The sequence below is a fragment of the Dipodomys spectabilis genome, unplaced genomic scaffold (genome assembly GCF_019054845.1).
Source record: "Dipodomys spectabilis isolate Male_0828 unplaced genomic scaffold, ASM1905484v1 ptg000001l, whole genome shotgun sequence".
Taxonomy (NCBI): Eukaryota; Metazoa; Chordata; class Mammalia; order Rodentia; family Heteromyidae; genus Dipodomys; species Dipodomys spectabilis.
In genome coordinates this window covers 19,398,309-19,637,355 of record NW_024870678.1, presented here as the reverse complement: position 1 = coordinate 19,637,355, position 239,047 = coordinate 19,398,309, and the positions used below count along the sequence as shown (strand labels likewise).

General features: G+C 38.1%; 3 protein-coding genes across 7 annotated transcripts; 1 reads left to right on the top strand and 2 right to left on the bottom strand.

Annotated features, from left to right (window-relative positions):
• Nucleotides 1-32,937: 32,937 nt before the first annotated feature.
• Enpp3 (ectonucleotide pyrophosphatase/phosphodiesterase 3) lies at nucleotides 32,938-88,619 on the bottom strand. Of its 2 annotated transcripts, none has more exons than XM_042681778.1 (25): nucleotides 88,456-88,619; nucleotides 85,444-85,519; nucleotides 83,112-83,234; nucleotides 81,157-81,282; nucleotides 78,850-78,910; nucleotides 74,655-74,752; nucleotides 72,739-72,818; nucleotides 70,561-70,680; nucleotides 70,276-70,385; nucleotides 68,534-68,599; nucleotides 67,734-67,806; nucleotides 62,923-63,031; nucleotides 61,330-61,458; nucleotides 59,990-60,021; nucleotides 56,716-56,843; nucleotides 52,584-52,650; nucleotides 51,953-52,040; nucleotides 49,725-49,903; nucleotides 47,564-47,615; nucleotides 46,570-46,724; nucleotides 39,979-40,117; nucleotides 38,844-38,912; nucleotides 37,645-37,777; nucleotides 35,693-35,849; nucleotides 32,938-33,200 (listed from the first exon to the last, which is right to left on the bottom strand). In XM_042681778.1, exons 1-25 carry the CDS (start codon nucleotides 88,531-88,533, stop codon nucleotides 33,027-33,029), a joined length of 2,622 nt encoding a protein of 873 aa, XP_042537712.1. In that variant the 5' UTR covers nucleotides 88,534-88,619; the 3' UTR covers nucleotides 32,938-33,026. The 2 variants fall into 2 exon arrangements, with proteins under 2 accessions (XP_042537712.1, XP_042537792.1); XM_042681858.1 differs by having other exon boundaries at nucleotides 39,979-40,114.
• A 12,783-nt stretch (nucleotides 88,620-101,402) lies between these two features.
• On the top strand, nucleotides 101,403-145,459 carry Med23 (mediator complex subunit 23). Of its 4 annotated transcripts, none has more exons than XM_042669818.1 (30): nucleotides 101,403-101,521; nucleotides 101,881-101,912; nucleotides 102,081-102,168; nucleotides 104,014-104,138; nucleotides 105,582-105,693; nucleotides 106,470-106,568; nucleotides 107,336-107,437; nucleotides 108,092-108,161; nucleotides 109,690-109,802; nucleotides 112,212-112,307; nucleotides 112,845-112,862; nucleotides 117,918-118,115; nucleotides 119,194-119,337; nucleotides 121,599-121,744; nucleotides 122,987-123,232; nucleotides 124,913-125,055; nucleotides 126,359-126,533; nucleotides 127,580-127,743; nucleotides 129,102-129,226; nucleotides 130,199-130,404; nucleotides 130,494-130,674; nucleotides 131,841-132,011; nucleotides 132,426-132,642; nucleotides 135,136-135,372; nucleotides 139,188-139,353; nucleotides 139,938-140,010; nucleotides 140,930-141,144; nucleotides 141,798-141,918; nucleotides 142,572-142,703; nucleotides 144,608-145,459. In XM_042669818.1, the coding sequence occupies exons 1-30, from the start codon at nucleotides 101,483-101,485 to the stop codon at nucleotides 144,773-144,775; spliced, it is 4,122 nt and encodes a 1,373-aa protein (XP_042525752.1). In that variant the 5' UTR covers nucleotides 101,403-101,482; the 3' UTR covers nucleotides 144,776-145,459. The 4 variants fall into 4 exon arrangements, with proteins under 4 accessions (XP_042525752.1, XP_042525066.1, XP_042526859.1 ...); XM_042669132.1 differs by having other exon boundaries at nucleotides 117,915-118,115; XM_042670925.1 differs by lacking the exon at nucleotides 112,845-112,862.
• Nucleotides 145,460-146,140: 681 nt separating this feature from the next.
• Arg1 (arginase 1) lies at nucleotides 146,141-160,496 on the bottom strand. The gene is made up of 8 exons (XM_042671850.1): nucleotides 160,292-160,496; nucleotides 156,278-156,350; nucleotides 152,770-152,944; nucleotides 151,116-151,275; nucleotides 149,531-149,625; nucleotides 148,906-149,010; nucleotides 147,682-147,818; nucleotides 146,141-147,453 (listed from the first exon to the last, which is right to left on the bottom strand). Exons 1-8 carry the CDS (start codon nucleotides 160,346-160,348, stop codon nucleotides 147,284-147,286), a joined length of 972 nt encoding a protein of 323 aa, XP_042527784.1. The 5' UTR covers nucleotides 160,349-160,496; the 3' UTR covers nucleotides 146,141-147,283.
• Between the last annotated feature and the right edge of the window lie 78,551 nt (nucleotides 160,497-239,047).

The following is a 239,047-nucleotide window of genomic DNA, read 5'->3' as shown; positions in this document are numbered from 1 at the left end:
TTCTAGAATGGAAACTAATGATGTTGATAACTGTCATTTTGGAGGGGCTGGTTATGATATTGTAAAATTCAGTCATTCATTTTTTTTACTCCTCTGTTTTCATTCATTTCTTAATTCATTTATTCACCAAGTATTTATTGAGTCTTTATTAGAACCCATAAAGTACTCTAAGCTGAGGATATGACTAAGAGAATATCAACCTTTATCAGGAATTTATAGTATGATGAAAGAGCTAGATATTAAATACAGAAAAATTATAGTTAAAAAAATTCAATTGTCCCTCTAGGAAATAGTGCAAAGGCCTAGGAAAGCCTATGCCTGGAATATCTGAATCAATCTGCAGCAGGGATGTGGTCAAAGAAGTGATGCTTGAACTGAAATGTGAGTAGGTCTGGCAGAGCTAGTAAAGTGGAAATAAGACCTCAGACTCAAATAATTTTGAAATATGCCTTTTATTTATACAAGAATTGCATAGAGGAGAAAATGACACAGACTAACCATGAGTCTTTTCATAGCTACCATGTCATGGCTTCATTTTATACACATTAACAATTCAAGATGTCCCCAACATTGCCAGAAATTAACTTTGGAAATCAGAGAGGAAGGCAGTATTTTTGAACTTATCAATACACAAAATTCCAAGGGCAGAGTTAGCTATATACATTTTAAATATAGAGAAGCAGAATTTCCAGAAAAAAATCTACATTAAAAAATAGACTTCAGTCTATTTAAAATAGACAAGTCTACATTCAAGTACAGATTTTTTTATGGTTGACAATAGGGTTATATCCAGATAAAACCGTTGTGCACTGAGAATATTGTAAGTCAAATGCTCTTGAGATAGCAAACATACCAAAGTTTAATGTAGTCTGCCTTAACCCTGCTCACAGCACTTATAATTGGGAAAATTTACTAAGAGAAGGTCTATTTTAGAATAAAATGTTGGATAGCTTATGTAATTTATTGTCTACTACACTATAAAGAAAAAGAGTATGGGCAGGATTCTTACTGAGAGCATTTTGCTCTCATACCATTGTGAACTCAAAAACTTGTAAGTTAAAGAATTATAAATGGAATATTCCAGACATACAATATGGAACTGTATCGTCTAAATATGTTTGAAAGAGTTCTAAATCTTTTAAAGAAAAAAATGGATTTTGTAGAGAAGTCTATTTAAAATGTGTATTGTAAAATCAAAAAGAGGCACAGTAAGAAAATTTATGCACTTGATAGTTAGCAAGAAGAGCAAGTCACAGAATATTGAAGAAGAAAATCCTAAAGACAGCTCTTTGTTTGGGGAACTCTGTAAGTAGCAAGTGCCCTGTTGTAGCTTGTCACAGGAAATTGTATGTCTTGTGCTTTTTCTCCTCAGTCATACAAAGCTGAACTGGCAAAGCATTTTATAGGAATGAATGCTTAGCAAACTGGGGTGGGGGTGGGTGGGGAAGGGAATGTAGCATCAAGATTCATTTGGTAATTTTTGTACTTTGTTCAGAACAGAAACACTTGGACCCTAAAGGTAAGAAATTGTAACACGCATCAATATTCTACCTTTATAAATTATTTTGTGTCTTTCAAAACAGAAAATGTGGAGTCTGTAGGTAAAAATATTAGACAGGGGCTCCCTAGCTCAGAGCCCATGCTGCCATGAGAGATGAACGGCAGACAGCTCTCTGTGTAAGAATGGTGAAGTAATCACAAGCCATAAGTAAAGAGAGTTTAAGAAAACATTGAAGCATGCTCTTCCACAGTAAGCCATACTGGTGACAGACCAGCCTGACCAGAAGTTGTGAGAGAGTGACTCTCCTTTATGAAGCAAAGGTTAAAACAAAAACAAAAATTAATGGTGAGGTATAAAATGTTATCCCATTTGGGATATGTTAGGACTGTATGGGATTGAAGACTTGCTGCTTGGGAGGACCTCACCAGTGTTGACAATAGCAACAGCTACATTGGTAGGATGCTCTGCTATTTATCATCCCTATGGATGGGGAATAGATCATCATTTCTATTTAGACCTTTGCATATACTATGGTTCCCATATGCGTGACTACATTTGCCAGATGCATATTTACAAGTGGACATGTTGATCACGACTTTAATTTGTAAAGATCTTTGAAAATGGTACTCTATTCAGGTTAAGCAAATTTATTCTTCCACAAGCAGTATATGAAGGTTCCTATCCCATCCTCTCCAGTTATCAAGACAATCAAACTAGTTGTGATATGTGGGCATTCTGCTTTATCCTAGATACTATCCTAAATGGATTATCAGCTTATCAACTTACTTCATTGTCACAAAATGTGAATAATGCAACATAATAGAGAAAGCAAATGTGCTTGATGTGGTGTACTTAACCTGGCAGGCTTTGAAGTCCAGCGTTTATATTATTTAATCCCATGTTACATGCTTCAGAGTTTCATTCCTGCCAGATCGATGGGCATTGTAGAGTACACTGGTATTTCTCAGTATTAAGACTGACTTTCTTTCTCTCTCTCTCTCTCTTTCTATTTATCTCTCTTTCTTTCTCTCTTTTTCTCTCTTTCTCTCTCTCTCTCTCTCTCTCTCTCTCTCTCTCTCTCTCTCTCTCTCTTTCTTTCTCTCTCTCTCTCTTTCTTTCTTTTGTCAGTTGTGGGTCTTGAATGCTCTACCACTTGAGCCATAGTGCCATTCCAGTTTTCTGGTGGTTAATTGGAGATAAGAATCTCACGGACTTTCCTGCCTGGGCGGGCTTTGAACTGTGATCCTCAGATCTCAACCTCCTGAGTAGCTAGGATTACAGGAGTGAGCCACTGGCCGGGTGGGCGGGGTGGGGGGTTGGGTGGGGGGAGAAGACCGACTTTCTTTATATAACAGTTTATAATTGTGTTTCTATGAATTCTTTTTCTGTTGGATTGTTGGCCATTTTCACACTGACATCATATAGTCACGATCTTTTGAATTAAGAGGTTTTCTCACAAGTGTTGTTTCCCGCCCCACCCAAAGCAATATATTATTATTTTTGTGTGTGGTCATATTTTTATTTTTATTTTACATTTTGGTGTTTTTCCCCATTACATTTAAAAATGTTCATTTTAAATCATTTTCAGTTTAATTCCCCAGTGATATCCTAATTACTATTAAACATTTTATTTTAGCATGAGAGAATAGATTTGTTTCTTCTCTTTGGCCTTTCTGACTACAGTTGAACTAACTTTTTTCTCAATTTCCATTAAGGACCTAAAGAAGCAGTCACTGCTTACTGTCATAAAAATAAAAACTAACTGCAATCCCAATCTAAATCTCTGATTTATCTGATTCATGCAGGGCCAGTATATCTCATTTGCCAGTCAATGAGAGGATACAGAAGAGGCTCCCACCCAGACTTCCTTTGAATCTTTAAGAGTGGCATTCCTTTCTCCTGTTTCTTCGGAAGATGAAGTTGTTTTAAGCATGTTATTCACAGCCTCGGAGGCTTTTGGCTGGGCTTCTCACTGTGTGATAGCTTTTGTTGCACAAGCCAAGGAACCCACATGAGCTTCAGGACAACAACTACAGATGAACATTCCTGTGATACCTTCAGAGACTAGGGAACTGAACACTTCATTGGTCCACAGACCCCATGTGAGCCAAAGTTGAGCCAAGACTCCACTTACTGCTTGGTCACACATGCCCCTACTCGACCATAGAGATCCTGATCAGCTTTCAGAGTCCTGGCTCTTCATATCAACACAGGAGCAGCAGTTCTCAGAGAGCCAAGCATATTTTCCAACAGAGTTACTTGAGTTACTACATTTGTAACTTGAGTTACTATCCTCAAATATAATTACTTGAGTAAGTGGCTGCAGATTTATTTGAAAAAATAATTGACAGGAACCACTAACATATTCATTATACTAATGCACCTCCATGGAGACCCAGCCTCTCCTGTGTCTGTGAGTCACAATTCTGAAAACGGAATTAAGTCTGGAAATTGCCCTATAGGTTGTGACATTGGATCAAGACATCTGCATTCATCCAACTGATTATTCATGCTGATTTCCTTTATAGATCCAACAATGCCTCTGCTATCTACACAGCTATTTTGTTCCAGAACACCATGCTCATCAATCATCTTCATTGTTCTCAATAGCTGAGGTGCATCTAGTTGCCAGACCTAGTGTTGCTTATTATGATAATTAAACCCACCTTGCACCTGAAGACTTAATCTACCAGCTGGTTTCCATGGTTAGAGTTGGGGAATGGAGTTGGAGTATGGTAAAACTTCTCCTATTCTTAACTCTGGCCTCCAAGAAAGAACACTACTGAGTTCTACTGGTGTACCTTCACCAGAACATACCTCTCCTGGGATAGCCCATAGATTATAGCTAGACTGTCTGGCCTTACATAGTATATCTATTTTACCATGTCCAGATCTCTGAATGCTTTTATCCTTATGCAACCATTTGTCATAGAATTTGGGATTGTTAATTCATCTCCAGCCTGTTTTAACATCATTTTTAGGGAAGTTGTGTGTGCTAAATCCAGTGTCAATGGAGAATGCTGGATATATTGAATGCATTATTCCAACCACCTTGGCTCAGCACCCTTGGACTCTAGGCAGATGATAGAGAAGCTTCATCCAGAGGTTCTGCATGGGCATGTGGGTGTGTTTTGTTTTTGCAAGGCCTTAGCAGTATTTACATTATTTTACAAGGCCTTAGCATTACTTACAAGTTACAAGTGTAGTTGGGGACAAGAAGAGCAGGTACAGAGTCCAGGTAACTCTTAAAGGGTAATGAGATTAAATTCTCCAGAGCTGTGGAACAGAGATCCAAGGGAAAGCACAAACACGATGTAATGTTAAAAGCTGTTACACAGTTTTTCTAGTGATTTTTGAAAAAAGCCTGAAGCTCTATTTTTACCTTTGGGAGGTGATTGATTTCAGTAACAAAACATTGTATTACTACTGCAGTATTTCCTACCCCATCTCACTAGTTTCATCATACCATTTCTGTGACGTGTCCAAGGGTAGGCTAAGTATTTAAATAATAGGTCCATCTATTCTTTTTTCTGAAATTCCTGAGCAGTTCTGAAATATATTAAAAAATGCATCACATTATGGAGACTCTAACATGGTTGCAAAATGTTCCTAACTAGTTTTACTCATACAACTTCCTCTGCTTGCATTTTATTAGATTTTCTTGTTTGTTTGTTTGAGGAGTGGGAGAAGAGGAGAGGTGGTGGCAGGAAGGAAGGGAAGAGAGCAGTTAGGTTGGGCCCAGTGGACTGCGCCAAATAGAACCACTTGGGAAACTTCCACAGTGATTCAGAAATGAAGGTAACTGTAAGACAATGATGAGTGAGAAAAGGCTGTGGAATCCAAATAACTTTGTTAAGGTCCCACTTTCTTTACTGAACAGATGCATGACTGTAACCAAAGTATTTCACCAGTTTCTGCTTTGTTTTTTGTCAATAATACTACCTGCCCTTCCAACCTCAAAAAGACCCATCGGAGATATTAATGATTACTCAGGGCATGGGAGCACTAGGTGAATTTAAAGGGAGCATTTGGGCTAGCAATTTTGTTCCTGTTCCAATTACTACCAAATAATTCAAATTAAAGGCAACATATTCTTAAGGGGGGAATTTACCAGGTGAAGTGGTAGGGGTTTTTCTTTTCCTATAAAATTCCTTAGGTTTTATTTTTATGTGTTTCAGACTAAATAAACACCAGATATGCAGCATGTATTTTTCAAAATAATACTTCTAATTTCATGCCATAATATAAATATGAAACAAAAATTGCACTTTGTAACCACAGAGAGGACAAATTGTTTTTATTTTCTAAACAGATCCAAAATACCTTCTACCCTAAGGTGATAGGTGTGTAAATCTGACAAATCTGAGAGCCAAAGTAAGTTTGTAAATATAAAGAACTCTGGGGGAGAGGGGAAAACAGATTCTTTGTTTCACTGTAAAATATTTTGAGTTAAAAAAAGATTGTACTGCGGGCTGGGAAGGTGGCTCAGTGGTAGAGCACTTGCATTGAGCTGAAGAGCTGAGAGACAGCGCCCAGGCTCAGAGTTCAGGCCCCACGACTGGACCCAAAAAACAAATACACACACACACACACACACACACACACACACACACACACACACACACACAAAGATTGTACTTTCTAAAGAAAAGAGATCTGTGCTAACATTTTTTTAAAAAAACCCACCCCAGCCTCCTCCCTCTACCTATGGAAATTACCTTCATGTCTAAAGACATCCCAGCTACTTTATTTACTGCTTAATTATTTGTTTATTGCCTTGACCCTGGCCTATTCTCTTCCAATCTGTTCTTCCAAGGTGACATAGAGAGGTTTTTGTTTTGATGGCAGCTTGAAACAGGGTCTTAATATGTAGCCCATCCATGTTGGCCACGAACTACTGATCCTCCTTGCCTCCACAGCCCCGGTGTGGGGCTTCCACGTGTGCACTGACACATGGGAACACTTCAACAACATTCAGCCCTCCTTTGATAGTTCTTGATTCTCTTTCCCCACCTATTTCTTTCCAAAGATGTACTGTTATATAACATACACATCACAATTAGACATAATAGTAGAGAGATTTATTATTACTATTCTTATTATTTAAAAAAACTAAAGATTGTGCTGTGTGTGTGTGTTGTATGTGTGTGTGTGTGCCCACGTGCACATGTGCCAGTGTTGGGGCTTGAACTCAGGTCCGTGCACTCTTGTTTACCTCTTATGCTCAAGTCTGACACTCTACCACTTGAGCTACATCTCTATGTCTGATTATTTGCTGGTTAACTGGAGATAAGAGTCTTACGGTCTTTCCTGCTCAGGCTGGCTTTGAACCACAATTTTTCAGATCCTAGCCTCCTGAGTAGCTAGAATTATAAGTGTGAGCCCCTGGCGCCCAAAGATATTGTTAATTTTAAGCTACTCTTTGGCTAAAACAAAATCCCTGATAGATGTCATTTTGCTAGAGAAACAGTACTTTGAAACAATTTCCTAAATATATTAAAAGCTTATAATGGAAAAATAAACTAAATTAAATTAAATCCCTTGGTATTTATAGCACTACTAGAATCAATCTGTGCACAAGATTTAGAATTGGGAATCATCTGGGTTATACAAGAAATTGCAGATGAACCAGAAGGGAAGAAAGAAAATATGCGTATTAAATTGAATTATTCTAGCTGATTGTTCTCCTAATCCATTCACTGGAAAACTGCCAAATGTGCCTCCTTGCCTGGCCTGCTTCACACTCCTATTAGAAGCAAAATACCAGTAGTGTTGATAAAAGGGAGTCCCAGGCAGAGCAGGGTAGGCAAGCAGAGCAGGACTGGACAAGCCCTGGTTCTCAGCACCCAGCCCAAGCCCAGGTGACCAGGGTCCCCTGATAAGATCATGGGTGTACAAAACCAAGGATTCTCTGTAGACCACAAAATATTAAACTGTTAGGAAGAAATGTGTGTTTTAGAGAAAAAAAATTCCTAGGATTTTGATACATTACTATATGCTGCCCACATTTTCTACTTCTTTCAGCTCTCTGTGAGAAGTGCAAGGCTGTAGTCCAGAGCCAGGGTCTGTATTGAGAGTGGGTGACTCTGACATCTATGCTTCCCCAGCCGTAAAAAATGAAAATCCCACCCTTATTATTTATCATAGCCTAAGGCACAAAAGTCTTAAATCTTTCCTTCATCATTCCCTTCCTCAGTGGGCCTTTTTTAGGTCAAGTGTAAACCTACCACCTGTGGGAAGGCTGAGTAATGAGCCTGCAGAGTTTGCTGAATAGGTCTGGATGAGTCTGGATTTCACAGGGAAGTTGCCATTCCAGGATGGAGTGACTTTCTTTCACATCAATCCCGCAAGACAGAAGAAGGAAACATAGGAGAAATTGGAGGGGAAACTTGGCCCACATTTATCAGCACGGGCTTATCCATGCCTTTAAGCCAAGTTACTATAGAAAATGAATTGAAACCAGACATGATTACTACACCCGGAAAGTATTTTGCATGATTAATAGCTTCTAAGTCTCCAAATCTTGAAGAGAGTTATGTACAAAAATGCACTCAAAGCTCTCAGAAAACTCATAGGAAAGTTAAAATTGTGTCTGCTGAGAGAGTCAGGGAATACTGACTCATCTATGCTATAATGTTCATTGCAGGAAAATAAGAATGGAAATCATTACCATCTTCACCAGAGTTACTGATTGGAATTGACAAAAGATTGAGTAAATGGCTAATTTTTATGCCTAAATTTATTCAATAGTTGAATTTCTTTATGGTCAGTAAATATTCCAGGGGAGTAAAGTATAGAGATTTTGTGGGCTGTATATCAAATAGCTAAAAATGATGCTGGGCCTACACCATGAACAGACCATCCTTCTTAGGATTCTGAGGATGCCTAGGCTCTGAAAGTATGAATGGGAAGGGACCAGCCTCCTGAGCTGTGGCACTCATCTGTGCCTGCACTGACCAAGACTAATTTCAGAAACCAAAGTGTCCAGAATCCTGCATCCCATCATTAATCTAGAGATGCTAAAATTACTTAATTATGATATGTCACGCTTCCAACAAGCTTTGACATTCTGCCTCTAAATGCAAGTATTCTCAGAAGGATAACAGAATGTGTTTTCACTAGTATTTATTAATGGAGAAAGGCCAAAACAACTCAGGGTCTAGTTCTGATTGAGAAAGGAAGAGACAGGATGAGGGCACTGAACATTTGAAACAGCTGCAACAAATGAGCATCCACATAGAGATATTGTTGGCAGAAGAGTTTGCTTATTCAATTTCTTGGCCTTGTATTGAACCTGAGGCTTGACAGCATTCCTTTTAAGATGCCATACATAATCTAAATGAAACATGGCAGGAGCTAGTAAGTTAAGTCCTTTATTGAATGTATTTCCCATGCAGCTGGAACAGTTAATGGCACCATGAAAGTGCAAGAGGTAAAGAGGCTGGCCTTGGAGCCCATTGAGAATAAAAGCAGATCATCTCTTCCTTACTCTCCTAAATCAAACATCATCATAAGATTCTCCTCTAAAGAGCCGTTTCACATCCCATCTTTTAGTTCTAAGAATTTATATTGTGTGTATCTAGATGGTTTGCCCCATTTGGAAACTCCTCTAATTTAAAGCAATATGTTTCTTGGCTTCCTCGGTTGCAGTTACACTGCTAAGTTTTTTTTTAATCAGATTTTTATTGTGTTTGGTAATGGTTGCCACAGAGATAGACGTTTGTGAAGGTTTGTTTTCTATTGACTTTTCAGCTAATAAACACAAGGGCTGAAGTATAGAGAAGTATTTATAATCGACAACATAGGCATTTTCCTACGATGTCATTAAGACTGTCAAGATAAGATGATGACCTGTAGAAGATAGGAGATGAACTTATAATTTCACAGAACAGTTTACCTGTACCTGTTACAGAGTCTCTTGATATCTGGGCCAGTTATGGTTGTCCCTGAACAATTTGTGCACACAATAGCAATGCTTTGATAGCTAACTCTTGTCATCTTGGTGAGTGTGGTTGCAGGACCTTGGGGGTTTGGAGCATGTGGTAGATGGAACATTTGCCTAGCAAGCAGAAGGCCTTGAATTCAGTCTCCAGTATTGAAAGCAAAAAGTTTAAAAATTTTTAAGGCAAAAAGCACATAAATAGCATTAGCTCAGTTTTATTAACTTACATACTAATGGGTTTCCCTCCTAGATACTCTTGGGGTGGTGGATGGGGTTGCTGCTTATAGATCACAAAAGCTTCAGAAAATCTCATCTTGTTCATTGTTTATAGGCCTGAAAATTGGCTTGAAAGCCTTGTTAAAAATAGATACAGACACATTATTTAATTTTTTCCATATCGGAGACCAGTTCCAACCAAGGAGTTCAGAATTTGTGCCTAGAGAAAAATCATGGAAATGAGCTACATGAACTGAGAAGCCCCCAGGTTACACTACTGGAGAATATACCATTGGTGTTTCACCAGCCATGGCCCCTCCAATGTTCCATTACTTCTTCCTTTCTCTAGATGAGAAATCTAGAAAGTCCTCCATAAGCAGTGCACATTGGGTCCTGGTCATTCCTTAACTTAATCATAGTAGCTGCAGGATAAGTGGATCTGAGTCTGCAGAGAAGTTCCTCCCTGGGGACACTCATCAGTTCAGTCACATTGTTTCTTTGCTACTCAGATGCATAAAGAAGTGTCAGGCAGAGCTGGCCTTCTGTATCTGTGGCACCTGCAACCACACACCCAACCAACCACAGATTGCAAATATTCAGAAAAAACTTGTTGAACATATACATACGTATGTAGAGATATTTTTCTTGTATTATTCTCTAGATACTACAGTGTAACAACTAGTTGCATGGTATTTGTATTGCAATAGGTATTGTAAGCTAATTCTAGAGAAGGTTTAAAGTTATTATATGGGAGGATGTGTATTGTTTGTATGCAAATACTATGTCTTTTATATGAGGGATTGGAGCATCTGTAGAATTCAGTATGGTGAGAAAGCTGTACCTCAAAATTTGAACTCCTACAAAATCTTCCACCCACTTTCTCTCCACCATATCCTGGTTTTATGCTCCATCACAATCTACTTAAATCTTACAATTTAAAATTTATAGCAAATGGTTCTGCTCTTGCTAGCTGTGACACTCAAAGCAGGATCTGTGTTACTTGTGACTTTTATAAACTGAATGGATGTTTCCCCACTGGTGCATTGTTATTTCAATTGTCTTACTTTTGATGATAGTTTCTATTTAAACATATATAAATATATTTCCTACATATGTACATATAATACTCTGTAAGATTATTTAAAGTCATATACTTATGATGGTTTTGAAATCTCATATTTTAAAAAAACATAATTACTAATACACCCTTTTCTAATCTAGAATTAATGAAGTTTGTGGATAGTTCTGGTAAATCAGGCTGGTATTAAGATTTGAAACACTTCATAAAGTGTCTCCTGTCTCTAATATTTTTGGGTCACCATTTTTCCACTAATTACAAGTTCCACATTTTTCAATGTATTCATTTGTTTTTTGTTTTTGTTTTGTTTGTTTTTTGGGGGTCCGGTCGTGGGGCCTGAACTCTGGGCCTAGGCGCTGTCCCTCAGCTCTTCAGCTCAAGGCTAGTGCTCTACCATACAAGTTCCACATTTTTAACAAATATGTATTCATTAGATGGTTAGCGTGTGTCTCAGGTACTTACTTGCCAGGTGAGATGCTAGGCGATAAAAATACGAAACAAGCTACTATGGTAATCCTCAAGTTCATGGAGTTTACAGCTATAACAGATGCTACAAGGTGGCAGCTGGTTAGTCACCATAGCAACAATACAACCATAAACGAATAAAGGCTATGAAGAAAAGATATGCAGAGCTACACATTATTTAAATAATTTATAATCTGTGCTAATAACTGATTTTGGAAATACATCATTTGTTTGAGAAAGATTGTTCGACCACTCCACTTAAATAGTGAATCAACATCTAAACTTCAAGGTCAAAAACAAACTTCTTCTCTTGTCTACAAAACTGTTCTTTTTTAAACTGATGTTCCCTATACTTTCAGTTTACCAGACAAACCCCTGGTGTCCTCTTGGTTTCTCACGTTCCTTTAATCTTTATAGCTAATCTCTCAGCAACTCTGTGGTTCTCTCTGGGAAACATGCAAAAATCCAACGGCTTCTAACTCCATCCATTGATGCCATTAAAGTCTAGATCACCAGGACCCTACAAGGTATGCAATCTTCCTTTCCCCTTTCCCCTGTTAACAGTCTCTTGCCAGCATAGCTTATGGACTGAGCCTGTTAAGAGCTTAATCAGTGTGTCACTCTATTGCTCAAAACATTATACACCCACACACACTCCAATAAATTCAGAGAACAATGGGTTGTATTGAAAAATAAGGAGCCGCATTACCCCTCCACCTTTACTTCCTATGCCTTGTCCTTGCTCCACCAGAATAGCCTCCTTGCTGGTCCTGGGATTTGCCAGGCTCAGGCTGGCCTCAGAGCTTTGGTTCCTTCTGTTTCTCCCATCTGAACTGGCCAGAGATCTGTCTGGCTCCATCCTTCCTTCACTTCTTCAAGTCTTGACATAAATGACACCTTTCCAGCCTCCACTGATATGGTTGAGGCAGGTGAGTTCAAGAAACATGTGGCCTGGGGAATGGTATCCAGGAACCCAGAAACAGACAAGGTTTTTAGAAGCACTACCTTCTTTGCTTCTAAGTACACCCTTTCTGACAGATAGCAGGATGCATTCCTAATCTCAAAGATATACATCTGATTTATGGCAGGTTACATTTTTTTTTTCTGGAACATATGCCCAAGCATTAAAGAATGAGTCACAAATATAACCGGGAACTCAGAATGTGTAAACCAGGAGTGATAAAGAACAAAGATAAATCCATATCTCTGAATAATGTTAAGTCTGACCCTGCCTTTATCATATAACTACCCCCGAGAGTCCCCCCACTGTTGGAATGTGATTCTCCCTTTCTGCTTGTCTACTTGTCAGCTTGCCTGCTTGCCTGTTTGTTTGCTTGCTTACTCAAGAAAGCTCTGCCAAATTTTCTTATCATTATGACTTGTCTGGTAATTCTTATTCTGCAATCAAAGTCAAGGACCCTGAGTGGAGAGTCCCTACTTTCAGAGGGAAACTTCAAACCTTCAATTGAACCCAGTGACAGGGTGAGCTATTCCCCAACTCATTGCCCAAATCCCCACATTCCTTTTCTTTTTTTTTAAACTTGAAGTATTCATTAAAAATTTATTAACATGCTAATGTTTTATATGGCTGGTTCAGTATTTGTAATACAATTTAAAATCCCACGTGTCCCCTGAAAATTCCAGATGTTGCAATACACATGTATAAATAGCTGTACTTCCTAATAGACTTAGCATAGTTATACTTCTCTAGTTAGTTTTTGCCAGATAAATAAAACATAAATCTGTCAAAGGTACTGCAACTTCAAGAATTCACATTGCTTTTCACCAGGATTTTTTTCTTTTCTTCTTTGTTCTCCTCTCCCTTGTTTTTTTTTTGTTTGTTTGTTTGTTTTTGGCAATGTTGTGGATTGAACTGAAACTTGCTATAAAGGCATTCAACCATTTGAGCCCTGGCCCACCATGGTCCTTTTGCTTTTCTAGTTTGTCTTCAGATAGTCTCAGGCTTGTGTCCACCATCCACAGGATATAATCCTCTGCACATTCCTTTTCAACTCTCCTTTTTCTCCCTGGGCCTTGTTCCAGTTTAATATGTATACAACATTATATTAAATGATGTTTTGCCTTGTCTCGGTATCTCCAACTAAAATAACCATAGAGACAAAAATTGTTGCATCCTGAGCAATGAGAACAGTACCTAGCATGCATTACACACTCAGTAAATATTTTTCAAAGACACCATGTAAATCGGTAGGCAGGGTAACAGTGGAAGAGTGTGGGCTATGAGTAGGCAAACCTACTGCCACAGTGCCTTGCATTTTCTGATTGAGTAAGCTTGGGTGAGGTTTTTTGTTTTGTTGTTGTTGTTTTATTTTCTTATGTTTTGATTTGTTTTTTCTAGTCCTGGGGCTTAAACTCAGGGCCTGAGCACTGTCCCTGAGCCTCTTTGTACTCAAGGCTAGTGCTCTACCCGTATAGTTACAGCACAACTTCTGGCTTTTTCTGAGTAGTTTATTGGGGTTAAGAGTCTCATGAACGTTTCTGCCCACACTGGCTTCCTTAGCTCTCAGTTTTCCTGAGTAGCTAGGATTACAGGCATGAGCCACCAGCACCAGGTTTGGGTGTGTTATTACTCACCATGAAGTTTTGGTTTTCTCAGCTGTAAAAATACAAACTAGTACATCACACATGGAACACCCTATATGGCATAAGTTTTGTAAATATACGTATAGTACCTATAATACTATATTTTATGTGAAATGATTTTATAAACACAATTATATATGTGTAATATATAAGTATAATATATCTATTTATGTATTATGCATTATGTTTGTGTTTATTATGCTGGAAATTAAGCCCAAGGCATTGCACACACTAGGCAAGTAAGTGGTCTACCACTGAGCTACATCCCAAGATCCCTTTATTTTTTATAGTCCAGGATGGCCTTGAACTACCTAGGAAGTGCAGGCTGGCATCAAAATTATAATCCTCCTGCCTCAGCCTCCTAAGGGTTATGATTACAGATGTGCATGACTATGCCTAGTTATTTGTTCAAACACTATTCTATGAATCATAAATACATTTGGAATACTAAAATTGACTGCTCCCTCTGGCACCCTAAGTACTTCTCAACATTTAAATCTTAATAGCATGGTTTCTCCTAATTCTATTGTGAGAACCTGAGCAGCCCAGTTAGCTACCAGGAAGTATCAGCAGCTGAAAGATACCACTAGCTACTACTAGAGATGTTCAAGTCATGAACACATGAAGCAACAAATTGCTCTCATTAATATATTCAACATTAGAAAAATAGAGAAGTTAACACATTTCTTTTCTTTTTCTTTTTCCAGTCCTGGGGCTTGAATTCAGGCACTAGGCACAGTCCCTGAGCTTTCTTTGCTCAAGGCTAGCCCTCTACCATCTGAGCCACACTGCCACTTCTGGTCTTTTTTTCTGTTTATGTGGTACTGAGGAATAGAATCCAGGGCTTCATGCATGCTAGACAAGCATTCTACCACTAAGCCAATTCCCAGCCCATTAACATATTTCTTTTTTTTGCGGGGGGGGGGGAGGTTCAGTCATGGGGCCTGAGCTCTGGGCCTGGGCACTGTCCCTCAGCTCTTCAGCTCAAGACTAGTGATCTACCACTTGAGACACAGCGCCACTTCCGGCTTTTTTTTTCTGCTTATGTGGTGCTGAGGAATTGAACCCAGGGCCTCATGCATGCAAGGTAAGCGCTCTACCACTGAGCCTCCTTCCCAGCCCCTTAACATATTTCTTAAAGGTGAAAGTGTAATATGGAAAGATGACATAGGTTTGGAGTGCTCAAGTGGTATGGTACACTTAAGGCCCTGGGTTCAAGATTACTAATCCATCACCAATTGCTTTTGAACACTGAATTGAAATATATTTGCTAAGAGATTGAAAATAAGAGCAGGGCTGCTATATTGACAATGTCCTCAATCACAAACCATATCTTGGTTTTAAAAACACATATGTGAAATCAATTGGGAGTAAAAGAAGCCAATGACACTCATGAAGTATAAATTCATTCATTCAAACTTTACCTACTCAATGCTCAATGTCTATCTTGTGCTAGGCAAGAATTTTTTTTTTTTTTAATGAATAAAAGTTCCCATTGACATGACAAACAACTCCAGGTGTTCTTTTCTGGTAATCACTAAATAAAGCAATGCCATACTCAGAGAGCAGCTGAGTATACAAAAAATTTGATAAAGCTTTTTATGGGACACTAATATAATGTGAGTATCTTTTCAAAAGACCTGTCAATAGACAGGCTCTTGACACACAGTTAAACACTTAGTAGACTCTGTTGACTTCACTGAGATCAGCTGTACAGGGAGTGAGCTAAAACTTTAGTTTTGTACATAAGAAATCCTGACCAGAGAGGATATGAAGGCCTTGAATGCCTGAAGTACTGAGGTCAGCATCCATGAGCGACAACTGAAATGAAAAGGGATATTGTTAAGCCAAGGACAATCCCAAAGATGCTGAGTGGGACTGAGATTGGATCCCATGAAGAGCAACTAAAAATGAAAAGCCCAGGTGTTTGCCCTGAGAGAAAAGGAGAAAACACGTAACAGCTGACTCCATGATAGAGCGGGTGCTGCAGGGGAGAGCGAGATGTGACAAAAACACTGAGCATTTGCTGAGCACCTCTGAGTCAGTAGCTCCTCAGGTACATTATCCCGTTTAATCCTCCCCTGTGGCTTTCAAATGTGCCCAGCTCTGCATGCAAATACATCGCATCTGATGCAAATGAGCAATCAGCACGTGGGGAAAATGGCAAGACTTCTATTCCATGTAGTCAGTGTCATTTTCCCTGGCTTTCTAGGGCTATTCTCTTAGTTGATTCTCGTTGTTTGTAAAAGTATGAAACAGCTAAGATCTGTACATCTCAGAAAAGGAAAAAAAAGGAATATATGTTCTTTAGTACAAACGTTTAACTAAGTCATCGATGAGGTAGCTGAAACTACTCTTTGCAATGTTAGGTTCAATCTCAGCACTGAGAAACACAGATACAGAGATTGAAGGTACAGTATTACTCGTGGTGACCCATTGGCTGAAGCTATAGTGACAACACGGCTTAAACCTGGCACAGTCTGAGGGAGCCATTAGCAGATTTCATAAATGGGACCTCTGAACTTGAAAATATGTTTCACCTTAGAAATGAGAAAAACAAGTGTGCCTGGATGAAAATCCGTTCAATTACTCCAATAAACATTTCTGAATCAGTCTTCTATTCCTTTAAACCCTATGCTTACCTTCAAAAATTAGTTGTGGTGTAAGGCCCTCCTTAATAGCAATGTTTCTGAAGACAAGAACCCTTTCAGAGAGACCTCGGAAAATATATGAAAAGGTTCTTTGAAAGCTATCGCATTTGGAAACTGACTTTCAATAAGCTGCTGCTGGCTACAATGATTGGTTAAAAGCAGATTCAATGAGTTTGTCTTTATTTTTAGTATTTCATAGCTCACTTTTTCCTGCTATTCTTGAATAAACTCTTCCTGGTGTTCCCTTTGCAAGGAAGCCAACAACGTAAGAAGCGGCATTCTTTTTCCATGGTAACTTGTGCCCGCAGATTCTGCCCAGCTGAAGCTCTGTGGTTAAAGAGCCCATAGGCATAAATTTTATAGCTATTCAAAGAATAGACATTGAGAGAGGTCAATGCCAGGGGCTCACGCCTGTAATTCTAGCTACTCAGGAGGCTGAGATCTGAGGATCATGGTTTAAAACCAACTCTGATGAAGAAACTCTGAGACTCTTACCTCCAATAAAATCCAATAAAAATACACACACACACACGAGTGGAGCTATGGTTCAAGTGGTAGAGCGCTTACCTTAGGCAAAAAAGCTCAGAGATATCAAATAATTAAATCCCCCAACAACAAATCCTCAAAGAAACAACTGCCCAATAAATAAGGCTAAAGACTTACAGAGTAACTTCTCTGAAGAGGAAATAAGAATGGTCAATAGACACATGAAGAAATGCTCAACCTCCCTAGCCATAAAAGAAATGTAAATCAAAACAACATTGAGATGCCACCTCACCCCAGTTAGAATGGCTATAATCAAGAACTCTATTAACAACAGATGCTGGAGGGGATGTGGACAGAAGGGAACCCTACTGCATTGTGAGTATAAACTTGTTCAACCACTTTGGAAAGCAGTATGGAGGTTCCTCAAAAGACTCCATATAGAGCTTCCCTATGACCCAGCAATCCCACTTTTGGGCATTTACCCAAATGATCACAAACAAGCCCATACTAAATCTACCAGCGCAACTATGTTTATTGCAGCATTATTTACCATAGCTAAGATATGGAAGCAACCCAGATGCCCCTCAGTAGATGAATGGATCAAGAAAATGTAGTATATATGCACAATGGAATTCTATGCCTCCATCAGAAAGAATGACATTGCCTCATTTGTTAGGAAATGAAAAGACTTGGAGAAAATTATATTAAGTGAAGTAAGCCAGGCCCAAAGAAACATAGGTTCCATGGTTTCCCTTATTTGCAATAACTAGTATATGTATGAGTCAAGCAGAAACAGCCAGACAAGTTGATGAGAGGCAAAATGAACCCCAAGATAAGGACTCAAATGGTTTTTCTTCTTGCTATTGTTTCTAACAAATTTATAAGATGATTTCTTTGTTGCTTTGTATGTCCCTCCCCCATGGTATAACCCTGTTTCCACTGTATTTGATGTTGTTATAATTTGTGGAGGGGAAGGGAAAAAACAAATTGTTTAAGTAGGGATACAGGTGGAACCATTGCAACAAGGAGATGTACAAGACGTTATGTCAAAAAATGAACTTTACAACTTTGGTGGGGGGGTAGAGGGGGGTGGAAGGGAATGGGAGGGAAGGGATGGTTAGGGGGAAACAAAGGAGGAGGCAACAATGTTTGATAAGAAATGTACTCATTTCCAAAAAAAAAAAAAAAAAAGAAATGTACTCATTACCTTGCTCATGTAATTTTAACCCCTCTGTACGGTATTTTCACAATTTAAAAAAAAATTTAAAAAAAATGCTCAGAGATAGCACCCAGGCCCTGAGTTCAAGCCCCAGGACCAACAGACACACACACACAAAAAAAAAAAAGAAGGAGAAAGAAAGGAAGGAAGGAAGGAAGGAAGGAAGTGAAAGAAAGAAAAAAAAGCAAGAAAACAAGCAAGAAAGAAAATGGACATTGAAAATGTCACCTGCGTCCAAAGGTAGTGCTGGTGAAAGGCTTTGATTAGGGTTAGAGAATAGAAAGGATTTGTTGTTACTAAATAACTGCCCTCCTTGGGTGGAAGTGGAGGTGGGGACTCACCCTTCCTAACATGGTCCAGTCACAGATCCATCTCGTCAGCCCTGTGGGCTCTCCAACAGAATCAGGCCAGTCCGTCTCTCCTCCCAAGTGCTTCTTTGCTGATATTGACTATCATCAAGTATTTACATGCCCGGCACTGTATATGTAACTTAAGTTTGTGATTGTATATAATTTCTACAGTTGCCTCTGTTTTATTCTTATCATTTATTTTCCTTTTATTTATTTATTTTATTCACATTTTGTTCACAGAGACTGAGGCAGGGGCTGTGCAATGTTGCTTCCATAATTTGTTGCTAAGTAGTGACAGAGTCCAGAACCCTGGTTCTTCATGGTTATGCTAAAATGCTTCTCTTCTTTGAGTCTCCCAATTAGTCCAAGGTTGATAGATGCCTGAACTCAATCTACCAACTCCTAAGGAAAAGGAAAATCCAAGGTAGGCTATGAGTTGGAACCTAGGATATCTGGCCACTAGAAACCAAAGGAAGCTCCTGGCAGGAGGTGTGAGCAATGGCAGGTATAGGCTGAGTCTTCATGGTGATTCATCAGGGCCACAGGCTCAGCCTCAGCCTGGAAGAAGAACTCAAGGAAGAATCTCATCTTTCCCTGTTCTTTTACATTTTTATTTCATTTTATTTTCTTTTAGCTTTCGGGCTTTGGAAACCTGCCAGAAAAGCCTGAGAGCAGCCTTAAGAGAACTGTGGCAGCACCCATAAGAGTTGTTAGCTAGAATCCCCAAACTCCCATGCTGGTCGTGGAGACTTGTCTGTTGGGAGCAGCTCAAAGATATTCTTTCAACCAAGATGTTAGTGTAGCACAAAAGGAGCCATTGTGGTTTAGAAGGCTTACCATTGATTACTAGGTCAAGATAAGGATTTCGCTCCTTTGTTCCCTCTGGAGACCACAGATAGTGGAGGACTTTTGACCTCCTGCAATAGATATCCTCTTTCCCATTGAGAATGATGTAGGGAGGAAGGGGAAGGAGGCAGGGGATGAATAAATGTCCATTGTGCCACTGTTCAACAATCTTGTTTACACCTCCAGTCTTCACATAAGCTACAGGCATGTATCACTACTGTTACAGCTGAGAAAAACACTTGTAGGACAAGCAAAGGCCCTCTTGCAATGCACGAAGATTTTTCCCCACCAAATAATTTGATGATTAAAAACTAGCCAAACCATTGACATTCCTCTTTCAAATACGTTTTTTTTCTTTTCCCCCACCTCTATGTATTCTATTCATAATCCAGACAGAAAACTTAGAGAACACCTATAAACAAAAAGAATATAGGTAAATTACAAATCAGGGATAATTGCTCTTCAAGCAATTCTGTACTGTATCTTCCAAACTTTTCTACTCAAGTATAAACAGTTTAAACTGACATCTTTTAAAACAAAATGGATCAAGTTCTACACATGGCTTTGTAACTTGCTCTGAATAAATATAACATGAAGAACTTTTCAGAGAAAAATATGGCAATTTCTCTTCCCTCATAGACTTCAGTAAATGAGCACACCATCTTGTATTAGTATTTCACATTTCCCAATGCTTACCTCATGAAAAATGGCTAAAGTTCAAAGTAAACACTAAGGCTTCTGAACTACTTTCTGTTAGAAAGACAGTATCCATTAGCAGTTTCACTAGCAATGGGGAACATGCAGGAAACCGATGAACCCTGGTATAATTCTACATGAGGAAGAGATGCTTTCACTCTTCTACCATTAGCTCATCCCTCCTAACAACATGAATCCAGCCATGGAAACTATTACTAACCTGTTGCCCTCATCTCAGATTTGTGAAATAGCACAGGGGCAGCATTACTATGTCAGAACAGTAGGAAATCCCAGGAGCCTTCCAAGCAGCCATTGCAACCATGGGCAACATGTTAAGAAAGCAAAGCAAAAGCCAGCATTTGTACTCAAGAAGCTGAGATCAGGTGGATCATGGTGCTGGGCCACGCTGAACAAAAACGTTATCAAGAGCCTGTCTCAACCAGCAAAGAGCTTACACACACATGCTTGTCATCCCAGATGTAGTAGAAGGATCACAATCCAGGTCAGCCTGAGCGAAAAATGAGACAGCATTCAAAAGCATAATTACACATTTTCAAAGCTAAGCTCCTCTCTTTCCCCAAATCCTTTTTCTTTATCTTTAAGAGACAGGAAATGCCATCTGCCAAAGTTCAGAACTCTTGACTCAAACTCTTGACTCCCTCATTTTCTCAAACTACTCTGTCTGTCCCACAAAAACCATCAACTACTACATCCAATCCAACCTCCTACTCTTTCTTTCACGCATCCCTCCATTTGCCTGCCTTGTTTCAGGCCTTCATTATCTCTCATCCGAGGAATGGCTACCGTTTCTCATCACTATGCTATGTCAATGTTAGCAAATAAAAATACTAGTTGCTAAATTACATTTTAGTTTCTGATATACAACCAACAATTTTTCAGTGTTTAGTGTTTTTCATATATTCATAAGCAACATGTAATTCATCTGGTGACCCTGTCAATACATCTTAGACATTGCTGTGGAAGTGAGCAAGAAGAATTACTGTAGTATCCCTTTCATACCATCTTCTAAGTTAGCTTATAGTTCACAAGATCAAGTTCAAGTTCTTTAGATAGATAGAAAGCCCCCAATGGCTTAGCCCTCTTTTTCCTCTTCAAACTTCCCTCTCAAATCTCTCCTCATTCACTTGGTTCCAGATACACAAGTATTTTTGTTCCTGGAATCCATAAAGCTCTATTCTGCCATGGGACTTGAAGATCCAACTATGTGGACCTCACCCAGATCTTTGAATGGATGCCTGGCTCTTAGTTTTAAAGACTTAGCAAAATTCACTTTCCTGGAGAAACCTGTGGCAGGTATTCTATCTACAGAAGCCACAGCTTACTCTTCCTCTTGGTCCTGATTTTTCTCTTTATACCCTTTTTCCAATCTGCACATATCTTGTTTATTTGTATATTATGCACATTCATCTATCCCCATTTTTTCATTGGAATGTAAATTTTGTGAGAACAAGGACTGCTTGTTTTTCCCTGTAGCGCACATTTGACACAGCTTCCGACACTTGTCTTGTTGTAGGAATAAAGACATAAAGAAACGAATGAGCAAGTGAAGGGCTAGGTAAGCTCTCCAGGCATGTGTTCTTTGAGTTTTTGCTCTTTCCTAGAGCTCTATACCCTGTTGTGGCCAACTTGCCTGCCACAGTGAAAGAACATCAACTGGTTAGTTTAAAGCAAGAAACCTAGCATTTCTCAGTTCTGGGGGCTGGAAGTAAGGTATCGGTATGGTTAGTTTCTGTTGAGGATCTTCTTCCTGGCTTACAGATCACAACATGATCTCAACATGAACAGGCATGACTCTTTCTCATGACAGGAAACAAGAAAGTCTGTTCTTGTTTGCTTTTTTTGTTGTTTGCTTGGTTTTGCTGGACCTGCTCTACCACTTGTGCCACAGCATCACTTCTGGCTTTTTCTATTTGTGTGGTGCTGAGGAATCAAACCTAGGGCTTCATGTATATCGGGCAAGCACTCTACCACTAAGCCACATTCCCAGCTCCAAGAAGGTCTGTTCTTTAGGGCCTTGAGTCCCACCCCAAAGACCCTATTCTCATGACCTCTGAAAGGTGATCACCTCTGGTTACCACCACACTGAGAGACAGAGCTTTTACCCTAGGAATTTGAGGAGGGCAAACTATAGTTTATAGTATATCCCCTCTTCCTTCTGTGTGCTAAAAAAGCACTTTCTCATCAGGTGAATCACTTCTTCCTCTGGACTTTTCCTCCAATCCTGAGCACTTGTAGTACTTTACAGTAACTAGTGCCTTAATGGCTTCCTCTCTCTTAAAAACTGTCAGCTCTTTGAGGAAAGCTTTGCCTGGTACAATATCTAGTATGTAGAAAGGATTTGATAAACAACCATTGACTGAATAAATAATTGGCTGAATGAATTTCATCATCTAAGAAAGCACCAAAAATGACTTAATTACCTCTGTAAAGACCTTCTATGTTAATAGAGTCACATTATGATGACTTCAATATATGAATTGGGGGGGGGGGGGTGACAATTTTACCCACAGCACAATCGCTGCTATGCAAACAAGAAATGTGACAGGCAGAACAGGTGACAGCAGAGAGGGAAGAGCCAGCAAAAGAGAGAAGATAGTTGTAGGGGTAGGAGCAGCAAAAAGAAAACACACACACAAAAATTTAAAAAATATAAGAGACTAAACAGAAAGGCAGGATACACTCATGTTAATGAACATGAGTGTAAATACTCAGTTATATTTGGAACATTCAATTTCAAGGAGCAGGAAAGGCTATCATACATTTTACAAAGTAGTCCTTCAATTATGCTTTTTAAATATTGCTTCTTAGTGAGCCTCCAGGCACATGAAGAAGCTAGCTGCTTGAGAATGTTGGAAGGGGTGACATTGGTCACAATACATTGTATTCCTGAGCTACTTTATTAAATGAAAACTCCTTTGTAAAAAAAAAAAAAACTTTAAAAAGAAATCCGAAAAAAAAACGACCCAGCTCCCAACAATTATGCCAATGGTTTCTGATAAGTTGTATCTCAAAGTTAATTGCCATCAAGAAGGAATGAAAAGATGGACTATCAAGTGGTCCAAAACAATAAGGTAAAAAAGCAAAAGTATTCATTCCGATGAGAAACAATGATGTGTAAAATAAAACATGTTCCTTCATTTTGCTTTTAGGTTCCCTTCCTTGCCACCCACCTTTTGGACATCTGCTTAGACATCCTGGAAGGGTGAATCACCACGTGTAAGGAAACCCAGGGCTACTGACTTCTTGGAAGTGTCAAAGATGACTCATCTTTTATAGATTTTCACCTCTAAAGAATTTATTTGGAAAAAAATGTGACATGTTTCCTAAATACACACCATGTCTATTAAGATTTAAATTAAATTAAGAAATCTAAACACAACGAAACAGCCCATGGCTTGTTAAAGCTGCAGTGTGTTAGACTATGTACTTTCTGTAGCTACAGAACAGCAATAGAAAGGTATACATTCTGATGTAAGTAGTGATTGTTTACTTCCTTTGCCTTTCAATGTTTTTCTGTTTCAAGTAAACATTTGTAGATTTATAATAAAAAAAGTTGCTGCGATATTTAGCTTTTAAGGCAATGTTTTAAATTCAGTACAGGTGTCTGATTCATCTTTCTACCTGAAATTTCTTGGGTGATTAAATTGTTCAAAAGAACAAACTTGTAAGATTCTTTGTTTCTCCATGAGAAATTGACTGTGTGTTTAATGTTCTGTTAATGACACAGACGTAAAAGAAAGCATGTGTAAAAGTTAACACTCACCTAGGAAATCATCACCTTTTTGTTTCATTCACTGCCCTCAGTAAAAATACAAAGTATAGACAGCAGATAACCTGGTAATATAATGGTATTTCTAACTAAAAAGCAATGGACCACTGCCTGAAAATATGTGACTCAGATGTATTTCAAATTCCATGGTAGTTTTTCTTCTCCCTTAGTATCCACTCTGAAATCAAGCTCAATGCTTTTGCCATGATTCCCAACAAATCCAACAGGACAGTGTGTGTGTAAGTAGCACCAAATCTACTGAAGGTTTTTGTAGGAAATGAGACATTATATCAAACACCACACTCAGCAGAACTTAAGAAAAGCTAAGCTCCACTGTTGGTCTCCAAATTACTTTCTAAATTGCCTTCTTTTTTCTATCCATCAAAAAAATCTTTATATCCTAATATTCAAATCCAGCGTTTGATTTGAATCCCAAAGTTACCAAGGAGAAACTAAAGCACATAGTCAACAAAACCCTTTACCAACAGGATTCATCTTCATTGCAACAAAGCCATACAAAAATAAAAATGAAAAACAGGTCAATAACTATTAGGTGTTAGTCAAGTCTGATCTTGAAGTGTTTTACTTTCCATCTCAAGTGGTGTATGTAAAAAAGATGTAGAAGACAATATACTTGAATGAAACCATTTGCTAAATAAGCAGTGTGTGTGTGTGTGTGTGTGTGTGTGTGTGTGTGTGTGTGCGTGTGCATGTGTGTGTGCGTGTGCATGCGCGTGCATGTTATATAGGTATGTAGGATGTGGTAGTGATAAAATTCTGCAGCTGAGCAATTATTTTCACCAGCTGGATAAACATACAATATAATCATATATCCATAAAGTATGGATAATATGTAGTATGGATAATATGCAGTATGAGGGTAACAGGATTCTTTTAATTCTGTTTTTAACTTGTCCTTTTCCTGAACTTTGATTTCTAATAAGAATTAACTGGCCAGCCCTGATGCTCTAGGCAATAGAATGATGCTTTCTCTGTGCAGAAAAACCTTACAGGCATAATGACTCAAAATTCAACACTTTGTCAAAAGAGAAGACTATAGCCCTCCCCAAAACGGTAATTATGTAAGATAATTTTCTCGACTATGATAACTATTTCAGTATGTATATCCAAATATATTATATATACTTTACAGACACAAAATACAATAAACTATTTTTCAAGCACATTGCAATGGTTCCTGAGAATGCGTGGAGCCTTCCAACACAAATATTTTTTAGGAAAAAAAATTTAATAAAAACTAAAAAAAAACCCTCCTCTCTACTTTTGTTGAACACTCATTAGATGAATTTTCATTAGAAATATAGAGAAAACTTCTGCTGCCCCATAATTTTCCTATGTCCCAGTACTATGTAAAACAGAGAGTAGAAAAGATTTACCTTGATAGCTGTCATGAATCCAAATTCAAGCTTTTTCCACTATTTACCCCATCACTCAGTCAGCATTTAGTAATTGCTCGGTTACTATGCCTAAGCATGTGGGCCTTGGCTTGAAAAGCTGGTGTGGGGAACACAGCCCGCGAAGTTTCCATCAACTCCGTCTCAGCTGCAGACAGGTCTTGAGTCATCCTGACTCCCCTTGGTTATTGAAGTTATACGGAAACTTCCCTCCACTTTCTTGCCTGCTACCACCTCCAGACAACTGCTTCTTGGGGGTACTATGTGCTGCCTTTCCTTAATTGCTTTTTGAAACACAAGAGATTTTTATCCCCCCCCCCCCCCACATACACATTTTTCTTGTTTTTGCTTTCAAAATGTGTTTGCATATGATCTAGATTATCCTTTAAAAAATAAAAGAAAAAAGATGACACTTTAGATTTTACTATTCCATCTCCTCATTAGCCAGACATTATTTCTCAACACCTCAGCTAGTCTTCCTGTCTAAGGACCCTGATCTATGGTTGTTTTAGACATTCCTAATGAATACATTGCTCCGTTCTTCACCCTGCATGACCTTGTGCTGGCCCTTCTTCCGGTATTGGCATTTCATCCTCAAAGTTTTACTTAGAGTTCTCAGACAGCTATCAACTCTTCAAATCCTAGAAGGAAGGGGGAATTAGGGATTGTACACGTTCATGCCTTAGGATTTTCAAATGGGCATTTCAAAATGGGCATAAAGAATTTGAATTCATTTAGCAAATCTTTAAGGGAATAATGAAGACCCCAGACGGGAGAGTTTCTAGGGAAGAGCCACAAGCTAGTTAGTTTTGTGCAGATGGGCAGCCCACACTCCAGACAGAGAAGGGCAGTGTCCTGGACCAAGATGTTCTTTCTTCTTGGAATCTCGCTTGCTACACTCACCCCTTTCCTCAGAGTTGGGTAGAAAAATTAGATGGTATAGATATACAGTAGTAGGAGTGCACACAAAAATCAGTGAGATCTGAGTCAGGTGTTGGTGGCCTGTAATCCTAGCTAATCAGTAGGCTGAGGATCATGGTTCGAAATCATCAGGGGCTCCTCTTCCTCTTCGCTTAGCTCATGATAGAAGTGGTCTCAGTCTACATGCACTCTTTCCATAATATGCTGCTTCACAACAGGGCCAACGGATCATAGACTGAAACTTTCAAAACTGTAGAGCAATATAAACTATGACCTTCATGCATTCATCACCTCAGGTATTTAGTTACAGTAATGCCTAGATGCCTTCAAGAAAGAAAATGAAGAGAGAAAGCAAAAGTATATTCAGTATACTCACTGAATTATAGAATTCTATTTTCCCCATTGTCTGCCATCATATGATGACTCTTTGCCGTAGATTTGAATATGTTTAATTATGAGTTTGGGTTTTGGTTTTCAAACTGCCAATTGTAAACTATAGGCTCTCTCTAGGGTAGATGGGCAGGTGGAGAAAATTAGAATTGAACATGTTTGCACTCAACAAACATTACTGTTTACTTCTACCCAAAGCCTCTCAAAGCATAGTTAAGCAACACTCAAGCTCTTAGGTATAGGCTAAACCATATGCAATAGACAATATTAGATTTTTAATGAGAAATTACCATTTTCATATGATTTCCCAAGATCTAGAATATGAAAATGAAGATTTTTTTATGCTATTGCTAACAAATTTGTTAGGGTTAAGTAGAATGTGATATACATCATTTTTTTTCATCTATACCTACAAGGAGACTGTGTTCTGTGGCAGGGGGAGTTGGAATATCTATGAAGCAGAAAAAAAGAACAAAATTGAGTGAGTGCAAATTAAAAAAAAATTCTCCTTTGTTTCTTGAAATAAATCCCAGAAAATAGTTGACAGGTCTAAGCGGCCATGAAATGTCTTCTAATAGTCATGATGGTGTCTTGTACTCTTTGAACACACAGGGCTTCTGCCCTCATAGTTCCTGAAAGTCTCTACTCATACTTCACCTTCTCAAGGACTATCGGATTCTCCTACCTGAACCCCACAATTCTACATCCCAATTTCCTCATCATGTTTTACTCTTTAATTTTATTTCTTTGTCACTCTATATAATTTTCTAACACATACAAATTTTTTGTGATAACTATTTTACACGACATAGGTTCCCTGCTGGAATATAAGATTCTCAAGGACAGGAACATTGTCAAGTTTCTTCTGATCATCCAAAGCTGCTAAGAGAAACTCAGTATACATGATTTGATGAAGTCTTGAACAGGCTAGATATGAAACTGAAGGACAAGGTAAAGTAGCTGGAAAGGTACCAGGTCTTTTTGATGGACTGCTTCTATTAAAGTAACCAATCAAAGATTTCATTCTCAGTTTCTATCCTTATATATTGGAAGAGGCTCACGCCAGAACCCAAGGTAACAGTTGATTAAAAAAAAAAATCTCTTCAGATTGACCCATTTTCTGAAAAGAGGAGGATTCTGAAATCTGGAGGATTTATTTGCTCCAGTTAGTTGATATGAGCCACTGTGACCATTGGAGTTTTTTTAAATTAATTTTTGCTTCTTTCAGTATCCCAGAGTAATAAGATGAACTATTCCATCACTCTTTTTTTTATTATAAAATGCAGTGTTAAGATTAAAATACTCTTGGGTTCGTGATGAATGGGGATAGTGATGGAGGCCAAATTTAAAGAGCAGCACAACCACAAACCACAATGGAGGATGCTCTGAATGTGATTCATTCAACCCTGGCAGGAAATATAGGAGTCAAACCTCCAGATCGCAGGGCAAGGATCACCCTGATCCAACCCACAAGCCTGACTCACTAAACCTGCCTAAAGCCAAGGCACAGCAACTGCCTGGTTGATCCAGAGTGGTTTACATGAGCCTGAGCGTGGATAGTACCGCAATGTCATGCACGTTGTATGTAGCAAGTTGCTGAATCTCACAACTGGAAGAAGTAGGTAGAAAACAATTGCCTTTACACAGACAGAAAAAAAACAAAAATAAAAACCAAACCAAAGCAAAGCAATTGTACAGGTTAGGGAACCTACTCTGGGTCACACGGCTGTGAAGGCAGGATTTAACTTCTGATGTCTGCAAGTAGGGAATGAATTCATACTTTATCAATGGACTACCTCCCGAATATAGTGTACATGATGCTTTAGGAGACTATGATAAGCAATCTTTGTAGGTATCATCTTAGGCAGGCAAGGGTAAGAGTTGGTCACCATGAAACTCAACAGGCGAATTTTCTATATTTCAAGAAATAGGATAAACTGCTGCAACATCTTTGCTTACCCTTAAGAGATGGACATTATTAACATATAAATGATGGTCATGAAATATTATTTGGCAATAGAATTAGCCTTATAAAATGGATTCCGTGTCCTCCCCAGACTTCTTCTAGACCTATAAATCTTGACTGGTTACAAAACCTCAGATGTTAGAATAAAGGAGTCATTTGCCTCTCAACGTAATGGCATACTTTACTATGTGTTATCCAGCCACCTTTTATCCTGTGGGTTAGGATGAGTCTGAACTGCCCCAATTCTCTGTCATTGGAAGGCTGAGGTTTGTTGTTGTCTAGAAGTTTGTCCAAATGCGAATCCACTGATTGAGGGAGTGACTGTGGTCTGCCAGTCATGCTGTGTACAAAGGAAGTCGTTTCGTCCAACAGCCTTGTTTGTGTTTTGGAAAACTGCTTCGGTTTATGTCCCATTTCCATTCCCAGGCTCTGCCCTCCCAAAGTAAATAGATGACAAGTCATGGTGTGGGGAGAAAGCATTGGTGCTGCAGGGGTGGGGAGAGAGGAAGGAAAGAGATTTCCCTAGGGCAAAAAGGTCCTCAACAAACCAAGTATAATTTGGAAAGAAACTTCTGTGCCCAAACCACATGGAGTTTACATCAAGATCAACTCCATTTATTAGCATAAACACAGACTCCTAAAAAACTCCATTTACTGCTTCTAAAAAAATGATCAAACATGAATGTAGATTATTATACTAGATTCCAGCTTCAATAGCTAGCAAAAAATGAATCTTTGGGAAGAGGGGTATAATTCACTTACTAAGTGTAAGGCCTTTGGTTAAGTATTGATTTTTTTAAATGATGAATCTTTGTCACATAAACATATCCATCCCCACCTAACCAAACCCCCTCATGGGCAGGGAGAATAAACTTCTACTTGCTTAGAAAACTCACTTGCTTCTAGTATTTCCTTAAAGCAGAAAACTCTTATCCCCAACTGTTATGCTAAATACTGTCTTGCAAGTTTTGATTTTAAGGAGATAATTGCATTAAGAAGACTATGCTTCAAAATTTTGACTAGGTCTGGAAAATAAGTCAATGTTTAGAAATTCCCTTCTTTCTAAGTTTGCTCCCAAGACCTTAATTGACCTCTTTTGAGTTAGAAAGTCCCCTTCTACAACAATAATTAATTGTAATTCTTAATTCGGTGACATGGGAACTCACACAATATCCCTGTTATATATGTCCATCAGCCAAATACATATAACGATGAAAAAATATACATTCACTTTTGCCAAAAGAAACATAGAGCTAAGGAAATAGAAACAAAGGATATTGATTGTATATACAAGGTGGGTGGGAAAGGGCTGGGAAAGGGAAGGTGAATGCTATTTCTAAGCATCTTTTTCATTGGAATTTTGTTTTTGGAAATATGTTTAGACTTTATATACTCCAAAAAATAAAAACTGTCAAACAGGATTGGGCAAGCTCTTAATGGAATACAAATAGAAACAAAGGAACAATTCATGATATTTCAATTGAATATTGTAACTACAGTCAAAAGGGTAAATGAATCCAATTGATTTTGGAATGTAGTATTCTAAGTGTAAATTCCTAGTCCAGGGAAGAAATAAGGCAACACGTCTTGAAAGTCTGCTTAGTAAGTTTGTTGCTTTCAGTAGGATTGCTTAGCAATTCCTGCCCTGTGTGTTAGAGGACAGAGCTAGTGAGAAATGAATTGATGAACTTGGGAGCCAAGCTGTCATTATATATGAAGGGACAGCTTAAGGGGTATGTTTTAAAAAAGTATGCATTTTGGTGAGCTAATTAACCTCATGTGTTTTTATTCATGAAGTTAAAAACATAGAAGTTGGAAAAGTATAGGCAATCAAGGCACTAGGGCCTATTGAATAGAGCCAAGACTTCTTGCAAAATGAGCCAATTTCAAAATTAATCCAGGGAAAGTACAAGAGGAGCCTGAAATATTTGCCAGAAGTACTCAAAATACATTGGAGATGAGTGTGTGTGTGTGTGTGTGTGTGTGTGTGTGTGTGTGTGAATCCTCACAAGAGACCATTTAAAGGAGTTGTTGTAGGCTGACTAAAACAATCTGAGCAACGAAAGAAATCATAATTGCAAAGTTCTTTTAAAATATGCTAGAAGAGAATACACTAAGAATATAAAGGATTTAATTATATATAAAACAAATAAAAAAGGGAAAACTTATAGAATGTTAGCACATGTAAAATAAAGTTTATTTTATTTTTTTATTTTTTTAGTTTGCTTTTTTAAAATTTAATTTTTTTGTCAAAATTTTTTTTAATTCAACCTTCTGAGACTATCATAATAAGAAAATTCATCAGCAATAATTATTAGTAGATACCAAAGCCAGTGAATAGATATTTAATTTTAAAAAACAAGGTATTACAAAGGGAAAAATACCATGTTTACAGAGGAGAAGCTGGGTGAATACCAACTTAACCAAGTGACTAAATTTGGCATCAATAATAATCAACAAATGAATATTATTTACTTCTTCCAAACGTGAAGCATGAATGACAAATGTCACTATTGTACTATACCAGTCACAACTTAATCATGAAGACATGTCAAAAAGCCCCAGCTGAGGAACTGTCTATAAAATAAAACACCAGGACTCTTCAAATTCATCAACATCATTTGTTAAATGCTGAAAGACTATTACACATTGTAAAAGCTCAAAGAAAAAAAGGTTTTGTAATGAATAATTATTTCAGATTCTAGACCACAAAATATCATAAAAGATATTATTAAAAATGTCTTTTAGCCAGGCACCAGTGTTTCTCTCCTGGAATCCTAACTAGTCAGGAGGCTGAGATCTGAGAATCATAGTTCAAAGCCAGCCGGGACAGGAAAGTTCATGAGATTCTTTTCTCCAATTAACCACCAAAAAATTGGAAGTGGAACTGTGGTTCAAGTAGTAGAGTGCTAGGTTTGAGCAAAAACGATCAGGGACAGTACCCAGGCCCTGAGTTCAAGCCTCAGGAGCAATACACACACACACACACACACACACACACACACACACACACACACACACAAACAATATCTTTTGAACCTTTTTATTTAATTCCTTAAAGATAGTAAAAAAAAGAAGAAAGGAGAAAAAGGAAGGAAGGAAGGAAAGAAGGAAGGAAGGAAGGAAGGAAATCTGTCTTTTGAAAGCAAGGTACCATTGGCTCACATTTATAATCCAAGCTACTCAGGACACTAAATCTGAGGGTCCCAGTTTGAAGCCAGCCCAGTCAGAAAAGTCCAGGAGTCTCCAACTCCAATTAGCCAGCAAGAAAGCTGAACTGGAGGCATGGATCAAGCCCAGCAGCCATGAGCAAAAAAGATGTACAAGAGCACAAGGCCTTTGAATTCAGGTCCCAGTACTGGTCCACACACTCACACAAAGTAAATATGTCTTCTAAAATTGAAAACATGTACTAGGCCTATAAATTATATCCTAGCATGTGCCAACACACTAAACTGTCTCACTGTAATTCTATAAGTTAGTGTCTTCCATCTTAGGAAATACAGAGAAGTGTGGAAGTATGTACTCATGACCAGTGCATTATACTCTTTCAGATGACATAATATAGATGTAATATAAACATGCAAAGTAAGATTGCTAACCATTTAAAGCTGAACTGCAGGACAGTAATTCATACTGTCTGAGAAACCTTTCTGTGTATTTAAAATACTCTCTAAATACTATTTAAAAATGCAACTGATTTCATTGTTTTTAGATTTTGAAAGAAGTTCATTACAAAATATAACTACACAATAGAAATTGCAATTTCCCTGTAATTCCATGACCAGCTAGGTCGTTGATATTCTTTACAACTGATTTTTCACATGTACATATTTCTTTGTACTAGGATGAAATAATTACTGAATTTAATGTAATTTAATTACTGAATATTACAAACATTTCTCCTTTTTTTTTTGCCGGTCCTGGGGCTTGAACTCAGGGCCTGGATGCTGTCCTCTTTGTACTCAAGACTAGTGCTCTACCACTTGAGTTATAGCACCACTTCTATCTTCATCTGAATAGGTTATTGGAGATAAAAGTCTCATGTACTTTCCTGACTGTGCTGGTTTTAAACCGGGATCTTCTTGAGCAGCTAAGATTAGAGGCATGAGCCACTAGCATCCAGCTAACATTTGTTTCAGTATTTCCTAACTTCGAAATATACGTTTTATGACATGACAAATATAGAATTGATTCAGTTGCCAAATAACCTACTAGCTCTGTTCTTCATTTTGTTTAGAAAATGTTAGGCAGCAGAATATAAATGAAGATTATAAATGACATAACAAATATAATAGGAAGGTATAATGTGGCAAAGTCCACACAAAAATGTGATTTTTTAAAAAAAATAATGCAGGTTCAGAATGAGTATAATAAAATGGATGTGGCAGAACCTTTAAGTGAGTCACAGAAAAATATCAAGCTTTATTTTATGATTTCCCAACAGAAAATATCATCTTCATTTTGCCCAAATTATTTTATAGGTTATATTAAATAATGGTTTCAAATGAGGGTAGGTATGTCTTCAGTTGTAGAATTTCAGAGACAGGCAGCTCTGCTTTGTCCTGATAAAAGTCAAGACCGGTAAGGAGTTCTACATCTCGGACACGGGCAACATGGGCTAGAAACCTTTCTTCCACCCAGAGATCATTTGTTTTGTTTCCCTGAAAAAGACAAACACAAGATTGTTTTCCACAGGCATGAGTTTTCATTAATATATTTTATTACTTAGATATCCTTTCATGACGTTTCTTGCTTTTAAACCAAATTTGTTTAAATTGAATGTTATTATTTATTAAAGCAAAAAGGGTAAGATGTATTAAATGGTACATAGGCCACCATGAACATATTTTAGCCAGTTTTATATTTACTTCAGTTTTTTTTTTTTTTTTTTGTCAGTTGTGAGGCCTGAACTCTGGGCCTGGGCGCTGTCCCTGAACTCTTCAGTTCAAGGTTAGCACTCTACCACTTGAGCCACAGTGCCACTTCTGGCTTTTTTCTGCGTATGTGGTACAGAGGAATTGAACTCAGGGCCTCATGCATGCAAGGCAAGCACTCTACCACTGAGCCACCTTCCCAGCCCTTTACTTCAGTTTTATGTGTACTTCAGATAAACAAAATTCAATAGTGGCTTATGAGTTTTCAAGCTTATGTAAATGACATGGTATTTTCCAATTATTTTTCTCATTCAACTTTATAATTTATCCAGAGTGATATATCTAGGTCTAGTTAGATCATTACGGTTTTATTGTTGTATGGTGTGTGTGTGTGTGTGTGTGTGTGTGTGTGTGTGTGTGTGTGTGTGTGTGTGTGTGTGTATTTTTGCAAGCATGCTAGTCCTAGAGCTTGAACTCAGAAACTGGGTACTGTCTCTGAACTTTTATATACAAAGCTAGCACTCTACCACTTGAGCCACAGCACCACTTCTGGCTTTTTCTGAGTAGTTTATTGGAGATAAGCATCTCATGGACTTTCTGCCTGGGCTGACTTTGAACTGGGATCCTCAGATCTCAACCTCTTCAGTAGCAAGGATTACAGGTGAGAACCACAGGTACCTAGCTGTTTTTAACTGTAGTTTTTAAATTTAGGGTAGCCTATTATTCTCTTTATCATACTTATAGATTTTCCTTGCTATTATAATAAATTATTCTCTAATGAGTAACAACTTCTCCAGTGTTTAAGAGCATAAATTTCTTAAGCATGGAAAGAAAATATTAGGTCATAGAATACATACACTTTCAACTGTACTAGATATTAACATACATTCTTCAAAGTATCTATGCTAATTTTATACTCCAATAGGCAATAGAATTGTTTTCAGACACTCACATTTCATAGATATGAAACAGTGTTTTATGCATGTTCAAATTTTGTTATCCTGAACATTTTTATAGCTCAAGATCTTTTTAGATATTTCTATCCATTTTCCTGCAAATGACATAATTTCATTTTTCTTTATGGCTGAATAAATCTACACTGTTCTTACCAGGTTTTCTTAATCCACTTCTAGGAATCTGCCTTGTCAATATGGGGTGCACTTCTCAGACTTTTCACCTAGTTGGCTAGCCCTAGCTTAGATATTTACATATTTAATAAAACTTGGAGTCTGAACAAGTTTTTACTATATATAATTAGATCAAACAAGTTAGAATCATAGATTTCTGTGATACTTTTTATTCACTATTAATTTTCTATTATGCATGTGTTATTTTCAATTATTTTAGCAAAGTGAAGTTTCAACGTTTCTTCTTTCTTTCTTTCCTTCCTTCCTTCCTCCCTCCTTTCCTTCCTCCCTCCTTTCCTTCCTTCCTTCTTTCCTTCCTTCCTTCTTTCCTTTCTTTCTTTCATTCTTTCTTTCTTTTCTTTCTTTCCTTCCTTCCTTCCTCCCTCCTCTCCTTCCTCCCTCCTTTCCTTCCTTCCTTCTTTCCTTCCTTCCTTCCTTCCTTTCTTTCTTTCTTTCTTTCTTTCTTCTTTCTTTTTCTCTCTTTCTCTCTCTCTCTTTCTTTCTCTCTTTTTTCTTTCCTTCCTTCCTCCCTCCTTTCCTTCCCCCCTCCTTTCCTTCCTTCCTTCCTTCCTTCCTTCCTCCTTCCCTCCCTCCCTCCCTCCCTCTCTCTCTTTCTTTCTTCTTTCTTTCTCTCTCTCTTTCTCTCTCTCTCTTTCTCTCTCTCTCTTTCTTTCTCTCTCTCTCTCTTTCTCTCTTTCTTTCTTTCTGGCCTTTTTCTTTTTGCTTATGTGGCGCTGAGGAATCGAACCCAGGGCCTCATGCAAGCTCTCTACCACTGAGCCACCTTCCCAGTTCCTGAATTTTTTATATGTATGTGTTCGTTCAGAAAAAATTAATGCCAGGTTTAAGATAGGATCTTAAGATTTGTTTCTACAATAAAGAATTAATAATATCATTCTTTTATGAGCATGCATAATATAGATAAGGAAAATATCTAAGGCATGTAGAAGATATAAATCCACATGTTCACATATGCAGACATCTTTGATATTAATTACACAGCTTTATGTCATCTACAGTAAAGCTCACTTTTATGTCATACATCCACAAAGGACATAAAGAACATTTTAGATAGAATCACTTTTACGAAAGCCCAGAGGAGCTTTGCCACATGGTGTTCTCAGGCCCCGAGCTCTCCCAGCGCATACTCACAGGACAGCTCTCCACGTTGGTGGGTCGATGGGGGATGATGAATGGTAGGACATCCAGCCACCCGGGGCAGTTGTCTGGTGTGTGGCTTCTGTCTTTACAACTCATCAGCACCACAAAGTAGTGAGTTGGGATGGGAACATCCGTGTTGGCTATGTGTCTAAAAGGATAATTTGATATTATTGTATTTTTGCTTCTGAAGATTATAGAAATTTTACAATCATTTCAAAGAGATGTCATGGTAAAAAATACAATACAAGAAAGTAGTAGATGGAAAGTACAAAATTGTTACCATATGCTTCTACTTCAATCAGCCTAAAAGGAATTTATAGGACAAAGATAACCTTAGTATAAGATTATGGGGAAATATAGAATGCAAAGAAGCAAACACAGGGTTCTACCTCCTGTGTTCCATAGTTCATACTCACAATACTATTTTCTAATAGAACAAGATGTAGGAATGAAAGCACTTTGATTCCAACCATGCCAAATCATTCCACTAGACTGATCCCACCTAATCCATGTTCCCTTGACTTTAACAAAGAGATCATCTGAACTATCAGCTCCACAGCATAGATTTGGGAGTAAATCTCCACAACTGATAGGACAGGGCTATGGTTTTAACAATGTAAAGGATTTTAGTGCAAAATAAAGGATATGAGCTGGTATAAGTGTAAATATATGACTGTAATTTACAACATGGACAATCCAGACAGTCTGTCTCCACATTCTGACTTTGTAATTTAGTAGTTTTAGAATCTAGACAATTTATTTAATCTTTCTTTGTCTTGTTTTTCTCATCTCCAATGGGTTGTTAGTGGAACCTAACATAAGCTAATTTGTAGATTAAATGAAGTACAGGTATATGCTTAGAAAAACATCTAACATGTAGCAAAATGCCCAAAATGTTTCTTAGAATTATGAAAAGATAAAAGGGAGAATCAATCAATGATGAAATAAGAACCAGAGGAAAAGTCACATATATTGTTTTATCAGAAGGTGTAAGTAGAAATATTGTTTGCTACAGTCTAGCCTGAAATACTGAAAGTGTTTAGTTGAGTCCTCTGTTATAATAATAATAATAAGAAGAAGAAGAAGAAGAAGAGAAGGAGGAGGAGGAGGAGGGAGAGGAAGAAGAGGAAGAAAGAAGAAGCAGCAGCAGAAGCAGAAGGAGAAGGAGAAGAAGGAGAAGAAGAGAAGAAGAGGAAGAAATAATACTGGAGGAAAGTTCAATTGCTATGTACTACCTTCAAAATGTATTCTCAGCAACCTGTTGAGACCAAGTTTAGTATTGAGATGTACACTTTGGCCGCACTAGCTTTTTACCTGAAATTTATGTACATTCTCTTTGGGGAGATGCATCATAATTTACTTGCTATTTTTTTTAACTTTTCTAAGGTAAACCTAGTCTTTACTTTTTTTATTATTGGACTGGTTATGTATATGTATTTACTGATAGTACACCAAGTCCCCTTAGCTTCTTAGACTTTGTAAAATTTCATTTTATCTCTATTCTTCAGTTTATAAATTTCCTAATCTTTACCTAGATTTTTTTTTGTTCTGTGTTTAAAAGTTTTGCATTACAATTCCTTGGTTAAATATTTAGATAACTAGGGACTTGGAAAGTGGCTCAGTGGTAGAGTGCTTGCCTCGCATGCATGAGGCCCTGGGTTCAATTCCTCAGTAACACATAAACAGAAAAGGCTGGAAGTGGTGCTGTGGCTCAAATGGTAGAGTGCTAGGCTTGAGCTGAAGAGCTGAGGGACAGCCCCCAGGCCCAGAGTTCAAGCACCACAACTAAAAAAAAATATTTAGATAGACTAGGTTAAAAAGAGATAATAATAGCATCTGAACATGAATATACTATATAATATTTGGAACACAAAACTTTCATTTAGAATCCTAGAATTTTCCCCTTATAATACCTTATTTCTAAGTCAGCGTCAAATACTTACTCTGTAATTTCATTTGGAGCATCAAAATGACCATCATAATTATAATCAAATATTGGTCCACTGATGACATTTACTCCATTTCTTTCCACTGCATATTTAATAAGAAGAACCTCATGGAAGTAATCCCACATTTCTATAAGTAAATCAACAGGATGTCAAAAGTATCAACCCCTATTGAACATGGGAGTTTTTTCTATTATAGACAGGTGTATTTAAATAGCATCAACTTCTATTTCTGTGAATATCAGTGATAATGAGGTAATTCTATATAGTAGTTTATGTAACAAAAACAAGCAAGTGCAGTAATGATTTCTTTTTGTTCCTATAGTTGTGGACTTGAAATTATAGTCAAATATGTCTCCAGATTTCTCCATAGAGGCAGTTACTCTGAGGACAGTGTGTTTTAAAAATGATCCATGCAGATGCCAATGGCTCACACCTCTAATCCAAGCTCTTCAGGAGGCTGAGATCTGAGGATCACGGTTTGAAGCCGGCCTGGGCAGAAAAATCCCTGTGAGACTCTTATCTCCAATTAATCACTCAAAAACCAAAAGTGGCGCTGTGGCTCAAGTGGTAGAGCACTAGCCTTCAGCACGAAGAGGCTCAGGGACAGCACCCAGACCCTGAGTTCAAGCCGGGTATAAGTGGCTCATACTTGTCATCATAGCTACTTCAGAGGCTGAGATCTGAGGATTGTGGAGTCAAGCAAGCTAGAGCAAGAAACTCCATGAGACTCTTACCTCCAATTAGCCACCAGAAAACCAGAAGTGGAACTGTGGCTCAATATGGTAGAGCACCAGTCAAGCAAAAAGCTCAAAAATAGTGCCTAGGCTAGCCACATGACTAATAAACAAATAACAACAACAACAACAAAGATCCCAACATTCATGTTGTTGTGTTTATTATCATTCTGGGAACAAAAACTTAACTTTGTTTAATTACAGTGGAAATAAAATTTCACTTTGTAAAAATGTTTAGTTTAATTTGTAAACAAATTTTCAGAATTCTAGCGACAAGTCATTCAAAGTTGAAGTAAGTTGAAAAAAACTATGATCCTCATTTCCCATATTTAAAATAATATAAATAATATAATGAGTCATTAATCTCCATAACAAATGGCAATAATCACATATAGGTTGAGTTTGGAAGTTCAGAAGTTCATAATCATTTTAAGCTTAATATCCCAAATACATACTTACTTTTGAATTCTTCATACATAGGGACCAAATTACTTGTAATTAAAGCATCATAGAGATTATTACTGTTCGCTGAAAAACAAATGGATTTTTATTAAATCTAGGGATTGAATATGTAATATAATATGTATATATAGTAAGTCTGATTTAATATATATGTATTATTTGTTTCCATTAAGACATTTTACTCACTAGATCTCAGAATCTAAATTATGAATCTTTGTCTTCAAGAAAGAAAAGCTAAGCCGGGCGCTGGTGGCTCACGCCTGTAATCCTAGCTACCCAGGAGGCTGAGATCTGAGGATCGCCATTCAAAGCCAGCCCAGGCAGGAGAGACTGTGAGACTCCTATCTCCAATAAACCACCAGAAAACCGGAAATGGCGTTGTAGCTCAAGTTGTACAGCGCTCGCCTTGAGCTGAAGAGCTGAGGGATAGCGCCCAGGCCCAGAGTTCAAGCCCCACGACCGACCCAAAAAAAAAAAAAAAAAGAAAGAAAAGCTATATATCAAGAGTAATTATATTCTTAGAATCTGAAGTTATTGCAAATTTTTATGATAATTTCATTTCTTGATGAGCAGGAAAAAGACTTAAGTTTTAGAAAAATCACACTAGTTTTGGTACGATCCCCAGAGAGATCTTTGAAAACAAAACAAAACAAAAATGAAAACCAGCTTTAAAAAGTTTATTCCACCACTTAATCCACAGCTTAAAGTTGTTGGATACAAAGCCTGAGTGATAGCTCAGGCTGGGGCTGGTTTCTGTTCACAAACAGCAGCTGTATTCTCAATGGAGACTTTAGGTTGGGCAGCAGCCAGAACAAATATTTTTTTAGATGCTTGTGTTGCTCTCTCTCCAAGGAGTTTTCCATTTAAAATGTAAACGTAAACCTGCCAAACTCAAACTCTCTAGACATCTGGGCGAGATTAGAACTGATGTGGGATTCCCAAAGAAAAATCAACTTGTCTTTATGATAGCTATTGTCCTACTTTTGACCAGCCAACAACCACTGGAAACCTCTTGGGCAGCTAGTTTGGCCCAAGCAGGTAGTTTTGGTGGCCAGTATATGTTTAAGGCACATGCCAAATTCAGCTGATGAGGGCTTTCTAAGCTATTGCTCTAAAAAAGAGCTCTACTAACCAGGAGGATAGAGGAAGCCGTGGGTGATATTCTTGTCTGCTAAATAGAAGGAACATTTTTGGCTCTCAGAAGGAGCAACCCTGACATCAGCCCGCAGACAGTCTGGGATAGTGGGAGGAAGAGGCGATGTGTCTCCCTGCTGAAAGAGAGAAAAGGGGAAAAAAATTACGCCCACGGTCATGGCTCCCACATTGCCTTAAATGGTTTGTAACTTCCCTAGAGTGTTTTTCATTTACTCTCTTCCTATTTTCTTAGTGAATCAGGTCTACGCACGCAGTGGAAATGGATGTCTTCAGCAGTGTTTTTTTCTGTGGTTCACTTCTGGTTAGGGGACACTGAGAGGGCAAATCAAATATGCCTCAGAATGGAATATTTGCAGAGTAAATCCTGAATTGAGAGCAGAGGAGTAATGGTTGATCTTGCTAAAAACAAAAACAAACAAACAAACAAAAACCAACTGAAATCTTTTTCAGGACTTATGTGGTGATATGTGCTGCATATGCATAATAAACATTAAAAAACAAAATACACACTGTTCTAGACATGTAAGTATGAATTAGCTATATTATTCTTTAGTGGGAAAAGAAAATCTAACCAACCTAAAAGCAATTCCAAGAAGCTGTGTTTGTCTAAATATATAAATATACTTCTTTTTCTTTCTGGCAGTACTAGAGATCAAATTCAGGGTTTTAAGCTTGCTAGGCAAGCACTCTAAGCTTGAGCTCTGCCTCTAATCCTGAGGATACTTCACATGTTTGGATTAAAATAAGCTTGTAGATATGCTTCATTATGAAATAGAAGATTTTTTAAAAATTTTCTTTGTAGCTCTATGTAGAGTCTGTTACTTGATTCGCTAGGAGCATTCTGCCTCATGCTGCCTAACCTCAGTATTAAAGTAATAATGTAATATATGATCATCATATTTTGATTATTATGAGTAAATGAATATTACTTTAATTAGTTGGTTTAGTTTTGTTTTGTCTGAGACCAGGACTCAAGCTCAGGCTCTGACACTTGTACTCACGGACAGATGCCCTACCAGGTGAATCACGCCTCCAACCCATTTGTTTAATTTTTTTTAGAGATTTTCTATGATCTCTATTGTCCACAACATTTTTTCTCAACAGATTTGAAATTATTTCAAAAGGAAAGCTAAGTTAAATTAATGTGTCCTACCTTCACTCACTGTATTGTGGAATCAGGCTGGAGTCTAGATTAGGTGAGAGGTGAAGATAAGACAAGCCCAGGAAAAGCCCTTCGGGGCCTTAACAAACTCCTGAACAAACTGCAATATTCCAGTTGGAAAACATGGTACAAGAGCAGAAGAAGATCAACTTGGTTGAACACAGACTTTTATCTTTGCTGTCTTCCAAAATCCCATGGAAAGGGAAGTTGCACTGAAGATCCATGAGAGGACACAAATATTTAAGAGTTGGAAAGCAGATGAACAAAGGCTCAAGCCTTGATCCTGAAAAGCTCAGGGAAAATGCCCAGGCTCTGAGTTCAAGCCGGAGGAGGAGGAGGAGGAGGAGGAGGAGGAGGAGGAGGAGGAGGAGGAGGAGGAGGAGGAGGAGGAGGAGGAGGAGGAGGAGGAGGAGGAGGAGGAGGAGGAGGAGGAGGAGGAGGAGGAGGAGGAGGAGGAGGAGGAGGAGGAGGAGGAGGAGGAGGAGGAGGAGGAGGAGGAGGAGGAGGAGGAGGAGGAGGAGGAGGAGGAGGAGGAGGAGGAGGAGGAGGAGGAGGAGGAGGAGGAGGAGGAGGAGGAGGAGGAGGAGGAGGAGGAGGAGGAGGAGGAGGAGGAGGAGGAGGAGGAGGAGGAGGAGGAGGAGGAGGAGGAGGAGGAGGAGGAGGAGGAGGAGGAGGAGGAGGAGGAGGAGGAAATGGAGCAACACTGACTGCTGGTTGAGTTAACTTCCACGGGATTTTAAGATTGATATTTCCTAACATTCATCTTTATCATTTCTTTTTAGTATCTAAATTTCAGTGCATTTTTTGGAAGAAACATATAATACATAACTGTAGCTACAGAAACATTTTTCTGTACTGTAAGAATACTGAAATGCTTATGTCCAACTGTTAAAATAATGAAAAATTTAAAGCAGCCATGTTATTGTAACTTATACCTGCTGGTTATAAAAGTCGTACCCAACAATTTAGTTGGGCAATGTGGGTACTTTTTCCCTTAAGGGGTATACACATCAGGTTGAAGGAAATGGTCCAGGATGACTTATAATTAGGAAGTATTTAACAAGCCACAGGTACTGGTGGCTTGTGCATAACTACTCAGAAGGCTGAGATCTGAGGATCATGGTTCAAAGCTATCCCGGGCAGGAAAGTCCATGAGACTCTCAGCTCCCATTAACCACCAGAAAACCAGAAGTAGAGCTGTGGCTCAAAGAGCTAGAACACTAGCCTTGAGCAAAAAAGTTCAGGACAGTGCCCAGGCTGAGTTCAAGCCCTGTGACCAAAAAAAAAAAAGTTTTCTGTCAACTGAAAATCTTGAGATTTATTTCTTGGAAAGACCAAGTGTGCCCTCCTTTAAAAGATGATGTGATATCCAGGCAGTTCTGCCCTAGAAGGAAAGTGGAGAGGGTGTCTCATGTTCCCTGAGTCCTAGTCTCAAGACAAAAGGCCATGATGAGCCATTACCACCATTCAACATACATGCACACAGCTTCCATCTGGCAACTTGTCAGAGGCCATGGCATTTCTGAAGACACAGGAAAATCAGGAAAAGAGTCCAGAGAGCTCAGGTGTACACATATGTAAATCTGGGCCCACTACCTCTCAAAATCCTTCCTGAGAGGTCAGGATGAGCAGAGACGGAAAAACAAGATGCTGATACTTCTAGTCCAATAGGGTAACCAAACAGAACTTGAACCGCAGATAAAGTTACTTTTAGGAAAGTGATAGATGATGCTTAGTTGCAGGGGGACTGGAGAGCTAACAGATCATTATTTGAAGGTCGGACAGCTATAATCTTATTTTGTGGTAAAGATAACTATCTACAGTTTTAATTATATGTCTGATGGTTTGATATTTTTCCACAAAGAAAGTGATTTTTGAAATTAAAAAACATGTTGGGACACATAATCATAGCCCTGGTTTTTGAAGACTCACAAAACATGATTAGGTTGTAATTTATGAGTAATAAAGTTAAGAAACCAAAAGGCTTCAAAAAATGCAATGACTTGATATGAAACCAGTCATGTTCCTCATTATCGCCTCGGTGTCTCCAGTTGAGAGAAAACAAGAAATGGTGGGAAATATTCTACTTTATTCTACCTTTTAGTTAAGTTTGAGTAGTTCTATTAATCCCAGAAAATTTTCTGAAACATAAAAGATCACTTTTTATGAGCTACTGAGAAACAAAGGGAGGAGGGAGATTTATGTTCCCACAGATAAGATTAATCTAACATATCTCTAGTGAGTATTGTATATACATTATCAAATGCTCAGCAATAAAGGAATTTACTGGACAAAATGCAATGATTCAATGATATGGAAAATAGACATACGTAGTATAACAAAATAGACATATTATACTTATATGTATATTGTGGGTAGTGTGCTACAATTTGCTTCTCTGAAAGCCTTTTGATTTTATATAAACTTCTGAAGTATCTAAACAACAATCACAATTCCTGCTTTTATTTTAACTTTTTATTTAAAATTTTATTTTATTTTAAATATTTTAAATCCGTTTGCGTCTACCTACTGAACTGGAGGTCCAGAAACAAAACCCACAGAAAGCCTGACCAGACTTATGGTTTTGAAGTTGTTGTAGGACCATGATTTCGAGTCATAATTACTTCCTCAGAACTCTTCTAAGATAACAACAAAAATTAGAAAGCCCACTGAAACCACAGAAAAACAAAAACTCCATAAAACTTAAAGGCACAAACCAATTAGACCCATGTTCCCAAAAAAAGTGCCTATTTAAAGTCCAATTTTTCAAACACAGACCTGATTTACAACATTTTTATGTGAATCTCAAAACATCCTTGTATGTAATTTTCTTGAACCACAACACATGAACAGAGTAATTTCTGAATTAGAAAGCAGAAAATTGCTAGAATTCCATCCTGTCACATGGAGGGAGAAATAGACAAGTAGTTCTGTGGGATCAGAGAAAGGACAGACTCTTTTGGTAACAAAGAAGCTAGTTTTAAAACAATAACAAAGAAGAATTGTATTCAGCCCCCAGCTTGTATCCAAGTTAAAATCTCTCTGCCTTTAGTTTCCACCAAAGGTCATATAAATTCAGGAATGCAACACAACAGGGGAAAGTGGTAAAAAACATGGATATCTCCTTTAACTCCACGCATCCTTAGTACCTGCCTGGATGTTTCAAAATCAAGACCTGAATAATAAGTCAGACCCTGAATATATAACTCTCTCAAGAATAGATGACCTGTGTGCACGTGAGGAAAGCAAGGCTCACACCACTCTGCCTGTGAACTCAGGTAACTGTCAGTGAAATATTTGCCCTCATTGGGAAACAAACATTTGAGCTCTGTTACAAATGACCACAATTGAGCCCTTGTCAGCAACAGAGCTGGCTTCCAAAACACACACAGCTTTAATTCATAGTAGGAAAATATGCTTATTTTTCTCCATAAATTCTGAATGGGAACAAGAAGAGCAGATAAACTAGATAAAACCAGTTACTTCCTTTGCTCTACAAGCAGGGGCACCCTGAGTAAAAATCATGATGGCTACAGTTTGCCATCCATAAAGTACTATATTTTTCTCACCATACAAAGCATCCTGATTATTTATTTGCCCTTCTGGCTGGCAGTACTGCTTTATCTTTTAAAGTCTTTGAAAATAATGGTTGAAACTGAGGCATCCAATCCATTCCATTCAATAAGCACTTACTGGGCAGCTCAGTGGTGCTAAATATTTTAACTAAAACTACCTCCAAGCCTGAAGCAGTGTTTGGATTGGTTTTTGGCAGACCGATTTACATTTCCATGACTATTAATAAGTCTGAATTGTTTGTCTCATATCTTTTATCCATTTATTAACTCAGATTCTTGCTGTTCTCTTATTTATTTACAGATTTTACTATGTATTCTGGATCCTTATTATTCTAGATATTCATCACTTGTTCCTTATATACAATGGAAATGACACATGGTGTCTTTTTGTCACACATTAATGTTAATGTAATCAAATTAAATTCCTCTATGATTTGTTGTTGTTCTGTCCTGAGAAATCTATATCCAAAGGTGATAAACATATACACAAAGAAAAATATGAGTGCTGGAGATGTGGCTCAGTGATATCACAACAATCTAGCAAGCAAGAGGCCCTGTGTTCAAGACCTAGTACTGCCAACAAAGAAAACTATAGATTTGCTATTCATATTTAGGTCTACAAATCCACTGGCAGTTTAATTTTGTGTATGATGTGAGGTACGGTTCTGCTGTTCTGATGGATAGCCATCTGTCTTGGCACCACTGGGTGAAAATTTGCTTGATAGTAAGGAACAGAGAGGTTTTAAGTAAGTAGATTCTCAACCTAGTGAGCACTAAGTCACAGTCTAACTTATTATTGTGCCTAATCTCTCAAGGAAGGAACATCTGGTTCCCATCATGCCTCTTGTGACTTTCATAGCACAGAGAAGATAGTAAATTCTTGTTAAATAAAATTTTGAAGCCTAATATTTTATTTTTTATTATTTTATTTACTAAAGAAAAATAACCAGAAGGCTGCTCAGAATCCGACATCATAACAAACACAGTCTGGGGGTTGAATTTCCAGCTGTGTTAAAAGTCTCCTAAGAGGGGCTGGGAAGGTGGCTCAGTGGTAAAGCGCTTGCCTTGCATGCATGAGGCCCTGAGTTCAATTCCTCAGCACCACATAAGCAAAAAGAAAAAAGCCAGAAGTGGCGCTGTGGCTCAAATGGTAGAGTGCTAGCATTGAGCTGAAGAGCTGAGGGACAGCGCCCAGGCCCAGAGTTCAGGCCCCACGACCGGGGCCTCCTAAGAAAGTTTCCTCTCCATCTTCTGCTCTTTCTTCCTCCCTTTACCTCCACTCAACCCTGTCTTCGCCACTTGCCTATATGCCAAGCTGAATGTACTCCTCTCCCTGCCCTGGTCATGTTCAGTGATTCTCTCTCTGTCTCTCTGTCTCTGTCCCTGCTTCTGTCTCTGTCTGTCTGTCTGTCTGTCTCTCTCTCTATCTCTTACACACACACACACACACACACACACACACACACTCATACATGCATACATTTGAACAGAGAGGGGAGAGAGAGAGAATCTTTCTGACCTGTGATAACCCACCATACATATACTTGAAAATTACCAAATGAATAGAATATCTCTGTACATGCTATAAATTGTTTGAAATCTTCTTTACCTTCCTTACTAAGGAGCAAACTGGCCTGTAAAAATTTGCTAATTTCTCCAGGCAAATGACAGTATTCTTTTTTCATACACATAAAACACTTATAAAAAGCCTTTTTATCTATAAGCTATAGGAAAGTGAATTTTCTCTCTGGTCTCTTATGCAAAACAGAACTCAACATGAAAGAATGAGTTTGGTTTCAGCCTCCATGGGTCGGTGGACCCGGGATCTTACCGGCAGGGGGACGTTGTATGAGCTCCACAGGGGCATCCTTATAGCCTTCCCAAACCCACTGACGTACTCTCTGTGGTAAAGCAGGCAGTGCTCCTTGTTCTTCTGCATAACCCTGGGCTTCCCAAATGGCAAATTTGCTCTCACTGTTGCTGTTACTAAAATGCAATAACATACATAATTGTGACATTAGCAAATGCTACTAGGTATAGAATAACTCCTACTGGCTGATTTGTTATGTGTCAGATGTTCCATAGTTATCTAGTTTTCATAGTTAACTTCTTTGAAATCTTTCAGTCCTAGGAGGTAGGGTTTACTCTCCACTTCTATTAAAAACGAAGACTTAAAGAAGTACGTTGGCCAAGTAAAGGGCTTAGAAAGGATCTGAAAACGGTTTTCTTTGGCTCCTTACAATTCACAAGATATCTATGGGGTTCTTTTCTTTTCTTCTTTCCTTTTTTCTTTGGTTTACTCCCTTCGACAGGAGGGACTGTTTTTGATATCTGTACCTTTTGTCTTATATATAAATTTATCTGATTTAGGACAGGGAAGGAAAAGCACAGAAATCGTGGGACAAAGTGTGAACCAATTCAACAATGAGACCCACTAGACATGTTGGAAATGAACTACACAACTTGGCAGGGGAGGCAAGTTGAGAGGGGAGAAACTGGAAGAGAATGCCGGAGGAGGTGACACTGTTCAAAAGGAAATGTACTCATTACCTGACTCATGTAACTGTAACCGCTCTGTACATCCCCTTTATAACAAAACTTTTTAAAAAAGAAAGTAACTAAAAAAATCAAAATCTAAAATGATAATATACACATACACACACATTCACACACTCTCTTTTTTCTCTATTGTTTCTTGGCAATAAACTCTACATTCAATAGTCTCAGATAACACTCAATAATACTAGATAGTCTCTAGATAACACTTAACGGTCATGTGTTTTGTTTGTTCTCAATATTGAACAATACAGTTTCTACTGACTTACTTTCTTCTTGGGTGAGATTTAGCTTTTGATTCTCATGTTCCAGTTGAGTCTCCTGCAAAATAATGAGAGGGGGAGTGGAGGAAGTAAGTCAGAACGATCAATGCGGAGTAGTTAAGATTATTCCTATAATAATCACATAAAGTATTACATGACTGAACAGTGGATCCAGACTAAATTGAGTTTAAATTCCCATTCTGTCACTGCTCAGAAATGCTACTGTCCTACTCCCATACCTGTGTGTGTGTGCATGTGCGTGTGTGAGACATTCGTGTGTGTGTGTGTGTGTGTGTGTGTGTGTGTGTGTAGGAATTTGCAGAGACATAATTGGTCATGATCGAGCCTTCTGACCACAGCTGGAATGGACAATTGCATGGGAGGACAACCCCTGGGCTTCTCCAGTTCCCCAGAGGGTTCAGGTATAGATTCTTATTCAGGAAACATGGAGCTAATATCTGAGAGGCTTCAGTTCTGTTCAACTTGGAAGCGGTGCAGATGCTCATCTTGGGACTATATCTAGAGCAGCAAGAGGCCTGTTTGCAGAGGGGAGCTCTGGGTTTGCAATCAGGTCTGCCAAGCTTCTATAAGCTTGAACTGTTTACCCAACTTCTGTGTGTCCTCTTTATCTCTAGAAGGATTAACCAAGTATTCACTGCATATGACTAATGACTCATCATCCCTTTTTGGTGATGCTGGGGTTTGAACTCAGGGCATCACTCTTGATAGGCAGGCACTCTTCCTCTTGAGCCATGCCCCCAGCCTTTTTGCTTTAGTTCTTTTTCCAGATAGGATTTCACATTATTGTGCAGGCTCACCTGGACTAAGAGCCTTCTATGTATGCCTCCGTGGCTGGCAAGCATGAAATACCACAGCCAGGTTATTGGTTCTGCTGGGGTCTTGATAACTTTTTGATCAGGCTAGAGTCCAGTTGCAATCTTCCCAATCTCTGCTTCCTAGGTAGCTGGGATTTGAGCAATGAATCTCTGCACCTGACCTTTATGATTAATTTTTCATGGTGGCTCCACTCAAGTTAGCTAGAGCGGTAGGGAGAACACCTAACATCAAGGTTTGACGTTAGGTGTTACATGGTAACTTCAATGTAACATAGCAATCTCCTATCTCTACTCTGATCTTCCCTAGGGATGTATTATTATTGAGAAGTTTTACTGGAATTTTGCACTTTAAGGTCTATTTTGGTTGGATATTTCTGTATGTATGGGTGTAATCCTGTTTGGAAGACTAGGAAATATAAGGTCATTGGCTGAGATAAGAGGATTACAAATTCAAGGCAACTCTGGGCTACATACCTGCCCAAGCTTCACAGTGAGACTATCTCCAGATAACAACAGCAGCAACAACAAAACACAAGAACAATAACAGAGGCATGGTCTTCACTGACTGGGCCGATTCTTACCCATGGCAACAGCTCTACAACCACATTTCAAACTTGGCATCATAGATACCTTGAAAAACACTAGTTTTAGCTTGGTGGACTCCTGGTAACTAAGCTCAAAATTCATTCTAAATTTCCAGTGCACTTCTCCATTGACCCAAGACCTCAATCTTCCCAGGTGGACTTGGTTCTCGTAATTCGGATTCCTGTTCTAACTCCTTGCTCTTAGTGGTCTATGAGCACTACAACTTCATCTTGTAGTAACTCCCCTGGATCTGAAGTGTTGCTTCTGCTCTCAAAGCAGGAACCAATCTGCTAAAAAGACCTCCCAAATATCACCAAGTGCTGCCTTACAGAGATGCTGCACTGCTACCCAAAGAAATACTCTGCAACATCTATTCTAGTGATGGTGCCTACATCCAAGTTACAATCCCTAGCTTCTCTTCTCTAAGTATCCATGCTTGGATTCTGAACCTGCAAGCATGGTTTATGGGGAGGGGGGAAGAAATTAGAGTTCCGTGATTGCTATTTTGAATGGTCAAGATGGTTAGCTAAATGATTAATGATTCTTTCCCCAATAGTGCTTTCTAGACTACAAAGCATATGAATGTAGTTAAGCTTATAATGTATGAACTATAGTCTTACATCTGCAGAGAAAACTCATATATTTACTTAGTAAATACCCAAGGCAGAACACAAACCTGCATGTTAACTCCTGGGATATATAGCTTGTCCCTTCTCATTCCTGTGGTGCATGAAGTTGCTACTTACATTCTGAAGCACAGCACACGTGCAGTCTAGCTTGTCCATGGGCAATGGAGCAGTAAAGCCACAAACAGAAGAACTGGACACCTCTTTTGCATGAGATGGCTCATAAAAAGGCACTTTCAGAAGATGGTTTAGACTGCCGTGGGTACCATTGTTTGGTGCCGGTTGAATTCGTAGAAGATCTGTTGTTTAAACAAATCAAAGTAGCTTAGAATTGGAAAGCAACAACTCTACGTCAGAGGGAGGGGGGACAAGAAAGCAGATACCAGCTGTTTCTGATTTATGCTCTATCACAGTGCGTGTGTCCACTCCCTGACTTTCATCCCCATGGTGACTTTTATCCAGTCTCTGGATTGGAACGCACACAGGTGGACTTCTGTTATTCTAAAGAAGACATCTAGGGGCTGGGAAGGTGGCTCAGTGGTACAGCTCTTGCCTTGCATGCCTGAGGCCCTGGGTTCGATTCCTCAGCACCACATAAGCAAAAAGAAAAAAGCCGGAAGTGGCACTGTGGCTCAAGTGGTAGAGTGCTAGCCTTGAGCTGAAGAGCTGAGGGACAGTGCCCAGGCCCAGAGTTCAGGCCCCATGACCGGACCCAAAAATAAAATAAAATAAAATAAAGAAGACATCCATTGCTTACACGACCATTTTGTTCCTCAAGCATCCTTTGGTTTTCTAGCAAAAAAAAATCTATACTTTTTTGTGGGTGAGTTAGGGAAAGGGGGTACTGAGGATTGAGTCCAGGGCCTCCCACAGGCTAGACAAGAGCTCTATCACTTGAGGCATACACCCTGTCAAAAACCACAAAACAAAAAAGCAAAAGAACATCCCTCTGTTATTAATAAAAACACAGTTTCAGTTTAAGTTAAACAATTCAAAATCTTAATTAGTACATGAGGACCAAGAATTTAAGTTGATTAAGAATGCAACACATGGGCTGGGAAGGTGGCTCAGTGGTAGAGCGCTTGCTTTGCATGCATGAGGCCCTGGGTTAGATTCCTCAGCATCACATTAAAAAAAAAAAAAAAAGCCGGAAGTGGCACTGTGGCTCAAGTGGTAGAGTGCTAGCCTTGAGCTGAAGAGCTGAGGGACAGCGCCCAGGCCCAGAGTTCAGGCCCCACGACCGGACCTCCCCCCCCCCCCACAATAAAGAATGCAACATATTATTTTTTAAGTGGGTGCATTTTTGTTTCTAAGTTACATTTAATTATGACAGGACAGTAATACGATGAAGAGAAACAGCTGTGGTCGGTTTATTTCCAACTAAGGGTGAAACTGCAGCTTTTCCATGCCCGGTGGGAAGATGATCATGAATGCAATGGAAGGAGGCACTCACGTAGATGCCAAGGTAATAAATGTCTGCCCAAATGGGACATGCTTATCATCCTTCTATGCTAGAGGACTTCTCTGTATATAATTACCAAACAAACAAACAAAACATGTTTTTAGATGCATTTAACCTGCTTTGAAAAGTTGGCCGTATTTTTTTTCTAAATTTTTATTCTATTAGATTAGCATATATTAATAGAAAAGATTGATTTCCTAAGATCTAAAGATGACCATTACTGGTAAAGCAAAGATAATTCAGTCTTTGTTTTGTGTTGCTTTGTTCTGAGACAAAGTCGTACCATGTAGCCAAGGCTGGCTGCCTGGTTTTCCTAAGTGGGGGATTACAAGCATGTATTACCATGCTCAGATGGAAGAATTCACTCTTATGACTATACAATTCCAAATAATAAATCATTGTTTTCATGCCTTCCTCATTTCCTTCTTTTTTGTTAATGGGTGCTGGCATTTAAATTCAGACTCTTGCTAGGCAGGTGCTCTACTTCTTGAATTATAACCACATCCCTGTTTATTTATTTACTTTTTGCTTTAATTATTTTGGGAGTGGGGAATCTCATTGTCTTTACCCAGGGGACAGCTTCTCATTTATAGCCTCCTTCCTATGCCTACCATGTAGCTAGTTACATAGGTGCATCCTTCCCCCTCCACCTCTGCCCTACACACACCAGTGCCCAATTTATTTAGTAAGATGAGGTCTCATCAGCAATATGCTCTCAGGCTCCAACTCTGAAATAGCTGGAATTACAAGCACGAGCCACTGTCCTGGCTACTTTCTGTCATGTTAATACAGAGCATGGAGTCTTCAAGGTTCGATTTATTCTGCTCCAACTTATATCTATTGAAAGCTATCCACCATTTGCTGGTGAGTTCATGTATATACTTACCACAAAGGAGATTGTAGAGTTCAATATTCTCAAATGGTTCAACTTCAATCTTTTCTTTAAAGCTGGGGCCATGTGCCAGGAAGATAGCCTAGGTGGTGACAGTAATATTGCTAGACGACATCTGCATTCACACGTACGAGTGGGAAGAGACGTGTTTCTACACGTATCTTACTTTGGCAGGATTTCCTTTCTGACTTGAAAGTGATTTTGAAATCATTTTTTCCTGTGGTATTGCTAACCCCCATCAAGTGTAATCCACAAGGAGTTTACGTCTGTCTCTGCCTACTTCCCCAGAGCCTCACAAGCCGACAGGCTGAAAGGACGCAAGCAACAGCGGATAACTTGTATCAGCACAATTCCATATCTAAACACTATGTCTTAGAAATCCATCTTTTCACATTCTTTTCATGTCACTGCTCAAATATGTTAATGTATGAAAAAATGAAGATTTATTTAAGCATCAATATTTTGCACCGCTTCTTCATCCCCATATTTCTTCAACATCTCTCTCCATTCTTTTGAGATAAAGTACTTTGATTATACTTAATTGATGAGAATTTATACTATTTGTAATGGATATAATTAATTTTTTCTATTGTAAGCTACAAGTATGGAACATAGACCACATTACCTCCATGCTCTTAAAGTCATTGTTATAACCGTGGTTGCCTCCTCCACAGTACGAACTTGATTTACTCCTATAACAAAAGGTTATATTACACTCAGACCAATGTGGTAATATGAGGCTTCATAGTAAATAATAATGGACTTTGTCGGTTGTGGGGCTTGACCTCTGGGCCTTGGCGCTGTCCCTGAGCTCTTCAGATCAAGGCAAGTGTTCTACCACTTGAGCCACAGCACCACTTCCAATAATAATGGACTTTGATGGACTTTCTCCATCAACAAAATAAATGTTCATTTTTGTGCTCAAGTTCCTAGCTATAGAGAAATAAATAGAATGGGAAGTCAAAAGTCAAAGAAAAGGAGAATTCTAGGTTCTATAAATAGAACTCTCCAACTGGAGATAAGTCTCAAAATCTCTATGGGAAGCTGGGATGTTCATTGATGAAAGAAAAGAGGTTTTGAACTAAGACTTTAGTAGAATTTTCTATAATTGGTATTCTGTTTTCAGAAAAAAAATGAGTACATTTTGCACTCCTATCTTCTAACCTAGTTCAATTAAAATACAACAGTAAATATTGCAAAGATGTTGATCAGCAGCAAAAATATGAAAATTCCATCTGCAAATGTTTTATTTCCTAATGTTTCCCACGAGAAAACTTAAAAAAAATCTGTTCTTCCAATTGCTCATATTCTTGCCTTCCAACCATTAATTGGATTCTAGAAATTACCAATAACAAAAAAAATATAGCAGCCATTTGGAGATGAGTTGATTTTATCGATTGTATTTCAGTTCCAGGTACAATAACGAAACTTTCTGGAACAAATTCCCTGTCATCTTTATGCTGTCTAATGAACACGTCTGAAATTGAGGCTGATTTTCTTCACCACAACTAGGTAATTACACTGGTAATGATGAACAAGACATGTCCATTGACGCCCAAGCAGTTGCCAAGGCCTATCTGTGAAATCTCCTTCCTGGGGGTGCTTCCTTCCCTCTTCTGTCATGTAAGGCAAGATCTACACCCTCATCGCCTCTGCCCTGAAGAAGCTCCCTAATGATCATCCTGCTTTCCAAATTTCAGGATCTTCCCACAAAAGCATACACCTCTCTTTTGTACATTGTTAACAACTGATGGAAATGCAAACACATCTTTTAATGAGGACACATTTGGAACCCAAATATGAAAAAGCAAGACCATCCTGGAAAATCTGGGTCATAAGTTAATCAATCGTACTTTGCTGGTGAAGTTCAATGTAATGAATCGCACTATGCACAAAGCTACATAGCCTGGCTTGGGGCTGTCACTACACCAGTGTTCATGTGTTTTATTATTTCCCAATAATATTACATAAAATGATACCACAAGATAAAAACGATATACGTTTCTAGCAAGTCTATCACTAGACTATTCTGCTCCATAGAGTAGCAAAACAAGCTCTCTGAAATGTCATTTTCACTCTGTTTGAAGAAAGCCATCTAATCTCTTCCTTTCTTCAATCTCAAAGTCTTACTACTTATACATGATAAGTGGCATTAATGCACAGAGGTTTCATTCCCTAGCCACTCCAGCAACTGGCCAATGCAACTGATTGCTGGGAACTAGTTTCCTCTGGGAACCTGCCTCCACCCTTTCTTCCTGAAGAATAACCAGCTGCTCTGGGCAGCTCTACAGAAAGATCTAAGCAAGAATCTGAAATAATCCAGTCTCTAACAAGACTTGACAAGCAGATGGTACCTTCTAGTGGAAAATGAATCTTCTTCCTTCTGATGACAAATTCTACATGGGGGCTGGTGAACTGATGGAGAACTCAGTTTCTACCCCCTTACCTTCTTGGCTGTGTATCTTGAACTGTACACAGACTGCATGAGGTAGGGCCTTTGTCTTAACTATAGTATATCTTTAGATCCCAGGACAGAACCAACCCCCACCAGGAAGCCTTCTCTGATGATCCCCGACATCAGCGTGAGATGTCATCTGTTTGTTTCTTCCAATCTTGTACTTGTTTCTGGCACAGTGATTAGCACCCCAGGCCCTGACTGTCTGTCTGCCTTCCTTTCCACCTGGGGGAAAATTGTCAGGGCAGAATGGTGGCTGTCATTTCTAGTTATATCAGTTAAGCTGCTATTCCAAGATAAAACTGCTATTCCAAAATAAAAAGTTGTTATTCATGCTCTCTTTTTTTAATAAAGCACTGAAATATTCTTCAATTAGAGTTTCAAATAATTGGGTTTACCAAAAATAATGAAATCTCACAAATTTTAGGAAAACTGAGGCTGAGGAGGATACAGATTCCACAATTGGGTTGCAAACAGGTAGCTTGGGGCTGGGAAGGTGGCTCAGTGGTAGAGTGCTTGCCTTGCATGCATGAGGCCCTGGGTGCGATTCTTCAGCACCACATCAGCAGAAAAAGCCAGAAGTGGTGCTGTGGCTCAGCGCTAGCCTTGAGCTGAAGAGCTGAGGGACAGTGCCCAGGCCCAGAGTTCAGGCCCCACGACTGACAAAAAAACAAAACAAAAACAAGTAGCTTGAGATTCATGTTTTCAGAGTAGAGAATCAAATGTACCTAGAAATAAATCAGATGAACACTTGCTCTCTTGTGAAGGGTTTGACACTGGGGATCACTGTGCGATGCTTATAGATGGCATGGTAGCTGAACTCTTCTTCCATACCCCTTTCTCATTCTATACTAGGGCCTGCTGACTTCTAATTTGCCCTTAACAGTGAAGATTTAGAAGATGTACCCCCCTTTAGATACAAATTTATTTTCATACTATGCACCTAACTTAATAAATGCTTAATTTTATTTTAGGAATATACATTTAGAAAATGTTATCCAGAGTGAGCCACAGTATGGTGGCTGAGAGTACAAGGACTTAAAAACTTTGGACCCATATTAACATCCTCCCTCTCCCTCTCTCCCTCTCTCCCTCTCTCCCTCTCTCCCTCTCCCCCCTACCTCCCTCTACCCCCCCTACCCTCCTACCCCCCTTCCTCCCTCTCCCTCTCCCTCTCCCTCTCCCTCTCCCTCTCCCTCCTCTGCCCCCCCCCTCTCTCTCTCCAGGACAGAGGGCAGTGTCATCTAGTGACCAATTGTGGAAATACATACCATAGCTGAGCACTGCATTGGATTATTTTAAACAGGTTCTGCCAAATCTCTAGTTTTTCATACACACACACACACACACACACACACACACACAACACACACACACACGCATGCACACACACATGCACACATACACACAGACACACACACACACTGAAGCCCAACTCGCTTGTCCTATCTCATCTTTTCTTTCTTTACCAAATATATAATTTTAGCCACCGTATTCCCATTGTGCCTAGCACCTCTTGTCATTAAGTTGTGTACATATAAAGGAGATCAGGAAAATATATGGTCCTGGTATCACTGATACAAATGTGGAAAAATATTGGAATAAAATACAAAAGGAGAAAGCACTAATTTAGCTACCATAATATGTATATGTATTTTTCCCCAGCTTAGTGTCACTCTTCTCCACTGGATTTACCATTTTTAGGGAAGAAATTGTGTCTCTATTAGAATTTTGTTGTTGTTGTTGGATCCATGAAGACACTCATTATCTGAGATAGAGTTATCCAGGATGGTCTTACTTTGTTTTCATTGTCTTATTTCAATCTTGCAAATGCTTAGTGATCAGCACAGATTATAAATAGAAAAAAAGTGATAGTGGTTACAACTAATTGGTTTTAAAAAAAACCTCTTTTGTGAAAAAAAGGAAGATGACAAAGATCTTAAAAAGCAATTTAGTCACTCACTCACTCCCAGCCTGGGAAAGGAAAACTGGTGTCACCCTTATTCTATCTCTTGCCTTAGGAGACGGTGGTCAGGTAGCAGCGTGATGCTACATCTCTGGATCTGTGGCTAGAACTGTCTCCACCTTCTTTTCCATTCTCATCTTTACTGTGATGGTTAGGATGCTATGACCATGACTAAGAGAAACAATTTCAAATGCAGAAGTGCTTGAAAGCATGGACAATAACAAGGAGATATCAATAGTCAGGAAAATTCTTACGATCATAACACCAGATAAGGTTAAATACATCTAAAATGCAAGATAATTGTCTCTGGTATTATAAGTAAATAGACACACAGACCTTGTAGCCAGCCACTGTCGATCAACCATCAAATGAACTTTGTCAATTCTGACATTTTTGGCATAGTGTAGTCGTTTGGGCAAATGAGGAGTCAGATAGGGTTTGAAATGCTGGTTGGGTTTTCGGCACTGAAAAGGTGATAAACATTTCTCCCATGAAACATAAGATATGCAAACTAGTTAACAATTTCCATCCTCTAAGAACATTTCTTAAATACTTATTAAAGAAGATTTAAACTCAATTAAATGGGGATATTAAACTTGTTGTCAACATGGCTGATACTATTATATTATTATACTGCTTTTATTCTTATAAGAATAAATCAGGTTGATATTAAAATTTATTCAAATTATTATTTGGTATTGGATATTTAAAATTAATATTCCTGGGTAAGTGTCTTAAGCCACAATAAATTCCTCCTCTTTTTTGACAGAAAATAAATGTCTACAACTTTTGAATCTAAGTTATATATAGAAAACATAACAGATTGAAGACAATGGCAAAAATGAAAACTCAGTTTAACTGAAACCAAATGCCTTGTCATAGATTCATTTTACCTTTTAAATGTCATTTGCTTACATCAATTTAACAGCTATTGTCTCTCTATCTGTAAAATGTTCATGGATTCTTGACAAATGAAAGCACATCTTATAAAACTTCTTTGCTATTTTGAAACAGCAACATATGCAAATCACATTGCTGTGTAGTCATGCAAAAAGTGAAGAAATAAGATATAACTCATAATTTTTAATCTCATGATCTTGAAGAATGAGGGGGTAAAATCATGTAAGAATATCAAGAAATAAAATCTCTTCAATTTCCTTATTTCTCATGTATTTCAAAGCACAATATCTCATCTATATTAACAAATCTGTGTCATTATCTCATATTCAATTTAGATGAGAAAAAAGAAAAACTATAAAATACAACTTACAGAAATAAAATGTAGAAGAAATATAGCAAATGGGAGAGTCAGGAGAGATTAGAAAATGAAACAAGACAGAGAAAAATATTGGCCATCCACACACTTCTGCCCATCTTCCTCTTGCCTGTTTTGCTGTCTTTTCCAGGTTATGTCATCATTGTTTCCTTAGTAAGCTAATAGTCCAGTGACTCTTAGGCAGGTATAGAATAGCAGGTGCTGACTGCCAGCTTCCCAAAAGAGGTACAAGTAAAGGACATGCCTCCAAGGACAACTGATCTTTTGATTAGTCTCACTGTCCCCTGGGCTGTTGCTAGAACTGGTCCAGTGGAAACTGCGGGCACGTGCCAGTTTCTGAAGAAGTACATGGTTATTCTTTGTTTTTTCTTTTTGCTGGTGTTGGAACTTGAACTCAGGGCCTGGACTCTGCCCCTGAGCCTCTCTGTGCTCAAGGCTAGTCTATCACCTGAGCCACAGCATCCTTTCTAGCTTTTTCTGTTTATATGGTACTGAGGAATCAAACCCAGGGCTTCATGCATGCTAGACAAGCACTCTACTACTAAGCCACATTCCCAGCCCCATACATAGTTACTCTTTAGAAGTGACCGTTTGAGAAACAGGCACCAGAGTTAAGACAATAAAGTTAGTGTGGATGTGAGTTGCCAGTTCATCTTATGTTGAGCTGTCCATTGTGGGCCATCAGAATAGCACCACCCCATGGACCGTTTTCCTGACTTTTCCTTGATGAAATTGTAGTTCCTTTCTATATGTCCTTGACCACTAGTCTTACAAGAGATGGATGTCCTCACCAACTGGGCTTCAGCTACATAGAGAGCATGAAGGGACAGACAAAAAAGAATTCAACAGCTTCATCACAAGTGGAAGCAAATGTTATACAATTTGGGCTTTCTAAACAGTAATTATTAGTGTAACTATATGCATTTAAAAACTGTAAACAATGCAAATTGCATATTGATATCTCGTCATGCAAAAACAAGATGGGGAAATGAGAAATAGCAGTTAAAGAAACTTTCTTATAACCTCTTTCAGAAATGTGGGGAAAATTCCCACAGGTAGATTTTTAGAGTCCATGTTGAAAATTCGGTACTATCCTTTCACGTAGCATAAACACTGAATGCACAAATTCACCAGTAGGGGACGACATCGTCTATCACTTTACTCAAGACCTGTATATTAGTGAAAAGAGTAAGATAACATTCTCAAGATCCCGGAGCTAAAGATTACCAAGTGTTTCTCTCTCTAATCACTCCCACTGCATCCTTTCTGGCTTTTTAAATAGCCTCATATCACTATACTTAAATAAATTTAATTTCATTCTAAGCAATGACATACTCATGGATCCCACATAGTTAAGTATATATTTGTGACTGTGTTTTGAACACATATTTAAACTACTAGGTAAAGGTCTGAATATGAGCTCAGTGGTTGCATGCATGAAGCCAGACACAACCACGATAAAACAAAACCTATCACAAGAGAACATTTTAGGCCTTTCTGACAAAGTAATGAACCCTACTTTGAAAATGTTGCTTTAATGTATCTGGAATTTTCTCTTCTCATTTCTGTAATAGCCAGGATTAAGAACCAATAAGAAATAACTGTGCTTATATTAAGAAGATAATAGGATTTTTTTCTGCAAAAGGATAGGGTTCTTTGCTATTATAGATATCTAGTCACACAAAACTGGAGGAGAGCTAGAGGCTCACTGGCACAGCCTTAGGAGTTACATCAGTTCTTTCCATGAAAACGGAGAATTTATGCCATTGTGACCCTCAACTTATTTCCTGTAGTGGTGTCAACTCCAAGATGAAAACAACTGAGATAAAAGCAAGTAACATGTATGGTGATGGAGAATAAAAATTAAATTAGAAACTGGGTGTGGTAGCACACACCTTTAATCCCAGCTATAAGAATGAGGCAGAATGAGATGTACAAGACATTATGTTAAAAAATGAACTTTACAACTTTGGCCAGAGTGGGGGGGGGGCGGGTAAGGGGGAAAAGAGGAGGGAAGGAGGAAGACGGGAAGGGATAGGAAGAGGAAACAAAGGAGGAGGCTACAATGCTTGATAAGAAATGTATTCATTATCTTGCCCATGTAATTGTAACCCCTCTGTACAGTTTTTTCACAATAAAAAAAAGAGAGAAAAAAAAGAATGAGGCAGGAAGAGGGTTCCAGGCTAACCTGGGCTTCTAACTGAATTCCCATCTCGGTCTCCCTACGCAAACACACAGACACACATATGCCCAAATCACAAGCAGCTCAAATTCAGAAATATATAAATAAGGTCACTGTAGTAGCTCTATGTATTAAGGAGACTGTATACTTACACTGAGGTTCCTAACGATTTCTTCAGAATTAACTGTTTCAGAAGAAAAAACAAATCACATTACATGCTTAATAACTGCAAAAAAAGTGAGCAGCTCACTAACTTTGCATGTGTATTTATGAATAGCTATGATTTGGTAAGATTAAATTAAAAATGATTTCAAGCAAAATGATTTCTTACTCTACCGTTTAAAAATACAATAGTAGCCGTGTGCTAATAGATTCGTGCCTATAATTCTAGCTATCAGGAAGTTGAGATCTGGAGAATCAGGGTTTGAACCAGCCTGTGGGGGGAGGGGGGAGGTCCGTAAAACTCCATTTCCAATTAATCAGCAAATATCCAGGTTGGAGGCAAGGCACAAGTGGTAGAGCACTAGCCAGGAGCAAGCAAGTCCTGGAAGCCTTTAGTTTTAAACAAAAATTGCCTCCGTATTTTTTCAATGGACTCATCTGTTTAATATAGGGAAATAACATTTTGTCACTAATAGGCACCATAAAATGTAAGCACAGGGCTGGGAAGGTGGCTCAGTGGTAGAGCGCTTGCCTTGCATGCCTGAGGCCCTGGGTTCAATTCCTCAGCACCACATAAGCAAAAAGAAAAAAGAAAAAAGCCAGAAGTGATGCTGTGGCTCAAGTGGTATAGAGCGCTAGCCTTGAGCTGAAGAGCTGAGGGACAGGCCCAGAGTTCAGGCCCCACGACCAGACCCCCCGCCCCCCCCAAAAAAAAAAAAAGAAAAGAAAAGAAAAAGAAAAGTGGCTGTGTTTTGGTCTCCCTGTTTGTATATAGTGCAGCAAAGGTCTTGGTATTTTCATTATGTACTTGTGAAGAGATCCAAATGACGAGAGAGGCAGATAAATTTGCATTCTTATGTTTAAGTAAGGTGTACCTCTCACAGTATAAATCACATCCCCAAAGTAGCCAATAATCTTACTGCATGATGTACTGTATAATCAACTGTTTAATCGTATAAATAGAATGTAAATGTATCCCTGAACGCTGTGTTCTAGTGTCTCAAGATTCTTTTATAGCACCAATCTCTTCACCGGGCTGTTGTTATGATGTCCTTGTCACGGAACATGGTTAGTGACAGGAAGATAAACCTGGATGTTACTGTAAACCACAACATTTTTTTGAATGAAAGAAAAAAATGAAGTAACCCATCAATATAAGATATTACAATAGACTAAAAACTAAAGACTATCCTGAAATGTTAGCATTCCTCACTTGCTTCTATTTGACTTTCCACCAAAAGTCACAGGGGCCTATTCATCCTGGGCACTCTGGTTATGATACACATCCATCTCTACCTCTCTCCTTCCTCAGCTGGCTCTTCACACTTACAGGTAAAGAAGTCCTCAGGCACCTTCTGACTCCTGATGCGAGGGGCAGGCCCTTGGTACATATAGAAGTTTATTCGGGGAAAATAATCAGTCATATATTCCACCTTCTCACAGTACGTCTGGTCCATCCCTAAATTTGAAAAGGTCCATTAAATATGCATATGGTTTTCTCCACTAGATCTGTTCAGACTTACACACATTCATGTATTTATATACATTAACAAACACAGATGTGATGTTAGTAAATGTATGAAACAATGCAGGACATCAACAAACACCCTTCAACTGCCTGTCTGCATCAAATAGGAGATACTTACGCTACAGATCTCAAAGCTTCACTGAGAACATATACAATTATTCTACTACTTTACTGCCACTCTCGGTGGCAGAACTTGAAAACTGACAGTCAAAGAAACAGGGAAGAATAATAAACACATATGTTCAACATTAAAAAAAAAAAAACTCTGTAGGCTAATTAAATCTTTTTATGTCTGATTTATCTGGAAGACAATACAGTCCATTTTTAATCAAAATAGCAACATGTATCTTTTTAAAACTAAAGCTTAAAAATATTTGTTTTTAAAATTACATTATTTAAACATGCATAACCAATACGTGGTCCAAAATGGTTTGTTAGCTGAGTCTTTTTATTGTCAGATTCTTCTGACCGCATGCACATTTTTGTTTCTTTATATATTTACTTATTTATTTATGTTGGGACAAGATCTTGCTATGGAGCCCTGACTGGCTACAGACCAAAGCTCTCCTAGCTCAGCTCTCTTCTGCTCACCCTTGCTGTCTTGTTCTTTCACAGATTTGGAGGTCAGCTTCCTTGAGGGGACAGCCTGATCATGCTGGCTAGAAAAAAAATGCAAGTCTGTCTCACTTATTTCTCAACACTCCAAACCTAGAAAACTCAGTATCAATGAAGCACTTATAGATGGGTATTAGTGGAGGGCCTGGGGCTCTAGCTCAGTGGTAGAGTGCCCGTCTAGTATGCTTGAGGCCCTGGGTTCTACTCCAACACTGCACAAAGGAAAAGGCTGTTCATGGCATGGTAGGGGAGGCTGCTACTTTATTTATTTCAATTCTCAGGTTAATCCTAAACAGAAAAATATGAGGGGAGACAGACTTCGAAAACAAAAAGCTATGATTAAATGCACATGTATTCACATGATTTTAAATACACAGAGCCTGGTAAAACTGGAAAATATCATAAAGTACAGTCATTCTGTACATAAATATCATAAAACTAGTCAATCTACAATATCATGAAGTCCAGTCAATACACATGAAGCTGAAAAAGCCTGAAAAGTACTTTCTAGATTGAATACCAAACAAAACATGTTCCCATTGAGTACAATAGCTCCGTTTTACTGAGGATAAGGTACACGGAAAGAGTTTCAGAAGTATTAAGTAACTAGAAATTTTAATTTAGTCTTTTTTTCATCATCTACCAAAAATTTTATTCTTTACTTCTTCAAGAATCTCTAGATCTGGAAATATAGACTCCAAAATAGTTTTCTGTGATTTCCCGAAGTGACAAAATGTACACAATGATAAAATATGATTTTAATTTTTAAAGAAAGCATACCATGGTCGGTCAACAGGATGATATTGACACAGTTGTGTAAGTTCCGCTGTTTGAGGCCCTCCATCAACATTCCAAAGGCATTATCTACCGACTCTAAGGCTTTAATTACCTTTAAAAGCCAGAATAAGATTGTCTTTGTAAGGTGTTTTAATTAGCCAAATCACTACACTGTCAAGTAAAAATTAAATACATTTCCTTCTCTAAAATTTGTCAGGTTTTGAAATAAAACATCAGAGCCCAGCACCTCTCTTAACTACATTTATCAAGTACCAATTCCCCACATTTCTATAAGAAAAAAAAACTGAACTGAACCATGTTTCTTATGAAAGAAGACTGTTTATGTAAGGTCTGCACAGGGACACCTCCTTCCCTCTTGGCTAAGTTTCTGCCCAGTATCTCTTACCCAGGTAACTGGCAGACCTGGAAGCAGTCACCTACCCCTCCTGCTAGGTCACATCCTGGGCCACCTCTGGTCACATGCCTCCTACCTGACCTTAGCAGGGTCCCTGACCCTGAGGTCACATCCAGATCCAGTGTGGCCACACCTTTCCTCCACCTGGCTACACCTCTTCCTGTCCCTGGCCTAGATAAGTCCTGGCCCAGGAAACAATGCTGGACATCAACAAACAGTGCTCAAGTCTAAGTGTTGAGGAGGGGAGACCCAGCCATTTTCAGGAGAATAAAAGTGTTGCCTCCATTTGGAAAGGTCACCTTGGTGATCTGGGAGTTAAAGAAGCAGCATACTCTATGGCGTAATAATGCTACCGTAGACATTTTTCCTAAGTAAATACTTAGCATACAAACGGAGATTACACGCAAAGATATTCATCACATCACATCATTGATTTATCATTTAAATCTCAGGAACTATAAAATATGGCATATATTTTTTAAATGTATAATATATAGCCCTTTATTTTTGTATGAGAGTATGGTGAATGTATGCTGGATGGAGTATTTATAAGGCATAGGAAGAAGCTCACAACCCAATGTTAAATATTAACAAATGAAAACTCAACTATGTACACACTATAAATATTGAATGCTCCCATCTTAATATAGTTAAATATATTGGCCATTTCTGAGTAAATGTACATGCATAGAGCAATAAAAGACAATATGCCCAGGTACCATTGACTGTAGTTGTCTAATGAGTACATTCGAGTTAATTTTTATTCCAGCATTTATACTGTATTCTTTCTTTAACATTTTTCTTTTTAATACTTTTTCCTTTAACATTTGCCACATTATCAATACAGTACATTGTACTGACCCAAAGTTTAAGTGAATTTCACTGATAGAACTTTTCAGATTTTTTTTCAACAGCAATGAATTGGAGAGGAGGGGATGTTTAATCTCTCATGCTACTACCATCATTTTTTTTGTCTTTTTTTTTTTCTTCTTTTGAAGAATAATTCTACAAGCCAGGTAGAGTTAAGAATGTTAGTGCATCATCTTTAATTCCTGACCTCATTATAAATAAGGAAAAGAGAAACCTTAAACTCAACCCAGGCTCTACCTCGTGCTAAATCCATCACCTACTTGAAGGTGCTTTAGTCTTAGGAGTCACTCTGCATTCCTCTGGCTCATCACTGACTGTCAGGCTTCATGCCTGTTTTTATGCACGCTGCTCCCTTGCACAAAGTTATCCAGTTCCCTTCTCCAAACACACTGAGAGCCCCTCTCATTTGACTTTTCCCAGCACCTTCCACTGGTATATATCATCCTGTCCATGTGCGTGGCGTCACATGTATGGTGCCACGTGCATGTGTGTGGTGTCATGTGTGTGCCAATATGTGTATGACGTCATGTGTATATGTCTCCTACAGTTACCATGTGCTCCTGCACGGAAGGGACTGAACAACCTAACCCATCACATGTCCTGTAACGCTGGAGTCTTTCATGAAGCACACACTCCACGGAAGGAAAGAACAAACAGATTTGGGATGGAAAGCTAATGAGCACGGATAGAATGTTTACAGCAGTGGGCAAACAAAGTTTGAGTTGAGGTTGTTCGTTAGAAAGCTCGGCTTTTTGTTTGCCTAGAATGCACGAGATCCTGGGTTTGATCCCCAGCACAAGGGTAAGAGTTCATGGAGGGGAGAAAGGAAAAAGAAAATGAAAAGAGAAAAGACAGGAAATTGCCTCTTTTCGTGGAATCCTGACAAGTTGCTTTCACAGAGGACAGGAGACCTCCGACCGCCCGGGTCCAAGGAGTGCAGCATAATGCTCCCGGGGGAGATCTCAGCTTTGGAGACAGAAATCTCATGTAAAACGGAATGCAAGGCTGCAGAGAGGAGCCGGCTCCTGGGAGTTCTACACAGCACTGCTACAATCTGCTTTCCAGAATACTCCATACCCTCCGAGATGCAGGAAGATGCAGGACATAGACTTCTCCACATCAGAGTTCCTCAGAGCTCCGAATCTTTACCACCATGCATGCGAGCATGACCAACATTTAAGCCAATCCGGCCTTCATTGTCTTTTCTGAACTTTTCCAACTCCTCATTCCATGGAATATGTGACAATTCCTTCATCAATAATGAGCCACAGTTGAACAGTACTGGAGTATGGAAGCGTTTATTTTAAATTATTCAAGTTCACAATAAGATTAATTTTTTTAAAAAATTAAAAATTAATAAATAAATGTGAAATCCTTAAGGAAAAAGTCACCCATTGGATATAAAACACATGGATTCCCTCTTCAAAAAATAATAAAATTAAAATAACTCAGGTCCAGCCAGGACATTCTGTGACTACTACACCTTTAATATTAGATAATCATTGGAACACATTTGTTGTTAAGAAGTTCCTGAATACTAACATCTCAGGAAATGAGAATCATGAGGAGTGAGGTTCTAGGCTATCCTAGGCAAAAAAAGTTCACAAGACCACATGTGAACATAGGACAGAGAAAGCATACAGAGGGGCTTGTAGTCCAAACAACTCTGACCAAAAACATGAGACTATCTCAAGAAAGAAAGAAAGAAAGAAAGAAAGAAAGAAAGAAAGAAAGAAAGAAAGAAAGAAAGAAAGAAAGAAAGAAAGAAAGAAAGAAAGAAAGAAAAAAAGAAAGAAAGGAAGGAAGGAAGGAAGGAGAGAGGGAAGGAAGGAGGGAAGGAAGGAGGGAGGGAAGAAAGGAGGAGAGGAAGGAAGGAAGGAAGGAGGGAAGAAAAAAAGGAGAGGAAGGAAGGAAGGAAGGAGGGAAGAAAAAAAGGAGAGGAAGGAAGGAAGGAAGGAGGGAAGAAAAAAGGAGAGGAAGGAAGGAAGGAGGGAAGTAAAAAAGGAGAGGAAGGAAGGAAGGAAGGAAGGAAGGAAGGAAGGAAGGAAGGAAGGAAGGAAGGAAGGAAGGAAGGAAGGAAGGATGCTGGGCATGGGTGGCTCATGCCTGTAATCCTAGCTACTCGCTAGCCTGGGCAGGAAAGTCCATGAGACTCTTATCTCTAATTAACCACCAGAAAATCAGAAGTGGTGCTGTGGCTCAAGTGGTAGAGCTCTAGCCTTGAGCTGAAGAGCTGAGGGACAGTGCCCAGGCCTATAGTTCAAGCCCTATGACCCAGAACAAAAAGAGCTGGAGGCATGGCTTAAGTGTAGGTGCCTGATTCCAAACCTCAGCACCACCTAAAAGGAAAAAAAGAAAAAGAAAAAAAGAAAAGAAAAGTTCTTGGCAGAGCGTGGTAGCACAAATCTATAATCCCAGCTATTGGAAGAGGGGAGCAGGAAGGTCATGAGTTGGCTACATAGTGAGACTTCGTCTTAAAAAAATTTAAATAAACACATAAGTCAAAAGCTCTTGCCTTCACTATATTTCAAATGCTGCTCCACCATCTGCATTTCAACACTCTACTATCACTATTTCATAAAGCTACGCAAGATATAAAATGCCACAAGAACTTTCCCACTAAAACATTATTCAAACTATCAAATTTTTGGTAGCTGAAACATTTTAACCTGAAAGGCCTATGCTCACCAATACTACTATACATCAACTCTGTCTCTTTTATTCTTTCTCCTTTATTCCTTTCCTCAACAGCTTGCGTATCATCTTCTTCATGAGTCGGCATGCCTGACAGAATATTAGGCCCACAGAAACTGCCCTGAGGAGGCTCTGAAGAGTAGAGAGAAGAGAGTTTTTAGGACAGAGGGTTGAAACCCAGGACTTGTGCCTGGTAGGCAAGCACTCTATAACTTGAGCCACACCCTCAGCCCAATTGTTTGTATTTTGTTTTTGAGATAGAGGCTGACTAACTTTACCTGGGCTGGCCTCTAATTTGTGATCCTCCTGTCTCTGTCTCCTGAGTAGTTGGGATTACAAGTGGAAATTCCATGCCAGTCTAAAAGAAGGGTTTTAAGATCTGAAAAGACTAGAGCATGTTTCACCTTGGCTAGTGGGTAAAAACAAGCTAAAATAGCCTTTGTGCTTTATATGTCATTAACTGAATGCTGTGTTGTTATTTGGGATGTCAAGGGGAGGGGAGGAGGTAAATGAGGGAGCAAAGGCTGGTGAATACACACTACATTGGCAAATATAATCCCTAACTTTGATGTTTTCATGATATGAAATGACAGTATCACCTCAAGATCATAAGTAAATTTTTATCAAAAGATTCAAGATGTGGTTAATAAGGCAGTTATTCCTTCCTAGATTCGTAACTCTTTTGTGATTACAAAAGCAGAGATCCTGTTTAGAATTTTAGTTATTTTGATCTTCTCATGCATTTGTGGACTACATTTCTGTTTAGGAGAAACAAAATAATAGTTTTTATTTGGGCTAGATGATGTCCCACTTGTTAAAAAAAAATAAAACTTACTCTAGCACTGACTGGTCCACTTTTATGTCCTGCAGAATCAGGCTCTTCCACGTATATGGTATAAAAATTGGGTCTAGGGTAAAATTGAAACAGAGAAAGACATTAATAATTTGGAGGCGATCTACAGGCTGCATTTGGGTTTTGTTTTTGTTTTTATCTAGAACCTATTAGCTATTGCCATCTCTTTCTCCCTAGCTTTCATCTTGTCACTATCAGATGGTTAAACTTGACCCCACCAAAGATGTGTCTCCTAACACAAAGTAGATAAGATGCCACCCAGATATGAACATTGGCACACTTCAGTTGTGAAAGTCTTTTTTGTCTGTACAGTGAAGAGCTCTTTTAGTATGCCCTAAGTCTTTGTATTGCCTAATTCTTAATTTTCTCTTGACTCGGTGTTGCCTTACTTATGTTTTCAGACAGAAGGTTTCTGTGGTACTATTCGTCTGGTACTCTCTTTGAGGATGTTCTGACTCCTTCCTGTTGCCATGGCCATGTGCCAATATCACCAGCTCCCAGAGTCACTCCTGAGAAGTAAGCATTAAACCCACTTTACTTTCTGCCATACCTCTTATCTGCTCCACATCTACCTCTCTTCTCTTGTTCTGGCTCTGTCTCTATTATGAATGGTGCTAACTAGCAAGAGCACCAATTCTTGATTCTTGAAAAATGCCCACAGAAAGATAATGCCAATGTGTTTGTTTGTTTGTTTTTCAAAAATGGTCACTGCTGATAAAGGATTTCAGTGATTACTCTCATTTCTCTACCTATGCCAGCACATTTTTGACCCCAGATATTACCTTTCAGCTTTTGGAAGGTCCAGCCACTTTAACAGTGTTGAGATCCTCTTTTCATATGGGACAGAACTGGGGGCAAAATTAAAAATGATTTTTAAAAGTGAATTAAATAAACCATAATTACTAAAATTCTCTCTGGAAGTTAGGTCACCATCTTCAGATAGCAATGTATTATCAACTTACTGCAAAAAAATTCAGAATATTCAAAGGGTATAATACTCTTTTCAGTATTTATTAAACAAATATAATTTCAGCACTATATTGTAAATTCCTTTTGCTCTATTTCTTCCTCAGTTTTTCTTTCCTTTAGTTTTCCCCAGTTAAAATAATAAGCTACTAATTGTCATCCTTTCATCCTATAGATCTTGGTAGAGAGATAGATGATAAATGTATAGAAGATGATAGATAATAGATGGATGATAGAAAGATAGACAGATAGATAGCTAGAATATCCATTGCCAGATACTAGTTGTTCATTTGAAATAGAATGTATCATTGAACAAACCAAAAACTACATTTCAGTAGAAGAAAACAAAATATAATAGACCTACTACCTAAATTCTACAATACATTAAAAGGTAACAAATGCTAAGGAAAATAGAAAAACTCAAGTAAGGTACCCTGAGAAACAGGTAAATTCTAAATCTTAGTGTTTGAGAGAGGGTGATACTGAAGATATATTTGTGCAGCAGCTTGAAATGGATGAAAGAGGAGGCATTTGGGTCTATGGAAAGAAGCACCTCATGCAGAGAAAACAACAGAAACAAGTCTGGTTTGCTGAGGCCCGCAAAGAGGTTCAAAGTGCAATAAGGAGGAAAAGATGGAGGCCAATCTGAGAGATAGAGAAGGATGGGTATCATCCCCTGCAAGGCCTTCTAGGCTTTTCCTCTGGCTGACCTAGGAAACCACTGATCTCTTTTGTATTCAACAGTGTATCAGGGCTGTCTCTCTTTCACGAGTGCTCTCCATGCTTCCTTAGAAGGGGGCACATTAGGAATAACAGGCAGAGTACGCAGACTGGAAGTCATTGAAATCTGTACAAAATTAGTGCTGTGACTGGACTTGCATTTTAAAGGAATCCTCTTAGCTAGTTGGCAAAGAACAGGTTACAGGGGACAGGAAGGAAGCAAAGGGATGGGGAAAGAGGCAGCTTCAGTAATCCAAGCAAGAGATGGCAGCTTCTATCAGATTGGGCATGCTGGGGCCAATGACACATTCTCTTACTGCTCCCTTTGTGAATTAGAGCCCAAAAATGAGGGATAAAAAACAGCAGAATCCATGACTCCACGATTTAGAGTCCAAACTACTAGAAAAATAGAATTATAATCAAGATGAAGAAAATAGGGAGTTAGGAGTCCAGCTCATCGGTAAAGTGTGTGTGTCAGCATTTGTGGAGTGCCAGGTTTCACCCCTAACACTTTTTAAAAAATGAGTCTAAAGAAAAATGTCCTGAGCTGGGTGCCAGTGGCTCACGCCTGTAATCGTAGCTACTCAAGAGGATGAGATATGAGGATCGTAGTTCAAAGCCAGCCCAGGTAAGGGAAGTCCGTGAGATTCTTATCTCCAATAAACCACCAGAAAACTGGAAGTGGCGCTGTGGCTCAAGTGGTAGAACACTAGCCTTGAGCTGAATTGTTGAGGGACTGTGCCCAGGCCCAGAGTTCAAGCCCCACAACCAACAACAACAATAAAAATTCCCGGTCATTTCTGTGTAGATGGACTCTTTTCTGAAAGTGCTACAGTACCTGCTGTAATTCACATATATGGTTGGAAAGGAGCCATTGACAGCCACATCTGAGCCTGGCCAGTAGTAAGCTGCAGCTTTTAAACCTTGATATATTGCTGTCAGCCAAATCTGCAAGAAGAAAAGATATACAGGAAAATAAGAAAATAATAGTGAAACTCTTGAATGCCCTCACCCTTGGAAATGAGATGGATGCTGTAATATGTCAAGTATAGAGGAGTGATTGGCCTACTGTCACTTAGAGAAACAGAGGTTACTTTAAATATACAAAGAGAAGGCTACATACTGGTTGCCCTTGCCACCAGGCGGGATTGTTTTTCTCCACTGAAGAAAGTGAAAAACTCTTGTTGAGATGTACATCATACATATTATTGTCAATGATGCCATGTGATTCTGGATACAAGCCCTAAAAATATCAATTTTAGAAAAGATTAAGATAAAAATAATTCATTCATTGAGAGAAGCAACCATTCATCCAGACAATTAAAAAATTCATTCGTGAAATACATATTTATGTTTAAAATAGCATATGATCTGTCAGTCACATCTAGAAAGGATGGTCATTTTACCTTTCAATATACAACACCCAAATCTGAACCTGGATATTGATATATTTGTTCTAGTTCTCCCATGTCTGAAGCAGCAAAAAAATGGTTTGGGTTGAGGGTGTGTGTGTAGTAACTGTTAATAAAGTTTCTTGTACTGAAATAATAATTAGCCACTTTATATTAGCAATACATTTACTATCCAGAAGCTTTTATATATTCCAGTATCCTGTCTAAATGGGACTAAAGCAAGTTATCACCACTTTTGCCAGGAATTTGCTCAGTCTCTATTCTTCCTCTTTTCTTTCCATTCACATCTATCCATTTAATCAGCCTACACATTTGTATGCTATTACACCTGTGCAATTATAACTACTCTTACATAGATTTGGGGCATTATTTCAGAAACTTATTATATATAATACATATATCATATATATGTGTTAGATCAATTAAACTAATACTTTGCATATAACCTTTTATTTGTATATATACATAACTGCATGTGTATATTTATAAGTAATATATACATATTCGTGTAAAATGTATATGTAGCATCAGTTTTCACATTAGTTATGATTTACAAAGTTGTGGTAAACACTGAATTAATGAACATTGAACCATTGCTCCTATGAAAAATATAGGGTTCAGTTCCTAAGGGCCTCTGGTTAGAATATTCTTGTGTATTGATCATTTCATTACTTTATGTCTGAGAAGCGTACATCACTTAAAATGTATTACTGGCTCACTCTATGTAACCCTTGCCTGAACGAAGTTTACCCAACGCATGTTATTTTCTCTGGCAGGCATCTTTCTCCCTTCTTTCTCTGTGATCTTTGTGATCATTTGAAGCAGCCACTGGTAAAAGCACAGCCATGTACAAAGCATGGGACTAAGCAGATGACTGATCCAAACGTGCACTTGCTTCCACTGGGAGAGCTGGGTACAAGGACAGGTGTCGCAGCTGAGGACTATGTATCTGGCAGCTCGCTGTTTAGGCTGCTGTGCTTTCCCATAGTGTCCGCATAAGCACTGAACTTACAGATTCATGAGTTACAAACAAGTTCCACTGAGTAGATAAATCTACAAACATAGAATCTGCAAATAATTAGAACATGCATCTACAAACACGCAATTGCTTAAAGGTAAAAATTTAAATAAGGTCTAGTCACTGTTCCACAAATGACTAAATGCAAAGTACTGAAGAAACAACTATCCTTTGGTGATTAAGGAGGCAGAGGACGTTTTTGCTCCTCCCTTTTTTCTTCTCCCCTTCCAACCCTCAGAACTTTCAAGGCATATTCGAAATCTCCTAGTCTTAAACGACTTAGTTTTCCTTTGAGTTCAGTTTAATCATTCCAACTATATCTTTTTTTACACATTGAAGAGAATTCATTTGTGTTAGTTGCTTTATGTGAAGAGATGTAGACAGAATGAAATCATTTGTGAAACAAGTCTTTGTCGTGTTAAAGATCATGAAATGACAGAGAAGGACAAAATTCCCATACTCAAAGTGGTGGCCCTCACCATCCATTCTTAGCTCCTTGTCAATTGTGGGGCTTGAACTCAGGGCCAAAGTGCTGCTGTCCCTGAGCTTTTCCTAGCTCACCATCTGTTTCCTGAAGGTCAATGCCAAGATAGCAGACAATGGTGTTTCTTACACCATAGGGCTATTCTGGACTTGTGTGGAAGAGAATCTATTCTAGAACATACATTCACACTTAATGCTTCACACACCCTACTCATTTCATATTAAGTGCTGCTCTCCTAGCTGAACTACTCCATGAACTATCACCACATATACCTGTGAAGTTCACAGCATGAGCTTGGCCAGTTCTTGCCCCAAGGATCTGTCAAATGAAGTCAGTTTTCTTAGCTGTTGCTGGTCTGTCAGTCTTTCCAGTGGGCCAAACACTTACCGTGACAATAGTGTAATGATTTGGGAATGTTTTGGTAGGATATACAGCTCTCATGTATTTTGAATGGATTCCACATGTTTCTGCAACAAAAATGGGAGAAATTAGAAAGTGGTATCTTTCTCAGAAGTATTTTGGATAACCAAAAATATGAATATAAATATGAACATCCCACAGAAAACTGAAGAGTAGATTCAAGTTGGAAAAGGAGTGAAATTCCCACCCTTTCACACCTTCTATTCCAAGAGATGTCCACTTTTAGAAGACGAATGAGTTGTTTTCTCACTTAGACTTTGCAAACCCTATGGTTTCTGTCACAGCAGTCCAGCTCTGCCACAGAGCACTCAGAGGTAAGAGAGCAATAGCCAGGTGCTGATGACTCACACCTGTAATCTTAGCTATTCAAGAGGCTAAGATCTGAGGATCATAGTTCAAAGCCAACCTGGACTGGAAAGTCCATGAGACTCTTATCTATAATTAACCACCTGAAAACTGGAAGTGGAGCTGTGGCTCAAAGTGGTAGAGCACTAGCCTTGAACAAAAAAGCTCAAGGACAGTAACACCTTGGTCCTGAGCTAAAGCCCTACAACTGACAAAAAAAAGTAAGACACCAACAAGCATGAATGCTATGTTATACTAAAGCTACAATAATAGACACTGAGATTTCAGTTTTATATAATTTTTACATGTTAGAAGATGTTCTTCTTCTCAAACCATTTAAAAATGTAAAAATTTATGCCTAGCATATCACAGGCCATTCAAAAATCAAATCAAGCAGAGGAGGCAGGAGCCACGACCCCCAGCTTACTGACCCCTGACCCTAAACTGCCCTGAAGTGTACACTACCTGCTGAGTTTGCTTTTCCTGCTCTCCTCTTACTGCATCTGGTCATTACAGGAAGAATTTCTACAGCACTTGTTTGTCAGATGATCGTTCCTATATGTAAGATATCCAATAGTACAGAAACTAGCATGACTGTCCAGGTAACTGGACAGGAAGTTGACTTTACAGCATAGGTCCCTGTCACAGAATAAATGTTCACAAAATGAGCTGACTTTGCCACTTATTCTCATCAGCTCATTTTCCTCTACTCTGTGTTTCACAAAATATGCCACTAATTTTGCTTTCATTGTTCTGTTGTTTTCAATCTGTGCAATCACCCCGTTTAAGGTCAGAAACACAGGAGCACATTGCTATTTCCTTTGTTAGGAGAGCAGGACAAGAAAGTTTCCATATCAAAATCCCATTGCCTCTGATTCAAAGTGAAAGCTTTCCCAATAGATTCTTTTTCCTTTGAAAGATAAAAATAAAATTGATGCTTGGCCAAAAAGTAACAAGTCGTGTAGCTAGGAGCAATGAATGATTTTCCTAATGAGCATGAAGCTGGACTTCTTCCCAGCCACTGTGCAGTGTTTCCAATATGATCCAGAGATTTCTTCCTTCAGAATCTTCTAGAACCCCATCAACACCAATAAACTCTACTATATAAGGCCCTCTGATGGGAAGAAAGAGAGCTTTAAAAAAAAGCCTACATTTTTAACAAGCAACCCAGATGAGTCTAATATCCTTAAGTTCGAGAACCACTTAGACTTGATACAAAAAACATACTTCATAAAGTTTCATGAAAGCTGAATGCTCTAACACAGAAGCACAACACTGTGATAAACACAATAATTAAGCCAATAATTACAATAACTAAAAGTAAAGAAAAAAAGAGGGCAAAGGAGCCAAGAAGCAGGAAACACCTCTCCTTAGAGAAAAATGCATAGGTAGCCTGTGGTAAAGCCTAGAAGACTTTGAAAGGACTTGGGAACTAAGATGAACCAGACATGCTAAAGGTCAAAAAGAAAGACAGCTTCGCCTAGTGTCTCGCTGACCAGTCTTTATCATCTGCATGCGGCTGATTGTGCAGGACTTACTCAGCTTATTGATATTTGGTAATAAAGTATTCCATGTGTCTAGATATTCAGCTCTAAAGCCATCCATGGAAAACAAGATTACTGGCGGCAGGTCAAACCTGAAAAATGGAAAACAATCGTGCATGATTTTGTTAGAAAAGTACACTTTTCAGAACAATCCTCTACATTTAAAAAGGGTTAGACAATATAAAAAGAGAACAGTTTCTGGATTAAGTAACAATTGCTCAATTCTACCATCATTCAGGTGTAATTATGATATGGTATTAAGAAATTAACAATGTCACAGACTGCAACCTTGCTACTCAGAGATCAAGGGCACATTTTCTACTGAACTACCATGGACATTCTTGTAACTATGACCCTCACTTGTTTCCTGAAGCTACGTTCCTAAAGATTAAATTTTCTTTTTTTTTTTTTTTTTTGGTCGGTCGTGGGGCTTGAACTCTGGGCGCTGTCCCTCAGCTCTTCAGCTCAAGGCGAGCGCTCTACCACTTGAGCTACAGTGACACTTCCGGTTTTCTGGTGGTTTATTGGAGATAAGAGTCTCACAGTCTCTCCTGCCCGGGCTGGCTTTGAACCGCGATCCTCAGATCTCAGCCTCCTGAGTAGCTACGATTACAGGCGTGAGCCACCAGCACCCGGCTAAGATTAAATTTTCTAATCTAAGAATAAATAGGCTAAAATATTTTGTCAGTTCTCTTCTTATTCTTTTATGATGAAGACAAGTAGTATTTTACACATATTGCAGTGTATTGGTTATTTTAAAGAATAAAAAATAACCTAGCTTCATTTTTATTTTTCTGATTTCTAATAAGGCTAATCATTTAAGAAGCTATACTTTTATAGCCAATGATAAAACTTGAATAAAGACATGGTGGATGACAAGAATTATCATCTTTCTGGGCACTGGTGACTCACGATTGTAACTTTAGCTACTCAGGATGCTGAGATCTAGACAATCATGGTTTAGATCAGAAACGTTTGAGAGGCACCATGTCTAATTAACTGGCAAAAAGCCAAGCTGGAGGAGTGGCTCAAGTGGTAAAGTGTCAACAAAGCAAATAAACCACGCAATCTTAAGGCCCTGATTTCAGGCTCCAGAGGTCAAGCCTTGGTACCAGCAAAAAAAAAAAAAAAAAGAATTATCATCCTATTTCTTTCATTTCATGTTGTCATTAGCAAAAATTTATCTATCATTTCCAAGTGGATATTGACATTACTTGCACCTTATCAATAGAACAGGTAGAGAGGGTCAATTGACTTATCCACAGTGTTCTACCACTGGAGGGAGAAGGTCTAAGAGTAGATCTAGGCTATTGGTCGTCATTCTGACTTAAGAGCCCATACTCCTTACTATGCCATGAGAACTATTAAAAATCATAAAATAAAATAAAACAATAGACAGAAATGCTAGTTAAACGTCCAGCAAAATAGGTTTCACTGAAGTTATCGGTGAATTAATAACACTAGGTTATCATCATACTATACATGAGACTCATGGGAATAGAGGGCATGGGCAGGAATGACTCCATTGGAATCCATGGAAAGAGAGGCTGGTGGGAAATGGTTAACAAGCCATTTACTATCACCAACATCTTTTTCTTCACCAGCTTCCTTTCTGGTCTTGCCAAAGTCAATAATAATCTCAGTAAGTGTATAATCTCTTTGTTCCACTGTTCCAAATTCTTGGTGGACAAGTGATTTGCCAATCTGGGGCAGGTTATTTGGGGCCAGAGGTCTAATGCTTTTTAGAAAGACCTCCATAAAATCTTCCTGCTCACCTCATTGTCTCTTTCTTCTCAATTATCAGCAGAAAGGTGAGCCTTAGGGGTACTAATAATTCTTTCCCCTGTTCTACCCTTTCACCTCCTGTTTGGGCCAACCACACAGAATCTCAGGCTCAGTCTATCAATAAGGGAACACCAAACTACACAGACTTTAGGGCCAGGCTGCCAGGATTTGCTTCTTGCCTCCAGAGATCACAGGCAATGTAACCTGGGGCAAATTGCCTCACAGCTCTGTGCTTTGTGAAATGCACTCCATTACAAGAGGGTGAAGATCGTAGGGCCTGCCTCAAAGGAATCTCTACAAAGAACAATGAGAAATATTTTACAAGGAATAACATGTAGGGACACTATTGTACAAAAGTACACATTAGTACATAAAAATAACTACATAATTTATCATTGCAATTACTATAATAAATATTATTATATTGAACCCTGGACTTCATACATGGTAAGCATGCACTTTACCAGTGAACTATACCCTGAGCACACTTGTTACATTTATTGTGCTTTGGCAGAGATGAGTTGCAGTGTTATTTGACCTTGAAAAAAGCCATGTAGAATTATTATGTTTGGTTCTGGACATGCTAAAATAGTTTCATATGTCAAGTTCATCTAAGAAAATGAGTAATGAAAGAAAAGTACCAAGAGAAAAACATTAAAATTTTTGAATACCTGCCACATGGCTTACCTTAGAAGTAAAGTTGGTTCTATTATTTTAACTTGATTATTTGATTGTTATTTTGTGATGTTAGAAAGGGAACTCAGAGCCTCAAACACACTAGGCAATCATTCTCCCCTTCCATCCTCCTCCACAGACTACTGTTTTAAGATGTAGCAAACATTTCCCCTCTTCTACAACATTGAGTTCTCATATAAAAATCTTCTGAACTAAGCAACATCAACCTCAATAGTACTATTACAATTTTATAGATGAAACTCAGGGAAGTGACCTGTAAATATCCCTCAGGCAAAGCCAGGACACCAACTCCTCTCCCTTTTGTTCTAAGTCCTTTGTTTCAGAAGTGGCTGAGGAGGGCAGCAGGAGCTGAGGATTGGGGCAAACCAATACAGACACTTTTCTCAATAAAAGGAAAGTTTTAGATGTCATAAATATGATTACAAGAGTAGAAGAGAGGGAAGAAGGGAAGTTAATCAGTTGATAATCCACAAACCACCACTACTTAAAAAAAAGGACCATTTTACATTCCTGAATATATGCTAAAACTTTAACTGAAAACCTATCTTTCCACCTTTGATGCCACCGGTCCCTGTTCATAATCCCAGCCAATCCAGATGCGGCAAGTCCTGCCCCTAAGGCTGTCCGCCCACCCAAAGCATTCGCCGTTCAGCTCTCCTCTCTGTTCTGTTGCCAGTGTATGGTCAGTTGGAACAAGGTATGCCTTCCTTCCCCAGTTTCCCTAACAAACAGATGCTCTCTGATCTGATCCAATGAACCCTTTCCAAAAGCGACTTATCCTTTCCCTGGAAGGTGTGAGAACTGGTCCTGGACTGATTTTTTTGTTTGGTTTGGTTTGGTTTTTGGCTGATATCTATAACAAACCAATTAACTTATTTCTTTCTGAGTTCCTTCAACTCCAAGAGTTTAGATTTAACACCATAGGTGCTTTTATTTCATTTTTTTAAGAGAGGACATCTCACAATATGGGCCAGGCTGGCCTTTAACTCCCAGGTTCAAACAGTCCACCTTCCTAAGTGTCCTGAGTGAATGGGACAACAGGCTCACTACAGCCGGCTCCATACACATTTTTTTCCAATGAAGTGACCCATTTTAACATGCTGATTTTCTTAGAGCCATATAGCTTTATTTCTTCCATACTCACCATCATCCTTCCCCTGCCAGACCCAGAAAAGAGTGATGGAAAGGGACAAAAAGAAGAAGAGATGGATGATATGGTCACCTCTCCATGCCTGAGCAAAGTCCTCAACATGCTAAGAAGCATGGGAGGGGTGGGGAGTTCCACCACAGGCCCGTTACTGGTGCTCACCTGACAAAGGCCTGTCCTCCATGATGCAAGGACATCCTTTTACTATGACACCTTCCTCCCACGAATCTCAATGGGTAGTAGCAGGACGTTCAGAGGAAAGAGTTCTAGCAAAAGTAAACTCCAGTCCTGACCACAAGATCTTGGGAAATTTAATCATTTCATACTTCAATATTTTAGGCAACTATGAGGTGTGACTATAATAGATTAATGTCACAGTGCTTTATACACAATAGAGCAAGCAAAGATCTGTTGGCTTTGAACCTGCAAGGATGCCAATCCTGTATTAATCCTCCTGTTTTGAAATAAGTAGAGTGGAGGGAATTCTACCCGCCTCTCAACTGCAGTATCACGTGCCAGCTGTTGAAGGAGGATGACAAAACCCAGGCCATTCATGCTCACCCTTCTGGGCACTGAGGCTGCGGGGTTGTGGTGCAGTTTTCTGTTACCCATGGAGTCTCCCCTGCAAAGCAGATAACAATCTTTACATTGTTGTACCACACACAGGAAAAGAAGCACCAGTTCAGTGGAGATGATCTTCCTAAACTGCGTAACTTGTGCTGCTCTGATGACTAATTTCTTCCAGGACACAGGAAGTGCTAGTCCATGTGTTGGCAAAAGCAATGTTTCTGAAGATTTGCATGAGATCAGTAATCTACACTAACTCAATGCCAGGAAACCATGATTCTAAGGAAAACAAAGGGGAATCCTTTAGATCAAAAACAAAGGGGTATTCCTTCTTGCTGTTAATTATGTTATTTTTCACCTCTCAAGGACAATGTTTTCCAAATGTTGGAATAAAAATAAGTAAGTTAAAAAAAATCTTGCTTCATGGATATTTCTTTCTACAGAGTACGGCTAAGTAATGAAGTAGAAGTGACAGGGGGGATTGTCACCCTGTGCAACCCCTCATGGAGCTGAGAATGGTTACCGATGGCACAAACAGGCATGATGACCTCAAGATGGGGGTAACACCATAACTGTACCACCTACAAAATACACTTGCAAAACCTAAATGAATAAATGACATCAAATCTCAAAGTCCTCTGGCTCTATCTACTAATTTGTGTGTGGGGGGGGGTGGAAATGTGGATTTCTAAGTTAGTTATGTCACAAAGGATGCAATCAGTAAAACTTATATTGGAAGAGCCTGTAAGACAAATGAGCTCATATAGCACATGAAAACACATCTACTCACACAGAAGCAAGCAAAGTTTGGCCTCCTGAAAACATATCTTAACCTAGTAGTCAATGAGGTGCCCACAATCAAGCTCTGCTATCCACTAACTAGTCAAGACTAGCCGCTCCCTGTCAGTTAAATCCCTTACTTGCATATAGGACCTGAATGGGAACTTTGGGAAGGTATTTTTCTTCTTGTACATATTCACTTAACTTTGCCCTGGGAGCTACAGCTTGACTTGCTCTTGGTTCAGGCTGCATTTCCCATCAAGCTCTATCAGAGATCCTAATTAAAAAAAAAAGTCTTGCATATGATCCATCCACACCTCTTTGGTTATATTCTCAAAAAAACAAAGTTAGCTTACAATAGAGATACACATATATTAATGTTGTATGGCAGTACTATTCACAATAGACAAGTTATAAATAAATCTAGGTGTCCATCGATGTAATTAAATGGATAAAGAAAATGTAATATAATATATAGATATACATACATACACACACTAAAGCTTTATTCAGCCAATAAAAATGAAATTATGTTGTTTTCAGTAAAATGGACATGAATCATGGTAAGTGAAATAAACTAGTCCCACAATGACATGTTTTCTCTCATTTGTAGAAACCAGGAGGAAAACAACAACAAAACAAAATAAAACAGAACAAAAAAAAGGTTAGGAAAATAAAAGCAGGACTGCTAGGGATTTGGAGGAGGAGGGCCAAAGGGGGAACGAAAAAGCGTAGCTGAGGGTGAATATGTTCAAAGTACATTATATGCAGGCATGGAAATGTCCTAAGGAAATCTCTTAATGTGCACTGCTTAATATATGCCAATTAAAAAATACAAGCCTTGTCTGTAGTGTTCTAGGTCTAGACAGACTTCTACCACTTCTGGACCCATGAACCCAATTCTGGTGACATTTCTACTATAACATTTCTCTCTTATTTCAAATGAGTTTTTATGTAAAATATTAAAAGTATGTTAGGTTAGTTGAGTATGGTGTTATATGAGAAAAGGAGGGAATGGTGATTTTATAAAAGAACTTCAGTCATTTATGAAGTAGGGAGCTGATGAAATCGGTTGAGTACTTGAATTCTAATCTTGCATCTCATGAACTCTCTCAGGTTCCTTAGTCGTTTAGCCACTCTGGCCACAATTGCTTCAACATATCTGCTGATATTTGAGTCAGGTCATCTCTTCTCCAATGTCTAAACTTTAGGCTCTGTCATTCAGGGTCTCAAACCACAAGTATATCTGGCATGGTCATTGGTCAGTAAAGTATCTTGACAAGTCAACAATGATGAAACTGTAAACTCTTTTTTCTTTCTGTGCCTCTGGGAAGGGTTCCCTTCCTCTGTAGTGTATAAGCTACACTTCTTCCCACAGTAAACACCTTTGATCATTTTCTTCTATGTGGAGTAGTACCTGAAGTTCTCTGCCTTGCTTTAAGGTTAGCAGCCCGGAATAGCTCTAAGAAAGAGAGTTCCAGTGAACTCACAGAGGCAACACGACCAGCGTCCTCTGCTTACCTTGGCAAACACTCTTGTAGTTAACGCAGCAGTCTTTCCTCTGCAAACAGTCATCTGCACAAGAGCAAAGGCTGGACTCCAGTCTGTTCTCCCCACAGCGAAATGAATTGCATGTCCATATTGCAGCTGTTAAGTAAGACCATTCCATTCTGAGCTTTAAGTACATGATACAAAAGGTTTAATTTTATGCACCTCTTCCTGCATTGTTGGAATACTGTCAAATTTTGTGGTTTATCTGCATTCATAAATGGAAATCTGTCATTCAAAACCAAAAAAGCAAACCATGACTCAATCTTCCTTTGCATGGATAGGAGACAGAAATGTGCATTACAAGCTTCAAGTCTGGTCTTGATTGCAGGTGCCCTGTGATTTTAGAGAGTGGCTCTGAACACTGATTTCCCATGGTGAAACATCATTAGCCTGGAATGGAATATGGCTACCCATAGCTTTGCCCAGCCTTGTCTTGGGACAGCCAACAAGGAAAGGGACAGAGATCATAGCAGTAACAGTAGCACAATTGTGCCCATAGGAACACAGGCAGGAAGGATGGAAATGGAATAAGTCAGGTCTGCCCACAGCCTGGGTATTCTCCCAGGCTTTGTGCTTAGTAGGAGAGCAATTCAAATCCTATTGCTAAAAGCAGCAAGAATTTAGAGGGAGGCTTCTTCCCTTTGCGGCTTGCTAGGAATCAGTAATTAAAATCATATCCATTCTGTTCAGATGACCTTGTTAAATACATGAATGTTGGGTGCTTCCATTTATTATTATTGGAAAGAAAAGATTGAGGGAAATAAAGGAAATACGGAGCGTTTTTAGCTACTGCAGGTTTCTCTTCCCTCTCTCCTGTCCTTTCCAGATAACACAATGTAAAGAACACTACCATTCCAATTTTCACTGTCCCCCTACCACTAGACAAGTACTCCACTTTCCCTGACTACTTACGAGGAGTAAAGATCAGAAGCTGTTGTGTTTCACCTTTAGGTGAATGTTTCCAAAACTGCTGTAGAGCACTGGTTTCTGAATGACCAAAACCACCAGCATTCCAAGTGAAACTTATGACATTCAAGGACAACTTCAAACAAAATCATACTGGATGGTGGTACACCTACAATCCCAGCACCCAAGAGGCTAAAACAGGAAGCATGTGAGTTTAAGCCAGACTGGACTACTATGAGTTCTAGGCTACCCTGGGCTACATAAAGACTTTCAAAAATAACAAAAGAAGGAAGGAAGGAAGGAAGTGAAGGAGAAACTAAATGATAATAGAACTCCACTGACCTTTAAGTAATTATGCAGCACTTCATTTTCTATAGGGAATATAGTATAGACTTCATTTGTAGTATAGCATTTCATTTTCTATAGGAAATGTACTACAGTTTATACTGTAAAAGGGACAGTGATAACAAGAGACCCTGTATAGATAAAAGGTGCTATGGGCTCAGTTGTATCCTCTACAGTGATGCTAAAATCTGAATCCCCATTAACTGTGAATATGACCTTAGCTGTATCTGAATTCCTTGCAGCTAACCAAGTGAAATAAAATCATTAGGGTAAGCCCTTATCCTAAGATTTTCTTACAAGTGGGGGCAATTTGAATACCCTCCCATATAGAGGGAAGACTATGTAAATGTGAAGGTTATATGAAGGTGATAGCAATTTGAAGTTGTGATGAAACCTGCCAAACAGTGTCAAAGATGGCCAACGACCAGACAGAAACTAAGAAAGAGGCATAAAATAGATTCTCAAAGTTTTCAGAAGTATCCGACTCGGCCATCACCAAGATTTGGGCCTTGGTGTTAAGAGAATGAATTCTTGTTTTTGTAAGTTACCTGGTTTGTGGTACTTTCTTTGGGCTGCCCTGGGAAACTAATGCACAGAGTGTTGATGAGTGTTTGAACATGCAGGAGTGATAGCACAAATTACAACCTCAGTAAACAGAGTCTTAAAATCCGTACTTGATTCCACACAAGTTTCTTTAAAATCCCAGCAGCAGTCGCCTCGACCTCTACAGCCTTGATCACACCGGCAGCCCTCCAGTCCTCTGAACGATGAGTCAAAGCATTTTTTCCTGCAGCTGCCTATAAAATAAAGGGCAAAGGGTCACTAACATTTAGATGTTACGCAGTATCTCACACCTAGATAACACAAGTACGGAGAAGTACTTAGCACAGAACAGGATAGATTAAATTGATGATCGCCATGGGTCAGCATGTTCTACCAGTATGCTGTACTAAATAATGAGTCATTGATATGTACCAGGAATGTACCAGGATTATGCAATAGCAGGCAGTAGCATAAAGACCAGGAAGGAGGCAAGTTGACTTCAGCGAATCTTGGGAAAGGAATGAGGAATTTTAAAAAATCAGTGGCAGGCCATCTGCAGAATACTGCACAGGGCACCAAGGCTGAGTAGAGTTCAAAGGTCAAAAATGGACTACCTACCAAGAAGTTTGATGTCCTGCCAACAAAAAAACACTGAATACAGGTGAGGAGAAATGGTGAGAACAGATACTCTCTGATAGAATTATGATCTCCAATGGTAGTCTATCACCTAATTAACATGTTGGCTTATGGAACAAATGGTATTCACAAATGTGATTATGGATTCTAGTTCTCAGAAAGGTAGAGAATAGAATGGTAGTTACTTGAGGCTGAGATTGCAGAGGGTAGAGAGAGATGGGAAAAGGTTAATTGGTGCTATGTTAAAATTTAAAAAATTAAGTTATAAGTAGGAGTGAGAAATCCTCTGCTATTGCACAGTAATGTGACTTTCATAACAAAAAGTTATTGAATATTTTAAAAAGCTAGGATTTTGAATGTTTTCACTACAAAGGAATGATAAATGACATGTGTTTTCCTGATTTGAATACTATGCAACATATCCAAATACGTATCCATACATCACAAGGTACTCCACAAATAAATGTAATTTTTATGTTTTTCTATATCACTTAAAAATAAATTTAAATTAAAAGAAGAGGTAATACCTAAACATGAATGCAGAAAAAACTGGAGATGATGCTATTAAGAAAATTACATTATAAAAATTCTCAGAACTGTCAGGTGATGGTAGTTCACACCTGTAATACTAGCCAATTTGCATGCTTTAATATCAAAATAATGCCTCTAAAATGGTCCAGCAACATTCATTCATTTATTCCCAGTGGCACCACCACTGGGAAACACAACACCAAGAAACCAAGAGAAGACAGTCATTTTCTAGCTACTATTCATTTTCTCTTTTCTGCTGTGTTCCCATGTTATATAGAAGTACTAAATGTTAATCTTTAAGTGAAAGTAGTACTGGAAACATCAATTAACCACCTCAAAAGAATCCCTAATATAGCAGTGATAAGGATTCTCCCCCTAAGTCAAAGTAGCAATTATCAAATTGAAAAAGGTAATCAATAACCCAACAATGGGCCTCCTACTACTTGTTGGTAAACATTTCAAAATAATTTATTAGAAACTTATCCAAAGTGCTTTCTATAGTCACCTATAACTAGTATATTTACTATGCACTAACAAGATTCACCAGAATGGATCTGAGGTGCTTTTATATTGGGGAACATGAATCTCTTCTGATGAGAAAAAAATTCATCTTTTGTTATATATTACTTGTTAAGAATTCTGCACTGACTAACCAAGAAATAGTGGGAGTTCAGAGATAGAGTAATAGCAATAGGACCTCAAGGGGCACCGGAGGTGGCAGGGTTCCAGGTAGTGGAGCAACAAAGCCTTTCAAAGCCAAGTATCCTGGATACTGTGTCATCAGATATTTACAATAGTAGAAGCTAAGACAGAAAGTTTGAGGTTGCTTACCAAAGTTTTCTGTGTCAGAAGGATACAATGTTCAAAGAAATTGGAGTTTCTGTAAAGTCAAGTGGGCTGAGAATGTGGCTTAGTGGTAGAGCGCTTGCCTAGCATGCATGAAGCTGGGTTCAATTCCTCAGTACCACATAAACAGAAAAAGCTGGAAATGGCACTGTGGCTCAAGTGGTAGAGTGTTAGCCTTGAACAAAAGAAGCTCAGGGACAGTTCCCAGGCCCTGAGTTCAAGACCCAGGACTGACAAAAAAAAAAAAGACTAAAGTCAAGAAATGACAGTGTATAATGCTAATCATAGACTCCTAGTCAGTAGAGTAGGGAAAAGAGAGAAGCTTAGAAGAAAAATGGCATAAAGACAGAATAAAAAGTTAATACAAAGGTAAGTTTTAATGGACTAAGACAAGGATAAAGAGGAAAAATCTGAGAATGCTTTGATAAAAAGACTGAGAGGTATGCATGCCTTGTTCTTCTGGTTTCCTGAGTCCAAGTCCCAGGCCTAATCCAAGTGACACGATCACCAGCAGAGCAAGAAGAACCTATTACAAAACAGGGGGGAAGTTATAGCTACAATTTCTAATATATATGTATGTATTATATACCTATCATACATATAGGCATATTATATACATTATATACTATACTACATATTATATACACACAAAATTACAAAAAGCATCCTCATTCAATAATTACTAAATTCATCAATTGTAGAAATACCTGTTTATTTAATGTTTGAAAATAAGAAATTTCAGGAAGAACTTTAAAATCCCATTTATTTCAGATCTCAAAGTTCCAGTGGTTTCAAATTTTAATTAAAATGAGATTTATCTAAATGTGAGTGAAAGTAGGAATTAAAACCTAGAGATATATTTGTCTTTGTCCAGTTTTTTTTTTAAAGAACCAGGTGCTTCATTAGAGATCATTAACAGATAGGCATCTGGCATTCAATAGAACACTGAGATCCTTAATTCCTTAGAATATCTATGAAATCCTGATTTCTTACAAGCAGAAACTTTTGTTCTGTTCTGTTTTCTACTCTGTCCATCAGAAGATGAGCGCATTTAACTTATGTCAACATAAAATATATTGCTAATTAAGCAAGCAGTCTGTTCTAATCTTTGATTCATGAAAATGATTTTAATAATTTGGGAGCTTCTTGATTAAAGATTCTATCACTTCTGATCACTACTGCTGACAAAGCTCTTCAGTGCAGGGAATGTTATGCTGTGATCAGTTTAAACCCTGATATAATTCATGATGTCCAGTGATAAGTATGTTGGGTGATGACTCTGGATGACTATACAATGCATAAAGAATGACAACCGACACACCATCAAAGTATTTAGGGATGTGTTTTACAATAACCTTGATAGAAAAAAGCACAAACAATAAACTGGACAGAAGAAAACAAAACCACCACATGAAATTGCTTAAGAACTACATTAGCTATTGATTTGGAGGGCGTTATGTTCATTTTGAAAATCAGTTGAGAAATTAACACACCTAACTTTTGCTATAGAAGTGAATGGAGTAACTGAGAAATCACATTAAAATACTATGAAAACCTTTCACATGAGGTCTCAAACCCAAGTGCCAAGTGGCCTTCCAATATATCCTCACTCAATGGAGAGGATGAGGAGGGAAAGTAAACACAAACAGTTCCTAAATATCACCACTAGCAAGCAGCCCTCTGTCAAGATGATATTGGAGTCGCTCCCAACCAAGTCAATACTGGCAAACTCCTTATTGTAAACCTCGCGTATCATAGCTTTACAAATTCATACATTTTGGGTTGCATTTAACCCCTTAGGAAGCTTTTGAACTTTGTAATGTTAAGTTTTAAATTTCTTCATGGTTTTGTACTTATTTCATGTATTCATGGCTTTCTTTATTATTCTGTAAATTCTTTCAGAGAAGAAGGCTATGTATTCTCCTATACTCATGTAATTTAAATAGGTAATTCCCCCAAGGTTAGGATGTGCATGTGTTTTAAACTATGCTGAGCACAGTACAGAGAGAATGTTCTGAACTCCAAAATGCACTGAGAATCCAACATGCAGCTTTAACTTGATTAAATAAACAGGGCCAGGAACACAATAGAAACTCCTCACTTTTTAAAATAAACTTTTGTCATTATTAGAAGCATTAGGGCACCTCTGAAATCATGATTTAAAAATACTGAACTTCATTGTATGTACTAAAAAAAAAAAAACACCCAAAAGAACAAAAAAAAAAAAAAGTACTGTGTGAGTTTTGCTTCCAAAGGATTGTATAATTTCTCAAACTGTTAAGATAGGATACATATAATAGATAGCACAAAAGCTTACTCTAAAACCCAAGACAATAAAGAGTAAGCAGAATGCACAGCCCTGGTGTTTACTTTGTAATAGTTCCTGGGCTCGAGCCAGACACATATTGTTTCACTCATTCCCTGTAACAGTGCTGGAGAGACGGAGACTAAAGTGGTGACATTTTCTCCACTGGGAAATTTAGAAGATAGCTTCAGCAAAATATGCGGGAAGAAAGAAAAATAATGCAACTGGTTTAAAATGGAGGGACAGGCACTTAGTAAAAATGTCAGCTTACCTACAAGTCTTAAAACCACAAGGAAACATGAGATTATATTAAAAGAAATTGTCAGAGCTGAGGGAAATGTTTACAAGTAACCTGATATGAGCAAAAAGGTAAATCTGCCCAAAAGGCAGATAAATGGAAAGTTATTAAAAAATGAGCATTTCTCTGTTATTGTGGAAGCAAGGGTAGAGAATAGTTTAAAGGGAGAAACTATTCAACAACATCCATGTATTGTTATTACATGTACTCTAGGAAAGAAGGAGGGAGAAAAAGGATTAAATGTTGAAGTGAGTCTTCAACAGTTAGGTGGTGAAAAACTAAAGCACTGTGTGAAGCCCTCTTCTCCTTTCCCAAAAATTTGATAGTGAAGGGAAAAGAGAGGCTAATAAAATCAAGAGAGGTGGGGTTTTTCCACATTGATTTTTAGGACAGGGACGATCTGAGCACATAAAATGTTAAGAATGAGAACATAGGCAACTGAGACCATCTCTAGTCTCAATAGGTTCACAAAAAATAGAAGATATAGTCATTTTAATTTTTAACCCTCCAGTATTACAATAGTTACGTTGTGAAAAAAAGTTATTTGGAATATAATCACAACCATGTGGGAAAAGTTAATTAGTACTGCAAAGTTTTTTGTCTCAGACTCCAAACTTTTCAATCAAATATTAATCCAGTGTTATTCAAATTTCTTACTTGTTCAACATGATTTAATACATCCACTTGTATTAGAGGAGCCATAAGGGATAAAGCTGAATGTAATTACTCAAATTTTGACATTTAAATAGCCATTCAAACAAATAAAAGTGAAGATTCCCATGCCTTCAACATTTGTCATACACTAAGAGCACTAAAATGAAGAACCATACATACTGTCTCAAAAAAAGATTGTACTTACAATACAAATGATTTTATATCTCTTGAGAACATCCTTCTTAACAGGTTCTTCTGTTGCTAAAGTTAGCATAGAATCCATTGTTCCCAGTGTGGCAGAAACCTGTTTAGCCAGAAGACAGCAATGATCCTTCTTTCCTCTAGTCAGGAAAAGAAACAGTACGAAGTTCCACAGCTGTGCCTGACTCAAATGCTTACAAAGAGCTGTGTGGTGATTGGGCAATCTAGAGAGGAGAAAATTATGCTAGTAACGGTAATGCCAAAAGATTAAAGTACACTCCTAGTCCACTGTAGATAGATGTGGTTTTGCTTATTGTAATTTAGAATTTATCTCTAAATTATATTATATATAAAATGATAAACAATATTAATTTATTATAAATAATAAACAATATAAAAATATTACATCTAAAGAAAATGTAATAAATTGTAGCATAATCTGATAATTGGTGCTCTTTAAAATATAACTCAAAATGCGAAGCCTTATTACAGGGAGTTTCTACATTTATATAGATTATGGCACAGTTGAAAACATGAAAATATGATTTGACAGTAGCAGGAGCTGTGAAATCGTGCTAAGATAGTGTACAGAGTTTAACACTGTCATAACTCTGCCTTGTATTTTACAGGGTTCATCATTTTAGAAAGGTTTTTATATACATTGTCACATGTCAAAATTATGCCTAGAGATTTTTTTGCTTACTAGTAGAATATTTGTGTACTGTATGTAAGACTGAGTTCAATCTCCAGTACCTTAAAAAAAATCTCTTATAATACAGTATGTTGCTGTATCTGTCTCTCTGCCCCCCCTTTCCTATCCTTTTTCCTCTTTTCCATTTTCCTCTCCCTTTTCTCCTTCCTCTTCCCTACTTCCTCTCTTCTCCCTCTCTCTTCCTCTTCACCATTCTCCTTCTCCTTTTCCCTCTGACACTGGAATTAAAGCCTAAAGTCTTGCATATGCTAGACAAATGCTCTACCCCAGTTCATTTCTATCTCAGAAGTAAATAAATTAAAGCTTTGATCGTCTGAAATAGGTGGCTTGTTTGCCTATATATTCACTAGACACTAGAACAATAATTGTAACTAAGTCTTCTAACTCCTGAAATGCAAGACAATTTTTACTAATCAGCTAGAATTTACTATTTTGTTATTTACAAAGATCAGGGCAGTTTAATATATGTACTCTGAGATGAGATGAGGTTTCCAAGTTTAGGGGGAAAAAAAGAACTAAATTAACAAGAGTGTGGCCAAAAAGTTATGGTAAATACTGAGCACTAAGCTCTTCTACTTTCAATGGCCCTGAATAAACAATTCTCAAAGTATGGTATTATAGAGCATTATTCCCACGATAACCACCTTGGTCAAATAAACCTTGATAACTCTAGTGTAAAGATTGTTAGAATCCTATAGGCTGTGTGGTACACCCTTGGAAAACACTACTCTAAATTTTTGCAATGTTAAAATCAATTTTTAAAATATGGAAGAATCTATCTTACTGTGTGATAATTCAAAAATGTTAGGAATGTTTCTGAAAATCATATCAAAATGCCATTTTCTACCATTGAAGTCACTCTGTTTAGAGAAAAAAAGCAAAACTATAACAGAGAGCCAACTTTCCTTTCCTGGTTTGTACAGTTTGGCCCATCAAGCCCTTAGTCCTGCATATTCTACTTTCCCGGTTCCACTCACCAGCCTCCTCCGAAGCAGCACTGGTAAGAATGGCTGAAACAAGATTGCACAGAGATGATCCAATCCAAGGTCTTACATACTATTTTTCAGTGACCCAAAAAGGATTATTAGGTCTTTAAAACCTTGACACAAAATGAAAATGTTTGAGTATCTTTAAGGATGAGGTTCTCAATCCTGGATCAATTTAGAAGCACCCAGAAATATTTGGGGAGGGGTTTGTTTGGTTGTTTTGTTTTTGTGTTGCTTTGATTTACTTTTTTTTCCTTAAATTCTGAAAGCCATGCTCTATTTTGGTTGGGTTAGATCATCTTTTAAATATTCTTTCAATTGGTTTTGCATCTGGTCAAGATCAGTTTCAATAGTTTGAGGTGTGCATACATTTTCAAATTCCCTTTAGTAAATATCCACTCTAGCTAACCATACTTGCCCATTTCACAGATAAGGTCGGCCAAAGGGCCTTGGTCACTTGTGTAACATATTTTGGTTACTGATGCCACAGAACTCAGAGACAACTTCAGAGAACATTATATTCTACAGAATTTATATAAAGAAGATTAAGCCTAGATAAAACATTTCCTCATAATTAGTGGCTTCCTAAGAGTTATGCTTTTATCTAGACATTTCCATAGGCCTTCAAGTTTTTCTGGTTTCTGGGTTTTGATTGCTTATTTGCACTTGACTCTGGGTCCTGAGCTTCTACTTTTATCTTCTCAGGGATGGATAGTTTTATGTCAACTTGGTAAGACTACTGTATTCAACTATTAAATCAAACACCAGTCTAAGTTGCTGCATTGATATTTTGTAAGTATGATAAAAAATAAAATAATTTGACTTTAAAAGGATTATTTTCAATAATGTGAATGACCTTCATGTAACCAATTCAAAGCCTTAAAAGTCAAAAGGAATTTATGAGATAGGAAATTCAATCTCAAGACAGCAGCATTAGCCTGAGTTGCCTGCTCTCCAATTCACTCTGCCTATTGGATTTGGGACATATCAGATTCCACAATCAGGTGAAGAAATTGCTTGTCAGCAATACTCATTACCCAGTTCCATTCCGTTTCTCTGGAGAACTCACTGATATTTTGAGCATTATTATATATTGTTCTTTGTTTTCAAAACATTTCTGAACTCTCCTCTTCTTGTAACACACGGATTTGTGCTCTTGGTTTCTGACTTAATTTTGTGTGTGGGTGCCAGCCCAAGAGCTTGAACTCAGGGCCTGGGACTATTCCTGAGCTCCACTGCTAGAATTATACCTCCACTTCTGGCTTTTTGGTGGTTAATTGGAGATCAGAGACCCACTAACTTTCCTGCCCCAGCTGGCTTCAAACCACAATTGTCAGATCTCAGCCTCCTGAGTAGCTCAAATTACAGGCCAGCAGCACCCAGCAATTTTTAATTCTTGATCTTGACATTCTTCTATAATAATTCATATACAAGAATTTGGATATCTTAGCTCATATGGTTGTATTTTGTCACCCACAAAGGTAAAATTTGATTCTGAACTAGGTCTGTCTACTGGAATACTACCAGCTCTGGTCCTATATTTTCATTATGTGTTTAATTACCTTCTCTACCACTGGAACTCTTCTTTCTCTTCTACGTTCATCACTGAGGCAGTAAACCTTTAATGAGGAAAGGTTAACTAGATCTCATGATTTCAGAAGTTTCCATTAGAGTCCCATTTTTGTTTTGGATCTGTGACAAGGCAGAGTACCATAGGGAAGCTGCTCATTTCATGGCACATAGGAAACATAGAGGAGAAGCCTCCATCCTTTTTTCTCCTGAGAATATTTTTAAAAAGCAAGACAGTGAAGTCAAGATGCCTCTGATAAAGTCTTTGTTCTACCATTAACAAGGTAGTTAACTCTGGATATTAAATCCTCTCTCTCTCTCTCTCCCTCTCCCTCTCTCACCCCCTCCTCTCTCTCTCTCTCTGTCTCTCTCTGTATGTGTGTGTCTCTCTCTCTCATCCTTTGTGGGGCTTGAACTCAGGGCCAAAATACTGCTGTCCCTGAGGTTTTTTTGCTCAGGCTAGTGCTCTACCACTTTGAGCTCCATTTCCAGGTTTCTGGAGGTTAATTGTAGATAAGAGTCTCACAGACTTGCCTGCCCAGGCTAGCTTTGAACCGCTATCTTCAGATCTCAACCTCCTGAGTAGTTAGGGGCTACAGGCATAAGTCACCAGCAACTGGCTTAATTCTTCCTTTTCAAAGTAATTCCAGACTATTTCTAAGTTATAATAGAAGTGCGTTTTAGTGCTTCCGGCCCTGAGGCTTTAGTAAGTACAGGTAGGTACAGTAAAGATACCGCTATCATCTAGCATCACTTCACATTTTCTGCTTCAGAAATTTCCTTGACTGAATCTGACACCCTAACCAATTTCGAGTCTCTTGAGGTCTAGAAATGTGTTCCTAACTGTTCACTTGAGTATTGGATACTGCATAAACCCACACTCTCCAGGGAACTTAGACTCCTGAATGCAGTGTCTATAACTTGAATCTTCAGGTTACAAGTTACTTGGACCTCAAAAGCCCTCCTTTTCTTTTCCCCTCCAACTTCAGAACAATTTGCACCTTCTGGGTTCTGAAAGCTTCACTTTAATGATCTCAAATGCTTGTGCTCTGAAAGGCTGCCACCACCACATTCCTCACTAACCATTTTCACTTTCTAAGAAGTCTCAGTGTCCACAGAATTTGGGGAGTGTCTCTGAAATCATTTTAGAATTTGCAATTTTGCTATTTCAAGAAAGCCTTAAACATCTCCTTACTCCATTGAGTCTCAGAAGCCTTTTCTTCCTCTTTCTCGAACTAGCACTGTCACTGGACATAGGTGAGGGTTTGTGAACCTTCTCTTTAAAAGTAGGGACTCTTCACTTAGGGTCCTTGATTTCAATTGCAGAATAATAATTTCTGGATAAGTCACGATGGTAAGAAAAGTTGGCAGAGCTTTCTTGAGTAAGTAAGCAAGCAGATAAGCAGACAAAAAGCAGACAAACAGATAGGTAGAAAGGAAGGGGCACACTGTAGCAGAGTGTGGGTGCTCCCAAGGGGAGATCACACACACACACACACACACACACACACACACACACACACACATACACACACACACACACATACTTGTGTGTGTGCACACAGCTCCTTGGCTGTTGGGCTATTTTTATGATAAAGGAAAGGGGTCTGACTTCAAAGTTATACAAAGATAAGTGTTTTGTCTTTGCTCCAGTCATTCCTGGTATTACTTTCTAAGTTTCTGGATAGTTTGGGCATTCTTTCCAGGTAAGAACGCCATAAACCAGATCCTTATCCTTGAGATAAGGAAGGCCTCCTGTTGTCTACTTTTTGAGTGAGAAGTTGCTTACATTTGGGGGGAGCATTTCTCTCAGGAAGGCATACATTCTTCTAAACAAATGTTAATTCTTGAGGGAAAAAGTCATCTCTCAGGAAGGAATGCATCCTGTTGCTTTCCTTTGGAACACTTCTATGTTTCTAAATACCATTATTTCCAAGTTGCCTTCACCAGGCCTCATTTTCCTCAATTTATCTGTCTCATGTTCCCCTAAATGACTTTGGTCCCTTAATCTTAAGGGAAATAGATGAATGATTATCTCCTGCATTTGCTGTAAAGCTGCTTACCCTACCTCATTTCCCTCTAGTTTATTCTGCTTCAGTACCTAGGTGAGTCTGACAAGCCAGACTGGGAGCATCTAGAAAAATCACATCTAATAAGGAATTAGAGAGTGAGACAGATACCAGGCTCTGGTCCAATAGAAGGAGGAAATAAGAGTCATCAAGGAAGGGAGACCTCAAATCACATAAGAGTGTGGACAAAAGGGCAACTGATCAACTTCAAGGAGGAGCAGTTATGAGGAAAGGGCAAGAATAAAATGTAGAAAGAGACTGAAACCATGAACCCAAGGAGAAGGGTAACCAGGGATGTAGTTGGCATGGGAAGACAGATGCTGGTTCTCCAACACAAGAGATGACTTGAACACTAGCTGAGTAGGTGAACTTGTGCGACAGCAATGCCAACCAGATGTCTAGCAGGAGGCACAGACCTCAACATGGAATATGGGACCTCACATCTTGGAAATTAAATATGGTAAGTAGATGGATCACTAGGCATTTAAATAAGGACCTAAGATACAGTAGAATCAATGATTGTAGCTGGCTTCAAACTGTGATCCCCAGAGCTCAGCTAGGACTACAGGCATGAGCCACTAGCACCCCGTGATTCCTGACCTTTATATTATTATAATCATTTTCCATTGAGAAATCAGCACCTCATAAGTTCTCTCTGGTTCCCAGAGGACCGGTTCAACCTCTTTGTGTAGCTGACACAGGGTGGGGGTGGGGGGGTGTAAGCTTCCAAGGGTAAAGCTACAAACTAACAGCCCTGCTTAAACTCCAAAAGCTAAAGCAGGACCTCTCAAATTTCTCAACCAAAGCTACTTAATGAGACCTCCCCTAAGCTGCTTCTCCTTGACTCCTAACCTTCCACAAAACTATCTACGCCGCCTTTTCCATCCCTCTAAGCAAGCCCTTCTCTCTTTCTTACTAACTACTCACCCTTTAACTCCACAGGACAATCATTCCTCAGTCCCCAAAAAGTTAGAGAGCTAACAAAACCCTTAAGAAAATGCTAACCCAATGAACTGGTGTTCAAACAAGACTGGATTAAACTTTTACCCCTAGCTCTTTTCCAAATCTCATCTTCCCCATAAACCTTGCCAAATTAGCCATTTCAATATATTTCCCAACCCCCCTTCTAGGCCTTCTTCCTTCTAGATCCTACATGAATGAGCCTCTGCTCTGATTCTTCCACTAATCCATCACTGACAGTGACGGCTGGCTAACACACTGGGGGCAACTTCTCTCTCCTACTTCTCTCTGCTTTTTCCCACCCCAGAATCCCACAAGGTGAGCAGTTAGACAGATAGCTTACTCCAAAGCAAACCCATCCTTTTTGCCTTTGGAACCTCAGACACTAACTGATTCCTTTCTCTTTCCTTCCTTTCTCCTCCATTTTCATAACAATAACAATAGTCATAGTAATAATACTAATTTGATGTTCCAGGAGTTCATGGACTCTTCATGGTTTTGTGTCTTCCTGATGGCTCCATTTATGACTCAAACTTTAGAGAGACCTCCAAGGAAGTTTTCCTCTCAACATGCTACCTGAGATCCTAAGGCCTGGAAGATGAGTCTCAACTAGTAAAGCCCAGAGAAGTAAAATGTACAGTTCATGAGCCACTCACTTCTCTAAACATGATGTGAGCTGAGCTATTTACTCCTACCCAGGAACACTTCTCTGGTATGTCCTCTCTTTGGAGGTTAGGGAGCAGGCCACTTCTAGATTGACATTTTGTTCTGGGATCTAGCATAATGATCAATCCCTGTAAGAAAGTCAAGGAAGAATTTCCAAATAAACCATCTGATGATTTTAGAAACAACATTAAGAATACATCATTCTCTAGTGAACCACCTGGCTATTAATGATGAAATTCTTGGTAGATATAAGTCTGCCTCTATATCCAGCATTCTAGAAATAGCTATCACCTCAAAGGAAGCTTTGCGTAAGAAATAGAGGCACTTTGAATGATTTTGCACAATCCAGAACAATGAATAACTGAGAAACATCAGGTTACAGACTTGGTGAGATAAAAGATGCAAGCATTTGAATCTACTATAGGAAGCATTAGTTTTATAGAAGAAACAATTTAGACCATAAAAGAGTATGACACATTGTACACAAGAAGTGTATTAGTTAAGTATCAGGAGAATAGAGAAGGAAATAATTCTTCTAAGGAAGAGGATTCAGAAAAATATTCAGGTTCTTGTTCAGGCTGCCAAGAATATCATGTATTAATACAGTGGTAAGAGATTGAGAATATTAAAAACTGAGACTCACCGTTCCTGCTCCCTACAGACAGCTAGAACTTTTTGTGCCTGTCTGCAACTCAAGGTGTTTGTTCTGGTTATTCAACCCAACCCAATAGCTCAAACCCCAACTAAAGAAAAACCTGAAAATCAAATCTTACAGATCCCTAAGAAACAATGCTTCAGGTCAAGTTGACCTGACCAGAAGCTCTTATGTAAATACAGAATGAAAATATAAAGAAAATCAAGACAATGACTGACCTAAAAGTCACTCCAGGGGTTGCATCTGAGAAGAGAAGGTGCTATCACTGAGAAGGGACCCCAGTATATTCTCAGGTTCTGACGAGGTGACATTTCTCAACCTGGTAAAGACAGAGACACATTTGTCTTGTTATTATTTTTGAGTCGTGCAAGTTTTATACGTTCTTCCTTACATATGTATGACATTTTATTAAGGAAAATGTAACAATTTTCAAAGTTGCTGTTTCTCCCCTAAAGTTAAGACCTAAAATGCCTCTAAAATGCCACTCTGACAAAAGGCCCACCCTGCTTGTAACTCAGAGAGGGAGATTTCATCCCCTTGGTTGTTTATGTCATGAGTGTACCTAGAGAGCAGTAGTTAGGACAAAATGCCTTGTGTGTCTTCATGGTGAATTCTGTGAACCTGGGGAGGGAGTAACCTCTCTCAGGAGACAAAAATGGAGATAAGTACATAACCCTAACTAAAACATCTTTTAAAAAAAAGATAAAGTCCTAAACAAAGTTGGTATTTGATCAAATACATTGTGACATAAACTCAAAGTATGCAATTGTACTCCTACGGCTTCAACTCAAGGCCTGGCCACTGCCCCTGAGCCTCTTTGTGCTAAAGATCAGGTTTTAAAGGGCATGAATCCCTCTATTTGGTAGATCTTTTTTCAATACCAGACTCTACTTGTCGTTACTTCCGCAGTCCATTTGTTTGATTAAGCAGACCACAAGTAATAAGGAAGTCAGAGCTGTTGTATATGTGTGCATGCATGCACAAAAGTTTTTATATATATAAAAAAGAGTCATTGTTTAGGAAGAATGTGTTGGATTTATTTTATCATTGGAGAGGTCAAACAGAGCAGTTCCTTTCAGCTTTGTGTTTTTGTTTCTACACAAAAACATATTCCATTCTCACTGAGGCAATCCTGATTCCCTTGGGAAAATATGAGTATACACATTTCTTCCCTGGGAAGCACATAGTCTTCCATCTCACATGGATAACTACATATCAATTTATGGGTCACGTGTATCATGCCCACAACATTTTAATAGAATCAGAATATCAAGCAAAATCTTACAATGCACCGAAGCAGCAAACCTTGGTTGATCCCTAGCACCAAAATAAGTAACCACTCCTGCTCCCCCCACCTCCCCACACTCTCCCACCCCCCACAAAAAAAACACCTACAACAAAAATTCAAGGCATGAGGCTCATGCCTGTAATCCTAGCTACTCAGGAAGCTTAGATCTGAGGATCAAGGTTTGAAGCCAGACTGGGTAGGCAAATCTGAGACTTCTTATCTCCAATGAACTAGCAAAAAGCTGAAAATGGAGTTATTGCTCATTTGATAGAGTGCCAGACTTTAGAGTTCCAGCCTTGAACCAAAAAGCTAATGAGAGCTCTAGGCTCTAAGTTCAAACTCCAGTACTGGAACAAAGAAAACAAACCTAATAGAAGTCTTCTAGATATTATCGTCAAAATATCAAGTAATAGAACAATTTAATACCCATATGATTCTTTTGACTGTGTGTGTGTGTGTGTGTGTGTGTGTGTGTGTGTGTGTGTCTATATGTCTGTGTACCAGTACTGGGGCTCGAATTTACAGTATGAGCCCTGTTCCTGAGCTTTTTTGCTGAAGGTTAGTGCTCTAGCACTTGAGCCACAGCTCCTCTTCTGGATTTTTGGTGGTTAATTGGAGATAAGAGCTTCAGAGACTTTCCTGACCTAGCTGGCTTCAAACTGTAATCTCAGATCTCAGCCTTCAGAGTTGCTAGGATTACAAGCATGAGCCACTGGCACTTGGCTTTGATTTTGTTTTTACTAAAAATGGACACTTTCAGATACAATCTGAAATCAGCATTTGTTAGCCTAACATCGTCAATCTGCTTAGAATTGTAAGCATCTTGTGGCAAAAGAAAAAAAAGGAAGCCTTGGATTGAACAAATTTAAACATGACTCTGTCAGAAATGAAGGTCAAAGTATGAATTAGAGCCAGAGAAGAACATAAAGAAAGGCCTGCTTGAAGAATGTTCTCTGCCTTGGAAGACTGGCATGAATCCACATACTCAGAGATAAAGCAGAGAGGAGGCCAGGCAGGTGTGGCTTTCACAGTGCTGGTGCAATGTGAAAAACTAGACTAAGGCAATTGAAATAGAAAATACTGTTGGATTTGACAGCTATACCAACGCAGCACTGCAGAACTCAAAATGATTTCAATAAGCAGAATAAAACCAGTGATGCCTGTAGTTAGGAGGGGTTGGGAAAGGGGGGTTAATTTTCCAGAAAGAAAATTAGCTAGGGTTTGAGAGTAACGTAGTTAAGTTGTTCTTGGAAATTTGTGTAGAACTTCAACATGGAAAAGTGGAGAGAATGTTTTGTAGAAAGGAAGTGAAGTTAAAAAGTCTACTTCTCAATGAAAGGAGGGGATATCTTACGATAAACAGTATAACAAATCAAATAATCTATTCTCAGTAAACCAAGATAGTTGATACCTGGGGATTGTGTTCGTTTGGATTGTTACATTAGTTTTCTGTAACTAATGGTGCAAATCACCACAACTTTAGTGTAACGACTCAAATGTATTCTTTTATAGTTCCATTGATTTCAAGTCCAATACCAATCTCACTAGGCTAAAATCAAGGTGTCAGAATAACTTGATTGTCTTCTAGGACATATCTGAGAGCATAGTTTTATTGCCTCCCCTACTTCTGGAAGACACTCAAATTCCTTACCTAATACTAGTTCTTGTTTTCCATCGTCAGAGCCAGGAAGTTCTCATCCCATCAGCCAACCTTTTCTGTCTCTTCTTGGGAGATGGATGTCTCAATGTATAGATATGTCTGAATCTTCTTGTTCCAGGCCAGTAGTAAAGTTCTCAGAGGAGGAATCAAGTGGGACTTACGACCACTCTGCATCATCTGTCTTGGAGCAGCTCATATTCATTCACAGACTAAGGACCAACTTATTGAAGGAGAGCCTTCCTTTTTAGTCCATTTGAATGTATTCATCGCATCCATGAAAGAAAGATTTTTGTACTGCTTGGAGCTTTTGATAACTACTCAGAAAAAGCCAGAGGAATGCTGTGGCTCAAGTGGTAGCCTAGAGCACAAAGCAGCTCAGGGACAGCTCCTAGGTCCAGAGTTTAAGCCCCAAGACTGTCAAAAAACAAAACAAACAAACAAAAACTTAATGGTAGGGCGACATAGATAAGATAGCATTCTAAAAGGGAGATAGAAGAAAGAAGATGGGAGTCAGAGTTGGTTGCCTGAAACCTAACTGAGCAAATTCCAGTGGCTAATAGCAGGAGAATATTCCTGTGTGGCTTGATATTCTCTCTTCTAGGACGAGCGGAGCAATGTCTTTAGACCATCAGCCTTGGACAACTACCACAACTTCTTGGGATCAGAAGAAAAGATACTCTTGCCAAACTCTCACTAATAGGTCATGGATCTATAAATAAAAAATAAAATCATAAAGTTTTTTTAAAGAAAACATAGAAGGACAGCACCGTGATAGAGTAGACAATAATTTCTTAGGCTACTAATGCAATACAAAAAAAAAATTAATGCTATATCCTCAATAAAAAATGAAATTTTCTACTAGTTGTAGAGATCCCTTAAAACACATATAATGCAACTCTTAGCTATTGAGGATGTTAAGATCCAGGGAATCACCATTGGAAAGGAGCCCAGGCAGAACAGTACATGAGATTCCATTTCCAAAATAACCAGCAAAAAGTCGAGCTGGAGACATGGCACAAGTGGTAGGGTACCAGCTGAGCAAGCATGCTGAGCAAGTGAGAGGCCATGAGTCCAAACCCCAGGATAGAAAAAATTAAAACAAAAAAGATGCCAAGGCAAGGAAAAACTTCACTATGCATATACTTAATGAAAAACTTGCAGAATAAACAAGCACATGGAAAACTGCCTGATGATAGTAAGTAAATTTTTTAAACTGTCCAGGCATATAAACACCAAGAACATGAAATGCAACAAATTAGAAGTCTGCCTCCTGGTTGGAGGGTTACAAAGGGACATGAGGAGTTTGCAGGATGATACCAAATATTCTGTATCTTGACTGACATGCTAAGCAAGTGTCAACCTATGTCGAAATTTCTGGATTTATTCCTTTATGCTTTATATATTTCATTGTACTGTGTATGACCAAACAGGAACATGATGGAAACACAGTGAGATCTGGAAATGAAGAGTCAGCTTTTATTTAGTGAGTATAGTAGCAGAATGTAAAAGTTCGTTTCTATTTTCTTAGGGAAAAATTCTGTCCTGACCATTGTGACTTATCAATTACACAAGTGGAACCAGTACCAGCACCTGCTTGGACACCGATTGGACCACACAGAGGAGCAGCATGGAAATTTTCCACGTGGTAGATGAACACTGTCTTAAAACTGAACTCTGATCAGATAATCTATGCTGAGATAACTTGTTAGGACAGAAGGAATAAGAGATGTTAGGATTGTTGGGCTTCAATAATTCTGTGGTTTTTTTTATTCTTCCGACTCATACCTACTTCCTTCAGGATTCATTAATTGGCGATGTTTACATTTATACGATTATATCTTGAGTAGGTAGATATCATCCAGTGATTCGAATTCAAAATCAATAATGATGCATTCATTCTGGTTCTCTTCACCCTTCATTACAAGCCAGGTAAGAGTCCGCCATTGGGCCGGGCACTGACTTTTCCCGAGCGAGAAGACGTGGTCCGTGGGGGTCAAGGGAAGCGTGATGTCACCTTCTCAAACAGGTCGGGCACTTAGACCTCACTTGGGCCTTGCTGCAGCCCCTGGTCCCGGCGGTTTTATTTTCCCTTGCAAACTAGCCTCGAAAAAGAAGCTATTCTCGCTCCCACCGGTAGGTGGCGGCCTGCGGTCGACAATGACTCCGAGTGACTGGAAGACTCCAGGCTCCGCACCAGGACCCTCTCTCCTCCGCTCGCCCGCCATTCTTCGTCGCGTAGGAACTACTTGCCTGCGGCTCTAGTTTCTGGAGGGGTGGAGGGGGGAGCTTACATAAAGGGCGCGCACCAGGAACTTCCGGGACCCCGTGCAGCTTCCGTTGCGTTGCCGGGCTGTTGAGGGAAAGGAACGGAAGCGACGCGAGAGAGTGGCGGCTTCCTCCCGGTGATCCGCCCCTCTGCTTCTTACCGCTGGGGGCCGGGGGAAGCCGGGAGGGCCGTGGGTACCCATGGAGACGCAACTGCAGAGCATCTTTGAGGAGGTGGTGGTGAGTGCAGCTGCGGGCGGGCGGTGTCGGGGTGGGGTGGCTCGGAGCGGGGGCCCGGAGCCGGGGCTCAGGCCGCCTCCGCCCTGCCAGGTCCAGCTCCGGGGGGCCGGGGGTGGGGGGGCGAAGCCGGGCCTCAGGCCGCCTCCGCCCTGCACCCACCCGGCCAGGTGTGGGTGCTAGCCTGGTTCTGTGGGTTGTGGGGGGGCTAGCCTGGTTCTGTGAGTTGCTGATTAGATGAGAGGTGACTTGCCCCCCCCCCCATGCCTCTGTAATGTTAATCCAGGGGAACCCGTCATTTGAAAACAAAACAACCCCCCCCAAAAAAGATCGTTTATGCCTTTTTGTTGTTATTTTGACAGAAAACAGAAATCATCGAAGAGGCTTTCCCCGGGTGAGTAAAACGGATAGAGGATTTTTGTGTTAGGAGGTTGGTTATCTCTTTGTAACGTTTTGTTAGTATTGTCTTGGGGTTGGGAGCGGGGGAAGAGCATAATATCCTGTCTATATTTAATTAGCCTTCACACACGGATGGCAAATAATGTGATTTTTGTTGTCATAGCATGTTTATGGATACGCCTGAAGATGAGAAAACAAAACTGATTAGCTGTTTATCAGCCTTCAGACAGTTTTGGAATGGCCTTTCTCAGGTAAGTATGAATAGGTTCAGCAGATGATTTTTCTGCCCTTCTTCATAAATATATATATATATATATATATACCACATATATACCAATATCATATATTTAGATATACCTATCATATAGCACATGTATGTATAATCTTTGATGTTAAAATCTTTTAGAGAGTACGAAATAAAACGGCTACCATTTTTTATTCAGGCTTAAATTGTTTGTAATTTGTGTACCTCAGTGGAGAAACTGTATGGTGAATTCGAACTGGTGACAGTACAGTAGGAAATGGTTTTAAGAAACCCATATTAGATTATACAAAATAATTTTTCATCAAATCTTGATTGAGTTGTTACATTTGAAAACAGCTGTGCTAGACTTCTGTTGTAAAAGATAAAAATCTCATTTTTGTTCTAATAATGAACATGCGCAGCCTTGATATGAAGAAACTAAAGATAAGGGTAAAAGTACAAAGATATTATAAGAAAAATACAAAGTTTCTGTAATAAGAATCCAAAGACATGGTAAAAAAAAAAAAAAAAACGATAAGGAAAGGAAGCTGGGCACTGGTGATTCACTCTTGTAATCCTAGCTACTGAGGAGGTTGAGATCTGAGAGCCACAGTTCAACACCAGCCCAGGCATGAGACTTATTTCCAGTTAACCACCAGAAAACCAGAAGTGGCACTATACCTCAAAGTGGTAGAGTACTAACCTTGAGCAAAAGCTCAGGGACAGCACCCAGGCACTGATTTCCAGCCTCATGACCGACAAAAAAAAGGGGGGGGAGCTGGGAAGGTGGCTCAGTGGTAGAGTGCTTGCCTTGCACGCATGAGACCCTGGGTTTGGTTTCTCAGCACCACATAAGCAAAAAGAAAAAAGCCGGAAGTGGCGCTGTGGCTACAGTGGTAGAGTGCTAGCCTTGAGCTGAAGAACTGAGGGATAGCGCCCAGGCCCAGAGTTAAGGCTCCACGACCAGACCCAAAAAAGAAAAAGAAAAAAAAAGTAGGGAAAAGAGCAGTATACTTCAACAAAGAACAGTCATCAGAAAACATATCCACAAAAAAGTTAAAATAAGTGATTCTTGAAGACCTCGTGTTGCAATAATGCATTATCTTTTGCTTTTTGCTGGTTAATTGGAGATAAGAGTCACAGAGTCTTATGTCCAGGCTGGCTTCAAACCATGATTCTCCTGAGGTAGCTAGGATTATAGGTGTGAGCCAACCAGCACCCTCTTAAAAATCTGAAATGTTTTATCTTGCTTTTATAGAAATTATTTTCATTCACTCATATTTTAAGTATTTTATTCATTGTCTCAATATTTAGTAAATTTGTCTTATTCATAAATTTAGACATGTTTTGACCTGTCATGGTCAGATGTAATAGTAAATTTTTCAAATCAAAAGAAATCGCAAAACCTATAATTTTTGAATCCCCATGCATGAATTCCAGAGCAAAGTTGATGCAGAGACGTTCTCTGCCAGTTCCATGTTATTACGTCTTAATTTTATGACAGAATGCCTCCCAAAAAAGTGAATAATGTTCTCAAAACCAAGGTAGAAGATTTAATAATCCTCCCAAACCAAAGGGGGCACATAAAGTATTTAATTTTAGATTTGTTGTAAAGCCTCATGTCTTTAGCACAAGTTGGGTGGCATCATGAGAAGAAAACAAATCAAGTATGTGTGCTACAGTGTTAAACCCTGTATATCCTGAGCAGTTGAGGCCTTTCCTCACCAGCAGTCTGTGAAATAAATCCATCGGAACAAAAGGTCTACTGTACTCAGGGTATAACATTAGATACTTATTAGTTATAAAATGTAACTTTAGACCTAAAATGAAGCCATTTTCAAAAATTTTCCAGGAGTCTCATGAACAATGCATCCAATGGATTGTTAAATTTATTCATGGCCAGCATAGTCCTAAGAGGATATCTTTTCTTTATGATTGCTTGGCAATGGCAGTTGAAACCGGTGTCCTTCCACCCAGGTATGTTTAATGATGAGTATTTTCTTCTCTATAAACTGTTGGGAAACAATTGAGGTGGCTGTCGTACAACTATAAGAGAATGAGAAAAGAAGTGAGTCTCTTCAAGTGGCTGAGCTGAAGGGTATCTTTTTCAGTATTCTCTGGTGTAACTGTAATCTGAGGTGGCAAAGGCAAGAGTTGTGACAAAGTCTTCCACACTCATGCATTCGTCTGGGCATTCCCAGGGACTCTCAGCCAGTTACCACCATGAGTTCCCTTACCTTATGGCCCAGACTTTCTCACAGCTTGATGAAGTCCAAGAGAAAGCTTGTAAAAAATGTCTATGCAGGAAGTCAACCCTCACCATTTTTGCCATAACTTACATCTGCCAAGATTTAAGAAAAGGTAAGGTAGATCCTTTTCTAGTAGGTGAGTATCAGTCAGTGTCACATTTCAGAAAGGTATGTGGTATTGAAAAATCTCACTGTAATTATCTTGGTAAACAGTCTGCTACCAACTGATAGTATTTCCTCAAAAGTTTTTGATAGATTTCTTTCTAGTAAAAGATAACTAAATTTAATTTCCTTCTACTTGATGTTTGATCATTTATACAAGTAGAAAATATAAAGTATTAGCCATGTGTGGTTGTCCACACCTGTAATTCTGCCTACTCAGAACGCAGAGATACAGAGGATCGCAGTCTGAGGCCAGGCCATGGGAAAAGGGAGATGCCATAACAACCAAGAAGCCAGGTATGATCATTTCTGCCTGTGTTCCCAACTCTGCAGGAAGCATAGGGAAATGGATCATATGCCAAGGTTAACCCCAAACAAAACTATGAAAAATAACAAGTCAGAAGGGCTAATAAGTATGACTGAAGTGGCATTGTACCTGATTAATAAGAATGAAGTCCTAACTTGTGGAGGAGATGGGGAAAAACCAGTTGTTTAAGGATACAGGTGGACCTGTTGCAACAATGAGAAGTACAAGTTGTCATGTCCAAAACGAACTTTACAATGTTGGTGGGGGGGGGGGGGGCTGGGGGGAGGGAGGAAGGAGAAGGATTGGGATTAGGGGGGGAGGGGGGAGGCTGGGAAGGGATGTGAAGGATAAACAAAGGAGGAGGCTGCAATGCTTGGTAAGAAATGTACACATTATCCTGCCCATGTAACTGTAACTCCTCTGTACAGTATGTTCACAAATAAAATTAAATTAAATTAAAAAAAAAAAAAAGATGCAATTGAAAAAAAAAAAAAAAAAAAAGAATGAAGTCCTGGGTTAAATCCTAATACTGCAAAAAAAATGAAGTAAAATATCATACAGATCTAAGTATGTTTCACTAATACAGGAAACAAACATTGTTGTGATAAATGTAATGCTCAGGGTACACAGATCTTAGCTATTATTAGAGTACGTGAAAAGTCTACCTTGTAACTGGAATGAGTGTTCCTTTTTTTTTTCTAGGATAGTTTGTGAATCCTTAATAAACTCTGACACTCTTGAATGGGAAAGAACACAACTTTGGGCCTTAACATTTAAGCTGGTCCGGAAAATAATTGGAGGAGTTGATTACAAGGTATTATTTTCTAATTATAAAGGTGATTTCTTTCAGGCATGATAAAATTTTTAGGATATATATTCAAGCTAGAGAACACCAAGTGCCATCTGCTTATCTGTATGCTTCTTGATGATTATTCTTCCCTGTGTGTGTCCTTACTTTCACCAAGCTTGATCATATAGTTTATACTCTAAATGTGAAAATTTTTTAAAAGGTGAAATTTCTAAAAAGGTGAAAATTTTTTCTCCATCAAATAGTACAGCTACTGAGAGATACATAGAAATGATTGACACAATAACTCATTGAAAACATTGGAGAAATTACATGACAAAGGGGAATAAAGTTAGGATGTGCCAAAAGGAACTAGTAGAAATAGTCTTCTGCCAGAAAACTTCATAGTGTTACTCACAGTTCAGTTTATCCAAGTCCTATTCCAATAGGTGTTACTCACAGTTCAGTTTATCCAAGTCCTGTTCCAATACGATTCTGCCCATGGCATAAGCTAAGCTTTTTTGAGTCTTTGTAACAATGGAAACTAATGTTCTAAGGACTAAAAATGTTTGAGAGAATGTAGAAAATGTATTTATAACTGACTTCGTTTACTCATTGCATGGCAATCTTTAGCATCTGTTTTGGAACATGAATCTTGTGTTTCAGCGTAAGAGACTTAAATGTTAACACTGACCCAGAAAACAGTGGTACAATCTTAGAGAGTATATCCTGAAACCTTTAGATATCTAACACAGGGGACATTATTTAGTTTTCAACTATATCTTTTCCTCCCCATATGTCAGGGTGTTCGAGATCTCTTAAAAGTGATTTTGGAGAAAATCTTGACAATTCCTAATACAGTAAGCTCTGCAGTTGTACAGCAGCTTCTGGCAGCAAAAGAGGTAATTTATACACTTCTGACATTCATTTATCGTAATCTGAATCTAGCTTTGTTGAGGTCCTTTTTAAATTTATCATAATTCATAAAAAGTTCCATTTCCTTTCAGGCTGTTTAATACAGATTACTCCACATCTTACTTCGTGTGTGTGTGATTTTTAAGTAGACTAGACCTTGTTATCTGGGTATATGGTTCCAAAGAAACCACTGCTGAGGGAAAACTGTGAGTGCTTACGATACACAGAGCTCAGTACTGTCCTGTGAATGTGTGATTCCTTTTTTCCTATATCTTTGCCCAACCTGCAATAGACCTAAAGTTTTTGTCTTTAACATTAATTTATGCATATTAACTTTTACCTTGCTTTTTGGGCACCCGCTGATTTAGGGGAGGCAGATTTTTCACAAAAGAACAGAGAAAACACTCAACAGATAAAAAGGAAGATTCAACACAGCTGACAATAATGTACTGATAGAGATTCTCCACAGAAAACATAGGAATTAAAATTTTTTGTTTTCAAAATTTCTTTTGATTTTTTCATTTTTCTACAACTCGGCCTAAAGCACATGTAATAAACATGCAGATTAGGTGGGCTTATATTAGATTTCTTAAGTTTATTTCTCCTAATTAACTGAAGGTGTCTTTCAGTTAACATTTGTCAAAAAATATTATCTGCTTTTTAACATCCTTTTTGTTGTTATTACCTCTGCTGTATTTAAAGATCTTATATATGGGACTAGTCAAGAAAAGCACCACTCTTTTGTTTTTCTTAGGTTATAGCATATATCTTAGAAAGAAATGCCTGCTTATTACCAGCCTATTTTGCAGTCACAGAGATCAGGAAACTGTATCCTGAGGGAAAACTTCCACATTGGGTATGTTTTACCTTTTCCACAAATTTTAGTAGAAATTTTTATTTTAAAATTTATATCTTTTTTGTTTCTATGCTTAAAAAAGGTTTTAGTTAGGATTTCTTATAACACTGTAAACGTAGAGAGAAATAGAAAAGAAAAGAGTAACATTTCCTACTTTCCATGTAGCTCAGGCAGACAAATCCAAGACTTCTATATTTGTTAACTGCAAAAAGCAGGAAGTGAGGTGTGGTTGAATGGTAGAGTGTTATACTAGCCAAGGGAGAGCGTGATGCCCCTTAGTTCAAGTCCCATTACTGGCATTAAAATGAGTAAAAAAAGACTGCTTACCTTTTTAAAAGGATACTGTTCTTTAGATAATATGTATGTTTTTTTCATTTCTTACTAAGACAGTTTTCATACTATATGTTAAAAAAATACAGGTTCATCAGTAATCTCAGGATATTGTGGATGACTTACTTTAATTTAGAAATAGGTAGACTGGTAAGTGAATCTTTTAGAGGAAGAAAAAAAGAACTCATCTCTGAGGAATTGTTCTATGCCAAGCATTTCTAATTCTTTATATATATATTATTTAATCTAGATAAAAATCACTATTCAAGGTATAGGTTTGATTTTTATATATATATATATTTTTTTTCTTCCTTTTATTTTTAGTTACTTGGAAACCTAGTGTCAGACTTTGTGGATACCTTCAGGCCCACAGCAAGGATAAACTCCATTTGTGGTAGGATTTTAATTCAACTATGTTTAATTGTACCTACTTTTTAGTGATCTGACTTGAAAAATGCTAAAAGATAGTGTTGTATGCATGTGTATGTATGGTTGCCTGTCATTGAGTGGGAGCTTCATAATAGTAGTCTTGTATTCAGGTACTTTGTGTAGAAAAAAAATTGTCTCTGTAAAGTAGGTCTAATTTCAGATAAAAACCACTGAAGAAGTTGAGTTTCCTGGTAATTAGAAACACTTTAAAGTTTATTTACTCTTCCATTTCTCTTTCTCTTTTTTTTTTGTTGTTGTTGGTCGTGGGGCTTGAACTCTGGGCCTGGGCACTGTCCCTCAGCTCTTCAGCTCAAGGCTAGCCTAGCGCTCTACAGTTTGAGCCATAGCACCACTTGCAGTTGGTTTTTTTTTTCTTTTGGTCAGTCATGGGGCTTGAACTCTGGGCCTGGGCACTGTCCCTCAGCTCTTCAGCTTATGGCGAGTGCTCTACTGCTTGAGCGACAGCACCACTTCCAGTTTTCTAGTGGTTATTGGAGATAAGAGTCTCATGGACTTTCCTGCCTGGGCTGGCTTTGAATCACGATCCTCAGATCTCAGCCTTCTGAGTAGCTAGGATTACAGGCGTGTAATAAACAGCATCTGGCTGTTTATTTTTTTGTTTGTTTGTTCTTTAAAAAATAGCCATGTGATCTGACAGTCTTTGTAGTGCCCAAACATATTTTTCAATTATTTTAGACATCACAGTGACCTCAGACTGCTATTTATTCAAAGATGGCTTATTGAGTACTGCTTTTATGCCAGTGCTGTTTTAGACACTGAATATACAGTAATAAGCTAAAGAAGATGACACACAGGTAATCCTGAGTGGTCTAGTTTATAACTGAGTGGATTTGATGAATTATGGAAGTGAAGCAGATTTTGAGAAGGATGATGTTGAGTTCATTTGAAGAACATGGGGTGCCTGGGACATATATGTGACAATTTATTAGTTGGATTTGTTAGCTGATGGATCTCTCTCCCTATATATATGGGCATGGCTATATCTATATATAATACATTTTATATATATATACACCTATGTATATATATGTGTGTATATATATGTATATATGCGTTACATCTAAGGTCTTGGTCATCCTGCATAAAATTTATCAAGTTAACAAATCATAGATGTCAAACTTTATCTTGTAAATATTTTAAGCTTTGTGGACAACACAGTCTACAGCACTACTCAGCTCTACTTTTACAACTAGAGATGGCAGGCTAGATTTGACCCCCAGGTTGTAGTTTGGTCACCTCTGCCCTAGACACATGGGCAAAATACAGCTCTTTCTGGTTTTGAAGACATAAATTTTGTGTTCAACCATTTAGAAGAAGTAGAGTCAAAGGGAATTCCCACATTTTGTCTTATTAATACATTTCCGAAACATTTTTAAACCAGTGCCTAGTTCAGAATACATATTTGTGGAATGAGTAAAGTACCTGGCATTTCTGTAATCACAAGCATTTAAATACATTTTGAATCTATACAGGTCGCTGCAGTCTTCTTCCAGTTGTAAATAACTCAGGTGCTATTTGTAATTCATGGAAATTGGACCCTGCAACTCTACGTTTTCCTTTGAAAGGCCTTCTACCATATGATAAGGTATGTTGCTAAATGTAATGAAACTTGTTATTCTTCAGATATTCTTCATCTTAGATTGTAAGGTATGTGATGCTAGATCACCTCTTTATATCCTGCAGAAGTAAATTTTAAAAGAAGATATTTGATTTCTCATGCTATGCCCTAATCCACATATACCCTGTGGTTTGTGGGCCTTGTGGTCCACTCCTGGCAAAGTACTTGGACATAGAAAACATTTTTCATTGATTTCTTACTGTTAAAAAGTGGAAGAGCCAGGCTTTGAACACAGGCTGATTCCAGGATCTTCATTCTTAACTCCTATGCTATATATTCATTTGTCCTCCACAAACTTGGAAATAGTGTTTATATTTACCATTGTAAGAAAGTGTTTGGTAACTGCCTTGAAATTCCTTCCTTTACCACTTCTTCTAAACCTTTGCATTAGTAAGAATTATTAATTGAATTGATACTTTGAGAATATAGTTACACTTCTTACAACTGTGTCCATATTTTGAACTAGCTCTTGTTCCATGTAACATATATAGTTTGGCTATTCTGTTTTAAAATGATCTAAGAAATCTTTAAAACTAGTACTTGAAATAAATACTGATGCATCCAGTTATTTTGCTATTAAAACTAGGAAAAGAGCTAACATTTCTAATAACTGAGATGAATTGAAAGAGGCTACAGGCTGATAGGGTTAAAAGATAAAACAATTTTTATTTTTATTTTTTTGTTAGTCATGGGACTTGAACTCAGGGCCTAGGTGCTGTCCCTGAGCTTTTTTGCTCAAGGCTAATGCTATACCACTTTAAACCACAACTCTGATTCAGTTTTTAATTGGAGATAAGAGTCTCTGGGTCTTTCTTACTGGGCCTGTCTTCAAACCACAAATCCTCTGATCTCATCCTCCTAAGCAGCTTAGACTACAGGTATGAGCCACCAGAACTCAGAAAGACAAAAGAATTTTAAGAAATTTAATGCAGTAATGGCTCTAAGGTTTTGACCTCACAATTGTAATAGTCCAGATTTAAAATATTACCTTAAATAATCAGCATATAATGTTTTCCTTCCTTTCCTTTTCTCCTTCCCTCCCTCTTTTCCTTCCTCTTTCCTCCCTCCCTTCCTTCCTTCCAAGACACATTAAAAAAAAAGCTAATGTTTTTTTAAATTATACTTAAACTTTCCATTGAGAGTATCAAGACATTCTCCAAGAAAATAGAAGTAAAAGTAATGTGTTAATAGGAAACTATTAGAATAACTCAAAAATTGCCTGGCATTCATGAAATAATTAGAATAAATGTAGAATGAAATCTTTTATATATTTAATAAATACAAGATAATATTTTAAAATTGATATGGTTTAACTATAAGCCAGCTAAATGAACACAGGTAAGAACACACACAAATAACTATCTTTTCTGTAAGTTCATACATTTAAGTGCCATTAAAACTATTTTGACAATCTGTTCAGGAAATAAGGAACTGAGCAGCTCGTATTCAATATATATTGGATAAACTTTCAAGTTAACACTTAGATATAATGGCTGTAAAGGCTGAAAGAAATTCTTTTATTTATTTTTACTTTTTTGTGTCAGTCTTAGGCATTAAATCTGGGCATGTGAACTGCCCCTGAGCTTTTGTACTCAAGGCTAGTGCTCTACCACTCGAGCCACAGCTCTACCTCTTGCTTTTTGTTGGTTAATTAAAGATAAGAGTCTCACAGGATTTCCTGCCCAGGCTGGCTTTGAACAGCTATTTTCCAATTTCAGCCTCCTGATTACAGGTCTGAGCCACCAGAACCCAGCCTCTTCTCCCGTTTATAAACAGTGTTTGGTGGGTTTCATTGTGCTCTATTCATGTACACATGTGTAGCACCCTTCAATCTCATTTACCCGCTTTTTATTTTATAAACTGAGTTTGTTTATCGGAACTTGTAGACCTAGAAGTGATGTTGAAAATTGGCTGTGAAAAGTTTTTGCAGAAAGGAAGCAAAGATTTTAATGAAGCTTCTGTATGTCTTAGAACTATGATCACATATGATAAAAAAAAGTATGTATTCATGTACTTTAAAATTGACACAATAAAGTTGACATTTTAGAGTACGACTCTGATATGGAAAGATGTAAACATTTTAGGGTCTCAGAAAAAAGTAAGAAGTGTACTGGGTAAGTGGGATGAAAAGACCTGGTTCTCATGTCTTTTTGCTTGTATGTAACCTTGAACAAATCTCTTCACCTCAGTTTTCAAATGAGGGGTGGGAATAGATTATGTGTAAGTACTAAAATCCTATTTTTTTCCACTAGATTCTGCCTACTATGGGAAGGTAATAAGTACCTTGGAAGATTTTTTTAATCTCAATTTCAAATAATTTGCATTAACATTTATGTTGATCTTGAAGCATAATATTTTTTATTATTTTCTTTAAAGGATCTGTTTGAACCACAGACTGCTTTGTTGAGATATGTATTGGAGCAGCCTTATTCCAGGGATATGGTCTGCAATATGCTAGGTTTAAATAAGCAGGTACTGTACTATGCCGGAAATCAATAAAATCTGCATAGAATCTGCACTATTCTTTTCTCTTTTCTTTGCTATAGCTAACTGAGCAAAACAGTTAAAGACTGATGACTTTTAGTATATAGTTCATTAAATAATGTATTGTTTCTATCATTTATATATTGCCTTAAGAATGTTTAATTATAAAGGAAGTATTTTTAAAGTTGATTTGTTTTGCATTGCTTTTTTTTCTATAAGGCCAGTTTCAAGTATACCTTTTGCCAGAGAAACCTACACATGACTTAACCATACTTTTTTTTTTTTTTTTTTTTGCTTGGGTGTCTATTTTTGTAACCCTTGGTATCTACACTGTGGCCTCGATGCTGACTTTTTTTTTCTCCTTTTTGGTGTGTGTGTGTTTTTGGTGGTTTAACATGTGGGAGGGTTTATGCTGACTCTGGGTTCCTTGAGGCTGGCCTCATAGTCACTGTTTTGTCTTTTCTTTTTTTCTTCCTTTATTTTTGTTCTGTCCTGTCTTGCCCTGCCCATCCTCCAATGCTCTAGACCTTGAACATTGCTCAGGTATGTCCACAACCTTACTGTTGTATTGTGACTAACGATACGCTGGCCGCTTTGTAACCACTGATTCCATTTAGAGAGTACGCGTACGGTCGGGGCTTGAAATTGGCAGGACCATGCTGAGACCAAGGCCACTAAAAAAATTTCTTCTTGGGATATGAGAGTTATTTTTGGTGGATGGTTTTTCTTTTTGGGTTTTTGGTTTTTTGTGTTTTTTTTGTGTTTTTTTTTTTTTTTTTTTTGGTGTTTGTTTTTTTCCTTTTTTTTCTTTTCACTTTTTTTTTTTTTTTTAAGAGAGACAACACCTGGCACTCAGTGAAGCCTGTCACTTTTTGATGGGCTGTTTTTCTTCCCACTCCATTTTACCGTTTTTTATACTTTAGAGCTTAAGCTAGCCTGATGGAATGTTCACAGATGGAAAGAGTTGTAGCCTCTTAACTTTCCATACAATGAAGACAAACAAGGTAAACAACAAATACATTGCCTTGCCTTAAAACAAAGACAAATTAAAAACAGAAATAAAGAAAAGAAAAGAAAGCATTTTAATAGAGATACGCTGCTTTTAAAAAGTTGGAGTGGTAAGCTTTATACAGGGAAGGATTTTTGGCAACCTGGGGATTGACTATGAAATGTCATGCTCTTAGGTGACCCCACACCTCTTGACAAACACCCTTCTTTGTCAGTCTTTGCCAGATGTGTCCTCCTAGAGTGAACTCTTCTCAGTTGCAGCTCACTTACTGCAAGGGGAAAAAACACTCTGGCTATACTTTGTATGCCAAACTCTTATATAGTCCCAAGTCTGTTTCAGGACTTCTGACCGTTGAGATTTTAAGCAAAATAGTGGTTCCAAGTTATTTTTCTTAAAAATTTTTGAGCCCAGCATATTAAAATAGAGCACCTTTTTGACTTTAAAAAGACGTTCTTGTCTAGGTTACATAAAATAGCGTTACTGTTTGCAATACTATAGTGAAGGTTGTGCCAGTGCTTCCATTTATAAAGCCCTATTTTTAAGGACATATAGCTTGGCCATAAAACTTGCTCAGTGTTGAAACTTTGCATGCCAAACCTCACCCTAGAAGCAGTATCTCTTATTATTTTGAGTTATTTTCTTCTGAAAAACATACCAAGTTTCCTTGTTTGGACAAAACCCTTTGTACATGTGAAACTGAAGCTGCTTCACTACCAGAGTTATCTGACAGTTACCTCATAGAATCTGTCACTTTAACATCTTAAAAACCAAGTCATTAATTCTTACCAACTTTCACTTGAGTTAGAGGTAAGTATTTAGCTAACTTTGGAAGAATGCTTCATGCCATGTCTTAAAACTTATTTCCACAATGAACTTTCAAGTCATACTTGACTCAGTATTTTTTCAGTTTGCTGGATAAATGTACACATAGTTACTAGAGCTGCAAGTACTTTCCCCCAGACATTGTTAGTTATCGATAGCTTTTTTTTTTACTTATGGGGGGGGCAGCTCGCAAAGTGGAAATTGACAAACTGACTCCAAGAAGAGTACTTCTGATCATTTCAGTAACAAGTTTCAACATACAAAAAGTTTATGACTAAGACATAAATCCATAAAAAATAAAGTTTATAATGGAAATGCTGACAGAACATTATTAGTATTGGTCCCACTGTAGTGTAAACATTGTCAAAATTTCACAATTCATCAGTAATTGTTTTCATAGGAAACTAGTGAGGGGACTTGTAGAGGGAAGAGTATATATTGTCTTCATATATTATTTTGATCTAGAAGGTAGCATACAAAATAAGGGCACAGTATAAAAAGTATATGATTAAAAGTAACTTAACCATCTTATCACATCTTTTTATCATTGCGGAACTATAACCTGTACTATACTTTCTTATCTTTTCTCTGGCAGTGCAATAATTTACTTAAAGCTTAAACCTTTTTAAGACCTGTCCATATTGCATTTTCCAGTAGGAATTGGGCTGTAGTTTATTCTAAAATTGGTTGCATTCAGAAGGTTGTAAATAGCCCAGTTCTATGGTCAGCAAGATGGAGTGTTGGACTTAAACTTACAGTGGAAGAATCTTGTGTTAGGTGTTTATATGAGAGTTTGTATTTCCTTTCTCCTGAATATAATGATCACAAATCACATACACTCCTCTAGCTGTTGCTTGCTCTTATGAACTCCAGCTACTAATCACTCAGTTCTTTGAAATAACCTTTTAAGTTAATACCTGGCATAGGGCTTTGGTTCTGATTGGCAGTTTCCTTGGTTTTAAAGCAGTAAGTGGTAGATAGCATTGAGAGAGGTATTTTTTTCTCCCTATTTGTTCTGAATAGATACTATTTTAACATTGATTTAGAGCCCTGAAGCAATGAGTTAGAATTAGCTTAAGGCTTCTAGGTATGGTATATTGAATTTTTTTATTACAAAAGCAGTGCTAGAACTGGTCATGGGAAATGTCAAGTGCCACTCCATGAGAGAATAGGAGACAGACTGAAAAGCATTCTTGCTCATTAATTGAAATAGTTCTGGGATAGAAACAGGGACATAGTGAAGTTGGTGTTGATGTTTTCATTCTGTGTACTCGATTTCCAGCTTTTCTCAAAACTGAAAATTTAAACTAAAATTCCAATACAGTTTGAACTATTACATTGAAGCAGAATTGTTAAAATACTGAATTTAGGTATTTTCACTGTTAAAATATGTTAAAACTAAATATGCACATGGAAATGATTAAACTAAAAATTCAACTTTATATTTCAATATTTTGGAGCCTAAAATTTAGAATACTTTCAGAAAGGAAGATAGGCTGGTCATTGCCCTAACATCTGTTAACTTATAGAATTATCTTAGCTAATGATTGATTAAACTTTACTTGTAAATCACTAAATTGTTTTAGAAATGTTCATTTGATCTACTTTATAAAACAATCTGCCATGTAGTGAAATCTTCACTTTAATATACCATTTTTCAATCATTTAAAACTAAAGAAAACAGTACTTGAAAGTGGCAGTACACTATTTTATATTTAAATCTTTTCCTTTTGATATTACTAAAATTGGCACATAGACAAAACAAGTTTAATGTTATTGTTAAACTTGGTCTGAAAAAAGGTCCTTGGCTTTAACCAGAAACACCTGGGAAATTTACAGTTAAGCCTGATAGGTGTTCTGTTTAACCATCAGGGCATTAGGTATAATACAGATTCCTGATGGGTTTAGTTCTTATCAGAAAGATTGGAGGTAGTGGTGAATCATGACGTGTTTAATGACCATCAGTTTTATCTGTAAGTTTCCTAATTGTTCTGTGTCAAAATTTTATTTTTGATACTCCCCTTTAAACTGTTAACTATACCATCAGGGTATGCCTAAAAAAAGTAGGTAAAATTAAAAAAAAAATTTTTTTAAACAGCTAATACTAAAAGGGAAGCTCCAAAGTGACTCAGGTGCTAAATTCCAATTTTATTTAGTCTGTTCTTTTTTCCTTGGTGGAAAGCCACAGAGGATGGAACAATAGATGACAAATTGGTTAGTCTCCAAACATGGAAGCAAATTCCCATCACTAGTGAAAAATTCCTACTGGAAACCTTGGCTTTACTTCTTTTCCCAATTTTTTTCTGACTCTTGTATACTTTGAATGATCTCACTCTAAATTTGTGTTGTCTGAAACATTCCTTAGGTTGTTGGTGGTTGGCAGAACTAGTGAATTTCAAGCCCTGTACACAGTAGTTTTGCATGCTGACTTTAAGAAATAGTCTGTAGTGTTGTCTGTTGCACTTTGCTCTGCTTCATAATGATAAGTACATTTGGAGGAAAGTACTGTAGTCTCAACTGGTGTTAATATTGCTACTTGTAAACCTGTAATGTGGTTGAACTGTGATCATGGCATTGTGTTTTTGAAATAATATGAAATGACCATTGATGCTTACCGTTTTGGATAGATGTTTGTTCTCCCTGCATGCTTGAAGAAAGTGCAGCTGTATTAGAGCTTTACAACTTGGAGCTGGCAAAGAGCATGCGAAAGAGGGGATGCAGTCCATTATGTTATGTTGATTCCCAGATTTGTCCCCATTTTTCATTTTTTCTGAAATTGAAGAATTCATATCCCTTTTTCATGGCAAAAGACTGATTATTACATCTAACGTTTAGGGGGCAGCATCTATATTATATATTACAAATTGTATTCACTGGAAAGGCTTCCTGCTGCCTGCTACTAAGGAATACAATGTATTCAGAAAGGGAAGATCAAAGTGGCTTTTAAAATATGGCTTTACATACTTCTTTGGTAAAAGTATATTTTAAAAATTACTTTTGAAAAGTACAAATCTTTTTGCCTCTAGAAAGGGAAGTTGCATTTTCATTGTTAGTGTTTAAGCCAGTTCTTTTTTCTTATTTTAGATTTTAAAATGGTCTAATTTAAAATTAAAGCTGCATTATGTTTAACTTCCCAGGTGAGGAAGAGCAGAGATTGACATTGAAATTACTTTTAATAGTGGACAAAGTTTCCATTTTAGTATTAAGATTATTGCCACACATTGAAAACAAACATAGGATAATCTCAACAATTATTTTGTTCTATCTCTGTTTACATGGTTATATAAACTTGGAGATGTTTCCTTAAAACACATAGATTCACATACTGCTTTGTTGGCTCTTTGTCAATATTTGATCCTTGGAAATGCAGGGGTTCAGCTTTTTAGTTCAATTACAAAATGAATACTGCTTTCCCCATTCATATCCCTTTTAGAGTATTACCTTTTTCCAAAGGGCAAAGAGCAGAATTTCCTACTGTGCTTTGAATGTTTTGTCAAATTGAAACAACAAAACCTGGTACTTGAAAAATCAAAAGTTAGAGGTCTGTTTTGTGGAAGCTCTGAAGACATTTTTTTCCTGTAACTCATCCTCTATGATAATGTGACATGATGCAGCTTTAATATGCTAAATCTAACCTTAACTTCTTAAGTTCAACTTCATTCCATGCTTCTCAGCCTCTTGTTAACAATTATGCCCATTAACTGGTAACTTCTGAAACTAACCGGGAGGCTTTTGGAATACTGTATTTAATCTCTGCCCTATAGCAGAAGCAGCGCTGCCCTGTGCTGGAAGACCAGCTGGTGGACCTGGTGGTGTACGCCATGGAGCGGTCTGAGACCGAGGAGAAGTTTGACGATGGGGGAACAAGCCAACTCCTTTGGCAGCATCTTTCCAGTCAGCTCATTTTCTTTGTGCTTTTCCAGTTTGCCAGTTTCCCACACATGGTCCTTTCTCTTCATCAGAAGGTATGTCCCAGGTGTCTTGAGTCAGAACCACTTCCCCAGTGACTATTCATTTTCCACCAGTTTGAGCACTGCTTAGTGATTTTAACAGAGGCAGAAGTTGGGAAAGAAACTTTTTCCAAAAGTCGTTAAAATTCTTTGTCACCCTACTTCTCCCCCACTACTGGTTTCTGATATGATCTCCAATAAACTAGGGAAGTGTTTTATCACAATTAGTCTTTGGGAATTTTAAGTTAAAAAAACAAAACCTGGTATAGTAAAATTTTTTACAATTTTTTTATTGTGATTAAGTGATTACATAAATTTCACAAATTTCACAGTATTGTGGGATAGCGATATTTAGTTCAAGTCACACATTCTAATGATGAAGTATTTTTAATAAAAATTAACCATATTGACTTTGGTTCTTATGCACACAAGACCAATTGAATCCTTTTCAGAAACATTGACTTTTGATACCTGTTGTGAGAGTAGAACCAAAACATATACAATATGAAAATAATTTAGCTGGCTATACATGATATATCCTGAATTCAGACTAATAACTAAGCAACAAATCTTGAGACCAGAAACCAAGTGCCAGTTAGCTTTTCATCATTATAACAGAACCTAAGTAACTTAAAAGGAAGACAGGGCTGGATGTTGGTGGCTCACTCACACCTGAAGTCCTAGCTACTCAGGAGGCTGAGATATGAAGATTGTGGTTCAAAGCCAACTTTGACAGAAAAGTGGAGTGGCTTAATTGGTAGAGTGATAGCACTGAGCATAAGTGCTCAGGCAGTGCCCAGGCCTGGAGTTCTGACCCCAGAATGGGTACAAAAATAAAGAAAAAGGAAGAAAGGTTTCTTTTGGCTCAGAAGTTTCAGTCTGTGGTTTCTTGTCTCCTTGCCTTTGGACCTATGGTGAGACTATGTCTCAGGAGCACCAGACTTTAACAGATGAACCTTTGGGAGACATTTAGGACTCTAGCCATAACACCAGGGTTTTCATAAAAGAGAACAAAAAAACAAAACCCAGAACTCTGTTCAGTCATTTCTTTTAAGTAATTGTATGTGCACTTGTACTTAAATATCTTTTACAGTTAGCAGGGCGAGGCCTGATTAAAGGCAGAGATCATCTGATGTGGGTTCTCCTGCAGTTCATTTCTGGAAGCATTCAGAAAAATGCACTTGCTGATTTTCTCCCCGTCATGAAACTCTTTGATCTTCTGTACCCAGAAAAAGAAGTAAGTTTTACTGAATATCTGACAGTGTGATGAGTGAATCAAGACTAATTTGTTAAGGATTTTCTTGTGATTTTGTGAAGACAGCACTGGAATGGGGTGAATTATTTTCTCCAGTCTTGTGACTAACCCTGATCACGCCTGAGCATTCACTTTCTTTCGACTTTAGATCACTTTATGGACAGTAAAGAAATTGAACAAAGTTTTCTAGTTTATCCTTATTCCTAGTTGACTAAGTCTGCAATTCTAAAAGCCACTAGGTTGGGAGGGATGGGTGATAACAATGAAAGGGTGACATCTATCAAAATGCATTGTACTAACAAACTGATTCTGTTGAATAGTAACTCTTTCGTATATCTGCTTAAAGATAATAAAAGTACGATTTTAAAAAAACATCAGTACAGTTTTAATCTATGCACAGCATTGAATGACTAAATGACAAGCATCTGCTTTATCTACTTTTTGTTTGTCAATTAAATGACAATATGCCCACCAGCCCTCAGTGTTCTCTTCTGTTTGCATAATATGAGAGTGCAAATGTTTGAATCACATGTAATGTGATATGTTTTGATTGATGTCATTTTTTAGAAATACAGAAATTTTTAAATGTGATTTACCAAATTTATAAAAATTAAGACTGAATAGTACAGTAAACCCTCTTGTAACCTCATCACCTAGAAATTCTTCATCTTTCCTTCTTACCTTGTTTTGTTAATGTGGGACAGTCTTAAAGCAAACTCCAGATGCCCATACCAGTTGACCTATCCACCCTGGAACTACAGTCCTAATCTCAGGTTCCTAAACTATCTCAGATATACACACCAGAATGCCCAGCTATGAGAGGGTTTAAATGGGTCTCAGAAACTTACTGCTGGGCTTCCTTGAGCCATGATCCTCTTAATCTCAGTCTGCCAACCTCTGCCTGCATAGGTTGCCTCTCTTTTGGACTGTTTGTTTTAGTCTGAGTAGGCTGTGCATCCCAGGTTGACATATAATTCTCTTGTCTCGCCCTCCACAAGTGCTGGAGTCCAGGCATAGACCACGGTTTGTTTATTCATTTAAATATATTTTTATCTAACTAGTTGTACAAAGGTGTTACACTGCTCCCTGTCAGTTTATGAGTAATCCTATTTCTCATACTTCTTTTTTATGTTCTTGAAAAGCAGATATGCCCCGCTTTCTACCTTACCCTTATTTTGTTAATTTTGTGATATATACAATGAATTCTTGATTACATTCTCCCCCCGCCTTCCCCTTCATTCGTCTACCCTCTCTCCTGACCCAACCCCCCTTGCAAGTACCTATTTCTTGGTACTTATTTTGTTGGGTTTTGACTGAATCTTTGTAAAGAATTATACTATTAAAGCTGTCTCCATGTTGAATGGCAACTCCTTTGAACAACTGAAAGATAATAAAAAAAATATTCAAAAAGGAAAAGCAGATATACTTTCAAGAGGTGTGGGCAAATGCTGATCAATAGATCCTAAGTTGCAGTGACAAACTCCTAGAGCTATAACTAGAGGAGTGCTCAAGTGGTAGAGTGCCACTTGTGAATGAAAAGGCTGAGTGAGCATTTGAGGCTCTGAATTCAAGCCCTAGTACCAGAATAAAAAAGTTGTGTTTTACAGAGTAGGGTCTGTTGCTCAGTAGTATATTACAAAATTCTAGAAGGAAGGATTTTAACTTTTTGCAGTAGAGGTTGTTATTTTACTTTGATTACACATTGTATTTATGTATCAAAACATCACATGGTACATACATAAGTGTACTATTTAATATTTTAAGGGTACAAATTACATACTAAGTAGATACATTAAAAACTAAATCTTAAATGTACAAAAATTATATATGTACCATGTAATATTTCCATATATGTATTATTGCATATTTACATATCAGTTAAGATCATTGTCCTAAAAGCTTATGTGGGACTTTTAGATTGCTGTTTATATATTTATGACATTTGATATTATTTCATAATTTTAACTTTAAAGTAAAAAACTTTTAAATGGTTTTTGTTTGAGAAGGCACTGATAGGAAAACCTTGACTCTGAAACTTTTATTTTGTTGGAAAATAAAAATACACCAGAGAGTATTGTTTAATAGTTAAATGTTATGGTTGTCAAACCTTCTGATTTGTATTATTGAGCCAAAGAAGCATGGAGGGTAAACTATCTTTGAGAAGAATATGCCAGAAAGGATTATTAAGATGCATTTAAATATTCTAATTTTTCTTAAATAATATGCTAATTGTTCTTTTTCAGTGTATCCCAGTTCCTGATATTAACAAACCTCAGTCAACTCATGCTTTTGCAATGACTTGTATTTGGATTCATCTCAATAGAAAAGCACAAAATGGTGACTCTAACCTACAGATCCCAATACCTCATTCCCTAAAGCTACATCATGAGTAAGTTATTTGTTGCTTGACAGTGTTCCTACTTAATAAGTAGTAAATTATAAACTAATACTAGTCTAAGTGTATGACCAAAGTTTGAAAATCTCCCCATACCTACTGGAGGCAAGGGTGAATATTTAATATGTTTGTCATAACAAGAGAAATTAGTTGGAAGCAGTTTCAGAAAATAGCAGAAAAACCTGTTTATACATACATTTTAGATTACATCTAATTTTTGCCCAAGTCCCCTCAAACCACAATTCTACCTCCACTTCCACATATTTGAGCTATAGATATATACCACCATAATCAGCTGGTTCTTTGAAATACAACCTCAGGAACTTTTTTGCCCAGCCTGGCCTTGAATCTGGGTTTTCCCATTTCAACATGACATGTAACTAGGAATACAGTATACATCCACACACCTTGCTTGACTTTTACAAATGAGAAGATATTTCACAATTTTTCAAGTGCTTGCAATTTATACATGATCTGAGACATCTTTCGTTCATTGTGCTTCCAAATAACATTATTTAGATAGCATGTTCCCTCTTGACTCAAAATGATACCTTTTTAAAATAGGACTGTGCTGCAGGCAGGGCATTAGGAATAGCAGAAATTCCTCTTAGAACTTGAAAGGCTTGCCAGATGTCTGCATAGGAGACCAGAAAGTAGGTTTGTTTCCACCCATTTTATGAGATAGCCATAATCATATTTTCATAGTGGTATTGCTAATGAAAGCCTGTGTTGTGTTTAAGCTGATGATAAATAGAAAAAGTTGATGGATTTGGGAGTTATTTTTTCATTCTCTGGAACTTGGCCTAAGAAAATCCTGTATATATAGCAAAAGCTTAAAAAATGTTAATAGTTTTATTCTGTTGTTTTCACAAACTATAGTATCTATGGGAATAAAAATAGTAATTACACAATGATGGAGCTTTTTGAAAATGCAAGTTAAGAGGACTAGTGATTCATGCTTGTTATCCTAGCTATCAAGAGGCTGAGATGTGAGGATTGTGGTTTAAAGCCAGCCCAGGCAGGAAAGTCTGTGAGACTCTTACCTCCAATGAAAGGCCAAAAGAACTAGAAGAGGCTCTATGGCTCTAGTGGTAGATCACTAGCCTTGAGCACAAAAATTCAAGGACAGCCCCTAGACCTGGGGCCAACACCAAAACAAAACAAAACAAAAAAAGAAGCATATTAACTTCATGTAAATCATTTTCATTTTTCTGTTGAATGTATGTGGATTTTTAGGTTTCTACAGCAGAGTCTGAGAAATAAAAGTTTACAGATGAATGACTATAAGATTGCCCTATTGTGTAATGCATATTCTACAAATTCAGAGTGTTTTACGTTACCCATGGGAGCTCTGGTGGAAACTATTTATGGAAATGGAATTATGAAAATACCTCTCCCTGGAACAAGTTGTTTGGCTTCAGGATCTATCACTCCCCTACCAATGAACCTGCTGGACTCACTGACTGTCCATGCCAAAATGAGGTATGTTCTTTCAGTTATCAGAGATTGATGGCTTCATGATTGTAGGTGTACATAATACATGTGCATACATGGTTGGTTGTTTTTTAAGACAAAAGGAATTTTGTCAATTATAGGAAGTCTAGAATATACATGTATGCGTGAAGAATAATTTTTGTAATCCTTACGTAAGAAATAAGTATGATAAAATCTTTGGGTACATATTATTAATGATTTTTTTACATGGGTAAATACGTGTTTATGCTTTCTTTTTGTTAAGAACAAAAGTGAGCTGTTTTATCATGTTTTTCTATAATAGACACTTTTGGTTCCAGTGTTTTCAAAAGAAATTTTTTGAGCTGTGCTAAATTTTTTTAGGAGGTTATACATGATGGTTCAGTCTCTTTCCCATTGTTGAACAGTGAGGTTTTATGCAATGTCTTCCTGTTATAAAGATGGTGAGACTTGCTATCTTTGTTGCAGTTGTTGTATAATTACATTCTCTGTAGAAGTTTTCTTCATTTTTATAAAATGATTTTTTGGAAGTACAATTGCTAAGTCCAGGAAAATAAAATTTTTAAGATTTTTATTGTATTCATTACAGAGACACAATTAAAATTATGTTTTTGAAAAAGATAAAATGTGCCTCTTATTGGGTACCCAGAGTGGCCAAGGTGAAATCTAGATTAGTGAAGCCTGGCACAGAGTGATGGGAAGCCAGATGTTACCACACATGAGCCAGATGTTACCACACATATGGAGAAGATTACACTGGGGAGCATGAGTCTCCATCTTTTGCCGCCACCTTAGCTGTGTTGTAAGAATACAAGCATATGTATCTCCATCTTCCAATATTCTGAGAAGGGCAAGGAATGTAGATTTTTATTTCTTTTTTTTTTTTTGTCGGTCATGGGGCTTGAACGCTGTCCCTCAGCTCTTCAGCTCAAGGCGAGCGCTCTACCACTTGAGCTACAGTGCCACTTCCGGTTTTCTGGTGGTTTTATTGGAGATAGGAGTCTCACGGTCGCTCCTGCCCGGGCTGGCTTTGAACCGCGATCCTCAGATCTCAGCCTCCTGAGTAGCTAGGATTACAGCCGTGAGCCACCAGCGCCCGGCTAGATTTTTATTTCTAACCTTGCATATTTTAAATATTGGCTCAGATTTAAAACAGTAGGCCACAGAGAACATTATGTGAGTCTCCCAAGTGAAGCATGAGTTCTAGAAGAGCTGTGTTCTTACGCAAATGTGATAGGTCATATGTTCCACTTGCATGGATAACATATCTGAGCCCTGTTGGAGCCTACCACCTGGATCTGAGCAGTAGTTTATGAAATAATTCTGTGATTTAAAAACTGTTTAATTACTCAGATGTACCTAGTTTCATATTTGAATAAGAAAAGCAGGCTAAAAGCACTCAAGCCCTTAGGATTTGCTCTCATGATTTGTGTCTTTATGAGCAGAGGAATCCCATCATGTATTTCAAGTACCTATATCCCTGGTCTGTAAGCACACAAAAATTAAGAATTCATTTCCAGTTGTACAGTATTATCACCAATTGTCCCATGCAGCTAAAAGATGTTAAATAAGTCAAGCCCATTTGAATCCTTTCAGTTCAGATTTATACTAAGTTACCTATAAGCACAGTATACTCTTTATTTTTGTAAAAAGTGGGAGTTTTATTTTCTTCTCTTTTATTCTTCTCAGCCTTATTCACAGCATTGCAACCAGGGTGATAAAACTCGCACATACCAAAAGCAGTGTGGCGTTGGCTCCAGCCCTAGTGGAAACTTACAGCCGTTTATTGGTCTACATGGAAATAGAGTCTTTGGGCATCAAAGGATTTATCAGTAAGAAAGGACTTTCTGTTATGTCTAACTATTAACAGAGTAATTAAGTTATATATGCTCATCTGTGTGGTGAGTGAACAAGTCATTGTCATCACAGAGTATCTCTGCTAACAAGGAAGACAGACAGGACTACAAATAAATGAAATAGACAAGATCTGTCAGGTAACAGTGAGTTACAGGAAAAAGCAGAGAATAGGAAGATGTGTTGCTCTTTAATGTCTGTCAGAGGAATGGGTTACAGTTTTAAGCAGCAAGGAAAGGGTAATTTGTTAGGTACTTGGTATACAAACAAATAGGACAGACATCTTTATGCAAAGATTTCTCATGAGGCAGCAATGCTGTCCTCTCTTAAGTAAGTCTAAGGCAAAAAGGTAAAAGAGTTTTTCTAGCTGCAGAAGACATTTTATAATGTCGGTTCCATATAATGCAATACTTTCTGATTCACAGTAACTTTATGCCAATACAGTACAACTTTAGTTTTATCCATAGTAACTCTTCCCAGGTAATTGGTATGAGTATAACTTATATAACTTCTTTGGAGGGAGAAGGAACATGGATAATGTAATAGAATTTTTTTTTTAATGTGAACACAATTTGGGCACAGTGATGCTTGTGGTCCTAGCTACTTAAGAGGTTGAGGGAAGAAAATTTTTAAGTCTGAGTTCAGCACCAGACTGGACAATGTCTCAAAACAAAACAAAAAACCCTAGGGCTGGGGATTAACTCAGTGGAAATGCTTGTAAACTCTGGGTTCAGTCCCTATCACTTCCATAAAAAGAAGTGGTTTATTTTTCTTTTCTTTTTTTTTCTTTTTTTTTTTTTGGTCAGTCGTGGGGCTTGAACTCTGGGCCTGGGAGCTGTCCCTTAGCTCTTCAGCTCAAGGCGAGTGCTCTACCACTTGAGCTACAGCGCCACTTCCGGTTTTCTGGTGGTTTATTGGAGATAGGAGTCTCACGGTCTCTCCTGCCCGGGCTAGCTTTGAACCGCCATCCTCAGATCTCAGCCTCCTAAGTAGCTAGTATTACAGAAGTGGTTTATTTTTCTAAAAATGTAAAAGGTAAACTGAGAAGTGAGGAAGGTTAGAAAATTTTCTTTATACCTTATCTCCTTTTACTTTCCAAGATTAACTTGAGTCTCATTTGTCAAATAAGGAAATATGAGAATATATGTGTGTTTGTATGAGTGTGTATATATGTTTTTTCATGGCCAAATTTTTATGTATTTTACTCTGTATAACTTTCTCCAGACATCCTTTGATGTGTACCTTTCAGTAACTCCTGCCACAAATTGTCCTGTTTTCCAGGTCAGCTGTTGCCTACTGTTTTCAAGTCTCATGCGTGGGGAATCCTACACACACTGCTTGAGATGTTCAGCTACCGGATGCACCATATTCAGCCTCATTATAGAGTTCAGCTGCTAAGTCATCTTCATACTTTGGCTGCAGTTGCACAAACAGACCAGAACCAACTCCATCTTTGGTAAGCTCATTGACTACTCCTTTCCTTAAGATTATTAGAAACCATATTGGGATCAAGAAACTTAATCCTCCATGTTAACCATTTTCTCATTCCTTTTTATTCCTATGTTACAAAACTCTGCTTTTTTTTCCCACAGAAAGGTTTGTGTGTATGTGTTTTAGCTCCCCCCTACTTTTTTAAAAAAAATTTAAGGCCTTAATGCTTGCTAGCAAGTCCTAGCAAGTCTTGAGCTATGTCCTAACCCCAAACTCTGTTTCTAAGGTATTGTATTTCCCATATAGGCAGAGTCCCATTTTTAATAGAAATTGGTTAAAGATAATTGAGAATTAATACTTCCAAGATCTTTATTATGTTCTAACTTAACACTTTATAATACTAGATTTACGTTGACTTTAGTTTATAGTTAAAATAGATTAAAAGAATGACAATGATCAAGATTCATTGTATTCATGTACTACTTTGTTGAATGGCAACTCCTTTGTTCAACTACTTAAAAATAAAATTACATATATGTCACAAAAAATATCACTTTGACTTTGCTTTAAAATAAGGAAGCATGCCAGTTATCCACGGCATAGTAACTCATGAGGTGATATGCAGAGGATTGTGGTTTGAAGCCTGTCTAAGCAACAAAGACTCCATCTCCAGAATAACCAATAAAAAACAAAACTGGCGGTGTAGCTCAAGTGGTAGACCACCAGTTGAGCTAGTGAGCCAAGCAAGCATGAGGCTGTTCAAGTCCTAGTACCATCAAAAAAAAAAAAAGCTCACCAGAGTTGTTTATGCTTTACAAAAGGTTTTAGTCCTGCAGGTATATAAAAAGTCAAATGATTTTCATTTTAAAATTTAGCATCTCAAGAGTTCTTAAACTAATGATCAATCTTACATAAAATTTTTTGTGTTTTTTGTGTTTTTTTTAGTTTTTGTTCTAATCAAGGAAAAGAAATGCATAGTTTGCCTGTTTTAATTAACCTGGAATTAAATTCCATAATTCTGAACTACTATCTATATCTGTTTCCCATTTCTTTTTGTTTGCCCCCTTTCAGTGTTGAGAGCACTGCATTGAGGCTCATAACAGCGTTAGGCAGCTCGGAGGTCCAGCCGCAGTTTACACGGTTCCTTAGTGATCCTAAAACTGTGCTGTCAGCGGAATCTGAAGAACTGAACCGAGCTTTGATATTGACGCTAGCCAGAGCAACTCATGTGACAGGTACAGTGACTTTGACTGAGAAAGTGTGCTTTGGTTCTGCTGCTCACTGGAGTGAGCCCATTCTCCAAAGACATTTGGTCATGGTGTTGCTATCTTTTATGTCAGTCATAGTGGAAACTCTGAACTGAGGTATACCATCCCTTAACTGGGTTGAGCTTTTTTTTAGTCATCTTCCATAACTTAAAAATAGCAGTTTCTAAGAATTTTGGTCTCAGGCTGGGAAGGTGGCTCAGTGGTAGAGTGCTTGCTTAGCATGCATGAAGCCCTGGGTTCGATTCCTCAGTACTATATATACAGAAAAAGCTAGAAATGGCACTGTGGCTCAAGTGTTGGAGTGCTAACCTTGAGCAAAAGAAGTTCAGGGACAGTGCCTAGGACCTGAGTTCAAGCCTCAGGACTGGCAAAAATAAAAAATAAAATAAATAATAAATTTAATCAAAAAATAAATAAAATAAAAATAAATAATAAATTTTAAAAAAATTTGGTCTCCTAAGAAAAAATTGCTCTAAGAAATAATTGAAATTCCCCAGTAGTTTGTATCTATGGGTATTTTCCTTTATTAACTATTAAGATAGGGACACATAAAAATACTTACTTCACTTAAAAATAAACTCATCACATCATATTAACATATGTAGCATTTTTTATGCAAAAACATACTATAGTGAGAATCAGGTGCCATTTCAAATTGTGTATTGGTTTGTAATATCTGATGAAAAGGTACATCAGTGATTCTCAGATCTGCTGAGAGTATCTAGTCTGTTACAGTATATCATATTACTACACATAGATCTAGTTAGAAGAGTGAAATGTATTTTTAAGAGCTTTTCTGCATAATTGTGAATGTTCTTTGAAATCAAACGTTGAGAATTGTGGTTTTTAAAAATAGTAATCAGATTTATTAATCTCAGATACATTTATATAAACCATATTGCTTCATATAAACCTCTATGATTTCAAGATGTATACTTATAGTACATACATACTTAAAGTTGTTTTAATCACTGGAAAAGACTTCCTTGATTCTATTTGCTTGACTCAATTAAGAGCCAATAAATCATAGTTGGAGTGAATAAAGGGATACTCTTAGACCTGTACCACGTTGAATCATTGGTATTATGTAACCTTAAAAAAATCTTTTGTGGTCTCTTCTCTTACTATACTCATACTTGCTGATAGGATAATCCATGTCACTCATAAAGTAGAAAATGTAGTCTTAAGTTTATATCACTAGGTGGGCAATGAGTACAGTACAGTGAAGATCTCAGAATGGCCATTGTGTTTTTCTTTCTTGATAATGTATTTGATAACTTGTGGATATGTTCATATATGTGAAAATTACATCTGTTTATGTTTAGATTTTTTTACAGGTTCTGACTCAATTCAAGGAACATGGTGTAAAGATATACTTCAGACCATCATGAATTTTACTCCTCATAATTGGGCTTCACACACCCTTAGCTGTTTCCCAGCACCACTACAGGTAAATTTTGTCCTGAATTACATAATGGATACATTTGAAATCTTCTTTAATCATAGTGTCTAGATTAAATCTTGATAAGATCCAAAGAAAATAAGTTTCCATTTCTTTTTTTAAAAAACATTTGTTTTTTCTCCCAAAAATCTCTTCAACTGTTACTCATTCTGAGCTGGGACCAGCCATTTCTAAAGCTTTCATTTTTGTGGTTTCATCTTAATAGCCAGCAGTTTGGGAGTCTCACAGGTTTTTAGTTTCTTAATTTTCACAGTACTTGAAAATTTCTCTCATAGAGCTATAACAGGGAGGAATATACTTCAATGGAGCTTCAGAGAATACATGTGTGCTATGCCTAATCACCTACCAAAACTATAAACCTGATATTTTTAATAAAGAGAAAGGCAGATGATATAAATGTGATTCTTGGCAGACCTCACCTATCTTCTATTTTTCAGAGAAAATTTAAAGCACAGTGAGCGTTTTGTTTTGTTTTAACTTATAGTAGGGCTAGAGCAGTGGTTCTCAAACGTACCAGAATCACCTAAAGGGCTTGCTGAGCCACAGTCTGCTAGTCCACAGCCCAACAATTTTTGGTTTCATAGATCTGGGATAAAGCCCAAGATTTGCTGAGACTGTTGGTTGGGAATGCTCTTCATAGAGACAATAAAATATGTAACAAAAGAATAATGGATTCATTTTGTGTCAGGGTGGAGGAGAGGGTACTGGGACTGCAGATTAGAGCATCCAGCTCTTAACTCAGCTTGAGAAACTTTGAGTTTAGGCTTGCCTGGATTTCTATTTAGGAAATCTTAGGCTAAACAAGCTTTTGTTTTTTCCATATTCAGAAATTCAGACTACTTACTGACTTGGGTGAGGTCACTTGGTCTATTAATTCCAGAACTGTTTTTTTTTAACTCCATATTTCAGTGCTCTTTTAACTATAATCAATGAACTAAAAGCTTCTTGTCTTCCATTTAGGCATTCTTCAAACAAAACAATGTACCTCAAGAAAGTCGTTTTAATCTGAAAAAAAATGTGGAAGAGGAGTACAGGAAGTGGAAGTCAATGACCAATGAAAATGACATCATTACCCAGTTTTCTGTGCAAGGCTTTCCTCCTCTCTTCCTGTGTCTTCTCTGGAAAATGCTATTGGAAACAGATCATATTAGTCAAATTGGCTACAGGTAAGCCAAAAACTTCATTGGCATTCCATTTGGCAAACATTAATAACCATATAGTAATATAGAGTGTATTTTTACCCTTTGCCTTTCAGAGTATTAGATAGAATTGGAGCCAGGGCCTTGGTAGCCCATGTAAGAACTTTTGCAGATTTCCTAGTATATGAGTTCTCTACATCAGCCGGAGGTCAACAACTGAATAAATGCATTGAAATTCTTAATGACATGGTATGGAAGTACAACATCGTTACATTGGACAGACTAATTCTCTGTCTGGTAAGAATAAATCAGTTTCTAAGCCTTATTCTCTTCGGATCAGTGTGTTTGGCTCCTAGATGGGGTGCACATTAACTGTATATTGTGTCATAGAATTTAATATATTTAATTTATATAATTTAACATAATCACACATGCTGTATCTTAAAGAATCAGATTTCTGAATTTCTTCTTTCAGTAAGTGTATATTGAATATCTATTGTTGTATATACAAAGCTTCTTAGTAAATAAAATAGGATACAGAATGGATACTCTTTTGTGAAGTTCTCAATATAAATATACTCAGTTCTGAAATACTCCCAATAAGGATAAGAAGTAGTTAAAAAGTCATTACATTTCTTGTAGCATGCTAATAAAACATTTCTGTTCACTTATACTACTGTCACAACTTAATGTTCTTCACTTGGGCTACTGTCCCAACTGAATGTTCCTCATAACCAGTGTCTCTTATTGCTGATAGTTATTTCAAGAAAAATTTGAAGAGAAGTTTCTAAATCATACTGAAAATGTGCAATTAAAAAGTATAATGGTAATGATGTTGTGGTGGTTACTAGCTATAGAGCATAGATACAAAGGTAGTCATAAATTATAGTAGGAAATAGGGAAAGATAGGTTAGTAAATCAGTCAAATAAAAGGCTACAATAAAGCTGAGCACTGGTGGCTCACACCTGTAAGGCTGCGATCTGAGAATCTAGATTTAAGCCAGCTGGAGTAGAAAAGTCCCCTTGAGACTTGTATTTCCAATTAACTACCCAAAAACCAGAAGTGGAGCTGTAGCTTAAAATGGTAGAGCACTAACCTCGAGCAAAAGAGCTCAGGGACACCACCAGGCCCTGAGTTCCACAACCAACAAACAACAACCAAAAAAAAAACGCTAAGTTAGAAGTGTAAGGAAAATACTGCCAAGGAAATAATGAATGATCACATCTAACTACATTCAAGGGTCCATTAATTTCAAATAGTAACAGTAGACATTACTGGTGGAAGAAATGGTAAGCCAAAAATAGGTTCACCATTAAGTCAGGAATGGTGAATAATTTGTTTGAGATAAACTAGACATCTAAGAAAAAAGCCTGATCAGGGATATTTTACTGTATTTAGACAAGTGACAGCACTGCTTCTGAACCTACTGAATATTTACATTTAATTTTTCTGTTCTTCAAAGGCTATGCGAAGTCATGAAGGAAATGAAGCCCAAGTTTGTTATTTCATAATTCAGTTGTTGTTACTCAAACCAAATGACTTTAGAAATCGAGTAAATGACTTTGTGAAGGAAAATTCACCAGAGCACTGGCTACAGAATGACTGGCATACCAAGCATATGAATTATCACAAGGTACTAACTGTAATTAGTGTTTCAAATAGTCCTTTCAAAGCCTGGGTATGTATTTGGCTAATTCATTTGGCTGTTCTTTCTATGGTTCTACTGTGTTCCTTACGATCTGTATGGAAGTACACTAGTTCCAGAGTTGCGCTGATGAATTAAAAATAAATTTAAACTTAGTGACAGTAGACATGGGTTCTTTAAAAATGAAGAAAGATATAATAAAGTATCATGTAAAGTGTGTCCTTAAAGAACACAGAGTCAGAGTTCAGTGGTAAAGTGTATACTAAGCATATGTCAGACTCTAGGTTCAATCAGCAGCACCAAGAAACAAGATTTTTATTAAAAAAAAATATATATTTTCAGCTTTTTAAAGAAAATTTTCAAAAGATGCCCTAAACATGTGCCATCTCCTCACTTTCACAGAAATATCCAGAGAAGCTCTATTTTGAGGGCCTGGCAGAGCAGGTTGATCCTCCTGTTCAGATCCAGTCTCCCTATCTGCCTATCTATTTTGGAAATGTGTGTCTTCGGTTCCTCCCAGTGTTTGATATAGTCATTCACAGATTTTTAGAGTTGCTTCCAGTATCAAAGTCACTGGAGACTCTACTGGATCACCTTGGAGGCTTATATAAATTTCATGGTAAGCTTTTTCAAATTCTAATTGTCTGTAATATCGCTCTGACAGAAAGTAGACCAAAAATGATCATTTGGTAATAGTTGTTCTAAGGGTTTTATTTTATGTATTTTAAAGTTTAAGGATGAATACTATGAATGGTGGCATGAAGTATAAAAAGATGGCATAAAAATATGATTTAGACTACAGTGATTTATTGTGAACTAAATGGATCTGGGCAGCCTTTATGAATTGGTGGGATTTGAACCTTAATGTACGTGATTTATATATGCAGAAGGGAAAAAAGCCCACTAGGTAGAAAGGATCATTAGAGAAATTAAGTTATATTTAAAGAAAATTTTCCTATTGGGCTGAATTACAAATGTTTACTTGAGAGTTGTACGAATAAGATTGGAAGCCAGGTGCCATTGGGTCACACCTGTAATCCTAGCTACTCATGACATGGCTGAGATTGGAAGGTTAGACTGGTAGAAAAGTTTATGAAACCTTTTCTTTACCATCAGCTGGGTGTGGTGGTGTACACCTGGTATCCCAGCTAGGATAGGAAGGCTGAAATAGGCAGATTGCTATCCTGGCTGTGCTTGAATGGGAGACCTGATTTCAAACATCTTGTAATCTCGCCCTGTTTGATCACACCTATCATTTTAGCTACTCAGGAAGCTGAGATGTGAGAATCTAAGAGACTCTTATCTCCAGTTAACCAGAAAAGAAAAAAAATGTAGATGTGACTCAAGGGTTAAGCATCATCCACGAGCTAAATATTAGCCCAGCAAGAACACAAGGGCAGAAGTTCAAGCCCCAATACCAACACACAGACACAATAAATACATAGTCAGTGAAGAACAGACTGGAGATGTGGCTCACAGATAGGCCTTTCCCTAGCAAACTAAGCCCTGCAGTCAAACTCCATTCATTCATGCATGCATGAATCTTGGAAAGCCATATTGTACTTGACATACGATCATCTTAAATGCTTTTTGACGATGGCCGGCTAGAAATTACTGAGTAAGTAATGATGGCATGGAAAGCATTATTTTAGAAGGATAAGGCCATTATTTCAGAAGGATAGGACAATATACCTTGGAAAGACGGACACATTTCAGTGAGGCATGTCCAAAGCTAAACACAATGGTGCCACTGAAAATGAGAAAGGACAAATATCGAAAAAAGAAGGAACAGAATTTTTTTTGGCTAGCTATAAGGAGATTACAGATTACAGTATGGAACAAAGGGATAGAGAAAAGGAAAGGAAAAATGCTAAGTCTTAAGAATGGTAACTGGCCTACCGACCTCAAGGCCAAGTGGCTCACACCTGTAATCCTACCTACTCAAGAGGCTGAGATCTGAGGATCATGATTCAAAACCAACCCTGGCAGGAAACTCCATGAGACATCTTATCTCCAGTTAACCACCAAAAAGCCAGAAGTAGAGCTAAGGCATTTAAAGGTAGCATCCAGGCCTTGAGTTCAAGCCCTAAGATGAAAGGGAAAGGGAACTGGAGAATGAGGCGTCAGTAACAAAAGTGTGAGGATCTTGGAACAGTAGCCACTGTGGAGACAAAGTATATTGGTCTGGTGGTAGTTCTGCTTAGACCCTAATGGAATATATCTTTCTCCAAAGCAGAAGTATGAGTAAAGTTCAAGAGAGCATTCCTTCCTTTTTTTTTTTTTTTTTTTGTGATCAGGTAATGTATGAACATGGTACATGCTGTATATACTGTAAAAAGTCTGATCCCTATTTTACAGTTCGTCAATTCCATTGTCGGTAGATAGTCACTAGTATCAGTTTGTTTGTCTTCTGGTACTGGAACTTGAACCCAGGGCTTGAGTGCCACCCTTGAGTCATGCCTGTATTTTGTTTTGGCAATAGAGTCTCACTAACTTTACCTGAGCTAGCCTTGGTCTTCCAAGTAGCTGGATTATGGACATATACCACCACGTCTTCTGTTTTCTTGTATGTGTGGTTTTCTGTTTGTTTATTTTTAACAAAAATAACAAGTTTTCTACTGTCCACTGTACATGACTGTCTAGGCTGTATCTGATGCAGGACTACAGAGACATTCATTTCTACATGTCACCTTTACAGGTAAATTTCCAGAAGTAAAATTGCTAGCTCACTATAAATATCTTCAAACTAAACTATATATGATTAGGCACCCTCTGCCTGTTTTAAGATAAAAGGACAGTTTTTGTGGTACACTCTCATAATCCAGGCTACTTAAGAGGTACAGGTTGGGAGGATCACAGTCTGTGGCTGGCCCTAGGCAAAAACGTATCCAGAAACTAAGTAAAGCAAAAAGGGCTGGAGGTGTGGTTCAAGTAAGATCCTGAGTTTAAGCATACTACCAATAAAAAAAAAGGCTGAAATATTAATTGCATGCAATTGTCCAGCATAATCCTCTAGGCAGTTTTTTTCAGCAATCTTGAAAGCAGAGGATTTATTCTTCACAGTTGTCAAGTTACCTGACAAACATTATGGTAGCCTATTTTCTTTTTACAGATCGACCAGTGACATACCTGTATAATACTTTGCACTATTATGAAATGTACCTGAGAAAGCGTGACCATCTCAAACGAAAACTTGTCCATGCAATCATTGGTTCGCTCAAGGACAATCGCCCACAGGGCTGGTGTCTAAGTGACACTTACCTGAAGAACGCCATGAATGCACGAGAGGACAATCCCTGGGTTCCAGAGGACTCCTACTACTGCAAGCTGATTGGCAGACTAGTGGATAATATCCTTTTCTATTGTTAGTTTTGAGGCTCCCCAGAAATAGCAGTATTTGGATGTATGGGAACACGTTTTATTTTATTTTCAAAGGGCTATTTTTACATATTCTAAAGCTTAATTTTTTTTTTCCTAAACTTGAACAAAGGTGTACGCAACTCCTCCTATGCCAACTTGTTCAGTACGTAGAACTAAAAGCACAAACCTCCATGCCTAGCTTCGGTTATTTTTTTTTATTGTGAAAATACCATACAGAGGGGTTACAATTACATGGGCAAAGTAATGAGTACATTTCTTATCAAGCATTGTTGCCTCCTCCTTTGTTTCCCCTTCCCATCCCTTCCCATTCTCCCCCGCCCCCCCCCCCAACCTGGCCAAAGTTGTAGAGTTCATTTTTCGACGTAATGACTTGTACATCTCATTGTTACAATGGGTCCATCTGTATCCCTATTTAAACAATTTGTTTTTTCCCTTCCCCTCCACAAATTATACCAACATCAAATACAGTGAAAACAGAGGTTATACTATGGGGGAGGGACATACAACAAATCATCTTATAAATATGTTGGAAACAATCACAAGAAAGCAAAAACATTTGAGTCCTTAATCTTGGGGTTCATTTCGCTTAACATCAACTTACCTGACCTTTTCTGCTTGTCTCAGACATTTACTAGTGATTGCAAATAAGGGATACCATGCGACCTATGTTTCTTTGGGCCTGGCTTACTTCACTTAATATAATTTTCTCCAAGTCTTTCCATTTCCTAACAAATGGGGCAATGTCATTCTTTCTGATAGAGGCATAGAATTCCATTGTGTATATATACTATATTTATCTACTGAGGGACATCTGGGCTGCTTCCATATCTTAGCTATGGTGAATAATGCTGCAATAAACATAGTTGTGGTGGTAGCTTTAGTATGGGCTTGTTTGTGATCATTTGGGTAAATGCTCAAAAGTGGGATTGCTGGGTCATAGGGGAGCTCTATGTGGAGTCTTTTGAGGAACCTCCATACTACTTTCCAAAGTGGTTGAACAAGTTTACACTCCCACCAACAATGCAGTAAGGTTCCCTTCTGTCCACATCCCCTCCAGCATCTGTTGTTTTTAGAGTTCTTGATTTTAGCCATTCTAACTGGGGTGAGGTAGTATCTCAATGTTGTTTTGATTTGCATTTCTTTTATGGCTAGAGAGGTCGAGCATTTCTTTATGTGTCTACGGGCCATCCTTCTTTCCTCTTCAGAGAAGTTTCTCTTTAGTCCTTAGCCCACTTATTTATTGGGCAGTTGTTTCTTTGAGAATTTGTTGTTGGGGATCCAGGTAATTGAGATCCAGGTATATCTTTAGATATGAGACCCTTGTCTGTTGTATGGCTAGTGAAGATCTCCCAATTTGTGGGCTTTCTATTGATCTTGCTAGCTATGTCCTTTGCCATGCAGAAGCTCTGCAATTTCATGCAATCCCATTTGTCCAACCTTTCTTTAATTTGTTGTGTTTCTGGGTCTCTATTAAAAAAATTTTGGCCTGTGCCAAGGAGACCTAGGGTTTCTCCTTTTCCATCCTGTAATGTTTTCAGAGTGTCTGCTTTGACTCCGAGGTCTTGATCCATTTGGAATTGATTCTGGTACAGGGTGATATATAAGGATCTAGCTTTAGTTTTCTACAAGTGATTAACCAGTTTGGGCAGCACCATTTACTGAAGAGGCTGTCTTTCTTCCATTCTATTTTTTTAGCTACCTTATCAAAGATTAGATGGCTATAGGTCTGTGGGTTCATTTCTGGGTTTTCAATTCTATTCCATTGGTCCTGAGGTCTGTTCTTGTGCTAGTACCAAGCTGTTTTGATTACTATGGTTTTGTAATAGAATTTGAAATTTGGTATTGATATTCCTCCAGCACTGTTCTTTCTGTTGAGGATCTTTTTTGCTATTCCAGGTCTTTTATTGTTCCATATGAACTTTTGGATTGCCTCTTCTATTTCCTTGAAGAATGAGGTTGGAATATTGATAGGTATCGCATTGAATTTGTAGATAGCCTTGGGAAGTATTGCCATTTTCACAATGTTGATCTTTCCAATCCAGGAGTATGGGAGGTTTTTCCACTTTCTAAGTTTCTGTTTTGATTTCCTTTTTCAGGTTTTTAAAGTTTTCACCATAGCGGTACTTCACTTCTTTGGTTAAGTTAATTCCTAGGTATTTTATTTTTTGTGGGGCTATTACAAATGGAGTTGCTTTCCTGATTTCAGCCACGCTTTTCTCATTGTTGGTATACAGAAAAGCCAATGATATTTGAGAGTAAATTTTATGCCCTGCTACTCTGCCAAAGTTTTGAATCTGCTTGAGTAATTTGGGAGTGGAGTCTGTGGGATTCTTTAAATACAAGATCATGTCATCTGCAAAGAGGGAGAATTTTTATGTTTGGATCCCTTTTATGTTTGCATCTTGTCTTATTGCTGTAGCTAGGCATTGTAATACTAGACTGAAGAGAAGTGGAGAGAGTGGACATCCTTGTCTCGTTCCCGAGTTAAGAGGAAATGGCTTTAGTTTTTCACCATTAAATATAATGCTGGCCTGTCTGTTTGTCATATACAGCGTTTATCAGCTTCAGTTATTTTGAAGACTACCTTTATTTTTACCTCTGTAGAAGTGTTTGAGATCTTAAGTTAGCAATTTTATAGCAGATAGATTGATTTCAGGTCACTTAAAATTCTAATGATGTTTATATTTCTTTTTTTTGGGGGGGGGGGGTCGGTCATGGGGCCTGAACTCTGGGCCTGGGCGCTGTCCCTCAGCTCTTCAGCTCAAGGCTAGCGCTCTACCACTTGAGCCACAGCGCCACTTCCGGCTCCTTTCCTTTTGCTTATGTGGTGCTGAGGAATCAAACCCAGGGCCTTAGGTATGCAAGGCAAGCGCTCTACCACTAAGCTACCTTCCCAGACCCCTAATGATATTTATATATCTAAAATCAGACTTTTTTCAAGGGAAAATCCTATTTTTATGTAAATAGACTGTTTAGGGTGTTGTTTACTATCCTAACAGTCCTAAGTTCTTGAATAATTTTAAAAAATACTAATATTAACAGATACATTAATAACACTTCAGTGAAAAATCTGCTACATTAGATTTTATTTCTTTTTAATTTTGTATTTTCAGTTATAAACATATTATGCCTATTTTTTACACTCTACCACTATTTACCAGAGAAATTTTACATAAATGAGCATGATGTTTCCCAAGGAACTTGTTTCCTAAGGTATTATTCTTTATAAAGTTATTTTCATATGAAACTGTCCTTTACCTTTTGTGTGTGTGTGTGTGTGTGTGTGTGTGTGTTTGTGTCAGTCATGGGGTGCTGTCCCTCAGCTCTTCAGCTCAAGGCTTGCACTCTACCACTTGAGCCGTAGCACCACTTCCAGTTTTTTCTGCTTATATGGTACTAAGGAATCGAACTCAGGGCCTCATGCTTGCAAGTCAAGCACTACCACTGAGCCAACTTCCCAGCCAGCCCCCCCCCCTCCTTTAACTATTAAAAATAATAATCTGATGAAACCTAGGAGTACCCTGGCTACATTTGTTGCTAATGCAATGTTGCAATTATAAGACACACACACACACACACACACACACACACACACATATAGTATATATTGTTATGTCAGGCTTACTTGTTTGTATTGCTTGCCTCTTAATCTAACTATAGATAAATCACTCTTGGTAGCACGTCTTACATACTTGTGAAACATTTTGAAATCTGTTAAAGCATTGTACAAATGTGTGAGTCAATCAAAGACAATCAGATTGTTACTACTTTAATTGTTGACACCAATGGCTGGCAAGTCTCCCGGTCCCTTCCCAAACTGTGACTGGAGATTCAATGAATTTCCCAACCCTGCTGCACATGCTTTGCATGTCACTTGTGTGGAACTCATGGCCTTGGCAGTTCCAGGCAAAGATGTTGGCAATGCCCTTCTAAATGTCGTCCTGAAAAGGTATGTATTCTGTCTCTGGTAGGAGACAGAGCTGTGAAACAAACCTGTGCTTCAAGGCTAATGCCCTTTAGACATTACTTGTCTACAGGTTCCTTATCCTGTTTTTTTAATGTAGAAGGTAGAAGGAATGAGCTCTAATGAGGTTCAGAAGACCTAAGTGTCTTTCTATCTTATTCCTGAATACCTGTTTGACATTTAATTTAGGAATAATGGGAACTTACCACTAAAACTGGTCTTTCAAGATTCTCACCAGCTAGGGTAGCTTGTCTAGCAAGTTCACAAACCTGAGTTCAGTCTCTTAAGAGCAGCAGAACAAAAAAGATTTGTGAAAAATAGACATAAAGTAAATAATAATGATTTGGGGAAATGAGGAAATAGTCTTTTTAGCCCAACAATAATGTTAAAAGTTACAACAAAAACTAAAGTGGCTTTTTAATTTTAAAAGTTTTTATCAATATGAAACTCACTCTAGTTTTTTAAAGTAGTTATCAATTCTCTGAATTGTATTTTTTCAAAGTGAAAAGATAAAATGTCATATAAAATGCTTTTGTAATTTCACATGTATTTTTTTCATCCATTTGCAGTCAGCCTTTAGTGCCGAGAGAGAATATTACAGCATGGATGAATGCGATTGGTTTGATCATCACTGCTCTACCAGTGAGTTAATCATTGTACTTGGTACTTAATGATGAAATACACATAGCAATTTCTTGGTGACCAAAAGAAAAATATGCATGCAGAATGCTTTTATAAAAAGTTGTTATACAGATGAGAGAAATTTTTACTTTAAAAGTCTTTTGTGTTATTACTGCCTTTCTGTATCTGTTTTAAATGCACTTACTAGACTTAACTATCTGTGCATTCTTTGGTACCACCTTATTTATCCAACTTCAATTTTAACCTTATAATCTGAACTATTGTTGGCTATTTAACATTTTACATATGTTATACATCTAGAACTTATTAAGCTTACTGAGACATTTTAAATCTTTGGATATGTTAGTAAATAAGACATTGAACAATAACTCATTTTCTTTCTGTCATCTTTGAAGTCTGTTCACTCTTTATGGGCTTTGGACTTCCCTGACTTTCCCAGCTCATGTGAAGGTCTCCCTGCTCTGACTTCCATAGTCAACACCACATAATTGTATGATCTATCTTTAAATCATATTATGTAATACAATTCTCAACAACTTAGTTTGATTGTGCAACTTTATGAATCAACTTTCTTCCCTTAATATACCTTCCAAGTATATGTATTTATTTCTGAATTTTACATGCCATTGTTACCTGTGTATGTTTTGCTTGAGTCAGTTTACTGCATGGAAAGTGTCAGATATTAAATAAACTGGACCCAATGCATGTATGGAGCCTTCAAACTGACCAGCATTTCTCCACAGGTAGTTATGACTAACTTTGACCTGTTACCCAACACTGTTCTGAAATCTCTGCTGCATAGACACAAGCTGGAAAACCAAAAAGCCTTGAAGGAGCTGAAAAGAATTGTATTATAGACTTTGGGATAGAATACTGAATAAGTGGTATTTTTCACCAGACTTTCCTCTTGATTTTAAAGGAACCATATTGGATTGTCCTTCATGATCGAATTGTGAGTGTCATCAGCAGTAACAGTCTGACATCAGAAACAGAGTGGGTTGGCTATCCATTCCGCCTCTTTGACTTCACTGCTTGCCATCAGTCCTACTCAGAGATGAGCTGTAGCTATACGTTAGCTCTAGCACACGCTGTGTGGCACCATTCTAGCATTGGACAACTCTCTCTCATTCCAAAGTAAGTACAACTTCTTGAAAAAATAAGTCAGCCATTTTTTAAAAAAAAATCTTATGTACAGATAAAGCATATATATGTATGTATGTGTGTCTGTATGACAACAATTTGCAAAATAAGAGTGTTCTAATTAAAGTTTCTAGTTACTTAGAAAGCCTCTTGTTTCAGAATTATATAAAAAAATTGACTTGTATAGACAAGTAATAATATTATCTATTTCTCCATTATAGTTTCAGGAGACTTAGTCAAATACATCCTTCTTTCCTTCCAGAATATATCCCAAATTGTTGCTTTTGGAAGTAAAATAACTGCCTATTGTCATATTTTTTTTTCATGACCATAAAATGGGTATTAATTAGATTCAAATTTCCTAGGAATGACATTTATGATAGAGTAATAGTTATTCTCTTTTACTTTCTGATTGTTCACCTGTCAGTCAATAGTTATACTATTAAGAATTCTAAATTATCAGTATTTATTTCAGTAATCAGAGCCAATGAAAGATGCAAGATTAATTACAAATATTGTTACCAAAATTCAAAAAACAAATTGTGAATATTGTAAATACTTTTGATAGTTTTGTAAATACTTTGCTAACAGAATTTCAAGATTCAACTTATTTCACCTCACAAGAGTTTCCAATCTTCAAATTCTAGGTTTCTCACTGAAGTACTTCTACCTATAGTAAAGACTGAATACCAGCTGCTTTATGTGTACCATCTTGTGGGACCATTTTTACAAAGATTTCAACAGGAGAGAACGCGATGCATGATAGAGGTAAATTATGATCTAATATAACATAAACCATAAGTTCTGAAGGATCTAATTTTCTTGCCCAGTGTTTTTCAAAATGCAGGGCATAGCTGTTAGTAGTCAAATCAGTTTTTATACTTGAAAGTCTTTTTGGGTAACCTACCATGTTTTTGTATTTAGTGTGGGATGTGTTGAACTATAGATAATGGAGGAAATATCCTATCATTGAAGTTGAAAAGAAAAGGCTGCAGAAGTAAATTTGAAAATTTATGGAGAAATTAAAGAAAACCATGGGACTAAAAAAAGTTGGTTACTTGTAAGAAAATGGATAGAATAAGAAAATCCACCAGGAACAGACCCTTAGAAGAAAGCCTTAACTGCTAAATGGAATGAGGAGGACAAGCCTACAGATTCCTGAAGGACAGAAAAGGGTCTTTTAAGATAAATAACTAAGTTATGAAGGGAAATCCTAGTGATGACCTAGCAGTGAGCATTATAGCATTATAGGTTCTGTTATAAATGCAGGCTGCATCATACCTCCCATGTATGTAGAGGTACATAATCTTCAGCAAACATTTTGTCCCCATGTGCTGGTGTTGTCATGGAGTTCAGCTGCATCATGCTTGATTAGTTCACCAGTTTGGCCATTTGAATAACTTTATATTGTTATTGAATAGATTGGTGTGGCATTTTATGATATGCTACTGAATGTCGACCAGTGTAGTACCCATTTGAACTATATGGATCCCATTTGTGACTTCCTGTATCATATGAAGTATATGTTTACTGGTGACAGTGTGAAAGAGCAAGTAAGTTGAATTTACTTATTTTTAACATTTGGCTTACAAGATTGAACATAAAGGGATAAACTTTTTTGTTTAATATTTGGTTAGCTTTTTCTTTTATGAGAGTAGGGCTGATACCAGGCCTATTTAAGGCTATAAGGGGGTCTTTTTTTAGATATAGTAACAAATAATGTAATTTCTCTCGCTCTTCCCCTTCGATATTTGCAACAAACACCTAAAAAAAAGACCCCTAGGAAGTTAATTGTAATCTCATTAGGACAGCCTAGGTTTAGTTTAAAAAGTAAAACAGAAGTAAAGGAGTCCCCACCTCCCTCACTGATCAGGGCATATGATGGACATTGGTAATAAAGACATCAACTCCTTAAGAGTATTTAAAGGATGTAGAAATGCTTAATTTGAAGAAAAATTCCTAGGGAATTGTTCAAGTCCTCACTATTTTAAGGGCTTCCACATGGAATAAGTATTGGATGTGTTCTGAATCACATAAAACTGGTTAGAATTCTACTAAAGTTAAAGAATTCTACTGAACTCAACATGAAGAGGCATTTCTTGCTAGAGGTGGCTAAAGGGGGAATGACCTCTTTGGATCATACATGAGTTTTCTGTGGGTGGAAATAAGGCCAGTGAATGGAATCCATACCTCTCATCCCTTTTTATTTTTTCATAATTTCTTAGAATTTAGTTTGTTTTTTGTCAGTCGTGGGGCTTAAACTCTGGGCTTGGGTGCTATCCCTCAGCTCTTCAGCTCAAGGCGAGCGCTCTACTGCTTGAGCCACAGCACCACTTCCAATTTAGTAGTGGTTTATTGGAGATAAGAGTCTCATGGACTTTCCTGCCCAGGCTGGCTTTGAACTGTGATCCTCAGATCTCAGCCTCCTGAGTAGCTATAGGATTACAGGAGTGAACCACTGGTGTCCAGCTAGAATTTAGATTTGTTGGATTTTTTAATTTATTAATTGTACAATGTAAACCAGTTTCATTATATTCCAATCATGCATAAAATGTCCTTGGTCATATTTGCCCTCTCTGTTGGAAAGGAAGGCAGATTGATTTATAACCATATGAATTCTAGTGTATGGGATTCTTTTTTTGGAACTGGAGATAATGAGTAGTTGACTCCTTTATGCTGCAGCTGAAATGTCAAAGAAAGAGAACATTTTTGTCTGCTTTTGTTAACACAGAACATGGGGAGAACCAATAAAAAGACTTCTGTTTAAAACATTTTTTTATATTTGGGAGTAAGAAAATTTGACATGTAAGAATATAAAAATGGAAAAGTTATTCAGCTGAGCTTTCCTCCTAAGGTCAAAGGGCATTTGAGTATATAGCTAAGAAAACAGTAAAAAACCTATTTCCTTAAAATATTTTAAGACTATATCTAATTTTGGTTAGCTTGAACTCCAAGTATAAATCAACAAAAAAAAAATTAGATTCGTAGGTAAATATTCAAACATGAGTTTTTCATATGACTTTAAAATACAGTGATGTTTCATGCTTCTGTAAAGGTGGCATTTTAAAAGAATGAGTTGTTGGATGTATAAAATTTCCAATATAAACTGTAGCTATTTATTAGGAATACACACACACATATACACACACATAGCTTTTGGTAGTGGGATGGCTAGTTAGCTAGTAAATGGTCAGTTTGTGTGTGTGTGTGTGTGTGTAAATATAAATTTGGAGACACATATACACCTCACATGGTCACATACACTCATAAAATGTGTGAGATGGAGAAATCAGTATTCTTTCTCACGTAAGGAAAAAAAGTAATTACCTGTTTTTGTTAAAAACATGTACAGCAATGTCTTATCTTCCCCATTTCCCTCCCTAGTTTATTACTTTTTTAAAGGAGGGAAGTAGAAGTTCTCTGATTCAAATATTTCTTAATGTGTTTCACCTCACAGGTAGAGAAGATCATCTGCAATTTAAAACCAGCTTTAAAACTTCGTCTTCGCTTCATCACACACATCAGCAAGTTGGAGCCTGCTGCAGTGCCTCAGCCAGCTGTAAATAGCGGGTCTCCAGCACCTCAGTCTACTCAGGTGCCAGCGCCCTTGCCAGTGACTCAGTAAGGCTGCAATTGCCATGGAGAAAATGGAAAATACAGCCATGTTTGCAAGTGGACTCAAATCTATTAAATCTGAACATGATTTGCTGTGATTCAGATTGTTTTATTTTTATTCAAATGGTGAATGTCTTGACACTTTATACTTCCCATCTCCCTATCATATTTTTGTCTCTAAGAGATGAAGTAAACTACATGTTGTTTATATTTGTAACAATTTACTAAGACTCCCCAGGAACTTAGAAGTATCTGTGCAAATAACTTAGTAGGCATTCAGTCATTCTTATTTTAACCATTATTTTGTTTTTTTGCTATTAATGGCAAATTCTCTCTTCAGGTACAAAGTTCAAATACTCTTCAAATACATGTAAAAGAGTCATTGCAAATCCTTTTATACATAAATCTCCTTCAATACATCTTCAGGATAACAGAGTTTTTTGTTTTTGATGTTTTAATCAACAAAAAACTCTAGATTTCAATACAGTAGCAAACAGATTTCATATTCTTTTGTAAATAATTTGCAAATTTCCAAGTAAAGACTTCTAATGTTTCTACCAAGGTATATTTGGCAGTTTTTTAGCCTTTGCTTTGAATTTACTGTATTGTATGGAGTTGGAAACTACAAAAGGCAAATAACACATCTGAAAATATGTAAATCTGAAATAAATACAAGAAATGTGAAAATACACAAATTCTTATGCTTAAATGATTGATTTTCCTATCATTGTTTTTAAAACTAAATTATTTGTGTCAGACTGAGGAGGTTCATGCCTGTAATCCTAGCTACTCAGGGGTCTGAGATGTGAAGTTTGCCATTTGAAGCCAACCTGAGCAGAAAATTCCATGAGGTTCTTAAGTTCAGTAAACTCTGGAAAGCTCAAGTGGAGCTGTGGCTTAACTGGTAGAGCACTAGCCTTAAGGGAAAACGAAAGCTCAGGGACAGCACCTGAATCCTGAGTTCAAGCCCTAAGGCTAGCATTAAAAATAATAATTATTATAAATATATACAAGTAAAAACACTGGATGTTAACCAAGGGGTTACAAATGAATTAAATGAAATGTGTAATAAACTAAACTATGGAGAGAGCACAAAAGATGTAATTCTTCAAAAAGACTGAGCCAAAACCCAACAAAGTAAGTGCCAGGAAATGGGTACTTGTAAGAAGGTAAAGTAGGGCCAAAGGGAGAGGGCTAGAAGAATGAAAAAGGGAAGAGTTTAGAGAATGCAGGCAAGAATGCATCGTATATACCACAGAATTGAGAAGAGTGGGGGGTGGGGGGGTAAAAGATGGAATCAGTCCAGATGCCCCTCAGTAGGTCAAGAAAATGTGGTATATATACATAATGGAAAATGATATTACCCCATTTGTAAGGAAATGGAAAGATTTGGAAAAGTTTATATTAAGCAAAGTAAGCCAGACCCAAAGAAACATAGGCTATATAAGTTAAAATTCTGGGTTACAGGAGGAAAATGAGATGGCAGAGACTCTTCTAACATGCATGTGGTTGTTAATGTAGTACAACAAAAATTCTTCCATGGAGCTCATTTCATTACAGAACTCTGTTGAGTTCCTGTATAAAGTAGAAAAGTTCCTGTATAAAGAGAAGAGTTTGCTTTGCTTCTTTTGATTGTTAGTTTCTTTTCGTGTGTGTGTGTGTGTGTGTGTGTGTGTGTGTGTGTGTTTTCCATTTTTCTTAGTATGTTTCAGAGTTTTTAGGGTGCTTAGGGATTTTAGCTGAGATACTGTAACCACCAACTAAAGGGTAAGACATTTTGATGCCACAGATAATTTTGATTGAACTCCTAATACTGATTTAGCAGATCTTGCAAACAAAATAGCTTGAATTTGGGGATGAATGAGTTTTGGTAAAAATATTTTCTATTTTCCATAAGGCTACCTCAATAACATCCATGTTTAAAATATCAATAATATCATGCTTAATGCTTAGAAAGTTTAAAATAGTTTAAAACTTGGAGATTGCCTAAGCCTGTGATTATCCATTTTACAGATGAAAAAGAAAAAACAAAAAACAGAACCACCTTCTCCCGGGTTCTGCAATATTTTAGAGATGGCTATTCACAACCTCGACAAATATTTACAGTAAAGCAGTGTAGTGTATACATACATACATGCATACATGTAGAGCGTTACATGTATTTAGAAAGGTGTAGACAACAAAATCTTATTATAAAAGAGTTTATTACAAAAATCACATACTTTGAACCATATGGACACATGGACACCACCCTCCCCCCCATGGGTATTTTTGTCACCTGTTAGAAGGGATGGGAGAACTTCTGTTACTGTATTTACTTAAATGCCACCATATTTTTAGTTGGAAATTAATTTGTGTTTTTTAAGGATAAATCCTATTCTAAAAGCGTTCTTATTTCAAAAGTTAAAGTGTTCCTATTGTAAATTTCACAGAAGAATTGATAAAATGTATACTCATATACTTGGAAAGATATTTTCAAAGCGAATAAATCTTTGAGAAGAACTGTGGCCTTCCACATTTACTTAGGCGGGTTAAGGTAATTAATCCCAGGTTCATGATTTCCCTCCCGAGCCACCCCAAAACAAGCCTTTGTTATGGCTACTGCTGAGTTCACTGTTCGAGTTATGTCTTCTGATGTCTTCCCCAGGCATGGGTTTACTTCCATTATATCTAGTCCTGACAGTAATCCTACAACAACATAAAAAAGGATAATGATATAATTGATTTAAAAAAAATAAGCGGCATGTTAACATCAGTACACAATGGCTTCAAAAGTTACCTAGTAACTAAGGCCACCTAAAAACCTAACTATAAATCACTCAATGGAGTGTATCCGCCGGCCCTTGGTTTTCAGATCAAGGAGAAGTAAGTTCATGCAAACCAACTGTACATATCTGTATTGTCTCTACTTGTTACCTGTCTTGTAGATTTCTTCTGCGATATAGAGACCTTCCCTGAGAGACAGACCGCCCACCACAGGTGTGCCAGTCGCTGGTGTATAATATGGGTCCAGTCCATCCACATCAAAACTCAGGTGAATTGGCCTTGACTTTCTTTAAGAAGTAGGAAAATACTTCAGTTTAAAAATGATATTAAGGAACCTCCATACTACTTTCCAAAGTGGTTGAACAAGTTTACACTCCCACTAACAATGCAGTTCCCTTCTATCCACATCCCCTCTCCCCTATGACCCAGCAATTCCATTTTGGGGCATTTACCCGAATGATCACAAACAAGACCATACTAAAGCTACTAGCACAACTATGTTTATTGCAGTATTATTTATCATAGCTAAGATATGGAAGCAACCCAGATGCCCCTCAGTAGATGAATGGATCAAGAAAATGTGGTATATATACACAATGGAATTCTATGCCTCCATCAGAAAGAATGACATTGCCCCACTTGTTAGGAAATGGAAAGGCTTGGAGTAAGCCAGGCCCAAAGAAACATAGGTCCCATGGTTTCCCTTATTTGCAATAACTAGCATATGTCTGAGATAAGCAGAAAAGGTCAGATAAGTTGATATTAGGTGAAATGAACCCCAAGATAAGTATTCAAATGTTTTTTCTTTCATGCGATTGTTTCTAACATATTTATAAGATTATTTCTTTGTTGCTTTGTATGTCCCTCCCCCATGGTATAACCCCTGCTTTCACTGTATTTGATGTTGATATAATTTGTGGAGGGGAAGGGAAAAAATAAATTGTTTAAATAGGGATACAGGTGGAGCCATTGCAACAATGAGATGTACAAGTTGTTATGTCGAAAAATGAACTTTACAGTTTTGGTGGCGGGGGGGGGGGGGGGGGGGGGGGATGGGGGCGAGAGGAATGGGAAGGGAAGGGAAGGGGAAACAGGGAGGAGGCAACAATGCTTGATAAGAAATGTACTCATTATCTTGCCCGTGTAATTGTAATCCCTCTGTACAGTATTTTCACAATAAAAAAAAATAAAAAATGATATTAAGTTTGATATTTAGTAAATAAATACAACTCTTACCCTGCTTTATTTTAAAAAAGAAAATAGACCAATACAGTTCCAGGATTTTTTTTAACAACTTTTTTAGTAACATATTGACTAGTGTCAGCAAGCTTTTATGATACACACACAAAACACATGCTCCTGTGAACATCATACCTTCCCAGGAGATAGCTGAGCGTTTCTTCCATCACCTTGCCAATTCCCAGTTTATCCACTTCAGTCATTGAAAAACATTTAATACCCAGAGTTTTCACAATGTAGCTAGAAGAGGGGAGATTAAGATAATCTACAATTAGGAAGTCTGTCTCTGCTCCCTACTGTTTCCTTTTAAAGAAGAGAGAAAGTTGGGAAAATATATCAAATATTTAAGTTTTGTGTTTAAATGTACATCAACTATATAAATGTATATACATAACTGCTTATATACTTGTGGACACACGTATGTAGTGTATGTACTATATACACTATATAGTGTATATAGTGTATCTATATATATATACTATATACACTATATAGATACACTATATACACTATATATATGGTGTGTGTGTATCTTTATATATACATACACTATATATAGTAACTTGCTATTTAAGTAATTCCCTTTTTTGGCAGCACTGGGGTTTGAGCTTGGAACCTGGCTTGCTCTGCAGAGACTCTGCCACTTGAGTTACACTTCTATCCCTTAAAATAATTTTCTTTGACAGATTTGGGCAGTAAAGCATACCCAGCAGACAAAAGAACAGAACTGAAGGTAAATCACATCCAGGAATAAACTCACTGTTCCCCAGGGTCCACGTCTCTCAAGCCAATATACACGATGTCATTGGCAGATATGCAAGGAGTCACCCAGGAGAATCCAGGCACCGTGGGCATCTAAAATCGCAGTGTTTCCATTTAGATACACCTTTCTCTTAAGCAAAGCCTTCACTTAACATTAAGGACACTGGCTGAATTGCATTTATCTTACATTTGGAGCATAATTTTAAAGGAAATCATTTGCAAATAATATAAAATTGAAAAGAATATCTGCCGCCTCTTATACCTTTCATTGCTTTGGCTTTACAAAACCTACCCTGTAGCCAGGATCTACCTGGACACATTTTTGTGTCCTCTGCCCCATTTCTTCTGGGCCCTGATTTTTGAGGACTCTAATGTCAAAAAATGAGTGTGTTTCTATGACTTCACTTTCTAGTAAGGACTTAATCCATACAGCAGCCTGGAAAGGCTGAGGGAGATAATTGGACAAAACCCTTCCATGCTCCTTATGCTGCAGTGTGATAAATGACACCCATTTCATTCTGAATCCAAGCTTTCAAAGCTTGACATTTTTATGTTTGTAAACACATCCCTTGATCATCAGTTAAAAGATGTTACCTTTGAGTATTTGACATGGGTCGTTTTGTATCCTTTGTATCGGTTGATACTATTACGAAAGTGTGAGCTTCAATGTGAAGTCACTCTCAAATTTTATCTTAAACATTTTAGAAAGGAAGTTTCTGGGGAACAGGGACAGATAGGCTTTTATGATTTAGGATAGTAATAGCATTAAGTATTAGACCCATCTGTATTTTAACGCTGTGCTCAATAGGCAGGAACAGTCTTGCCAAAACAGGCAAGCTATGTGATATATAGTGGAGAAAGATGGGAACTGGGAGATTTGGCTTAGCCCTTACTCCAAGATTTGCTTGATATATACCTTTTGCATATTTGTTCATCTCTGCTTCTGCTAACATGTTTATAAAGCAGTATTCTGCCCCACCTCTGAGGGAAGATACACAGTTAAGCAACACATCATTCCTTCATCCTTTGAGTCCTTGGTTGCCACCAAACCATTGATTGAAAAAATAGGTAGGCTTATTATGATTTAGTCTATAATGAACATGTAAACGCTCCCTTGTCATTCCCTAAACAATATAGCATAACGATTTACATATCATTTCCTTATTCTGTAAACAATACAGTATAATATATCCTTTAATAATTCCCTAAACTAGACAGTTTGACTATATCATTTCATTATTAATAAATACAGTAGAACTATATATATCATTTGCATTACAAGTACTCTAGATATAATTTAAAGTGGATTACATGCAAATATTCTATGAGTGTGCTCAAGGTTTGGGCTCCTGGAGGACATCTGAATACAGAGTTACAGGTGTATATGGAATCAATTTAAGGTAGGGTCAGAATTCATTTGCTGCAGAGAAAATGGTTTGAGATTATACCAAAGAATAGTGATGTAAGATGCTTCCTACTTGTCTTGAACTTTCAGATTTACTGCTGTTGCTGCTGCTGCTGCTGCTACTGCTATTAATACTATTACTGAACACTTTATATCAGAGTACCAAGCAGCCTTTTACCTGTTTGCTCAGTTCTCTCATGAGGAAAGACACAGGCTGTCCATGCAAGTTCCCACTCGTGGTCGTCAGTGGAGTGTTGATGTCAGTGTGCGCATCCACCCAAATGACTGCCAGATCAGTGTGGACCCTGGCGTGGCCAGAAATGCTTCCGATCGCCAGACTTTGGAAGAAAAAGTGTGAGAAGCAAGTTTACAGTGTCATCACATAGATATCATGTGCTTAGACTAGTATGCCTGCATGGTTTTCTTTTTAAGTCAAAATCACTATTTCTCATGGGCCTTAGAGGTAAAGCACTTGTGACAGTGCATTAGGTAGAAGATGTACTGATTCTTATTCACAAGTGATAGTTGCACTGCTAGTATTTCTAAAGTCAGCTGTTTATAAAAGCATTTTGTAATGAAAATCATGAGTATAGCTTACCAAAAAAAAGCTATTCAAGGAATCCTTGGCATTAGTTTCTATCCAACTCTCAAAGTTGAGTATGACTGAATACTTAATTTCTCTCACTGTTTTTAAACTCCAGCTCTTTTGTAATGGGGAAATATCACTCAGAAGTCCCACTGGCTATTGCCGGTACTCTTTAACTGTCCATTCTCCTGCCATACAATCTCCCCTGACATACTTTATGGGGCCCAGGATCTTCAGAGCCCATCCCAGATACTCCAAACATCTTGCAAGAACAGAATATCTAAGGGATGTCTTGCACTGAACTTAAAAGATTATGAATTACTGTAAAATTTCTGGATTGTCCCATGTGGGAACGTTTAAGTATAAATTTTCAGATTCTCAAACAGGAAACGTCATGTCTCAATGTCACCTAGAGGTGTTGTTACTTCTCATTTCTTATCTTTTGGCCACTTGCCACGCGTAAAATGTCCATTAAATTTTTTTTTCCTCTTGAAAAAGAAAGCAAGGCCAGCCTTTTGACTGTGGTGTTGTTACAGAAACCTTGGTAACGGTTAGCTTTCAAAGAGGAAACAGGACAGTGAAGTAATTAGGTCTTAATGTCAACAGCCATAAGAATGTTTCTACTTTTTAATCTCATTAACCCTCTGGCAAAATTACATCTTAGTGTGAAGACTGAAAAGTTTCCACACAGAAAACTGATCTTTGCCACATTATTTATAAGCATGAAACTTTGAAGAAAAACAACAAAACAAAACAAGGGTATGGTGAATTGGGAATTGGATGTGCATGCTAGTCTAACCCTGAGGAAATCCACACTGTAGATTAAAGGGCGGGGGGGGGGGGGGGGGAACCGCACATAACACACACAGTTGGCAAACTCATCATGCATTTATGTTTTTGTGCACTTCAAAATGTTCATAACATATCCCTATAGAATAGAAAGCACATACATTGTTAGCCTCAATTAGTTTCATGTATCATCAGTAATCAAGTAGAATTATGGCATGAATTTCCCTAGTGCTTCATTATTAAGAAATGTAAGCCTATGATGAAATTCCATGTATTTTCTGTTGTGATAGATTTTTAAAAATAAAGTTAAGACTTCCAATAGAGATAAGCCATAAAATGATTTCTTAAAGGAGAAAATAATGATCAGTGCATTCCTGTCTACATTTTCTCTCTATGGTCTTTGTTATACTTCTCTTATTCCATTTGTACCCAGTTTTATACAGCCCCTGTACCAGACCTGTGGTCTCCACCCAGGACCACGCTGACTCTGTTATGCCTCTGAACTTCTTCCACCACACCAGCCAGCTTGCTAGTGGCTTTTCCCACAGATCTTGGATTCTTCACAATTTGAAAGGGCATGTCATTAGGAACATCATCAAAGGACAAGTCTCCGTAGTCTTTCACATCACATCCTACAAGTCAAAGTTTCAAGTTACTAAATAGAAGCTTATCATTAATCGGCCCATAAATCTACACCAATGACCAATTTCAAAAGTAATAAGCAAGAAATATGTCTGGAAACACAGTAATCATTGTGAAGATAAAAATTGTGTCTGCTTTTGCCTGACATCACACACAGTGCCCCCACAAATACTTCTCAAATCAATCCACTTAGACTAAACACAAAAATATATCACCAGTAACTCTCAGTTTTGACCCTAGTAGAAATTCTCTCTCCCTTTCTCTCTGTCAGTATATATGTATGCTTTTCATCTTTCTACAATAAATGTAGTTGTAATAAGTTGTTCATATGTCCAAAAGTATAGCAGAAATCGTTAATTTTTCCAAGATTAAATACACAGTATTTTCTAAGCTTTTTAACTCTGTATCAAGAATCTTGGTTTCCATCCAAGCAGTCACCTGATGATGTCGGCCAGCTTCCTATTCCATCCATCATTCCTGCCTCAAGATGGTATCAGGAGTAAACATGTGCTTCGCACAGAGGACTACGCAAATACAGACTTTTGCATGAAATTTTTATATGAAAAAAGGCAATTAAAGTTCTTAAGGATCTGGATAGACTCCCAAAAAGACCAAGAAAAAAGATTTCAAAAACTAGAGAGCTGAAAAATGTATGATATGGGATCAGCTCAGTATTCTGAACTAGTCATTGTTTATTGTATTTTTTTAAGTCTGTGGGTATTTTTGACTCACCTTCAAGAAATTTCACCTGATATAACATGTGACCAAACTATGCTTGCTGATTGAGGGAAAGGCCATTTACCCGTACTTTCTGTTCTCTCTTAAATGCATTCCGCCCTCCCATACTTCTTCTTTCCTTCCTTCCTTCCTTCTTTCCTCCCTTCCTTCCTTCCCCTTCTCTCCTTGTGTCCTTCCCTTCTACTTCCCTTCCATTCTTCCTCCTTTTTTATGGCCTTATGCAATATAATTCTTAGTTACTAAAACTCACTTTAAGTGTGCAGCTCAAATGAGTTCTGGTATTATCTACATCTTGTATTACTACTATGGCCAACATGTAAAACATTTCCATTCCTTATAATTCCTGCCCTACTCCCAGGACTTGCTGATTTGCTTTCTTTAGCTATCCTTTGGTCTTTCTAAAAATCCAATCAATGGAGTCACATAGTTATTTGTGTCTCTCCTCTTTCACTTGGCATGCCGTTTATGCCATCAATCAGTATTTTATCCCTGTGATTGATCCAGTCCTTTCTACTGTTGAGTACTATCTCATTGTACAGATGTACCACTTTTTATTTATATTTTCACCAGTTGATGGGTCATATTGTTGTTTTCATTTTGTTGGTTATCATATATATTGCTACTATCCATTCAAGTTCAAAGCTTTATGTGGAAATACATTTTCATTTCTCTTAAGTAAATAACTAGAACTACAAGGTCAAACGATCATGGCATGTTTATCTAGGAAATGGTTAAACTGCTTTGCAGAGTGGCAATGTCATTTGCATATCCACTGGAAATATATGAGGATTCCAGTTGCTCTACAATCTCACTCTACAATCACCATGTCAACGGGGGTTTACCTACAAAAATAACATTCTTAAGCACACATGTTTAATATACATAATTTTACACTTGTATGCTATATGTGAACACATACTGTATAAATAGTAGATGTCATTTTTTTGAAATTATATATTTTTATTTAAACTTGGTTGCTTTATTTTGTATTTTTTAAGTTCACAAAAAGCTTTACAATATCTATTTTCCCTGTTGATCATCAAGGCTTTATGGTAAGACAAAGTTTTGTCACATCAGTTGGGCATTAGTCAAAAACAACAATCTAAAAATAAGAACATTTAGCAAAATATACTGTAGAACACATCTGAATATATCTATCCTAAAATTAGACTTTAAAAGGCATCAAAAAGCAAAAACCAAATAAGCTGTTAAACACTGACAAGCCAAGCTATAACAGCTTTAAATGCTTGTGCTGTAGTGAAATATATGTTAGTAAACATTTAATAACTTCAATAAAGTGAATAACTCCTCCGTCTATGGTAGTGTCTCAAATTTTACTTGTAAAAAAAATTTGATTAAAGGAACTGAATTCTGGGAATAGAATATTTAAGGGAAAGAAAAAACACTGAGAGGATAAAATAAAATCAACATCAGTGCCTTCTTGATCTTTCTAAAGTGAGCAACCCATCACTATTCACACTGAAGAATAACAGAGATAATATATGCAACTTTTATTGTGCTTATACTTTATAAATGTTGCATGAGTTAAGAAGTTAGATCTCAAAAAGAGGAAAATTAAGGTGGTCTTAGAAAACTTACGTGGCCTTCATCAAAACTTGTAAAATGGTATAACACATATTTTGAAGCACCCATCATAAGCTCCATTAAAGTTATTTATACTGCTATTTCCACTTTCAATATAAACTTTAGGTGCTTTTAGATGAGGGCAACAATAAAGGGCATAGAAATAGGGCCAGGATTGAAGTGAGAACATGGTAGAAATGGAAAAAGGATGGGAGGATAAATAAATGCATGCAATTGGGCAGTAAAAACAAACATGATTGTTAAAGTTTCCCTACTAACTAATGCTACAAAATTTTATTCTGGCTCAATGCACAGGACTGCTGAAAATGGCCAGGAACTAAGTGGAATATTCTAATGGTCCCTGTTAAATTCTTAACTAACTCCTGATTTGGTTGGCTCACTCATGAAGGACTGGTACACACACAGACTGCCAGTAGATGTCATTATTACTGTTTTATGTCTTTTTGTTGTTGTTGTTGGTCTTGGGGGCTGAACTCTGGGCCTCAGCTCTTCAGCTCAACACTAGCACTCTACCACTTGAGCCACAAGTGCCACTTCTGTCTTTTTCTGCTTATGTAGTGCTGAGGAATCGAACTCAGGGCCTCATGCATGCAAGGCAAGCTCTCTACCACTGAGCCACCTTCCCAGCCCCACTGTTTTATGTCGTTTTACAAAAAGATGTTACCTTGCTTGTAGGATACTAACTGTAGCCCCTCTTGTTTTTCCCTTTGAATCCCTAACTCCTCTACCATCTACCAGACCCCAGTTCTTGCCTACATGGGTTCTTTTTATAGCAGTTTGACAGGAAATACAGCATGCCTGAGTGCAGAAGTAGTATATTCAGCATTCTTCTCATGCTCTGCTTCTTTAATAGGATATGCTTCTGAATTTCAAAGCAGTGCACACTCCTGTTGCATGAGCATCCCATGGCCTCACAAGTCTGCTCCTCCCCTATGTAAGGAGATGATCTCAGGCTTGACATCCTTCATCTGAAACATTACCTTCTTTTCTAAGTTTCTCCAGAAGACCAGCGTTTCTCATTGCTTCAGGGCCCTTTTCCACCCCTCCTCGTGGCTGAACAAGGGAAAAAGAAAGTACTGCAGTCATCATGGCTATCAAATCGTAACTGTGATTTCTTCAGCTACCACAAAGCCAGAGATTTCTATTCCTCCATTTAATTTTCACAGTGAGGTACATTGAATTACCCCTGTGCCACAATAGAAGGATTTAGATTCATAAAGTGACTTAATTTTCCATGAGTCTTTGAATTTCAAAACCTGCATCCCTTCTTTCCATCATACCATGTTGCCCCCTCCCACCCAGGGTAAACAACAAAACATGCTGACAGAGATAGAATCATGAAATGAAAAGGTCCTCTGTCTTTGAGTCACTAGTAAACAGAAAATTTGGATATTTAACCTCAATTTTGTAACATGTCATATACACACACATGCGCGTGCACGCACACACACACGTGTACACACACACAGAAATAGAATGTTTCTAATTCAGCCTAGCAGAGATGTGTAAGCAAAGGCTGCCTGGAACAGCTGATCTCTGGGCAGAATCTTGCAGCATGAGTAGGGAGTCAGAAAGGCCCGAGGAGATGATGATGGAGAAACCTCACAAATAATCAGCAGAACAGTCTGGACACGGGAATCTGCAGGGAAAGAACATGGCCCGAAGAAACCCATCTGCAAATCCTCCCAGAAATAAGTTAGGACTCTTGGGGAGAAAGAGGTAACAGAGAAGTTGTCACCTGGGAACTGAAACTACAAACAAAGCCCAGCCCAGTACCATCAAGTTCTGACCTACTTAAACAGGCTATGAGAAATTCTACCTGTGCTGAGCAGCTATCTGGTAAACCAATACTCTTCCTCCATGTATGTCTTCCCCCAGCCTCCCTGACTGATACAGATCTAAAGAGGTCTTTATCTTTCTGAACCTAATTCTCAACAGGGCTTTAACATATAAAACTACTTCCTTATGTCAGATGAAAAGCTATGGAAAGACATGTGTATATGCCAAGGATTGGAGCTGTGGTTTCCCAGTCAAATAACAGATGACTGGGAAAATCTCAATGGGGCCTGGAAAATGCTCAGTGTTAAATTCCACATCTGGCTACAAGACCACCTATGTATGTTCCATAACACATTCTGCTCCTTTATGCCATTCTTTATTAAAGTTTTTTTTTAATTTTTTGATTGACCATAATGTTTGTATATATTTATGAGCAAAAGTATGTGCCTTGATTCCTGAATATATTGGATAATGATCAACTCAGAGTAATTAGCATATCAATCATCTTTAACATTAATTATTTTTCTATAGTGAGTACATCAAAATCCTCTCCTATAACTACCTTGAAATATGCAGTGCATCCGTGTTCATTGTATTTACCCTGTTGCGTGTATTTAATCAGAACTGATTCCTTTTCCCATGGCAATGTGGTTGGCCAACCTCTTCCGATCCCATCTAGTAGATTTCGATCAAAACTTTAGATCAATCCATGTAGGATTGAAATATAGGAGAAACTTAAAAACCATGATTTAATAAAAACTCCCTAGCCATTTTTCCCTCTCCTGCAGATGTTAGAACAAATCTCCTAGACTCTTTAGTGGGCATTGTATTTTCTATTAGAGACTCATTGAATTTCTCAGTGGACTTTTTGTTCTAGCATTCTTCATTTGTTTGATTAACAACTCCTCCTCCTCCTCCTCCTCCTCCTCCTCCTCCTCCTCCTCTTCCTCCTCCTCCTCTTCCTCCTCCTCCTCCTCCTCCTCCTCCTCCTCCTCCTCCTCCTCCTCCTCTTCTTCTTCTTCATCATCATTGCTTTTTTATTTTTTGTCAGTCATGGGACTTGAACTTGGGGCCTAGGGGTTGTTCCTGAGCTTTATCCACTCAAGGCTAACACTCTACCACTTTAAGCCACAGTTCCACTTCTGATTTTTGGGTGGTTCATTGGAGATAAGAGTGTCATGGACTTTCCAGTTCAGGCAAGCTTTGATTCATGATCGTCAGATCTCAGCCTCCTGAGTAGCTAGGATTAGAGTCATGAGCTACTAGCGGCCAACTAATTGGCTTGCTTCTTAAGATTAGTCTTTACTCATTGCTTGTTTTTATCTGTCCATTTCCACACTTGTTTTGCCAGCTCCACTGACTTTCTGAACAAATCCCAGTCCCTAGCTCGTCACAAGTACCAGGTCTGCTATGGAGTTGAGCTCTCTGAGGAGGCATCAGTGCAGGTCAAGGATACAAATTTTGGAATCAGAAGCCAGGGCTGTGTGATCCTGGACAAGTTAGCAAATCCTCTGAGCCTTAGTTAATCCAACTAAACAGAAAAATAGTACTTAACTCATTGCTTACTCATTGCCTTGCAAGTGGGTGAGGCAAGGGATGTAGCTCTTCCTCAGGCTCAAGCTTTTAGTCATCTGACCTCTAATCTCTTCTGTACCTGGCTGTCAAACTTTTACTTCCTTTAGGTAGAACAAAGTTTCTATGTTGGTCATTTCCCCCTCTATTATATGAATTAGAATGGAAAAAAATCTCTCATTCCTTATAATCAAGGGACAGCAAGCTCCATACTTATCATCATGTTTTAATGAGAGAAGAGGCAGGTCAAGCGAGATTCACTGAGAATGTGAAAATGCATTAGGCTGCGTTTTAACATACTTTTCTCCTAGAGTAATCATTATTATTAGAGGGTTCATCTTGTGCTGAGGCTCAAGGGCTAAAACATCTTGACCTCTTTCCTCTCCTTTCTTCCTTCCTTCGTTCCTTCGTTCCTTCCTTCCTTTCTTCTTTCCTTCCTTTCTTCTTCCTTCCTTCCTTCCTTCCTTCCTTCTTTCCTTCCTTCCTTCTTTCCTTCCTTCCTTTTTCCTTTCCTTCCTATTAGTAATATAAACTGCTCTAAGAACAGGTGAGCATATTGTGGATTTTAAAAGCAACATGTGTCAACAAACTATCCCTGTGTTCTTGGAGCTCTCTCTGGATGGTTGCCAGGGGAAGTGAAGTAGTATTTACTGACAGCCCAAATGTGGTTTGGGCCTCCAACCTCTGACCTCTTCCAATTTGTTTTGCAATAAAAGCCAGAGTGCACAGCAAAAGTTCAGAATTGAAAGACTGAGACTGACTCGATTCTAAAATAAAATAAAAAAATTAACCACGGATGAAAATATTCCTTAGAAAAACAAAATCAACCTTAAGAGTTGCAACTACCAGAGTATTTGGTTTGCTTTTGATTTTTTTCCTTTCTCTTTAAGCATAGCCATATTGAAGTTGAAGACATTCTGTCATTTCATTATAGTTACCATGATGAGTGTACTCAGGCAGAAAGAAAAGACTGTCCACTTAGACAATGCCGGTGTGTGTTGGTTCACACTTAGGTGGTCCTAAGGCAATCTGAGAGTTGCCTGAATCCATTATTCCTGTCACTGTGGCCAGTTTGCCAGGGTTATTTTTTTTTTGTTTCCCTCCTCAAAAAGAGACACATGTTTCTACCTTAGCCCATGAGCCAATGGTATTATAGATTCAGTAAAACTCGAAAATAATATGAATCCTTCACCAATTTACATAAATCATTAACATTTAAGTTTGCCAAATTGGAAGTCGGAAGTTTGCTACCAATCTATTAAGATTTTTTTCTCCAGCCATTAATTATAAGACCAATGTGTTTTCTTAAAATTCTCCTTCCCACTGATTACAGAACAATCATCAAAAACAGCAAGAGCAAAAATCCTAGATGAGCTATAACACAGAAAGTCCATTTCAATTCAGAGAAAAATACCTTGCTTAAACAGGAGTAAACATTCGGTAGAAGCATCTGAAATGGGGTTTGGCTGAGATTGGGTTTGAGATTATAAATATACTGCATCACAAAATGGTAAGAGGACTTCTGGCATGTTCCTTGGCCAGATTATACAGAGAAACTTAAGCATATAGCAATGCCTTACAAATAGCAAAGTCCAAAAATATTTCAATAAATGCCAGCTTTAGAAGCCAGGCTTTCCACTCACCTGTCCCTTTGAGAAAGGAGCTCCAATAATCCCTACAGATTTCGACTTCGAACTCATGCTGCTCAGATCCCTCTCTCTGCTGCAATATGCAGGCTATTCAGTTTTCCAGCTGGTCACCACCTGCAAGCCTACAACACTGAGGGCACATCTTTCTCCTCACTTATAATTGGGTTGGCTTTGTTTATCTTTATTTTAATGAGGGTGGCTGGCCACACCTACTGAACGGAAGAATGACAGAGTCAACAGAAAATCTTGCAAATGCTCCGTATGTGGAATGAGTCGGATTCCTCTGAGCCCAGGTCTGTGGTTATGTGAGCATTATTCACGTTCATAGCTCACACCCTTTTCGTTTATTCTTAAAGCCAGCTGGGATGAATGACATTAATCTTTTCTCAGTGACACATGATTTCATCAGCACATTAAGTGCAATGGCTCCATCTATGCAGATTACCTTCCCCACTGCTGTGGCTGTAAAGAGGAGTTGCAGAGAAGGCTGGGACTGTCATCACTGCCTCCGGCTTTCCTTCCAGTTCTAACATCCTGAGTGAAGGCAGAGTTTACCAGGATAAATGGCTAACCCATGACAGGCATTTTGTATACCACTAGGGTATATGCACTCAGAGAAAGTGCATGCCTTCCCTTTGAATTATTATTATTATTATTATTATTATTAGCCAGTTGTGGGGCTTGAACTCTGGGCCTGAACTGTCCCTTAGCTCTTCAGCTCAAGGCTAGCACTCTACCACTTGAGCTACAGTGCCACTGGTTTTCTGGTGGTTTATTGGAGATAGGAGTTTCACAGACTTTTCTACCCATACTCAATTGATAACCCAAAAGTATGACATTTTTTCAGATGTGATATATAGAAAAATAACAGTTTTTGAAATCATAATATTGAAAGTATATAGAGGTGATAATTCCTAATAATGAGGTCTTTCTTTTATCAGAACTTTATTTTATGTGTAGTAGGTCTCCACTATATAGATAGATCAGATCATATTTGCTTATTCACTCCATTAGCACTGAGGTTTTATCATTTGTCTCGTGCTCTTCTTTTTTGTATGAATTCATTTAATCTCTACACTAATTTCATGCTAAATCTCATGACTGGACCTTTATTGTGATGAAAACACTGAAGAGGTTGTGGAGAGAGACTCCATTCTAGGCTTTCTAGATGGACCTAATCCCTAAGCTTGCAATCTTCTCACCAGAAAAAGAATCAGCTGTTAACTCCATGTGTGTTCCTGAGAAGTTGTCTCGTTGCAAAGGAATGAATTTAGATGAAGAGAGGCACCTAAGGATTCTCCCTACTTCAAAACTTACATGATTGTAATTTACAAGGGAATGCACTTAGCAGAAACAAAGTCCTTTGCTTTTTTTTTTTTTTTTTGGTCAGTTGTGGGGCTTGAACTCTGGGCTTGGACACTGTCCCTGAACGCCTCAGTTCAAGGTGACCACTCTACCACTTGAGCTACAATGCCACTTCCGGTTTTCTAGTGGTTAGTTAAAGAGTCTCATGGACTTGCCTACCTGTGCTGGCTTTGAATCAGGCTCCTCAGATCTCAGCCTCCTGAGTAGCTAGGATTGCAGGCGTGAGCTACCAGCGCCTGGCTAAGAGCTCCTTTTGCTTTTTGAGAGAGAAAATATGGTGGATCATTTAAATACCATAAGGCAGAGATTCCGTCTGCTGAAGCTTCAGCGCTGGTAAGGGCTAGGCATTGAAAACCATGAGGATATGAGTCCATGAGGAAAGCAAGGTCTTTCCAGACCATTGAGATAGAATTGTTTCCCAAATAAGTTTCCTACCTCTACTTATGCTTTTGCTTATATAGTCTAAATGTATGGTATTCTCTGTTTGTTGTTTGAAGCAAGGTCTTCTTAGTTAGTATACTGAACTAGCTTTGAACTGGGGACCTTCCTGCCTCAACCTCCCAAGTGCTCCAAAAGTCTTCGTCTTTAAAATAATTAAATGATTTCCTTCTTAGGCCTTATACTTTGAGAGTTTTGAGTTCTGCCTACTCCTCAAATCTCAAGTATCTACTTCTTTGTTTTCTTCTATTTGAGTTAGTTTATCTCATAATGAAACCCTTTTGTACAGTTAATATCCACTCGTAATTTTTTAAGAAAATTCATTGCTAGAAATTTTTCTTTGAAGAACTTCAATATCTGTCTAAGCTGAGAATCCCTTCCTGTCATTTGACCCTGTGGTCAACAACCCTTTGATCCAAGTAAAGCATACTGTCTTGACTGTCACGTCTCTACTGCTGCAGTCTCTATTGTTAAGGATGACTGTCCTGAAATATTTCAACACCTTCCTGTATTACATGATTCACAAACCTAGTCATTTCTTTCAAAGCACTCAATGTGGCTATTACTTCCTCAAACATCCTACCCACCCAGAACCCAAGTCTATCAATGAATTTGGTAATGAGCACATTTCTGTACTACTGATTTTTTTTTTTAATGTGGAAAAGGGAAGTATCTTGTGTAAGAATTCTGTGTTATTTTACCAGAAACCTTAACTAAGATGTCCAGTTCTATTCATTAGTGATCAATCTGTAGGCACAGTTGTTGAGTAATTCCCAACTCAACCACTCCATCTTGTCCCAAAGGAAATCTGGCACGTGCCTCCCTAAAATTTCATTGTACTTTACATCATCTACAAGCTTGATTTTCCATACCCTCCCTCAGATGAGAGTCAGAGGGAGATTCTTGGGCAGAGAACTGATAAGGTTGCAAAACTTACTGACGCTCATTTCTTGAACTCCTGGAGTAGAAAGAGGATCTGGAAGTACATAGTTGAAATGGACTACATTCAGTCTAGTTGAAGTGTTTTGACCATACTTGGGAAAAAAAAGAGTTCTTCCAGAAAGAAAGAAAGAAAGAAAGAAAGAAAGAAAGAAAGAAAGAAAGAAAGAAAGAAAGAAAGAAAGAAAGAAAGAAAGAAAGAAAAAAGAAAGAAAGAAAGAAAAGATACAAACTAAAAACTCCTTTGATACACAGAGTTTATGAGAACAAAGCATAGGGTCAAAGGTTGTAAGATCATTCTTCTTGGCCAACCAGCCCGACTCCTTTCCCTTCCTGGCGCTGTTATGCATCATCCCGGACTGTACAATGGGGAGAGGTGTTTCAGCATGTAAACAGGAAACAGCCATCAAGACTTCTGCTCTATCACAGTTCAGCAATAGCTAAGAAACACTAAATCACTGATTTATAAACATCCTGTGGCAACCCACATTGACTAACAACCAGATGGGACACCATTTGCTAAAATTCCTGGCCCTGACCAAAGCTGTGACCCCCAACTGGGAGAAAGGCAGTAGAGAGATTTACAAAGCAAAGTGCTAAGAGTGTTTTTTGTTAGGTGGGTGATGGGCTATGACAGAGAATTTAAGAGATTTTTTTTTTAGGAAGCTATCATACTGATATTATTTGATCTAGAGGCATTTAATAATAATTTTTTATTTTAGAGAAAAGAAATTAGAATTACCACAAATATACTATTATTTTTCTGGAGAACTGTTGTAAAATATGAAGATAAATCATCCAGCTTCTAGAGCTCATCTGATGTCACAGTGCGAGAGAGAGAGAGAGAGAGAGAGAGAGAGAGAGAGAGAGAGAGAGAGAGAGAGAGAGAGAGGGAAGCCATGGTAAGGGCAGCCACATGAAGTAAGGAAAGAAAGCAGGATCTTTTTAAATTTTATTTTTTTATTTTTATTTTTTTATTGTCAAGGTGGTATACAGAGGAGTCATAGTCATATAAGAAAGGTAATAAGTACATTTCTTATTGAACTTGTTATCCCTTCCCTGATTTTTTTCTTCCTCTTTCCCTCCCCCAATACCTCCCACCAAGTTGTACACATCATTTCCAATGTATTGTTTTGTGAGTATCGCTTTGCATTGGTTCCCCCTTGTCTTTTCTCTCACCATTCTGTTGTTCCCCTTCCCTTCCCTAATTCACATAAACATATATAATATATATATATACACAATACTAGGATACCAAAATCAAATGCCCCACAGTAGATGAATGGATCAAGAAAATGTGGAATATATATATACATATATACATACATATAATGGAATTCTATGCATTCATCAGAAAGAATAACACCACCCCATTTGTAAGGAAATGAAATGAGAAAAAGTCATATTAAGTAAAGTAAGCCAGACTCAAAGAAACATAGATCCCAAATAAGATTTCCCTTACTTGCAATAATTAGTATATGTCTAGGATAATCTTAGCAGATGAGCAGAGTAGCTCAATAGCCAAATACGTTGGACAATATAAGATGATGCTAAGCGACCAAGACATGGACACGAGAGGTTTTTCCTTTGTTGTTGTTGTTTTGAATGTACTATGTGATTTCTCACTTCTTTGATGTGTCCCCCTATGGTTTATCCCCTGCTGTCACTGAATTTGATTTAGGAAGCAGGATCTTGACAAACGGGAAGATGCAGAGGTCCCTATAGAAGGGTTTTAGGTCTCTGTTGAGAGCTGGAGTTGTGGCAGAGGGCCTGCCTAAAAAGCGCCAGGCTCTGTGTTCAGCCCCAGTATTGGGAAGAACAAAAAGAAAAGACTCGGTTGTATTTATAATCTTGGGCTTTATTGGATGTTTTGTCACTTAACTTATAAATGATCAAAATTCAGAGGCAATATTCTTTCTTTCTTTCTTTCTTTCTTTTTTGCCAGTTGTAGGGTTTGAACTCTGGGTCTGGGCGCTGTTCTTGAGCCCTTCAACTTAAAGCGAGTGCTCTACCACTTGAGCCACAGCACCACTTCTGGTTTTCTGGTGGTTAATTGGAGATAAGAGTCTCACAGACTTTGCTGCCTGGGCTGGCTTTGAACCGTGATCCTCAGTTCTCGGCCTCCTGAGTAGCTAGGATCACAGGCATGATCCACCGGTGCCCGGCTAGAGACCACATTCTTAAAATGAGTCTAAATGAGTTTAAAACACAAGTGTAAATAAAACTCTTAAAATGATTGCTATTACGAAGGTGATATACAGAGAAGTTAGATTTCATGAGTGAGGCAATGCGTGCATCCTATTTGGGCCATGTCACCCTTCCCTCTATATCTCCCAGGTTTTGCCTCCTGTCTCACCACACAACTTGTATAGTTCATTTTCAGCATAGCGTCTAGTGAGTACCACTGCTGCATTTGTTTACCCTGTGTCCACCCTCCCCCATCTCCCAAAGGCAGACAAATGAACAAACAAGACAAAAAAACAGACTTTTTTCACTTTCCTAAAATTCATTTTGATAAATAGTATTTTATATGATTAGAGGCACAGTGACATTGCACTTATGTTCTTCCCTTAAGAGTAGCCTTTTTTGTGCTCACTGTGTGTGAATGTGTAGAGTCCTGGTTAGGTCTAGCTTCAGCATATGAGAGAACACATATGCCATTTGTCTCTCTTGAACAGTAATTCCTCTTTGTCATTTTGAAATTAATAGATGCAATTCTCTGGCTGGATTAGATGATCTCTACTTGTTTGATTAGAAAGTTTGTCTTTTCTTTTTTAATGTGAAAATACCGTACAGAGGGGTTACAATTACATGAGCAAGGTAATGAGTGCATTTCTCATCAAGCATTCTTGCTCCTCCTTTGTTTCCCCTTCCCATCCCTTCCGATCTCCGCCCCCCTCACCACCCCCACCCCGTCTTTTCTTTTGAATATCTTTGTTTTCTCTGCTTCTTTCAATATTTCCTAGAGCATGACACTTTGTATATACATATAGGAACCTAATTTTGGTCCCATTCCTTCTATATCCCAATTCTAAGATTCATCATATTCACTCTCTCCCTGTCTCATTTTCCCCTCTGTTCTCCCAGTGGCTGCCACATATATGTGTGTATATATAAATATGTGAACTTGGCTTATAGGCACAACATGATGATCTATATTTCCATCCATTTTCCTACCACCATCATATTTCATTCATTCTTTTAATGTTGTATAGTATTCCATATATATATATATATATATATGGAATATATATATATATATGTACCATGTTTTCTTTATGCATTTATCCACTGATGGGCAACCTAGATTGATTTCATCGCTTGGTTATTGTGGAAAGAGCTGCAATAAATATTGTGTACAACTGTCTCTATCAGCTGTTGACTTACACACATGCCCAGGAGTCATATAACATGCACATATGTAGTTTTATTATTAATGTTTGTTTTTTTAATACTAAGAATCATGGAATTGTCATCTGAACATTGGTGGCTCATGTACTTGGGAGGCTGATCTCTGAAGACTGAAGCTCAAAGCCAGTATTTGAGACTTTTTTCCTCCAATTAACCATCAAAAAGCTAGAAATGGATCTGTAGGTCAAGTGGTAGAGCATCAGCCCTGAGTGTAAAAGATAAGGGACAGCTCCCGGACCCTAAGTATCACATTAATTGCAAGAAGATACAGGAATTCTAACTAACTCTCCCCTTTTCAGGCCATTTTGTCATTGAGCAAGATAAGGATCTGACGAATGTTTTTGTGTTCTTTTTAACAAAGACACATCGTATCAGGACCTAAGTGCATAATTTTTATTACTGAGATTAACTTCTCTTCAATTTACCATTAAAAGCATTTAATTCTCAGAGCAGTATTCTACCCATAATTACATGAATGGTATAATAGATGAAGTTGTGAATGGGTTAATCCATTCTACAGGCTCCTAGGAACTGCCAAGAAAGATCCTAAGCTGAATAGGAATTTTTAACCAGCTTTAAACAGAGGTTTTTCATGAAATCCAGAAACAGAAGATGATGAAAATTTTGCAGCTAGTTTCTCAAATATTTCACGTGTTCAGTTGCAAGAGATGGTGCCTCAGTATATGAGCCTTCACTCATAGCAATGTAAGAATGCATGATGTTAATACTAGAATTCTGTGCATCATAATAGGATGAAAGATTGGATAATATAGTGAAATGTCCAGAGGTGCAGGGACCAGAACTGAATTGAATCTTGGGAGCATAAACTGGGACAGTCATCTCAAAATGAGGATAATATCAACTTTTCGTGGTTCTTATCAAGGATATATTGACTAATGTATGTAATATGGTCCATTTTGGGCCTAGATATGACAAATGCTTAATTTAAAAGATGATTATTGTTTTTAAGCATATATGTATGCAGTTTATACATCAATTATATTATACATGTTTGTGTACACATATAGTGACTGCGAGGCTTCTTTTTACTTTTGTATTAGCTTACAGTAGTTATGCAAAGGGATAGTCTATTGTTACCTTTCCACCCATGTTTAACATTATATCAACCTCAAACTCACCCCTCTATCTCTATTTTCCTTCTCCTTCTCCCCTTCTGAAAACAATTTTAGTAAGTTTAATTGTTCTATTTGCATAGTTGCAAATAATCTTCCTTCTTCTCTTTCTTTCTTCTTTCTTTCTTTCTTTCTTTCTTTCTTTCTTTCTTTCTTTCTTTCTTTCTTTCTTTCTTTCCTTCTTTCTTTCTTTCTTTCTTTCTTTCTTTCTTTCTTTCTTTCTTTCTTTCTTTCTTTCTGTCTTTCTTCTTTCTTTCTTTCTTTCTTTCTGTCTTTCTTTCTTTCTGTCTTTCTTTCTTTCTGTCTTTCTTTCTTTCTGTCTTTCTTTTTTTGTCAGTCCTGGGGCTTGAACTCAGAGCCTGGGCACTGTCCTTGAGCTTTTTGTGTGTGTGTGTGAAAATACCGTACAGAGGGGTTACAATTACTCCCTGAGCTTTTTTGCATAAGGTTAGCACTCAGTTACTCAGAGCCACAGCTCCACTTCTGGTTTTCCGGTGGCTAATCAGAGATAAGAGTCTCATGGACTTTCCTTCCTGGGCCGGCTTTGAATTGTGGTCATCCGATCTCAGCCTCCTGAGTAGCTAGGTTTACAGGCTTAAGCCACCAGCTCTTGGCTTACAAATAAATCTATTTTGACTCCATTCAACCACCTTCTTTCTTCTTGTTAGCCCAATGCCCTCCAACTAGCAACCATCCTGGACAGAATCTTTTCTGAGAGAGATTTAATAAAGGTCACTCCATTGGGCAAGGCAGTATGGTTTGCTAGAGTTCAGTATAGGTAGATATTCCAGAGGGCAGTGACTTGCAAAAATTGCTTCTTGTGTGAATCACAAGCATAGACACTCTTTAGAGCAAAGATTTCTCCATTAGTTGTGAAATCGATGTACCTCACAGAAATTGTTAGCAGAGCGGCTGATTAGTAACAAACATTGATCTATTTTTGTCACTAAAGGCAGCAATTGGAAGTTAAAAGCCACCACCCTAAAAACGGAGCTCCTCTCTTGCAGTTTCATGCCAATCATATGGAGATTTTATCTAATATTTCCATCGAAAATTGATGTTAGCAAGGTACCTGTGGCTCACACACAATACTCAGGGGGCTGAGATCTGAAGATCGGGATTGGAAGCCAGCCCCAGCAGTAAACTTCATAAGACTCATATCTCCAATGAAACTACTAAAGAGCCAAATGTGGAACTGCGGCTCAAGTAGTAGAGCACTGGACTGGAGCACAAAAGCTCAGAGATAGTGCCCAGGCCAGATAAAATAATGTGGCTAGGATTAAGAAGGTCCTGGGTTTGATCCACAGCACTGAAAATTTCTAAAGGAGAAATTAACTAGAAAGCAATGTTTTAGGCTCCTGCTCTTCCACAGTAAATTAGTTGTAGGCAGGGGCTGAGGATTGGAATACACAACTTACAAAGCACCTTAGTGTTTGAAGCAAAGCTGCCTCTCATACTAGATTCTTATAAAGTTCCTGGCTAGTTCACCATCATATGGTAGGCCATAGATACATAGATGTGGACAGTGTAGTTTCCTTCCATTTAGAACTGATACTGTTTAACAAGAAGTATGTGTGTGTGTGTGTGTGTGTGTGTGTGTGTACATACATACATACATTTCTCCAATGTTTCAGCCATGGGGTCCTATGTATGCCTATACATAAAACTTTCCTGGAGAAGTTTGAGAAACACCATTGATAGTACTCCCACACCAGACTAAATAAATGAGAATTCTGGGACCAGGAACTGAGTATGATACATTTTGACTTAAGGCAGCAGGTCTTAAAACTTAAAACACATTGTAACGATTTTGGGAGGGGGGTGGGTATTGGTTGACACATGGATTGCTAGTACATGTCTAACACAGAGCCTTTGCTAGTGTAGGTGTTCTAAAAATATTTGCTGAATAAATATTGCCACATTTGCATTTGACAAGAACAAATTTCTAGAACAAGGCTGATTAACCAGTGTCCATGAATGTACTTCGTGGTTGTTGAGTTTCTGCTATTGTCTGTAGTACTCTGTGGGCAGGCAACCTCAGAGGACAATTCTTCACATTCATCCCATTCTTAAGGGGGATCTGCGGCCCACAACTGTTAGATACTCTCTTAATAGAAATTAGTGGACACTTTTCCTTGAGATTTTCATGTTCATTAACAAAATAAAGCCTTCTTAGATAGTATTTAATTGTCTCTCTCTGCCCCCCAAAGTTTTTATCGATGATCACAAAGAGTATTTCATTTTGTTAAAATCAATAAATCAGCAACTAAAGACATCAGCTTCCTTATTTCAGAGCTGTTCTGCACATGGAAGCCCTTCATTCAAGGAGTACCTCTGTGCTTCTTCTACCCTGGAGAGACTTTATTGCAATATGAAAACTAACTGGTAAGGCCATCAGTTTTTCTAGAATGGGATCTTGTCTTGTTATCTTTCTTCTCTTTGGGCCTAGGTAGCAAATGTGGACTAAACTGATAATATATATTATTCTTGTTTGAAAAACTATGCAATAAAATAGTGTATCTATCATTTTATTGTGTTCTATAGCTGGGAGTTGGGAAAGTTTTCTTGATTGCTTAAACAAAAATCATATATTGTTATTGTCTATTCTTCCTTCCCAGACCACATTCTTACCCTAAGATTCAAAGATCCAGAGGACAAAATGTTTTTGACAAACACCTTACATTTTGTCAACTGTATAACAATGATCACTTTTTATAATGGTTTGTATTTTTCCCTTGTACTCGTCCTGGGGCTTGATCTCGGGGCCTGGGCACTGCTCCTGAGTTTCTTTTGCTCAAGGCTAGCACTCTACCAGATGAGCCACAGCATCGCTTCTGGCTTCTTCAGTGTATGTGGTACTGAGAAATTAAGCCCAGGACTTCATGCATGCTAGGCAAGCTCTTTACCACTAAGCCACGTTCCCAAGCAGTTGGCGCTTTTTAACTAATACCTTCACTGCATTATTGCTGGATATGAACATTAATGTTACATTGTTATATGCCATGTAAAATGAAATTGTAAGTTTTATAATTACCATTAGAACAGAGATATAATGCTCCAGAGAGGCCCTCAAAGAATGGCCATCTTCCCAAACTCAGTCGGTATTTTTTCTGTGCTAGACATTTCTCTAACTTACATATAAATTAGAGAAATTGTCTTCTGAGTGCTTTGTTCTATTTAGAGTCCAGTGACATTTCTGTTATTACTTTTGGCCTATAGATACCTCTTCATCAAAGTTCAAGAAAACTAGCTAATAACAATAACCTGCATTTCTGATACTCTCTCTTTCTCTCTCTTTCTTCCCTCCTCTTCTCTCTAGGTGTTTAGAAGGAAATGACCTTTCGGAGTTATAAATTTAGTTTTCCATGAAAAGGACCATTCTTTACATGGAGTTCTGTATTACAATGTTTACTGAATATATGTCTGTGTTAGAGAAGATCTTATTATTTGGAAAGACCTTATTACTTGGAAATTATTTGCCTTATTATTTGGAAAGACCACAGAATATTGCCTTGTATGGATATGATAGTTGCTTTTTGTTTCTGAATCATTTCCCTATGGATGAACAGTATCCCCAATTTTTTCTTGATATAGCAATGAACACTGGCTTAAATACAGCTTCATTCCCTTGTCTTGTGAGGAGTTAATCGACCTATCATAGATTTCCTCCATCCAGATTCAGCAGTCAAAGTCATAGGGACAATCTGTATTTGTCACCTTGGACATAGAGAAACTTAGAGGAAATTTCTGAAGTTTTCTTTATATTAAACATAACTAACAATCTCTGCTGCTTAATATTGCTGATTCTGAGAGGCGGCAGATATGAACATGTTTGAAAACTGTCCAACACCATAAAAATGCAAGGCTGTACTATTTTGTCAGTTGTCTGTTCTCTGTCTTCTTGATACACTGCATGTGTTAGCATGCATGACATAGTTCATGACGTAGTTTTCACTCTGTGCATCCACCCAATCCTCAGAATATGAATGTTTCCTACCAGTCGTTCTCAGAAATCAGTCTGCCACACTAGCTTAACTGGAATATTCCTAGGTCTTTTACCTCCCTAACTTAATTAATTTGAATGTGTGTAGAACAAAGATTGGCCTTGATCCTGACCTTTCACAAACTTCTCCAATGTTTTATTTGAAAGTCACTGGAATGGACTGGTCTGGTATGTCCATTGCTTCTTCTTATCTAAGCCTCCTTGGTTACAAGCAAGTTCAACACATGCTGTACATTTTCCTGATATGAATCCCATCATAGGATTCCTAGAGATTCATCTCCAAATGGCAAATTTCTTGCAAATCAGTTTCCCATGAGGGGCTTCTGCTTTCTTACCAAATTTCAGGGTTGCATAGATGTCTAGATTTAACAAAGAAAGTATGACCTGTCTCCTAATAGTCACAGCGAAGATGGGTTGTACAGATTGTCCGTGGAATAAGAAACTAGGCCAACTCTTTTTGGGTAGCAGGGCTATAAATAATGCACAGAGAATGCACTTTTTTCTTCTGTAGTTCCTACTGTGTTAATATTTGCAATTACTTTAGAGAGTAAAACAACTGAGAAAATGGGAAAGAATGTATAAAAATACCAATCCTGGCATGTTCTTCTTACATTACTTCTTCAATCGTGAAGAATATGATGTCATCAGAGATCAACGAATAAATGAATTTGCTCAAGATCAATTAGCAAGCATAGATCACAGTGAAAGAGCTTGCTTGACATCAATGAATTGTTCATTGTTTTACATATATGACCAGGTTAAACCTCATTACCTAGTCAATGAATACTAAGTTTTTAATAAAATTAAACACGGGACAAAGCTGAGGAAACACAAGCAAGTACTCCAGAAATACTTACAGCAAACAGGTGAAAGCCAGAGATCTTGGTTTGTCCTAAAGGTTACTGCCTTTAGTTCTTTGACATCATTGGCCAGGCAATTTTATTGGATAAGGCTGTGATTTGCTACCACTGAGTGAAACTGCCTAGACAAGCGCAAAGCAATCCTCTTGGGAAAGAAAAACAAACAAATTTGGAACATCTAGTGCTGTTTAATTTTTGCACCTGTGACACTGAGGACAGAGCCTCAAGCATTCAGCATAGATGTAAGACAGTTAACACTTAAAAACTCTCCTCTATTTGCATAGTTCAGAATACTGGACATCCTAAAGAATGTGGATTTACTGTCTCATGGGAATTTACAATCTCTTGAAAAGGAGTGCAAGCTCCTACCCATTTTTATTTATACTCATATATTTGGACTTAGATAAACAGTCCCAAACCTGCAGATTAGTAGGTAGAAATTAAGGGACAAAAACCCATAGATCTGAGACTCCTGGAGCGACTGAGGGGTCCCAAGCCCAGGGTCCCAATCCCAGGGGGAGACTTAGTAAATAGAGAGCGAGCCATGGGACACAGCTGAGATCATCTGTGCACTGTGGAAGAGGAAAAGAGGAAGTGAGAAAATCAAGACAGAACATTAACTATTATCTAAAATTAATTAAAATATTAAGCTAACAATATTAATCTTGATAATACTTCAACCAGAATTAAATCTGGCATTTAGCAATGTCTGAATACAAGATTGTCTCTGTGACACAAACTTCAGGAAACTCCTTTTTGTTCCTTCTTGTTGAATGTATCTGGCTCACTGCAGCACTTTTGACTTTGGAGACTGTGGAAGTCACTAATTTTTGACTTCCAGATCTACTTCTACTTCATCCCAAGCTTAGATCCTCCCAAGAGGTCTTGAGTATGTTCAGGGCACTGCTCTTCTGGATACTGTCTGAGGAGCAAGTATTTGCACATTCCAGAACTTTGCACAATTTGGTAAGTGCTTAATTCAGAGCTGCCCAAGACCTACGCCTGCCTCGTCACAGGAAAGACCAACATGATGTCATAGTTCTGGTAAGCTGGCAGGCAGTTAAGCAACCCATGACAATGATCATGGTATGGGGATCAGGCAAGACTGAGAAATCTTGCTGCTAATGGTAATTGTTTCTTTAGTCCCTTATGAATTACCACTCTGCTTTGGTATCCAGATGTAAAAGCCTCCCCCATAAATTCCCACATCTGCCTATGAATGTTTGAGCCCTTGTCTCCAGGAACTTAGCCCTGTGGCTGATTTTCTAATCTCCCCAATATTTCTCTGAGCTACCTGGAACCTTAAATTGATTGCTTCATTGGCCCTCATGTACCCACTAGCATCTCTGCTTTGCTTTTGCTACTTGAAGACAAAATGGTCAGACTTGTAAAAAATGAATGATGAGTGGAACTAATCAACCACATTTTCCCATTCCCTTAATCTTCTAGCTGTTCAAATCAAACAACCTGTTTTGAAGATGAACATAATCCTTACTAAGGGATATGTGCAAGAATCTCCTCCAGAATTCAAGTCAAGAGCTCATAGGGATGCTCTCGTGAGAGCAGTGCATTCAAGGCCGTCTTTGCTGCCAGAATAAGAAACAGGTAAGAAAAAGAACCAGAAAATACCAGTGAGTAGAGGCTAAAGAAAATTCAGCTTCTTGTTTCTAATTGCCACCCTGAGACTCAAAAAAGAAGCTAAACATGAAATTCCAAATTCTTTTTTTCATTAAACAATACGATGATGATGGCAGAAAGTTGTGGAAAGGCTGAGAGAATGAATCAAAGGCAATTTGTTTCCCAGGAATAAGGACAGATGGTCCACTCCTATTCTACTTTAAGTATTATTGAGTCATTTAGTTTTTCATAAAGAGTATGTAGGTCAGAGTATGTAGGTATGAGGAAGAAAAGGATTTGCACACCAATTAGATCAGAAAATGAATTTCTTAAAAAGGATCTCAATCAGCTCAGAAAAAAAACAAAAAGACATACTTGAAAATCAGGCTCTGGGCTATGTTCCTGGAAAATGAAGACCCAACTTCACAATGTCAGGAGGAGAGAGTTAGACGACAACGGGACTCTCCTGAGGCTGCTGCAGAAGGCCAGATGCTGTTCATCCTGTAGTCAGGAAATGGACCCAATCGCATCTCCAAGTACCATAGTCACCAGGGCCACTTCTGCAGCAGGAATGGTTCTCAGACCCAATCAAACATCACAAACAAACAAACATCACTTCTGGTTCAGCTTGGTTGAAAGAACCCAGGGAACGTTTGGTTAGCCCTTCTATTTGTGGGTGGGGAACTTCTGTGGAAGCTGTTAGGAAAATGGAGGAGAATAGAAAAGGAATAGACCAGACTCAATCTTCTACAGGCTAGAACTGTTTATTGCCAGCAAGGGTCACAGACCTTCCTGCAGGTATGGTAGTTGTGCAAGGGGTTTGGGTTATATGGTTCTTAACAAGGAAGCAGAAAATAAAAAATAGGTTATGGTCTCTTGGGGGCCAAGGATAGTGCACTTGGCCAGGCCCAGAATGGAATGTTCTGAGGGGGCTTTCAGCTAAGAGAAGATCAAAGCGACTGCCTGTGATCAAGCATGTGGGCGAGCACCAGATGTTCTGCTTGACTTAGGGGAATAAGGTGGGAATCAGTCCTTCATATTCCAACTTTCAATATTTAAAAAGATCGGGTCAAGAAGAGAGAGGCAAGTCCTTCATATAGGGTCTTTGGATACATAAAAAGATTGGGCTGAGAGGGGAGAAACATGGAGTTATGAGAACAAAGCAGAAGCAACTGGGAATGGAAATTATTTGGGAAAAATAATACTTCCCTAACTGACCATGTTCAGACCTTTTGCTTGTCAATACCATTTAAGAAGTATTGACATAGTATTTGTGTTATGTATTATGATTCCCAGTATTACGGGAAGATTGTGTAGGCTATTACATATATAAATAACACCATGTTCTAGAAGGGACTTGAGGACTGGGGGATTTGGGGATTCATGAGGGTCTCAAAACCCATCCTCATAGACACAGGGACAACTATACACCATGGTTGCAAGGGAATGAAGCAGGGATGCTAAATCTAATCAGCACCATCTTGGCCATGTGTTCTATGATAGGGAATTGGGTTTAACTGGTGTCATCTTATCTTCATGGTGGAGGAACAGGAAGTCCCATCTCCCAGGTGATGGGCATGTCTGAATTCCTAGAGGCAGGAGCAAGGACTTGGATAGGTTACCTGGCCTGTCAGTCTTGTGCTTTGAACTGGAGAGACACTTGAGTTTCTTCTGACCCTGCCCCCTGATCCTGACTCTATTTAGATCCCCAGCAGCTCAGTCAAGGGTATGCCATGCCTCCTGTGTCCATGTCTCCTGGCACTCCTCCTGGTCAACAACTTCTCATTGGAGCTGGTCTGGTTTGTTGGTATAGTATTTCTGCTCTTTCTTTCTTCTCTGGCTCTCAGGCTCAGTTTTCTAACAATGTTGGGTATATTTTCTGGCTGCTGATATTTGTGACAGGAGTCCGTCTGCACTCCCATAAAGGCTCCAAATTCAACCTCTCAAAATGTGGCTTTTCTGTTTTCTCACATTACAATGGGAAGACATGAGAATGCATTACTCACGTTCTGTTTACTCTTATGAAACCCACTGATTTTATAACATAAATCTACAAGTCTGTAATGCTAACAAAAAGGAAACAGGGGGTGGGGGGAAGAGACTTCATTCTTCATTCTTGGAGGTAGCTCTTTAACTCTTCACTATGACAATGTGTGAATAATGACAAAGAATTGAACTGCAGAATAACCTAAAACCCCTAATCAGCTAATGTGAAATGACAGAAGTAAGAAGTAATCATTTTGGAGCCCATGATTCTTATTAAATTTTTGGTACATCAGATGGACAGTTGACTGGGAACTGGATAACTGTGCAGACAATGATTTCTGATTGTAATGAAGGATCAAGATGTCCCAGAATCAGTGACCTCTCTCAGCATCTCCTGGTGGACAGCCAGTAATCAGGAGTACACTGATGAAATGCTGTATGAAGCGAAACACATCATATAGGATGTGCACACAGCCCCAAACGCTGAATGTAACAGAGCTTTTTATTTAATTTTCAATTTATGAAATAATCTAGATAATGCTGTAAATCTTATTTTGGATTTACCTGCTTTGAAAATAGGTACATTTTTAGAAACTTTCTGAGTTGTTATTTTATAGAATAGGCTATTTGCCACATCATATTAAAAAGTTATCATGTGTCAGGAGTGGTTATGCACACCTATAAGAGTAGCATTCAGGAGGGCAAGGCAGGACCATTGAGAGTTCAAGGTCATCCTCAGTTACATAGTGAATTGATGGCCATTCTTAGCTACATAATAAGACCCTGTCTCAAAAAAAAAAAAAACCAAGATATAAAACTAATAAGGAAATGATAAAATACAAATCAATGTATAAAAATAATAAAGAAAACAAGGCAAAGATGCCCACTGTCTCCACTCCTCTTCAATATAGTCTGGAATCCTTAGCCAGAACAATAAGACAAGAAAAGGACATTAAAGGGATCCACATAGGGAAGGAAGAAATTTAACAAGAAATTTGACTATCTCTACTTGCAGATGACATGGTCTTATACTCAAACGATCCCAAAGACTCCACTCCCAAAACTCCTAGAACTTATAAACCACTTCAGCAAAGTAGTAGAATAAAGATTAACCCACAAAAAGTCAGTTGTCTCTCTGTATTCCAACAATGTACAAGCAGAAAGGGAAATCAGAAAAACAACCCCATTCACGAAAACCTCAACAACAACAACAAAAAACCCTAGAAATTAACCTAACTAAAGATATAAATGACCTATTTAGTGAAAACTACAAAAGTTTAAGGAAAGAAATCAAAGAGGATACCACAAAATAGAAAGACCTTCCATGTGCATGGATAGGTAGAATTAATATCATAAAAATGGTCATACTGCCAAAAATTATATGCAAATTCAATGCAATTCCCATCAAAATTCCAATGATGTTCTTTACTGAAATAGAGAAAACAATCCAAAAATTCATATGGAACAACAAAAGACCTAGAATAACTAAAGCAATTCTAGGCAAAAGAAACAACACAGGAGGTATTGTGATACCAGATTTCAAGCTCTACTATACAGCCATAATAGCAAAAACAGCTTGGTATTGGCACAAAAATAGACCTGAAGACCAATGGAATAGATTAGAAGATCCAGAAAAAAAATCATATACTTACATCAGCTGATACTTGACAAAGGAGCCAAGACATACAGTGGAAAACAAAAACAAAAACAAAAACAAAAAACAAAAAAAACCAGCCTCGGGCTGGGAAGGTGGCTCAGTGGTAGAGCACTTGCCTTGAATACCTGAGGCCCTGGGTTAGATTCCTCAGCACCACATAAGCAAAAGGAAAGAAGCCGGATGTGGCACTGTGGCTCAAGTGGTAGAGCACTAGCCTTGAGCTGAAGAGCTGAGGGACAGCACCCAGGCCCAGAGTTCAGGCCCCATGACCGGACCCCAAAAAAAAAAAAAAAAAAAAAAAAAACAGCCTCTTCAACTATTGGTGCTGGGAACTGGGCAGCCATATGCAGAAAACTATCACCATGCACTAACATCAACTCAAAATGAATTAAAGACCTCCACATCAAACCTGAAACTCTGAAATTACTGCAGGACAGAGTAGGAGAGATGTTAGAACTTACAGGCACCGGCAGGAACTTCCTGAACAGAGTCCCAGGGTCACAACAAAGTAGAGAGAGATTCCACAAATGGGACTACCTTAAAATAAAAAGATTCTGTACAGCTAAAGGCATAGCTACCAAACTAGAAAGACAGCCAACTAATTGGGAAAAGATACTTACCAGCAATATATCAGACAAAGGCCTAATATCCATTATCTACAGGGAACTCAAGAAACCCAAATCTAACAAACAATCATTAAATGGGCAAGGGACCTAAAGAGAGACTTCTCAGAAGAAGAGATTTTAAAAAAAGACAAAGAAACACATGAGGAAATGTTCATCATCCCTGGTGGTGAAGGAAATACAAAATAAAAACCACCCTGAGATACCACCTTACCCCAGTCAGAATAGCCCGCATCCTAAATTCAGCCAAGGACAAATGCTGGAGGGGATGTGGAGAAAGAGGAACCCTATTGCACTGCTGGTGGGAATGTAAACTAATATAACCTCTCTGGAAAACAGTCTGGAGGTTCCTCAGAAAACTAAATATAGACCTCCCCTACGACCCAGCCATACCATTCCTAGGCATCAGGACCCACAGGAACCAGGATACAAGGACATACGCACCTCCATGTTCATTGCTGCACTGTTCACAATAGCCAAGATATGAAAACAACCCAGATGTCCCACTACAAAAATTGTGGTACCTATATACAATGGCATATTATGCAGCCATTAGGACAAAATAATGGCATTTGCAAGGAAATGGATGGAACTAGAACAAATCATGTTGAGCAAGGTAAGCCAAGATCAGAGAGACAAATGGTGCATGGTCTCCCTGATATGTGGATGTTAAGTTCAAAATGCGAGGAGATATGACAAAGTAAACAGGTCTCAAGAAACAAAGGACCTCTTTTGAATTTGTCAGATCATTTTTAGATGACTCCATGTTCTTCACCTCACACGTGTATATACATGTGCACATCTGAGGGAATCTAGGAGGAGGGTACAGAATCAGAGGGAAACAGGTGAAAAAATACACCAGAAGGGCCCATCAGCTGCATGGGACACTGTTGAAAGTGAATTAAGCAACTCAAGGGCAGCGATGGGAGGGAGAGAATGAGAGAGAAAGAGGGAACAAAAGGAAAGAAATGATTTGGAAAAAATTGCTGTAGTATCATCGAAGTTTGTAGAGTCCATAAGCTGTATAGACCAGGATAATGACAATGCGTCTAGTGTAGGTTAAAATGCGTTTGTGACTTTAGGTAAGTATCACTATCCCGCAATACTGTGAAGTTTATGTAATCACTTAATCTCAATAATGAAAAATATAATAATAAACAGTAAAAAAATAAACATGAATATGTATAGATTCACAAATAAATACACAAATAAATATTCTGAATCAGATAAACAAATAAAATGTCCTGATTCAGAAAAGTCATTTTTATTCACCAAAAATCGTGGCATAAGCATTGCAAGTCCTGTTTATATCAGTATATTTTTAAATTATGGACGCTTTGGAAATAAAATGCAAAGAAATAAAATAACAACTTCATCTAATGACCATATACCTTTAGAAATTAGAAATCAGGACCAAATATGGTGACGTATACTAGTAATGCTTTCAGAAGGGAAAGTAGAAGAATTGTTTGAGGTCAACCGGGGCAGGCTGGAGAGAAAACAGAAAAAAAAAAAAAAAAAAGAAGAAAAAGACTCAATTTTGTTTTGGAAAACGTTACACTAGAGGGTGCTAGATTAACATATAATAAAATGCCCCACAAAAGGACCAGAATGCAAATTAACATTAGTATACAACTTAACTTAGATGGATTTTAGTTTAGTTTTTTTTTTTTTTGTCAAGGCTGAGAATGGACAACATTTAGCAATTAAAGAATGCTCTCACAATTCCATATGTAACACAATCTGTTTTCACATCCGAGAATTCAAAAGTGTCTTTAATTGAATCCCAAAACAGGAATACACAGACACAACCCACAAACGTCTGACGAGCGCGCGCACACACACACACACACACACACACACACACACACACACACACACACACACCTACCTCACTTGATTTGAAACACAGTGAAGTCTCGAGTATTAAACCTTATTTATTTTTGCATAATGTGTTACATTAACTAGTCAGAAGCAGTTGTTAACATAAATTAAGTTGGTGCAGAACGTCCATGTCCATAAAAAACATAGGTTCACTTAGGGTTTTTGTTGTTGTTGTTTGTTTGTTGTTCTGTTTTTAGAAATATACTTTCAATAGACTGAAAGTAGTCATCTCTAGGGTGAGAAGAGCTTGAGGTTGCTTAGTTTCAAATAGGTCACTGGTCATTACCAATGCACAGATCATTCTGGCAGGCCCATGCCTAACTCCGCCCATTACCAGCCCACAGAGGTATGTCTAGCTGCAATGAGGGCAAACCAATAAAATTTTGAGGAATAGGAGAGATGTCTAGAACCAAATTCACTTAGTATAAGCATTCCAAATTTACTTAGACTACGGAAGTATAAAGATGTGAATATATGTAGAGGAGGAAAAAAGTCGCAAGCTGTAGGGAAAACCCAAGGAGAGAAAAATACTCATAATTCAAAATCTCATTTTACACTCACATCTTTTGGACTAACTCTGCAAAGATAGACACCACCATTATATTTCACTGAATTAAAAACAATATGGGCTCTACTTAAATCCTAGACCTTGAGATCAGTTTTCTCACCTCAAAGTGGCTATCCACTATTTGGCATATTGTGGTGACATTTTATTTATTTATGTATTTGTTTTTATTTATTTATTTATTTATTTGGTTGGTCATGGGGCTTGAACTCTGGGCCTGGGTGCTATCCCTGAGTGCTTTAGCTCAAGGGTATTGCTCTACCACTAGGAGCCACAGTGCCACTTCTAGCTTTTTCTGAGTAGTTTATTGGAGATAAAGAGTCTTAGGGACTTTCCTGCCCAGGCTGGCTTTGAACTGTGATTCTCAGATCTCAGCTTCCTGCTATGTAGATCAAGTATATATAAAGTAGTAAATTTTTTAGCTGGTGTTAGTGGCACATGGCTCTAATCTTTGCTTCTTGTGAGGTTAAGATTGGAAGGACTGGGGTTCCAGGACCACAAGGGAAGGAAAAAGTCTACCATATCCCTTCTCAACCTGTTGTCCTAGGTGCCATGAAGCCTAATATAGGCGAATCTAGCCAAGGTGCCCACTTGGGTAGCCCAAGGTGCCTAAGGTAGCCACAAGGCTGCAAGAGAGATGTTATTTTTATACAGCAAAGAAACAGAGAAGCCGCATTTTGAGAGGTTGAATTGGAAGTCTTTATTAGAAGGCTAATTAAACTGCAGGAGGACTCTTCTCACAAAGACTTACAGCCCTATAAATACACTTAAAGCTGTCAGAAAACTGAGCTATGAGAGTAGGAGAGGAAAGAAAGAGCTACAAATCAGATCATCTCCAATGGAGAGCAGAAGTGGGATGCCATGTTGACCAGGAGGAGAGCCAGGAGTCATGCAGACATGACATAGAGATAGGAGGCATGGTGTACCTGCGCCTAAGCTGATCTTGGCCTAAATAGGGTCAGGGCACAAGGAAGGGTCACAGGGTTCTTGAGAGTTCATGACCCAAGACTGGCAGGTCCAGTAACCTATTGTCCAAGTTCCCGCCCGGCCTCTAGGAATTCAGACACACCTATTACCAGGTAGGTGGGACTTCTCCTTCCTCCACCATGAAGACAAGATGGCTCCAGTGAAACCCAATACCCTATCATCTACCAGTGGCCAAGATGGCACCAGTTAGATTCAGCATCCCTATTTCACTACCAAAAAAAACACGTCTGGAGGCATGGTTCAGTGGCAAGAATGCCTGCTTAGAAAACACTAGACCCTGAATTCATACTACATTATTGCCTCTGTGTGTGTTTATATCTTTCTTTTACATTTTTTTCTACTTGGCTTTCCTGCCTTCTCCTCTTTCCCAATTTCTCTATCTGATTTCAAAGTATGTCTGGTTTCAGGACTGAAAGATTGTTTTTACTGTGCTTGAATGTTTTAATAGTTCATCTGCCAATCCTTCTTTGTCTCTTCTCTCTGACTACCAGACTCCCCACACCCATGTTTACCAGTGCACAGGAGCCACTCCTTGTCAGCTACACAGGCAACAGTGACAATAAGTGCACTGACCATTCCTAAATGGATCTTTCCAATGGCCGATTCTTTTCTGTCACTGTTGATCTCATCTGTATCGAGAAGGCAGCACTGTCCTGTGACCCACTGTACGGGGCAGAGTTTTAGTGAGAGACCACACATCCACATTCCCCACCCATGAGTATGACAGAAACTTCTTAGGGTGACTGCAGAAACAGACCACACTTCCAGGATCTGTTGAATTTCCCACAACTGAAGCTGTGGAATCGCAAAACCACCATCATAGCTGCCAATACACACATGTGACCTGTGCCCTGATCTCTACTACAGAAACAGATGCCTCAAACCAAGCACTTATCTCTACAGGACTCTATTAGAACTGAAATCTCAGAAGAATCTCTGAAGAGGGGGACCCAAGTTATATCTAGACATGATTCTGAGAAACACAGTTTTTCAGAAGAGGAAGAAACAAATAGGATGTTATGAAAGGTATCTTAAATAAGCCAATGAAGACAACATCTACTTTGCTTGCCTTATTACACAAAACTTACTACAGCTTCTGTGATCTACACCAAAGTCAATGTTTCATTAAACAGTATTGGCTAGATAGGAGAACTTTACAGAAATTCAAACTGTGACTCAATTGGTAGGATCCATTGAAACATCATCTCTTGAATGTTTTAAATTATGGATTTGTTTATTATAAAAACCACTTATTTGTTCTGAAACTACAAATCTCAAGTATTCTTGCAAGAACAATAAGTTCATTAATAACTCACTGAGTATTTCTCTAAACAGGACTCTGTGTTGTACCTTGCACACATTAAATACAGAATTTTAAACACTGAGGACAAATTCCTTGGTTTCATAATTACCAGGATTTTTGTTGTTGTTTTGTTTTGTTTTTTGTCGGTCATGGGGCTTGAACTCTGGGCTTGAGCACTAACTCTCAGCTCTTCAGCTCAAGGTGAGCGCTCTGCCACTTGAGCCACAGCGCCACTTTCATAATTACCAGCTTTTCAAGAGATATTTGATTCCCAAGGAGAGCTGGAAGCCTATGATCCCTATTACTTGGTACTTTAAATTTCACCTGAAATTTCTCCTCATCTTAGGACAAGTGTATATATACCAGAAACAGGAACATCAGCAATGAATGGCTGATCGTTCCTGTTCCCTCCAGTTCCTGCTTAACTTCTACTTGGTTCAATATGTCAGCCTAATGGTCATTTATAATTCTTATCAGAAACATTCCAAATGAGAACCACTGTGGCATAACCAGGAGAAACATTGGAGCCCGTGTAGCTTCCTTTTGATGTTGATATCTTTGTTTTGCACATCTGACTTGTACTCTGTAATTTCCTTTATAATTTACCAGGTTAGAGGTAATATTGGGTCTACAGAACACAGTGAGCTAGAAAATTATGGCAGTAGCTCAGATCTCTACTTCTGAAGCATTTCCAAACCCTTTCATTTTTTTTCCCTTTTCAAGCCAAATAAATGTCATGGTACCTTAATAATTTGTTGGAGCATTATATTAGCTTCCTTATATGTGGCACACTTAACTCTTGCTTGCAACCTTTAGTAGTCCAAATCAATGACAATAGAAAAGAGTTTTGACACCACCAGAGGTAGTAATTCTTAACTTGATCATTTATATCACTCAGGACAATGAATAGGTGTGCCATGGAGCAGAAACACTTGATTTAAAAGCCATCCACCTCCATATCCAGGCGAAAGTGGTATAGAAGGCACAATTTATTCCCTTCTATGCTTGACTCCTAGCAAGAAACACAAGTACAAAATGAATTATGGAAGGTCACTGAAATAAAGGAATAATGGGGCAATTTGCAAAGGAGCAGACAGGGATTATGGAACTAATGCAGAGCATAACAGCACTTGGTCAGTAACTATGGGTGGGAGAGGAGAGCTCAAAAGGGCAGCCGGGAAGGTATCTTAGTGGAGTCTGATGTGATCAAGCAGGGGATAGAGAAGGCTAGATGATAGGAACTGAACTCTTAGTGGAAGTACGAAAACAATTTGCTGTGGCCTAGCAAGGATACGGCTAGGAGAAAATATACTCCAACTTTACCTATCCTTCAGTAGCACTGTTGCCTTCCATTGACTGAACTTATGCCACAGGAAGAAGTTGACCACTGACCCCCAGTGGAGTCCTATGAACACAGAGCCAGAACAGAGGTGTGGAGGAACAAGGTAGAGAGTGGACATGGTTTATATTTTGCAACAGGCTGGAGATTCTTAGATACCTTCTAATATAATAGTTACAAAACTCTACAGACAAGCCCACTGTGCCAGCCTATGACATATAGAAGAATGTATGTTATTCACTGTATACCAAATGTGCATTTGGGGAAGATGGAAATCCAGCTTTAAAATCAAGAATGAATAAAATAACTATTATTGATGTTTAGTATTTTCATGGAATACGAGCTGTTGCTACAAGTTTTAGCTACTACACAACAGAAAATATATTAAATGCATGCAAATTGCTTTCCCCCAGTATTTACATATTAGAACATTAATCCCCAACTCAGTGGTGTCAGAAAGTAGAAGCTAATGAGTGGCTTCTATTATGAAGGATCCATCTTCACAAATGGATTAAGAATACTAAAAAGGGCTTGTGGGAGTGGTTGTCTCTCTTCCACTCTTCAGTCATGTGAGGATATTTTAGAATTCTCTTTTCTCCATCATTCTTCACCATGTGATAATGTAGTAATACTCACACCAGATGACATGGACTCCATTTTGGATTTCCAAGCCTCTCAAACAATAAGAAAAAGGTATCTGTGGTTTATTCATTATTGACTGAGTTATTTTGTCATATTAGCACAATATGGATGAAGACAAGATTTTTTAAAATTCCATATATATTATGGTTGTCTACGTAGAAAAGTCAAAAATAATCTATAAGCAACTCTGAGATCTAGAGTTTAGCAATATTACTAGATATAAGAACACTACACAAAACTCAATTTTGTATGTGAGTGACGGAGTAGAGATATTTACATGATATGTCTGAACTTGTAAAATAGAATGTTTCTCTCAGTTAATTTCTAAATTCAATATGATGCAATAAGAATAGCAATGATGTCTGATGGAATTGAATGTCTACCATTAAAATCTATATTTAAAGAATTAAAAATAACAAAATGGATCCTGGATAAAGTCAATAGACAATAAGAGACATACATAAAAAGTAAGTAGATATTCAGGTCAGGCATTTCTCCTGCAAAAGCACAAGAAATTAACTAAAAAGTTAATTTGTGGTAGCAAGAACAGTTTGAGTAGCAGTTACAAATACAGTTCCAGAAGACTGAAAGTGGATTATCTCTTGGGCAAGAACCATGTTAAGTTTTTTGAGTTTGATACTTCTTAAGATTGTTGGTGAAAAATTCTCTCCCAGGGTGTTTTCTACAGGGTTGAGCTTGCCTATGAATAATTACAGTGTTAATTTAGTTAGGGAAAACATTGTGATTCTGCCCTCCACTTAAAGTGTCCTTTGTTTTTCCCCATTGATCATGACTAGCTAGTACCTATCAACATAGTAGTTCTGTTTTCAGTTTTATAAGTACTCCTCCTCTATATGATTTTTATAGTGGCTGGATCAATTAATGGCTGAACGAATGGACTAATGCACATTCTCAATAGTACTGTATAAGGTTTCCTTCTCCACTCTTCCACCTTCCTTGGTAGCATTTGTTATTGCTTGTTTTCTTAAAAATCATCCATTCTGACTGAGAAGAGATGGAATTTAAATGGTGGTTCTTTTGCATTTTCTTTATGGATAAGGGTCCTGAATGTTTCCTTGTGCATTTATTGAGCATTTATACTTATTCTTTTGAGCTCTCTCTGTTCAGTCTGTTTGCCCAAATAGCAAACTAATAGGTTATTTGCTGTTTTGGTTTTCTTTCTTTCTTCCTTTTTTTGTCAGTCATGGGGCTTGAACTCTGGGCCTGGCTGCTGTCCCTGAGCTCTTCAGCTCAAGGCTAGTGCTCTACCACTTGAGCCACAGCGCCACTTCCGGATTTCTCATAGTTAATTGGAGATAAGAGTCTCACAGACTATCCTGCAGGGGCTGGCTTTGAACCATGATCCTCAGATCTCAGCTTCCTGAGTAGCTAGGATTACAGGCATGAGCCACCAGTGCCCAGCTCATTGGTTTTTGGTTTCATATGTACTTAATATACTTTGGATGTTAGTCCTTTGTCCAATGAATAACTGCATGATTCTCTCCCATTCTGGTAATTGTTTCCCTTGCTATGGAGAAACTTTTTAATTTGATGAAGTTCCATTTGCCAATCTTGCTTTTTATTTCCTGAGTAATTAGAATCCTACAGAAAGCATCATAGCCCGTACCTTCTAGTTTTTCTTTATATTTTCCTGTAGTGATTTCATTGTTTCAAGTCAAGTCTTATATATTTGAACCATTTTGAACGAATTTTTGTACAATGTAAAAGATAGATGTGGTTTCAGGCTTTTATGCATGAATATCTTTGGGTTTAAGAGGAGTTTTCTCAAATGCAATTCAAACTGTACTTTCATTTAGCAAATGACAAATTTACAACAAAATATAAGACTTGCTTGGTAAAAGAACATAAAGTGAAAAGATAAGCTACTTGCTACTTGAAAAGCAACTGGCCACATGCATAATTGACAAATTTTTAAAAAGAATATAAACCCAAATAACAAAAGACATGAAGAGGAAATTAAAAGGAAACCATTATATACAACTAATAAACATTAGTAGTCAAAATATACAAACAACATTTATAAGTCATTAATTTATATGGTTTAACCAACCAGGACACCAAAAAGCACAAACCATGAATAAAAAGACTGATAGATTTAATTATGCTGGAATTTAGTTTTGCGTAACAGTAAACATCATAAATAAAGTGAAATGACAAGCTGCAGACTGGGAGAAGCATAATAATATATGATTGAATGTACTAAGTTTTGAGAAAAAGAAAAGGAACAAGGAGATATCTCACATACTTGATAAAGGTTTTTAAATTATTACTTTGAAGATCAATTTAGTAATGTCTAGGGAATCTTTGCCCATCATCTTCAGAAAAACAGAAATTTGTGCACAAGAAGATTATCACAGCTTTGTTTTTAAAAAGAAAAACAATAAAGCACTTGAAGAGAATACAGTTCAGCAACTGAAATATCCCGGGGGGTTAAGAAGTCCACAGAAGCACGGTCAAGGGTGACAAAGGAGTCTTTAATAGTCAACTCGAAACTGCCCTGTCCTGGATTCCAAAGTCTCAGAACACAGAGCGGCCTGCAAATACACTTACCACAGTTAGGAAACAGGCCAGAGAGGAAAGAAAGACAAAAACAATACCAACAAACCAATTCAGCTCCAATGGAGTGCTGAATTGGGACACCATGGTGACTGGGGAAGAGCCAGGAGACTGGACACAAGCACGGCATGGCGTAATGGCGCCTGAGCTGGTCCACGCTAAATAGGGTCACATCAGGAAACTCTCAATCTCAGCCACCAGACTGACAGGTTTAGTAACCTATCAGCCAAGTGCCTACCCCCTGCCTCCAGGGATTCAGGCACGCCTATCACCTAGGGGTGGGGCTTCTCTTCCTCTAGGAATTCAGGCACACCCACCACCTGGGAGGCAGGACTTCTTCCCCTCACCATGAAGACAAGAGGCCAGACCCTATCATATACCATGTAGCCAATACGGTACTGGCCAGATCCTGTATTCTGTACTTCACAACAAGGGAGGGAATAAATTAATTGAAATTTTATGCATTGACTGCTATACAGCAACATTAATAATGAACTAAAGCTTTGTGTTTCAGCCTAGATAAGTCACAGACTAATGCACGCAGAACAAATTACAGAAGGATGAATATAGTATCACTCTAGCAGGTATTCAGAAGCTGCTTTTGCTGAAAGCACTGACTCTTTTATTGGGTTCACAAATTAGCCAAAAGCAGGAAAAAAATTAGGCATCCCAAACTCCATTTTCTATTTGTGTTCTTTACTCCAAGCTTTTCTCTTCTGCAGATATGTATGTGGCAGTCTATCCTGGAATCCTGGAAAAGATCATCAAGGCCTCTGCAGGACAGACCACCTGCCAGGCAGCAGTAACTCTTAATATAACAAGGACCTGAGTGACCAATTCTGAGACCACAAGCTACCACGTCATCTGTGGGCTCAATGACCACAGGAGTGCCTAAAACTACAACTGTTTAATAATTATGCATATCTCTCCCCCTCACCAGCCTAGTTCTACCTCCTCTATGAGGAAGATGGATTAAAATGCCTACTTTTTCTCTTCCCAAATCCTGCCAATGCCATGCACCTTTGCCACATAAATTAAGTCTACCTTCTTTGATCACCACTACCATCTGTCTCTTTATTTAGCATACTGAATGGCTAGACTTAGCCTATGGAATCCAGGACTTTAAGTCGGAGCTTACAACTCTGATAACATGATATGACTTTGTACTTGAAGAGCATGACTAAGGTCTCAGAGTCAGCTTGCCCATGAAGGCCCTGCCTAGTGTCCATGCCTATTGACACAAATCCCTTCAGTGTCTATTTCCCCAATGCTGTATTGTTCTCCTGGTGTGATGTACCAATTCCCACCCCTGCAACAGTCTCACTACACTCCTTCTCGGAATGTGACTCTCCCCCGCCCCCTCCAATTCCTGTAGTCCTTGTCACACCTCTTCTCAGAGCTGACCCTACCCCCGAAATTCCCATAGTCTATGTAACCCATAGTCTATGTAACCCATGTGACTGCCCCCTAAAATTTTTGTTTAAATTCAGCCCACACCTGTCCATGAGTGCTGCCTCCATTCCTGCTTGGAGCAGCCCGGCAGGTCTGTCCCCCATTAAAGCCTTGAGCTTGTATGGGTTGCGCTCACTCGCCTGTCATTTCTTACAGCGTGTACAATACTTTTTTCAGAGCTGCTATAAATACATGTACTAAAGGTATACTATTGCATATCTGATTCAAGATAGCTGTCACTGTCCTCCCTCCAAAGCTTATCTGAGGACATGGATACCAGGGGCTCCTAGTATATTTACTAGTAACATTTAATTTCTCAAGCTGAGTGTATATACATTCGTGTATATGTGAAATGTTTTATCATTAAAAGCAAGCCAATCAAATATAAAGCTAAAAGATATAGTAATTTAGTAATTCAAGAGCAAACAATGGATGTGAAGTCCAACAGATCTAATCTTAAATCTTGAAATAAGGATACTGGATCTAACTGAAGTAAGGAGACCAGGTCTGGCCAGTGCCATACTGGCCACATGGTGAATGGGAGGGTCTGGAGTCTTGGCTTCATTTTGGGTGAAGGAACTCCCCCATCACCTGCCTCCCAGGTAATAGGCATGCTCAGACTCCTGGAGGCAGAGGTAGGCACTTGGCTGATAGGTTACTGAATCTGTCAGTCAGTGCTGGGGACTGGGAGTTTCCTTGGATCTGCCCCCTGTGCTGGCACTATTTAGGCCTGGACGAGCTCAGGCGCCATTATGCCATGCCATGTGTGTCTCTGTAATTGTGTCCTGTCTCCTGTCTCCTCTCTCATCTCCCGTCATCATGGCATCCCAATTCAGCTCTCCATTGAAGCTGAATTGGCTTGTCGGTATTGTTCTTGTTATTTCTTTCCTCTTTAGCATGTTTCCTAGCTGTGTTATGTGTATTTGTGTGCTGCAGGCCTTTGTAACAACTGGCTGCTGCCTGCAGCCTGTAACTATATAATAAAGACTCCAATATTCTATATTTTAAAATGTGGCTTCTGGGATGATTCACCTGGGAATAATGGTAACCACAGACAGCAAGTCTGTGGTTAAACCACTTTGATATTGCAGAATGCTTGTTGATTTTTGTTGTTGTTAATCTCCAATCACAAATGACATGTACTCCACAGTGCCTTCTTGCTGTAATTATGCACCTAGGTGAAAAAATTGTGTGATTAATAGCTATCTTTTGCTAGACTCTAAGTTCCAGACAATCAAAACAATCAGGATTTTTTTGAAGGGGAGAGAGGTTCCAACCTGTATTCTCAGAACCTGGTAGATTTCCTACTTTTCGGACACAGTTTTGATTGGATAAGTGAACTTAAAACAAGAGAATGAATTCACTAAATAATTGGAATAGGGAGATCCTGTCTGGCCAGTGCCATCTTGGCCACATGGTAAATTGTAGGGTCTGGTATCTTGTCTTCATGGTAGGAGAAGGTGAAGCCCCCACTTCCCAGGTAATGAGTGTGACTGAATGCCTGGTGGACATTTGGCTGATAGGTTACTAAACCTGTCAGTCCAGTGCCTGAAACTGGGATTATCCTGTGACCCTGCCCCCTGACCTGACCCTATTTAGGCCTGGACCAGCTCAGGCGCCATTACACTACGCTACATGTCTCCATGTTCATGTCTTGTCTGCAGTTTCCTAGCTCTTGCTGATCAGCATGGCATCCCAATTCAGCTCTCCATCGGAACTAAATTGGTTTGCTGGTATTTTTGTGTTTTCTTTCCTCTCTGCCTGTTTTCTAACTGTGTTTGCAGGCTGCAGGCTTTTGTAACAATTGGCTGCCTACAGACCGCTAGCACTCCAATAAAGACTCCAAGATTCAACCTTTCAAAATGTTGCTTCTCTGATTTCTCACATTAAGACATAATAATATTAATATCATTGTTTTATAATTTGAATAGTGCTACACAGGTAGTAAGTGTGCAAGTTGGACTTCCAACCCATCCGCAAGTGTATACGGCATTTCCATAGGGCTGGCCTTGGGAACCCCAGGGCTCAGCTGAAATATTAGACATCACAGGAGCTTGGATGAGAAATATCTTAGCAGTAGTTCTTCCCTGGAGATAATTTTCCCACAAAGGGAACATTTAGCAATATCTGGAGGCCTTTATGAATGTCATGACCATCAAAAGGACATGCTCCAGCCATGTGGTAGACAGGGGTCAGGGGTGCTATTAAAATCAGACCCACAATAAAGAATTTCCTGACCTCAAGTACGAGTGGTACCAATGCTGAGAAACTCTGCTGTAGGCCAGGCAATCATGTGTGCTGGGGTTAATGACGTATTTTAATCCTCACTAGAATGATGTTCATCCAAGTCACAGAAATTCATCCAAAAATCCACTTTTGAGTGGTCAGGACTTAGAAATTTTGCCCTTTAACTCTGAAGATTTCAGACCTCTGAAGTCCTAAAGATCTGCATTTTTAAGCTCTGATTTTTCTTTTTTCCTTTTTACAAGACCCTAAGTGAAACAGTTCTTTCCATTCACTGGCATCATGGGAAGATAAAAATTTTAATGGGCGTGCTACAGTATAGGGTCTCTAAGGGAAAATAATGATGATCCCAATTCTTCCCATTGCTTTTGTGTACAGTGTGTGTTTGTATTGCATCCCAAACTGAGAATTGTTTTGTTTCCACCCACAGCAGTGCTGACTACTGCTGGGCCTATCAGCCACAGTCTATTTGTGTCATGGCCACCTGAGCTATTTGGACTCACTAGGTCAAGGGTGCAGGAATTTTGAGGGGAGAGGCAGATCTATATAGAACATCACAATGAGCTCAGGGGTGAAGCTTTGGCTCGGGGTCTGGTGGCATACAGCGTTCCAGGAAGCAGGTTTTATTGGTAATGAGAGAACATAGTATGTCAAGATATCTGACAAAAGACTAGAATTGTCTTAGCTTAATGAAACATTCACTTGCAAAATGGTGCTTAAAATGGTCTATGAGTCACCTACCTGTGACCAAAAACAAATGAAGATGAGTACCAGCAGACCTGGAATGCCTCTCCTTACCCCCATCACTGAGGAGCTGGACAACTTAAGTTGTCCACTCTTTAAGTCCCAAATCTTTCATCTTTAAAATAAGGCTGTTGAAAAGAGACCCCTTATTAGATTATGATAATGATTAATAAATAATGGATATAAATATGCAGATGACCATTTCCAAAACATTCTAACTGGTTAACAATAACTATGATAGTCACTACCAATTCCAGTCAGCTCTGCAATCTCCCATATCCCTCAAATGCTCTGAAAGATGAGACTTAAGATTGAATATAAAATAAAATTAAATAATGTATATATTTTTTGTTTCCTGAAGCATATTATTGTTTCCTGAAACATATTTTATTGCATTAAGTAAAGAAAGATATTTCTTTACCAAATGTATTTCTACATATGACAGAAAGACTAGCCATGAATTGGAATTTACACACATTTTTTTTTCTCTCCTAACTTAGCTGGCTTGTCCTTTGACAAGTTAAAAACTCTTCACTGTTGTGATAAACTGAGAGTCTCAGAATGGAATCTGAATCGAAGTATAAATGTAAGGAGACATTGAGAATCAGTTGTGCTTGCATTACAGGAAGTGAGAGTAACACCATATGATCATATTTATTTAATTTTGAATTGACAGATTCATGGGTCATCTATAGAAATATAGATTCCTGTGTTGTTCATTTCCCAAAGGAAGGAAAGTTATTTTTGCTTCTCTTTTTATTTTTTGCATATAATTTTATGCTCAACAGATAGTAGACTCTTTGTTACTTGTTGAAGAGAACAAAATAATATCTAAATATGAAATAATCATAATGCTTCATATAATTGTGGACATTATTAAATGAGAAGCTCAAGAAACTCAGGAGTTTTAAGGCAAAACATTTAATAAGTTATTTACTATCTTTGGTTTTATTACAATAAAGGTTAAGGCAGAATTGGACTGAATGAAAGAACATTCTATTTATTACATCTGTCTAATGGTCTGAATAGGACTAAGGATACTGTGTTTTCATGGTGACAATACATAGAGTTGTTATGCACAAGTTAGTGTCATTGCATAAAAAGTTGATTTTGAAGAAATATTCAATTCCACTTTAAAAAAATCAAAATCTTTATGACCGTTATCTTAGAATGATGATAAGCTAGAGAACTGGACTTAGAACTTAAAAGTGGGGGTATGGACTGTGTACTCAAAGGCAATAACTAAAGAAGACTGAGACATTAGCTCAAAAAGTATTTGAAGACTCCCCAATGAACCAAGCACTGCATAAGCTCAGAACTGAACTGTGAGAATTTGCTACTAAACATAATCTTACTTCCTAGTGAGCACAAAGGTAACATTGGAAAGTGACCTGGCTTCTTTGACCCTCACTTCCTCATTCGTCATGTTATACCTAGAACAGAGGACATGATATGGATTGTAGCTAAGTGCAAGCATATGTTATAAAAATTGATTCCACAATTAGAGACTTTATACTAACTTAAAAAAGGGTATAGATTATAGATGCCTGTTAATGTTTCACATAGTATTTTCCAAATGTATTTTATCTTCTCATTTTGCCAACATCTGTCAATATTCTTGTCATATTTTGTTTTTATTCTACCTTTGTTCAACAAAGCAAGAAAACAGAACATACAAATGCAATGGGGAGAAAAACAGGGTTCACAGAAATAGAGGACAATTCATATAGATGCACAAAGAAGGTAGAAGAATAAAGCAAGAAAATAGAAGGAATGGACTAGAAAATGCCAGTCGTTGATCTAAAACATTAAGGTAGCTGGAAGCCATTTCCAACACAACTCTTTTGGTTTGTTTGTTCTGCTTTATAACCTTTCTGTGTTCTTCCATTGATCTATTACTTGTCTACTTTTAAAAATTCTAAGTAATTATAGATTTATAGAAGTTACAAAGATAGGACAAATAATACAATTTTTTCCTGACATGTGTCACCTTATCTCATTTAAGATACTTCAATCTTTTCCTGATCTTGCACTTACTTGTTCCTTTCTGGGATTCAGATACAATTTCAACTACTGTTCACTTTCTGGAAGTTTCTGCTAAAATATTACCAGCCCCTGGAATGATGTAAGGTATAAGAGGCTCTCTGGAAAATCCATAAAGTACCATGGCATTTCCCCTTACCACGGCCTCCTCAATTTAATGCGGGAACCCATGAGAAACTGTCACAAATAGGAAGTTCTGTCCAGAAGAAGCTTTGGCTGTTCCTGTCCAGGAGAATATTGCTATTCCATAGAAACTTGTCCTTACAGAAAGCACTTGAGAACTAGCATTCTGCAGCCACTAGAAATGACTTTAAAGAGTTCTCAGTAGTCGCAACATGTATTCCCATGAAATTGGTGGTATGTAAGGTGAAAATTGAGGTTCGTTGGAGTCACCTCTGATGGCAAGAGGACAGCAATCTGTGACTGAGGAAACAAAGTACCTAAGTTCTTCAAGCAAGACTCATGATTTCTTTGCCTGTGTCCTTGAATCTCAGGAGAGAAGCCAGGCCGAGATCATCACAGAAAGCTCTGACCCCGCGGACTTTTTGTTGAGGAAAAAAAGATACCAAGAAAGTTGTGTGGCTGGGTAAAAGTTGCAGAGGAGAGAATAGAAACCAGTAGTGTGTTAAAAGAAACATGGAAAGGTACAGGGGAGAAGCTATTGTAGGAAAACAGGGGAGAGGTAGCCACAGAAGCTATACTGCTTTTACGAACGTCCCCAGTTTGAGTCTGTCATGAGAGGAAGCATTTAGCAGTCTTGGTAGAGTGATCGACAAAATTGTGAGGAAGTATCTTAAGCCCCCAAGATTGTAGCTCTATAGAAAAGTTACAAAGATAGAACAAATCATGTAGTTTATCCTACAATTATTCATCTTATCATATTTAAGATATTAAAAATTCTTATCACCTGCTGATTTTTCTCTTTTGCCTTTATTTCTGAGGTGTCAGATATACTATCAACTTGCTGTTTACCTTCTACAATAGAGTGCTTAACAAAATTATGAGAAAGTACACCACTGCATCTTAAGCTTCCACGCCTGTGGTTCTTTGTAAAAGTAGTCAAGACATACCCACACAAACAGCAAGATGGAGAAGGCAGTCCAAGCTGCAGAGTCTAACACACAAGTATCTGGTGAATCTCAGTTCTCTTGTTTCTGAAAACAAGAGATACTTAAAAAGGGTCTGAAATAAAAAGGCATTAAAGGTAGAATTGATGGTGATTGACTATAAGGAGAAACTGAGGAGTGATATGGAGTCAAAGGTGGTTATGGCTCAGAGCAAGCAAACTGGGGCTACTGAAGAACGTAAGAGTCTCATAAGATGACACATGCGTCGTGTGAAAGAGAATGTTTGGACAAATTCAGAGAATTGTGTGGGACCAGGGGATTCCAGCTGGGGCAATGATGTGATTAACAGTGTTGAACATGACTGAGAGCGGTACATATAAACAATTCGTCATTCTCCAATTTACATAGTTCCAGGAAAAAGTTTTATTTTCTCTGCAATAAAATTAAGAGAGATTTTTTTTTATGATCTCAGAGGAATCTGAATCCAAGTAATTACTTTTTTTATTTATAATGATCAGTATTTGTTGGAGCCTGAGACACAGCCCTACAGTGCTCATTCAGTATTAGTTATTCTCCCTAAATTGTAAACATAGTAGCATACTAGTCTGTTTCTCCAGTGACATAAAAAATGTCTTTCTATTCATCAAGAATCTGCCTTTGTTTTGAGAGGAAAAACCTTCTATTTCATAATGTGGCTATAGCTGGCTCAAAGAAAAAGTCTCATAGAAAAACAAAATACTCATGAATGTGATTTTTATTATAACCTTCTAAATAACTTTTGTTCTAAAAGTCATAAAACTCTAAACTGCATTAAAAGAATTTGACAGCAGTCCGGGCAGGTTATAGTTATCAAAATACTGTTAAAATGTGCTCATTTTATTTCTCCCTGTCCTTTATGCTTGACTTACTCTGAACATCTTTAAATTATTCATTAGATTGCAGACGAATCACTCGAAAGGACTTTCATTTTACCAGCAAATATGAAGGTCACAGTGAAATTGTTGATTTTCTAAGAAACATCAGTTTTCAAAATTGACTCAAGTAGAAAACAGGAATAGACTAATAACTGGTGAAAATTTAAAGAAAACTACCCAAGATCTACTTCTAAAAAGTGTCTAAATCTTTATAGATTGGGCCCTACTAAATGACTTTCATAGAAGAGATAGTTCTGATATTATTTACATTCTTACTGAACTTAGGAAGAGCCAATTTCTTTCTTTTTCTTTTTGTCGGTCATGGGGCTTGAACTCTGGGCTTGGGCGCTGTCCCTGTGCTCTTCAGCTCAAAGCGAGCACTCTACTGCTTGAGCCACAGTGCCACTTCCAGTTTTTTGGTGTTTTTTTTTAGATAAGGGTCTCACAGACTTTTCTGCCTGGGCTGGCTTTGAATTGCAATCCTCAGATCTCAGCCTCTTGAGTAGCTAGGATTACAGGCGTGAGCCACAGACACCTGGCTCCAATTATTTTAAGAAGCAATTTTTTTTCAAATTCATTTTAGAAAACCAGCATATTTCTTATAACAAATATGATACAGATAACACAAAAGAAACAAGATGCCGATTGCACTTATGAGCTTGATGCTTTCTTAAGCAATAGTAGAATTTCCATGTCAAATAATACTAGGATTCCTTCTTTCTCCTCATAAGTTCTATATTCCAATGCTGGGAGCAAAAGGAAAGCTAAGTAAGTAGAAAGTGAATATAGAGCTTAAGTAGCAGCTTAGGCAGCAGATAAGATTTGACTATTATCAAGTCCTGAGATGTTTACAAATAACTTGCAAATTATCACAGCCACACTTCACCTATAACAGTGTTTTAGGACATGTTAGCTCACAAAGTAGATACTGATAATGAGGGGTATATCAGGATTTTAGAGAGTGAAACCTGTTACCTAAGTCTCTTTCTTTTTCTCCCTCTTTCTTTTTTCTCTTCCTTCCTTCCTTCCTTCCTTCCTTCCTTTCTTTCTTTCTTTCATTCTTTCTTTCTCTCTCTCTCTCTCTTTCTTTCTTTCTCTTCCTTTATCTCTTCCTTTCCCTCCCTCCCTCCCTCTCTCTCTCCCTCCCTCTTTTCCTTCCTTCCTTCCTTCCTTCCTTGTTTCAAAATACTCCCCACATTAGTAATCAGAGGATGATTGTCAGTCTTGGGATCAACCTGACACAGTAGTCAAGTCAGTGACCGCTTCTTGGTTTGATTAAAGCAACCTATTCATTCTGGAACTTGCTCAGAAAAATGCCATTTAAGGGCAATGGACAGCAATATGAACAAAACCAATTCAAAAGAGGAAAAAGGGAGATAGTTAATAGTGACAGCTTGACCAGCTGGTGTAGAGATGAACAGACAGACACATAAGCATATGTAATGCTGTGGTTACAATGCCAGATTTTGTACATTTTTTTCCTTTTGTCTGTCATGGGGCTTGAACTCAGGGTCTGGGCTCTGTCCCTGAGCCTTTTTGTGCTCAAGGCTACTGCTCTACAACTCTGAGTCACAGTGCCACTTCCAGCTTTCAGGTGGTTAACTGGAGATAAGAGTCTCATGGAGACTTTTCTGCCTGGGCTGGCTTTGAACTGTAATCCTTAGATCTCAGCCTCCGGATTTCAGGTATAAGCCACCAGGGCCCAGCTTGCCAAATAGATTTTTGAAGCACAATGAGTAGATATGACAACTTCTCTCATTTCAGGTAGTCTTGCAATCAAATGGTAGATTCAGTTCCAACTTCCTTTGGGTTGACTCGTGACCTTTTTCTTTAAATAACTTTTACTTTAAAATAATTTTAAGTAATTTAGGAGTTGCAAACATGATACAGTGGGTTACTCTGTACTTTTTACCCATTTCCATAATGTTAACAGATTCCAAAACCAGTATATTTTTTTTGTGTAATTTGATTAATAAAACCAGAAGATGGCATGTAATTACTTGAACTGAGATGGAATGCTCCTTTTTGACTCCCAGCCTCTACACAGTTAAAAAAAAAAAGCTCAGAAAGCTACATGAAGAGGCCCACTAGAGAAAAAGAATCAAGACTTTCCCCAATCAACAATCCCAATTGTCTAGCACCAGCTGTCACCAGTGTGGTCATTTAGGTCCTTCCAGTCTTTGTAGTGCTCCACCTTATAGTGGGGAACAACTTGGACAACTCATGGAGATAATATACGGAATTATATTACATCTACTAAATTTTGCAATAGCCTGTCATGTCTCTGTAGATGTAAAGAGCAACTTTAACTAGTTTAACATTTGTATCGTTTTGTTCATACTTACTCAGACAAGCTGGCCTACTACACAGAAGAGTTGAAAAGATACAAATGGATATAGTTATATTAAGCAGCTCTCTATCCTTCTAATTCAATCATACTAGTCTCCTCTTATTGCAAGATTAAATAGGAAGCAAAGGTGTTTTTAAGCGATAAACTCTCAGCTGTAGCAGTGGATTAGCCTGATTTGTGGAAACAGGCTGATTAAGCCTTCTAAATTCTGACACAAATTAAATAATGTACATGCTTACCTATTCACAAATTACATTTATATATAAAAATCCAACAAGCACCTGAACTAATTTGGTTAATCATGCATTTCATCTAAACTAAGCTGTGAAATTAGTGGTTACAAAAATGATAAATAAGGGGCTGGGAAGGTGGCTCAGTGGTAGAGTGCTTGCCTTGCATGCATGAAGCCTCAGGTTCGATTCCTCAGCACCACATAAGCAGAAAAAGCTGGAAGTGGCACTGTGGCTCAAGTGGTAGAGCACTAGCCTTGAGCTGAAGAGCTGAGGGACAGAGCCCAGGCCCAGAGTTCAGGCCCCATGACAGACAAAAAAAAAAAAAAAAAAAAAAACATGACTTTGTGAATTTTAACTCTGGTTCCTGATAGAAGAAATCAACCTTTTTCCTGTCAATTCCAAATAGTTTAAGAGTTGTCTGCTGAGAAATAAAACATATGCTCTACTATAATAGGAGATGATTGTGTGTGTGTGTGTGTGTGTGTGTGTGTGTGTGTGTGTGTGTGTGTGTGTGTGTAAAATACTGGAGATTAAGCCTACAGGATCTTACACTTGTTACTATTTGAATTATGCTAAGAACTTAAGAAATGTTCTTTCTTGTTAAAATTTAAAAATGTATAATAACAATGTAATACAATTTTTTTGCTATACAGATCTACTAAAAAGGAGAATATTTTGGTTGAGAAATAACTTTTTGTTTTTTGCCTCTTTCTCCTCATCTTCCATTTACTTTTTTTTAAGTTCATTTAGCTCACATTTTGGGCACAAGAAATCCTTTGGGTTTTGAATTGGAGTAGTTGTTAATGTTGTGATACACTCCCATAGCAGGGGCAAGAAACAGCTCATCAACTCAACCAATGCTCAGTCCAGGGAGAATACAGTGATTAACTCAAAGGGAATAGTCATGCAACTGAAAGCTCAAATCTCAAAGGTCTTCAAATAAGTAAAATATGACACAAAAATATGAAATATGTAAACATAGAAACACAGCATTTCCAGAAATCAATCATTATACAACAAAGGATTAAAATGACAGTGAAGGAGAAGAAACCCATACACTGAGCTCAAAGGAGTGTTGGCAAGAATGTTCAAGACAAGAAAAGAGGACCTCAGCCAGGCACTGCTGGCTCATGGCTATAATCCTAGCTACTCAGGAGATTTGAGGATTACAGTTTGAAGCCAGCCTGGGCAGGAAAGTCCCTGAGACTCTGATCTCCAATGAACTTCTCAGAAAAAGCTGAAAGTGGTTCTGTGACTCAAGTGGTAGAGCACTAGTCTTGAGCACAAAGAGGCTCAGGGATAGTGCCCAGGTCTTAAGTTCAAGCCCCAGGACCAGCAAAAAAAAAAAAAAAAAGACCTCTACAAGAGCTACATAAGCACAAAGAACATACAAATAAAGAAATAAAGGAGTCTTAACAAATATCACAGATTAAAAAACTAAATAAATTCCAAGTGAATACAAATAGAGTTAAATGCATTCAAGGAGAATACATTAAAGCAGCTGAAAGAGAAGAAAGAAGAAACAGATCTCAATAAAGACATAAAAATCCTGAAACAGGGGCTGGGAAGGTGGCTCAGTGGTAGAGCGCTTGCCTTGCATGCATGAGGCCCTGGGTTCAATTCCTCAGCACCACATAAGAAAAAAGAAAAAAGCCGGAAGTGGCGCTGTGCTCAAGTGGTAGAGCGAGAGCCTTGAGCTGAAGAACTGAGGGACAGCGCCCAGGCCCAGAGTTCAGGCCCCACGACCAGACTCCCCCCCCAAAAAATCCTGAAACATAATTAAACAAGCCTAGGTGACAAAAAGTCAACTGGAAAGCTTCTCTAGCTGTGTAGATGACATAGCAGACAGAATTACTAGGCATGTAGACAGGAGATATAGTAGAAAAAGTAGATGAACATTCAGGACAAAAGAATTTGCAAAAAACTTCAATACTCAGTTAAAAGATTGTATGTATTATAGCTGAAAAGATGATGGCACAAGGCATAGGAGCTGTAGTCACTGGAGTAAGAGCAGAAAACTTCCAAATCTTGAACAATAGAAGCCCATCCAGGAATGGGACACTTGTAGAACACATAAACGACTGAACCAGAAAAGACTCCACAGTATAATTAAAAGTACAAGCACAGAGAAAAAGAAAGAATTCTGAGAGGTGCAAGAGAGAAAAATATGGGTCACTTATAAGGGAAAATTCATTAGAATAACAAGAGGCTTCTCAAAAGAAATCTTAAATGCAAAAAGAGTTTGGAATGGTGTATTATTTCAAACACTGAAAGTTAATAACTATCAATCCAGAATACTCTAACAAGTAAACTGTCATTCATAATGGAAAGGACAAGACAAACAAAAACTAAAACAATTGCCATTAACCAGCACTACAGAAAATACTTAAAGATTTTCTGCACATAGGAAAGAGATCAGTGAAAATATGGAGAAAATGTAGAGAAACACATCACTAGATGAGTAGATAAACATAGGAGAAACAGAAAAGAATAGAGAATTCCTATTTGGAGGAAAAAATGGCCAGAACTACTATATATCTTTCAATTTTAGCAAACAATATCAATAGACTCAATTCAATTCTCCAAACAAATAACAGAATGGAGAGCTGAAGCCAAAGAAAAGACTTAGCCATCTATTATCTACAAGAAATGCATCTACCTAACAAAAACCCTGGCTTAGGACAAAAGGTTGGATAAACATCTTGCAAGCAAATAAATGCTCAAAGTAGGTGCAGTAGCTATATAAATCAGATAGAAGTACATATTAAATAAAAAATAACCAAAGAAGATCACTTCATATTAAAGAGAACTTGCCATCAAGGAGATACAACAATTTTATATACCAAATATTGTTGCAATCAACCTTGTTAAGCGAACACTATTGAAATTAGAAGCACACATAGATCTCTTTCTCTCTCTCTCATTCTCTCCACCCTCAACACACCTAGAGCCATCTGATTTTTTTTTACAAGCAATTCAGATTAAAACACACAAATCCATTTCCAATAAAATCAGACATAGGACCAAAGATAATTACTTTAGTAATAATAACTAATGCAGAATAATGAAATGCCAATATTAGCCAAGGTGGCATATTAAAGTAAATTTGACACATTAGCTGAATAAAAGGTCAGTGGCAAATGTCTCTGAGTCATACTCAGTGGAAAAGGAGGACGAATCAGCACTAGAATCTCTGTACCTGACATTTTATTTGCTGATTAAAAACAAAACAAAGGCAAAACTCTTTCAGGCACACTACTTTAGAGGCCTTCCTTTTCCTAACTTAATTTTCAATTAAGGCTCTTTTCCGAAAGACTAACCCACTAGATCCCTATAGGCTAGTTTGTAAAGCAGTTAGAACCCATCTCTGTGGATCCTGAAGTCCCTGGGCAGCTGTAATGCCTAGAAATTCCAAAGTGAGAGAGTCTCCCATCTTACAGGCAACTCTTGAAATGCTTATGTTGCTAGAAGAACTATGTAAATTCGAGGTTGGGTAAATGGAGTGTAGAGGAAAAGGGAGAGCCTGCAGTTGCTTTTTGCTGCTGGTTTGTTGGTTTTGTATGTGTCTTATTATTATATTGCAAAGAAATTTTAAACCTGCTATGGAAAGCCAGACCAGCTGTCTTTTGAAGCAAATATTCATGACCTTAGATTCAAAATGTAGAATGATTACATTCTAGAAAGTGGAAATAATAGGAACTTTGATGTGTTTCACGTGGCCACATGGAGATTTCTTCATGCTGCCAATGATGCTCTGTAATCACATGACTAAATCATCAGGTATTCTATCAATTACTTCTTCTCCCTTCTCCTTATGAATGGCTTGTGTCTGAAAATGGAGTATGAAACCAGAAATAGCTACAAGCTCTCCTACAGCAACACTGATTGTAAGTAGTAGGAAAAGATTGACAGTCTGGTCATTCAGCTGCAATAGCACAGGAGGGAAGAATCCACCTCCGTGTCTGTCTGTGTGGCTCCTCCTGAATATTGCCACCCAAATCCAGCTCAGCTTGAGTCTGATTTCCCACATCATTCCTGTGCTCTTGGCAGTGCTTCCTTCACATCCCTGAAAACCAGAAAGAGGCCATGTTTTGTTTTTAAGCAAGCAGGTGCTATCCACAGTGGGTGTTTGAGAACTGAAATCCTTCTTCGAAGTCATGGGTACAGCGTTCCCTCTCTCCTCTTAACTACAAAGGATTATTATTATTATATGCTATATAAGGCATCAAGACAAAGCAAAATAAATCCAGCACTCAGAAGGGAAGAAGGTAAAATGGAGATAAAGACAAGCAATACAATATAAAAGATAGGATAGGACAATCTTGCAACTTCATAGGAATGAGTGGCCCATCATATAAATCTCATACTTTACACTCTACACTCTACAACCCAGCCAACTAAGGTTAAAGTTAAAAGATCACAGAGCTTTGGAGGATGTGATTTTAGAACATTATCTTGCTTTTCTTCTCACATCAAACACCATACTCTCCTCAGTGTATTCCATAGAGACCAAATAAGATTGTATTCTGGAGCATACTTTATTCTTACTTTCCTATATACCCAGTCTCAGGAAGCTGAGGGCCTCAGTTCTGGTTTACTATCATCTTGCTTAGACAGAAAACTCAGTTGGGGAGAAATCTGTATTATCTCTTTACCTGGACTAAGAACACAAATATGAAGAGAAATGATGGGAATATGAATAACAGGTGATTCTGTAGACTTGAAATGTCTCCTAATCCTTGAAAAATAAATTATGAGCCACATGATTTTAGTGTTAATTGCTAATGTATTATAATCAAATGCTCAGAACACTCCTGATTTGTTTATTCAGTCAATAAACATTTATCCAATATCTTTTCTGAGGCTCGTTCCAGTATGGGTAGGGAAAAACAAAATTCATCCGAAATGTAGAAACATCATTAAGATTCCCATCAGAGCTAACCAGATAGAATAAGACACAAAGGTAGCTCAGACCCTGAGCCCTACCTAAGCAGACTAAGGCCTGCTTACACCACTGCTTGCATATTCCTTCTCAAGCTTATTGAAAGTGCCTTCTTTCCCTGGTTGCTCATCTGGTCTCTTTTGTCTTGAATAACTTCCCAACCATCAATACCAGATACAATTCAGACCTTTCTTTACATACTTGCTCCACTTATAGAAGAAACTGGGTATGTGTCTAATTTAATACATAATAACATACTTTTCATTGCATATTTATCAAGTCAAGAAAATTCAAGAAGGACATGATACAGTGGCTATAATTCCAGATGGGAGGCTGAGATAGAAGGCTCATGGTTTCAGGCATATTAGAAAATTAGAAAAGTAAAAACTTCCTTCTTTTACTTTTTAAGTAAGTAGTTGTACTAAGGAGATGACATATAATATATGTCATCTTATGTCACTTACGAATACAATGCATCTTGATCAGTGCCACTTCCTTCAACACCCATCCCTTCAGTCTTCTTAATTTTGTGGTATATATGTTGAATTCTTGACTGCATTCTCCCCCACTTCCCCTTTTCATTCTTATAAATGATTTTCTCACGTAGAATGACCTCCAAGGACTTTTTATCTGGCATAATACATGGTCTGACAGCCCCAGGGTTCCACTGCCAGAGAGACCACACTGAGCGTTTCAATTGACTGTTTAGCTAAGTTCAGGCTTTCAGCCAAGCTCCCAAAGTCCAAGATGTGCAAGTGACACCCTACCACCCTGCCAGACCATTCAAACTACTGGATTCCATTTCACCATTTTGTGGATCAGCAGCCTATGAGGTTCATCTGGCTGATTCTTCTTCTCTAGGGGATGTTTTGTGGAACAAAAGAATGAATCAGCTGATGCCTGCCCAAATTCCTGACCCACAGTATTGTAAGATATAATAAAATAGATTTTTAAGCCACTTAGTTTGTAATATAGCTAGAATAAGATCCTTTTGTCAACCCCTCCTAAAAGAAAAATAAGTACACAAAAGATTAATCTATGATGATGCTTTGTAGGAGGAATCCCATAATCTATGATGAGGGATAGTGGAAGAATCCCATACTCATTGAGTAAATAAAATAATTGGGTCATGCATTACCTGAATACAGATAGTCCACAGATCATGAGAGCCACCAAATCACTCTACCTGAAGAGCCATAAAATAACAGAGCAAAACATGTCCCATTAAACCATCAAGAATCTAATCTGTTCTAGCAGAAATCTCTGGTTCCCACAGAATTTGTACTGGTTGGGACGATATCGTTCAGAATTGATTATGATGGCATAATTATTTCACAGATGTGTATCTATCTTTCAACATTGATCAAAATGCATTGTATTCATAAACTTCTTTGTTAAATGGCAATTCCTTTATATAAGTACTTAAAAATAATTTTAAAACTTTGGAATTGAATGAATCAAGAAAATGTGGTATATATACACAATGGAATTCTATGCCTCCATCAGAAAGAAGGACATTTCCCCATTTGTTAGGAAATGGAAAGGCTTGGAAAAAATTATATTAAGTGAAGTAAGCCAGGCCCAGAGAAACATAGGTCCCATGGTTTCCCTTATTTGCAATATCTAGTATAGGTATGAGTCAAGCGGAAAAGGTCAGATAATGTGATGTTAGGAAAACGAACCCTTAAATATGTATTTTAATGTTTTTGTTTCTTTCATGCATGTGTTTCTAACGCATTTATAAGATTATTTCTTTGTTGCTTTGTATGTCCCTCCCCCACAGTGTAACCCCCGCTTTCACTATATTTGATGTCAGTATAACATGTGGAGGAGACGGGGACAAACAAGTCGTTTAAGGATTCAGGTGGACCTGTTGCAACAATGAGAAGTACAAAATGTCATGTCAAAACCAGCTTTACAATGTCGGTGTGCGGGGGGAAGGGGGGGGTATGATTGGGTAGGGGGGAGGGAGGAGGCTGGGAAGGGAGGTGAAGGGTAAACAAAGGAGGAGGCTGCAATGCTTGGTAAGAAATGTATGCATTATCCTGCCCATGCAATTGTAACCCCTCTGTACAGTATGTTCTTAAATAAAATAAAATAAAATTAAAAAAAAAAACAAAAAACTTTGGAATTGAATAGAGAAATGAAATCAGCACCACAGTGTAAATATCTGGGTTGTTATCATGCTTATTTTAAGATTTATATAGTCTTAAATCTATAAGAATTTGGCCAGAGTGTCAGATTGGCCTGGTACTTTCCTAATTTAAAATGTGTAATTCAGTAATTTAATTTGTGAGTTCAAAATAAAACTTACTAAGGATATAGTTCAAGTACATTTAAGAGAATTCAAGTTTCTCCCATATTATAATTGTAAGTTGTTAAAACTTGGAAGTACAAAGTTTTTTTAGTTAAATCATATGATTTATACTTTAAATGAATTTGTATTAAAGTATTAAAGTATTTAAAGACATTTCACTGTTTCCCAATTGGGTGCCAACACTATTAAAAGCTACTCCGTTTCCTAATTTAAATTCTTTGTGGAAAAAATTTGCTATAATTTGCTAGGAACTATTCTTATTCCTCATTTCCTGGGGATTTAACTGAGTTAACGTTAAGAAGTATGACTGGTCACTGCTGGGGGCAAGACAAAAAAAAAAAAAAAGGAGTTCTCCCAGAACTAGAGTGAAGAGGAGCCTGCTAATTATGAGCCACAGAGCCAAGCTCAGCAGTTCCTGCATAAATGAACGTTCTGCCTGGAAACCAGCAGGATCTGCAGTGCTGAGCACTGGTGTGCTTTCCCACCAGTGTGCAGTGGGCCTTCCATACCTGTGGGCTTTCCCCTGGGCTCTGCTTCTCCAGGAGGAGGGAAGAGAGACCTTGGCAAGGACATGCTGGGAGGTTACTAGAAGGCAGAGGGGCCTGGCCTCACCCTTTTTTTTCCCTTCCAACGAGACAAGAACAATATAAGGCTTTTGTCCTAGAATGCAGAGATCTTTCTACTCCATCAAGAAGGAAGAAAGAAAAGCATAGGAAAGAAACAGAAAAATATAGATATTGTTGTTAAACCTACCAGAGAATGGACAAGCAAAAGATGGGTGCAAGGAAAAAATAATTTTACTAATTCATGTTCCTTAAATCTCTTGGGCTCACTAATCCCTCCCACTTCCTCTAAGTCTACTTTCACCCAACACACACACACACACACACACACACACACACACACACACACACACACACACACACACACACACACACACACACACCCCAGCATCCATGCTGCAGATTAACCCCAGGGCCCAGGTGCCAACAAGCACCCTACCACCATCTTCACCTCAATTTCCTTTGTTTAGAGGTTTTATTTATTTTATGTTATTTATTTACTTGGGCTGGCTTTAAACTCATAATAATCTTGCCTCTGCCTCCTGAGTAAATGGCATTATAGATGTCCACCACCATGTTTGACCCTCTACTTGCTTTTGATTCATTCCATGTATATGTACCCCAAATGACCTGTCTAGTTTGCAGGATGTTGTAATAGCTTGTGAGGAATTGATTGGAAAAGAAATAGAGGCTCTTCTCCAAAAGAAGTTTATATCAAAAATAGACCAAAAACCTGGAACAAATGAACCACTTAGATATGTGCAGATTAATATATTATATGGTTAAGTACAGTAGTGCTAACCTACGAAAGAATCAATGGATAGACACATCTGAGTCACATTTTAAAGATAAGAGATTTGAAGAAGTAAATTGAAATACAAAGAAAGAGGACATTTTGGGTTTTAGAAGTGGGATTTATTTTCTTTTCTATAGCTCTTATAATTAAATTAGATTTAAATCACATTAGGCAATAAGAATCAATATGCATGACATGTAAATTTTTAGGACCTGTTAGACAAATGAAATATAGAAAGGACATGTAGGGACAGATGAGAGAGAAAAAGAGAGAACTTGAGATAGGTAGAGAGAGATACTTTTATGTAAATGTATCCCAACAAAGCCCTTGTCACAGTTTCTAATGACTAGAAGCTACTGCCAGGACTTTCACTGTCCTTCCTGGCTTGATGAGCACTGAGATTTCGTCAGTAGCAACCTCCCCTCAGCATTTAGGAAAATCTCATCTACTGGAGACTTTGCCCGAAGGAGCACTTGTGCATCCTCCCCTGATTCCATTTGGAACCCTGAGGTCTATTAATAGTAAACGATGATTAAAAAGTAATAATGGCTTATTTCTATTTGATGGGTCCTCATTTTTGCTCCAGGCACCATGCTAAGCATTTTACAAACATCATTTTCTCTCATCTTCACAACAACCACATGAGGTCAGCTGTGTCTTTGTCCTCTTTCTGGAGATGCAGAAAGTAAGGAACAGAAAAAATCAGCACTCAGAGACAGAGCTTGCACAGTGAAGAAGTGGTAGGCTTGAGTTTGAGGTTCAAGAAGCCTGCATCGGAGATTAAATGCTTGTTGATTTCTGTGGAAATTTGGCTTCTCCACACAGTTCATGTTGCTCTGCACACATTCTTCACTACTCTTTTGTGAACAAAACTCCCACTGCCTCAGTCTCTCCTGGTTTTCTTAAAGTCTTGGGAGCCCTCATCAGATTTCTTTGCGCCCTTAACTTGCTCCCTTGCATTTTCTCTTTAGCCTGCTTCAGTCTGGTTCTTCATTTTTGTTCCTCTCCTTTTTGGGGTCCCTCTTCTCTTTGAAAGAGCTTACAGCTTACCTTTTTTCTTACCTTCAATATCACATGCTCTTGAAACTCTTGGCTCCATGAACTTTCACAATGACACTCTTTCTAGTTACCCAGAAAGAAGAAACTACACTCACCCGTACTTATGGTCTTTTTTATTGGACCTCATCTACCCTTCCCATATACTTCTAGAAATATGCACATTGACTCTTGCCAACATCAAACCACACCTTATATTTAAGTCATGCTTCTTTCCTTCTCTTATGTTCAACTCACTTTCCTCTGCAGTTTGGCTCTTGATGTTTAGCTCCAGCCACATGATTCTCATGATACATTTGGATATACTTTCATTCTTTTTTTGGGGGGGGGGTCTGGTTGTGGGGCCTGAACTCTGGGCCTGGGCACTGTCCCTCAGCTCTTCAGCTCAAGGCTAGCGCTCAACCACTTGAGCCACAGTGCCACTTCCAGCTTTTTTCTTTTTTGCTTATGTGGTGCTGAGGAATCGAACCCAGGGCCTCAGGCATGCAAGGCAAGTGCTCTACCACTGAGCCACCTTCCCAGCCTCTATACTTTCATTCTTTTAGGCTTAGAAAGCTAGCAACACCCTTATTTGGTTTGCTGGCAGAAGATGAACACTGGGTAACATGTTCTCTCTTCTCGCCAGTTACTTCCCAGCCTTCCCATTTGCCCACAAATATCCTAATATGTATTAACTATCTCAAGATTTATTCCCTTTATTTTTTTGGCTTCATACAAAACGCTATCGGTGTGTGGATCTATGATATTGTTGGATGAGACTCCTCACCACTTTGAGAAATCTCTCGGACCTCACTGTGTGGGAATAACAGGATCTGCTGTCAGCGTACAGAGATCCACTTCTTTGCCCACCGTTGCCTGGCCTGAGGGTAGCTCATGATCAGAAGTTGGGCCATGATAATTATTCCATAATTTGAAATCAAATTGAAATTGAAAAATAAAAAACGGCCCAAATACCCTAATCCTCATTAAGTACTGAATTTTGTTGTTGAAGTGTTCTTGGGCTACGAATGTGGGTTAATGGTAGAGTACTAGCATGCATGAAGCCCTGGGTTCGATTCCTCAGCACAACATAAACAGAAAAGGCTGGGAAGGGTGCTGTGGCTCAAGTGGTAGAGTGCTAGCCTTGAGCAAAAGAAGCTCAGGGACAGTGCCTAGGCACTGAGTTCAAGCCTTAAGACTGGGGAAAAAGAGTGTTCTTTAATTTCTTCAAATCTGAATTTTCCAAGTTTCATCTGTTATTGATTTCTAGTGTTGATTTTGTGTTCTAACATATGGTCTATTCCATATGTCTCATAGCCCATTTGTATGTATCACATGCACATGAAAAAATATGTATCATGCTGATTTGAAGAAAAATGTTTTATATATGTCTTTATGTCTGTTAGATCTGATTTATTTTTAATGTTGTTCAAGGCTTTAATTTCTTTCCTGCTCTCTCTAGTTGTTCTGTCCATTATAGAAAGTAAGGTATGGAAGTATTCATCTGTTATTGAAGAACGGTATTTCCCTCTTTAATTCCATTAACTTTTGCCCTATGTATTTTGGGGTTCTATTGTTAGTGGGTATATTTTTGTTTGCATAATATGTCCACATAGGAACTTGAAGGCATCATTTTGCCCCCCAAGATGCCCAGGATCAGGTTCCCCCCGCCCAGCCATCATATGGATTAGCATTCAATGAAATATTTGGAATTTATATAGTGGATACCGTAATATGTGCTTTGATACAGCTAACTGGTTCACCTAAAGTATATAGAAAAATTTAAAGCAAAGAAAAGAGTAACTAAGAGTATACAAGAACATGAAAGAAACCTATGATTTAGGACAGGGTGAACAAACTACAGCCATGGGCCATGGGCATCTTGATCTATGTCATCACGTCAACATCTTCACCCCCTTAAAGGTGCATTGTACCCTTTCAGCCATGCCTCTCCACCACGCACGGTGGGGGCAGCAGTTCGATTGTCCTCCTTGCAGTATCTAGTCAGACCCACAGAAAATAACTGTAACAAGTATGTGTTGGTCAATTCTTATCAAGTTACAGCCCCTGTCTCATAAGACTTCTTCCAGACTTCATGCAATATGTAATCTACATTAAGATAAGTGAGGGAAGGGGTGTGTTGGGAGGGGTGGGTGAGAATGTTGAAATGGGTGATATGGATCAAGAAGTATATTCTGGTGCTTCAAAATATGTAGAAATAATTTTTGGGTTCAAAAAGGAAAGATATGATATAAAAATTATGCATTGTTTTGAATATACTTCATATTTAAACATCAAGTAGGATTTTTTATTCTTATTTTTGATTTTTGTTTTTTTAAAAAGCTGCTTTATATCTAGCTTCAGTTGTCTATTTAACGAATATCTGACTCATTCAGGCGGTTTAATGCATCATATTGAAAATTTCTGACATGTATCAAAATCAGAGGAAACTAATGTCCCATGTTCTTTAAAGAATCAGAAACTCTTATATCTGGGCACTGATGCATAGAAAGAGGATATAAAGAAAATATAAGGGCATAGAGGACAACTATATATTTTTCTTTACTGTCTGGAACTTGAACAAAATATTTTCTAATGAGAGAATTAGAAGAATGAATTTCTACATATTTATACATAATTCACCTAAATGATTCACATTTCATACTTTTTATAGTTTTTTAATAGTGTTTTTATTACCTTTAAGTGGCTGAACAAAGGAGTTGCCATTCACCAGAGCAGTTTTTTTAATAAAAATAATTTCCGGGTTCAAAAAGGAAAGATATGATCTAAAAATTATGCATTGTTTTGACTTGTTTTACTTACTACATCTGCTCCATCATAATTCCATAAGAAAATATAATCTCTCTTCTCTGAAACAATGGGGAACAAAGGAAAATTCAGAAATAGGGCCAAATCTAAGTCTTCTCTTGTCTACCACCACTCTCTCTCTCTCTCTCTCTCTCTCTCTCTCTCTCTCTCACACACACACACACACACACACACACACACACCATTTCTAGAAAGCTAATATGAACGAGAAATAGGGCAGAAGCCAGAACTCCCATCCCTAGATTTGAGGCCAGGTAGTGAATGAGAGTGGGCTGTGCTGGCAAAGGAAAAAATAGGTCAGTTTAAGGAGGGCACAGGTAGCCAGAATCCTCTGGCTCTGCTGAGCTGCAGTAGCCTGCATAGGTAGATATAGAGGGCACATACAGAGAGCACCAGCTGAGACAGGTGCAATGGGAAGGAGAGCGAGGACACAGGCCAGGCCTTTGTAGCCAGCATGGGTACTTGTACAACACTCTACAGTTTATGAGCACTCTCCTTTTCATTATAAGAGTCTGGTGATATTTCTTCCTCCAAATAATATAATTACATTTATTTTCACAAATGAGGAAATTAAGGCTTCCCTAAAATCACATTTCCCAAGAAGAGAGCTGTAACTTAGACCTACTTAAACGAGTTATGTATAATATCAGCCTCAAACAGACTTACTTAGCTATAGGTCAAAATACAATGCAGAGATGCAGGTCCTTCAGTCCAGATGGAACCGAGTTTATGAGAGATGGAGATGGATGAACTTATAACCCAGTTCCAAAAATATGTTGTTAATCATAAAGGCAATAGGAAGAACTAGAAAGACAGGGGTGAACAAACTATAGCCATGAGCCAAATATAGTTTATGGTCTGCTTTATAATTCGTTTTTATTGACTCCAATCTGTGCCTGTTGATTTGCATGTTGTCAATGGTAGATTTTGTGCTACAACAGTAGACTTTATTCCTTGATGCAGAAATAGTAATATCTGCAAATGTGAACTAATTACTATGTGATCCTTTACTAAAAGAATTTGCCAACCTCTATTTTAGAAAATCTATGTGGTTACCATGCTGACTAGAAGAAGCACAGATCAGATGCACAAACCCTACCAGCAAGTTAGCTCACATCTTAGTGCACAAATTTAAAGATGACAAGGTGAAGGCTGGAGCAAATTGGACACTGGATATGTGAGTTGAGAAAGTGGAAAAATAAGAATGCCGATTGAAATTATAATTTTTGAAATAGTAATTAAAGGAATAGGATAAAACTCTGGGAGAATACAGATGAATGAAGGCTGGGCAAGCAGAGTGGATCTCATAGATTTAGAAAGGGACAGCAGGATGGGTGAGAGGACAACCAAAGGTCTATAGCATCAAAGATCCTTCCAGATGAAGGTAATGATTCAACATTGGCCATTGGCGTTATCAGAATGGAGCACTTTCTGTGAGAATGCACAGGCTACCAGATTCTGGTGTCCTGAGGAATAAGAGAAGTGAGGAAGTAGGAAGAGAATTGGACAAAACTTTCAAAATGAGAAAAGATAAGGAAGTCAGACGCTTTTTATTTTGTTTTTGCTTTATCCTCCTATGTCACTGTTTTTGATTTCTGTACATTTTGTCTTGTATGTAAGTTTATTTGTTTGGGGGAAGGTAACAGAAAGCACAGAAATGGGGGCTGGGAAGGTAGCTCAGTGGTAGAATGCTTGCCTTGCATGCATGAGGCCCTGGGTTCGATTCCTCAGCACCACATAAGCAGAAAAAGCTGAAAGTGGTGCTGTGGCTCAAGTGGTAGAGCTCTAGCCTTGAGTTGAAGAGCTGAGGGACAGTGCCCAGGCCCCACGACTGGAGAAAAAAAAAAAAAAGAAAGAAAGAAAGCACAGAAATGGTGGGTCAAAGGGTGAACAAATTCAGTGGTGATATTCACTAGACACTATGTTGAAAATGAACTATACAACTTATGGAGGAGTGGAAAACGAGGGAAGAGGTGACACTTTCCAAAGAAATGTACTCATTACCTGACTTATGTAACTAACCCCGCTGTACATTACCTTTGAAATAACAATAAAATTAAAAATAAATAAAGAAAATAACAAATCTACAAACACATAAGCATAAAAGATAAAGAAGAGATAACAGTTAATTTATAATACCAGAAGACTTCCTCAACTTGAAAGAAGTTTTATTTAGATTTATGAAGCTTTCAAGACACCAAACAGGCAAGATCGAATGTTAGATATAGTACAACAGTATACATTTAGTAACACTAAATATAGAGACCTAAGAAAGAATATTAAAAGCTGGGCACTTGTGGCTCATGCCTGTAATTCTCGCTACTCAGGAGGCTGAAATATGAGTATCAGAGTTTGAAGCCAGCCTGGGCAGAAAAGTTGATGAGACTCTTACCTCCAATAAACTATTCAGAAAAGGGCTCAAATGGTAGAGCACTAGCCTTTTGCACAAAAAGGCTCTGAGACAGCACCTAGGCCCTGAGTTCAGGCTCCAAGACCGGCAAAAGAATAGAAGAGAAAAGAAGAGAAGAGAAGAGAGAAGGGAAGGGAAGGGAAGGGAAGGGAAGGGAAGGGAAGGGAAGGGAAGGGAAGGGAAGGGAAGGGAAGGGAAGGAAGAAGAAAGAAAAGAAAGAAAGAAAGAAAGAAAGAAAGAAAGAAAGAAAGAAAGAAAGAAAGAAAGAAAGAAAGAAAGAAAGAAAGAAAGAAAGAGAGAGAGAGCAAGAAAGAAAAGAAAAGAAAGAAAGAAAAAGAAAGAGAGAGGGAGGGAAGGAGGATGGAAGGAAAGGACGGAGGGAGGGAGGAGAAAAACAAAGAATATTGAAAACTTCAAGAAATGAGTGACAAAACTTTCAGAATGACTACACACTTCTCAGCAGAAATTCTAAAAGCAAGAAAGGGATGATATGAACCAGCACCACAGATGATACTTAAAGGACTCATACACATAGAAGAGGAAGATAAGTGCAACAGAAAAATACATAAAGGAATAAATTCCAGTAGATTAGTACATTAGCAAAAAGGGATTACAAAAGAAACAAATATCACAAAAACATTAAAATAACAGGAAACACCACATACTTTTCCATAGCATTATGGAATTTTAATGATCTCAAGACCTGGAATGGATTTGAAAGCAAGACCTAGTTGGATTTAAAAGCAAGACCAAGCCAGGTATTAGTAGTTCAATCCTATAATCCTTTAGCTACTCAGGAGAAAATAGCTGAGATCTGGAGGATGTCAGTTCAAACCCTGCTCAGACAGACATTTGCTAGATTTCATTTCCAAAATAACCAGAAAAAAAAAGTAAGGCTGGAGACATGTCTCCGGTGGTAGAATGACATCCTAGCAAACATGAAGCCCTGAGTTCAAACTTAGCACTTCCCAAAGCAAACAAAGAAACAAACAAAACCTGTACCTTTTCCCCCCCAAAGGGAAAGATATCTCTGTTAGGTGCTAGTGGTTCACATTTACCATCCTTACTACTCAGAAACCAAGACCAGGAGTATTATGTCTCAAGGCTAAATCAGACAAAAACCTCACAAGATCACAAGGTATCCATCTCAAACAATAGGTGGGCATAATGTGCTCATGCCATTCCAGGGAGACTAGTATTAGGAGAATCATGGTTCCAGGACTTGCCTATTTGTGAGAGCCTCAACAGAAAAAAAAATGGCATGGTGACATGTATCTGTCATCTCAGCTATGGTACAAAGTATAAATAAGAGGATAACCTTCTAGGATGTCCTGGACAAAAAAAAAATCAAGATACTGTCTTAAAAATAAACAAAGCCAAAAGGGCTGAAGCCATGGCTCAAGTGGTAGATAATACATTTACCAAGCAAGCACACAGCTCTGAGTTCAAACCTCACTACCACAAAGGAAAAGAGAAATACAACTCACGTATAAAGAAGAATGTGACCTTAGAGTAAAAAAAGATTGTCTAAGCAAATGGAATCCAAAAGAAAGATCAGAGTAGGTATGGTCCCTACTAAAATTAATACATACATAGCAAAATTAATCAGAGGCAATACAGGTCACTTCAAAAAAGGGACAATGCATCAAGAGAATATATCAATAGTTAACAGATATACACCAAATTCTGGCATATCTGATTTCATATAAAAACACTACTGAACTCACAAACACAGATAAATCTGAACACAAGAGCAGTGGGAAACTTTAGGACTCCAACAAAACTCACAGCGATAGGTCAATAATAAATAGGTCATGATAACCAACAAAGATACTGTAAAAGTCAATGCCACCATAAACCAATGGTGTATTCTGGGAAGAATATTAATTCTTCCAAGCCCATAGATTTTTTTCAAATTATATCATATTTTAGGACATAAATCGAGTCTTAACTAGCAAAAGAAACTGAAACAATCCCATCTTTTATCAGAATGGAATAGAACTAGAAATCAACAGCAAAACAAACCTCAGAAAAGATGCATTCACATTGAAACTGAATAATACATTGCTTTTCTTTTTAAACAAGCCTTTTAGTGTCTTATTTTAATTTCATTTTAAAAATTATATTGTATCATTCTTTATAGGTTTGGTTTGCACCAGTTCATTGTAAAGGGCATGTGTTTAAAGGCTTAAATTGATCAAACTTACCTCTTCCATTACCCTTTCTATCCCTTCCTCCCTTTCCTCCCAAACCACTGTGAAAAAGATTTATTATTCCATTTTCACACCTGTATATAAAGTTTTTTGACCATATTCACCCTCTTTAACTCTCCATTCACCTTCTTCCCACCAAGTCATACCCCCATCCCAGGCAGGACCTGTTTTATATTCTTGTCCTTCAATGTTTTCAGATATTCAAAGGGGTATCTCTGTAGTATTTCACAAAAGTGTATACAGTATTTTAATCATATTGACCCCCTTGTTTGCTTTCACTTTTTCCAAACTCACTATATACTATTCAATAGATTTCAGTAGGTCTCATTTGCTAATTTTATTCACAGATGCAATATATTTTGGAACAGCACATTGTTGGATGTCTTCCATGAAATAAAGGGAGAATCACAATTCCTAGAGCCTAAGGAAACTAAAAATGCCAGAAACTTACTAGAAACCTTAGGATACAGCAAAGATGATGCTTAGAGGAAACTTTATAACTATGACTGTTTCATGACAAACCTAGAGGTCTCGGATAACTTAATGATATTCTCCCAACTCTTAGAAAACCAAGAACAAGCCAAATTCCAAATTAATAGGCAGAAAGACATTATAATGATGATGACAGAAATTAGTGGAAAGGTGAGCCTTATTAGATATTATAAACATTTTCTAAGGCTATAGATGTTTGAGACACTACTTAAAATCCTCCAATGGATTTACCTTGCCTTCAAATAAGATGGCGTGCATGACTTACATTTATTTGATGGAATCTAATTCTCATCTGTCATACTATCCACAGCAAGGCACTCTGGGAAATGTAGTATTTCCTTTCCAAACTATGTAGGGGAAAAAAGCAAAGAAGGAGGTAGGAATGAATGGCTAGTACACAGTAGCCAAACCTACTCCAACACATCCTCAGATTTGGAATTATTTGAATGACTTTAACGCCTCGTTTTGAAGAGGTCTTTTCTCTCTTATCCTATGATTCCCCAAACAAAAGCTTCCATCAGAATATCTATTTTGTTCAGTTAATCATGCCAAGCATTTTAAAGAAACACTCAAATGGTATCAGTTTTGTTGAACTTTAGATAAACAAGACTGTGTAGCACTTTGAACTATAAGAGTCACATCTTCAAGTAGTTATCCATTTGAATACTACATTTTAAGAGAAACAATAACAAGGTAGATTGAATTACAAGGTGACATTCATAGTGGAGAGATGACATGTAGGTACAAGGTCACAGAAGTAATGGAACAGACAAAAACTCCAGCCAAATGGGAATTCTGACCTCAAGAATGTAAAACTCTTTCAGATAGAAGAAGGAAGAAACAGGTTTTCTTGCACAAAGAGTCAGACTACAGACAGTGTAAAGACACGAAAGGAAATCAGAATTCAACTCAGAATTAGGAATTGCTGCAACTTAATGCATTCACCTAGAGGTGGCCAGTGGCTTCCTTTGGGAGGTTTTCAAGAGGTAGAATAGGAGTGGATTGAGTGACAAGTGACTTCAGATACTCCAGAGGATCTTGGGCTAAGCTAGAAGTGGACACATTTCCCCCAAATACTTTTAAAGTGTCTAATTATGCAAATGTGCATGTGTCATCTCTTTAGGGCTAAATTTATCCAGGCCCTCAGACCATGACAAAGCTGTCACAAAACTCCGAAGCTGTGCCACGTCTAAATAGCAGATCCAGTCATACAGCAAGCCGTTGTCACCACGCCCTTCTTTGTCACCCTGCACAGAGCTAGGTTATCATTCACAGCCCTTCACATTGGCCCTCATGCGTTGTTAGCAAGGCATTTTCTACGACACTCATTTGCGATTCACTCCCATGCATTCTTGGTAGGAGGCTGATAATCTCCTCACCTGAAAAGTAAGCAAAATCAGACACTTGAAGACATTTTCACAAGGTCACTGAAAATTAGATGTTGCTTGCATGATGCTTAATTTTCTGAGTCACTCAGCCCCCGCTGCTGCTCTGCAGGAAGGCTGGCTTTTCTTCTACTTTGCTGTTCATGGTTTTGAATAGGAAAAGTAACGTGTGTGTGTGTGTGTGTGTGTGTGTGTGTGTGTGTAATAAAAGAAATAAAGGAACAGAACCCTTGACAATCTTTATTTTCTTGTATAATTCCTGGGTTTTTATATTCTCTCTTTGTTCTAGAGTCTTAACAGCTCACAAACAAGAGTTTGAATCAATCCATAGGCAAGTGACATTTTAGTAGAGACATTTTCTAAATTCCTGCTATATGTACTGCTTTAGCCAGGAAAGGATCGAATAAGAAATGCTTAACAGAAGGGTGCTTATGTGAAGGGACACTTTGGATTTGTAACTATAAGTGCATTTCCATCTGCCTAGCCGTGAATTATTCAACCAACACGAAGCAGCACTATTCGGGGGTGGATGTTTCTACATGGGGAAATTGAAACAAGCTCTCTCAAGCCCACTCCTGTGTCCTCAATCCCCTGAAATAACTGAAATGGAGAAACTACATTACCACCTCCAACACAGGAAATCTGGCCAAGGACTGGTTTTTCTTTCTTTTTTTTAAATCACCAGTCTGTAAGTCCCCCCCAACCCCCAAGGAAATTGGTTTTCAAAGAAAAACGATATTCAAAACCTAAATCCAACTCTTACACAAATCTTTAACATGAAATCATTTTCCTTAGAGGAAAAAGAGTCATAGGTCTACTCCTTGAACATGTTTTGGTGCTTCCGACTCTATAGTAACCATGGGGCAAGATGATGATTCAGCAAGAGCAACAGAAAAGTGTTAGGTACTGCGCTCTCCTGCTCTATGTGAAAACAACCACAACCCTGCTAATAGAGGCTGCTCTCATCTCAAAGTGTAGTTCTAAAGGCTTTGGGATGAGGCATACATGTTACACAATGGAAAACTAAATTCTTGGGCCAAGATGTGGCTCAACGGCAAAGCACTTGCACAACATATGCAAGGCCCTGGGTCCCCTCTTCCAGTAAAACACACACACACACACACACACACACACACACACACACACAGCGTGAAAATCTTTCTGGAACAATCCCAGTTTTTAAAAGTCAGAATAATGTGTATCTTTAGCATCTACAGAATGAAATCCAAACCATGTCTTTTGTTAGTGTTTCTAAAGACTCAGTGACAGACTTTCATAAATTATGACACTTAATTGCTCAGAGTGTGGAAACACCTAGTAAAATTTAAAATCGGAATTAAGTCACAAATTGCTAAAGACTTCTCAGATTGCTAAAAATATAATGCTAAAGAACGAATTACTAAGATACTAAATTAGTGGGGTTGTTTGTCATTTCTCTGATTCTCTTTGATTGCTTTCTATACACTGTGCACAAAAATAGAAAGAGTGAGAAGGGTCTATTCTTCCCCAACAACTTCCACCTCAGTGACAACCCTGGGGGGTGGGTAAGAGAGAAAGAAAAGAATTTGGCAATATCTATCTTATTTGGGACAGGATTTGGAAAGTGGAGGAGAGGGGTGTAGGAATGAGAGTGAGAACACAGAGTGGCCTGAACTGAGAGAGCTTGCTGTAACCAGAAGAGCAGTTGAGGGCCTGAAGAGGGAAAGGTGACCTCTCCCCCCCATCCCCCCCACCCCCCGACTCCCCCACCCCCCCACCCCCGGCAGGTGCTAGCAGGCAGGATGGTTGGTGGGTGAAGGCGGATGAGCCGCCTCAGCGCTGTGAGGAGGTAGCAGGATGCCTGGGAAAGGATTCCTCATCTAGTGTGCCTAGGCAGGCTGGGAATTTGAAGAAGGAACCCTGAAACTTGGCAAGGACCTTCAGGCCCCTTGTTAATAAGATCAACAGATCCATCTGCACTCTTCGTGCTACCACGACAATTGACAATGACTAAAAAGACCGAATGCCAGGGGACCCTTCCCAGAAGCCTGGTTCTGAATATGACTCCAGAGACCTTTGAATCACTGGTGAGCCTGGCTGGAAGAGGATCTAAGAACTGAACTTCACAGCACTACATCAAGGCAGGCTGGAAAATGCTATGTTTTATTTAAAGGGTGAAACAAAATGATACCTTCCCCTGTTTTGTGAACTGAAAGATTTAGAGTTGTGAGTCTCAGTCAACACGTGTGTCAATTTGTACTTCCGTATTACCAAGAGATTGTAAGCCCAAAGTTCAATTCTACTCATCATTTAGTAGTTTGCATCTATGAACACTACGAAAACTGTTTCTCCATTGAAATACAGAAAAAAAGAAATTACTCATAGAAAGTAGCTCTTTGATACCTATGTGCAAATATTTAATTTAAAATGTTATATATTTACAAAGGGAAACATTGCAATACTGGTAATTACATAAAAGAGGGAACATTTGGAAAATTTATTTTCATTGTCATGAATTCTGGCACTTGAGGAAAAGCAGATTGTTGGGAGTTGGCTTTTGTTGTGTCTAATTTGAACAAATAAGTTATGAACAACGTTTGGGTTAGGCACTTTGCTGAATTAGTTATCAGATGGCGACCCTGACCTAGCACAGCTTGTTTGCTACTTCAAGAAGGTTATTAAAAAGTAGTTGAGCCAGGCTCATGCTTATAATCCTAGCTACTCAGGAAGGTTGAAATCTGAGGTTTGCAGTTCAAAGTCAGCCCAGGCAGGAAAGTCCTTGAGACTCTTACCTCCAGTTAACCACCAGAAAACCAGAAGTGGTGCTATAGCTGATATGGTAGACTACTAGCCTTGTGCAAAAGAGCTCAGGACAATGCCCAGGCCCTGCGTTCAAGTCCTAGTGGCGAACCACTCTCAAGGGCAAGAAGCATGAGCATCATGTCCTACTTAGGAGAAGTTGGTGTGTGCTCCTGTTAGGAACTTTAACCCTCTTCACTCATACACAATCTGAGCTGCACATACTCTTTGGCCATCTGAGTTTGTACACTAGGATGAACTTCCATTTTGCTGGTTTTTTTTTTTTTTTTTTTCAAAAACAGAGCAGGCAGCTACTCTGCATTATGCTTGAAGAAACTCTAGAACAATCCTCTACTAAAAAGGTTCTGCCCCCACCAATACCATAGTGTATAAGAAAACACAGGTATTCCTCTCTTGGCAGCAAGGTCTTTTCTGGGAAGGAAATCATTTTTTTAAGCTGAATTAGCAACCTTGCTTTCATATAGAGCAGAAAGAAGAAAACATACATATGCCAGATGACCAAAAGTCATCCACAAATATGTTATATGGAAAATCATTTTCCCTGAATTTAAAACAAACAAACAATTGTGTCTTTTTAAAGACATCTGTTCCTGTCTAAACAATATTGGAATGGTGTGGAGAATATACTACCACCAGCCAACTGTCATCAACTAGAGATCTATACAAGCCTATGAACCTCCCAGAGCAGGGTTCAGTGAGGCCCTTTGCCTTTCATTTTTGCTTTTTTTTTTTTTTTTTTTTAGTCTTGGGGCTTGAACTCTGGGCCTGGGCGCTGTCCCTCAGCTCTTCAGCTCAAAGCTAGCGCTCTACCACTTGAGCCACAGCACCACTTCCGGTTTTTTCTGTTTATGTGGTGCTAGGAATCAAACCCATGGCCTCATGCGTGCGAGGCAAGCACTCTACCACTGAGCCACCTTCCCAGTCCCTCATTTTTGCTTTTGAAAAAATTGTCTTTAAGTAGTTGTACAAAGGAGTTGCAATTCAAGGAAACTGTTTATGAATTCAATGCATTTAGATCAATATCACCCCTTTCACTATTCTCCCCATCCTTCCCAACTCGACCCCTTCCTTCAATTTTCTTAATGTTGTAGGATATTCATTGAACTTTGTCTATGTGTCTGGGTGGGTAGGGGGTCCTGGGGCTTGAATTCAGGTGCTGTCTCTGAGTTTCTTTTGCTTAAGGCTAGTGTTCCATCACTTAAGCCACCGTACCACATTCAGTTTTTTCTGAGTAATTTATTGGAGATAAGAGTCTCACAGATTTTCCTGCCACAACTGGCTTTGAACTACGATCCTCAGCTCTCAGTCTCCAGAGTAGCATATGCATTGAATTCTATGAATGTATTGTGTCTCTTCCTCTCTTTCTCCTCCCTCCCATCTCCCTTATGAGTATCCATTTCTTGGTTATTTTGCTGGACTGTGAGTTAGCCTCTCTAAGGAATTACACCATGTGAGTTCTCATTGCCTTTTTATCTCCCTCCCACTGTGTATCCTCAGCACTTTCATCTTGGACTCCTCACATCCAAAAAAATAAATTTTCATTATCTGCAGGTTTCCCAGGCTTTGGTCTTTTGTTATAGCAGCCTTAGAAGACTAAGTTGATTAGCATAGCTAAGAAAAGACAAGATAAAGTGATGAAGACTTTGCCTGCTTAATATTTTCAAATGGGGCTGGTTTAGGGTGATTTATACTAACTGTAGTCAAAAGTCAGTTTAAATCTATCTTCAATTGGACAACTATCAAATTATATTTGTGCCATGTGTTTTAGATGAAGCTTTTTTATATTTCCTTCCAAAAACAGGTTTAAGAATTTTTGATATCTCAATGAAAAAAAAAAAAACCCACAAACTTGGTAAGACTGTGAATCAGAAACACGGGGTTTAAATTGTAGCTTTATTGTCTGTAGTGGTCTCTAGTAGGCTCTTAAAATGATATATTCATATGTTAATTCCCAAGGCATGTGGATATTGCCTTATTTTAGCAGCAGTTTTTTTTTAACATCTTTGCAGATGTAATTAAATTTAGGATTTTGTGAAGAGGGTTAACCCTGTATTGTTCAGGTGGTCCCTAAATCCAACGACCAGCAGCCTCATGGGAAAGTGGCTTGGATTCAGAGGAAAGGTGATGTGAAGATGGACACCTAGTCCAGACACCAAACTTCAACATGAGAATCTGGAAGAGGTGTCAAGTTTTTATTTCTTGGGCAGCAATGGAGCACTTCCTAGCCAAGTAGTCTATTACTTACATCATGCCCCAAGCCTTTTTGCCCCCTTAGTTATTTTTCAGATAAGGTCTTGTGCTTTTGTCAATGGCTGGCTTCAGATTGTGATCTTCCTACTCTAACTTCCAAGTAGTGGGGTTACAGGCATGTACCACTATGCCTGGCCTATATGTAACATCAGTTCTGATGGGTAATGTTGGGTTGTAAGACTTTCCCAAAAATCAGCTTGTAAGTTACATTATCAGATTTCTGTGTATATGACATATCTCACCTGATAGAAATAAAAATACACAGTAGATAGGATAATATTTATTAACTCCAGGAACCTTTGTGAAATACCTCCTCAGTGTTTGGGGGTACTAGGGAAGAGTAATAGATAATGTTCCTGCCTTCTTGAATTTACAATCAAGTGAGGAAGCAAGAAAATTTATCTATCAGGTAAATTTTACTTCTGAGCCTCATTCAGTTATAATAGTAAAGGGAATCTCTTTCTTCTAACAACATGAGATAACTCTGTGTGTGCATGTGTGTGTGTGTACACGTGTGCATGCGCAGATATACTAGTCCTGGAGGTTAAAGTCAGAGCCCAAGCTCTGTCTCTGAGATTTCTTACTCAAGGCTAGTGCTCTACCACTTGAGCTACAGTTCCACTTCCTGTTTTTTGATGGTTAATTAGAGATAAGAGTCTCCTGAACTTTCCTACCCATGTTAGGTTCAAACAACAATCCTCAGATCTTAACTTCCTGAATAGCTAGGATTACAGGAATGAGCCACTGGTGCTTAGCAACTCTATTTTTTAATGGGACAATTTAGGACACAGATTTTCCTTTCTTTTCCCTTTCCATTCTTCCTTTCTTCATTCTTTTCTTCCTTCTCTTCCTTCCTTCCTTCCTTTTTCTTTTCTTTGAGACACAGTATTGCTATGTAGTCCTGATATCCTCAAACTTGCTACATTGCCCAGCTTTGCTTCATCATCTCCTGACTCAACCTCCACAGTATTTAAATTACCACTGAGCCCAGCTCTAGAACTTACTATGTTGGGGAAGTACATGCCCCCGCACTGGCACACACTCCATGGATTTTGTTACTAAGCTTCCTAGACCGTCCACATCCAGGCTGACCTGCCAACTGATTGCAGATGCAGCAGCAAACCCAACAGAGAGCAGGAGAGCAAAGCCCCAGAACCCACTCCCAGGACCACAGGAAATGACAAGTAGCTATGATTTGAAGCATCTAGCTTTAAGCTTACTAACCTAAACTACTTAGGGGAAAGAACCCTATATTGATGGATTTTGCTTTCTTTGACGTGAGGGACATATAGTAGTGGGAATGAAATTTACTCATGCTTTTTGTAAAAAGCATACACTGAGTATGACCTACATGCTGCTACCAAGCGTACAGGAACACACAGATGAACGAGTTCCCACAATTAAAGCTATATTGTAACATACATTCACTTTTTTCTGTTTTTTTTTTCCCTTGCATTTACTTTTGATATTAGTTTTGTTAGATAAATAAGCTTATCGTTTATAAAATAGGTAAGAGCTTTTAAACATTTTAGATATAGATAAGTAACAAGGAAACAAAAGTTTGTTAGACATAAGAACTCCATGGGATATTATACATAAAATAAATAGCCATCAAGTAAACCATTTACAAGTGTTAAACATTGGGGGGGAAGCAATTCTTAATATCTGTGAGGTCCTTGAATATTAGCTATACATGAAACTAAATAAACATGAGGCACTTACTACTTAGTAAAAGGCGAAAGATTTATACGATCTGAAGGAGAAACCAGAGTATAGCACTTACTATTCAGAATGTGCCATATTTGGGCTTTTTAATACTCATCAGACCCAGTCGCATTCATTCTGGTCTCACATGGCCTCCATCCCCAAAACAAAAATAAAACGTGCGGCATGATCCTTTTCCAGCACTTCTCATCGTGTTTCACGTTGATTTCACAAGCCGCATGATTTCATCCATCCTCTTCTGTGACCTCTCCCTTAGCTTGTCTTGAGTAGACTTGGACCCTGCTTCGATGACAAGGTCATTTCCCACACGGCACATAGGAAAAGATGAGAAAACAATGCCACCTTCCTAACAGTCGGCTCGCTCAGCTTTCTCGTACCTCAAGGGCTGTTGAGCATGCATTACTTTCCTCCTCCTTTCAAAGCCCTGTCCCCATTTCTCTCTGACCCATTCAGAATCATTTCTTCCTCTGGCTGTGAAGAAAGATAGAGGGAGGAGTATGACTGGACTCTCAGTCAACTAGAACACTAGCCACGGCCTGACAGCAGGAGTCTAAAGAGCCTGATGATGAGGCAAAATGTCCCTTTTCTTCACCAGTTAAAGGGACCATTTAGCAGTTTGAAGCCAGAACAACAGTGGTGAGTCAGGTTTGGGACCATTATCTTCAAGTCTAAAATTCCCCAAATGACTGGATGATGGAATTGAGAAAAGAGAGGTGCTTCTGACATAAATTCAGCACAGCTGGTTTAATGGCACAGTGTTAAAAAAAAGAAAAGAAAACAAAAACTATCAGGCTCTAGTTCCCACTGCCAGTCTCAGGGACCCCTTCTGACATAACGACTTGATCCAATTTGAAAGGTCTCAGAGGACAAATTCCTCATCTCCCATCATCACCGCTTAGTCAAATTATGTCTACAAATGGAAGCTGGTATCAGCACCTCTATTCAACTTTCCATAAATATTTAGTGAGTACTTAAACCGTCAGGCACAAATGAATGAATCAGGGAAGATTTTATTGCTGTTCCAGTTACTCAAGAGTGACAGTTATGTATGTCCCACTTGGCAGTGTTCTAAGACAACAAGTGACATGCCATAAGACTTGACTGAGTGTCACCGAATGACCAGTCTAACTTAGGGAGCTGATGAATCTAGAGGAAAGAGACAAGCTAGCCAGTTGCTATTACAGTGGAGAAAAGAAAGCTTGGTATACAGAAAGTGTAGTTGTATAGAAAACATAGATTCAGGTTACGAAATTCAGTGACCAGGAAATTTTTAGACCCATTAGAGAAAAAAAAAATCAAGGATGAATTTATAGGAGACGTAAGCAGGATCCCTTTTATTAATGCAAAGCAAATGGAAAGCAAAGCGTAAGTGTACTCTCTAGATAGGAGAGTGAGCAGAGCAGGAAGGAGGGTCTGTGCTGGAGGTCTCAAGACCATGAGCTTGGATTGAGGCTGGTGTGTATAGGCATTATTGATCATGGAAAACCTGGATAATGTCATGAAGTTCACGTTGTGCATCAGCAATTCCTCACATTTCAGATGAGAAAGTTCTTGGCCTTGAGTGGTCAGACTAGAGTTATGATTTTTAGCACGCTTTGGAGATTGTGACGCCGAAGACTCACCTGTATGTCACACATTGTTTTATCAACATCAATGGGGCTAGAATATGATTCTTTTTTTTCCTTTTTAAAATCATCCAAAGCATCGTTCTCAACCAGCATTGTGTTAATTCCTTTAATCCTACATTAGTCATAGAGATGATGAAGGAAATGGTGACAAAGGATCCTTAGACGTGGACCATTCAAGTGAGCCTGTCAAAGGCAGGCTAAAGTAATCCAAACAGGGAAATGAACCATGGTTTGCATGCACAGAGTCTAAGGATCCAAACAGAAAACAAACAATGTCTCAAAACAGGCATTACAACTGAGACTCCTCTGGTGATGGTCTGATTGGTGAGAGTCTCTGAAAAATCTATGCATGGACTATGGTAGAAGCCATGGCTTCAAATCCCCACTCCATCCAGAGAAAGCCTCTGTGGTCCAAAACACCTGTGTAACCAGGTGGCAGAAGAGAGTATGTACCACCGATATTCTATAATAACCCTGGGCCTCATTTGTCCCTATACCTTCAGTTTGTTATATTATTAAGTCTATATAGTAAATTTTATTGGCATGTATTAAATTGTACATAGGAAACGGTTTTCTCTACAGATGTATGCAATGTATTTTGGCCATATCATATGCGGAGTTCTTAACTCTTAGTAAAATGATCACTTTCAGAACAGCTTCTCTATAATAAATTATATTTCCATTGAGTTCTAAGCTATTAGGTAATGGTTCTCACTGAAGTTGAAGGGGGAGAAGGAATCCTCAAATCCTGTTATTTGATCAGATATTTTCCTTCAGAAATTCTCTTCATTTCCTATGGTCTACGTAGTCTGACTGGCTCATCCCAGTGCATTGGCTAAAACATTGTCAGAACTGAGGATCTACCTGGTCTCTCCACACACAGTTAGAGTATCACAGCATTCTTTATTGGGAGTACTAATATCTTCGCTGGTATGATCCTTCAAGCACTTTACCAGCTATGATGGAATTTTTATTTATTTATTTATTTATTGTCAGTCGTGGGGCTTGAACGCTGGGCCTGGGCTCTGTCCCTCAGCTCTTCAGCTCAAGGCAAATGCTCTACCACTTGAGCCACAGCGCCACTTCTGGCTTTCTGATGGTTTATTGGAGATAAGAGAGTCATGGACTTTCCTGCCCGGGCTGGCTTTGAACCGTGATCCTCAGATCTCAGTCTCCTGAGTAGCTAGGATTACAGGCATGAGCCACCGGCACCCAGCTATGATGGAATTTTTAAGCCCAAATCTAGGCATGGCTTGAATTTACTAAGTATAGGCAAAAATTATCAAATTTGAAACTACTAAAGCTCCAGGAAAATGCCTCAGTAATATTTTTCCAGCACTTTCCTCTCTGTCTCTCTGTCTCTGTCTCTGTCTGTCTCTGTCACTGTCTCTGTCTTTCTCTCTCTCTCTATTTGACACCTTCTCCTGGTGCTTTTTATCTCTGTCAACCAACTTTCTTTAATTATTTGTTCTCACCAAAGTGACAGAACTAGGTCACCCCAAACCCTGTGAGGCAGATAAAACTGTTCTTGTGCAAGCCAGAGAAGGAGACGCCTTTGAATCCCAGGTGCTTTCAATGGAACAAAATTAACATTCAAGGCTGCACTCAGCCCGATAGTAAGCCTCTTTCAGGGAGTAGAAAAATTGAGTGTTTATTTATAGCTCTCTTTGAAAAGAGTAGTGTCCCATTCTTGAAAAAAAAAAAAGGAAAGGTTTCATTTCCAACTTGTATTTTCTTTTACACCAAGTCTCTTTCCTAATTAATGTTGATCACCAATTAAAGGATACATGTAAATGCACATATCAAATGATAAGAAATTATTTAAGATCATTATAAAGGATAAAGATAATTCATTTTGTTTAATTCACCATGGTCTGAGAACTTAGAATGTCCAAGTCACTTTTTAGAAGGGTTTGAAGGCTGCAAAAATACATAAAACAGTTCTGCTTGTCAAAAAATTTGCAATTTAATAGCGTGAGGCCTAATGCAATTGAAATAAGAAGTATAGATACAAAGCAGTGCAATTCTAAAATCTATTTTTGTTTATTTGGCAACAGAATCAAAGGATGTAGGGGATGGAACTTAAAGGATAGTTAAATTTCACCAAATTCATCTCTAGAAAAATTACTTTTCTATGAAGTAGATTTCCCCTGAGGTACACAGAAATTTTTATACTTTATTCTTCCCTGAATGTGTCTTCTATCTATAGCTCATTTATTGGTAGATATGTCTCACTTAACCAAACTGAAAGTCCTTTAAATGATGCCAGAGCCTGACATGAGACTCACACTATTTCAACCCAGAGTTAACATCTATAAGCATCTGCTTAATTAATTAGTGAATCAGTTATTTCATGAAGAGGTTAAAAAGAAACAGTTATACATTCTAGAAATCTAGTTTCATGGCTATTACAGTTCGGAATCTCCAGGAAGCAGGTTCTGACTGAACATTGAAATCAACTAGTGAGATTTTTTTAAAACAAAACATTTTATTATGGAAAGTTTAAACATTTACCAAAGTAGACTGGCCAGTGTGATGAACCCTGGGTACTTATGACTCAACATCAACAATTACGAAAGCATGGCCACCATGTTTTATCAATATCTACTTCTTGTCCTTCTCTTTCCTCCATATTCTGTTACTGTTTTGAAACACATTTGTGAGTCTCTTTTAAAAGACTGATGCAGGGCTGAGAAGGTGGCTCAGTGGTAGAGTGCTTGCCTTGGATGCCTGAGGACCTGGGTTCGATTCCTCAGCACCACATAAGCAAAAAAGAAAAAAGTTGGAAGTGGCGCTGTGGCACAAGTGATAGAGCGCTAGCCTTGAGCTGAAGAGCTGAGGGACAGTGCCCAGGCCCAGAGTTCAGGCCCCACGACTGGACCCAAAAAAATAAAATAAAATAAAAATAAATAAAAAATAAAAATAAAAGACTGATGCCCAGAGATAACTCCAATTAATTGTAGGGCAGCACCCTCAGGTGGGTTCTGATGAGTACCAAGACAGAGCTTCTGAAATGGAATAGGGTGAACACATGGAACGGTCAAGAGCTAAGAAATTTCAAGGTGAGCTCAAGGACAGGGAAATGTTCCTGTCTTGCCAAAGCTTATTTTGTACTGGATACAATAGAAATGGTGGGAAATGGAGCCAGGTTTGAGAGGAAATAGTAAGAATGAATTTTATTCGAAAGTTTATTGTTAAGGTTGTCGTCATCACAATCATCATTTTAGTCCGAGTGGTGGCTTCTTGTGTACATTTTGCAGATTAAAAAAAAATTGGGAGCATAAATGTTAAATGATTTACACTAATATTGAAATCCAAACAAATTAAAACTTTGCTTAATATAGGAATTATTTCACCTGAGGTAGAAGAATGTTAGCTTTTTGTTTATTGTATATACATGTACACTAATGGAATATAATGGATGATCCAGAAATAAACCCATGTAGCCATCTAATTCTCAACCAAGGAGCCAAGCATCTATATCAGAAAAAAGGCAACCTTTTCAACAGATGATGCTAGGAAACCCAGATATTTACATGGAGAAGACTGAAATTAGATTCATATCTCTCACCCTATACAAAAATCAATTCAGAATGGACAAGTGTAAGACATGAAACTTTAAAACAACTATAGAAAAATATTTTGAAGATCTATCAAAGGCAATGACTTTGTGACTAGGAGTCTAATAGCTCAGGGAATAAAGGCAACAATTAACAAATTAGAGTGCATAAAACTAAAATATAAAAATAAAAACTAACTTCTGTACAGTGAGGAAAAAGATAGCCTGTATAATGGAAGAAAATCTTTGCCAGCTATTCATCAGACTATGGGTTAACACCTAGAACGTCCAAAAAGCTCAAAAAATGAACCAGCAAAACAACAAATAATCTAATTAACAAATGGGCAAAGTATTGAGCAGGTAATTCTCAAAAAAAGTGCAAATGGCCAACAATACATGAAGAAATAGTCAATATCCTTATCTATAAAGAAAACGAAAATCCAAATGACACACTTCCCCCTCTCCCTGCTGCCCCCCACCTCTCCTGATGCTTGAACTCTGGGTGTGGGCACTGTCCCTGAGCTTTTTTCTTTTTGAAGTCTAGGACTCTACCACTTGAGCCACAGCACCACTTCCCCAGCTTTTTCTGAGTAGCTTATTGGAGATAAGAGTGTCACAGACTTTCCTGTCTGGGCTGGCTTTGAACCGTGATCCTCAGATCTCAGTCTCCTGAGTAGCTAGGATTACAGGAGTGAGCCAACGGCACTTGGATACTTATATACTCTTGATGGGAACATACATCAGTATAGCCACTATGGACATCAGTACAAAGTTTCCTCAAAACACTAAAAGTAGAACAACTTGATACTGCTATACCATGCCTAAGCATGTATCTAAAATTGGCATACACAGATGTGTTGAAGCACTATTCACAATAGCCAAGTTACAGAATTAGCCTAGGTGCCTATTAACTGATGAATGAATAAAGAAAATGTTAGAAAAATAGATAGATAGATAGACAGACAGACAGACAGATAGATAGATGACAGACAGATGATAGAATGTCAATATATTATGCTACATATTGATATATATTATACATAACACATCATCATGCACATACGATGCATATATATGCATATATACATGTATATATAGATATATGCATGCGTGCATATAATATACATATATGCACATATATGCATATATACATGTATATATAGAGATATATATCTATCATGCACACACACATATATACACACACACAATGGAGAATTACTCAGCCATAAATAAAAATGAAATTATGTCATGTTTTAGGAAAATTAATGGATTATAAGGTTAAGAAAAATATTTCATTGGGCCGAGTCGTTATGTGGGTCTGGGGTCTGCCCACCCCACTCCCCTCTTCCAGTTCTCAACTCAACAGGTACAACTCCGTCATCTTTTCTAGCTCCCATGGGACTGTTTTGTACCTGCTTCTGCCCTAGTCCATCCACCAGTGCGCTCTCTCTCTGTCTCTTTCTCTCTCTCTCTCTCTCTCTTGCTCTCTCTCTCACACACACATAATTTTTATTTGGATTTTCTTTTGTAAATAACGTACATATTATTAATTTTTTATTAAAAGAACTCTGCTTTGATATGCTAGCATAACTGCTGTAGCTCCTTGTGTACTGTGGTGCTGTGTGGCTTCAGGTTTAGTGCTGTGACAGGTGTACAAGGCATTTATTACACTTTCTACCAAAGGGACTTAACCATTGTAGTCCTTCTGTGTAGTACTTCTGCCTTCCCTTCACCCTGACTTTTTTCCTTTTCTTTTGTAAATAAATAAATCTTGATTCTTAAGGGGGGGAAAAAGAAAAATAATTCAGACTGAGAAAGACAATATCATGTTGTTCTTTCATATTTGGAATCTAGACCTAAATAAACAAAGCAAAAAAGATACGGATGTGAAAGGACTGTAGTTTACTTTCAGAGGGATGGGTACTAGCAGGAGAGGAAGAATCAGAGGAGAGGAGGATGAACATTAATCTAACCCGATATATAGTTTTCATTATGGAAATTAACGAATCCAAAAAAAACTATTGTTAAAAAATCTGCAAATATGAATTCCTCAAATGTGCTTTGTTGTTGGAAAGCAAATCATCATATATGTTACATACATAGTCTGTACTATGTGCAAGTTTCAATTGTGTTCTCATTTATTTTCAATATCTCAAAACTCATGAGTTTTGCATGACTGATGAAATGTTTGAGCAACATTGTGATTTTGGCATCTTGTCAGTATTCAAGGCTAGAAGAATTTAATTTTCATATTGTGTGTCATTCATGCTTTCAGACAGCATTGAAAAAAGGCAGAGCAACATAATGAGCAAAACAAAAAGGGAGATTGCTTTCACCCTGCAGCTGTGTCTAGCCTTGCACAAAGTTTTTCTTCCTTTAGTTTTAATCAGCAGGGTGTTCTCAGAAATCCAACATGTCCTTTAAAACGGCACATGTTTTTTTCCCCCTCAAGCTACTCATCATTTCATAATCTACGCTCCAAGTGTTTTTAAACCTTTAGATGAAAATAGTATGATGACAGATATTTCATGAGTGAAGCATTCCTGTGCAAAACACTTCCATTTTGAAATGTCCCCAACAGGACTATTACACGAAGGTGGATTTAGATCCAGGGAAACAATTTGGAGAAGGGAAGACATGGGAAGAGAAAAAAACAGGGTGCAAAGTGGCAGATGCACTATCTTTATCTCCTCTTTTAAAGCCTTCAGCAGATGGAAATACCAGTTAAATGTTATAGTCCTTTAGCATCTAGTGGCATTTGGAGGGAGGGCTTTGCAACCTTATGTCACCATCAGCTCTGGAGTTGAATTCTGTAGAAGAGGAATCAAATCACATCTCACAAGCCGTCATTGATGTATTTCTTATTTGCGTTAAAAGATAAATGAGATTGCACAGGCAATCTCACCAAAGGTGGATTTACTGAGAAGATAATAAAGCATAAGCTACAGGCATCCTCCCTTCCATTGGCCCTTTTTAAGGTCTTGGGGAGATTCTAGGAAAAAGTCCATTAGTCATAACATTTACAAAAATTAGCTCTTTTGACTGCATTTGTTTAATGCCATTCACTAACTCTTTTCATTCTAGAATCTCTCCATCATACTTCCATAGCATTGGGATAGTCATAAAAATTTTCCTGATCCAGCTAATGGGAGAAATGTTTATCTTCATCCCTGTCCCTACTCCTGTTTCTCCTCCTTTACCAAGAATAGAGCTCAGGGCCTCAAACTCAGTTTGCCCAACTAGTACTCTACCACTTGCCAGCAGCCCTATATATTTTTTTAAATTACAACATGCAAATTTAATGAATTTCAATATACTCTTACTGTGAAGAATAATGTTGCTAATTTCATAAGCATGAGTGTTTTGTGTCATTTTTTGCAGACCTGCTTCTTGCAGATAATTTTTTGGAAATAGGATCTCCCCAAATTCTTCTTCTCAAACTATAATCCTGTAGTTCTTAGCCTCCTTAGAAGCTAGGACTGCAGGCATGAGGCACTGACACCAGACTCCTCTTTCTCTTCTTGTTGTTCCACTCTCTCAAAATAGTGCCTCTTCCACCAGACACTGCTACTCAGGAGGCCTGGAGAGAACTGAGGATCTCCATTCCAGTCAGCCCAGGCAGATGAATCCACAAGACTTGTCTCCATTTGACCAGCAAAAAGTCCAAACTGGAGGTGTGGCTCCAAAGAGTCTCAAGAAAGCCAACAAGAGCTTAAGGCCTTGAATTTAAGCCCCACAGAAACACACACACACACACACCTCCTACTTTCATGGTTTTTGTAAAAAAATTATTATCCTTAAGTAGTTGTACAAAGGATATGCCATTTTACAAAGCAGTTTATAGATACGATGCATCTTGATCAGTGTCACACTCTTCATCATTTTCACCACTCCCTTGACCCACCCATTCCCTTACTTTGCTTAACTCTGTGATATAGATGATTGCATTCTCCTTACCTTTTCCCTCTTTACTTGTCTACCCCTCCTTAATCTTACTTTCACATTCTGAAGGAAAAAAAGAGAGAAAAGATGTAACATTTGCCCTTTTCAGTTTGGTTCATTTCACGTAACTATGATGACCTCCAGTTCTGTTTATTTTCCTGCAAATGACATAATCCTATCCTTTAAGAGTGAAAAATATTCCATTTTGTACATATGCCACAAATTTCTTTTTACCTGTTCATCTGTTGATTGACCCTTTTGCTGATTCCATACTTTGCCTATTGTGAATAGTGCTTTAATGGGCAGGCATATATCCCAAGTGCATGCTGACATACATTCCTTCTAATAGATAACAGAAGCAGTATCATAGGATCATAATGGCCATTATTCAGCCTATTGTACCATTGATGGTAGATTTTCTTCCTCCCTTGGATAAGATGTTTGAAAACCAACATCCATTAGTGGAGGTGTCAGTTGGATTCGATCTGCTCAAACAAGAGAAATGAGTGTAAAATATGTGAGCTTGAGCGTGACCACAATGTTGCTAAGCATTGTAGCTGAAAGGTGAAGGGGCCAGCGGTCCACAGGGTGCCTCACTCCTTCAGGTACCCAGGTTTATGCTGGTTCTTTCTAATTCACAGCCCTGGGAACACTGTGCCCAGAAGGAAAGTCCAGTTCTTCTCAAGATGTGTCTCTCATTGCAGTGGTTCTATAATGTAATAGTTCCCATCAAGTAAAAAGATTCTAGGGCATGCAATGCCTTGCTTAGTAATCATTCTATGATTCATTATCAACATCGGACATAAAGCAGACCTACGTACATATCGGCTATTTATTAATACAGCTTACCACTTATTAATACAGTGTTCTCAGAATGAGAGATGGAACTTATAGAGCAGTCCAGTGCCCTAAATGGTATGCAGTGTATATATAATGGCTGAGAAGCCACATTGACAGATGGATAATATAATATGGCATTTATCTTTAAGCCCATCTTAAAAAATGTTACAAAGTACCTATGTGTATACAAAATCAGTACATTTTAAAGTCATATAAGCAATTTGAAATTGTCCCTTAAGTATCTATTTGCAGATAATTTCCACTATTCCCTTTCCATAATTCACAGAGTGAGAGGTTAAAACTTGACTCGTTTCCTTTGGCATAATGTTTCATCAAATAATCTCAACCAAGAGATAAGTAATAAGTAATAATGTTAAATGTTAGTGTTAGCCTAAAAATGCACTATTTAGATGCAAATAATATAGGAGTGCATATACACCGTACAACAACCTTTAGTACTTTAACCTCAATATAAGTTATTTGAAAGTAATAAATAAATACCCTCTTCATAAGAAGACTGAAAAAGAATGATAAAGAAGGAAGAAGAGAAAGGAAGAGGGGCACTAACCTGAAATCTAACAGAGGTGTGTCTCCTTTCACCCTCTCCATGTTTTTAAATACCACTAGGATGCTAACAACTCCCAAACATGGGTCCTCAGCAAAGCACTATTCTCTGAAACATTCTCCTGGACACACATGGAACTAACTACCCTCTAGGGTTCCACACCTGTATCACAAATTCATCAGGCATGAAACTAGAATGACCAGACTGATCCCGCACCTCCCAGCACTCGCTGACTCTCTTACAGTCAATCATCCCATCTAGAATTTTCGGTCTTAATATCTCATTGGTTCTTCCATCATCCTTACATCTAATCATTCACATCCCTCTCAGTTTTATAATCTGACTCACTGCCACCCCTAATCCATTAGCTTTATCCTAACTGGTCACTCTGCCTTTTGTTGTCTTCCTCAAGTCCATCCTCCATATACTCTCTCAGCGTAAAAGCTCCCTTTTCTGCCTTCTCTTTACCCACATTTTCCTTTTTTGCCACTGGAACATGGAAATTACTCCCACGATGGCTAATACCCTTGTGATGTTTGTCATGTGGCTCCTTCTCTTCAGGACCTTTATCGTCTGATTAATTCATCCTTCTCTGTGCTTATACACAGAACCACTTCTGGAAAAAAGTCACTGGACTTCCAGACTGCTCTGAACATTCCCTTCCATTTCTGTATCTGCAAATGGAGACCTCTATTATTTCTTCACCTTTTTGCATTATAATTACCTATTATCCAACGTGGTTCTCTCAGCAGACAGCCCTACAAGGATAGAAATGTATCTGTTTCATTTGTGCATCTCATTACCTGGCACACAGATGAGTAAATGGAACCATAGAGATTTCTTCTTCTATCCTAGATGGATGAGGAAGTTGTCCTGGAAGAAGATAAGCCTTGGTTACCCTCAACGTAATAGTTTCTAATCTATCCTACTGGGAACAGATGATGCAAAATCCAGTCACATTTTCAGTTAACACAACAGCAGAGTAAACACACCATGGTAAACTTCTCAGAACCCTTCTGCACCCTCTCAGTTGTTATAAGCAGCTCCCTTTCAAGAGACTGCTCTTTTTGAGTGGCACATCGTTACCAGAACCAATAGTTTCACAAGATCACCAAGACCCAGTGGACAAGGACAAAGTATAATTCACAAGAGACCTGTTTTGTGTCTGTAGTTTGAGAAGAGTAGAGATTACACAGCTCTAATATTCTCAAGGAGTCAAAATTAAAATCAGATAAAGTATTTGTGTGTTAGTTATGCCAAGTAAATACACCAAAATATTTGATTCTATAACTTTCTTGAAGAAAAATAGTATTGACCGGAAAGATGAGCAGGCATTATATACCTCATTTATGGTACTGGGGTTCTTTTGTGCTTACACACAGAACCACTTCTGGAAAGAATTCCCTGGACTTAGGGTCTCTTGCTCAATTCAGCAAGTACTCCACAACTTGAGCCATTCTCTACATCTGGCTTTTTGCTTGTTAACTGGAGATAAGAGACTCTCAGATTTGTCTGCCCCAGGCTGGCTTCAAATCTTGATGGTCAGATGTTGGCCTCCTGAGTAGCTAGGATTAGAGACACGAATTACTGGTTCCTAGAAATACCTCATTTTCAATGCTTATAGAATGGACTTGAGTTTTCTAAATGAGGAATTCAAAACATGAACTCAATTGGGATTTTTTGGCCAGCATGGCATATGCTGATTTGTTTAAATTTTTAAAAGTTTTAACATGTGGCATAAAAATCATGGGGCTGGAAAGGTGGCTCAGTGGTAGAGTGCTTGCCTTGCATGCAGGAGGTCCTGGGTTCGATTCCTCAGCACCACATAAGCAAAAAGAAAAAAGCCGGAAGAGGTGCTGTGGCTCAAGTGGTAGAATGCTAGCCTTGAGCTGAAGAGCTGAGGGACAGTGCCCAGGCCCAGAGTTCAGGCCCCACGACCGGACCCAAAAAAAAATAAAATAAAATAAAAAAATAAAATCACAAAACCAGGGCATGGTAGTTTGACAAATAATAGGTTAAATTCCTGTGAAAATCATCTCAGTTAACAAACGAAACATCAGCACCCATAATGGGCTGAATTGTCTTCCTCAAATTCTTAGGTTGATGCTCTAACCTAGAATATTTGAGAAGGTGACAGTAGCTGCATTCAAGTCCTCTAAAAAGGTAATATTACTTTGAGTTATTAGGCCCCTAATCTGACACAGCTATTATCCTTATGAAAAGAAAAATCTGGACACACACAGAGCCAGCAGGTGTGTGTGCACAGATATGTGTGAGAATGTAGACGAACTCTTCTGAAGCAAAAAGAAAAAGCCTTCAGGAAAACTCAAACCTGCTCATTTTCCATTCTTGGACATCTAGACTCCAGAATTGAGAGAACATTAATTTATCTTCTCCAAGCCATAAAGAATAGAGACGTTTGTCATGGAATCTTCAAAATATCTTATGTCCCTGTCTGAGGATCCTACTCTTTTACCCTGACCCAGTCATAATTTGACTTACAAATGAGTAAATACCAGCACATATCATTGTTTCATGTCACTACATTTTTTAACTCGCAAGAAAAAAGATGCATCCCCAACTATAAACTGTAATACTTACAAATAAAAATTGAAAGTAGTAGGAGAGCCTGCATCCACAAAACAAAAGCAGATATCACAAGACAAGAACAGTTAGGCATAAAGGAAAACTAGGTAGGGATAATAAGAATTTCAAGCAATCATCTTAAAATATATAGAAACATGAACATTTTGCTAGTGCTGAAAACAAAAGCAATTATTTTTCATTGCTTAAAAAAGCCCTGTATTGTTTCCAAGCAAATTTTTAAATGTTAAATTAAATTTATTTTTAACTGATATAAAACTTTTTTAATGGGGTACTGTGTGATACACACTTTTTAAATTAACAAGTAAAAATTGTATCCACCAACCCACGGCAGGGTTACCCAAAAAAATTACAGCTTAGTTTGACTAGTTTTACTGCTTTAGAAATAATTGATTTGAATCTGAATGTTGAATTGATTTGAATATTGAACTCCACAATAGGCAGTGTCTTCTATTGTGTTCACCTGGCCAATCATTGGGCAGGTATGTGTGCTGCTCCTTGGCTGTTTGCCCAGCCTCCTGGAGTATCCCTCCTGGTGGTCAATTAGCATGTCAAGAATGACCCAGTCAGTGATTCTAAAATCACATTCCTTCAATTCCCACTGGTTACAGGTGCTAAATGTCAATCCTGTGTTTTGAATTACAGTGAAAATTGTTTGGAGAATATTGTGATACATACTGAAGTAGTATCACCCAGAACTGTCATATCCTAAAATAGAACAGTTTAAGTTCTGTCAGGATGGGTTTTACTTTAAAACAACAACAACAAAAACCAAGACAAGAACAACAAAAAACTCACCACAACAAAAAACCCTGTAATATTCAAACCTTTTCCATGTCTATGCTATGAAGTCCCCAAAAGAAAAACAGAGGGTAAGCTAAGTTTGTTGACAAAGAAATGCCTTACAAAAGTCAGAAATGGACAAGGTATGGCACAAAACCCTCTCCTTAATCACAGAGAAGGCACGAGGTCAGAGAAGGTTCTGGAAAATAGTCTTTGAGAGTGAATGTTCTTCAAAAGTTTCATACAGACCCAGGCAAATGCCTAGGAAGAGAGCCACAAGGGGGCAAAAAAAAAATCTCTGTTCTTAGTTTTCTTTTTTTTTTTTTTTTTTGGTCGGTCATGGGACTTGAACTCTGGGCCTGGGCACTGTCCCTGCACTCTTGAACTCAAGGCAAGTGCTCTACCACTTGAGCCACAGTACCACTTCCGGTTTTCCAGGGGTTTATTGGAGATAAGTCTCACGGACTTTTCTGCCTGGGCTGGCTTTGAACTGTGATCCTCAGATCTCAGCCTCCTGAGTAGCTAGGATTATAGGTGTGAGCCTCCGGCGCCTGGCTTGTTCTTAGTTTTTTATACCTAATACTCTCCCTGAGTTCTCATTAGCCAGACCTAACAAAAACAAACAACAACAAAACAAAACAAAGCAAAAAAACCAGAAGCATGAGGACCTGCAGAGGATGACACTATAGCTTGAGAA

Coding starts and splice junctions, on each gene's coding strand:
- Enpp3 (XM_042681778.1), bottom strand. CDS start 88,533: ATGGATTCTATGCTAACTTTAGCAACAGAAGAACCTGTTAAGAAGGAT. Junction 85,520..88,455: donor GATATAAAATCATTTGTATT/GTAAGTACAATC, acceptor GTTTTGTAATAG/GTTCTTCTTGCTCTGCTGGT. Junction 61,459..62,922: donor CATCCTGTTGACCGACCATG/GTATGCTTTCTT, acceptor TTTCAAATTTAG/GGATGGACCAGACGTACTGT.
- Med23 (XM_042669132.1), top strand. CDS start 101,483: ATGGAGACGCAACTGCAGAGCATCTTTGAGGAGGTGGTG. Junction 140,011..140,929: donor TGATCATCACTGCTCTACCA/GTGAGTTAATCA, acceptor TTGATTTTAAAG/GAACCATATTGGATTGTCCT. Junction 142,704..144,607: donor GTGACAGTGTGAAAGAGCAA/GTAAGTTGAATT, acceptor TTCACCTCACAG/GTAGAGAAGATCATCTGCAA.
- Arg1 (XM_042671850.1), bottom strand. CDS start 160,348: ATGAGTTCGAAGTCGAAATCTGTAGGGATTATTGGAGCTCCTTTCTCA. Junction 152,945..156,277: donor GGAGAAACTTAGAAAAGAAG/GTAATGTTTCAG, acceptor TTTGACTTGTAG/GATGTGATGTGAAAGACTAC. Junction 149,626..151,115: donor TGAGAGAACTGAGCAAACAG/GTAAAAGGCTGC, acceptor CTGCGATTTTAG/ATGCCCACGGTGCCTGGATT.